Raw genomic sequence first — 288,358 nt, 5'->3', positions numbered from 1 at the left:
TGCCCTCAATGATGTTTAAATTCAAGACACCCCAGAGAAAGACTAGGCCCATGCACCACTGAGTACCCCTGGGCATAATGGTTGAAAGCAAGGCAAAGTGGGTGCAGGCCTGAGCACACTGCCTGGCTTCAAAATGGCCCATTGACCCCCACCACATGGCCAGGCCCTGCCTGTACCAGGCCTCAAGATGGCCCCCACCCACATGGCCAGGCCCCAACACCACCCCAAAAAGTCGAAAAACAATCAAAAATCACCACAATCCCATGCCATCCATGCCCTCAATGATGTTTAAATTCAAGATACCCCAGAGAAAGACTAGGCCCATACACCACTGAGTACCCCTGTGCATAATGGTTGAAAGCAATGCAAAGTGGGTGCAGGCCTGAGCACACTGCCTGGTTTCAAAATGGCCCCTTGACCTCCACCACATGGCCAGGCCCTGCCTGTACCAGGCCTCAAAATGGCTCCCACCCACATGGCCAGGCCCCAACACCACCCCAAAAAGTCGAAAAACACTCAAAAATCACCACAATCCCATGCCAGCCATGCCCTCAATGATGTTTAAATTCAAGACACCCCAGAGAAAGACTAGGCCCATGCACCACTGAGTACCCCTGGGCATAATGGTTGAAAGCAAGGCAAACTGGGTGCAGGCCTCAGCATGCTGCCTGGCTTAAAAATGGCCCCTTGACCCCCACCGCATGGCCAGGCCCTGCCTGTCCCAGGCCTCAAAATGGCCCCCACCCACATGGCCAGTCCCCAACACCACCCCAAAAAGTCGAAAAACACTCAAAAATCACCACAATCCTATGCCATCCATGCCCTCAATTATGTTTAAATTCAAGACACCCCAGAGAAAGACTAGGCCCATGCACCACTGAGTACCCCTTGGGCATACTGGTTGAAAGCAAGGCAAAGTGGGTGCAGACCTGAGCACACTGCCTGGCTTCAAAATGGACCCTTGACCCCCACCACATGGCCAGGCCCTGCCTGTACCAGGCCTCAAAATGGCCCCCACCCACATGGCCAGGCCCCAACACCACCCCAAAAAGTCAAAAAACACTCAAAAATCACCACAATCCCATGCCATCCATGCCCTCAATGATGTTTAAATTCAAGACACCCCACAGAAAGACTAGGCCCATGCACCACTCACTACACCTGTGCCTACTGGCTAGTGAGGCTTTACAGGCACCCCAAAATTTTAAAAAAAATCAACATATAACAGTGAGCTAAAATTCCATGACGTAAATGAGAATTAAGTTAAAAAACAAATCACAGAAACAGTTGTATCATGCACCCATGACTAACCCTGGGCCTACTGGATACTGTGGCTACCCACCACAATATATATTTTGTTAAAGTTGTGAAAAAAGTTTTAGAACTGTAGTTGCCTCAACTGCAATGCCCCAAACAAACAACACCAACTTACTTGTAAAATCTCAAGTCCAAAAGTGATCCAAACTCCAAAGTCCAAAAAGTCCTCAAATACAAATCCAGCAGCAGTCACAGAAAGTAATCCTTCCAGCTCAACAGCCAAATGAAAAGTAACCAGTACATGCACAAAGCACTGGGAGGAGCCTGCTGGACAGGAACAGGAAGTTGGAGACTCTGAGGCACTTCCTTCCTCCCACCCCTCCCCAAAAAATGGACTCCTGCACCAAAAAGTGCCGTCAAATGTCAATCTGAGGAGTTATTCTGATCAAAATCATCATTTTCACAAGGTTCATGCTTCCTGCGGTGGATTTCTTGTGCAGAATTGCAATTTTTGCAATTTCGGGAACGCGAGCTGTTCGAATCTCCCGCCGGAAGTCAGCTGTGCACCGTCGCGGGCTTTTATGACGTACTCGCGTTGTCAAACTCTCATCGTGCAAGATGGCAAGCTGCGAGAACGTAATTGCGTTCGAAAAACTCTCGCGCGATCACGCAGCAAGATCGAAAATGGCGCCGCACACGCAAAACCTGAAGAAAAACAACTCGGCGGACTCAGAATCACGGTAAGACAACGCCGCGCGCGCGATATTGTATTTTTCAAGCGCGACCAAGCAAAAAAATTCGTAGCTTGCGAATTTGCGGATTATTGGGTAAATTCGCGCGATTCGCGAAATCGTCAAAAATCCGCAAATTCGCCCGCGAAACGGATTTTACGCCCAAGCTTAGCTATTTAGAGAAAAAACTTAAAAGATACCAGCCGGTCAGAATCTTGAGGTCCAGCTCTAAACTTCTCCTCACACCTCTGCGAGTTCGCACTGAGCGAAACAGAGGCCGTTCCTTTTCTCATCTTGCCCCTTACCTCTAGAATAAGCTACCGCTCTATCTTTTGTCCATCTCAGATAACCAGTGCTTTCACAGAGAATTAAAGACATGTCTGTTCTAAATTAAATCAGGTATGACCCCAAGTAGTGGAATCTTCCGCAAGCGCCATGAGACCTAACGATGATTTGTACGCTATATAAGATTCTTTGACTTGACTTGACTTGACTAAAGCTGAAAATCTAACCAAAAGAATTGACACCCAAACTCTATTCCAGGTCATTCATGAGTTTGTTCTAGTACACATAAACTAAGCTTGAAATCAACTCCACTTCCCACGAAAGTCACATTTAGAACATAGCAAGGTAGCAGATCTTATCATTAATTCATCATCTCCCTAAATCTGTTACTGATGACCCCGGAGATCTCGCAGGGCAGAGGGCTTTGGATAAATAGAAGGGGCTCTGAGGAATTCCTGTGATATCAGAAGAGAAAGTTGCCGTTCTGTCAATTCCTAAAATTATTCTACTGACATTATTTTCTTTCTAAAATCGTTTTCAATTTCATGAGTAATTAGTGGATGTTTAGACATTAACCAGCATTATATGTCTGGAATGTCATTCTGCTGGTCCCATGTGATAATTTATTTATTCATTTATTTAAAGAAATGTTAGTGTTAGAAATGGAGGTCAAGTTGGCTGTGGCTTGCATCCTGTCCAAGTAGGGACACTACCTTCTCATGAGGATAAGGGAGTTACACACCGAATATAGCCCCTGCTCACCCCCTTGGTAGCTTGGCACGAACAGTCAGGCCTATCTCAGAGGCAATGTGTAAAGTATTTGTACATAACACACACAGTAGCACAGTGAAAACACTAAAAATGGAGACCACACCAGATTAGAAAAATAACCAATCTTTATCTAAACAAAACACGACCAAAACAACTAAATTATAACATATAGAACTTAAGATATCATTTTTTAAAACATTTTAAGCAAGTGTTTCCATAAAACTCTATGGATGTGGTGTTTTTACACAAATTACGACAGATGCATCAAAATCAAAATTCACAAGGAAAAACATCTGCAAAGGAGAGAAGCAATAGAAAACCCAGCAATGCGTTGCTTTCTGAGTCCCAGGGGAAGTGATGCTCCAGTTCTGCTGCACGCAGAAGTGTTGTGTTGGTTCTGGACTGTAAGGAGAAGGAAGGTACCAAAATACAAGATGGTTCTGGTCTGCGGGTGATGCTGTTGAAAACTTGGTGCACAGGTGCGATGCGTGGAAATCCTGAAGTAATGGAGGTCAATGAGGCAGGGCCAAACAGGCACTGCATCGATTCATTCCATTGCGGTCCAACGATGTGTCAGTTCTTTCAGCCACACAGAAGGGCCTGGTTTGAGTCAGTGCGGTGGTCTCAGACTTTGGAGACACAGTGCACTGAACTCCGGCTGCTGATGTTTCTTCGGCCTCAGGCAGGTGATACGTTGATTTCTTTGTGCGCAGAGGAGAGGCGGAAGAGAGACGCAGTGATCGGGTAAGTTTATTTTATTTTTTTACAACCCTAGCCACCGCCGACCACACCCCACCCCTGATCCATGCTGGCCACCACTGGTAATCTCTCTCTTTCCATCCATCTATTCATTCTCTCCATATTCTTCTCTCCTTTCTTTCTTCTCCCCCTCTATCTCTGTCTCTCTCTCTCTCTCTCTTGAAACCTCCCCTAGGCTACTCCAATTATCCTTGGAGAGCTGGGGAAAGAGATAGAGGCACCAGAACCATCCCTGTGCTTTCATATCCAGCCTCTAATGACTCCAGCCCCCGTAATGCCAGGTGAAATAAAAGGCATTTTCGGCCCTGGGTGCAGGAACCAAAAGTATAAGTGACCTTGGCGATCAACAGGAAGGGTACCAAGTATGAAAGTTTTAAAAACCTTTATTAAATATGACATTTTATTTTTATGAAACAACCCAATGTTTAATAATCTTTTTCAAAAGAGTGAGTTATAGAAGTAGTTTTTAAAAGAATATTTTTATAGACTATGGTCCGCATCTAATACCCATGCTTTGTTTTGTTTTTTGAAACTATAACTATATCACACGCACATTGAAGACCTTTACTGCTTGTCTAACACTGTTCAATGCTCGTTTTGTAGTAGAGAGAGCTCTACCTAGCAGCATCCAAGGATGCCGAGGAGCTGCAATGGCAGCTCAGGTGGGTTACACTTTGCCACACACAATGTCAGATGAAACTGGTAACGTTTTCCTGACTACCTGAAGGACCAAAGGGCCTATAAGGATGGAACGGGACCGCCTGCCATGCGGCAGTCTCGCATTTCTGACCATGATGCGAACGCCACAGTGGCGTACGCATCTGGCATTTTAATATTGAGGCGGCCGCTGCTTGCTGCTGCACCTGCCGCAATGGTAAAATACCATGTTGTGCATTTCCATGCACAACTTGGCAGGCACCGCGCGATGCCTGCCTCCTTGTGCATGGACATGTAGTGGGGTACCATAGGTACGGCAACAGGCCCCCAAAGCAAGACCCCGCCAGCCATTCCATGGCGAAAGGCCTTACAATCCAAGCATCATAATATGGATGGCAGTGCCTGCTATGCACTGCCACCATATATGAGCCCTAGCTCCACACAGCGGGCAATCGCAACGATTGCTGACCGGTGGAAAAGCAGCAGACAGACTTTCCGTCCACTGCGATACCCACCGTCATCGTGATATGGCGTTGGGTAATTCACATTATGATGGCTAACATTTTGTAAACCAACCTGAAATCATTTCAAGGCCTGTAAAACCTGAACAATACTTTGTGAAATTTAAAACATCATAGTTTATCACTGCCAAAGGGCCACACAATTTTCAAAAGTTTTTTCTTCTTCAAAATGTACGATATATCTTATGCAGGCTTTTGTGACAGTCATTACACATTGGGATACAATCAACTTCTTTCACATTTCTGTATCTCATATTCCCCATGCTATCAAATTTTATTAGTCTAATTTATTAATCAAATCCTGACTATACCAGCTTTTTTGAGTACTTGAAGTGTTACATTGAACAGAGAAGCAATTTAAACTAACCACCCTCCCACCATTTTGTCCATCCTAGGAGAAAAAAACACCTCAACTCCTATTCCAGGCTATTTGTTGATCTGATCTTGAAGCTCACCCAATTATTAGGCCTATTGTCTAGTTACTGTACAGCAATAAATGGAAAAAGGGCAATGGGTTGTGAGAGGATCAGGGAGTTGTGGTTGGTTCAGCACGCTTCATATGATGGACATTTTCCGTGCTGTAAGTTCTTCCTTTGTTGTCATTGGTACGTGGCTGAAGGAGGCTCATTATCAACTTTCTGTGTCTCCTTGTGGATCGGGAATAGGTTGCCCACTCTTCCGCCTTCGGGCATTTAAGAGGTCCCCCTATTCTATGCAGAGCTTAGAAATTTGCTGTGTTACTTATGCATAAGAAAGTAGAGCAGTTAAAATATAGCACACCACAGAAAACCTGCAAATAGAAGCTCATGAAATGCTGTCTTGATGTATTGAACCCTTGCACTTCTCGTTTGAGACCTGGATTAAAGTTTCTGCAGATTCATAATGAATGCCAGTAAGACATAAGTGCCTGTCCAAATGCTACAATATTCTCTCCAAAACTGCCTCATTGCTCTAGTCATTATCGGCTATTCTTTAAAATATGGAGATGCTCAGAGGATCCGAGCCCAGTTTGTTGAAAATCTGAAAAATGTCCAAAAGTCAATTCACTGAGCAACCCAGAATGAATAGGTAATTCCATAAAGATAAAAAGGATTGATTAGAGTACCCAGGGACTGGCAGTCTAAAGTCTCACTGTCAGCTTGAAATAGGTCACTCGGCCCCTATGGATGGTGTTTGGAATACCACACAGATTTCAAGAGAAAACATGTATGCTCTCAACTGATCTCAGAAGAGATACGGGTCCCCGAGTTGAACCAGTTCCCAAAAGTAAGCCTGAGGTCTAAAAATATTCATCTGCCCATTTCAAGATATCAGATGTTGCAGTGTGGACGTTTTAGGAAATTGGAGTAGTACAATATTCAAAATATTTGGAAGTACTCTCCAGTAAGGGGAATCCTATACATTTGTTCTTTACATTATTGTTTATTTGGTCCCTGCGGGGGCACATGTTGTGCACCCTAGAATTGCACCCATGTTCCTGAACGTGGGGCCCGATTCACAGAATGAACTTAAGACTCAATCCTACACTTACTACTATTTTGGTATTCACAGAATGCACTTACTACTTTTGGCATTCACAGAATGAACTTACTACTTTTGGTATTCTCAGAAGTTAGGATTTTGTCTTAAGTTTGTGTTAAGACAAACTTAAGACAAACTTAAGACAGACTTAAGACATAATCCTAACTTAAATCTGTCTTAAGTTTGTCTTAAGACAAACTTAGGACAAAATCCTAACTTCTGTGAATACCAAAAGTAGTAAGTTCATTCTGTGAATGCCAAAAGTAGTAAGTGCATTCTGTGAATACCAAAATAGTAGTAAGTTTAGGATTGAGTCTTAAGTTCATTCTGTGAATCGGGCCCGGTGTGGCATGTATGACATGATGCATGCCACACCATGCAGGAATGTGCTGCTGGCGATGTCACAGCAATGTAGGGAACCAGAGATATGCATTTTTAAAGAATAAACAATTGTTAGCACTTAGTCACCATAATGAGTTGTTTTCTAAAGTTGTTCCAAACTTCTCCACACTTCTCCAAACTTCAGGAATTTCTCCGCGAAGTTCCTCTTGAGGGTCTAAAGAGTCCACAACACAATCCAAGAGTCTGGAAGCTCCAAGATGATCCTGGAATGTTTGGGACCAACTTTCCCGCAGTGTACCTGGCCAAAACCCTTAAAGGTCCTCTAGTTGCACTCATGAAAGGGGACTCTTGTTGGAGTTGATGTAGGTGAGCTCTGTTAACCTATAGCTTGCAATAAGCCCACTCTTTGTTCTTCTTGAGCAAAGTATATTCAAAGGGCTGTAGTTCCAGATAATGCAGCAGGCACAGTCAGTCAGAATGCAGGACCTGCTCGTGTAAATCAAGTTTTCAGCTTGGCAATCCTTATTCTCTTAGTTTCAATCAGCAGAGCTGAAAGACTCTGCACCTCTCACATATTTATTCAGTGTTCCCTAGAGTCAAGCAGAAGAGCACTCCTGTCCAATGAGGTGAAGAGCAACACCGCAGAGCATGACCACTTCCTCCAAAGTGTAGCATAATCTTCTCCCAGAAAGCACTAGTCCTCCAAATTTCAGTATCGCTGAACTCAGCAGAGGAGCAAGAACTAGTTAAACAAACCTCCAGTATGGGTCATTGACATAGCTCTCCTCCCCCTATCATCTGCAAATTCCTGCCTTAAGCCTTCCATCTTGCTAGTTCAGGGGGGCTGGTGGGGAGATTGACCTTGCCTTCCCTACCCATTCTATTTTTACTTTGAAGCTCATGCCCTTGACGGGCTTGATCACTTGTTGGATCGAACAAAATCAGCTTCTCCTTTGGACCCATGTCCTCTGAAAATTCTGAAGGAATGTAGGCAGACGTTACTTCCTCCTCTCCTGGAAGTGATGAACGGTGCCCTGCTCCAAGGTACCTTTCCTTCGGTGTGGAAAAGGGCGATAGTGAAGCCCCTTTTGAAGAAACCTACCTTGGACCCAGAACAGCTTAAGAATTTTAGACCTATCTCCCTGTTACCTGCCCCCGCAAAAATGCTCGAATCACACCTGAATCTACATCTATCCACCTTTCTGGATTCCTCTGGGTTCTTAGATAGTTCCCAGCATGGATTCAGAAAGGCCCATAGTACTGAATCTGCTCTTACTATGGTTGTGAATAACATTCGTTTGAAGGTGGATTCGGGCCAAACTACTGTGCTGGTCTTACTGGACCTAACAGCAGCGTTTGACACCCTGTCTCCGTCTACGTTAACATCATGTCTGAGGGAGGCAGGTGTTGCGGGTTCGGCTTTGAGCCTTCTGCACTCTTTTCTACATTTAAGAGAGCAGAGAGTCATGCTTGGAGATTTCCTCTCCCCTGCCAAATCCTTGCAGTATGGGGTGCCACAGGGGTCGGCATTGAGTCCGACCCTATTTAACATCTATGTGGCCCCCCTTGCCAGGTTAGTAAAATCGCAGGGGATGGAGGTTGTGTCATACGCCGATGACACCCAAATGATGGTGTCCCTGGCTCACTCTGTTACCACCTCCGCCGTCAACTTTAGGACTTGTATGCAGTCAGTCTCGGAGTGGATGATCCAAAACTCCCTAAAGTTGAACGGCAACAAAACAGAGATCCTTGTCTTTGGCAAGGACCAGGACATCTGGTCCAGTGAGTGGTGGCCTCCATCTCTGGGAACTTGTCCATCTCCCTCTCAATCGGCCAGAAATCTCGGCGTCATATTTGACACTTCTCTCTCCATGACGCTTCAGGTCAATAGAACAGTGGCAACCTGCTGGGGGGTTATCAAGATTCTTAAAAGAATCTTGCATTATCTGTCTCCCCAAGCACGCAAGCAGACTGTGGTTGCGTTAGTGGGTTCAAGGCTAGATTACTGCAATGCACTTTATGCAGATTCCAACAAGGGCCTCACTCAGCGCCTTCAGGTCGTTCAGAATGCGGCTGCGCGATTTGTTCTGGCACTACCCAATGCATCCTCGGCTACTATGGCCAGAAAGAGCCTGCATTGGCTTCCTATACAATATAGGATCTCTTTTAAGATTCTGTGCATGGCCTATAGAGAGCTCGCAGCTGGTCCTTTGGACCCCCTGTGCTCCCTATTAACGCGCCATGTGCCCAGTAGAACCCTCAGATCTTCCGAGATGAATCTTCTTGTGGTTCCTCGTGTCAGGAAGGTTCGCTGGGGCAGCAGAGCTTTTTCCACCGTTGCCCCTAGGCTGTGGAACTCTCTCCCATTGGAGATTAAGGTCCAACCGTCTTTGTCCCTTTTTAAAAAAGCGCTCAAAACTTGGTGTTTCATCAAGGCCTACCAGTGAGAGGGTATCTTTGCTCCAGATAGCTTCTTTTTGGTTAGGCGCCTTGACGCCCTTTGGGCTTAGTAGCGCTATATAAATCGCCTTTCATTTCATTTCATTTCATACAACCCCACTCCCCCTGCTCTGGCATTCTTGTGTAGCAGAGCTCTCTGCAACAGATAGCCTCTCTCTGGGAGAGCCACTTATCACTTAATCAAAGCAGCCTGGCTAATCCTGTTCACTCTGACCAATCAGTGAAGACCACAGGAAGGCTGAATTTTGGCTTACAGACAAGAAAGTCTTATAACTTCTCTTCTGTATACTTTAGGATACATTCAACAATAGCATATTGTTGGATTTATCAAAACCATGCCCCTAAGTCTTTGAATGATTTCTAACAATAGTTAGGTGTTTACTAACTATTGCAATGTTATCCTATGTGGCTGGGGATCTACAATGGGGAAAATGAAATGTGCAATTTCTCCAACACTGGGGCATATATAAAACAAGTTTTATAAGGACCCGGCTTATGGCTACATGACCCCCTCCCTCGCACCCCTGAGACACCTAGAGGAAACTTTAGGAGTCCTGAAGATGCAAAACATAGCGTAGATTCTCACTCCACACTTCTCTTAGCACCAAAATTGATTTTTGGAGCCACTTTACTACAATGGGGAATGTGAAATTATCAATTTCGCTATCACTAGGGCATAAACAACATCTTTAATAAGTCCCTCCTTATGATGACATGAACCCCCTCCTGGGACTCCTAGGGGTACCTAAAATGCCACATTACTGTAGTTTATCTTTTTTTAAGTGCCCATTCTGCCAAAGTCGAGTTTGGGCACAATTTACATTTAAAAGCAGTGCTGCAGCACTGGGCTGCTTTTGAAATGACCTCAGGCTTTCAGCAGTGGACACATGCAAGTGCAAAAAGGACACCTATTAAAAAGGTAATTTAATTCCCCATCTATCAGTAAATTATAGGGCAGGTCATGCCAATCATAGGTGTACGCCTAACTCATAGTGTACTGTAATGCATGTGTGCGTTTTCACAAGGGTTTTCAACATATTACTGGCCCTGGGTCTGCCTAGAGCAGAGCCCAAGGCACTCTCAGAAACAGAAAACGTGCATCCAGGGGTCTCAAATGGGGCAAAAAGTGGGGGTGGACACTGTCATCAAATCCTGATTTACAATAGGGGGAAAGGTATGAATCATCCTTTTTATTATTATTGTAGATTTAATAGATTTAGTAATTTTTTTTAATCACACAAATAACATTTTATTTGTATTTGAAAAAACATTACCTTTCCAAACTGCGATTAGGTATCCAGTCTCATTCCCATTTTAAGAGTCAGTCAGGTATGCCCAAAAAACACCAAATAGCACGAGGTTGAGGGAAACGTTGTCAGTGGAGAGATTTGAGACAAACCTATTGAGGAACTAACAATATAATGATGACGTCACACTGGTATAGTTTTCTGTTTATAATTTAGTAGGGGGTTGCAATGTTTCCATATATTTGCAAAGGTCTAAGAAATATTTTGCAAACCTTATGTTGTCTGAAAAGATTTTCCCCTTGGAATGTTCACAAGAAAATCGTGACTTTCACAACATTAGAATGTAATGCTTTCTTATTTACAGATAAGAAAGAACCTATATGCAAAGGATCTGCCTAACAAAATAGTAATATACTTTGCTCAAAACAGTAACAGAATAAAAGCAAATGGCATTTGCACCGCTAAGCAATCTTGTGCATGGCATAATAAGGCAGCCGTTTCGGATGAATAATCACACCACATCACTACTTGAGCTGCAGTGTTTCTGCATCTGCTATTAAAGCGGATGTGTGTAAATGTGCTTCACTTGTGCTCTTGAGTGTAGAAAAACTGCAAAGTGTAAACTTGAGAATCTACAATTCGGCATTATTTGTGGAATTGTGACACAAATACTCCAGAAGTGTGAATCATGCTGCACTAGACATTCTAGACATTTATTTTTATTTTTTTATTTAAACAATTCACAGTAAAACATTACAGACTGACACTGTATAGTACTATCTACACGAGTAATGTCAAGACAACACACAGAAAGGAGGAAGTAACAGGGTTAATGCTTAATGTCGTACATCCAATTGAATACATAATCCATATAATGTATGATTTGCCACAAGAATATACATTGTCCCCATGCAGCACAACACTCACCATTAGTGACAGTGCCCCAGACAAATATTTATGCATGTGAAATCTTAATTATCCCCTTTCGACTCCCCCCCATTAATTCTCGATAAGGTACTGTTTATACAGTCCCCAGAAACTCTTAGGACGACTTTAGAGGGGGTGGGGGGTAAAAATGTGTTATATAGCTCAGACTGTGTGTTACAATGTAACACATCTTGAACAGGCCTGCAAGCCCATTGCATTTCTATTCTACGTTTAGCGAGGAGCAACCCCATCGCCATTCATGTTCTGAAATCCTTCTGTTGCTTCCCTGTAGAGTCCAACAATGCCAGCAGGAGGTCTGGAAGCAGAGAGAGACCTGAAAGATTTGACACCAGAATTCCGCTACCCGAGGGCAGAACCAGGCAACATGCAGGAAGCCTGCTGAGTCCTCCCCACACCGGTCACAGCAAGCTTTATATCCCAGGCCATAAGGAAGCAGTCTCTCCGGCATATAATACACTCTGTTGAGATATTTAAAATGTAGAAGTCTGTGTCTACCGTTTAATGAGACCTTCCGAGTTAGCTCGCAACTATACCTCCATTTAACATCATCTATAGCTACACCCAAGTCGCTTTGAAAATCTAGTCTGGCTTTACTATACCGCGTTCTCCTGAATGCATATCATATATATTAGAAATTAGCTTATTGGGAGATTTGGAGCGCAGCATATAAGAGAGGGAAGGTACCTCAGGAGGTTCCTGGAGGACGTCACCTAGTAAGGCCATCAGCGCGTGCCGCACCCTGAAAAAATTGAACTGTAAGAGTGGGGTTAAATCTTGTCCCTCTACTGTTACTTTGGCCCACACATGGGCCCTACCCTCAGAAAAGAAATCTCCCATGGTAGAGATGTTAAGTAATCGTTAAGTCTGCACCACCTCTTTATTCGCACTCATTGGCAGCTAGTGACACCATTCCACTGGCAACAGGGGGGAATATAACATTGCGCCAGCTTGCCTCTTTAATAATGTGTGCCACAATGTACTGTCGAGTTGACAGAGTCTACTACACCATTTCGTCTGATAGTGTCCGGTCCGACTGCCACTTGTTCAATATGCAGAGGGGGAAGGAAGACTCTGTGGGCCATGCATCCAATATTAAGCATGTGAGCATTGAGCTGCTCTATAATACAAATGTAACAGGCACGTGCATCAAGCTAAATTGCTGTCGCAAAAATTGCATATTGCAAAAAAAGCCAGTTTCTGAGCGCAATTTAGCAATTCTCAATGCATTAACCTAAATCTGCGAAAAGCCAGGGAAATCGCTAAGATACGGAATCGCTAAATTTGCAAACCCCAGATTTGCAAATCCCAATTTACGAGTTCCTTAATTGTGGATCCAAAGATCGAATCGCAATTAAGGAGATGCAAACACATGCATGAAAACTACCAAATAGCGATTTGCACGAAAATCGCTATTTTGCAAGTGCTATTTAGAGAGGAACACAATCAGGTGGTAACCATGATAGAAAAAAAACACAGGTGCAAATCCTTAGGAACCTATTTAAACGGAGCCAGCAGGCATCTGCACCTTTCACAATGGCAGTGCTCTACATGATGGCGAGAAGGATGAGGATCCATGCAGCGGCCCAGCAAAAAAGGAGAATCCAGGAGCGGATTTTCACATTGTTGGGACAAACTGCAGCTGAATTATACGACAGGTACGTGCTTTCCTTTTTATGAATTCTTCTTAGCGGCTTCCTCCTTTTCGACTTGGTCCTCCTTTGATTTCTTTTGGCTTTGTTACAATCTTGATCCTGAGTATCATCGCTCAATAGCTTGACCTCAGCAGTGTTATTGGATTGAGATGTATCAGTGTTAATCACTAAGGTTTTTGGTTTGCTTAGTGTGAAGATTGGGTAATACGCTTTAGGTTGGTGATGTGATGTCGATATTGTTTCCTCCTTGAAGAGGCTTCTAAGGGAGTAAATCTGGTTGTTTTCCTGATTAATCTGAGATTTCAAAAAAGGTTTCCTTCCGGTTTGAGTTGCAACTTCTTTTTTTAGGGGGGGGAGGCGATTCTGCTGAGTCAACTTGATGAGGATCCATGCAGCGTCCCAGCAAATAAGGAGAATCCAGGAGCGGATTTTCACATTGTTGGGACAAACTGCAGCTGAATTATACAACAGGTACAGGCTGAAGGGTGCTATAATCCTTGACCTAATTGCAGAATTGGCAACCCTAATGTGGCACCAGACTCGTAGGACCCATGCTATCCCTACTTATATTCAGGTCCTATGTTGCCTGCACCTACTTGCGTCAGGCATTTACCAGGGTGCAGTAGCTGTAGCTGGAGGGGTGTCACAAAGCTCCTTTTCAAGTTTCTTAAAATCCTTCCTGAACGCCATGATGACAAGGATCCACACCCACATCACCTTGCCCACAACCCCACAGGAATTGAATAAGACCAAACAGGACTTCTACCAGGTAGCACAGTTCCCTCATGCGATAGGTTGCATAGATTGTACCCATGTTGCCATTTGGCCACCAGCAGGAAATGAATATATTTTCAGGAACCGTAAATCCTGTCATTCTATGAATGTACAGGTAGTGTGCAATGCTAAGTATAGTATAACAGACATTATGGCTCAAAACCCTGGAAGCACAAATGACTCCTATATATTTCGACACAGTGGCTTACACACCCGTCTGCTCAAGGGTGATTTGGCGAAGGACAATTGCTTGGTAAACACATATACTGATTCCACAAACACAATGGCCAAATGGCAATTCATAACTGTTGCTAACCCTTGACTTATTACCCTGTAGGTTACAGTGCATATGCCGTGTGGAACTATATATTGACACCATACCTCAACCCATCCACCCCACATGAGCAGAGGTATAATGCAGTGGACATCACCACACGAAATGTCATTGAACGCACCTTTGGGCTGAAGAAAAGTTGCTTTTGCGTCCTCCACAAGACTGGCGGAGCATTGCAGTACCGACCCGAGACCTGCTGCAGGATTGTGGCTGCATGTGCCACGTTGCACAATATTGCAACCAGGAGCGGCATACCCATTGAACTGTCCGACAGTGAGCCTGAGGGGGACAACCAGCAATGGGCACAACTGCGACCAGTGCATGGGGCTATCTCAGTAGAACAGCAAAGGATACGTGCAGAAATTACACAACATTATTTCTGATGTTAGTAATGATGAGACATGACACAGCATGTTTGACCTATACTGTATTTAGTTGCATGAAACCTTGTAGTAGTGTTTAGGCACACATAGCAGGTGCTAAGTAGCACAGTCATTGCACACACAAAAAGAATACAATGCCTAGTTTCAGGACATTTGCCTGCCTGTTGCCTTCCACCACAGCTATTGTAAGTTCTCTCACACAATCACACATGACTGTAATGTTGGTTGCCATTCTGCAGAAGTGTTCCTGCATTGACCCCATATGTTTCACTTGCAGGCACTGCACCTTCAGCATCTGGGCCTCCAGACCACCCCACACATTTGGAGTTTGGGCCTCCCGCTATGTAATGCTGGCCCTTGACCTGCGCCTCCATCTTTGGATAGTGCTGTGCCAGGCCTGTGACTGGTGTGTCGTGTCGGGGTACCCCGAGGCTGGCTTGTCTCTGGAGTTGGTTCACACTCCAGACAAGATTCCATGGGCTGCAGTGGTGAAACTGTGACCCACTGTTTTGTGGTGGCGGGAGCTGTGCTTTGTGGGGCCGCAGGTGTTTGTACATCAACCTCAACACGAGTCTCCTGTATGTCTCCACATTCACTGTCCTCAGAGTCTCCTTCTGCTGCATCGGTGATGTTAAACGGTGCAATCTTAATTTGTTGTAAGGGTAATATTGTGTCACATTAAGCATTCTTGGGTCTCATTAAATCACTTACAGTCACATAGTGTTTATGTGTTTAACTTTCCAATGGTATGTTTGCCTACCCACTTGCCTAACCTGCCTGCAACTCCCATAATGCATTAGGTCGTTGAGGGAAAATGTGGACTGGAGTTAGTATCTGTACACTGGAGTTGAACTGTGGGGATGTTCACATTTTATTTGTCTTTTGATATGGACACTTGCATGCATCTTACCTTGTGGAGTACTGGCCGCTCCGGATGTATCCACCTGGATCACTCCCACCACAGCTTCAGGCTGGAGAGTGTACTCAACCAGCTCCTCCGGGGGTGTATTATCAGGCAGTGCTGATGGTCCCCCTCCAGTCCTCTTTGCCATCTTCAGCCTGTCTGCAATCCTCTCCTAGGCACAGCTACGAATGTCATACCACCTTTTTTTAAGGTCGTCTATTGTGCGGTGGGTGACTCCCACTGCATTCACTTTGTTCTTGATCCTAAGCCATTTTGTGCTCTTCTCAGCCTCATGCACCTTCAGTGACAGTTTGCCAAAGAGCTTGTCATGGCTCGTGACCACCTCCTCTATAAGGTTTTCAAGTTCCCTCTCACTGAACTTGAGCTTCCGTTTCCTGGTCACTGCACTCTCCGCTGATGCTGGAGGATCCATTATTGTGCACTGGACAGGTGCGCTAGCCAGGTAGTTGATTGTTTTACTCTGCTCCTGCACTCAGCCTCCTCCTCTCACTTTCTCTGGGCACTGAATGAAGCATGGGCTGGCTAACCTCCTGGTTGTGATGTCATCAGCATGCTTCTGATGCGACACAGTATTTGTGAATTCGCTAATAGCGATTTCGCAAATAGTGAAATCGCTAATAGCGATATCGCAAATAGCTCAATCGGTATTTGCTTGTCACGATTATATGATCGCTATTTGCGATTGCGATTTTTAGCGCATCTGTAAAAAATTGCTATCGCGGTCATGCATTGCAGATAGTGATTCTTAAATAACGATTCCATAAAATTCGCTATTTAGGAATCTCTATTTCAGCTTTTGATGTATGTGCCCCTAAATCCGGAGCTCCCAGCCCCCCCATAGATTAGGGAAGTGTTAAAATGTCCCATTTAACACATGGCCGCTTGCCCGCCCATGCCAAATTCACCATTAGAGAGTGTAACGTCTGGAAAGTGTGTTTCATAAGAACCATAGGAATATGTAGAAAGAGGAATAAACATGTAGGCAGGACCACTGTTGGACTTGGCCCATTTTGGCAGGTTCAACCCTGAACTTTTTGCCTTGTCTGTACCCTGGTGTTGGTGATTTTAGGCATCTGGGCACTTTAACACTGTGGTACAGTGTAAAGTGTGTGCACTCCCTGTGTACGTGTGGTGAGATTGGCCTGCCCTCCCATAGGAATGCATTGGGGATACGTGGTAGTTCCTGGTATCAGAGGAGCGGCAGGGTAGAGTTTAGTTGGTATGAACTCGTGATGATAAATGCTGCACAATGGTGTGCGCAGATTTATGGTGACCGGTGAAGAAATACCACTTTTAGAAGTTGGCATTTCTGTTTGCTACGTGTCTGTCTGCCTGATGTGAATTGCAGGTCTGGCTTGTGAGTGACAGGGGCTGAGAGGTGTGGGTGGCTCCAGGAGGGGCAAGGTGAGTCAGCGCTAGGCTGAATGGGACACCTGGACTAAGAGTAGTGGGAGAGTGTAGTGTTGGCTTTCAAGTTGTTTCACATATGTCATCATTTGGAATGTTATCACAGATTGGAATGTTATGTTCTGATGCTAGTGTCAGTTAGGAGCTGAGGGCACGCGTGGGTTCGTATCCCATCCTCGTCGCCAACTGTAGTGATGTTAAATGAAGATCAGGTCACGTAGGTTCTTGTAGAAAGATGTATTTATTAATCAAGTTGACATGAGGTGGAAGTTCATATATAAGATAAGATAGTAAGAATAATCCTGAGGTAAATCTCTTAGTAAATCCCCACCAGGAACTGTCACCAGTCAGCTCAATCCTCAGCTCCTAACTGACACTAGCATCAGAACATAACATTCCAATCTGTGATAACATTCCAAATGATGACATATGTGAAACAACTAGAAAGCCAACACTACAGAGGGGTAATCCCCTGACTCTGAATAGGATGGTGCCTGTCCTAGTGAATGCTGGCTCTGCCCCCTGTGGTGTGTCTGATGATGAGCACCCACCTAACAATGGGGAAGAGGAGCCCTGTCAACAAAGTGCTACAATTCTCCCCTGAACCAGTTTCTGCTCGTTTCCCAAGCCCTGTGCTGGTGAAGACAAAGGAAAAGGTGTATAAATGCTGGGGCTGTGACCCCATGTATGTGTGCATTCCTGGACTTGTGTGGGGCTTGCTGCTGCTGGGGCCCAGAAGGAACCGACATGGGGGCTTACCTCCCTGATGGAGGGCCCTGTGTGCTGGCCTCCCTGGGCCCAGCTATGCCCCCTGAACCAAGAGGAACTTTTGCTTGGATCCCTTCTTTTTGAGTGCAGGACTTTTTGTGATTCTGGTGCCCCGTGAGCACCATAACTTTATTGCTGGTGCCCCAGATTGGGGGACTCCAGCTTTGCCCAAGAAGAGGAGCGTGTGTGCTCTGCAGCGCTGAGCTACAATCTGTGTAGAGGTAATCCCCATTGAAGGGATTCCCCATAAGGTCTTTGGAGTGGGTGCCCAACCTGCATTAGGCTTATCATTTAGCGGGAGCCTACCCTGCCTTCTTGGTACTAAACAGCGGGTGCCCACCCCGCTGCATGCCTTCATTCATCGGGGTGCCCACCCCGCGTTTGCCTGTATGAGCCTGCTTATGAGCGAGCCTACCCCTCATTGCCACCAAGAAGGAAAAGAAAGCCGCCGAATCACAGCCGCTGCCCGGGAGCACCAGAGCGGAAGTCAGGCAGGCCCGTGCCTGACTGGGAGCAGGGTCTGCTCAGCAGAAGTGAGGCAAAGAGAGCCATGCCTGCAGCCGGAGTCAGGAAGTGCAGGCGGAAAGGAGGACGGGAGCCTACCCGCCTCCACAAGCTGAGAAACAAAGTCCCAGGTCCCAGGAGGGAGCCCGGGTGAAGTGAGAAGTGGGAGCCAAGGCGGCTGATGCATTTGTGGGGCTACCATGGGTGAGGGAAGCTATGCGTGTGCGAGAAGTGCTGGCACTGATGAGCCGAGTTCCCGAGAGGGTGATGGAGGCCGGCACGACTTGTAGCAGAGATCTCATGAGTAGAGAGAGCCCCGCTTGTGAAGGCACCCGCTCCAGAGTCCGGAGGATTCCGCCCCCATAAGCAGAGCCCAGTTGGGAGGGGCTCCATGTTAGGCACGCCAGTAGTGCCATTTTCCAAGCGGACCCACCAGAGAGCGGGCTGCTCCAATGAAGGGGGTCATGTTGATTCCAGAGAGCCCAGGGGGGCTCCCAGATCGGAGCACATAGTTGGTGCTCGTGCTCCTGCCCCAGCTGCCCTGCCTGACAGGGGGCAGCTGCCATGTTTTGCCCGCATTCCTTTGCTGTAGAGTGCCAGTGGGGACCCCGAGGACACAGATGTGCCAATGCCCACATTTGAGTGCCACAGCTGCACCGTACCAGCGCAGGCAGCTAGAGCGAGTTGGGCATAATTGGTTCAGAAGTCCCTGAGGGGGACAGAAAGGCACAGTGGTGCCCGTGATGTTCCCAGCTGCCCAGCAATTAGTGGGCAGCTGCTATGTTTAGGCCAGGGCGCATGGAGGAGTCCTAGGAGGGGACCCAGGAGGCACATGAGTGCCCGTGCATTGCACACTTTTTGCTCCAGCTGCAAGTGGCAGCTTAGTGCCTGGACATTCTGGACATAGGGCATTTGAGCCCTGCGAGAAGGCCAGTTGGCTTTGGGTCATAGGTAGGATGGTGAACGGGAGCAAGGCCCTCAGGTGATGCATGCACCCTGGTTTATGTCTCTATTGATGGTTGTGTTAATGAGGTTCTTGTATAATGAGTTTATGCTTGGGAGGGTGTCTATGCTAATGAGGTTTGGGCCTAATGTGCTAATGCCTAATGTCATGCTATGATGTTTTGGGGGAGTACCTATTTGCGTAAGGTGTTTATGTTTAGGAGGTTATTGCATAATGTGTTTATGCTGGTGAGGCCTTTTGCGTAATGTGTTTTATGCTGATGAAGGTTTGGGCCTATTGTGGGTTTAAGTCTAATGTGATAATGCGTAGGTCATTATGGTACCAGTAATTACTGGTTGTGGTTTACATTTTACTGACCTGTTCTGATGGTTCTGACCGTGGCCCGGTTGGCCTGGTCCTGTATATAGTCGCCTGTGAATATTGCCTGTGCCAGTTGGCACAGTGTAAATGTGTGATTAGGTTTCTAATGTGTTTATGAGAATACAAAGGCTATGTTTATATAACCTTGTGTAGAGTGCCTTTTGTGGTGTGCCTAGTGTGTTGCTGCTGTGTGTGTGTGTGTTGCACAAATGCTTTACACATTGCCTCTGGGATAAGCCTGACTGCTCGTGCCAAGCTAATAGGGGGTGAGCAGGGGTTATCTTCAGTATGTAACTCCCTTGCCCTGACTAGAGTGGTGATTTCTGCCTGCCTTTGGCGCAAGCATTAGCCAACCAGAAATCCAATTTCTAACAACCACCATCTTCATCATGGAGATTTGACCCATTAAAGACAATGGCAGGTAAATCCATCAGTCAATATCCTCCTCCAGTCTAACAATCGCCCTGCCATAATTCTCGCTGATCTCTAGCTCTGAGTCTGTATGGATCTGTCCCCCTAAATAGCGCACCGGAACAGAAGTCCACTGCAGAGGAAGTCCAGTGCTACTGGTGTTGTGGCTTTAGTCAACGGAAAATGCAATAGATTTAGGCTAATTAATACTGAGACCAGAGACTCCCCCTGAACTTCATCAATTCGTTAATCATCGGAGTTAGGTTATGCTCTGGTTCTCTAAAATATAACAGCATATCGTCAGCATATGCAGACACAATAAGATTGTAGTTCGGGAAGGGGATCTTCCTGTGCCCGTGGTATTCACATAATGAGCACGCCAATGGCGCCGCAACAGTTGCATACAATAGCATGTGTGAAAAGTTGGCCTGGTATATGATGCTCACTAGTTCTAGTGATCACCTTGTACCATGCCAAGCAACCCTTATGATGATTGGTTGTAAGTCAACCTTATAGACCAGCTATCCTAGAGGTAGCGTGGACAAAGCAGTCTTAGGCTAAACTCAGTAAGGCATGTGAAGCAAGCTGTTTTACCATACACAATCCCCTTGAATACCAAATGAAAAGACACCACACAGATATATATTGAAAATATATATATATTTATTTACTACAAATATCCCCTATACTCTTTATGAGCACAGAAGCATAAGCGTTAAAACAAAACACAGCTTAAATATACAAAAGTTGCACAATATGGATGAGCCCTAGGGGCCGCCTAAACCATATACTAAAATAGTGGTATAAGAACCACCAACTGAAAAGTAAGTAGGCCTAGGGCCTTGGGAATCGCTGGAGCTGATCGGGACTAGCAGTGACTAAGTCGGGAAAGGCCCGCGGGATTCGGGTGCAGTGCGGAAAGTGCACGCATATACCAATGTTAAGTCAATGGTGAGTAAAAGTTACAAAGTTAGTTATTAAGGAACCTTCCGAGTGACCTAGAAGAATGAAACTTTAGACACAGACACTAGAGGTGTGTACCAGTGTGGGGACACCGGCGTTGATGAGTTACCTCACCCACAGGAAGCGGGTGCACAGGTGCGAAGTAGTGTCGGGTTTCGTCACGCAGGTCGATGGTGCTTGGAGCTGAAGATGCTGCAGGCGGCTCGATGTGAAGAGTTCCGGTGGATCCAAGGGTGGATCTGAAGTGGTGAAGACCTGAAAGCAGAGGGGACAATGTTCAAAGTCACTAGCCAATGACTACCGTGGAACAAGATTGGAACCAGATTCATCAGTCCTACAAGTACCGACTTGCACCCACCTGGGTGATCCACTGAAGAACTGCAAGTACCAGAGTCCCGAGGGGTGATCCGGAGGAGGGGCTAGCGGTGTGCGCTCCATTTATGACGAAACACATTACGGCTCCCTTGAGCTTTGGGCCGACGGGCTCTTGGAATACGCACCTGCGTGCCGGTTCTGGCATCGAAGTCTTTGACTGTTGTGTGGCGGCCTTCTCTTCCACCCCAAAACAATCTTTCTCTACTGATGAGGGAAGTCATCCCGAAACCTGAGACATGTCTCAGGCGATATCCTAAAACCCGGGACATGTATCGGGTCTAGAGATTCATCAGTCCTACAAGTACCGACTTGCACCCACCTGGGTGATCCACTGAAGAACTGCAAGTACAAGAGTCCCGAGGGGCGATCCAGGGGAGGGGCTAGCGGTGTGCGCTCCATTTATGACGAAACACATTACGGCTCCCTTGAGCTTTGGGCCGACGGGCTCTTGGAAGACGCACCTGCGTGCCAGTTCTGGCATCGAAGCCTTTGACTGTTGTGTGGCGGCCTTCTCTTCCACCCCTAAACAATCTTTCTCTACTGATGAGGGAAGTCATCCCGAAACCCGAGACATGTCTCGGGCGATATCCTAAAACCCGGGACATGTATCGGGTCTAGAGATTCATCAGTCCTACAAGTACCGACTTGCACCCACCTGGGTGATCCACTGAAGAACTGCAAGTACCAGAGTCCCGAGGGGCGATCCGGAGGAGGGGCTAGCGGTGTGCGCTCCATTTATGATGAAACACATTACGGCTCCCTTGAGCTTTGGGCCGACGGGCTCTTGGAAGACGCACCTGCGTGCCGGTTCTGGCATCGAAGCCTTTGACTGTTGTGTGGCGGCCTTCTCTTCCACCCCTAAACAATCTTTCTCTACTGATGAGGGAAGTCATCCCGAAACCCGAGACATGTCTGGGGCGATATCCTAAAACCCGGGACATGTATCGGGTCTAGAGATTCATCAGTCCTACAAGTACCGACTTGCACCCACCTGGGTGATCCACTGAAGAACTGCAAGTACCAGAGTCCCGAGGGGCGATCCGGAGGAGGGGCTAGCGGTGTGCGCTCCATTTATGATGAAACACATTACGGCTCCCTTGAGCTTTGGGCCGACGGGCTCTTGGAAGACGCACCTGCGTGCCGGTTCTGGCATCGAAGCCTTTGACTGTTGTGTGGCGGCCTTCTCTTCCACCCCTAAACAATCTTTCTCTACTGATGAGGGAAGTCATCCCGAAACCCGAGACATGTCTCGGGCGATATCCTAAAACCCGGGACATGTATCGGGTCTAGAGATTCATCAGTCCTACAAGTACCGACTTGCACCCACCTGAGTGATCCACTGAAGAACTGCAAGTACCAGAGTCCCGAGGGGCGATCCGGAGTACTGGCTAGCGGTGTGCGCTCCATTTATGACGAAACACATTACGGCTCCCTTGAGCTTTGGGCCGACGGGCTCTTGGAAGACGCACCTGCGTGCCGGTTCTGGCATCGAAGCCTTTGACTGTTGTGTGGCGGCCTTCTCTTCCACCCCTAAACAATCTTTCTCTACTGATGAGGGAAGTCATCCCGGAACCCGAGACCTGTCTCGGGCGATATCCTAAAACTCCGGACATGTATCGGGTCTAGAGATTCATCAGTCCTACAAGTACCGACTTGCACCCACCTGGGTGATCCACTGAAGAACTGCAAGTACCAGAGTCCCGAGGGGCGATCCGGAGGAGGTGCTAGCGGTGTGCGCTCCATTTATGACGAAACACATTACGGCTCCCTTGAGCTTTGGGCCGGCGGGCTCTTGGAAGACGCACCTGCGTGCCGGTTCTGGCATCGAAGCCTTTGACTGTTGTGTGGCGGCCTTCTCTTCCACCCCTAAACAATCTTTCTCTACTGATGAGGGAAGTCATCCCGAAACCCGAGACATGTCTCGGGCGATATCCTAAAACCCGGGACATGTATCGGGTCTAGAGATTCATCAGTCCTACAAGTACCGACTTGCACCCACCTGGGTGATCCACTGAAGAACTGCAAGTACCAGAGTCCCGAGGGGCGATCCGGAGGAGGTGCTTGCGGTGTGCGCTCCATTTATGATGAAACACATTACGGCTCCCTTAAGCTTTGGGCCGACGGGCTCTTGGAAGACGCACCTGCGTGCCGGTTCTGGCATCGAAGCCTTTGACTGTTGTGTGGCGGCCTTCTCTTCCACCCCTAAACAATCTTTCTCTACTGATGAGGGAAGTCATCCCGAAACCCGAGACATGTCTCGGGCGATATCCTAAAACCCGGGACATGTATCGGGTCTAGAGATTCATCAGTCCTACAAGTACCGACTTGCAACCACCTGGGTGATCCACTGAAGAACTGCAAGTACCAGAGTCCCGAGGGGCCATCCGGAGGAGGGGCTAGCGGTGTGCGCTCCATTTATGACGAAACACATTACGGCTCCCTTGAGCTTTGGGCCGACGGGCTCTTGGAAGACGCACCTGCGTGCCGGTTATGGCATTGAAGCCTTTGACTGTTGTGTGGCGGCCTTCTCTTCCACCCCTAAACAATCTTTCTCTACTGATGAGGGAAGTCATCCCGAAACCCGAGACATGTCTCGGGCGATATCCTAAAACCCGGGACATGTATCGGGTCTAGAGATTCATCAGTCCTACAAGTACCGACTTGCACCCACCTGGGTGATCCACTGAAGAACTGCAAGTACCAGAGTCCCGAGGGGCGATCCGGAGGAGGGGCTAGCGGTGTGCGCTCCATTTATGACGAAACACATTACGGCTCCCTTGAGCTTTGGGCCGACGGGCTCTTGGAAGACGCACCTGTGTGCCGGTTCTAGCATCGAAGCCTTTGATTGTTGTGTGGCGACCTTCTCTTCCACCCCTAAACAATCTTTCTCTACTGATGAGGGAAGTCATCCCGAAACCCGAGACATGTCTCGGGCGATATCCTAAAACCCGGGACATGTATCAGGTCTAGAGATTCATCAGTCCTCAAGTACCGACTTGCACCCACCAGGGTGATCCACTGAAGAACTGCAAGTACCAGAGTCCCGAGGGGCCATCCGGAGGAGGGGCTAGCGGTGTGCGCTCCATTTATGACGAATCACTAGCCAGTGACTACCGTGGAACCAGATTGGAACCAGGCGATGTCGGGTGCAAACGGGCGATGAGGTGTAGCTTCTCTCTGCAGCCACGTGGACACGAAGAGGTCGAGGACGTCCAGGAGTTGATCACGAGCTGTCCCACGCAGGCTTCTCGCTGTTGGTGGTGTCGGCAACTTGATTGGAGAAAACAGGCCTTGGCTAATACAAGCCACGCAGGATGTGGAAAAAGCTTATCGCTCGGATCAGCAAGGTCAGAGCGGGTGCTCCGTTTTACAGGAGCGAGGGCAAGTCTGGAGCAACTAGACCCGCAGTGTTGATTGTCGATTTGGTCGCCAAGATGGCCGCTAGCCGCGTGGCAAGCGACCGGGATGGCGCGTCGAGTGGCAAGATGCAAAAGGACCCCACGCAGATCGTGGAGATGCTGGGGGGCTGATCTTCGGTGCAAATGCTGCTCGGTTGTGGGGCTTCTCAAACCCCGGAGCACAGCGTTGAGGGTGCCTCGGATGCTGCGCAGTCAGCTTCTTGGGAGGCTTTCGAGATGGCCAGTCCCACGTCTCTCTGTGCCTCCACGGGTCCCTTCTTTGCAGGGACTGTGGATCGGGCTGTGAGAAGTCTGGGAGTCTGGGTCTCGTTGGGCTTTGGGCTCGGGCTCCGGCAGGAGGCAGCGGCAAAGCAGACGTCGAGTTGCTGGATGGTGCCAGTGTTCACAGGGTGGCCACTCCTTGGCCACAAGGGAGATGCTCTTCAGTCTTCTGTGCAGCAGAATGTCGAAGTCCGGCGTCTTCTTAGTTTAAAGTTGATTTCAGGATGATCTGAGGTTCTATGGCACTGCTCCCACTCTTATTCCCAATCTGAGGGTTGGATCACCTGCTAGGTTCCTCCTCTGGGTGGAACCAGGAAGGGGGGCGGTTACACCCCCTTTCCTTTGTCCAGCTCCTCGCCAGGCCTGGAAACTCCCAGGACCGGTTTGGACTGGCTTATGCACGAGGACACCTTGTGTGCCCCGGGCATGTCTGATTCTTTTCAGCCCTGTCCTTCCCAATACACAAAATCCTGTCTGGGGTGGTGCTCGCACCTCCCAAGGCTGGAAACCCTTTGTCCAAGCCTCCCTCGCTGGAAGGACTCCCAGCAGCAGGAGGTCAGACTTGTGTCTGTGGTGGCAGCATCCATTTTGTGATGCTGAGGCGCTGGTTAACTTTAACCGGGGTTAAGGCTATGTACATGTCGTGTCCCTCTAGAAGGGTGGAATGCTATCCCCGTCAACAGAACTGTCGAGGGGATAGTATCCAAATCGTATGACACATTACTCGACATGTTTTGATAAAGCCAAACCAAAGTTAGCATATAACCGCGAGGATTATAATGCACTTAAGAGTATATGGTATGGCAATATCCCGGAACAGCTAAGGGAGTTGTTCCCGAGAGCTGCAGACAGGCTCAGCTCATGCTAGAGCACCGTCTCACATGAAACCATGCACTCTGCCCCCAGGATTGCAGGGGCCTTCCATAGGAGTGTCTGATATGTTAACATGTGTCCAGTTAAGGTTAGATATAGGGATACTATATCCAAGCAAGAGGTGATTACACCAACTTACCCCAGCTGAGTGATCAGCCAGTTGTGTCAAATATGGAGGCCAGGCCAGGGGTGGCACAATACATGCTGCAGCCCCTGGTAGGCCTTGGATACATCTAGGCCCTGGGTACCTGGAGTACACTGTTACAGGGGCTTATAAGGTGAACCAGTTCCAATTCGTAATGCACCTAGAGTGCATTGGCATTAATTTAGAAAGAGAACAGCAGGCTGTGGGTCTGATTAGCAGGCCCACAGCCACATTAAGTCATAAACCAGTGAAGCAAAAAGCAAAAAATGTGGGGTGACCATAGGATAGCAGACCCTACTCTCCTACACAACCCCCCCCCCCCCCAAACGCAGGGACATTAGACTAACCTTGACCAGTTGTGTCTTCATGTTCCAAGTGGAAGCACCTGGAGAGACCATCTGCATTGCCATGGTCAGTCCCTGGGCGGTGCTCCACTGTAAAGTCCATCCCCTGTAGGGAAATGGACCACCTGAGTAGTTTGGGGTTTTCACCCTTCATCTGATTAAGCCATAAGAAGGGCTTATGGTCGGTCTGAATCTTGAAGTGAGTGCCAAATAAGTATGGTCTCAACTTCTTCAGGGCCCACACCACAGCAAAGGCCTCCCTCTCAATAGCTGACCAACGTTTCTCTCTGGGGGTCAGCCTTCTGCTAATAAAAGCAATGGGCTGGTCTTGACAATCTACATTAAGTTGTGAAAGCACAGCTCCCACTCCCAGCTCAGAAGCATCTGTTTGACAATGAACTCTCTTGAGTAGTCAGGACTCTTCAGGATAGGTGCAGAGCACATGGCCTTCTTCAGGTCATCAAATGCCTTTTGACAGTTTACTGTCCACTGAACCTTTTTGGGCATCTTCTTTGATGTCAGATCATTAAGAGGAGTCACAATGGACCCATAGTTCTTAACAAACTTCCTGTAGTACCCAGTCAGGCCTAAGAATGCTCTGACCTGAGTCTGGGTAGTTGGAGGGGACCCGTCCTTTATGGTCTGGATCTTACACTCCAGGGGTTGAACTTGGCCTCCTCCTACAAGGTGGCCCAAGTACACAACTTTACTCTGCCCTATCTGGCACTTGGTGGCCTTGATAGTGAGGCCTGCCTTTTGCAGAGCCTCAAGCACTTCCTTCAGGTGGACCAGGTGATCCTCCCAGGTGGAGCTGAAGACAGCAATATCATCAAGATATGCTGCGCAAAAGTCATCCAACCCAGTAAGGACTTGATTCACCAACCTTTGGAAGGTGGCAGGTGCATTTTTCAGACCAAAGGGCATCACCACAAATTGGTAATGTCCTCCTGGGGTTGAAAATGCTGTCTTGGCTTTGGAGTCCTCAGATAATCTGATTTGCCAATAGCCAGCTGTCAAATCAAATGTGCTCAAATATTTGGCAGAAGCCAACTTGTCAATGAGCTCATCTGCCCTTGGAATAGGGTGTGCATCTGTCCTAGTGACAGCATTGAGTCCTCTGTAATCCACACAGAACCTCATCTCTCTCTTGCCATCTTTGGTGTGAGGTTTGGGGACCAGAACCACTGGGTTAGCCCAGGGGCTCTCTGAAGGCTCAATAACACCTAATTCCAGCATCTTTTGCACCTCAGTCTTTATACAGTCCCTGACATGGTCAGGTTGGCTGTAAATTGTGTTCTTTACAGGAAGACTGTCACCAGTGTCCACCACATGGGTACACCAGTTAGTCTGACTGGGTGTCAATGAGAACATATGTCTGTATGACTGCAAAACTTGTCTACAGTCATGTTCCTGATGATCAGTGAGGCTGCCATCTAAGGCCACACCATCAACTGATCCATCCTCAGGGTTCTGAGTTAACAGGTCTGGGAGAGGGTCACTCTCTTCCTCCTGCCCCTCATCTGTAGCCATGAGCAAGCCCATGTCTGCCCTGTCAACATATGCCTTCAGTCTGTTGACATGGAGCACCCCGTGGGGGCTCCTGGGAGTTCCTAGGTCCACCAAGTAGGTAACCTCTCCCTTTTTCTCAACAATTGTATGGGGTCCAGACCATTTGTCTTGGAGTGCTGCTGGGGCCACGGGCTCCAACACCCATACCTTCTGTCCAGGCTGATACTCAGTCTGTTGCAATCTACCTACACTGGTGTTTACCTACTAAACCTATCTAGTAGTTGTAATCAGGGTGTGCTACTCCCTATCCTCTACAACAACTAAGTTCAGTAGAACTTAAGTATACTAGTCTTGTTTTAATATGTACCTAGCAGGTACCTGTATGATCTTTCAAATGATACTCTCAAAGATTGTAATGGTAAAACAACAGCAATCTCAAATCCCACCGCTGCCACCAATGTGAGAAGTTTGCCTGGTATATGATGCTCACTAGTTCTAGTGATCACCTTGTACCATGCCAAGCAACCCTTATGATGATTGGTTGTAAGTCAACCTAATAGACCAGCTATCCTAGAGGTAGCGTGGACAAAGCAGTCTTAGGCTAAACTCAGTAAGGCATGTGAAGCAAGCTGTTTTACCATGCACAATCCCCTTGAATACCAAATGAAAGGACACCACACAGATATATATTGAAAATATATATATATTTATTTACTACAAATATCCCCTGAACTCTTTATGAGCACAGAAGCATAAGCGTTAAAACAAAACACAGTTTAAATATACAAAAGTTGCACAATATGGATGAGCCCTAGGGGCCACCTAAACCATATACTAATATAGTGGTATAAGAACCACCAACTGAAAAGGAAGTAGGCCTAGGGCCTTGGGAATCGCTGGAGCTAATCGGGACTAGCAGTGACTAAGTCGGGAAAGGCCCGCGGGACTCGGGTGCAGTGCGGAAAGTGCACGCATATACCAATGTTAAGTCAATGGTGCTTAAAAGTTACAAAGTTAGTTATTAAGGAACCTTCCGAGTGACCTAGAAGAATGAAACTTTAGACACAGACACTAGAGGTGCGTACCAGTGTGGGAACACTGGCGTTGATGAGTTACCTCACCCACAGGAAGCGGGTGCACAGGTGCGAAGAAGTGTCGGGTTTCGTCACGCAGGTCGATGGTGCTTGGAGCTGAGGATGCTGCAGGCGGCTCGATGTGAAGAGTTCCGGTTGATCCAAGCGTGGATCTGAAGTGGGGAAGACCTGAAAGCAGAGGGGACAATGTTCAAAGTCACTACCCAGTGACTACCGTGGAACCAGATTGGAACCAGGCGATGTTGGGTGCAAGCAGGCGATGAGGTGTAGCTTCTCTCTGAAGCCACGTGGACACGAAGAGGTCGAGGACGTCCAGGAGTCAATCACGAGCTGTCCCACGCAGGCTTCTCGCTGTTGGCGGTGTCGGCAACTTGATTGGAGCAAACAGACCTTGGCTAATGCAAGCCACGCTGGATGTGGAAAAAGCTTATCGCTCGGACCAGCAAGGTCAGAGCGGGTGCTCCGTTGTACAGGAGCGAGGGCAAGTCTGGAGCAACCAGACCCGCAGTGTTGATTGTCGATTTGGTTGCCAAGATGGCCGCTAGCCGCGTGGCAAGCAACCGGGATGGCGCGTCGAGTGGCAAGATGCAAAAGGACCCCACGCAGATTGTGGAGATGCTGGGGGGCTGATCTTTGGTACAAATGCTGCGCGGTTGTGGGGCTTCTCAAACCCCGGAGCACAGCGTCGAGGGTGCCTCGGATGCTGCGCAGTCAGCTTCTTGGGAGACTTTCGAGATGGCCTGTCCCACGTCTCTCGGTGCCTCCACGGGTCCCTTCTTTGCAGGGACTGTGGATCGGGCTGTGAGAAGTCTGGGACTCTGTGTCTCGTTGGGCTCTGGGCTCGGGCTCCGGCAGGAGGCGGCGGCAAAGCAGACGTCGAGTTGCTGGATGGTGCCAGTGTTCACAGGGTGGCCACTCCTTGGCCACAAGGGAGATGCTCTTCAGTCTTCTGTGCAGCAGAATGTCGAAGTCCGGCGTCTTCTTAGTTTAAAGTTGACTTCAGGATGATCTGAGGTTCTATGGCACTGCTCCCACTCTTATTCCCAATCTGAGGGGTGGATCACCTGCTAGGTTCCTCCTCTGGGTGGAACCAGGAAGGGGGGCGGTTACACCCCCTTTCCTTTGTCCAGCTCCTCGCCAGGCCTGGGTCTGGAAAGTCCTAGGACCGGTTTGGACTGGCTTATGCACGAGGACACCTTGTGTGCCTGGGCATGTCTGATTCTATTCAGCCCTGTCCTACCCAATACACAAAATCCTGTCTGGGGTGGTGCTCGCACCTCCCAAGGCAGGAAACCCTTTGTCCAAGCCTCCCTCGCTGGAAGGACTCCCAGCAGCAGGAGGTCAGACTTGTGTCTGTGGTGGCAGCATCCATTTTGTGATGCTGAGGCTCTGGTTAACTTTAACCGGGATTAAGGCTATGTACATGTCGTGTCCCTCTAGAAGGGTGGAATGCTATCCCCGTCGACAGAACTGTCGAGGGGATAGTATTCCAAATCGTATGACACCTTACTCAACATGTTTTGATAAAGCCAAACCAAAGTTAGCATATAACTGCGAGGATTATAATGCACTTAAGAGTATATGGTATGGCAATATCCCGGAACAGCTAAGGGAGTTGTTCCCGACAGCTGCAGACAGGCTCAGCTCATGCTAGAGCACCGTCTCACATGAAACCACGCACTCTGCCCCCAGGATTGCAGGGGCCTTCCATAGGAGTGGCTGATAGGTTAACATGTGTCCAGTTAAGGTTAGATATAGGGATACTGAGGTGCCGGGTTTTTAGAGACCCGGTGGTGCCAGGGGACCACACCCGAAGACCTCTAGGTTCTCCCTGTTCTGGACTACAGAAACACAGAGTCTTCTAGTTGAAGTCAGTGATCGAGTTTTATTGGCTGCAACCAAGTAACATGTGTCCTAGAAGTACGACAGCACGGGCCGTAAGTTCTCAGGAGACTGTTCGTTTTTACAGAACCAGCCTTCTCCTTATATACATAAATAACAGCTGCAGGCAAGAATTCTTAAGTTTACGATATGGCAATACAAATATTTCCACAATAATACAAAGAGCGAAGTCATGCTGGTCAGCACATATTTCAGATGTCCAGTTGGTGATGGATTACTCTGCCAGATCCAGAACTCCCATCAGATATCGATGAAATGCCAATAAGGTCGAGCACCCTCCCATCATAAACGGGTCATAAACAAGAATCATGGACAGGTGTGTGTGTATGGGAAAACAGGGTCTGTATGCAGTGAAGGTTTTATGACATGTTGTGCCTTGATGATATCTGGCTTGGCCACTGGGCGAGGAGCTGCCCAAACAGGCTTGGCTGGAGGCAGTGGAGTCAGCTCGGCCAGGTCATGGGGAAGTCAGCTACGAGGACGTGTCCTTTCAGATCAAACTCGGCCTTAATCAATTGACTATATGAGGGCAAGCTATAAGATGGATGCCGTTCACAAAATGGCGTCTGAGGGTTCGAGACGGAAACCGCGATTTAAGGGTGTCAGCATCACTCGATCATGACGCAAATGCATAGGGATGATGTCCTAATCATTACCGGTCCGTCGATACCAAATTCGTCATGGTACGACGACATTTGTGATACGAGTGTGCGGACCCCGAGGCTGGTGAAACGGAAGGGTCCAGAATTGCAGTACCACAGGCCCTCCTTTTGCCCTCATATTAGGCAATAACTCTAATCTGAATCCAGATCTGTATTGATGAATTCATGGAGATGCTGCTGGAGCATCATTCTGTTGCTCAATTCGTCCCTTGATACAGGCTTCCTTACACATGGAGTAGCACAGAGGCCACATAATGCGGGAGCGCACTGTACAAACAGGCAGAACATAAACAGAACGGTTAGGATCATCCCAATGAAGATCAGAGTTTTCCATCCCCAGGCAGAGATCAGTTCCCACAGCCACCCCAGCAGGGACCAATCCCCTTTCTCCACGTGAAGGGAATCAGAGATTTTGTGTAATTTGGAGATGGCCTGGTATACTGTCGGAGCGTTATCGGGGATGAAAATGCAGCAACTAGATTGGATCACTCTACATACACCACCACGGTCTGCAAGTATGACATCCAGGGCAACCCGGTTTTGAAGGGTCATAAGTCGATCCGACTGAAGCTCAGCTGTCAGGTTGCTAAGGGCACCGGCCGTTTCAGTCACGGCGGACTCAACTATTCTCGTCAATTGCCGAATGTTCCTGCTGTTCACCATAGGCTCCCAAAACGGCAGAAAACCCTTTGCGAAGTCTCCAAATTCTTGACCCGCAGTGTCGTCTTGATCTACGACACCCCTAACTGTCCTTGTCCGATGGTAATCTGCCCCGGCCGTGTAGGTGGGTGGCAGCAGAAACGAGAGGAAGCATGTGCCCGAGAAGTCAGCGGGCAACCATGTGTATGCCTTGTCGTGGCAGATGAAGTATGTACCCTTAGCCGCCAAGAATGGAGGGGAAGTTCGGGAGGCAAACACGTACGTTTCCGTGCATATGCTCTCCCCCAACTGTGCTTTGGGATCCCTGCCAATACCTTGCAGACATAAGTGACCTCGGTGGGGCACTATCCAAACTGAGGAGGATTTCTTTAATTTCTGGCTCTCACTTAAGGAGATCCCATACTTGGTGATGTTCCACCTACTGTATGGGGTAAACTCGTCCTTGGGAGTTGCTCTGATCGTGTCAATATCCCTACTCATATTCTTGATTCCTGCTATTAGTGCCTTGTTGTTTGAGTTCTCCCCCCGAACGTAGGGTTCAAGGGAGAACAGGAACATGGTCTGGAAAGCCCATAAAGAACCGTAATAACTGAAGGGCAGGACGAAGTAAGGGATACCCTTATCGGTTGTGTGTGGCATAAGTCCGCATATCCAACAGTTCGTGGTGTTCATAACAGATTGGTGCTGGTGTAGGAGTAGGACAAATGAATTATTTACAAATTCTAGTCTTCTGGCAGACTCGTGTTCAGGTAGTGGATGGAAGGAGTGTGTGGGAACAGTAGGAGGAGGTGTGAGGTGGGTGTTGTGTATGAACGGAACTCGAAAGATGGACAGAGCATAGCCCGTTAAGAACATAATTACACTACACAACATTAAGATGCTCAATACTAGAGATCGTCTCCTTGCCAATACAGTGCATATTTTCTTTTTCAAGTTCATGTGTCTAGCAGGTCTCTCTACCCTCGGAAACTCCATCCTCTGGTTGCTGCCCACGGTGGTAGGTTGCTTCTGCCAGGGAGTGCGCTCCGTCCAGTCAGGGGTAATTCCCTCCGACTGACCAGAACCGTAGACCTAAACGTCTCCAGCTGCAGTCCCCAGACTTCAACCGCGGCCCTAGCAGCAGAACCGGATGGCGGTTCGAAAATCAAAAATGAGCTAGTTCCCTGGGCGAGAGAGCTGTGAAATCAAAAATAGTTCATGGGGAAAAAGGGAAGATCGCACTAGTTCGAGTGTGTCAGTCCCTTGGTCTTGACCTCAGATTATATTGTTCTTTTCCAGGCACGGTGTGATCTTCGAACAGTGTTTCAGGGTCTGTAGTGTCCAACTGCATTGACGGTGGCACGGATCCTTGCAAAATACAATTGCTCTCTTTGTCGGTAGCAGTTCCTTTTAGTCGTGCATCACTGAAGGGGACAAAGCGAGGTACGAACTCTGTCTCGGAGTCAGCGACTCCTTGCTGGACCCACCGGTCATATGGAAGGGGTAGCGGGACCCTTTTGCAATGGGCGCCGTGCACCCAATGTTTCTTGCCGTGAACACGTACTGCAGAGCGGGTTGACAGCAAAACCTGGAAAGGTCCGGTCCAGCGAGGCTCCTCGTTCTTTGCTCGTCTGAAGTTGCGAATCAGGATCCAAGAGCCAGGTTCGATAGCATGGCCTGGATCGTCAGATGCCGCTGGAGAGGAGCTGTGGACCTGTTGATGTAAAGCATGCAGTTTAGTTGTCAAGTCGTGCAAATAGTCAAACAGTGCAGGGTACTCTATCTCACTGAGCTTTCTAGGCCTCGGTACTCCCCATATATTTGCTGGGCGCCCGAACACGATCTCGTGTGGGCTAAGTCCCAGTCGAGAATGGACAATCATCCTGGTAGACAGGAGTGCTAAAGGCAGAGCGTCTGGCCATTTGAGACCAGTGCTGGCTTGGATCTTGGCCAATTTCAATTTAAGCGTGTCATTATAGCACTCTACCAATCCTGCCGATTGGGGGTGGTTTGCAGCGTGGAACTTCTGGCGGATGCCTAGACACTCACACACTCTCTTCATCACTCGTCCCACGAATTCACTTCGAACGGATACGTTGGAGGTGCAAAGTGACCAGCTGGGGTTGGGGTTCCTCTACCGGGATTGCGCTTTAAACATACCATGCAGTTTCTGACCAGATTCTCTGCACATTTCGGGATACCACTATTCTGCCAGACTGGGGCCAACAGCTTACATATTCCTTTCACACTGACGTGCGCCATTCCATGGGCCATTGTCACCACTGCGAGAACATAAGCGTTAGGTAACATCCATCGCTGATGTTCTGACAGATGTTCTGACAGTTCGACCCAACAACCATTCGCATCTAATCTACCCTTGCTTTCTCTCCATTCATTCACCTCTTTCTCAGTCGCATCAGCTTGTATAGATTTCACGCTTTCGATGGTGTCCTCACACATACCTACATCAGGGGTCCATCTAGCAGGGCCTACAACATACATCCGACTCATTGTGTTCCTTGCAGTCTCTTTCGCGACCTCATCGGCAAATGCATTCCCTCGACCCACATCATCTTGAATCTTTCTGTGTGCACTGCATTTCACAATCGCAACTTGTAGGGGCAAGGTCAGTGACTCGAGGAGGTCATGCACTAGCTGGGCGTGTTGGATCTTTGCGCCATGCGATGTCAGGAACACACGTTCACGCCACAATCTTCCAAAACTGTGGGCTACGCCGAAGGCGTACTGGCTATCAGTGTACACATTCACTCGTTTTCCTTTCGCCAGCAGGCACGCTCTTGTGAGTGCGACTAACTCTGCTGCCTGGGCGGAATTGTGGGGGATGCGAGCTGTCTCTACGATCGTGTGTAATGTTGTCACGGCATATGCTGCAGTCGTATCACCATTTGGCAACTTGAAACATGAACCATCAACCCATAATGAATCATTACATTCAGGGAGGGGAGTGTCTTGCAAGTCTACTCTCCCTTTTGTTTCTTCCTCTGTCCTAAAACAGCAATCATGTTTTTCAACCTCATCTGTCACTGCTGGAATGGGTAATAACGTAGCAGGGTTGAGTGTATCACACCTCTTTATGTGAATGTGACTCGCTAACAGTGTCAATTCATAGCTGGATAGCCGAGCGCTAGTTAGATGTTGTGTTTTCGTCCTGTTTAGTAGGATATCTACTGCATGTGGGACCATAACGGTCAGAGTATTATTCATGACTAACCCAGCAGACTGTCGGATACAGACAGCCGCTGCAGCAGTGGCCCTCAAGCAACTTGGTAATGCCTTAGCTACAGGATCTAGAGTCGCGGAGAAATATGCACATGGGCGTTGTCTGTCCCCAAAGTGCTGCGTCAAGACTGATAATGCGCAACCTTCCTTCTCGTGGACGTATAATGTAAACGGCTTGCTGTAGTCAGGGTTGCCCAACACAGGAGCCAAACATAATGCCTCACGCAACTCATGGAAACTCGTCTGGCAATCTTCAGACCAAGGCAAAGGATTGGGTGTGTCTTTACGCATTAGTGCCAGCAAAGGTTTGGCCACTAGTGAGAAGTTCGGTATCCATTGTCTGCAGTACGATGTAATGCCCAAGAAGGCACGCACTTCTCTTTGTGTCCTTGGGACACTCAGTTCTGCAATTGCCTGTATTCTTTCTGGGGTCAGTCTCCTTCCCTCCTTCGATAAGATGTGACCTAAGTAGGTTACTTCTTGTCGACAAAATTGTAATTTGGAAAGCGAGACTTTGTGTTTCATGTTGCATAAATGACGCAACAACGACAATGTGGCTTGCTTGCAGATCTCTTCAGTATCTGCAGCGATCAGTAAATCGTCTACACACTGAATCAGAGTCGCGCCACCAGGTAGAACAATGGTATCGAGTTGTGTTTTCAGAGCCTGACTGAATATTGATGGACTCTCACAGTAGCCTTGAGGAGCGCGTTTAAAACGGAAGCTTCGTCCTCCTAAATTGAAGCCGAAGACATCTCTACTCTCCTCGGCAATCGGGATGCTGAAGAAAGCGTTCTTCAGGTCAATCACCGAAAACCAGGTGGCTGAAGCTGGAACCATTGTCAATAAGGCAGTAATGTCGGGGACGACTGGAAACTGTGGTACAACGATCTTATTCACTTCCCTGAGATCAATCACAAATCGGTACACAGGGGGCTGTGAAGGATCGGTACGCTTTAAGACAGGCAAAACCGGACTGTTACAAATGTTGCCTGTTGTCTCTTCGATGACATCTTTCTCAATTAGATCGTAAATGATCGCTAACAAAGCCTTTTCACATTCGCTTGAAATTCTATATTGGGGGGTGCGTGGTAACCTAACATTAGCTTTCAACGTTATGACATATGGCGCGATCTCCAAACGCCCCACGTCATTGGAGCCGTTCGCCCAAAGTTCGTCCGGAAGAGATGACAATTCTGTTGGAATATTCTCCTTTGCCAAATACATTGGAGAAGTAACTTTTCTTCCTAGGGTAAGCTGCACTCCCGAAGGGGAGCAGTACAAAGTTGCATATAATCTCTTTAACAAATCCAAACCTAGCAAGTTTTCGCCACAACCTGTGGTAAGAATGAGGGGTGCTTCTAATTCGCATGGGCCAACAGAAAGGGGCATGGGATTAGAGATCGGGTTTCTAACAGGGGCGCCAGAAAAACCTACTGAAACATTCATTTCGCCAGACAAAGGTGCGCCAGGAAGTTTTGAGTGCATGATCGAACTTTTTGTAGCACCAGTATCCAGCAGAAATGGTTCTGACACTCCTGATGTGGTTACCTCGACATAAGGTCCATTCTGGTCTACTGGAACTGAAACAACTCCCTCTCTTTGTCCATGGCTGTCCTAGCAACTATTACCCTCATTCTCGTTTTCTGCGTAATAGTCATCTGCATAGTACTGAGCTGACCTGGAAGACGCGTTGTTCTGTTGGTCAAAGCTATTCATGGAATTTTGAGGAGGAAAAGAAGTGGTGTTCTGGGGGAAATTTCCACGGCCCCTACCTCTAGGAACCTGTTGAACACCTCTACCTCTTGCGCTGGAAACACCGCTTAATCGTCGCGCAAGAGCTGGGCAAGTACTTTTGAAATGACCCTCTTCTTTGCAATATGCACATTGATTCGGGCCATACGGAGAACGCTGATGGGAAAACTCGTTTCCTTGCGCGTTTCTTGAATACTGCTGTGGCTGTTGATAATTGGGCTGACTAGGAGTGCGAGGTGGATAGGCTTGCTGGAGGAGAACTTTAGTCTTTAACTCTTTAGTCTTCTTCTCTGTCTTATCTAGCTCGTCTTTGCGCCTATTTTCGTAGTACTGGGCTGTGGCTCAAATCTGCGCTGACGTCGAAACAGCCCAAGCACTCTCTGAATCTTTCAGTTTATTGCATAGTTCGGGAAGCAGGTTATGTACAAATTTATCTACAAACAATCTTTGGCCACCCTCGGTAGCCATATCCTGACCACTATGATCGGTGAAAGTCTCTTCAAATCTCGTGAAAAAGTCAGATACATTCTCATCTCTCTTCTGCTTGCATGCAGATAGCTTATCCCAATTTACGCGTAATTCAGGCATTAACGTTTTCATGTACGCGATAATCCTACCAGGAAGTTCTGCTATTAAAGGCTCGGGTTTAGAACCACCGACTTGTCTAGCGTCAGTAGCAGTAATATTAGCCCATGAATCACCTAGTTCTTGATCATGATCTGCATGACGAATTTTACTCCATAAAGGATGCGGAACGACATTCCCAAACAACATGTCTACATCCGCTAAATTCATTATACACGAGCTGGCAGTCTGTGATAATTCCTTGTAATACCCTGCAGGATTTTTACGCGGATCGGGTAGTGTCTGTTTGAGTGCTAAAACTTCAGATCTTTTCCAGGGGACATGTACCCACACACGCTGGAAATGCGGCAGAATTGGTGGATTTACATTTGCATCACCTTCCCTCCATACTGGGGGAACCTCTCTCATGGGGTACTGTCGCGCCTTTTTCCTATTTGACACATCATCTTCATACAATGATCTAGAGACATTTCCCTTACTCCTATAGGATAACAATAAATCTAGTGCTTTTTCAACATCGGCACCTACAATCATGCCTTCGTAAAATTTGAAACGCATACGGAATAATTCCTTCATTTTGCGTTTGGGATCATTCGTCTCTAGATCTTCACAAAGGTATACACACATCTCCTCAAACACGTATCTTTGAGTGGGTGCATCCCATTGTCGGAAAACTTCCATAACAGACTGAGTATCGTATCTACCAGTGTCAGTAACCCATTTGCGTGCTAACTCATTCAGCACTTCACTTTCCTCATAATCAGGCAGTTGACTGCGCAACTGTCTCCGTCCTGTTTTAGGGGTCGTTTTCGGCGACCCAAAGAAAGGTGAGAATAGACCAGTGACAGTATTTGCCACTCTCTGTCTGACGGAAGGAGAAGCTTGCGGCGAGGCAGATGCGCCAGAAAAGACAGGCTGATGTAAGGAAGAAGTCGAGGCGGTAGCAGAGGAAGTCGAGGCAGTGGCAGAAGTAGTATCAGGATAGAAAGTCGGAGCAGTAGGCAAAGCCGTAGGAACAGTAGATGTAGTAAGTAGCAAAGGCGGCGGCCCTTGAGAAGGCTGCGCCGGAGAAGTAGGAACCAGCTGAAGAGGAGCTGGTGCTTGCGCGAGAGCTGTATTTCGCGCACTGGGGCGCGGTATAACAAAGCGCTTTGGGGGTGCAGTAGCATCTAGCGCATATGGGGGTGGCGAGCTTAATAAATGGGACATTAACGGATCTTTCTCTGATGTTCCCTTTGAGCCTTGTCCCTCATGTGGTAACATCGGGTAGCATTTATCTACTGCTAATTTCTTGCTTCTGAGCATCTGTTCACTTTCCTGCTCTTCCTCATTATCTCTGTATGCAATGGCAGCCTGCACCATTGACATACCTTTTTTGTTTTTCTTTGCTAGTTTCATTTCTTTCTGTTTGGCTTCCTTGCGCCATAAGCGAAAGAAGTCAAACATCGCCGGCCGGGCTTTCTTTTTGAACAATTTGACCTCGAGGTTGTCTAATATTTCTGAGTCAAAACTACCATGTTGGGGCCATTTTAAAACACCATCCTTGCGGGTGTATTTTATCCAAACTTCATTATACGTGATAGGACCTACTCCGTGCTTTATATATAACTCATATGTTGGAGTTCCAATCGGAGGAACCGGACACGAATCCTCTAATCGGGAGTCCTTACTACAACCAAGGCAAAACAAGTTTCCAAGTCTGCTAAGACCAGGCATCTTCGCTCACTAGTCTAGCTTCAAACTTCAAGGGATTATCCAATTATGATGTGGTCGTGAATACACGAACCCCTCGGTTTTGGTGCTTGCAAGTACCAATATACAAACCGTATCTCTGGGATACCAAGACTAAGAACCAAACTAAGAACCAAACTAAGGACTGGGAGACGCTCCACTTATACTTAACTGAGTATTGAAGATCGGTGACGTCACTAGAAGACTCTTCTATCGTTTCGCTCTACCAAGGATCACTGGGTCCAAAACAGGGCGATAGTCAGGGCAGCAGTCCTTCGTAGCCGTCGGGACGCGGGGAACCTCGCAGCAAAGACCTTCGGAACCACGTCGACATGCAGGGGTCGCTGAAGTGGCTGGCCTTCCTCCGGAATTTTCAGACGAAGCTCCTCACGAACATCTGGCTTGGACCGTCACCGCTTGATATCGCCCCACGTTGGGCGCCAACTGAGGTGCCGGGTTTTTAGAGACCCGGTGGTGCCAGGGGACCACACCCGAAGACCTCTAGGTTCTCCCTGTTCTGGACTACAGAAACACAGAGTCTTCTAGTTGAAGTCAGTGATCGAGTTTTATTGGCTGCAACCAAGTAACATGTGTCCTAGAAGTACGACAGCACGGGCCGTAAGTTCTCAGGAGACTGTTCGTTTTTATAGAACCAGCCTTCTCCTTATATACATAAATAACAGCTGCAGGCAAGAATTCTTAAGTTTACGATATGGCAATACAAATATTTCCACAATAATACAAAGAGCGAAGTCATGCTGGTCAGCACATATTTCAGATGTCCAGTTGGTGATGGATTACTCTGCCAGATCCAGAACTCCCATCAGATATCGATGAAATGCCAATAAGGTCGAGCACCCTCCCATCATAAACGGGTCATAAACAAGAATCATGGACAGGTGTGTGTGTATGGGAAAACAGGGTCTGTATGCAGTGAAGGTTTTATGACATGTTGTGCCTTGATGATATCTGGCTTGGCCACTGGGCGAGGAGCTGCCCAAACAGGCTTGGCTGGAGGCAGCGGAGTCAGCTCGGCCTGGTCATGGGGAAGTCAGCTACGAGGACGTGTCCTTTAAGATCAAACTCGGCCTTAATCAATTGACTATATGAGGGCAAGCTATAAGATGGATGCCGTTCACAAAATGGCGTCTGAGGGTTCGAGACGGAAACCACGATTTAAGGGTGTCAGCATCACTCGATCATGACGCAAATGCATAGGGATGATGTCCTAATCATTACCGGTCCGTCGATACCAAATTCGTCATGGTACGACGACATTTGTGATACGAGTGTGCGGACCCCAAGGCTGGTGAAACGGAAGGGTCCAGAATTGCAGTACCACAATACTATATCTAAGCAAGAGGTGATTACACCAACTTACCCCAGCTGAGTGATCAGCCAGTTGTGTCAAATATGGAGGCCAGGCCAGGGGTGGCACAATACATGCTGCAGCCCCTGGTAGGCCTTGGATACACCTATGCCCTGGGTACCTGGAGTACACTGTTACAGGGGCCTATAAGGGGAACCAGTTCCAATTCGTAATGCAACTAGAGTGCATTGGCATTAATTTAGAGAGAGAACAGCAGGCTGTGGGTCTGATTAGCAGGCCCACAGCCACATTAAGTCATAAACCAGTGAAGCAAAAAGCAAAAAATTTGGGGTGACCATAGGATAGCAGACCCTACTCTCCTACAGCGGGGACAAAGGGTGGGCCTGTCGCGTGCCCCTCGATATCTTAATAGGTGACGTGACAGCGTCACTGGCTCGCATCCTGGCTACTGGTCTATTATAGAGTATTGACACCAGCTTAAGAAAAATCTCCCCCACTCCCATTTGTCGTAATACCTGCTACATGAAGGCCCATTCCACTGAATCAAACGCCTTCTCAGCATCCAAGAAGACCGCATCCACCTTAATCTCAGGTCTACCATGCTGGATAGCGCCAAACACAGTTCTCAAGTTATATGACAGATTGTGTCCCGTAACAAACCTTGCCTGCTCCAGTCCCACCAAAATCGGGATCAATGGGGGAAGCCCTTTCGCTAGAACATTGGCAAATATTTCGGTGTTTACATTCAGGAGTGATAGGGGCCTATAGGACGAGCATTTGTTAGGTGGCTTCCCCGGCTTCAATAAAATGACTATTAAGGCTTCCCTCATTGACGAGGACATCTCAACTGTCTTCCCCATCTCCACAAATACAGTGCACAAATGTAGAATCAACAAATCTTTGTAAGTTTTGTAAAAGCAGACTGTGAGCCCAGCTTGCCCTTGGGCGCTCCCATCCCGCATTGCAGTAAATGCAGTCAGTATTTCGGAAGGGTCTAACGGTCTCATAAGAAATTCCCTATGCCTGTTGGTAAGCCATGGGCAGTGTATATGTTCCAGGCATTTCTGAATGGCCATTTCATCTGTCACCTCTTTGGAACTGTACAGGTCTGAATAGTACGTGCTGAACCTGTTGGCTATCCGTGCTGGGCTCTCAGCAACTCACTGTCTGAGTCTTGTAGTTCAGTAACTAGGCCAGATTCTCTTTGGCAGTGGGCTATTGCCGCAAGCACTGATCCCGGCCTCTCTCCCTCCCCATAGGTTTTGGCTATTGCATATTTACCCATATGTTTTAACTCACTGTCCGCAACCTTGTGGTACTCTTTAAGAGTTTTCTTTAATGCCTACGAGGTTCGGATGTCATCCCTAGCAAGAGCTTCTTGTTCCAGTCTACCTAGTTGATTTTCGAGCAATGACAATCTGATTCTGATAGAGCGAAGGACCCCTGAGTGCTTGGATATGGCCACCCCCCTGATATACACTTTGAATGTTTCCCACACTGTGGAGAAATGTTCGACCGAGCCAATATTGGCGTTGAATAATTCCTCAATGGACTTGTCAAGTTCAGTCTTGAATACCGTGTCTAAGAGAGAATACGGAGGGAACTTCCATGTAAATGGATCCAGCCCTATGGGAGGAGCCTCCACATCAAGCATTATCGGGGAGTGGTCTGAGATTGAACTCGGCAAAAAGGGTGCAGTCCTGCACCCGGGGCAGAAGGGACCCTGAATTCAACCGGTAGTCAATTCTAGTATGTATATCATGTGGGGCTGAGTAATGCGTAAACCCCCCTGCACTGGGAGACCTGGCCTGCCATGCGTCCACTAAATTTAACTGCATGGCGATATCATATATGGTCCTAGCCGCTGCTGAGGGGCGCTGGACCAGACCCCCAGAGCGATCCAGCTGCAGATCCAACACAGCATTGAGATCAGCACCCCATAGTGATTTGACATTTTATCCTTCTCATCATTAGTATCGATCTGAAGATGTGAGTCTTGCATTTTATATGTGAGTAGCCTGTGAATTCATTACATAAAATATTCCCGCCTGTCCCCAACTGGGCATAGACGATATACAAATCCACCTCCCATAACTGACTAGTACTTCCAATACTACTAGAACAGACAAACAATAAGACTTGAATTTTGCCATATAGCGATTAACACTTAGGGGTATATGTTACCAGCAAACTCTCTTACTGAACCTGAGCATCCTGATACCCATCTATAATATATAAACATCCGTAGGGAAGTGTCACATCTATGAAACCCGGGGAGTCTATATAGTCTAGTGCTTCCTTGCTGAAAAAGTTCAACCTGTAATGGAGTTAAACCAGCACATATTGAGATAGGTATTTGTTACAAGCTATTAATCATAATGCTCAACGTCTCCGCTGACCCCCACTGAACCGATCTTACCAGACCCAAAGTCACGATAAGACATTGAATACATTGAATCCTCATTGAACGTGCAACTTATTGAGCTTGCCTGATACCATAGGGATGAGTTTGCATACAGTTCAGCCTAACCATTTTAGTCCAGGTCTCCTTGAGTTCTGTTGACTCTTTCCGCTGAGTCTGGCAGTTGTTTTTGTGTGCCCAGCTTGCCCAGCTCCTTGAGAGCCTTCTGTAGCGACTTGGGGCCCATGAAGATTCTAGCCCTGCCATTCATTATAACTTCTAATTTGGCTGGGTAGAACATGGCGTATTCCAGATTTTGCTCTCTTCGCTTCTGGTATGTGGGTGCTTCCTGCACCTTTATAGTGAAATCTTGGAACAGCGAGAGCACTGAGCCCTCATACTAGAGGACTCCCAGCTCCCAAGCCTTTTTCAGAGCAGTGTCCCTGTCCCTATAGTTTAGCAATTTTGCTACCACAGGTCTAGGGGGGATCCGGGAGCAGGCTTAGGGCCCAATGAGCGGTGTACACGCTCTACGATAAACATTGCAGTGAAGGTATCTCACCCAATCAATATCACTAGAAGCTGGTGAATGATTGCCTCCATGTTACCTGTAGGTGCAGATTCGGGCAGGCCCTCAATGCATCTGTTACTACGCCTGGACCCAGCTTCTAGATCCTCAGCTTTATACTGGAGTACTGTTAGGAGCCTCCCCATTTGCTTCTGGGCACTGTCTGTTTCTGTTTGGGCTTCCTCGACCTCAGCAATGTGACTTTCTTTCATGTCCAGGCATTCTGCGTAGTTGTTGAGCCGTTTGGATATGCTGTCCATTCTGTAGGATAGTGAATCAATCTTGCCGTCAATTGTGGTGAGGCTCTTCTGCATGGCTGACATTATTTGCCGTATATCTCTGCCTGAATCCTCAGTGTCCTCCACCTGTCGCAATGCTGCTACATCAGTACTCTAATCCCTGTGCCTTGACATGCGATGCTCGAACTGCAGCCTGGGTTGAGTTTTGTCCACTTTGCCCATTGTGGCGTGGGCCCCCACCGTCGTGCTCTCAACGATATGATATAGGTAGTTTGCAGATTCCACTTGCAGCAGCAGCTACACGTTTCCGATTGTGACTTTCCCACTGGGTAGGACCGTGCACACTGTCTCACAGAGTGCTCACTTAAATCAGCACAGTGTTGATTTTGTCACAAGATATTACTTCTACACGCAGCGATGAGGGCGAATGTCCTTCCAGTCCAACCCTAAGTATGGCACGTGAAAATTAGCAAACATACAATGGCTGCGCTAGTCCTTCAGAGTATTGCTGGCTTTGTCGTCCCTTGTAATGCAAGGGAAGGACGCTGTAGGCCGCGCACGATTTTGATCACGGGGCCTTTACTAACTATAATTCCAAGCAGTAATTATAGAATTTGTAGCCCAATTGCCGCTATGAGCCAGTCCCTCTAGCGCCTCCTCACGCTGGCGTAGCCGATGTCTGAGCAGCTCACTTCGGTTAAGGTTGACTCATTAGGCTGCTACCTCAGCGAGGCGCATGGCCTCTATGCCAATCTTCCAATGTGGGGACCTCGCCGCACTCTGTCTTGCAGCAGCGTCCCCTGATAGCCCGCCAGCTCGCAGGGGTTCAGGAGCTCAAGTCGGGGCGATCTACTCCATCACTGCAGGGATCACGGCCGTCTCGCCGACTCCAAAAGTCTGGGTGCTCCGATAGGCCTTCCCGCCCCACATCAAGCACCAGGCTGGGAGCAGCGTCAACTAAAATCGGAGCGCTGATAGTTCCGCTGGGGTCACCAAGCACATCTATTGCAAGGGCTTTTCTTGCGCTTTGTATGGCAATATAGTAGAGCGACATTCCCCTCCAAATGTCGCGGATTCACATCGGATAGATCAGGTGGCTGTCGGAGCTCTCACAAGGAGCCGCCATCTTCAGGCAAGCTCCGCCCCCTAGACATTCTAACCTTCTGTGTTTTCTAAAACCTTGCATAAATGGAAAGTGCAGAAAAAAATAACATTGCTGGGTTAAAGCCAGAAGAAAACTGCGAGGCGCTGCCGCGTTAAAAAAAAAGCGACAGGTGAGATAATGAAATGTGAAATTTAAACATAGTAGCGCACATAGGTACTATTAGAAAACCAAAAGGATGCGAAAATAATATCAGGGAAGACGTTGTAGGTCACTGTAAGAAAAAAATGCGATATGTAAAGAATTCCTCTTTGTAAATGTGTGTGAATTTTTTAAGTATAGTATTTATGTAGCTCTACAACCTGCTGCCGAAGGTTGAAATTAATGTTTAAGGCCCGGATCCCAAGTTATTGCCTTATAAGGACCGTAGTAGCCACAGCAAGAACGCCGATACCAACAAGTATTAGAACTGAGGAACTTCATTGGAACTCTCAAAACCCCAATCAGGTGCTCTCAAAGGCAGGAACAGACTTTAAAAGACTAAACTCTATAGGTCTAAGCCGCAGGCCTATAACAAGGGGATTACATTTACCTTCTTGGGTAGAGTGTTCTAAATTAAAAAGAGAGAAACCGACAAGCAGTACATTTGTTTGAGCAGAAGGTCTGTACCAGCTATTATTGGCCCAGGGCCACTCCATTGTCTTCGGTGGAGCTCCTAACATTCTAATTATTTTTATTATTCTAAAAAGAAGTTAACTTTAGTGCAGTAAAATGAAGTCGACTTGTAAAATAAACCGCCTGCAGGTACGACAACTCTGTGTGCTTAAGAGTCTTATGACCCGGGCAAAAACAATATGTGCGTTTTGCTGCGGTAAAGTCCCTTCAGACTCCATGAAACACCAGGCGAGATGCCACAGCCTGCGTGGGCGGGAGCAAAAGCAAACACCATCCCTCAAAAGCAGTGTGTTCTTCGCTGCAGAAGCACAAGACAGTAAAGAAGAGAGCTTGTGGGTCTGTTTTCTCCCGTGCACTTTTCTGACCTTTGCTGTTTATCTAGCAGGCGGCGTGCCCAAGATGTATCACAGTTTGAATAACATTCCTCGGGTGCTGACTGTCTACCCATTAACAACAATATAATATGCTGCAAAGAGGCTCGTATAACTTTTTATTTGAAGCATTTTATAATTTCACATATCTACTTGCAAAGAGCAAGGATAGGCCTTGATGAATGAACTTCAGAAAGGCCACTGGTTCTTAATTACACTATTAAAAAAAATGAAATACAGAAGCGTACTAGATTAATGGATACAATTGCAGGGCCTTTGGAACATGAAGTGACAGGAAAGTTAGATTTGCTACAGAACTGTCAACAGTTTCATGTCATAGAGGCGATGATAATTCAGTTCTGTTTCCTCAGCCAACAGTATTTATAGTGAACTCTCCTTGCACAGGGGTGGGAGATAGGGAACCACCTTCCCAGGCCACTTTTTGCCTTACTCACTTTCTCTGCCCTTTTTTATTAGGTCTAGCGTTAGCTAAGACCTTTTGATTTTACTAAAAAATGAATAATATACATATATATATATATATATATATATATATATATATATATATGAAAGCTCCAAAGAGTGTCCTTCCGAATCCAGCTCAAAAGACACACAGCACTCGCGGGGTCACAGAAGCGTCGAACGCCAAACTTTATTTAAACAAACGCGTTTCGGGAGAGACTCCCTTCGTCAGTGTCATAGAGAATGCATTTCGCGGCGTCATTTTTAAAGTGCAAGAGTTGTCGGGAATAACATCAACAACGGACTTCGCCTCGTATTTTCAAACGGGCGCCATCTCAGAGAATGTTATTCTCGTACAGTTTACATACTGCAAAACGTTTCAAAGGGATCTTGTAACAACATATTACAAACAATTCCCAACAACTTCATTCTCGCCGTGGATCGGCAATTGCAGCACAATCGTGCTGCCTATAGTCCCATTTTTGTAAATGTATTTTCCCAATCCCATAGTGTGACATGATATATTGAGGTGATAAAGTTTTCACAACACAAACCTATTTTTAAGGAATTGTGTACATATTTCTTCACATTAATGTGTGGAATTAAACCAGTTTCTTTGAGCCCATAATTCATGTGACTTCAAATCCTTGTCCGAATCTTGCCGTGGATCGGCAATGGCAACCCAATGGTTGCCCATTTACAAAACCACCTCAATCGTATTTACTATGTAGTTCAATTCATCTCGCACCTTAACATAGCACAACATGTTTCAAGATTAATAATAACCTAATCATCACCATTCATTTGTGTGATCACACAACAAGTTTTACAAAAAGAGAGAAAACAGAAAAGAATAAACATTGTCCGCAATTTCTGACCAGTTATATATGCTTAAAATTTCATAAATTGCATATTTTCAGAGTTAGATTATGTGTTACTTCTCATTTTATCCCAAGTGCACAGACAGTTCTTCTCCAATATTAAAACCTCCCGGAGCCTTTGTTTCTAGGTCAACAATATAACGTGACTCCAATCTCCAATCTTTAAAGACTTCTCTTACCCTGTTGCTCGCCATTTTGCTATAAAACATCAGAGCAACAGAGATCTCTTACAATATTTCTGTTTGGATCATGTCCCAGAACATACTAGGGGGGGCAACCGACTCCTTAAACTTAGGAGATTGGAGTCACGCTATATTGTTGACCTAGAAACAAAGGATCCGGGAGGTTTTAATATTGGAGAAGAACTGTCTGTGCACTTGGGATAAAATGAGAAGTAACACATAATCTAACTCTGAAAATATGCAATATTATGAAATTTTAAGCATATATAACTGGTCAGAAATTGCGGACAATGTTTATTCTTTTCTGTTTTCTCTCTTTTTGTAAAACTTGTTGTGTGATCACACAAATGAATGGTGATGATTAGGTTATTATTAATCTTGAAACATGTTGTGTTATGTTAAGGTGCGAGATGAATTGAACTACATTGTAAATACGATTGAGGTGGTTTTGTAAATGGGCAACCATTGGGTTGCCATTGCCGATCCACGGCAAGATTCGGACAAGGATTTGAAGTCACATGAATTATGGGCTCAAAGAAACTGGTTTAATTCCACACATTAATGTGAAGAAATATGTACACAATTCCTTAAAAATAGGTTTGTGTTATGAAAACTTTATCACCTCAATATATCATGTCACACTATGGGATTGGGAAAATACATTTACAAAAATGGGACTATAGGCAGCACGACTGTGCTGCAATTGCCGATCCACGGCGAGAATGAAGTTGTTGGGAATTGTTTGTAATATGTTGTTACAAGATCCCTTTGAAATGTTTTCCAGTATGTAAACTGTACGAGAATAACATTCTCTAAGATGGCGCCCGTTTGAAAATACGAGGCGAAGTCCGTTGTTGATGTTATTCCCGACAACTCTTGCACTTTAAAAATGACGCCGCGAAATGCATTCTCTATGACACTGACGAAGGGAGTCTCTCCCGAAACGTGTTTGTTTAAATAAAGTTTGGCGTTCGACGCTTCTGTGACCCCGCGAGTGCTGTGTGTTTTTTGAGCTGGATTCGGAAGGACACTCTTTGGAGCTTTCATATTGGCGCGGTACACCGCCGCGCAACAGCACCCGCCTTTGGAGTGACTTGCTATCGGTGGAACTTTGGAGCGGAATATATATATATATGTGTGTATATATATATATATATATATATATATATATATATATATATATATATATATATATATATATATATATATATATATATATATGTCAAACAAACTCGAATCGCCGTCCCCCAACATCCACCATACACCGGGACACCGCTGGAGGAAGGAACGAGAGCCGATCCAAAATTCGCAGGTGAAAGTAATTTTTATTCAATTTTGTAGCGACCTGCCAGCATAACGTTTCGGCCTATCCAGAGGCCTTGATCACATGACGTTAATGAACGAGCAGTTCATTTTTAAAGTGCACAGTGCCAAGAGAGCAGTTACATGATTGGTTAACCAAGCAGGGCAGCAGTTAACATAGACGACACAGGTTTGGTCATTTAGTTGAGTAAGAAACTCATTCTTGTAGTCATGAACATTCATGACCACAATGTTACCGCGTTTATCGGCTTCTCTGATTAGAATATCTGGATCATTGCTTAAGGTTTTCAAAGCTATCTGTTCCCCCTGCGTGAGATTGTCTTTGAATCTAAAAGAATGTCTAGTACGGTTGTTATCCATCCTGTTAATGTCTGCAAGAACCTGTTTATAGAAATTGTCTATGGCATTACCCCCAGGGAGAGTAGGTATCCACTTCAACTTTGATTTTAACCCACTAACTGAGCTAAAATCCGATTCTATATTTAGTTCTTCAAGTAACACATCTATGTCATAGGGTGTCTGTTTATTGTCTGTGATAGAGAGCAACACGTGAGTGGCATGTACATCATTAATTGTTAAAACATCAGACCCAAATTCAGTTGGAATGTTTCTGATATCTTTATTCAATGATTTAGTACAAGCAAAATGTTTTTTAATTTTGAGATGTCTCACAAATTTAAAGAGATCCACTTTTAATCTACAAATATATCCTGATGAATAGGGATTGAAACCAGTGCCCACATGCATCAATGTAAATTGCATTCGCAAACGGTGCGAATCGCAATTTTCGGCCGTTTGGGAATGCAATTTACAAAATTGGGATGCATCATGTTTTTCGCAATTTTAGAAATCGCAATTACGTTGCGATTTCTAAAATTGCGATTGCATTTAAGAAATCGCAATTTGAGATTTCTTAAATGCAATGCATGAACATTTTAAATTTGCGAATTCGCAAATAGGGAGAGGTAAATTACCATGAAGTTGACCTTCATGGTAATTTGCGAAAACTTTCAAAAATGCACAAAAGTGCATTTTTGAAAGTTTCATTTTACACACACACATGCCCTTGGGGCATGTGTGTGTGAAAAATGCACTTAAAGTTATATTTCAGGAGTGCAGGGGGGTCCTTTGGACCCCCCCCTGCACCCTTGAAATTGCATTTTCAAATTGCGATTCGCAAATTGCAAATCGCAAATTGAAAATGGCTTCCCATTCATTCCTATGGGCCTCTAGGCCCGTAGGAATCAATGGGAAGGGATTCCTTAATTGCGATTCGCAAATTGTGAATCGCAATTAAGGAAATTTAAGAAATCACAAAACAAATTGCGATTTCTTGTGCATAGCCGTTTGCGATTTCTTAATTGCGATTCCTTAATTTTCACAATTAAGAAATCGCAAACGACAACAATGATGCATGTGGCCGTAAGACCCTTACTGAGTAGGGAAATCATATCGGGTGTAAGGGACTTGGAACTAAGGTTGAAAACCTGGACTTCTCTCTCATTGATCTCTACTTGTTCTTCCCTGTACCTGATCTCAGTTTGCTTTTGTAATCTCCGGCGTCCCGCCCTGCAGCCTCTGAGAGTTTTGGTTCTATTGTTACAGGGGTAGTGGGGGTTCTGTAGCCCCTTCTTATTCTTTGTAACTCCAATAAAAAAGAAGATTTATTCGGAACATTGCTATCCGAATTGTCTGTCTCACTTCCACTCACACTGATAGCACTCAGTGATGTCATGCTAGAAGAAATGGAGCTCTCAGCAGTGCCAGTTTTGTCTATTTGTTTGCCTTGAGCTGTTCTGGGTATAAAGGAATCATATTTTCTAGCATAGGTGAACACCCTGCCCTCTCTGTAATCTCCCTCATCTCGTTTAAGCTGTCTCGCTTTTCTAGTTTTGATCTAATTCTGATGTTTAATCATAATATCTTCCAAAATAGCATAATTTTTCGTTGTGGCTACAGGTAGGTTCAGATCTTTGATCTTCTGTTCTAATGTAGCAATTTCAGTTTGGTATTTGGTAACCTTACGCTCTGCGCTCTCAACGAGAATGCATATAAGGGTATTATAATTACTAAGCCTGGGCGTAGTACTTCGCTACGCCCACGCAGTAGATGTAGTGTTGCCTACTTCGTCATTTGCGAAGTAGGCGTAGCAGGCAACACTACGTCCACTCCGTGGGCGTAGCGAAGTTGCCCGCCACCGGCCTCCCTCCCGCCCTCCCTAAATACTTAAATAATGCTTTTAAAAGGAATAAACACCACTTACCTTGTCGGCTGCGTCTCCGGGGCTCCAAATCCGGGGATACTAATGCGAATGCCATGTTGGATACTAATGCGCATGCGCAGGGAGGGCGGGTAGTATTTAGTGAGGGCGGGAGGGAGGCGGGTGGAGCGTAGTGGGACTACGCGAAGTGCGCGGGTGGACGTAGTGTCTTCCCATTTCTCTAGTAAATCTATATCCAAATCGTCGTAAGTAGGGAAAATTTGCACTCTGAGCCCTCTAGGAATTCGTTTCAATTTCAAATATTGTTTTAGGGTGGTGCCATCCCACCATTTGAAATGTTCTTGTATTTTTAATCTTTCCAATTTAACAAATTTATTTTTAAGCCTTCAGTACGGGGTGGGTTGCCACTGGTAGAGGCAGTGTGAGATGATTTGCCTCTAGCCAAGTTCTCAAAGAGTACTTCAGCAGCCTTATTCCTGTCCATAGTTTCTATACACGTTCCTAAATATTATCGCAATAAAGCGTTGCAGCTGCCTACCCTGTACCTCTAGATAAGTGTTTAGAAGAAGGGTTTTTTTTTGTTGTAGGAACCAGGGATTTGATTAGGTGCTCAGCTTATTGACGCAATAGAGTACAATACAACCCAGTAAATGAAATTTGCAGAACACATGTATCATTAAAATTTATTGTATCCATTCCCAGTCCTGAAGAAGTCGCGGAGCAATTCTCGATTGTGCGACGAAACACGTGTTGGCTGGCTTGTTCCACCGTGCTTTCACGTTTGAAAAGGATTAAAAGATCCAACTTGATCCACTCAATACCTTTTCCTTTCATCTCGAAGATACTTGTTGTTTTGTTATTACATATTGTGATTACACGATCTTTACTCTTTTTTATGTGTGCCTAGGCTGCTGGTTTCATGTTTACTGTGTGTGGGTTTTTCCCACACCCTAATAAGGGGTTTTAGGGCATATTCCCCTGCCTAGTTTGCACCATATCAATCACAGCATTTATATAGAGCGCACTACTCACCCAGAGGGTCTCAAGGCGCTAGGGGAGGGGGGTCCGTTACTGCTCAAACAGCCAGGTCTTGAGTTGCTTCCTGAAGGCGAGGTGGTCCTGGGTCAGGCGGAGGTGGGTTGGTAGGGAGTTCCATGTCTTGGCGGCGAGGTAGGAGAAGGACCGTCCGGGGCTCCCTCTGGTAACCGCGCCGCCATGTTGGATACTAATGCGAATGCCATGTTGGATACTAATGCGCATGCGCAGGGAGGGCGGGTAGTATTTAGTGAGGGCGGGAGGGAGGCGGGTGGAGCGTAGTGGGACTACGCGAAGTGCGCGGGTGGACGTAGTGTCTTCCCATATTCCCATATTCCCATATTCATTTACTGGGTTGTATTGTACTCTATTGCGTCAATAAGCTGAGCGCCTAATCAAATCCCTGGTTCCTACAAAAAAAAAATCTTCTTCTAAACACCAGATGGGGTTCCTACTTGCCAGAAACTTGAAATGGAGGGGCGTCCAACTGGAACCAATGATGGGAATAGGGCTGTCAGTACAGAGAAGGTGAGAGCGAGGACCTTGTGGGAAGGCGTATCGGGAAACTTACCTGAGTCATGGTAATCGCAGGGGCAGCCGGAATCAATCACTGGGGGGCTGGAGCAGCCGGGTTCAGTCTGCTGTTCTGGCGTGAGTCCAGAGGAAACTGAATTACCTAATGCTGGGATTAGTGGAGGTTAAGGGAAGCGTCGGGGCGTGCCTGCTATGAAGTAATTCTTCAGGAGAGATAATAGAAAGGGGAAAGCGGCCCGAAGCGGGTCATGTCCAGGAAAGGAAATATGTGTTTGGAAAGAATATCCAATGAATGACAATTATGTTTGTTAACCCGAGTGAAGACAATGAAGCCAGATTAGTTCGAATTACAATTTAAAACCATGCTTCACAACAGTGGTTAATTTTTGGAGCAAAAAAACAGCAAATGAAAATGTGGGCATATATACAACAATTTTTGAGAAACCGGTATGGGTACATATAAAATTTGAATATTGCATGAGAAGCAACAAAATATCATGAATGAGACAAAAGGGGTTTGCATTGGAAATACAAGGAGTAAGAGTTAATTACTCGATAACAAATCACACAAATGACAGTATTTGTACATAGGCTAAAAGAGATGCAATAGGAAAAAGTATACAGTATATATCTATATATATGTACCACATGTTTAATACAGTGTGAAGAGGATGGCTGAACGGAGCTCACAGAAGTATTGGAAGGTGCTGGCGCACGGGGTGACTGGAGTGTCTATAAAAGAGAACGGATCAGGGCGAGGACACAAGGCAGAGCTCTAACAGGTTATGGTGTTGTTCCACTCATCCAAAGTATTGAGGCCATGTTCTACAGTATGGCAATGTGATATCCACCTGCATTCACACCTGTTCAGTAGCTAGTGTGGGTTACCACCCCTTGGTGGTAAGGTGGGTTTGTCTATGACTTGCCAGGTGAAGGCCGTTTCCTTGTGGTTTTGTTCTTGAAGGTGGAGTACCAGAGGGGCATTCAGTACTCTGCACCTGATACGGCTTCTCTGTTGAATTATTCTGTCTTTAATCATATGTTTGTTTTGCCCGATGTAGAAGAGGTTACAGGGGCATCAAATGGTGTCTATGACATTGCTGGTTCTGCAATTTGTAAATTGCCTGAATGGGTACGTAAGGTCATTGAATTTGAATTCCTTGGTGTTAAGTTGCGAGGAGCAGGCAACACACCTCTGGCATTTGTAGTGGCCTTTGATGGGAGTAAGACCCCAGGCGAAAGCAATTGAGGAATCACTGTTGGGTTTGTTTGGATTTGCATGGTCCATCTGGTCTGCCAGGTTACGACCCCTATGATAAGAAAACAGTGGGGCATCCTGGAATATTTTGAGAGACCTTACGATATCCCAGTTCCTTCTGATGACTTTGCAGACAAAAAAAGGTAGAAACACATGGAATATATGTATGCTTATGTTTTTCTCTTAGTGTGAGTAGGCTTTCCCAATGGTTATACCAGGCCTGCTTGCATTCCCTGTTAACCCGTTTCTTAGGGTAACCACGCAGAATGAGTTTATCCATCAGAATGGCGGCTTCACAGAAGTAGTCTTTATGTCACTTGCAGTTCCTGCGAAGGAATTGCCCGAAAGGTAGGCCATCTCATAGACCAAATGGATGAAAACTGGTGTAAATAAGGAGAGTGTTATGCTCCCTGTGTTTTTTGAAGAGGCTGGTTCCTACTTTTTCATCCTAGACCTGAAGAGTGAAATCCAGGAAGGGTAGGTTATTTTCTTAAGGATCTGCCGTAAATTTGAGATGGGGTTGGCATGAGTTGAGCCAATCATTGAAGAGTTGGAGAGTTTCTTTGTGAATGAATGAATGAATGAAAGGGAATTTGTATAGCGCGGCTGCTGCCCAAGGGCGTCCAAGCGCTGAATAGAGGGCGTAGTACTCTGAGGGAAGTAGGGGTAATTAGTTTCTGAAGAGGAAAGTTTTTAGCTCTTTGAGGAAGGACGAGAGGATCTGGTTGGCTCTTAGTGAGGGGGGTAGGGAGTTCCAGAGTTTGGCGGCATTGAGCGTGAAGGACCTGCCTCCTGCCCTGGACCTTTTGAATCGGGGAACTGCGGCAAGGCATGCATTCGTTGATCGTAGCTGTTTGCCGGGGCAGTAGGGGGTAAGAAGAGAGTGGTTGATCTCGGGGCCGGCTCTATGTTTCCTTTTCAAATTAGCAAAATATCGTCGATATAGCGACGCCCGATTGTGATGTGTTCATCAAAAGGGTTGAAAGATGTAAGAATCTTGGGGACATATTATCAAGGAACGGCATTGAAATTATTGCCACTTTAGCGGCAGAAAACTGCAGCTAAAACGGCGATAATGGGCTTGATGATATGCCGTAGGGAATTCCAATAGAAGCCCATGTTAACACCAGAACATGGCCTTCAATTGGAATTCTCTATGGCACATTATCAAGCCCATTATCTCCGCTTTAGCTAAAGCGGCGATAATTGTAATGCCGTTCCTTGATGATATGCCCCTAGATTTTTTAGAGGTTGTTTACATAGAGTATCATGAAGTTTGGGGCAAAGCATGCACCCATGGAGACTCCCTTGATTTGTAAACAAAATGTCTCCTTGTAGAGAAAGTAATTGTTGCTGAGAACAATTTCCAGAAGGTCTATGACAAAGTTTGTTGAGATACGTAAAGGGTGTGGTCTGGTGTCAAGCAGGTACCAATGGTGAATGGAGTGACTTCTATGAGGTTGATTAAGTCCATACTGTCTCTGACGTAAGTATCGGTGAGAGGGACAAATTCCTTGATTATGGCATCAATGTATTTTCCAATAGGTTCAAGCATCGATCCACAACCTGAGACAATCGGTCTGCCAGGGGGGTTGGTTGTGTTTTTGTGTATCTGTGGTAGAACATAGATCACAGGTGTTCATGGATAGAGATTATTGAGGAAAAGTAATTCTTTATCTGTGATGATGTCACCTGCTCTGGCGTGGTTAGTGACTTGTTGGATCTTGATTCTTATGTCAGAAAGTGGGTCAGAGGGTAGAGCACGATAGTAAGTGGCATTCTGTAGTTGCCCCATTATCTCGGTATCATATGTATTACAATCCATGATGACTATATCGCTGCCCTTGGCAGCCGGTTTGATGATTATATTCTGATTGGAAGAGAGAGTTGTCAGTGCCTGTTTCTCAGTGAATGGTGAGGTTGTAAGGTAAGCACTCATGGTCTGCCTGAATGGATTTAATTTTGTGGAGAATCAGTCTTTCAAATGTTAGAATTTCCAGGGGCATAAGAGCCGCGGCAGGATGATATGTAGAGGGCGGTCAGAAGTGTGAGTAATTACAATTCTCTTGATATGGCTTGTCTGCAAATAATTTTTTTTATTTGATCCTTCTGAAAAATTGCAGGAGGTTCTCTTGTAGCACAAAGACGCTACTTCTTTCAGTGGGAAGAAAGGCGAGTCCCTTGCTCAAGAGGGGGATATCCTGATATTGGAGGACATGTTTAGAAAGGTTGAAGATAGGTAGCATTTGTTCAGTGATGGGTACTAGGTGATTCATTGTGGTGGTCCCCATTGATATAATTTGCGGTAGGTCTGTCGCTCTCTGGGGTATTGGTATTGATAGTTGTTCCTGGAGCAACTTCTGCCATGACCGCGGTTTGTTTCTAAAAAAATGGCTGGAAGGAGCGGCTGTGGTCTCTGTAGTCTCCCTGAGCTAGGGCCCTCACCAGGGCTTGAGTACTCAGCAGTATTAAACATGTGGTACATATACATAGATATATCCTGTATACTTCTCCCTAATGCATTTCTTTTGGCCCATGTACAATTACTGTCATTGTGTGATTTGTTATCAAGTAATTAACTTTTATTCCTTGCACTTCCTATGCAAACTCCTTGGCTCTCATTCATGATATAGTGTTGTTTCTCGTACAATATTAAAATTTGATATGTACCCATACAGGTTTCTCAAAAATTGTTGTATATGCCCACATTTTCATTTGCTGTTTTTTTTTGCTCCAGAAACTAACCACTGTTGTGAAGCATGGGTTTAAATTGTAATCCAAACTAATCTGGCTTCATTTTCTTCACTCGGGGTAACACAAACGTAACTGTAATTCATTTGATCTTCTTCCCAAACACATGTATCCTTTCCCGGACATGACCCACTTCAGGTCTATTTCCCCCTTCTATTATCTCTCCTGACGTACCAACGTCATAGAAGGCACTCCCGCTGCTTCCCATAACCACTACTAATCCCAGCTTAGGTAATTCAGTTTCCTCCAGACACATGCCAGAACAGCGTACTGAACCCGGCTGCTCCAGCCCCCCAGTGATTGATTACGGCTGCCCCTGCGATCACCATGACTCATGTAAGTTTCCGATACGCCTTCCCACGCGGTCCACTCTCTCACCTTCTCCTTACTGACAGCTATCCCCATCATTTCTTTCAGTTGGACGCCACTCCATTTCAAGTTTCTGGCAAGTAAGAACCCTATCCGGACACTGCCTGAATTCGCCCCGCACTTAAATTTGATTACGAGATGTGCATACAAGTAAGTGTCATCGAAAACATTTTTTCCCCCTGACTCTTCATCATGCCTTACTCCTTCCCCAATGTGATCCTTGACTATTCCTCTCCCTTATTTGATCCTTGGAGCAGCGCTTCACCACCTACCCTGCCAACATGCTGCCCGTCCGGATATCCTCTGTGACTTATGATAAGTTCTTTTCCAGTAAGTGGCCCTCCTGCTGGTCTCTCGTGCTCTCTTCTCACAATTGACTATCTACACCCGGCTTACTAGGCTGTAACCCTTTCTTTTCACAATTGTTACCCCTTCTGACTTCTTGAGCCTAGACACAATATTTATTTCATAAATACATATTAAATGCACTTGACTGTCTTAATTTACTTGATTGGGCATTTATTAGCCCAACATTACCACTATCTTTTTACTTTTGGCTCGTTACCTTGCCTCCATGACATTTATCCTATCTTCTTCCAGATCTTTATGCATCCCACCCTAAAGGTCCATCACTGAATGTTACCATTATCTTTTCTTACAGCATGGTACCCTAAATCTGTAACCTGGCCCTGATGATGGACTGACATTGTATATAGGCCGAAACGCTGTTGCTCTCCACAATGTAATTCACGGCACCTTCTCTGTCATTGCCCAGAAGAATAAGCTTGTCCTTACATTTTCAAACTGTATGGGCATCATAGATGACTTCATTGTATATGTAACCTTTGTTTGCGCCTCTTTTCCTGCTTATATATTCCTTCATGTGTCACTAGCCCCGTTCACCTCTCACGAGCACTTGTGCACAACATCACAGGTTACATGATATTTAATGTAAAACAGTGCAATTTTGATGGTTTCTTTAATTATTTATGTTTTGATCGTATGATATAATTAAATATATGTGGAAAGTGTTTCCTTAAACCTTTTCACTTTACAGTCTTTTATTTCCCTGTGCCCCCTCGCCCTTTCAGAATATATATAGGCATAGCAATTTTTTGTTTGAGAGATATGCTTCCAGTACTAATCCTATACTAGACTGTGCATACTCACTTCTGCTCATTGATGTGCACCTGTTAATTGTGCAAGGCGGCATTTATTAGTGCACAAGCACAGCTGATGACAGCAGCAGGTCATTTCTAATAAATATGTCTCTGCGATACTACCCCTTTTGCAATACAGCACAGCAATTTCGGTTGCTGCACTGCATTGCGCCACAGATAATATATTGCAAGGAGTGTGGCCTGGCTGGCCAAAATGTAGACGCTCTATTCTAGAGCTCTGTTTATACTTATCTAATAAAAATACAAATATCGAGACCCCAAATATTGTTGTTAAAAATATGGATTTTCATAATATTGATAACAAAAATATCATAACTTTATTTACGATTGATATTTAGGAACATGGGGGCATACCCATCTCAAAGACCTCTCACTCATTTATTGGTTATGATGTACTAAACCATTATCTCATGCAGTTTGCTGTCATAGATGGAAGTACAGTGTAAATGACACTCAGACAGACAAATGGCAAAGCAGAGCTGACCGATAGGGCTCTCTATGTAACAGTTGGAAAACAGCCCTCTCTGAACGGTTACCCCAAACTTTTGCCTCTTCTTCCTCTTTTTCTGACCTTATCTTTGTTGGCTTTAGGACTCTGGACATTTTACCACTGCTGACCAGTGCTAAAGTGCATGTGCTCTATCCTCTAAACATGGTATAATTGGTTTACAGTTGTTTGGCATATTTTACTTACTTGTAATGCCTTTGTAAAGTGGTATACCATATACCCAACGCTTGTAAATTAAATGCTACTAGTTGGTCTGCAGCACCGATTCTGCCACCCACAGAAGTAGTCTTTCAAACCTGTCTCAGACCTGCCGCTGCAGGGCTTCTGTGTGCAGTTTACTGCCACTTCCACTAGGCATTTAAAACTACTTGCCAAGCTTGAAGCTCTCCCTTTATTACATATAAGTCATGCATAAGGTAGGCCATACGGAGTCTTAAGGGCAGGGTGCTTTCTAAATGAAAGCACCCTGTGATGTCAAAACAGCCTATTTTGTTTGTCACTCATGTGAGCCCTACTCCTCTCGGAGCATTGGGGACATCCTAATGCACTTTTAGGATGTAATTCTTGATCAGAGAACAGTAGTTTTTTCATGTTTCATATGTTTGGGATGGTAATGACAAATACTCCTCACTGGTAAAGTTGGACTTGCCATTACTGTTTTAGAATTGCCACTATTAGAAAGTGGACATTTCTCTGTGCTTATAACGCTGTGTGCTTTACAGCCTGTCTCCAATACACGTCTGGGGTTGTAGACAACTACACTTTGTGCATTCCCTTTAGAGAGCCACATCACAGGAATGATAGGTGTGTCTTAGTACCCATCTACATACAGCTTCATTCTGAACCCTCTCAAGATAGTACATGACCTTCTGAACGTCCTACTGGGAGGATTCCTCACTCACAGCTAGTCCCCTCTCCCTGCTTTAACTCCTCAAAACTGTAACACAACATGTCATTCATGTCAAAAGTAGGTTCAATTTTGGCAAGGCACAAAAACAGCAGAGCAACAACAAGATTCCCAGGCGTAAGAAATGAAGCAGGAACAAACACTACAAATGACCAATTAGATAACAGGAAAAAAACATGTAATGGTCTAAGTGCAGAGTTGCACTACCACAATGAGTCACTGCGGTATCATACAAATGCAAGTCCTATCCTCACCACTGATCACCAATGTAAGAAATTGAGCTTCTGGTTGGCTAGGTTATGCACCTAAGCCTGGCAGAACCCGCAACTCTAGTAGGTGAAAGTAAGTTACACACCAAATGATAACTTGTGCTCACCCTCTGATATCTTGGCACACAGCAGTCTGGTATATCATCAAAGGCAATGTGTAAAGTGTTTGCGCACTACACTCACACCAGTAACACAATACATACACCACAAACGAGACTCCACACAGTATTATATAAAAATATGTTTCTTATATTGTAAATTTATTTCATCAACCATAAATGACTTAAATCATAAATACTGTGCATATTATGGCAACTCTGAAGTAGTACTCAGTATCCTGACAATGCGCGTAGGTAAATGAAATACATGATGACATCAAAGCATTAAATAGGAACAAAGTACATCAATCACCAGGTATCACTTTGAGTACAAAAATCACCACATATCAAAATCAATGTATCAGTAACAAAAAGACCAAACAGGCATCAGGACCACTGCCCTCCTACGGACAGGGTTAAGGTACTTGTAGAGCTCTTGGTCAAAAAGGGAAATGTAGACTCAGTTGTAGGGCACAGAATCCCTTGTGCATCAACTTGGGGTGATATTGTAATTATACCAAGTACCTATAGGCAGCAAAGCCACTTTCTGGTGGCGAACGGGGTCTCCATTAAGAATTCACCCGGTAATAATGAGCCACAGAGTAGCACCCCATGGTAAGACCCAAACACAGTAGGGGTATACACACTGTTACTCCCCAGAAGGCAAGGCTTTCAATTGCAGCTGCCCGCAAGTATGTAAAGCAGCTGCAGAAGTCACAGCGTTTGCAAGCCAGATGCAGGTAAGGGCGGGAACAGTACTTGGTGTCCTGCATCTGCAGGGAGGCCCCACAGCAGCAGGCTGACCCTTCCAGCTACCAGACAGCCCCAGGACGGAGTTTGTGACACCTGCAGAACACCAGCGAACCTTGGGAACAGGGTCCGCTTCTGTCTGCACCAGCCTCGTGGGACTGTGCGCGCACAACGCCTCTCTCACGGGGGACCAACCAGGGATCCTTGTGCCCCAATGCAAAAAAAATAACTGATGTGCAGAATTCTGAACAATGTCGAACATTCACCCCAGTACAGAAATCTGGGCCTAAATCCATTGTTTCTTTGCTCCCCATAACATCCCAGTTTAAACCCAGCCATATGGAAATCAGTCTTGACCCTGCTCCCCATGGGAACAGTCCAACCCAAACTGCCAGGTCCGGTCCTCCCAGGAACAGAAACAAGCATCCTAGTAAAAGTTTCGGAGTATCACCCCATATCAGCCAGGCTAGCTGAACTCCAGGGGCATGGGGTCGCGTAGTGAGAAAAAGAACAATGGATTTAACCCAGATCTCTGGAGTAAGACACAAGATTGACCCTGCATCCTAGAAGAACAAGTACTTTGTTCATGGATATACTAAGACATCATATTTAAACAACAGAACAGTGTATAAATAAATGCTTTCCAAATGAAAATAACAAATGGTCGTGTTTTTTGATTGTAGCCAATATGATTATTATATTGAAAAACACTTCATTCCTTAAAGAGCACCACACAATTGCTTGCCAACGTGTTTCATCCCTCATGGGACTTTTCAGGGGTTAATGGAAGTCTGTATTAGCTGATGATAATATTGAAAGTTCAAGCTGTATTTAAAAGCAGCCAAGGAAACACAGTATATCTTTAATAGAAATCTGTATCAGCTGATAATATTATAGAAAGTTCAAGCCGAATTTAAGAGCAGCAAAGGAGACACAGTATATTGATAATTGCATTCATGTTGTCGATATTTTATCTGTATGTGCCATAGGATTCAACAAGATGAATGTAATTCGGTATAAACCGGTAATTCAAGGTAGTTCTTTGGGAAAAATGAAAATCCCTCCATGCATATATCGTCATCCGGTTCCCTCTTCACAACTTTGAGGAACCGGACGACAATATATGCAGGGAGGGATTTACATTTTTTCAAAAGAACTACATTGAAATACCGGTTTATACCGAATTACCGGCTTAAATAGTTTGAGTCCTTTTACACTGATCTATATAGGGCTGACTATTTGGACCCAGAAGCTGCCGAGGACTACGTGCGGGAGGTCCTGGTGGCGTCCCGCCCCACACTGGAGGCGACAAACTTGGATGCAGATGGTCACTTGGAGGAGGTCCTTGGTGCCATTCGTGGCCTCACGTCTGGGTAGACGCCTAGGGAAGACAGATTTTCAACTGATTTTTTAAAGACTTTTGCCCATGATTTGGCCCCAATGCTGGTTCATTTATTTAACTACTTTAGCGACACCAGTAGCTTGCCCCCAACTATGGCCATGGCCGAGGTTGTGGTGATCCCTAAGCCAGGCAAAGATCCTCTATACTGCGCATCATCGTGCCCTTTCTCTTTATTGAATGTTGACCTTAAGATTTTAACGAGCTTCCTGGTCGCCTGGCTGGGCACGTATATGGAAGGACTGATCGACCCCGTTTGACAGGGTGCACTGGCCGTACTTGCAACAGGTTTTCTGCAGATTGGGAGTTTTTTGAAGAAAGGGCACACAAAAACCTAGCTATCTCTAGGATCATAATGGACGAGAGGGAGCTAAAACCTTTGCTCTATGCGGATGATGTGGTATTGTTTTTAACCCACCTGGTGACTTCACTTTCCCCCTTAATGGAGGAACTTGAATGCTTCAGACGAGATGCAGGCTTCAAACTGAATATCCACAAAACACAGGCTCTTAGCCGAACACTCCCTAAGGCAGAGCAACAGGCTTTAGCAGTACAGTCTACGTTTTAGTGGGCAACCAATAGCGTCCCGTACCTAGGGTTGCAGATGTACCCTACTCTAGACAAGATAGCCCAAGTGAACTATTCTATTCTCTTGTCGGAAGTCAGGGGAGAACTCTTGAACTGTATGAGACACACTATGTCCTGGCTGAGAAATATGGCAGCCATTAAAATTACCATCCTCCCGCGCATCCTATACGTGATGCAAACACTGCCGCTACGACCACCACCAACAATGCTAGCACAACTACAACCCCTTATAGGTAATTTTGTCTGGAGAGGGAAGAATTGGAGAATGGCCTGCCACTTGACATATTTGAAGCAGGAGGATGGAGGGCTGGGTGTCCCGCATTTGGAGCTCTACTTCCAGGCGGCAAAACTTAGATGTATGCTTGAGTGGTACAAGCTGGAATCGGAGAAGCAGTGGTGCTTCATTGACCGCTCGATAGCAGGCATGCACATTTGGAAGGTCCCATGGCTCCCTTGGAGGCACCGACCCAGTAGGGATTATGTGTCCCCAGTCCTGAGAACTACCCTGGGGGTGTGGAATAGGGTACAGGAGTTGTGTGGCCTCTCAACCCCTATGTGTCCCCTGGCCCCCTTTATAGGAAACCCGGATTTACCCCTGCAAGCGTTGGTAATGGTTAACTCAATTGGTAAGAGGCCAATTGCAAGCACCTCGGGGACCTCTTTGATGAAAAGGGAGTGATGGAATTTGTGAGCTTCACCACAGGCTTCAGGATCCCTCAGAAAGCATACTGGTAATATCTTGCCCTTCGCCACTGGGTGACCCAGCCATAGGTGTGCCCCCACGCAGGTCACCCCCTGACCAAGTTTGAGAGGTGGTACATTACAAGGACATCTGAGAAGTGCTTACTGTCAGACATTTATTCTTTCCTAAATACCCGTAAGCAGCATAGTAAGTCTGCGGTGGGAAGCGGAATTGGAGTATGAATTTTTCCCCAAGGAATCGCAAAACATTATACATAGAGCCAGGGCCTCCTCCCGCAGTATTGCTGGTAAAGAAATGTTTTTAAAAAAGTGCACATTATTGGTATTATATGCTGGCGAGGCTAGCTAGATGGAAACCGGGAGGGAATGGGCAATATTAGCGTCAATGTGGTCAATCGGGTACTCTTACACATATTCTCTGGTCATGTCCAAAGATACAGGGCTATTGAAAGCAATCCTCTAAGGGATAGACAGCATATACCACACCGACTTACCCGAACTCCCCTCCTTCATATTGCTCCCCATTGCCTTGATGTACCCTCTTAGATCTTGTTGAGGCAGAGCAATCACCCTAGCACTGGGAGCAGCCAAACAGGCGCTGTTATCCAGGTGGGGAAGGGAGAAGATACCTTCTAGACTGGATTGGTTATATAAATTATGGGAAACACTGAGGATGAAAAAGATTACAGACAGACTCACACGTTCTCTCCCTAAGTTTGATAAAACATGGGATGCCACCATAGAATTTTCATCTACCGAATTTACAGAACTTACAATACCCAAGATATCTCTGAGTACTCCAGCTTACTAAGACTCCTCCCTCCAAGGACAAAGGAAGGTAGCATATCACGGACGCCCACACAGTGTCCGCTTGACTACAGCACACACCCCAAAGAAGGTTGGCCTACCTCTCCCCCCCTTTTTTCCCTATCTCTTGTTTCCTCTATCTTTTTATTTCGTTGAATGTTATTGATCCCCACTGGCCGGTGGATGTAGGTGGTGGCTATTGTTATACTTGTCTCTTCAAAAATAATAAAATATTTAAACCATAAAAACATACTCTTGTCTCCTCCTTCTTCTCTATGCTGCTGCTTGAATCCTCATTCTCCTCCCGGCCATCGTGAAACATTCAGTTGCCCTCTTGGCCTGTTTAAATAGCTTGCACCTGGTTCCCACCTGTATGCTTTTTATGCATTCAGTTAGGCCATTTTGCAAAATAGTTTCATACATGTGGCTCTGTGTCTTCTGACTCCAGTGACCACCCTTCCTGCTGCATTTAGGGTGGTTCTCAGGGGGGCAAAGTGGGACTTTGCTGTGAGAGTAGCGTTCCCATAGTCTAGTCTGGACAGAACCACGGATTGCGCTGCTGTTCTGAGATCATTCACAGGGAGGAAGGGCTTGATTTTATTAAAGAATTTTAGATGTAGAAGAAACTGTGTGCTGTAATATTTATGTATGAGCTCATGTTCAGGCTTGGGTCCAGTGTGATCCCCAGCAATTTGGTGGAACCAGCCAAAGATAGATTGCAGTTTAAAAAATTGATAAACTTTAGCCGCTCTTGGATCTGGGATGGGTCTGTCCATTGTTGGAGAGAAGACAGATTTCTGTGTTTTCTTGTTGAGTTTTAGGTGGTTGTGTGATAGACAGTTTTGGATATTTAAGAGCATATCATTGAGTCGGCGTATGTCATTTACAGTTATTATTTCCTGGATAAAGCTGGACGTTGTCCGCATAGAGGTGTTGAGGGATGTTTGCTTGATTGAGAATGAGGATGAGGGGCTTCATGTAGATATTGAAGAGTGTAGGTAAGAGGACTGAGCCTTGCGAACACCTCTGATTATAGCAGAGGTATCTGATATCGAGCTGTTTATTTTTTATTTGTTGAGAGCAGTTATGAAGAAATTATGTGAACCATTGCAGAACCAAGCTGTCAGTTCCAGTCTGTTGTTTGAGGGTGCTTAGAAGAAGCTTTTGGTTAACCCTGTTGAAGGTCACTGATAGGTCAAGGAGGATGAACAGACAGCATCGTCCAACATCCAGAGATTTGTGTATGTCATCAACTATCATATCCTTGAGTCAACACTCAGACTTGGTAGCACGTTTGGATAAGTTATCTCTCTAAGTGAACCTACTTATCCCCGAATTCCATGAACTGATAGCCCTCTCACCCGACCATCTGCCCTTGCTTAGGTCTTTTAGTTCCCTAGGAAAACCGCATACAGTCCCCACCTCTGCACTCTTCGGCCTTGACCAGCCCTCCTCGTTACCTATCTCTAAAACACTACCACTCCCCAACGCCCCTCCCGCCCTATGAGATCGATGGTTGAACTTGCGGACAGTGAGATCGAGGATTAACTCCTATCCTATTTGATCACTCTAGGTATTGCAAGGTCCCTATGGCCCAAATTCAACCCATTCTAGCTAACCCAAATAGGGAACCCCCTAGCAACCATAGAAGCATAAATAGTGTCAATCTCACGAAAGTGAACATCACAAAGCCCCAGACTTCACACTCACCTGCTCAGCTGAAATGTGCACCACTCAACTGTAGATCAGCAAAATAACATGCTGCAGATATATTCGACCTCATCCAAAACAATGAACTAGATATCCTAATCCTCACGTAAACCTGGCTTAACACTTCCTCCACCCCCATACTTGACCTCCTAGTACCGCCTAGTCACAACATAATCTGTCTAGACAGAACCAGGAAACAGAGCGGGGGACTAGCTTGTATATACCGGAACTCACTATGGGTCTCTCACATGGAGACTTTCACCTCATCTGTAGTTGAATATCTTTGCCTCAACATCTTCAGCGACCAACTCGCAATATGCAAACTACATACTTTATAATACCATCCTGGAGACAACCTACACTCCATCGATCAACTAATGGAAATTATCTCCTCCAATTATGACCACTCACTATCACAAATCTACCTCAGTGACTTCAACTTGCATTGGTCTAAACTGAATGACCAAGCGGTGTTCTGTCTTAAAGCTTTCCTAGTAGAGATGGACCTTATCCAATTTTGTGACTGGCCAACTCACAACAAAGGAGAAATTCTGGACCTCATTATCTCAAATGGTAATACCATCACATTGTTAGACATTACTCATTGTGGTTGGTCCAACCACTACAGCATTTTCTTCCTTATCAATAGGGAGGTGATACAGAAAAAGAGCCAGCCCAAGAAAATTAAACAGTGGAAAAGAGACCTCAGGAATATTAACACTGACTGTCTAGATACAGATTGTAATAATGCCCGTTCTCCCCAAGACGTTTTGACAGATGTTCATGATCTCACAGACTTCTACATCTCTACTATCGCAGATATCCTGGACTCAATTGAACCCTTACAACAAAAAAATGCCACCTCCAAATTCTCCAAACCATGGTTCAACGACAACCTAAACTCTGAACTACACAACCTAAGGGTAGCTTAATGACTATGCAGATCAAAAACATCTGCGTACCATTTAAAAGCACTTAGATAGGTTAGGAGCTCCTACAATAAAAAAATCAAGATGACTAAAGCTGACTACTTCAAATCCTAACTACTCAGACAAGCCTCTAATCGCCCAAAAAAACTCTTTGAAATTGTCTAATAGCAATCAGTGATAGCTTCAGATCACATCGACTCAGCAGACAAGTCTCCTTCGTGCACTGATGTGCCTATCTTCTTTATGGAGAAAACTAACTTCATTAGCCGTGACCTTGAAGTTAAGAGAGCCCTTCTCAATTCACTTCAGAGTACGGTTCAGCCTGTCCTCTTGGCGAGTCAAAAGCCTTTCAGTAGTAGCACTAAGAACAGGGCCACATGAAACTGCTTCTCGCCTCTCAGTGAAGATGACATCTACAAAACTGTGCATATCATTAACCCCTCTAATCACTTTAGCCACCCACTGCCTCCAGTTGTCTTCAAAGAAATCAAGGAGGCCCTCATCCCCCTCTGGGCTAAAATTGTCAACATCTCTTTATCTCAAGGCAAGATCCCCGAATGTCTAAAAGCAGCTCATGTCATACCCGTTCTAAAAAAAACTGATGCGCAGAGATCTGATCTCAACAACTTCCGCATCATCTCCAACATCCCTACCCTGGTTAAGCTATAGAAAAATGTGTCCAATCGCAACTTTGCTCGCAAATCGAGACGTTCAGTCTCCTAGATCAATACCAATCTGAAAATCGACTCTTGTGAAGATTTCCTCTCACTCAACTCCTCCTTGACGACTATCCAAAACTGGGTACCTGAAAACATCTCCCCGGTTATCATTGACTCAGCAAAATCTCTTGGAATCACCCTTGACTCACACATGAACATCAAGAAAAATATTAGTATGATGTGCAATGGTGCGAATCACCAAATAAGGATTCTTAGAAGCCTAAAACCATTCCTCCCCCCAGAATACTTCAAGCAGGTGGTACAAGCACTTGTCCTACCGAGGCTAGACTATGGAAGTGCAACGTTCTCTGGCCTCCCTAAATATATCTTGGCCCCGCTTAGGGCATCACTGAATGCCGTGGCTAGCCTGATCACTGGCGCAAAAGGAAATGATCACATTTCCCCTGCCTTAAGATCTTTAAAGTGATTACCCTACGAAGCAAGAATACACTTGAAGATTGCCTGTTTCACGCACAAAGTCCTCCACTTAAAAACACCTGGATACCTGGCTCAAAAAACTGGAAATATCGGGTGGTGTTAGACCTTACAGAAGTGCAAACTCATTGCTACTCAAACCGCAGACTTTTCGCAAAATGAAAACAAGACTCAGAGCCTTCTTGGGCGCAACACCTAAAATCTGGAACTCTCTCCCGCCGGAAATTTGCAGAATTCCCTACACGGCGGCATTCAAACATAAAGTAAAAACAATTCTAATTAACAAGACCCTGCCTTGATTGAGTATGGCTAGTCTGTTGTTGAAATGTCCCTTTCGGTTGTTTTCCTAACAATGTATTGTCTGTTACTCTTGGACTTACCTATTAAGTAATATTTTGCCGTTTACTATTAAGGTATGTTCTACTAGCATTTATGTACAATGTTCTTAGCTCATCATGTTAGCCCTCTTACCTCAATGTTCCCTTACTTTGTCCGATAAGTTGATAGCTAGCACACAACCTAGTAAGTTCCTTATTGTGGATTAGTGAAGGGTTTAAGGAAATATTTACAGTTCAGTATGGGTGCTCCTGGGGTGACGTTTCCGTCCTGTGTGACGTCTTGGTAAATGAGCTAAATTGTGCCTCCAATAAATTTTGGTTGCAACCCCCGATTGGGCACACCACTTAGGGGTCGATTCCGATTTGGGAAACGTATCTGTACGACGACTCGTATTCGTAGCCGTTTCGGTACGAATCGTACAAATCCACCCGAATCGCGTAGTATGATCCTTAGGTAAAAAATACGCCTGAATCCGTGCGAACCGTATGAAAATTAAGGGTAAATCCATATGACATAGACCCTCACAGAGAACGGTACGATTCGTAAACCTGCCGTACGACCCGCCAAGTAAGATCCGGACCGGGGAATGAGTACGCGATTCGTACGGAACACGTCGCGTATAGGCAATTCGTACAGAGAGCCACCAATTCACATACACACCATACCCCTAAACTCAAGGGGTGTACGCATGGGGTGTATGCACCATACACCTACGTCCTTGGAGGTACGAACCGTACCCCTAGGCGCCGTACACCAACATTCATGGGGTGTACGCATGGGGACATACCCCTGAAATCCAGGAGTGTACGCACCGTACACCAACGCACCGTACCCCTGCAATCATGGGGTGTACGCCCCATACCCGGGGGTCCGTTCTAAACGCATTACGAGGTGAAATCTGCTTTTCCGGACGTTTTCATCACCCGTAAAAAAAGAGTCGTACAGAGTGTAGTCAATACGAATCGTACTTGCTGGGTCATACAAAACAGCTTCGATTCGTACGGACATCGCGTACTGCGTGTTAAGCATCGTGATTTTTTCTTCAAAGAATTTAGCAAATTTGTCATAGCGTTCTATGGAGATCTGGGGGATTTTTTGGAGTTCTGTTGTTTAATGATGGTAAAAAGAAGAAACACACAACCCTTTCTGTGTGATGGCTGTTGCGAATGTATGCACAAAGTGTAACTGTCAACCAGGCCCAGACGTGGATTGGAGTCAGGCTGCAAAGCACACAGAGTTAAAAGCACAGAGAAATGCCCAATTTTAAAAGAAAACACAAGAAGATGATGGACAAAGCTGGGTTGAATCCATCATCATTCTTTAGCTCACTTTGCCACCAGTGCTGACCCAGGTATATGCAAACAAGTATGACCCTGTGCCTCATGGGAACAGTCCAGCCCGAACTGCCAAGCCAGGTCTACTCTGGACCGGAAACACGCATCCTGGGACCTTTTTTGGGGGTAACACCCCTCATCAGCCAGGCTAGCTTCAATTCAGTGGCAAAGTGAGCAAGGGACCCACACCTGGGCTTACCCTGCCAACTTAGGACGAATAAAGCAAACACAAGGAGATGATGGACGGAGCGCTGAAAACTTTTCAGACACTCACCCCGTCACAGATCTGGGTTGAATCCATGATCATTCTTTACCTCACTTTGGCACGCCAGTTCCAAAATATATTCAAAGAAACCATAAGTTGCACCACCTACACCGGCATTCCCAACAGATACATGGAACACCTCATGTTTAAGTTATGCATCACAGTCATTGTCTCCCTGGGAGAAACCCTTGTATACAGACCAACAGGGCCCTGCACCAATTGTGCCAGCGACATCACTGACTTTATCGCACTCCTCATAATCAAATCCTGCACCTTTGTTCTCCTTAGAAACCTTAACTTTCAGCTATATGACAAAATATAGGTTGCCACTCAGGCCTACGATTTAGAGCATAATCTCTTCCACAAAGCAACCATCAGACTTCACCTTATCCATAAGGCCTTTTCTATGTCTGGGGCACTGCACATGAGGCCAATCAACTAGCCCTTCGAGTCACTCTGGGAGTCTAGGGTTCCAGCAGATAAGCAGGTCTCAGGCAGCAGGGTAATCCTCTCGACCACAGGGCAGGCTTCAGGCAGCAGGGCACTCCCCTTGGTGCATCAGGGCAGCCATATTTTTCTATCTGATACCCGCTATGAAGTGGAAGAAATGTCTGGTGTTTTCCCCCACAGATGTGTCTGGATTTTCTTGCCTTCCTGTCCTGGTCACAGTCTCTCTAGGGGCCTGATAGGCCAGTGCTAAGTTCTTTGTGTGTGAGCTGAGACATGGTCTTTTAAAGTACCAGTGGGGCTTAGCACAAATCTGCCCCTAGCCTGCTTGGATGGCCAACTGTGCCAATACTCAGTTCCTCTATTGTGGCTGTCTGATGAAGAAATGCATGTAGGCAAGCTGCAAACCACACCTAGGCATATGACCCAGGAAACACACTGCATGCACCAAATGGTTAGGGAAAACAAAGTGGCATTTTCAGAACTGTTACTTCAAATCTGACTTAACCATTAAAGAAGATTAAAAATTTACATTATTTAGACACCAAATATGGTATTTCTATATGCTCCCAGACAAAAGTTAGAATGTGTTAAATGGAATAAGGGAACCTATTGTAATCCTGTGGGAGAGGTAGGCCTCACAGTAGTGAAAAAACTCATTCTACCAGGACATATGAAACCTAAAAGTGTGTGTCCAGCTTTTTAATTAAAATGCACCATACTCTACGGGCTGTTTAGGTACTACCTTTCGGATCACTTATATGTAATAAAAAGGGAGTTTTTGCCCAGCAAGGGGTTTATTATGTCAAGCAGGATTGTAGTTTAACGGTGCCTACAGGCTCCAATGGCAGACCTGGGACATTTCATAAATGCCGACTTAAGTAGATAGCACACTCTGTGCTGCAAGGCCATTACAAGCAGTTAATTTACAAACCATATGTATATGGTGCACCACTTTACAACAAACTTACAAGTAAATCAAACATGTCAATCAGAAGTGCTCACTCTCTGTAAATTTACCATGTTATAGGGAGTGAGCACAAGCACTTTAACACTAGATAGCAGTGGTAAAGTGCACAGAGTCCTAAGGGCAACAAATATGAATGCAGCAATACAGGAGATGAGAAGGTAAAAGGTTTGGGGGAAGACCACCTTGATACTGACAGTTCTAACAGAGACCATATTACTCACAGGTATCCCACCTAGTGCCACAGCAACATGGCATAATGGGGGAGTGCTCTCCCTAGCCACACCCCATCACTAATCACAGGAAAGGAAAACATCATTTTCTTTAAAAAACCCTCACACACTCTAGTAGTGTCATGCTTCATCATAGGGTTCACCCTGACCCTTAAAGGTCAGTGTGGCCTCAACCGACTTCCAGGGAGCTCTTCTAAGATAAGTGCTACGGGGTGTAACTACAGATACAAAATTCCTCAACCACTCTATGGTGTCCCTTTATTTGCAGAGTGGTTGGGGATAGTAAAACTAAATAATGAAGGGTGTTTAGGATTCAATGGTCCTATGACCCTTCATTAGCCAACATGTTTCAGCCCTACTCTTGCAGGCCTACCCAGGTCCAGGGCTTTCATAAGAGTGATATGGCAATATGTATCACCTCCCCAGTTGTGCAGCTATTTGTGCTTTTCAATTCATATAAAGTCTGCTATCAAGAGCATGCATAGGCAGTAAATATACCTGCCGATTTTGATCAGAGCAGTAACAACAATAGTACAGTTTTTTAGGGTACTATTTGTCTTTTCAGGTCATGAAGCCATGTTCCTTTTTTAAGGCACAGCATGTGCCTCCAACCATACCATTTGCCATTCTGTGACTATTCCAATTTTGGCATGCACTATCCCCAGGCACGTAGTTCACTCTGTGAAATGAGTGTGTCATGTTCACACCAAGCAATTCATTAAGAGAGCACTCACAGGCGGTATCATATTTTACAATTATTTTGCCCAAATAAGTTTAGTGCCATAACCCTCAATTCCCATTACATACCGGATATGTTTAAAAATCGCAACAACAGGTTGCAACCACGGAAGCATCATCATCTGAATACCATGTCGCTTCAACTCACCCAATTTGTAAGAGTTTCTTATACGTTGGGGGTAGGGGATTAAGGGTTGGAACAGATAGAGAAGTAAGTATGCCATTGTTCAATGTTCCAACACAGCATTTGGTTAAGTGCAACCTGTAAGGAAAAATAATTCACTTACAATATATATGCAGTAGGTTCATTTACCTTACAGGTTGCACTTAACCAAACACTGTGTTGGAACAATGAATAATGGCATACTTACTACTCTATCTGCTCCTACCCTTAACCACCAGAGGGTTTGACTACAGGGTCTATTGTCTTAAACTTCGCCCTGCTGGATAGGAAACTCGCACAAGCAACTTGGTGTTCAGATGAGAATGCTTGGGTGGTGCCAGTTGTTGTGTTTTTTAAATATTTCTGGTACATAATAATAATGGAGGGTTATGGTACTAAACTTACTTGGGCACAAAGAATCGTAAAATATGATAACGCATAATTTGCTGTTTTGCATACTCTCGCCTTCTGACTTCAGGAGGACGAGCTAATACATGCACCAGGAGGGCACACGTTGTGAAGCATATGAGTGTTCTCTTAATGAGTTGAATGGTGTGAACATGACACATTCATTTCACATATTGAACTAAGGGGCTGATTATGATGGCGGACGGACCTGAGTCCGTCCGCCACCATAGAGTAGGAGGGACCATCCGCCGGGGCTGCGAAGGTCCCTCCGTGCAGATTAGGATGTGACCGCCAAGGTGGCGGTCACATCCTCAATCTTTAACATTGTGGCTTGAAGCTGCACCCGCCACAATGTTAAAAAAGCATGCACAGCATTTGCGTGCACAAAGCAGCAGGCACCGCGCGGTGCCCGCCGCTTTGTCCACGGAAATGCAGGGGGGTTCCATAGGTACCCCCCATGTGCACCCCCCATCACCAAGGGGGCCCGCAACGGGCCCCTGAAGGCAATCTCCGTATGCTTTTCCACGGCGGAAAAGCCGCCGTGGAAAAGCATATGTTTTTCGCTATCCTAATATGGCTGGCGGTGTCTGACAGACACCGCCAGCCATGTTAGAGCTTTTCCGCCGTGGTCGGAAGGCGACCTCAGTGGAAAAAGCGGGCGGACGGATTTTGAGACCCACCGCCATCCTAATTTGGCGGTGGGTCTTCTGTGCCTCCGCAGCGGTTTTCCCGCATCCTCCGGTCCGGCGGTGGCTTCCGCCGGCCCGGAGGATGCGGGTAAACCGTTATCCTAATGAGCCCCTAAGTGTGGGGGATAGTGCATGCCCCAATTGGAATAGTCAGAATGGCAAATGATATGGTTGGTGGCGCATACTGTGCCTTAAAAAAGGGACATGGTTTCACGACCTAAAAAGAGATCTAAAACACGAAAAACCTTGGGGCATATTAGCAAGGGCTTCATCGCCGCTTTACCAGCACTTTTTTCCGCTAAAACCACCTATTTTTTCATCGCTCTATTAGCAAGCTGTTGCTAACAGCAGTTAGCGAAAGCTTTCAGGTGATAGCGACCGGTTTGGGGCCCACTTTGCATGTCAGCAATATTTATCGCTAATGATATGCAAAGTGGGCGTACCCAAACTGTTAGTGACTGAAAGCTGTCACTAACACTGCTATCGCCTATTAACAATGCAGGCTGTGCGGTAAAAAAAGTCGCGCTAAGCGCTATTATCGCCAGAATATAACGCCTGCTCAAGCCCTTACTTACCTGTGTAGTCAATGGGGGGTGGATTGTCATGTTTGGTCCCCATTGCCGTTAATATTGCTGGATTTCAAGCGATATTCACGCATTTAGCCGCTATCGCTGGATATTTTATTGCATTAGAGATAAACGTTGCTAATAACGTGTTATGTCTGCAATAATATCTGGCGATAGGCGGCGATAAAAAAAACGCTTTAAGCACGTTTTGCGGAAAATACCGCATGTCTTTGCTAATATGCCCCATTGACTTTTGTTGTTACAGGTCAAATCAAAATGGGCAAGTATATTTACTTCCTATGCATGCTCTTGATTGCATGCTTTATAGGAATTGAACAGTGCTAATGCTGCAAAACTTGCGAGTGGATACTTTTTGCCATATCACCCTGATGAAAGCCCCGGAGCTGTTTCGGACTGGAAGGGTAAGGCTGAAACATGTTTGTTAATGAAGCTTTACTGTCCCCAACCACTCCTCGAATAAAGGGATACCTTACCGTGGTTGAGGGATTTTTAATCAGTAGCTAAGCCCCGAGTATTTTTCTTATGAGACTTTCCTGGAACACGGTTGAACCCACCCTGACTTTTAGAGGTCAAAGTGAACCCAATGATAAAGCTTGACATGTGTGTGAGAGTTATTTAAAGAAAAGGATTTTTTTCCTTTCTCAGCACAGTGATGCAGAGTCTAGTGAGGGTGAGCACTCCCCAATCAGGCCACGTTGATGTGACACTAGGTGGTATACCTGCGAGTATTGTGTAATTAGTTTGGGAGGACATTCCCCCCCTTTCCTTCTTGAAAGGTGAAAGGTCAAAGGACCTCTCCACTCTTCCCAACTGGCCAGTGGTTTCCAACCACTCCCAGTTCCTAGTTTACAACGCTAACAGAGATCATCCCATTTCAGATATATAGAAATATGGTACTAGAAGTGTGCAAATAAATGTAGTAGTATGCACCATAAAACTTGTGACAAAAACAAAGTGTTGAACCAGGCCCTTCCTGCAGTGTCATCCCCAAACTTGTTGCCTTCAGACCATCAATTTTTCTTAAGTTCGTCTTTGTTGGACTTAGGACTCTGCACACTTTGCACTCCTATCTAGTGCTAAAATGCTTCCGCTCTCCTCTAAACATGTTATTTAATTCATGGCACTATTGAGCGAAAGGATACCTCTGAAGAGGTGTCCTGGCGCCAGCAGAATGTTTGCGAGGGTGCGAGAGGAACTGAAGATTACACTGACACAAGAGAGGAACCAAACAAACACAACAAAGGGTTTTGAGTTTCAGTCACAAGACAGATTCCGAGGGGCTGTAGCGCAGAATGAGTGGCAGTGTGTTCCACAACTTGGAGGCCAGATACGTGAAGAAGTGCCCACGTATTCTGGCTTTATGTTTGCAGGGAACATACAGTAACTTGAGGTTGTTGGACTTCAGAGTTCTGGACTGGAAATAGGGCTTAAGTCTTCTCCTAAGATAGAGAGGGCCTTTATGAGTGAAGGGTCTGAGGACCAAAGTAAGTACCTTAAACTGAATTGTCTTCATTACATGAAGCCAGTGAAGATGTTGCAAGTGAGAAGAAACTGGTGAACGTGCTAGGATCTTCAAGATGAGCAATGAAGCAGAATTCTGGATACTATGAAGATGTTGGAAAAGGAAAGTCGGTAGGCCTAAGTATAAGCTATTAGCTTAGTCCAGTTTTACACAATTGGCATATTTGATTCACTTGTAAGTCCCTGGTAAAGTGGAAATACATGTGCCCAGGGCCTGTACATTGAATCATACTAGTGGGCCTGCAGCAATGATTGTGCTACCCCCTTTAAACGTGTCTCAGGCCTGCCATTGCAGAGCCTTTGTATGCAGCTTAAACGGCCATTTCAACCTGGCAAAATAAACCTTTTGTAAGGCCCACACCTTTCTTTTTAGTACATATAAATCACCCCTAGGGTAGGCTGGTCAGCTGAGCATGCAGGGTGCAATGCATTAAATATTAGGACATGTACTTTTAAAACTTAAATTTGTTTTTTACTACTGCAAGGGCTATCTCTCCCATAGGATAAAATTGGAGTTGCCTTATTACATTCCGTGTGTGTAATTTCTAAATATGAAGATATTGCCAGTCCATGTTTGGTTCTCCTGCAATAACAATTTAAAAACCTTACTTATGCTGAATTCAAATTATTGTTTTAACTATTTGGTGCCTGTAGCCTGTCACTGGATGTAGCTGACAGTTAGACTTTCAGAATTCCTCCCAGACAGTCACACAGTAGGGAGATGGATGTTCCTGAATGGGGCATCTGCGGCAGGGTGGGTGGGTGGAGCTGAGCAGAGCCCCACTTCCCACTGAATAGCCTGTGCTCTGCCTTCACACAAAGGGCCTAACAACACCACATTGTCAATACAGCAAACTTGGAGCCAGGGCAGGAGAGGCAGTGAGGTCCATGCACATCAAAGTCACTGTCTAGAAGCTTCTCTCAACTTCCAGGCCTGGGGCACGAGGGTATAAAAAGAGGACCTCAGACACCAACTCTTCAGTACTCTTCTGGACCTGTGGATACTCTGCAATGAGTAAAGGACTGCTGTGCTGCTACAAGGACTGCCAATCTGCTGTACTGCTGCTCTAAAGAACCTGCTGCCCTTCTGTACTAATGTGCTTCCTGCTACCCTCTTGTTTGTGGAAGTAGAACTGGACCTGCAACTTCATCAAAGGGTAGTCTGCTGGCCTCCTTATCTGCACCTCAGGGACACAAAAGGCTTCCCAACCAGCTCAAGGACTCTGCTGCAGTGGGTTCCTGTCCCCCAAGTGGTGCCTCTCAGATCCTGGCCTCTTGGTATGGCTCATAGGATTGTAAATCAAGCTTCTGGCCTCATTGTGATCATGAACTGGCACTTACACCACACTGCTTAAACTGAAAATGAGCTTAGGCCATCACCAGCCTGTCTCTTCGCACAAAAGCATTGACAGCCCACGGGGGACTGCCAACAAGAAGCACCAGCCTGCCCGCCAGTATTGCCAGGCCTGTTCTTCGTGCTTGTTTATGAACACCTTAAGACCAGACTTTTCCTGGTATTAAGTTTGGCTCTACCTCCTATTTACGCTGCCCTTGTGAATAGGAGGTAGCGTCAAACTCAATGGGTGTTGCGGTGGAACGCCCACAACAATACCCACTACACGCCCCTTTCACGCTAAAAACAGAGTAAAGGGGACCCTATTCACAAGGCAAGTTAAGCCGCGGTTAGCCACTCAACGTGGCTTAAAGCTGCCTTGTGAATAGGGCTAAGCCTCCATCGCCACAGCAACGTCACTGAAAGTGATGTTATGGTGGCGATGGGGGCTTTGAGAATAGGCCCCTCAGAATGAAATAAAAGATGAAGGGAACACAAAAGCCAGCTTTCCCTTCAACTGCTTAAATGATCTGTTTAGGAAGCAAATGTTTGATCTTACTGTCTGACAGCTGGTGCGGATTGCTGTAGTATTAGCAAATGTGGTGTGTGTTTGTTTGTTTTAAACGTGGAGCATTTATGCTTGCAATGTACTGTGTGCTGTATTGAAAGAGTGTTAGGAATGCCGCTAGGAGCCTGTAAGGGCACCGTGCTGCTCAGACTGTGATCTGTATTCTTGTTAATATACTTTGGCACAGAGGCATAGCAAGGCTACATGGGCGCAAATGAAGGCATGGCAAATTGGCCACCATCCTTTAGTTTGGTAGAAAAATAACTATCATTGAGGTGTGGTGGGTCCTTTACACATCTGGAGCACAGTGCCGCTGCACCTGTTGCGCTGCAGACCCCGATTGCATCGGTGCTCATTACATCATTGACAATGCAAGCGCTGACAGTCCGCAATGCAACATCACAACTCAAGTGTAATAATTTATTACAAGCGCGTAAAGATGTCGATTTTGTATTATGAGTGACAGCGGTAGCCCTAGTCTGGAAATGAGAGACAGTATTTGTAATATGTGGATTGTAAACGGCCTTATATGTGTGATATGATGACAGTTCACTCGTGTTTCATTATTACTGCGATTATAACATTTCCTGCTAAAAAAGCTGGGCCGTATATCACGGCAGCTCTCCATGTCGCTGTGACTTTACTCTTGCAAGCTGCACTGCAATGTGCTTTGGCAGGCACACTTGCTTTTCATGCCATTTTTCAATCCTGGGTACTGGAGAGATCACACAAATTGTTAAATTATTGGCACCTCGTTTATTATGTATTTTTAATATTTTTAGATGCTTGTGTGTGAGACAAGCCAGGGGGAATGGAACTTGGCAGTAAGGAAAGCATCTGTTAAACACCCAACAGTGACATTGTGCACACTGGTCCAAGGAACACAAGACTCCCTCACGAGAGAAAGAGAGAGGAACCTGCTCTTCCATCCTACCCCTTCCCCTCTTTATTGAAGCCTTAGCAAATCTTGATATGTGCTAATTTTGACTCAGAGGTGGTATAGGCGTGTGGGGCGAGTTTCTAAGTTCAGGATATTTTACATTAGTTATCCTGCCCAGCAGCCCACCAGGGAGGTCTTCTGGAGGGCGGAGCGAAACAGCTAAAGACACAAAGAAACACTTTCATCTCCATCTTTATATTTTGTCAGACAACTGAGTTCCAAAATATCATCTAAAAGTGTAAAAGGTGATTAGCATGGTTTAAGTTTACTTGTCTAATAGGAGAAGTGCAGTGCATGGCTGTAATTGAGAGCTATATCCCAATCTCACAAAAACACTGGCTTCAAAGCATTTTTACTATAAACTCAGGGCATATTTACCATTATTTGGTGTAGCACAACGCCGCAAGACATGTTGTTGCACTGGGTCAAATGAAGACGGCAGGAATGCACAATATCTATCAAGAGATGCCACATTCCTGCGCTCTCCTTCCACTGGCGCACTTGTGGCTACTCCAACGCAGGCACTCTTGCCCATGGTCAAGGACCAAGGACACCTTCCTGCACAAAAACAATCTTAGAGGCATTTCCCTCTTCCTAAGTGTGCTGCAGAAAGAGGAAACAACAATGAGAAATAAAGACATTTCTCCTCGCTGCATTTCTGTTTTGATTACCAATTTTGGTAAATCTTGGAATGGTCCAAATATAAGTGTGGAAGCTTGTGTGACACAAGGACAAAGCAATTCTTTTTTAAATCTGGCTCTATCAGTATGTTCATTTTGAAAAATGCTGAAGTTTAAATATATTTTCAAGGACTGCTTCATATTGGTGTAAAATGTTTTTTATTTAAAACTAGCTTATCCGTCGCGCGTTGCTGCGATCTCAGAAGAAATGTAAATGTGTGTGTCTTGTAAAGCGCACTGCTACCCGGAGGCGTCCTGGCGCTATAGACCGCTGGGGAACCCGTCCTGGCTTTCCCTGTGAGATGTTCCCTCCTGGGTATCTCCAAGGTGAAACCAGGCATCCCCGGCATTTGTGGGAGGCTGTTGTGGAGATGAGGCAAGCTAATGCCTAGAGTTTCCGAGTGTGATCCCTGGTTAGAGTAGGCACCGAAGTGAGGATTATCGAGTCCGCTGTCCCTGGTTCACCCTGCCGCGTCGGGAATTAAACCCTGGTCCCAGGCCGTCCTCTGCTTCCGGGTCTGCCGCCTCTAACCATTGAGCCACACCACTCCACAAGAAAGGAAATTTAAGGAAACTTGTTATGATAACATTTAATTTACAGTGTTTCATTTTTCTTGAAACTTATTCATTTTAATATGGAAAACATTTTAAAGTGTTGTTTTAATTCTGTTTTGTGGATACACAGTATTTTTTGTTTTTCCGTATGGTGCGTACACGAATATATCAGAAGGTTTTCCGACGCGTGAGCTGGCCACATACAGTTGTCCATGTAAGAAGCACGGATTCTCCAAATCTAGTCCACACACTTGCAGCGATTGTCCTTGTGCTTTGTTGATGGTCATTGCAAAAGCGAGTCACACCGGAAACTGTAAACGTTCAGTATTGGAAAGATTATGAGGGCCTTGGGGGGCAGATATTTAACATTTTTTTTATTTTTTTTGTGCCAGAAACCTTCGCGGGAGTTTACTGAACAACTTTTGACAATTTTTTTTTTTTTGCCGGAAACCTTCGTGGGAGTGTACTCAACAACTTCCCAAAGTTTCATTGGGCAATCGGATGAATGGTGTAGTAATGCATAAAGGACAAACAGACATACTTTCGTTTTTATATATATAGATAACGTATAAACTAATTTCCAAAATTGTATGTAGAAAAGATGTTTTGGGGACACAATGAATAAAATTACTTAAATGTTGTCAAATTTTTTGTGTGATCGTCCTTCCTATGATGAAGTGATGCCGTTGCCTATGCAAATATGTCCTAAATCTAATTTTAGGACTTTCCCATGCTTTCATAGTTTAAGGGATGGGTGTCAGGTGCTGATTGCTAGACACTGCTTGAAGTTAATACATGAATGGTTTATCCATGGTTCTGAAGTTTGAGTTCTGTTGCATTTCCTGGATCTTTTGACATCTGAGTCAGTGCATATTGTTATGTATGATTGCATCTGGCAAGTGGAGCTGCTAGTGTGGCCTTGGTTTATACCATTCCATAAATTGATGAGCAAGTTTCTGATAGAACTGGTGAGGTGTTTTTGGTGACAGGGGAACACTTACATGCAAAGTAGCATAGCTCACACATACCAGAAGAGCCCCTCAGTAATCTCAATTATCTGTAAGGAAAAGCAGTTCCATAGATAGGAACCAAAACAGTGCTACTAAAATATTTAAAAATGAAATTCTAATTATTTTATTTTATGTATGTTCAACATTAAGTTATATCTATTTATATTTTGACTATTTTAAAGAGTTTGATGTCATTTAACAATAATTCTGATGGAGTTTTAATTTAAGTCTCTAACTTAATTTGTGTCTATTGGAGGTTTTTAAAAAAACAGAGGTTGGCCATGTGTGGTCCAGGATCTACTCCAGGATTGAGCTGGTGTAATTTACTTCTGTTTGCTTCCCGTCTTTGGTTGTAGTAACTTTAGAAGTAGAGTTTGTGAATAACAATGGGCTTATTTCATTGTGAATGAGTGCATTTTCCTCCATATACCCCTTCCTAACTTTCCCTAAACCCCTTCTCTTTCCTCCCTAATCCCCTTCCTTTTAGTCATAAGTAGTCCTTATTTTCAACCGCTACCCTCTGTCCCTCCCACATATACTACTAAACTATACCCTTATGTGAGCAAGACTCCACAATTGGAGCAGAGATTTCTACACAGAAAAAAGTTAAGAAGTAGAGGTGGCATCTCTGGCATTTAAGTTTGTGTATAGCATTTTGTAGTACATTTGCAGTGCTCTTGTAGTACGATTAACCATAAAACAAAATGTATTTTGGGAATAAGTCCCTATGTTTATAAGAGAAGCTTATGTTAATGTATTTCAATATATACCAATAGATCCCTTGATGTGTCTATATATTACTGTTATTACAAGTGTACAATGCATTAAAACAAAGATGTTCAAGAATATTTTCCAGGGCGAGCGCTCAGCCGCTGAAAAAGATGGCTGCCTAGCCCGGGAGCGCCTCACATCAGCAGACGACCGGAGCTATTTGGAGCCTGTTTGTTTACCAATTTTACCCTGAAAATGGGTGTTTTGAATATTAGAAGGCAGGGTGAGCCTATATTTCTACTTCAATGGCATTTTGGTGACCTCTTTTCAGGTCCTTTCTATTTTTGCTCTCTACGGCGGCCATTTTAGTGCATCTGGCTTCCAACTGAGGAGATTATTTGCTCCTACCTTTCTTCTGATGTATTGAAGCAGGAGTCTTTGCCACTTCACTCCGCTACTTTTAAGGATCTTTTATGATGCTGTGCACTCTTTTGGCTTCCCTGCTGTGCTCTACATAACCTACATGAGGCTCACCAGTTTGAGGTAAAAGTAATTCTTCCATTCTTAATTTTTCTTTGACAGTGTAACTTTTCTGACATTGGTGGCTGAGATCTGTTGTTTCTGACCATTTTTCATTTCTATTTTTGGGTTGAACCTTTCTACACGCTTTATGGGCAGATTGAAGAAACTTAAGGCGTCTTCTCTTTACGCTACCTCTTCTTCACAGAAATTAATGTTGTTCTTAAAATCAGCCAACTGTCCTTTGAGGAGTACTCCATCAACACCCAACATGTCATCCTCATCCTCTTTATCAGCAAAAACTGCTCCAACAGAATCCTCTTCTACCCACAAGAGAGTTAAGCAGGACCCGGCCTCTCCTGAGGAATCCTCTTCTCCTATTTCTTTTGACCTGGTCCTTTTGTGCAGGAAACTAATATGCGCCTTCAGTATTTTTTATTTTTTTTATTTTATAAAATATGCGATACATAACGAAAGGTGAAATAATACAGTACAACTTCCCTCCACACCCCACACCCTCCAAACTAGGATAGTAAACATTTACCACAGTGGGAGAGCAAATTACCTTTAAACAGGGATCACCATTTTAAACCCGCATTTACATCTGGAAAATAGAGTTTTTTCGGACATGATTCTAGTTGTTTAAAAAGAAAAACACACAGTATTTGAAATTCCTGTGCAAAAAAAAAAATTGTGGGACCACAAAGCATATTAGTGCCATGAATCTATTAGTGATAAAGTGGGCAGTGCATCTGTGCAAAAAAATAAAAGCATACAACAACGTGCATGATTGGTACATATCAGTTGTCTGCAAAGATTGAACTGTTAACAGTTTATAGTGCAAATATACAGTAAGTCGGTCAGAAGAAAAAGAGACGCTAGGAGTTCATCTGATTAAGCCACCTTGATAGAGGTTCCCAGATACCTAACCCCTTCTTTTTGGCCCGAAAACCTTTTTTGGCATAGATAGCCTTCTCAAGTTTACAGGTCGTTACAAGTCGGGCCAGCCACTGGGAAAATAAAGGGGGATTTGAATCTATCTAAGCCGATGTTATACAAAGTCTGAGAATAGTCATAGCAACAAAAATTAGCGCCCCACCGCTCTTCCTATTGATCGTATCTTGTATACCCAGCAAGATGGTCGTAGGGGTTTGCTGAATATCGTGTAATAGGACAACCCTTAGAAAGTTCTGAATCTTATCAAGCAGTGGTCCAAGTTCCATAGAGGTGGCAAACATATGGACAGAGTCTGCACTAAATTCAGCACATCTAGGGCAGTACATGCCTTTACCTTTCCCCTATTTCACAATTCTACTGGGTGTGATGTGTAGAAAAAAGCTGGTTTTGTAAAACTGTGCCTGCAATTTAGCAGAAAGCAAGTCACTCTGGGAGGATCGCAGGGCTAAATGAAAGACATCATTTGGAAATATCCAATTTGTGTTGCCATTTGCTTTCAATTTTAGCCATGTCAGCAGGTATTTGGTGTAGGAGAGTATGACCTGCTTACTATGGTTACTCTCACTTTTTGCTGTGTTTCACTTGTTTATCAACTTTAGTCTGGCTGTGGCCCTGCTAATCAGGACCACAGCCTAGCTGTTCTCTCTCTAAATTGATTACCTGTACATTAGGTACACTCCAGATTGGTTACTGGGTCACCCTTGTGAGTCTATCTGTAATGGGCCGGGTGGTGATCTCAAAGATGGTCCTACTTCTCCGGATATTGTACTACTTCGTAAACTTACCAGTGCTACTTCCACAACAAATCTTTACCACACTAAACACATTATTAATCAATCTCATATGGGGGTCGGGAAGACGGCGAATAAGCCTCAAGAAATTACAACTGAACACTAGACAGGGAGGACTAGGCGTACCAGACCTACGAAGCTACTATTATGCAAGCCAACTCCAATGGCTAACACGCTGGGTGGCGGGTAGAAACCTACATGAGATTGCTTTTACAGCAGACAAACTGGCACGCGGAAACCTACACTCCCTTCTACTGCCTGCTGCCAAGATCCCCAGAGACTGCCACCCCCTATTACACGTAGCTCTGAGATGTTGGCGAAAAGCACTGACGTACTCAACAGGGACCATTCCCTACGCAGATAACACCCCCCTCCTAGGACAACCAACGCCACAAGGGAACCTGACACAACGCAGATTACAACCCTGGACGGCTGCCGGGCTGGACAGAGTAGGGGACCTGAAGAATCTGCGACACAGAACATGGACTTCTAGACATCTCCGAGGCTGACACGAGTCCCCAGTTTAGCTGAGACCTGTAGCACGAGAGACATGGGACCAGAACTCCTGGACATCCAGCACATTTGCTAGTGCATCAACAGCTTTCCTGAAGTTGTGCATTGGGCTACTTGTAGTCCAAGCCCTGAGCACCTTTTGCATTGAACATTTTGTGCCTACACTCCACGATTGTTCCGTGGGTCCACTTTCAGCATTTCAGCTTGAGGCTCCTTTGCGATCTCTAGTCCGTTGACTGGTGGGTCCCCACGAAAGACAATCCTTTCTTTCTTGGGCTTTCCTGGTTGCTCCAGACGCGTCCTGACTCCCCTCCAAAGGGTGAGTCCCTCAGACCTTGCTGGTCTGCTCCAAAGCCAATCTTGTCATCTTGCGTAGGTTGCTGTTACCAAGGCTTGTTGGGTCCAATCCGGATACCGATGCTGCAGCACACGACATCCTTTGTGGGAAAGCTCGAATCCAGCTCCTGGTCATCGTCGACACCTCCTGGTCCTTGTGGCTGAAGAGTCAAGCTTCACCTGCATCACTTGGAAGCACCTGTCGTCAGCTGGCATCTTCTCCTTGCCATCCTGGTCACTGGTTAGTGACCCAGACTCTGTACCCTCAGCTTTCAGGTTCTTTAGATCTCTGATCCAACCTTGGATCCATCCGGACACTTTTCATCTGGTCGCCTGCAGCAATTCTTTGCAGCTCTGCATTGGAAATGACGACGAAACCCGACACGAAAAGACACCTATGCACCCGGCTTCCCTGGGTGAGATAACATGAGTACTTTGGTGCTCCCGTGGGTCTTGACTCTCGAAGTGTCCAGTACTGAAGGGGTTTTACTGTAGTCCTTAAACTCTGAACTTGTAACTTTAATTTCCTCCATAGAAGTCAATGGTGATTCGTGGCTGTGTTTAGACACTGCACGCGCCCCCCGTGGGTCTCCTGCGTCCCTACCTTGGGTGGTTCCTGGTTGCCCCAGCGGTTCTACAGGACCCTGGCCTTGTCTCTACGCATAGAGTGGTACTTATACCACTTTCTTAATATATGGTTTGTGGGGCCCCTAGGGCAAAACAGATACTGTGCTATTTACTGTGTGCTATTTAAGTTCTTGTATTGTAATTTTGCCTCTAGCCTCATAAAGATAGTAGAGGGGTGTGCTTTAGAATAAATACATATATGTTATATATATACCTGGTGTGGTTCTACTTTCATTTGATTATTAACGTGATTATAGACTGGTAAAACAAGCTGCTTCACATTCCTTCAAGACTTAGCCCGAAGGCTTCTCTCCACAGCTACCACTAGGATAGCTTTCTATAAAGGTTGTCTTAAACCTACCATCAATAAGGGTCGTTTGGACTGGTGCAAGGTGCCCACTAGAATAGTGGACATCATATGCCAGGGCAACTTCTCACATTTGGGTATAATAGGTTCAATTAGCTTATTGATGAGATCATTTTGCACAAACCCCGTGGGCCCGCCAGCTTTGCCTGTTAAGAAGTCTATCATGGTATGATATCTAAAAGGCTCCCAGTTTTAGTATGCCCGCGTTGTACTAGGTTTGGAGATATGATCTCCCAAAGACGGCAGGCAAGTTGGCATTATTATTGATAGGGGTGTAATGGGTCAATCTACGAAACCTAGAAGCTTGCGCACATTGGTGCCCAACAGGGTCTTAAATCTGACCCGCTTGTAGTACCCAAATCCAACCTGTCACCACAGGCAGCCCCAAGCCTTGACTCCAAGAAGTAGTTCAAAGGGAGACGGGGGTCCTGTCGTTGGAATCGATGGTTATTCATGCAGCAATATAGTACAATTCTGTAGGGCAGCGGCCCAATAGTATCACCGTAAATTTGGGAGCGCCCAACCCCCTCTTTCACGAGGAAGGGATAAAAATTTAAAAGATCTCCTTGGCTGAGAGTATGCCTAGACAAATTGAGAAAAAAGCTGTTCAAGTCTCAGAAGCATTACCTTAGTAAATTCAAGGGGGATAACTTTAAAATAATAAAGAAGTTTGCGGAAGAAAATCATCTTAAGAACATTATACTGACCTACTATGGTCAGATGTAAGTTATTATTCTGATTGAGTGCTCTCTTAGTTTTTAGCGCCAACTGGATCACATTTTTGCTAACAATTAGGTCAGTATCGGCCACGATGTTTACACCTAAATATTTTGCCTTGTAGACAACTCTACTATCTGTCCATTTGATTTCCCTATTTAGAATAATCTGCGTCTTGCCTTTGTTTAGTGCGTACCCAGAAATCTTACCAAATCCTTGAGCCTCTTGTTCTATAGCTAAAATAGCTTTCTCAGGATCCCGAGTCCCCAAAGAAAGTTCATCAGCATTGGCCATCATTTTAGTTCCTAGGCCAAAACTACTTACAGCCATGATTTCTTGATTGTTTCCAAGTTTTTTGATGAACGGGTCTTTATATATGGCAAAGAACAGTGAGGAAAAGGGACATCCCTGCCGCCTCCCTTGTGAGGTTTCAATCTGCTCCATTAATTGTCCATTTATTGAGATCTTGTCTGCTGGGTGAAAATATAAGAATTGGACAGCTTGAATGGCCTTAGGCCCAAAGTATATCTTCCTCATGACGCACCAGAGAAATTGCCAGGAAACCGGATCAATTGCTTTTTCAGCATCAAGTAAAATTAGCGCAATTGGGTCCCCTGTAATCTGTGCAGCATTGAACAAGGTGAAGGTCCGACGGATGTGATCCGTGGTGCCTTTTGTAGGGATGGACCCATGCTGCCACTTGGAGACAAGATGTTCAATTTTGGTGGATAGTCTGGACGCGAAGATTAGAGTAAACTTTAGAATCACAGTTGATGAGCGTGGTGAGTTATCTTTCTTTGGAAAGATTATAAACTTGGCTGATGACCATGAAGCGGGTGGTGTGGCACCATTAAAAATAGAAACTACTAAAGTTGTAAGAAGTTATAAAGTTTTATCAAATTCCATCGGGATACAGTCGGACCCTGCCCCTTTACTGTGTGGTAGATTTGCTTACGCTGTCGCAATTTCTTCTAATGAAGGAGGATCTTCACGTTGATCATGGTCTCCTACGCTAAGTTGTGTTAGCGAGATTGCGTCTAGATAATTAGTGATCTCGGCCCCTCTAGAATCCAATAGACTGGTGTCCTCTTCACTATTCAAGCCCTTATAAAACTCTCAAAAAGTCCCTCAATTTTCTATTGGGTCGCAGGTAATCTCCCCTGTGGAAACCTGGATCAAGTGTATTTCGTTGGTGGTAACCTGCTGCCTAGTTCTAATGGCCGGCTGATGGCCAATAGGCTCGCTACACTTGTATGTTTTTTCGCGAGCGGAGGCCCATTTTGCAGCAACCTTCTTTGCTAGTATCGACCCGATCTCAGCCCTAATGGCTACAAATTCAAATTGTGCAGTTTTGATTTTAGCCCCCCTCTGGACTGCCCCAGTTAGTTTCTATTCTGCCTTTGCAATTTTGTCCTTGACCTTCAAAATCTGTGCCTTTTCTTTTTTATTTTTCCTTAAGGAATACCGTACGGTCTCCCCACAGATACACGCTTTCAGCATGTCTCAGACAACCATGGCTGGGGCAGACCCAATGTTTATCTCAAGGAACTCCTGAATTCAGCTTTTCGTATAAGTCTGGTATCCGATATCAAATAAAAGCGCTCTCTCAAAGCTCCAGGACGTGATTTCCTTGCCGGAGCCCAAACCTTTTATATTTAGGACGAGTAGGTTATGGTCTGACAAAAATTGCGGGGCAATGTCAATGGCACACTCATTGATTAGAGATGATGAAGCCAGGAAAAAAATCTAGCCTCGCTAAGGAAAGGTGCGGAGCTGAGTAGTATGTTTGGCTTTAAATTAGTCCACTCATCAATAAGCCCATGAGTGTGCATTACATTTATTAGAGCTTGGTATACTTTTGGCTTTCGGCCTGTGTAATTCCACTGGTTGTTCGCTCTCCAGTTGCTAGGTAAGTTAACTACTGGGAGAGGCCAATGGGCTAGTTCTCCGGAGATTCAGTTGATTACCCCAGGGTCATCAGAAATGCTCCCATATATGGAGCATAAAGTAAAAGAAAATCCAGTCGAAAACCGGCATTCTGCTATGACCCATTTCCCAAGAGGGTCAGACTTCACACAGGTGGATTTAAGTGAATGATTCAATTGGACCATAATCCCCACGCCTCTCACCCGCGCACCTTGGGATGTCCCCCAAATTATTCTATACCCCAAAGAATTTAAAAGGTGTATCTGCGATCCCTCAATATGTGTTTCCTGGAGGCAAACAACATCCGCCCCCAGCGAGCGCAACCCTTCTGGCACGTTCTGTTTCTTTTGAGCATCATTCAAGCCGCAGATATTTGCCGAAATAATTCTAAAGTTAGTTATATTATTTATATTCAAACATAACTAAGTACCATAAAATAAACATCATAAGGGTTACATAAAAATTATACCCAAAATTGATCTGAAGTTCATTATCCTGAATACAGTGATATGCAAAAATGTCTCTTTTGTTTGTCTTTATTAAATATTTTCACGCTTTGTGTTTTTTCCCCTAAATTCAGCCTCAAAGTTAGCTAAACATAGCATGCTAGTAAACACCCAGTGTTCCCCACCACTAATCTACTTACGAAGTGCCACCCCGCCCACCTCTCCCCCAAATTTAGAACAATCATGATAAACCTGAGTGATGGTTGTCTAATGTAGGTCCCCGCCGCCCATCCATGCCCTTTTATCAACCAGAAATGTTAGGGTATTGAAGGCAAGTAAAAGAGGGAGCCCGAAAAACTAATCACTAACAAGATACAGATGAAAAAAGAGAATGGGGTAGCAGAAATTAAGTGATAGTCTTTGTCAGATAAAAACTAATTAGCAGTGCCCCTCTCTTGACTTAATTTCCCCAAGGAATTCTTCCGCTTTTCCGCCAAAACAGTACGAGTAGACCCTTTCAAAATGACTTTTAGTCTGGCCGGATTCATTAAAAACACCTGAGCACCCTGCTGCTGTAAAGGGGCGAATAACTAGCAAAGGCGCCACCTTCGCTCCACCGTAGCGTGGCCAGAATCAGGCTTTGCAAAGAAAGACACCCCACCAGAACCTTTCTGTGAGTTTGGACGGGCCTGATCGTAGATCAGCTGTCTAAGCAAAAAGTTCCCAAAGAACACCTGAAAGGCCCTGGGTTTCCCCGCTATAGCTGCTACCATCATTCCAATTTATTTCTGTTTCTTTATCCAACACGTTCCCTACTGTTGCACTGACTGGAGTGGGAATAGTAAATTATTCCCCTCCGCTATCCAACATTTTCCCTAATGTTGCACTTTCTGTAGTGGGAATAACAATTTTATCCCTTACGCTATCCAACATTTCCCAACTTTTATAGTTAATGTAGTGTAAAATATATATATTTTTTAAAAATCTAAATAATCTAAATTTTAATATTTAGATTTATTATATATATTTTATTTTTATATTACAGGTATATATATATATATATATATATATATATATATATATATATATATGTATATATATATATATATATATATATATATATATATATATATATATATATATTTGAGCTGCGAGTGCCTGTTGATAAGCGCAGGTGCGCATTTGCTCAACTATATTTTCACGGCTGCCCCTGGCCGTGCAGCAGAGCACCATCACCGGCTGCAGTTCATCACTGACATACAGCGTGGAGAAGCCGATTCTTTGCACGATACAAGGTTCCTGGCGCAACGTTTCTAAAGACAACAATTGCCCTGGATCTCGACAGCTCTCCCACTACTTAAGGGAATACAGACTATGGCAAAATGCTTCAAGAAATCAGGCGACCTACTCAAGGGAATCACTGATACTCTCGCTATGGACTACAACAACCATCTATCCTGGTGGTGATTAGACGATCTAGCCACGCCCACTTAGGGCGTTCCTGCACCAATGAAATAAAGTTGGTGACAAACAAGTTGAGAGCCTTGCCTGTTTTTTGAATGAAGCCCCATGAAGAAGAGGCGGCCAGCCTCGAAACGCGTCGGGCGCATGTGAAATGAAGAGGAGAAATGTGAGCTCCAGGACATGAGAGGCATGCAGGCTGGATGGCCAGAAGCGCTGCGAGTGCCTGTTGATAAGCGCAGGTGCGCATTTGCTCAACTATATTTTCACGGCTGCCCCTGGCCGTGCAGCAGAGCACCATCACCGGCTGCAGTTCATCACTGACATACAGCGCGGAGAAGCCGATTCTTTGCACGATGCAAGGTTCCTGGCGCAACGTTTCTAAAGACAACAATTGCCCTGGATCTCGACAGCTCTCCCCCTACTTAAGGGAATACAGACTATGGCAAAATGCTTCAAGAAATCAGGCGACCTACTCAAGGGAATCACTGATACTCTCACTATGGACTACAACAACCATCTATCCTGGTGGTGATTAGACGATCTAGCCACGCACACTTAGGGCGTTCCTGCACCAATGAAATAAAGTTGGTGACAAACAAGTTGAGAGCCTTGCCTGTTTTTTGAATGAAGCCCCATGAAGAAGAGGCGGCCAGCCTCGAAACGCGTCGGGCGCATGAGAAATGAAGAGGAGAAATGTGAGCTCCAGGACATGAGAGGCATGCAGGCTGGATGGCCAGAAGCGCTGCGAGTGCCTGATGATAAGCGCAGGTGCGCATTTGCTCAACTATATTTTCACGGCTGCCCCTGGCCGTGCAGCAGAGCACCATAACCGGCTGCAGTTCATCACTGACATACAGCGCGGAGAAGCCGATTCTTTGCATGATGCAAGGTTCCTGGCGCAACGTTTCTAAAGACAACAATTGCCCTGGATCTCGACAGCTCTCCCCCTACTTAAGGGAATACAGACTATGGCAAAATGCTTCAAGAAATCAGGCGACCTACTCAAGGGAATCACTGATACTCTCGCTATGGACTACAACAACCATCTATCCTGGTGGTGATTAGACGATCTAGCCACGCCCACTTAGGGCGTTCCTGCACCAATGAAATAAAGTTGGTGACAAACAAGTTGAGAGCCTTGCCTGTTTTTTGAATGAAGCGCCATGAAGAAGAGGCGGCCAGCCTCGAAACGCGCCGGGCGCATGAGAAATGAAGAGGAGAAATGTGAGCTCCAGGACATGAGAGGCATGCAGGCTGGATGGCCAGAAGCGCTGCGAGTGCCTGTTGATAAGCGCAGGTGCGCATTTGCTCAACTATATTTTCACGGCTGCCCCTGGCCGTGCAGCAGAGCACCATCACCGGCTGCAGTTCATCACTGACATACAGCGCGGAGAAGCCGATTCTTTGCACGATGCAAGGTTCCTGGCGCAACGTTTCTAAAGACAACAATTGCCCTGGATCTCGACAGCTCTCCCCCTACTTAAGGGAATACAGACTATGGCAAAATGCTTCAAGAAATCAGGCGACCTACTCAAGGGAATCACTGATACTCTCGCTATGGACTACAACAACCATCTGTCCTGGTGGTGATTAGACGATCTAGCCACGCCCACTTAGGGCGTTCCTGCACCAATGAAATAAAGTTGGTGACAAACAAGTTGAGAGCCTTGCCTGTTTTTTGAATGAAGCCCCATGAAGAAGAGGCGGCCAGCCTCGAAACGCGTCGGGCGCATGAGAAATGAAGAGGAGAAATGTGAGCTCCAGGACATGAGAGGCATGCAGGCTGGATGGCCAGAAGCGCTGCGAGTGCCTGTTGATAAGCGCAGGTGCGCATTTGCTCAACTATATTTTCACGGCTGTCCCTGGCCGTGCAGCAGAGCACCATCACCGGCTGCAGTTCATCACTGACATACAGCGCGGAGAAGCCGATTCTTTGCACGATGCAAGGTTCCTGGTGCAACGTTTCTAAAGACAACAATTGCCCTGGATCTCGACAGCTCTCCCCCTACTTAAGGGAATACAGACTATGGCAAAATGCTTCAAGAAATCCGGCGACCTACTCAAGGGAATCACTGATACTATCGCTATGGACTACAACAACCATCTATCCTGGTGGTGATTAGATGATCTAGCCACGCCCACTTAGGGCGTTCCTGCACCAATGAAATAAAGTTGGTGACAAACAAGTTGAGAGCCTTGCCTGTTTTTTGAATGAAGCCCCATGAAGAAGAGGCAGCCAGCCCCGAAACGCGTCGGGCGCATGAGAAATGAAGAGGAGAAATGTGAGCTCCAGAACATGAGAGGCATGCAGGCTGGATGGCCAGAAGCGCTGCGAGTGCCTGTTGATAAGCGCAGGTGCGCATTTGCTCAACTATATTTTCACGGCTGCCCCTGGCCGTGCAGCAGAGCACCATCACCGGCTGCAGTTCATCACTGACATACAGCGCGGAGAAGCCGATTCTTTGCACGATGCAAGGTTCCTGGCGCAACGTTTCTAAAGACAACAATTGCCCTGGATCTCGACAGCTCTCCCCCTACTTAAGGGAATACAGACTATGGCAAAATGCTTCAAGAAATCAGGCGACCTACTCAAGGGAATCACTGATACTCTCGCTATGGACTACAACAACCATCTATCCTGGTGGTGATTAGACGATCTAGCCACGCCCACTTAGGGCGTTCCTGCACCAATGAAATAAAGTTGGTGACAAACAAGTTGAGAGCCTTGCCTGTTTTTTGAATGAAGCCCCATGAAGAAGAGGCGGCCAGCCTCGAAACGCGTCGGGCGCATGAGAAATGAAGAGGAGAAATGTGAGCTCCAGGACATACGAGGCATGCAGGCTGGATGGCCAGAAGCGCTGCGAGTGCCTGTTGATAAGCGCAGGTGCGCATTTGCTCAACTATATTTTCACGGCTGCCCCTGGCCGTGCAGCAGAGCACCATCACCGGCTGCAGTTCATCACTGACATACAGCGCGGAGAAGCCGATTCTTTGCACGATGCAAGGTTCCTGGCGCAACGTTTCTAAAGACAACAATTGCCCTGGATCTCGACAGCTCTCCCCCTACTTAAGGGAATACAGACTATGGCAGAATGCTTCAAGAAATCAGGCGACCTACTCAAGGGAATCACTGATACTCTCGCTATGGACTACAACAACCATCTATCCTGGTGGTGATTAGACGATCTAGCCACGCCCACTTAGGGCGTTCCTGCACCAATGAAATAAAGTTGGTGACAAACAAGTTGAGAGCCTTGCCTGTTTTTTGAATGAAGCCCCATGAAGATGAGGCGGCCAGCCTCAAAACGCGTCGGGCACATGAGAAATGAAGAGGAGAAATGTGAGCTCCAGGACATGAGAGGCTTGCAGGCTGGATGGCCAGAAGCGCTGCGAGTGCCTGTTGATAAGCGCAGGTGCGCATTTGCTCAACTATATTTTCACGGCTGCCCCTGGCCGTGCAGCAGAGCACCATCACCGGCTGCAGTTCATCACTGACATACAGCGCGGAGAAGCCGATTCTTTGCACGATGCAAGGTTCCTGGCGCAACGTTTCTAAAGACAACAATTGCCCTGGATCTCGACAGCTCTCCCCCTACTTAAGGGAATACAGACTATGGCAAAATGCTTCAAGAAATCAGGCGACCTACTCAAGGGAATCACTGATACTCTCGCTATGGACTACAACAACCATCTATCCTGGTGGTGATTAGACGATCTAGCCACGCCCACTTAGGGCGTTCCTGCACCAATGAAATAAAGTTGGTGACAAACAAGTTGAGAGCCTTGCCTGTTTTTTGAATGAAGCCCCATGAAGAAGAGGCGGCCAGCCTCAAAACGCGTCGGGCGCATGAGAAATGAAGAGGAGAAATGTGAGCTCCAGGACATGAGAGGCATGCAGGCTGGATGGCCAGAAGCGCTGCGAGTGCCTGTTGATAAGCGCAGGTGCGCATTTGCTCAACTATATTTTCACGGCTGCCCCTGGCCGTGCAGCAGAGCACCATCACCGGCTGCAGTTCATCACTGACATACAGCGCGGAGAAGCCGATTCTTTGCACGATGCAAGGTTCCTGGCGCAACTTTTCTAAAGACAACAATTGCCCTGGATCTCGACAGCTCTCCCCCTACTTAAGGGAATACAGACTATGGCAAAATGCTTCAAGAAATCAGGCGACCTACTCAAGGGAATCACTGATACTCTCGCTATGGACTACAACAACCATCTATCCTGGTGGTGATTAGACGATCTAGCCACGCCCACTTAGGGCGTTCCTGCACCAATGAAATAAAGTTGGTGACAAACAAGTTGAGAGCCTTGCCTGTTTTTTGAATGAAGCCCCATGAAGAAGAGGCGGCCAGCCTCGAAACGCGTCGGGCGCATGAGAAATGAAGAGGAGAAATGTGAGCTCCAGGACATGAGAGGCATGCAGGTTGGATGGCCAGAAGCGCTGCGAGTGCCTGTTGATAAGCGCAGGTGCGCATTTGCTCAACTATATTTTCACGGCTGCCCCTGGCCGTGCAGCAGAGCACCATCACCGGCTGCAGTTCATCACTGACATACAGCGCGGAGAAGCCGATTCTTTGCACGATGCAAGGTTCCTGGCGCAACGTTTCTAAAGACAACAATTGCCCTGGATCTCGACAGCTCTCCCCCTACTCAAGGGAATACAGACTATGGCAAAATGCTTCAAGAAATCAGGCGACCTACTCAAGGGAATCACTGATACTCTCGCTATGGACTACAACAACCATCTATCCTGGTGGTGATTAGACGATCTAGCCACGCCCACTTAGGGCGTTCCTGCACCAATGAAATAAAGTTGGTGACAAACAAGTTGAGAGCCTTGCCTGTTTTTTGAATGAAGCCCCATGAAGAAGAGGCGGCCAGCCTCGAAACGCGTCGGGCGCATGAGAAATGAAGAGGAGAAATGTGAGCTCCAGGACATGAGAGGCATGCAGGCTGGATGGCCAGAAGCGCTGCGAGTGCCTGTTGATAAGCGCAGGTGCGCATTTGCTCAAATATATATATATATATATATATATATATATATATATATATATATATACATATAAATCACCAACATGCTCTTGCGCATTTTTGGAAGGGCTCACCGCGGCATTCCTGGACCATCCGGTCTCTTTCTGGCTCCCAACAATTCACAACACCCCTCCACAATTGTATGCAGGTCCAACGCGTTTCGGGGCCAAGACGCCCCTTCCTCATGGACTGACACAGAGGCAAAGCAGGCTCACCTTATTTCATCCAAATCTCTTTATTTGAAGATGATCCGCCCTAAGTTGGCGTGGCTTGTTCAATTATATTGCCGAGGCTGCTGGTTATAGTAGTCCAGCATGGTGAGTAACAACAATATCCTTCAGTAGGTTGCCTGCCCCTGTGCGCATATGGTCAATGCTTATATAATCCTTTAGTAGGAGGGAGGGAGGGTTCTGAGGTTGTAACATCAAAGGAATGTTGTGCTGTCAGGCTCAAATTGGTCTCCTCGCCGCAGTCTTTCCAGATACAGTGTCTGTTTCTGTCTGCAAAAGCGGAGCTCCTTCGTATGACCCAAGCCAGCCGTGAAACTATACAAATCACCAATATGCTCTTGCGCATTTTTGGAAGGGCTCACCACGGCATTACTGGACCATCCGGTCTCTTTCTGGCTCCCAACAACTTTGCAATACCCCTCCACAAGTGTATGCAGGTCCGACGCTTTTCGGGCCAAAGACGCCTCTTCCTCATGGACTGACATAGAGGCAAAGCAGGCTCACCTTATTTAATCCAAATCTCTTTATTTGAAGATGATCCGCCCTAAGTGGGCGTGGCTTGTTCAATTATATCGCCGAGGCTGCTGGTTATAGTAGTCCAGCACGGTGAGTAACAACAATATCCTTCAGTAGGTTGCCTGCCCCTGTGCGCATATGGTCAATGTTTATATAATCCTTTAGTAGGAGGGAGGGAGGGTTCTAAGGTTGTAACATCAAAGGAATGTCGTGCTGTCAGGCTCAAATTGGCCTCCTCGCCGCAGTCTTTCCAGATACAGTGTCTGTTTCTGTCTGCAAAGCGGAGCTCCTTACCATGACCCAAGCCGGCCGTGAAACTATACAAATCACCAACATGCTCTTGCGCATTTTTGGAAGGGCTCACCACGGCATTCCTGGACCATCCGGTCTCTTTCTGGCTCCCAACAACTTCACAACAACCCTCCACAATTGTATGCAGGTCCGACATGTTTCAGGGCCAAAGACGCCCCTTCCTCATGGACTGACACAGAGGCAAAGCAGGCTCACCTTATTTCATCCAAATCTCTTTATTTGAAGATGATCTGCCCTAAGTGGGCGTGGCTTGTTCTATTATATCGTCGAGGCTGCTGGTTACGGTAGTCCAGCACGGTGAGTAACAACAATATCCTTCAGTAGGTTGCCTGCCCCTGTGCGCATATGGTCAATGTTTACATAATCCTTTAGTAGGAGGGAGGGAGGGTTCTGAGGTTGTAACATCAAAGGAATGTCGTGCTGTCAGGCTCGAATTGGTCTCCTCGCCGCAGTCTTTCCAGATACAGTGTCTGTTTCTGTCTGCAAAAGCGGAGCTCCTTCCCACGACCCAAGCCGGCCGGTAAACTATACAAATCACCAACATGCTCTTGCGCATTTTTGGTTGGGCTATATATATATGGATGTATTACTTTTCTTATGTTTCTAACATTTGATAGTTAAATAAAATAATTATTTATTAATATTATTAAGTTAATATATATAAACAAATACACATTCATGTTTAAGTTTTTTTACATTACATTTATCATTTATCAGTTTTTAACGTTTTTTAATAATTTTAACCATGTTTTTTATTAATTGTACTAGCAGCCCGTCCCGACGTTTTCCGGGTATGAATTGCTGCTGGCCAGTAGTATATGTTTTGTAGGATTTTGTTTTGATAGCACTTAAGAGTGCACGTTCAGTAGTGTGTGAACCCGAGTTTCCCTACTTTATTTTTCCTTGCAATATTATGTAGCGCGAACTCGACAACATGGCATGAGCACAATTTACATTACAAAAGCGATTTGCCTGGAATCACAGGATGTTGAGCTAATGCCGAGATTCGAACGTAGCTCCCCAGCTCTAAAGTTCACAATTCTAGAACTTGTGGCGGGAGGTGTGTCTAAAAGTGTATGCTGGTGCTGGCCATCAATGAGAGAGACCTGTGCATTTTTCAAATAGGTGGTGAAAAAATATTAGTATGTTGCTGGAGATGTGGGCCGCCGTGCCACCAATGTACTTACCCGGGGAGGGTAAACACCCATTATTCTGCAACTTTCTTTCCGCATACCATCACTTCGCATACTTTCATTACGAAAGTATCATGACTCCGCAATGCCATTTTAACGCATGGCATTACATTTTATATGCTTTTAACATGCATACATTTACAACGAAATTCGTTGTAAATGCATGAATGGTAAAAGCGTATTTTTTTATGTTTGGATAAGGTAAGTATGGGTATAGGGGTATATGTTTTGGGGTAGTGAGGTATATGTTTTGGGGTGTTTGGGTATTTTAAGGGTTCAGATATAGTTTTGGGTTATGGGGTACAGGGATAGTTTTATGGTTTAGGGATAGGTATGGGTTTTGGGGTACAGGGGTATTTTTAGGGTTCAGGGCTAGGTTTGGGTTTTGGTGTATAGGGGTATTTTTAGGGTTCAGGGTTAGGTTTGGGTTTTGGGGTACAGGGGTATTTTAGGGTTTGGGTTTTGGGGTACAGGGTTATTTTTAGGGTTCAGGGCTAGGTTTGGGTTTTGGGGTACAGGGGTATTTTTAGGGTTCAGGGGTAGGTTTGGGTTTTGGGGTACAGGGGTATTTTAAGGGTTCAGGGCTAGGTTTGGGTTTTGCGGTACAGGGGTATTTTAGGGTTCAGGGGTAGGTTTAGGTTTTGGGGTACAGTGGTATTTTTAGGGTTCAGGGCTAGGTTTGGGTTTTGGGGTACAGGGGTATTTTTAGGGTTCAGGGGTAGGTTTGGATTTTGAAGTACAGGGGTATTTATAGGGTTCAGGGCTAGGTTTAGGTTTTGGGGTACAGGGGTATTTTTAGGGTTTAGGGATAGGTTTGGGTTTTGGGGTACAGGGTATATTTATAGGATTAAGATGGGTTAGTGTTTAAGGGTGTTGGGGTATTTTAAGGAGTAAGGGTGGGTTATGATTATGGGGTGCAGGGGTATTTAAAGGGAGCAGGGTGGGATTAGCACACGATATGAGACATGGCATGAAGGGCGGAACGTACCACACTCCCCCAGCGTTTGTCACGCCTCCAGCACACGCCCACAGCACAACGCAGACACGCCCACAAGGGACTACTTTGCTGGCACGGTTCTTTTACCTTTTAAATGTATATGGTGGGCGTCTGCATAGCCTATGTCCTTCTGCTGCAACTGCCCTTTCCAACGCTGTATTGGGTGTTGTGATTAGTGCTGTGGTTCCTGAGATTACCCGCCTCAAAGGTTTGGGCTCTCTCTTTATTATATTAGTATGGATATGGATTTATTATTTATTTTTATATTATTTTTAAGACATTTAAGAAAAACAATATTTTAAACAACGATGTTTTGGTTTCCATATTTTTGTACTTACCATTGTAGAGATAGGCTGTCGATATTCTGTCCATCGATATTTTAGACTCAATATTTCTGTAGCTCGATATTATTAATGTTGATATTTTTTCAGTGATCCATTTTAGATTCTGTAAAAAACAAAATTGATCTTTTTGTTTTTAAGAACTCCGAAATTCTGGCAGAATTTGTTAAGTATCACCAACACCCCTGAATCTTCATCTTTGGCATTTCAGATAGAGACTTATTTACAGAACGCTAAGAATTCCCTGGATACCCACACAAATCTCTCATCCCTGGAGGCTGACATCTCTTTACCTGAGATACTTCAGGCTCTTCAATCCCTTAAGAAGAACAAATCCCCTGATCCAGATGGATTCACAGTTGAATTCTTTCTTCACATATCTAATCTTCTCCCCCCTAAGTTGTTACTTCTTTTTCAATTTTTCTTTGGATCCGGTTCTACTGGGAGTTCCTTCCTAAAGGTTACTATCTGTCTCATTCACAAGGATGGGAAAGACCCCACCCTCTGTAAAAACTAAAGGCCTATTTCACTAGTCAATGCGGATTATAACATTTTTGCCAAATGACTTGCTCTGCACACAATCCCTTCCTTCCTTTAATGATTGGTAAGGAACAGTCAGGGTTCATTAGAGAAAGAATTACATCGGATAATTGTAGATTCTCTTTTAATGTATGAAATAAGGCTTCTTCTCTTTCTCACCCTTCCAGCTATCTGTATTGATGCTGAGAATGTGTTTGATCAAATTGACTGGGCCTTTATACTAAAATCCCTAGCATGGCATGGATTGGGTCCCCTTTTTATCTCGTATGTCTCGTTACTTTATCAATCCCCCATGGGATTCGATTTAGTCAACAGGAAAATCTCAAGTTATTTTTGTGGTGTTTGTCAAGGTTGCCCACTATCCTCTTTATTATTTATACTAGCCTTGGATCACTTTCTATCCCATGCCATAAATAATGCAGAAATCTGTGGATTTCAATATGGAGCTGATCATCTAAAACTTTCCGCTTATGCTGATGACATACTTCTATTTATTTCCCCTCCTGAGCAATCCATTCGTGCTCTTCTCCAGGAAACTTCTACCTTTTCCTTGGTTTCGGGATAGAGGATTAATTGTGACAAAACCGAAATCATGCCTTTAAATAAGTTGACTTTCAGTCATTCTTTTTTGATGGCACAGTGTTTCATTGGAATGCCTCAAAAAATAAATATCTGGTCATCTGGTTTGCCTTTTCCATTAATAGTTCAGTTTCAGCTAATATCAATGTATGACTAGACAAAGTTGATAAGCTTCTTTCTTCCTGGAATCTCTTTTTTCTCTCCTGGTGGGGTCATTTGGACTGTATCAAAATGATGGTATCGCCCATAATTTTATATGCACTTTCAATGATTCCAGTTAATATACCTGCTACTTTCTTTAAGAAATTGGATTCTAAACTTTCTAATTTCCTTTGGAATAACAAAAAAGCCAGAATCTCTCTAGCTTCTCGGTACCATAAAGCTTTCTGTATCTGACAAGCCTCTATATGGCTTTCTTTGCCACGTCCCTCTTATACCCCTTTATGGTTGGATACTGAATGCTCTCTTATGTCTCCTTTTGATTTGATTTGATTGTGGGATTTGTATAGCGCATGAATGCCCGGAGGCGTCTAGGCGCTGGGCGGAGGTGTCTGCCGGATCGTAGGATAAAGTGAAATTAGTTAGAGAATAGCCGGGTTTTTAGCGATTTTCTAAAAGAGAGTAATGTTGGGCTATTTTTGATCTCTATCTTAAGCGAATTCCAAAGTTTCACTGTGCCCAGTACAAAGCTCCTTCCTCCCCAGTGAGCTTTCTTGTATGTAGGAGGCTGGAGGAGTTTATATTGGGCTGATCGTAAGTTTCTGGTTGGCTGGTACCAGATGAGATTTTGTTTCAGGAACGCGGGTCCAACTCCGTGCACAACTTTGTACGCTATAGAGAGGGATATGAAATCTGTCCTTTTATTTACGGGGAGCCAGTGGAGCTTTCTTAGGCCTTGTGATATAGACTGGAATTTGGGTATATCCAGCAGCAGTCTGGCGGCTGCATTCTGTGCCCGCTGGAGTTTGAGCATGTATTGTTTTTGGAGTCCTACGTATAAGGCGTTTCCATAGTCGAGCCTAGCCATGGCTAGAGCTGTTACAATAGTTTTTACCACTTCACGAGAGATGAAGGTGCACACTTTACTGATTGATTTTTGTGTAAGAAAGACTAAAGAGGAAACCTTGCTGACTTGATGTTGAAAGGTAAGTCTGTCATCAAACATGAAGCCCAGGTTCCTCACCTTACAGACTTGGGCCGGAAGTGTTCCCATCCCGGAAAGCCACCAGTTCTTTGCCCAAAAAGAGGTATCAGATCCTAACAGAAGAACCTCAGTTTTGCTGCTGTTAAGCTTTAAGCAATTTGCAGTCATCCATTGATCTACGTGAGACATACATTGGCTAAAACCTTCAGCGGTTTCCTCCGATTTGTTAGAGATGTACCTGGACTCTCCCATTTTGGAACAAGATTTGGGATAAACTCTACAAACCCTCAAGATCTTCCTCTACTTCTAAATCTCTGTTTTTCCTTTATCAAAGACTATACTTTACCCAGTCTCTGCTAGCATGATTTTCCAAGGATTCCTCTCCTAAATCTTTGCCCTGTGAACACCAATCTGGCGACCTTACATTTGGTCTCAATTATCCTGTATATTCCATTTATATTGTCCATTATCTCCTCTGATACTCTTTCTAGGTAGTCTCTCTGAAAATGTATACTCACCACGCAGTAACTTTAGCTTGTTAGATCTCATGTTAACTCTTGCCTTTTAACAGATTTCTATTAATTGGAAATGTGCCTCTAATATAGCCTGGTGGAAAATGTTTGTCTTTATCATAGATTAGATACTGACTTCTCCTCTAAGTATTTTCCATCTGCTAACAGAGTTTTATATTTTTACCGTTGGCCTCTTTTTTGGATGAGGTTGCCCATAAATCTCCTTGCTGTACTTCATCTGAAAATTTTAAACTGCCATGATGTTTCTATTACTCTGCCATGAACACTAGTTTGATACTCCTTGTTCAGGTTTTTGTAGTGCATAATTCTATTATCTGCTTTTACAGGTACCGTTCTAACTGCTGTTAACTTGATCTTCCTGTTTTTATATTCCCCTCCTTCCCTCTCCTCACTTTCCTCATCGTGGTTCAAAAATTGTTAAACGGCTTCAAATTTTTATGATTTTTTGTTATTCTTGATTTACTATTTATCCAAGTTTTTGTAAATGCTTTTACTTATCTCCTCCTATAAAGCTGGTTTACATTTAAAAAAATATTTTCCAAACAATTAAAAAACAAATATATTTTTTAAAACACATCAACTTTATAGCAATAACAGACTAAAAAAGATAAAATATAGGTAAAATAAAAATTGTAAATACATTTAAAAAAACTGAGTATGTATACTAGAACAAAGTCAATTATATTCCCGAACACTGAGAGAATATCAGACTTTTGAGTTGAAGTGTTTAAACACACATTCAAATAATGGACTTTCCAATGCAGTTGAAGCCACTTGCTTTTAGTAATTATTGGCTATTATCAAGTTCAGTGTTGACATGTGAGATAAATGTATGAAGGTAGTGCCTAGATGTGCAAAAGTGGTCATGCAAGCATCAGACGGGTTGTCCAATGATTCTGTGTAACTGTGAAAATTGGGCCCACATGTACTGAAGTATACACAGATGATCATGTAATGCAAAGAAATTTAGCATTTGTCACATGTGGTTTTAAAATGGCAAATACATTATTGCAGTTGTTTGCAATACATTGTATAAGAACCAAGGCAAACATGAGTAAACTTGGGCCCTTGCTTGCCGCCCCAAAACCTAAATTTATCAAACAAATGGATTCCAGGAGCAGCATTACTTACCTGTCGCACACACACAAGTAATTCTGCTCCTGGAATCCACATGACATCTGTTCTGTACGTCTCTCAGTATTTTCGTCTCATCCTGTAGTCTGTTCTGACGGTTATTGCTGTTAGAGTTACCCATCAGCCAGTATAAGGATGGATTCACTCCTCAATAAATCTTGGTTTCAAAGCATCATCTTCTTTTATTTATTACGACATTTATTGATGACTGAAATCCACCACAGAGTACCATACCACATCTCACCCAACTGCTGTTACTGTGTAACACTATGGGAGTGATTATGAGTTTGGCGGTGTGGGAGCAGGATGGTGGCATGCCAAAATCCACCACTGACTGCCCACCGGTCCTGCAGAGGCTGGCCCGTGGTGCTGCCATTCAAAGGCTTAGTTATAGAAAAAGGAAAAATTTCTGTGAAAAATACAATCTTTACAACTCTATTTTTTGAGTGATGTTTTTAATTCACATCCTCAATTGCAGATCAGTTACATATACATTCAATAATGATAAACTTATTCATAATGCCCAAAGAAGGAGGGGCATGGGAAAGGAGGACAGGTGGGGGGTTAGAGTAGTGAGGGTGGTGTGGATATAGAAAAGTTTCAAAAAGAATTCACAAGTGGTCATTTATACATTTAGAAAATGATACCACAGGGGCATATTCACATTGCCATTCGTGTATTTCTGGACAAATTCTTATTCCTATCCCAGTACATTAAAACACAGCCAAAAAATGATCTGTTGTCGGTGGGTAGGAAAAACAGGTGGTATGTCGACGTTTCGACCCCAGTATTGTAGGCTGGTTCATGCCCTACTGCGAAGTCTTCATCTGGACAAGTGGGGGCGAGATTCTGGGAAAGTGAGGGCGGGCACCTGTGATTAAAAACAAGGTAATCAAATGGGGATAAACACTTCCGATTGCTTAGATAGGCTACTACAGTCTCAAAACATTACCTATATAGCCACAATGGATTGTGTGGCACCGTCTAGGACGAGTAGTGGGCCGAAAGGCTCCGGATGTCGAAGAGAGCGTCAACCTAGAAGAATTAGGCTATTGTCAGAGAAGTGGACACTAATCAAATAAGTCCCACATAAAATACGAACCTGATTATTCAAAGACGTGCTTTAGTTAACAAGCATCGAAAAAATGTTCGCAGTGCTTTACATGATGAGTATAACCAGGCTTACACTGTGTTAACTACCCAGTCACAAGTTGACAGAGACAGAGTACATCAGACAGTAATTTCGGAAGGCATTTCGGAGTCCTAATGTTAGGAGTCCTAACTTTACTTCTCCTAAACTGAGAAAAATCCTAACTTTAGGACTTTTGGTATTCACAAAAGGCATTTAGGAATCCTAAAGTTAGGAGCTGGTGTATGCTGCATGTAAGAGTGGTCCACCAAGCACACGCCATCTTGGTCAGAGCTCCAGTTGATTTTAGAGAGGAGGTTTCTCTCCCTACTTAAGGAGATGGAAACGCAAGTGAGGGGACAGTAAGATTACCGCTTTGCAAGTATTGTAACTGCCACATAGATTGAAATTAGCACTCTCTGAAAGCGAACTGTTTTTAAAACTGTATTGTTTTTCAAATTTTGGAAATAATTTTAATTGGTCTTAATTCTTCCCAAAACTTGCACTTGCACTTAATCTGACCAAGGTGAGCTGGTGTACGCTGCATGTAAGAGTGGGTCACCGAGCACACGCCATCTTGGTTAGCGCTCTAGTTGATTTTAGTGAGGAGGTTTCCCTCCCTACTGAAGGAGATGCAAATGCGAGTGAGCAGCAGGTGCGCCACCAGGCGCCAAAGGCAAGCCCTTCTGCATCCGTCCACACATCGGCCGCACACAGCGCCAGTCATGCTGCCGGTTTGGGACACCGTCCAACCGGGAATGTCAGTTACCATTATTCAAAGGAAAAACTTCTGTTAATAGGTGAGCGTGGGGATCCGGATTCTAAATTTATATAACTGGGAGAAGTGAGTGCAACCCCTGCAAAAAATGTAGCAGACAACCTCCAATGTGGCCTAGCTAATGTTAGATCCCTGATGAAACATCACCAGGAGGTACATCTCATGTTAGAATTTCATATTTTGGGTGCATTATTCCTAACTGAAAGATGGATACAACCTGACTCAGAGGTTGAGTTGGGGCTTGCACGCCTTTCTGGGCTAAAAAAGCTTTTCACAAACCATGGCTCACTGGAAGAGGAGTGGGGTTGGGGGGGTTAAGGACAAATGGAATTTCGCTCCTAAGGGTGTCGATGAAGTGGAGGGCATTGAAGTCTTAGGGTTCTCCCTTAAGTATGTTAAAGGACAATTGCTTACAGGCATAGTCTGCTATAGACCCCCTGGATCAATGAGCCCTCAGCATCAAGCACTAGTTGACACGTTCTAAAATATGTCACTCACGCATCCCAGAATGATCATTCTGGGAGATTTTAATCTTTTGGGAAAATGGGAATCTAGGACCATCCTTGAAAGATTTACTTCAAGCCTGTAAGAACTTAAACCTGCAACAGTTGGTGCTGCATCCAACACACCAGGAAGGCCATGAATTAGACTTATTTTCTTAAGATAATAAGGCTGTAGAGGTGGAAGATATACTGCCTCTATGCTGGACTGATCATTTCCTTATCCAATTTTTAGTATTGATTCCCAGAACAAATAATAATAAACTGTTCCTACGAAAAACAATCGACGAGGAAGGGAATGGAACGAACTGTTGAAAATAAAACACTCCCCGGTATTCACAGAGAATAATTCCTTTGATACCAGTAAATCGGTAGAGGAAAACTATCTTAGATTTTGTGATCAGATAAACCATACTCTTGATCAGCTGGCCACAGTGAAAGATCTAAAAATAGGGCTAAACCATCAGCCCCCTGGTATAATGAGGAGCTAAAAATACTAAAGAAAGGGTGAAACAAGCAGAACGCTATCGGGGGCTCTGTGAGCTGCGCCTGGCCAGCGGGGCGATGTCCCCGCAGCACCTCACCCACTCCAGAGACGCCGACTGGTGAGGGACTCCTGGACCCCGCCGGAGGAAGGCCCGCTCCGAGAGCCGCAGCGGGGGTCTGGGACATTCGGAGCTGCCTCAGTAAACCTACGACGGGCGCGTTGTGGAGCCGCCACCTGGGGCGCTTTTGAGGCCGGATCCCGTCGAGCTTGGGGCCCAGGTCGCGGCCTGATACCTGCAGTAGCTGTGCTCGCCGCGCGGCCTGATAGGGCGGGCAGACCCGTTCCCCACCCACGGGACCTCAACGGTGCCCCTACAGAGCAGTGCAGTGGCCCCCCTACCCAGCAACACAACGACGGGGGGAGCGTTGGAGGCGGCCCACCTCGCCCGGACACGCATGACCCTGTACCCCACAGACTGGACTCAGCACCAGAGGTGAGGCGTGGCAGGAGGGGGCAACAACAGGAGTGGTAGGTCCGTGCCGCCGCCAAGAGTCAGGCCCGGGGAGGCACGCATCGGGGGATTGCAGGAGTGATAGGGGCCCTCGCCTACCTGGTGGCGGAGCAGCCCACCGGTAGGAACCAACACGTCCCTTTCCATAACGAGGGACCTGAGACCTCATTCCCGGACAGAGAGGGTGAAGCAGCGGCGGTCCGCCCCCGCAGAGGCTCCCCGTGCATACCTCATACTGCCTACAGCCGGCACCCAGGGATATAGAGAGCTTGGAGGGGGGAAGCTCCGGCGGCCACACACCTTTGGCTCCTCCGCTCCCCTCACTACCATTAACAGACGCCCTGAGAGGACTCACCCCGGGGGGCATCAGCAGTGGTTGATGACGGTGGTGGCTACGGCCTCTCCACGCACAGCGCAAAGGCCCGGAGGTCACCAGAGATCCGCTTGAGGCACAAAGTAGCATTAAAAGGACGGCGCGATCTGCGCCCTCACGGACAGTGCCCAATGGCGGGCCAACGCAGGAAAGGAGAACGTACTCTCCCGGAAATGCTGAGCAAGGGACAAATTAAAGGAGATAGGGGACAGACGTCCCCGGGCGCTTCCAAGCAGACCACTGACTCAACCAAGGGCGACGTACCCATAACCAAATCCTTCCTTGAAAGCCTCTTTAATTCTCTCCAGGATGACTTCCACACCTTAAAACATGATGTAGCTGGAGAAGTCCGTGAGATCACTCCAGAAGCGCAAGACCTTCAAAGTTGCCACAGATTTCTTGAGGAGCAAAGAAGTTACCTACTCATGGGGACTCTCATTCCTCCTCATCTTTAAATGGGACGGCGCACTGCAACAGCTATGGTCCCTTCAGGAGACATGCGCCTTGTTGGGCATCGACCAGAAGGAAGACAACATGCCATCTAAAGCTTCCCGAAAGCTCCCCAAAGATGGTTGACAGCAAGTCCCTCAGTGACGGTCATCGCCACCGAACTTGAAGCCGGACGCACAGACCATTAAAAAGGAGATGGTTAATGCCATCCATGATGTAGTCAGAGACACGGCATCCGCAGAATGAACATCTCGAAGGGGGGAGAACACTTTAGCTTTGTCATTGCACGATTCCGGAGGGTTGTTGGGGGGCAGCGGGCAGCGACTTGGCTGCACGTTCCTGTAAGTACTTCACCACAGCCCTGTACCGCGGCAGAACAGGACTTGGACAATGCCGTTTTGCTGGGACTTTGAGTTGGGGCCAGAAGGTGGGGAGGTAGGGAGGGGTAGTGCAACTTGGGGTAGGGGGCGAGGTGGTGGCAGGGGAGGTGGGCAAGGGCGGGGGGAGTTGCAGTTGGGGGTTTGGGGAGGGGAGGAGGAGGGGGGTCCAGGAAGGGGGGAAGGGGCAGGGAGGGTGGGTTGTCCAGTGCTCTTTTTTTGTCTCTTTACTCAAGATCTTGCTTCCACGCACGCCGACAGGCGCCACTTGGGGAATTCCTTTTCTCCTACTTGCCAGAGGTCACCTGACCAACAACACAACCATGATCTCATGAACCACGCATCATGACGCCCACCACCCTTAAGATACTGACCCTTAATGTGCGGGGTCTTTATAACCGAGTCAAGAGACAGGCCTTCCTGTCCTACCTGGAAAACATGCAAGCGGACATCTGTCTGCTCCAGGAGACACACCTATTAGCCCGAGATTGCCATAGACTCCGCTCACGCAAATTTCCAGGACAATACTTCTCTTCTAGCCATACTAAAACTGCAGGGGTGGCGATTCTGGTGGCGTGCCATTTCAAAGGGGAAGTCCTTCATAAGAGTGCGGAATTACGAGGCAGACTACTGGCATACCGCGTCGCTCTAGGGGGCTTCACGTTCAGGATTGGCTCCTTGTACTGCCCTAACGAAGGTCTAGATCTGTTCCTTCACTCAGCTCTCACCGACATCACAGCCACACCAGATAGGCATATCATACTGGAAGGTGATATGAATATGGTTTTCGACGCGGTCCTAGACCGGTCAGGCCAACGCACTCACCAGGCAGGGACACTCTCCCCCGCTTGCATGGAGAGGCTGACAGAGCTCGACCTTCACGATCAGTGGCGCCGAGGCCATCCACATGAGAAGGAGTACTCTTACTATTCCAACGCACACAAAACATATGCACAATTAGATTATTTTTTAGCCACAGGTCCGGTGTGCACCCTTGCTACATCCACTGACATGGGGGTCATTTCACTATCGGATCACGCTCCGGTCATCACGACACTGGCCCTGCCACCTACATCACACCCTCCTAGAGTGTGGCGACTCCCCGACACCCTACTACACAGGAAGGACGTGGTAGAACATATACAGACCGCTATTCAGGATTACCTGACCCACAATGCTAACTCAGACACCACTCTTGCGACTCAATGGGCCGCTCTGAAGGCAGTGCTTTGTGGGGAGTTTATCGCTCTTTCCTCCGCCAAAAACTGGGCTAGACAAGATAAACGGGAAGAGCTTACTCAAAGGGTGCATGAATTGGAACAAATGCACCAACGGACCGGGGCCCCGCGAATCTGGAAACAACTCAAGGTGGCGCAGCAACTTCTAGCGGCCCTGGATATGGACTGCGCTGAATACGCTGCGCTGCGACTCAAACACACCTATTATATGGGTGGGGACAGATGTGGCCGCTTGATGGCCAACCGGTTAAGGGTAGCGTGGCAACAACGGAATGTCAAGGAGATATCCCGGCCAGATGGGTCCAAAGCATCGGAAGACGCGCAGATTGCGGAGACTTTCCACAATTTCTATGCTGAGCTGTAATCCGGCGACCCCCCGAATGTGCTAGCCGTGGCATGCTACTTAGACACGGTCGCGCTCCCTTCTCCTACCCCGGTACAGACAGAGTATCTGGAGAGGGAGATCCGAATTGAAGAGGTGGTTGCCGCTATCGCCCGACTCAAGATGGGGAAAGCGCCAGGTCCACACGGTATTTCTGCCATTTTTTATAAAAACCTTCTGCACCAGGCTGGTCCCACTCCTCACCCGCCTTTTTAACACTTTTGCCGAACCTGGGGCCATCCCACCTGATCTCCTCCGTGCATCCCTTTGGTCATTCCGAAGCCGGGAAAGGACAGAACTAAATGCGGGGCCTACAGGCCTATCTCGCTCCTTAATGTTGACATTAAACTTTATACCGGCATCTTGTCGGCACGTCTAGCCCCATATCTCCCGGGCCTTATCGACCCAGATCAGGCAGGCTTTATTCCCGAACGGCAGACAGTAGACAACACCAAACTGGTGGTCCACCTGATCGAAAAAGCCTCCCGCTTACCGGGGGAACGAATGATGTTGGCAGTCGACGCTGAGAAAGCGTTCGACCGCGTACACTGGCCCTATCTAGAACTGGTTTTGGCCAAAGTCGGGATCGGGGAAAAGTTCCGTACCCTTATCTTTAATTGTTACAGGTCCCCTACCGCAGTAGTGCGGGTTAATGGCTACAGCTCGACCAGTTTTGCGATTGAGAGAGGGACGAGGCAGGGGTGCCCGCTGTCGCCCCTCCTCTTCGCCCTCTACATGGAACCACTCGCTCAAAGGATATGACAAAATCAGGATGCCACCGGCATACAGTTCGGCGGTGACACGCATACCATCAGTCTCTACGCTGATGACATATTGATCTCCCTAGACCATACACGCTCTGCTCTGCCGGCCTGCATTGCCGATCTCGACGCCTTTGCGTCGGTGGCGGGGTTTAAAATGAACACGGATAAGTCCACTGCGTTAGACTTGTCTCTCTCTGCTTCCACCAGGGCTTTCCTGCGGAGTCTCCTCCCCATTCAGTGGGCGACTGATACCGTCCCCTATTTAGGGATTCCGCTCGCCCGACGGTCGCCAGCATGACAACAGCGAACTACGCTACCCTCTGCAAACGGATCAGAGAGGAGCTGAACCGCTGGAAACATCTTCCTCTCTCCTGGCTGGGAAGAATAGTCGCGGTCAAAATGACCATCCTACCGCAGGTCCTCTACCTCTTCCGGGCCCTGCCGCTACGACCCCCACTGGGTGGATTCGGCAAACTCAAGCGGACCTGGCCCAGTTTATCTGGCAAGGCCGGAAACCAAGACTGAAGAGGGCGATTGCCATGCTGGCCCCGGAGGCCGGGGGTTAGGCATCCCTGACTTGCATAAATATTGCCAGGCGGCGCAATTTCGTTATTTGGTAGAGTGGAGCCGGTGGGAATCTGGGAAGCACTGGCTTTTCCAAGACCAGGCGGTGGCGGGACGTCCACTACAGGAGATCCCATTCCTCCCGAAGATACACAGGCCTGCAAACCTCTATGCTTCCCATGTTACTCGGGTCCCGTTGGAGGTCTGGGATGCTACCAGCGGCACTCAGGAACTGACCACGTTTCCCTCCCCGTTGATGCCGCTGGTGGACAACCCAGACTTTACCCCAGGAATGGAGAAAGGGGCTTTTGCGCATTGGTGCCCAGCGGGCTACCGGTTCCTGTATCATGTATACGGCCCAGACGGGGTGCTCCCATTTCCTCTCTTCAAGCAGGAGTACGGCTTCCCCGAGTCTGAACGCATGCGATACCTCCAGGTGAGGCACTGGGCGCTACAGCCGCTGGTCCGGGAGAGGTTTCACACCATATGAGCGGTGGCTACTTACGCGCACTTCCGACGCTAAACTTATCTCCGGCATTTACAAGATGGTCCAAACACCGCCCACACACATTCACAACCCGGACCGGGAGCGTTGGGAGAGGGATCTGGGCAGGGCTCTCAGCCACAAGGAGTGGGAGAGGATCTCCTACAGGGCACGCCATTCTGCATATCACATGGGGTTCAATGAAACCTTCACGAAAATCTCCACATATTGGTATTACACCCCGGAGCGGTTGCATGAGATGGATCACACCAAGGATAAGCTCTGTTGGAGAGACTGCGGCCAAACTGGCAACCTGGTACACTTGTTATGGAAATGCTCTCACCTCTAATCATATTGGACGCACATACTCGATGAAGTAGACACCCATTTCACAACTGACATACCACGCCTCCCCGCATACGTCCTGTTGAGACTCCCCAATGCGTTGACGTATCCACTGCGTTCTCGTAGGAGGCGCCAAATAGCCATTGCATTAGGGTCGGCGCTGCTAAATATTCTCACACACTGGCGCACAGCCACAATTCCTTCCACCACAGGTTGGCTCCACAGGATGTGGCATGTACTGGGCAAGGAAAAATTGTCCCTCACCCTGGCAGGGGACAGAGACCAATTTGAAGAACTTTGGCAGCCATTCCGATCCCTGCTGCTTACCGAATTCACAGAAATCACATGACCCCGTTACCTTAGATTGTTGCGTCTTACTGAGCCAGCGGCCACAGACTCCTGAGACTCTCGATATAGGCAGGATCTCATCGGCTTGGGAACATAGTCAGCCAGGAGAGGACATGAGCACTGGACGGGGGGCGGGGGAGGGGCTCAAGGGGGGGGAGGGGATGCGGCCTGAGGGTGGGGGGAGTTTCTTTTGGGTAGTTACTAAAAATGATGTTGCTTATTGCTGCCTTTTTCCAGACAGGTCGGACTTTGCTAATAACGCCAGGGCCCTGTTGTGCCCTTTGATCTCCTTATTGGGGCCAATGGGCATTGACCTGTATAATAATGGTGAACCGCGTATCTTGTTGCACTGTCTTTCAATAAAAAGATTTAAACCTAAAATAGTGAATGAACTCTCCTAACCTGGCTGTATGAAAAACAAGATCACTGCAACCCAAGACCTATGTGATGGCCTAACAGTTTACCACGAGGAGAAGATCACTAAAATTATTGGTAGTCTGGGAATAAACGATGGTGGAATCAGATTATCTGAACCGATGACGCCGGTGAGGCAGGAGAAGGGAGCAGACAAGGACAAGCCGGCAATTCTGGTCACTTCCAGGTTCCAACAGAGGAAGATTTTAATAAACTCGCTCTGAGTGTTTCATCCGGGTCACCAATGGACTCTCTCCCACACAGGGTGTGGAGAGAATTTAAGGAAGAGCTATTTCCTCAGCTCCGTCAAATCTGTTGCCAATAATTGAGCAATGTAGTAGTGCTAGTTTGTTGGAAACAGGCAATGGTGACACCTCTGTTGAAGAAAACTACGCCCATCCAATTATAGACCCATTTCCCTGTTTCCCTACCCGGTAAAAATTCTGAACCGGTTGGTCAGCAAAACTCTCTCCCAACTTCAAGAAGATAACCATAAGCTAGATGACATACAATTTGGGTTTCTGTCCAGCCAATGGAACGGAAACTGCCTTAGTAACAGTCCTAACTGAACCCAGAATGTGAGCAGACACAGGCCAATCAGTTATACTAGTGCTCCTAGACATGTCAGCTGCAATCGAAACAATTAATCATAACATCCTTCTGAATAGACTTATGGATGTTGGAATAGAGGGAATGGCATTGAATTGGTTTCAATCGTACCTGTCGGGTAGACAACAGGCTCTACCTCCCTTTTCTATACAAATATATTCTCATCCAGCATGGTGTCCCTCAGGGATCTGCGATCAGTCCGATTCTATTCAATATATACTTGAGCCCACTAATCCCTATTATCAAATGCTATGGAATTGAATTGGTGATCTATGCAGGTGATACACAACTTATTTTCTCACTTGATGAGAATCAATCAGTATCACTTGACAGATTCCACCAGTGGATGTGAAGAACTGCAAGCTGGCTTAGGGACCACTCCCTATAGTGCAATGGAGATAAGACAGAAATCTTGTACTGTACAGCACATAAAGTCCCTCATCCATTCTCTGCAAACTTCTGGCCAACCCCAACAGAAAAACCACTGATTCCCTCTAAGATAGTGCGTAACCTGGGTGTGATGTTACTTGATAACATAAAGCCAGATACCCAAGTGAATAAAACAGTTGGAACCTGTTTTTCTCTTATCAGAGCGTTACAGAAAATTCTTCCTATGTTACCGACTTCAGCCAGAGCACTGGTGCTGAGAAGTGTAATTCTGAGTTAGCTAGACTACTGTAACACTCTGTTACTTGGTGCCCCAAACTCTTTGATAAAGAAGCTTCAAAGAATCCAAACAATAGCTGCCAAGTTAGCTTTAAATAGACAGCATAGGTCATCTGCTTCTTTGGCCCTTAAAGACCTTCACTGGCTGACGGTTATGCAAAGAATACAGTTTAAATCGCTCTGCACTGTCTTCAAGGCACTACATGGTATGGGCCCTAGACAACTGCAGAGTAAAATTACCTGGTATACCCCAACCAGAAGCATTCGGTCATCAACAGCCAAGTTGGTGAGCATACCTAGATTCAGAAAAAACAGGATTGGAGGCAGAGCATTTAGCTCTGTAGCTCTGTAGCTGTGGAATGAACTCCCAGTCAATCTCAGACAAACAGATGATCTTCTTCACTTCTGTAAAAAGCTAAAAACTTGGCTCTTACCTAGTGTATAATGGAGCCTAGCCATCGCTCTGAATAATTCTGTCTGGTTTGGTTAGCTTATGTGTTTATTGGAATTTAAGGTAATCTCAGTGCCAGGATGCCTGTTGGGTGATTACATTACATACAATAATAATATCACCTAGCCATCGACTCCCATAAATTTAACTTTAAAAACAATATATGTAATGTACCATATTAGATATTAGTAAAAGCAACCAAAAAATCATAAAAACAATATTGGCAACAAAAAGATAGAAAACAAAAAGAATGTTTTTTGTACAACAGTTATCAAACAGAAAACCATATTAAATAATTAAGGAATATTAATAGAACAGCACCAAACAATCAAAGCTCTTGCCAACTCTGCCTGAGGAGACAGTAGAACATTGCTCTACAAAACAGATGTAACTATATTCCAAACTGAAGTAAGTGCATACTTATTTATTAAACTATGAAAGTATATAACTAATCTGAAAACGCCTACCAATCACGGACATTTCTTGTTAAATTATATTTGAAAATCATAAATCTTCTTATTTTATTCCCCTTACAGAAATGTCAGCTGAAAATCTTTCTGAAAATTGATATATACAATAAAATACAATATATATAAACTACTGTTGGAAAATTAAACTTTTATCACCCAATAACTGAAACAACTGGCAAGTGGATGATGCATTTTCAACTAAGCACCAAAAAACTAAATAAATATAACATGTCACAAAAATGAAACCTAGCCAATACATCTATTTTAGGTAAATGTATATCATTTATAGATGCCCCAGTGTCAGCGGAACAAAGTGCACAACCTCACAAAAGGCGGAATCACTGTGGACATTTAAGTGATACACCTACTGTTGGGCCTGTCATCCTTAGGCCCCAAACCTTATGCCTGCTTACCTGCTCTTTTTACTGAATCTTTGCTTTGGCCATATTGCTCTGAGCACTTTGCAATTCCTGACTAGTGCTAAAGTGCATGTGTTTCTTCTGTAAACATGGTAACATTGGTATACACCTAATTGTCTTATTTAGTTTACTTGTAAGTCCCTTGTAAAGTGGTATACCATATAACCAGGGCGTGTAAATAAAATGCTACTAGTGGGCCTGCAGCACTGATTGTGCCTCCCACACAAGTAGCCTTTCAAACCTGTCTCAGGCCTGCCACTGCATAGCCTATGTGTGCAGTTCCACTGCCTCTTCAACTTTGAATCTAAAGCCCTATGCCAAGACTTACACGCTCCTTTTATTACATATAAGTCACCCCTAAGGTAGGCCTTAGATACCCCAAATGGCAGGATGCTGTGTAAGTAAAAGGACATGTACTTTGTAGTTTTGCATGTCCTGGTACTGACAAACAGCAACATTTGTGTTTTTACTACTGTGAGGCCTACTCTTCTCATAGGTTAACAATGGGAATTCTTGAATACACTTTTAAGTTCTACTTCCTAATTAGTAAGGAGTCGTTTTGTCAAGTTTTATTTCTTTGTAATGGTAATGACAAATCTTCTTTACTGTTAAAGTTGATTTGACATTACTAATGTAGAAATACCACTTTTAGAAAGTGGACATTTCTCTGCTCTTACACCTCTGCGTGCCTTCAGCCTGTCTGCAATACACATCGGGGGTGGGTGAAAGCTACACTTTGTGCATTCCTTCTAGACAGCCACAAAAACAGGAAGGTAAGGTGTGTCTGAGTACTCATCTTCATTCTGATGGCTCTTCCTGGGCAGGAAGCGAGGACGGCTGAGACACCTGAATAGGCAACACCCTGTCCTCACACAGAGGGCTGATTTCCCCTATTGATAGTCTAGAGCCAAAGATGAGAAGAGAGGGCTTCTGTGCACTTCAAACACCCTTCTTTGGAGTCACCTCCACTTCAAGTGCACAACTGGGCATAAGTACTAGGGCTCTGACCCGACCAAATCAGATACTTCTAGAGCCACAACTGGACTCTGTCAAAAAAACTGTTGTGTTGCATCAAGGACTGATAGTCTGCTGGACTGCTGACCTGGAAGGATTGCTTTCTGCTGTGCTGCCATGCCGTCTGCTTCTCTCTGATCCTTTTGTTGGAGAGCTTGACTCTGCCTTGCACCCCAAAGTGTTCTCGAGGGGCTTGTTGTCTTGCCTCCTATTGTTGAGACTCAGGGAAATCAAAGTCTGAACCCCTGCTTTTGTGCCTGGTTAACTGGAATTGGACCCAGATACATGATTCAGAGGCACCAACGCATCTGTTGACTGAGTGAGGAGAAATCGACGCATCATCCCTGTGCCAGGAGCAGAATCCAGCACATCGCATCCAGACCGCCTCAGCTCCTGCAGAAACCGATGCATGAAACCTTGCATCGCCACCACAGAAATCTACAGAGATCAACACATCCTTTGACTGCGGGGAGGAACTGGCTGCATCACACATAAAACAAATGCATTTCCGCCTCAGTGCCTCACAAATGGAACCGACGCACCCCAACCACTGCGGGATTGACATCGAGACATCACAAAGAATCACTCGCATGTGCCCCACATCTCACTGCTGCAACCAGGATTTTTGAATTTTTGGGGGAGTTTTCTATAGCGCAAACTAGACACGAAGATATCGGGTATCAGAGAGCTTTACATGAGAACCAGTTTACTTTCAGATGGACACATTCATTTTTGTTAGGCAAAGTTAAGGTGTTTTGATCACCAGACAAGCGTGGGTCCTGTTGCGGGCGTGAACTCCATTGCAGTCGGCACAAACCGTTGACTTTGCCTCGGTCCAGCGTGACCAGATGACTCCCATTGGCACATATTGCTTCTAAGCGCTAGAATTTTTTTTATTCTTTAAAAAATCATGTCTTGAATTCTACTTATTTGATTTGTGTCCTTTTGGTATTGTTTTAGAATATATGACGTTATTCCGCAAACTTTATTCCCGCATACCATGACTCTGCATTTATTACAACGCATGAGCCATTACTCCTCAGTACCATCACTCCGCATTCTTTTACCCCGCATATAACTTTACCACGCATGCCTGAAGGTGAAGTTATAAACTAAGTTAATGTACTTACCATATATATATATAGAGTTGCGGACATGTGACAACAGGTCAGTGGACTTCCACCAATGGGGGAGACTAACGTGGGGGTGGAGTTATACCTTGCACACAGCTGTATCCAACGGTTTTATTCAGTCCATCCCAGGCAACACATACCAGTAATACAGCATTCTGGGAGCTGTTGTCGCCCTGCAGCAGAGTTGCGGACATGTGACAACAGGTCAGTGGACTTCCACCAATGGGAGAGACTAAGGGCAGTGAAAGGTGGGGGTGGAGTTATACCTTGCACACAGCTGTATCCGACGAAGGCCAACATGGCCGAAATGCATCATACGCAAGCTGTTTAATAAAGATCTCCCCAAAGCTTCTCCCGAGTGGCCTCCACCTCTTCATTTCTGGAGTGGCATACTGGTGAGATTTCGCGCCTGCCTGAGGCGCTTTGGAGGCTCCGTTTCGCAATGTGGCCGGAGTAACGCTGGAACCCCGCTGCTGTTACAGCACCTTCTTTTCGTCAAGGGATTGACTAGACTCCGGCACGCCTGGAAATACCAACCACGCCATGGGCTGCTGCGCAATACAGGCTGTTAGTAACAGCGAGTCAGGATCACGACTATCTTGACTCACGACCCGGCAGGCAAAGCACAAAAAGGATGGAACGTTTAAGGGAGACCCGAGGGAGATGTGCGATCTACATCTACAAGGACTCATTATTTAGTAACACCCGGCACCTTTCAATTACTCACCTTTACCCACAGAGGTTTTATTCAGTCCATCCCAGGCAACACATACCAGTAATACAGCATTCTGGGAGCTGTAGTCGCCCTGCAGCAGAGTTGCGGACATGTGACCACAGGCCAGTGGACTTCCACCAATGGGAGAGACTAAGGGCAGTGAAAGGTGGGGATGGAGTTATACCTTGCACACAGCTTTATCCGACGAAGGCCAACATGGCCGAAATGCATCATACGCAAGCTGTTTAATAAAGATCTCCCCAACGCTTCTCCCGAGTGGCCTCCACCTCTTCATTTCTGGAGTGGCATGCTGGTGAGATTTCGCGCCTGCCAGAGGCGCTTTGGAGGCTCCATTCCGCAATGTGGCTGGAGTAACGCTGAAACCCCACTGCTGTTGCAGCATCATCTTTTTGTCAAGGGATTGACTAGACTCCGGCACGCCTGGAAATGCCAACCATGCCATGGGCTGCTGCGCAATACAGGCTGTAATTAACAGCGAGTCAGGATCACAACTATCCAGACTCACGACCCGGCTGGCAACGCACAAAAAGGCTGGAACGTTTAAGGGAGACCCGAGGGAGATGTGCGATCTACATCTACAAGGACTCATTATTTTGTAACATCCGGCACCTTTCAATTACTCACCTTTACCCACAGAGGTTTTATTCAGTCCATCCCAGGCAACACATACCAGTAATACAGCATTCTGGGAGCTGTAGTCGCCCTGCAGCAGAGTTGCGGACATGTGACAACAGGTCAGTGGACTTCCACCAATGGGAGAGACTAAGGGCAGTGAAAGGTGGGGGTGGAGTTATACCTTGCACACAGCTGTATCCGACGAAGTACAACATGGTTGAAATGCATCATATGCAAGCTGTTTAATAAAGATCTCCCCAAAGCTTCTCCCGAGTGGCCTCCACCTCTTCATTTCTGGAGTGGCATGCTGGTGAGATTTTGCGCCTGCCAGAGGCGCTTTGGAGGCTCCGTTCCGCAATGTGGCCGGAGTAACGCTGGAACGCCGCTGCTGTTGCAGCACCTTCTTTTCATCAAGGGATTGACTAGACTCTGGCACGCCTGAAAATGCCAACCACGCCATGGGCTGCTGCGAAATACAGGCTGTTATTAACAGCGAGTCAGGATCACGACTATCCTGATTCACGACCCGGCTGGCAACTACCAAAAAGGCTGGAACGTTTAAGGGGACCCGAGGGAGATGTGCGATCTACATCTACAAGGACTCATTATTTACTAACACCCGGCACCTTTCAATTACTCACCTTTACCCACAGAGGTATTATTCACTCCATCCCAGGCAACACATACCAGTAATACAGCATTCCGGGAGCTGTAGTTGCCCTGCAGCAGAGTTGCGGACATGTGACAACAGGTCAGTGGACTTCCACCAATGGGAGAGACTAAGGGCAGTGAAAGGTGGGGGTGGAGTTATACCTTGCACACAGCTGTATCCGACAAAGGCCAACATGGCCGAAATGCATCATACGCAAGCTGTTTAATAAAGATCTCCCCAACGCTTCTCCCAAGTGGCCTCCACCTCTTCATTTCCGGAGTGGCATGCTGGTGAGATTTCGCGCCTGCCAGAGGCGCTTTGGAGGCTCCATTTCGCAATGTAGCCGGAGTAACGCTGGAACCCCGCTGCTGTTGCAGCACCTTCTTTTCGTCAAGGGATTGACTAGACTCCGGCACGCCTGGAAATACCAACCACGCCATGGGCTGCTGCGCAATACAGGCTGTTATTAACAGCGAGTCAGGATCACGACTATCCTGACTCACGAACCGGCAGGTAGCGCACAAAAAGGATGGAACGTTTAAGGGAGACCCGAGGGAGATGTGCGATCTACATCTACAAGGACTCATTATTTAGTAACACCCGGCACCTTTCAATTACTCACCTTTACCCACAGAGGTTTTATTCAGTCCTTCCCAGGCAACACATACCAGTAATACAGCATTCTGGGAGCTGTAGTCGCCCTGCAGCAGAGTTGCGGACATGTGACCACAAGTCAGTGGACTTCCACCAATGGGAGAGACTAAGGGCAGTGAAAGGTGGGGGTGGAGTTATACCTTGCACACAGCTGTATCCGACGAAGGCCAACATCGCCGAAATGCATCAAATGCAAGCTGTTTAATAAAGATCTCCCCAACGCTTCTCCCGAGTGGCCTCCACCTCTTCATTTCCAGAATGCGCCATGCTGGTGATATATATATACACCCGCCATGAAGAGTGCAAGGAGCATTTTGGTGGAAACAGGAGCCTCGCAGCAATACTGCACATGCTCAGCACCGCCACTGCACCAGCCGGAGTTTGGAGCCGTAAAGGGAATCATTCAGATTCACTGGATGCCGGATATACACCGCTCCTGTCTTCAACAACCTGGATGGTCAGTGGCAGGCGAGGGGGTGCTCAGATGAGGTTAACTAACAGCAGCACAGGACCTGAAGGAGGAACGCATCACGCAATTAATTCAAAACAGCATGCAAGTTCCACAAGACACTGCGGTAACAGCACTGCCCATTGGGGGGCGTGTCATCTCATTAAAAGTGGACTTACAGCTGCGGCCAACAGCCAAGTTCGTCTATCCCTGAGGAAGAAGGCATGGACCTTTGAAACGCGTCGGAAAGCAGAAATAAGCACAAAGACGAACTCTCAGCCTTTTGAATTCTCTTGAGGCTTTTCACGGACCTGAAAGCTATCAAGCACGCTGCTGCAAATAAACGCCTTTGAAATAACCCCCGCGAGTGTGGTGTGTTCTAGCAACACGGGAGCTGTAATATATATATATATCTCAAACTTGGCCTTTCTTATGCACCCCCTTGCGACTTTGACAGTGCCAACACGAGATGCAATGTGTATAAAGCAGTCAGGAAACTTAAGCTACGCAAGTTTTATGCCTTAAAAAACAAGGATGGAGCAATGTCAGATACGGAACCAACAGCCGAGATTGAGCAACCCGAAGCATCACAAGGGACCCGGATCCTTAGGGAACTTTGGGAGACTGAAGGAATGGGATACGATGCAATCCCCAACACGAGTGAAACTAACAAGGGGATAGATGGGAGTGGTAACAGAATATCAACGGCCACACAATTCAGAGCTCCTTCAACATTTTATCCTATCCTGTTAAGAGACAATATAGATATATTCCAGGAAAATGTTGTATCTGATTTAAAGAAGTTGCAAATCCAGACGGGAGGCACTAAGCGTAGATATTCAGCTCAGCTACAGCAATATAAGACATTGACTGACAAACTGAACAAAGAGAAAAATGTAGTAATCAGAAGCAGTGATAAAGGGGGAAATGTTGTCCTCATGACAAAAACAAACTATGACAAAGAGGCTTACAGTCAATTAAATGACCACTCATGCTACGAGAAGATTAACAACCGTGAGCTCTTGACCATCAAAGAAGAATATCACCGTAAACTATGTAAGTGGCGGTCAGCCAAACTCATCACTGACACTGAATTTAACTATTTGAAGGTTGAATACCCTGTCACCCCTATCCTGTATTTCATACCTAAAATACATAAGGACCCCAACCATCCACCTGGAAGGCCAATAATATCAGCACGGGGGAGCCTTCTTGAACATACCTCAATCTATATTGATTATTTTTTGCAAGGCTATGTCCAGCAATTGGGGTCATATATACGTGATACAGGGGATTTTCTAGTTAAAATCAAGGAAGTACAGATTCAGGAGGGGGATTGGCTGATAGCACTGGATGTAACAGCATTATACACCAGTATCTCACATAGTGATGGCCTTGATGCAATACGTTATTATCTATCCAGAAGGGAACCAGGCAATGAAAAACACACTAAAATGCTGTTGGACATGTTAAATTTTTGTCTTACCAATAATGTGTTTCTGTTTAATCAGCAGTTGTACCGCCAAAAACAGGGGGTAGCAATGGGGGCCAGCTTCTCTCCAAGCTACGCATGTTTGCACATGGGAGCTTGGGAGGAGCTGGTCCTCGGCTTTGGGTACCAACACATCATTAGGAACAATCTTGTGGCATGGTTCCTCTTCATAGATGACTTGTTCGTCATATGGAGAGGAAGTCATGAAGAGGCCCTTAAATTCATTGCGGACATTAATGACAATCCCCTCAATCTCAGATTCACTGCGACACTGAGTCAGGAAAAAGTTACCTTTCTAGATGCTGAGCTCTACACCAAGGGGGGTCGTTTGGAATCTAGGGTCTATAGAAAAAGGACAGCTGGCAACAGCATTTTACATGCTGCTAGCGCCCACCCAGTACATCTTATCTCCAGTATCCCTTATGGGGAAATGTTGCGAATAAGACGCATATGCAGCAATCCCATGGATCTGGAGCAGGCACAAAATGAGAGCAGGGACAGATTCCTTGAAAGAGGATACTCCAAAAAATTGATCGATATAGCTGTACAGAAATCCTTGAATGTGAGTAGAGAGGAGCTCCTTATCAGGAAAGCAGACAGGGAGCCTACCAGGCAAGATACATCCAAACCTGGTAAAGTTGAGCCTGAGTGCTTCAGACTAATAACAGTATTCACTAAGCAACACCATCAAATTAGAAAAATAGTGAATAAACACTGGCCCATTGTACTGAGGGACAATGTGATAGGCAACAGTTTACCAAAGTCTATCTCTTTAACTTTCAGCAGAGCCCCCTCGTTGAGGGATCACATTGTTAAGACTAACCCAGATCCCTTTACTAAAACAGAGTGGTGGCAAAGAAATAAAGGCTTTTACAACTGCAAAGTCTGTAAAGCATGCACTCATGGTGAAAACACCAAAACATACAAGGATGGATTTACAGGGAAAGAACATTTGATAACCCAAGTACTAACATGCAAGACAGAATACGCAATATATGTTTTGCGCTGTCCTTGCGGTTTACAGTATGTGGGCAGCACTAGGGATGCTGTCCATAAACGCATTTTACAACATTTGCGAGCTATAACTAATATGGACAGCACATATCCAGTAGCACGCCATTTCAAGGACCATCACCAAAGTAACAACAGTGGTCTTAGATACTGGGTTATCGATTCGGTCATCAATACCAAAAGGGGTGGAGATAGGGAAACCAGACTTAGGAAGCTGGAAACGAAATACATTCTCCTGCTCAATACTAAGGTGCCCCATGGGCTGAATGTGACAGAGGACCTCCACACTTGCTTGCTCTAGAAGACTTAATTTATCAGGATTGTACGCTCTCCCCCCCGAGGATAATGTCCATGGCAATCACCCGGCTGGGAGAAGGCTGGGACAGATCCCGAGGGGGCTGCGAGCACACACCAATTATCATGAACTTAATTGGAAATGTTATGCTGCTTTGAGAACATTTTATGTTATAGTTATTACTTATCACTGTGCACTGTTTTTAACCTGGTTAAGAATCAACAAGATGAAGTACACTGTAGGGATTTCTTAACATAGGGTTTTTCATTATTTTATTTTTATTTTTTGGTTTTGGGCCTTTTTAGACCCAAATTATAATTTTCACTCGTTCCATAACTAATAGCATTGAGACACGGCAACTATGGCACCCACTTAGTAGTCTATATTACTGATTCATGTGATTTATTTGAACTATGATACAACTTGTAATCCGTCCTTGATTAGAAACTGCAATGCATATTGTTGAATGTTATTAGGAATTGACAAACTATCTCTCCTCCTTCTTTGGAATCATTATATTTGTAAAAATGCACTGTCTACAAGTGACACTGTTTAGGCCCGAGGAATATTGTAATATGCGTATTTGCACAAATATTGCTAAATTTGCACATTTTGTCGGAATAAGGCACTTTAAAGCACATTTTGCACTTTACAAAGTTAGCACATAGCACTTTATATGGATTTATCCAATAATCTGAGGTTCCTAAATTTAAAATTAAAACTCGAATCTAAATTTACAAACACCTAGAGATATATGAAAGGAGGTGCATATACTTGTAAATAAGGTTTCTTTTAGACGGATTTTTCTAATAGATATATGTATTTTACAATGATTCTCAAAAAGAACAACATCTATAATTCAAGTCACAGTGAACATTGAATCTGTACAGTATATTGAATATATGGATTTTTATAAATGTATTTTACATCTATTTAGAAAATCGAAGCACAAATAGAATTGGGTGCATTGCATAGTATGTCTTTTATGTCTATTTGTAAGTTTGCACAGGTGATTTATGTTGATCACTTGCTTTCACTTTAAAAGGTGTACCTTGCATTGCAATCGCTGTCATGTGATCAAGGCTCCGCTGAGCCGAAACGTCTGTGACTCTTTCTGCTGAATAAAGATCTGTGAAGTACCTCGAGGTCCGTGTCCGGAGTCTGCTTGCTGGCTGTGCGAGCTGCGCGAGCTTGTAGTCAAACGGAGTTCAGGATATATATATATATATATATATATATATATATATATATATATATATATATATATATATATATATATATATATATATATATATACATATCCTTAATAATGCATTTGTATATAAATATATATTTTTAATATATTTTTTTAAGAAATATTTTTTTAATTATATATATATATATATATATATATATATATATATATATATATATATATATATATATGTATATATATATATATATATATATATATATATATATATGTATATACCGGAAAGTCGACACTCTGTGGCAATGGAAGGACGCGGATGACACTCAACTGATCCTCTCTCTCACCAAGGACCCCAGCACCGCCAAAACTAACTTACACGAAGGAATGAAAGAAGTCGCCGAATGGATGAAACAAAGCCGTCTGAAACTGAACTCAGACAAAACAGAAGTCCTCATATTAGGTACATCCCCCTCTGCATGGGACGACTCTTGGTGGCCGGAAGCCCTTGGAAAAGCACCCATCCCGACAGATCACGCACGGAACCTTGGCGTCATCCTGGATTCTTCACTCTCAATGAACAGACAAGTCAACGCCGTATCCTCTTCCTGCTTTAACATTCTTCGCATGCTCAGAAAAACATTTCGCTGGATCCCCACCGAAACAAGGAAAACAGTCACCCACGCTCTAGTCACGAGCCGACTGGACTACGGAAACACCCTCTACGCAGGTACCACCGCTAAACTCCAGAAGAAACTACAACGAATCCAAAACGCCTCAGCCAGGCTCATACTAGACATCCCACGAAACGAACACATCTCTGGTCACCTTAAAGACCTCCACTGGCTACCCGTCAATAAGAGAATCACTTTCCGACTGCTCACCCACGCACACAAATCACTCTACGACATTGGACCAGATAGCCTCAACTCCCGACTGTCCTTCTACACCCCCTCCCGCCAACTTCGCTCTTCCAGCCAAGCCCTCGCCACTGTACCTCGCATCAACAAGACCACCATGGGAGGCAGATCCTTTTCATACCTGGCTGCCAAAACATGGAACTCACTCCCCGCTTACCTTCGCCTCACCCAGAATCACCTAGCGTTTAGAAAGCAGCTTAAAACGTGGATATTTGACAATTGATCCTCCTCCCCTCCCAAGCGCCTTGAAACCCTCTGGGTATGTAGTGCGCTATTCAAATCTTGTGACTTGACTTGACTTGACATGACACGCTATGGAGTGTGATTTACAAATTTAAAGTGGCAGTGCAAGTCGCATTTGGAGACGTCATCATAGACATAGACATGGTAACTACAATTGTCAAGCAGCTCGTCTTTTGCAACCAAACATCAGTACATAAAATGATTATATTAATTCAACAACCATTGTACACATGTGAGTGGTAATCTTGATACCAGAATGAATCCATAAAATAAATGCTAAAATAGCAGATTAAAACCATGATAAATACTGGTTCATGTGCAAATACCATTCTTTCTATGGTTGATGCTAAAAAATAAATGTAAAATACAATTGCTGTAAATGTATAGATTTTACAATTAATAAACACAGAAGTCAGTTAAGTTACTGCTAAAAATAGCAATTTAAAACTGTAGTAGACACTGACCCATGGGCAAGCAACCATACTTGAATGGATGTTGCTTGAACTAACTGTAAAATACAATTGCTATCGATGTATAGTCTGAATATTCCTCAATAATTAAGATCAGAGGCAAGGACGCATATTGATTACCCAACTTTTGATACCCAAGGCAACGTGCAAAGCTGTGCAAAACAATAATACAATAGAAAATCATGTGCAAACCGTGATTATGTTAAAAAGTGTAAACAAGTCACTATTTAAAAATCAATAAATAGTAAAATGTTAAAAAGTGTAACTCCGTAATAAATAAAATTGATTATAATTCATAAAACCAATTTATCAAAAAGTAGAAAAACCAGAACAATCATTTAGTATTTACTAAAAAAGAAGACAGATATAAATATAATACTTGCAATTCATTTGAGACTGATCCACTAGCAATAGATGGTTTTAACAATGATTTAAAGACAGGTATGAAGATCCTCGCATGAATTCAATCCATTAGGGTGTTTACTGTCTAGATTAAGAATATAATGGGTTTCTAGTTTGCGAAGTATCCCTTCCCTGTCGCCACCTCTTCTGAGGGGCATGACTGCATCTACCACATAATACTGTAGTAGCTGCAGGTCTCTTTTGTGGCAGTCATTGAAATGTCTTGCGACGGGATAAGCCTCATGTGTTGAAGCACTCTCTTGTGGACTGGAAGTTTAGTGCTTCCTATGTACTTAAGTCCACAAGGGCACTCCAAGACATAAATTGCAAATTCAGTTTTGCAAGTTAAATATTTTGAGATAGCAATCTGTCTATCGGAGAACGGGGAATTGTATGATTTTTTGTTAACCCCGTGTTTACAGGCTTTGCACGTCATGCATTTGTAAAAGCCTGTCCGTCTGCTCAGCCAGTCGGTCTTAGCCAAGACCTCTGGGCTGCTGCTGACCAGGCTATTCTGCATTGATCCTGATTTTCTATAGGTTATAGTTGGTGATTTCAAGGATCCCATGTTTAACACTGGGTCATTCTGAATTAACGTCCAATGTTTACCCATGATTTTTCTGATCGCCTGGTGTTGTTTACTGTAGGTGACTATTAGGCGAATGGTTTTATCTTGAGTCACTGGTAGATTGCTTTGTCTCATGGCCTTAGTGATTAGCGCTTCATTTCTAGGTAAGGCCTGTGTACGCTTAATAGCCGTCATGATAGTTTTGTCATTATAGCCCCTCGCTAGAAAGCCCAATCGACACGCCGCCTGAGCCTCCTCCATATCTTGTACTCTACTGCAAATGCGTTTAATACGTAGCATCTCCCCGTAGGGGATGCTGTGGATCAAATGGCGAGGATGGTTACTAGACGCATGCAATAGGGTATTTCCTGCCATTGCCTTACGATGTAATCTAGTCTGTATTGTTAGTTGATCAACAAAAACTTCAACATCTAGAAAATTGACTGAGAACTTGCCTATATTGGAGGTAAATTTTAGATTTAAGGAGTTGACATTCAGATTATCAATAAATGCAATGGCCAAACTCTCCTCCCCTCTCCAAATCAAAAACAAATTGTCAATGTATCTATAAATGCAAACAACGTTGTTGTGCATAATTTCAGCAAACTGTGCTCCGAGAACCTGCTTCTCCCACAGTCCCATATGCAAACAAGCATAACTGGGGGAGAAGCAGGAACCCATCGCCACTCCTCTGGTCTGCTGAAAGCACATTTGCTGAAACATAAAGAAATTGTTATACAGACACATTTCAATCATGTTGTTGTGGGCATGGCAATGTAATGGCCGATTGTCCAAAAAGTATTTTACAGCTTTGAGGCCATCAACATGGTTAATACTTGTGTATAGAGAGGTCACGTCTAGCGTGATAAGTAAATAATCCTCCTGCCATGTAATGTCATTTAGTTTCCTAAGGAAATCTCCAGTGTCTTGAATAAAAGTGGGAAGGCTGTTCACGTGTTCCTGAAGGAAAAAGTCAATGTACTTGGAAGTGTTCTCCAGCAGGCTGCCACAGGCTGAAATGATAGGCCTGCCTGGAGGGTTCAATGGATGTTTATGTATTTTGGGTATAAAGTAAATACAAGGAATTGTTGGGTGATCGTTCTTTAAAAATTTGAGCTCATCAGAGCTCAGCAAGCCCAAACCTTTCCAAGCCACTAATTTCATATAGAAATTGTTCCAAAATACCTTAATTGTCGCTACATCCACTCTTTTATAACAATTTTTATCGTTAAGGTGTCGCCATGCTTCCTCCATGTATTTTTCCCTCGGCCAGATGATCACATTGCCGCCTTTATCCGCCTGGCGAATAATCACAGATTTATTTCTTTGTAATTTATTGATAAGATCATGGTATTGTTGGTCACATTTGGAATATTTGAATTTAGTTCATGCCACCGTGTGTTGTAGCTTTTTGATGTCTGTAGTGGCTAAATCATGATAGTAGTCAATATTATCCTTGACCATTATCGGACAGAAAGTGGATTTTGCTTTAAAATCCGGCAAACCCGCTCCAATTGAGACCTGGTTCACATCATATGCTGACAGTTGAGTGCTCCCACCTTGTAGGCTTAATAGGTCCATTCTAAGATTCATGTCACCTGTGATGGAGCGGTAATTTCTTCTGGTAGTTTCTCAATGCAAAACCTTCATGCTACCTCTAATTTACCGCTCAAAAGGTGTTGGGCCCTTCACACCATGTATTACCTTCAGGAGACTTTAAATAATCATGAACAGTCATAAATGCAATTATTATTTAAGCCAATAAAGAGAGTTGTTGAGTATTTAAAGGGTTTTATTTTCTAGTCAAAAGTTAATTTTTCTCTGACCCTTTATTCATTAATAAAATATCAATCAGGTTACAGAATTTTAAAAACAGGACAAATAGCATTAATACAGAACATTTTACAGTCTGCATATAAGCATTACATATAGGAATGTGGCGCAAAATGTCATTCAAACTCTTAAAGAATTTCTAAGGAAGAATAGTCTTGCAAGGCTAATCAAAAATCAAATAGTTGGCAAAAATCTCCCATTAAGAGAAATAAATGCATAAGTCAAAAATCTTTTCAGACCTAATTAATTAGTCAAAGGATAACTTAAAGTTTAGCATCTAATTCTATTTTAATCAGCTGCACTCTCTGTCTGTCTGTGTCTAAAGAGCAAGCAGGGAGTGAGATAGCCCCTCCTTCACCAGACCTCAAAGGAATGCGCCTGCAGTGCCAAGATGTGACGTGGAAGCAAGAAACCTCCCCCTGAATCTCCTCGGACGCCACTCCTCCCTTCAGCAATCTCCCGGGACGTTCTCGTACCTAACCCATAGGCTGTCTGGCCTAATCTGTTCCTTCTCTCAAGAGCTCACACACCCCCCTAATGAGCCTAGAAGCCAGCTGAGCTGAAAAAGCCAGCCCCTCCTCCGGAGAGGTAGTATTTATGCACAAAATTTTGGCAGACTACACAAAATGTTTCAACTTTCAGGAAAACCTGTACTGATTGGTCAGTCATGATGGCATGAGTTCTCATCACCCTGACGCATTCAAAAACCCTGACCTTATTAGTTTTAACAAAAGACGCATACATGAATAATACATTTATAAACATTTGCAACATTTACTAGGGAAAATGTGTCTTTAGTGTCCTTCCTTCCTGTCAAAGCGCAGCAGGACGGATACTTTATCAAACTGGTACATTGGCACAATCACAAGAATGTATAGTTCAAGCTGTCCTTGACCCCTTCCGCAGTTTGAGTCAAGCTGCCACAGTCTGCGCATGCTCTCTTCTCTTTCAAAGCAAGCCATAGTGCTGGTTTCACAGGCAGCCATTTAATGGTAGGCCCCAAAATAAAACAAACAAAAAGATAATATTAATGTCATGTGAATCAGCCCATTATGTTTCCCAACTTCATACTAATACACACACATTATAAAAAGAGGTGTTATTAACTGAAAATATTTATCAAAATATGCAACAAGTCAAAGTCTCATAAGACAGAAATAGTTAATTTAGATTGCATGGGATGAGCTGGGAAGAGAGAAACATATTCTATTAATCTTCAAAGCTAAAAAGGCCACTTTTCTCTACATTGCAAAAACACATATTAATTCAATTGAAATGCAGTCTGTCTGAAGCACAAAAATAAAACAATGCCTGACTGCAGATGAAATCTGCTCCATCACCTGCTGTTAGACCCTCCGGGCTGACACCTGCAGCCGCAGTTGCACCTGATATCGTTTCTTTTGTGGGTTTTGATGCAAACAATTTCTTACGTTTAATCTTGTGCACAAACCGAAACACATCAACCCTAGTTTGTGCATATCTAAAATTGCAGGCAGGACTATATGACAGACCTAAAGATAAAATCTGTAACTCCGCCTTACTTAATTCAATGTCAGACAAATTTACTACAGACATCTTATCGGCTGCATTCATTGTGTTGCTACTTGCTTGCGCTTCCAATAGTTGTTGGTTTTGTTGTTGTTCTTTCTTGCCCCTACTTTTGCGTTTCCTGCGTTGGTGGCGTTTGAAATTTTGGAATTTTCGGGCTTTGTTATCCTGGGCCTTAGAGTATCGAGGCGATCCTGCCTCATACAGTCTATTTCTTGGGCCAGGGTAAGCCGACGAAACCCCAACTCGTCGCTAGGTCCTGCTTGTTTATTTTCAGACCCGCTTTCTCCCACCGAGCTGTAATCCGAGAGTGATGTTGCAGATTCCGCTCTACTGGTTAAGTTTCCCTGTTGCTGTGAGGGCACTTGGACTTGCGGGGGCTTTTTAGAGATGTTCTTTTTCATAGACTGGAAGCGTCTAGCAAAGGTGAACACCTGTCCTCTCTCATAGTCTTGCTTGTCCCTTTGAAACTTAAACGCTTTTCTTTTACGTAAAGTTTCCTCCTCTTTGCTAATACGCGCTAACATTTCATCTCGTATTTTGATATTGGCAGTACTCTGTTCAAAGCTACTAAGTTCCAATTCAAGTGCCACAATCTGCTCCTCATATTTGACACGATCAATCTCGGCATATTTAACGAGTAAGGCCATAAGGTTCATGGATGATTGCAAATTGCAGTGAGGCCACTCGTTCAACAGTTCAGGGTTGGGAGACTCATATGTGGGGACCAGCATGATGCGCAAGCCGCGCGGTACTCTTCCTACTTCCAAATATCGTGACAGGGATCGATGTTCCCACCACTTGGCCTGCTCTCCTTTTTTTTAGTTTTTCTAGTTTTTTAATTTTATCGCGAAAGGTCGCGTTAGCCACATCAATTGTAGCTCCAGATTGGTTTGCAGTTACAACCACTGAGGGTTCATCACTAAACATATCACTTGCGGCTTCTTCTCGACTCCGCAGCGCGCCGGCCATGGTGCAGTTTAGGGGTGTTTAAAATGGTGCACAGAGCAACTACAAACGGACAGCTGTCCTCGTTGTCTTACCCGCACACTCCTTCACCGAGCTGTTTAAGCACACCGATAATGCCTGGCTGGTCCGCTCCCCACGGGTCGTCCGACTCCGGTGCAAGCTCCCACTCCAAGGTCGATGCAATGCAGTCTGCTCGGGGGCTGGAACAAGGTAAAAATCCAGTGTAAGAAACTCTATTGTGCTTCCGAGGTCAAGACCTGGAAGCTTGGCTTTGTCGGATTTCACGCAACTCGACCCACACCACGGAAGCGAGGATGGCCCCAATCCTCTGCCCCTATTCGGAACGTAACACGCCCATTATATCACAGCGTGGCAGCGGACCGAACAAAGGGAGAAGGTAGGAAAAAACAAAAAGAAAGAGAAACGCCAAGACTCTTTCTATGTTTCAGCTAAGCAGACCCTGTTCTTGTGGGTATATATAAGTCTTCTAACCTGCAGCAGAACAAGAGAAGAAACAAAGAAAAAACAGAATGTCAACACAGTTCTCAGTGTCCTCTCACCTGAATTCTCCACAGTACACACTTATCACTGCCCAACACAACCCAATTCCCCTCCTTACTTGTGTAACACAGAAGAATCCTCAGGAAAGAGACTTGTGGTGGTAAGTCCAAAAGGTAAAAGTAGACAAGCTCCCTTTTATCCTAGCGTTTCGTTTACAGGGGGGAAAAAAGTCTTAAATCTGACAGAAAAAACCCCTTGGAAAGCTATTAACAGCAAAACCGCTGTATTTGCATAGCGTTTAACCTAACTTGTGGCCACAAACTAAAGCGCGTTCCTCGCAAAACGCCAGAAGCACACTGCTTCGTGAAATCGTCCAAAGTTTCACATAACGATGTGAAACGGGTTACACAAAACCCGGAAATCGGCACCGCCGTGTGTAACAAAATCCACACACGGTTTAATCACAAAGACGTACACTGTCCAAAAAAGAAATATCCCAATCCTTCCTGGTGCACAACGCGGTCTGAAGCACAACGTCCAACTCCGACCGAGAACTGCAGACTGGAAGGCGTCCGACGCGTCCCGACTCCAGGAAGCAGAACGAAGCCTCGTTCTGCTCAGCAAAGATTCCCAGCGTTTACTTAAATCTGAATGCGGTGGAACACAACCAAAGGGAGAAACGCTAACTCCCCAAAACACAACCTGGAATTGAAAACCAACCAGGCTAGAAACCAAGCCCCGAGTACTGGCGCTGGCTCCTAGATAAGGAAGGAGGAAAAAAAGGGGCGGAGGCTACCAGTAAGGAGGAAACAGAGAGAGGACACCGAGGATACAATGCACAAAGAAGCACAGGAAAAGGAAAGTCAGCTAACGTCAGCTAATTCCCAACAGTACCTCCCCTCAAAGGCCTCCCAACTGGACGGGGTTTAGTCGGATGACGTAGGTGAAACAATCTAATCAAACGAGGAGCATGCACCCCTGTAGCTGGTTCCCACGTGCGTTCCTCAGGAGGATACCCTTTCCAATCAATCAAGTACATCAACCTCCCCCGTCTCCTCCTCGAATCAAGGATAGCATTAACCTCGAATTCTTCCACTCCATCAACCAACAATGAAGGAGGAGGGGGCAAGGTCTGATCAGTGTCTTTATATGGCTTCAATAAAGAGGTATGAAACACCGGATGAATGCGATATTCATCAGGCAACTCCAACCTCATGGCCACAGGATTTATCACTCGTACTATAGGAAAAGGACCCACGAAACGTGGTTGCAGTTTCCTAGAGCCTTCCATTCTCAAGTTCTTTGTTGACAACCAGACACGATCACCTACAACATAAGAGGGGGCTGGTACCCTGTGTCTATCAGCCTGCTTTTTCATGTCTTCTTTGGCCTTTACCAAATGCTCCTGAGCTATACCCCAAATCTTTCCCAATGCTACTCCCAATGACTCGACAGCTGGCACATGACCCGAGGGTTGAATAGGGATGGCCTTTGGATGAAATCCCATGGAACAGTAAAAGGGGGACATACCAACAGCGGAATGAATGCTGTTATTATATGCGAATTCCGCAAGAGGGAGGGCTAACACCCAATTACAAGTCAAGGAAGTCAATAAACACCGTAGATACTGTTCCATCGTTTGGTTGATCCTCTCAGTCTGGCCGTCGGACTGAGGATGATATGCAGAAGACAGGCAGATTTTCATTTGTAACGCCTCACATAACTCAGTCCAGAAATGGGACACAAACTGAGCCCCCCTATTGGTTACAATGGCAGATGGTAAACCGTGTAGTCTCACTATGGATGACACAAAGATTAAGGCCATTTCTTTAGCAGTTGGCAGTTTAGATAAGGGGATAAAGTGGGCCATTTTTGTGAAGGAATCAACCACAACAAGGATCACCGTGCAGCCTGACTCTAACTGTAAATCCGTAACAAAGTCCATACTAATCGTGTGCCATGGAGCAGGAGGTACAGGTAAAGGTTGCAACAGGCCAGATGGACTGGAATGAGATGGCTTACTCACAGCACATACTGGACAGGACGCCACAAACTGTTGAACATCATGTGACAATGACTCCCACCAAAACCAACGTAAACAAAATTCTCTAGTTTTATTCATTCCAGGATGACCCACTAAGGCTGATGAATGACACCACTTCAACACTGTTTCCCTCAAAGCAGGAGGAATGAACAATTGAGTTTCATGATACAACAGTCCGTCTCTCACAGAAAAGAAAGGCTGGGATTCCCAAGATGTCAGATCTATGCCTCTCAACTTGTCCTTCACTGATGTAAAAAAACCATCCATAGAGATACTACCTACAATCTTCTCTGGTGAGATGAAAGACCCCATATCCTTGTCGGTCCCCCACTCGTTCTGTTTTACATGTATTCGGGACAAGGCATCTGATTTCAGTTGCTGTGCAGCAGGCCTATATGTAATTATAAAATCATATTCATTGAAGAATGAAACCCACCTCATCTGTCTAGGGGTCAAGGCACGAGCGGACCTAAAGAATTCAAGATTCTTATGATCCGTAAAGATGGTAATGGAATGGCGAGCTCCCCACAAATGATGTCTCCATTCTTCAAAGGACAGCTTAATTGCCAACAATTCCCGTTCTGCTACCGTATAGTTTCTTTCAGCTGGTAATAGTGTCTTTGAAAAGAAAGCTATAGGATGCATAAACCCAGTTTCTACATCTCTCTGAGACAAGACTCCCCCCACTGCACCCAAAGAAGCATCCGCTTCCACAAAAAAAGGTAAAGCAGGGTCAGGATGAACAAGAACAGGGGCCGAAGTGAACCGTTCTATCAATTGATCCAACGACATTTGCGCCAAATAGGACCACACAAAAGGAACTCCCTTTCGTAACAAAACAGTCATGGGGGCCACGATCTCCGAGAAATGGGAGATAAACCGCCGATAGAAATTAGCGAATCCAAGCAACACCTGCACCTCCTTTACACATTTAGGCGAGGGCCAAGAAGTTATAGCCTCGATCTTACGTGGATCCATTCTAATGCCCTCAGCAGAAACAAGGAAACCCAGAAACTCCACTCTGTCAGTATGGAAACTGCATTTCTCCAGTCTCACAAACAACTGATGATCTTTCAAGGTCTGTAGGACTTGGCGAACGTGTGTTTCATGTTCAGCCACAGTGTTGGAGAATATTAAAATATCGTCTATATAGACGATCACGCTCGAATCCAAATATTCCCTTAATACTTCGTTGATGAAGAACTGAAAAGCAGCCGGAGCATTACACAATCCGAAGGGCATAACGCAATACTCATACAGACCGAACTTAGTCCGGAAGGCCGTTTTCCATTCATCGCCTTCACGGACTCGTATGAGATGGTATGCCCCTCGGAGATCCAATTTAGTAAAAACCGTTGCATGCCTCAGTTGATCGAGCAACACAGGTATTAAGGGAAGAGGATACTTGTTCTTAATAGTACCCTTATTGAGCGCCCTGTAGTCTACACAGGCGCGGAGGCCACCTTCTCGTTTGGGAATGAAAAAGATAGCAGAGGAAGCAGGAGAGGAAGAGGGACGAATAAACCCCTTAGCCAACATCTCATCTATATACTCTTTCAAATGCTGTTCTTCAGGTCCGGATAAGGCATAGATGCGACAACAGGGCAGTGTAGCCCCGGGTGCCAAATCAATTCTACAATCGAAAGAACGATGTGGAGGCAGATCCCTCGCTCTTCCTTTGTCGAACACCTCGGCAAACTCTACATATGATTCAGGTATCTTCTGCACCTCACTCCTTAACCCATCTCCTACTGCACAAGTCAAAGGAGTAACCCAATCCGTGGCAACCTTATAACAACTTTGCAGACAATAGACGGAATCTAGAGTCACAGTTCGTCTAATCCAATCAATCCGGGGATTGTGTGATTGCAACCATGGCACCCCCAACACAATACCAAAAGAGGGAGCATCAATCAAATCAAACCCAAGGTATTCTGAGTGTCCATTATCACATATCATACACAAGGGTTCTGTTTGTTTAGTGATAGTACCAGAAGACAACTCGGTTCCATCTATGGCTCTCACAGGTTCAGGTTGATCTTTCATGATCCATGGCACCTTTAATTGTTCTGCCAACTTGATGTCCATAAAATTACCCGTGGCACCAGAATCTAATAATGCAGACACGTGAGCCCTATGGCTGTTAGATATAACCAAACACACGGTGATCATGAAATGTTTAGGGACTCTCTTGACTATACCAGAGATCTGATATGATGGATTATGTTTATCATCCACGATCAAATCCTCGGGTGGCTGCACGCATGCTACCACTTTCTTAGAAGGAATTGAAGATGGTTTTACAGAACATTCTCTGGCATAATGACCTCCTTGCCCACAATAGAGACACAAATTCTGGGTACGTCTCCTACTCTTTTCTTCGGCAGACAGGGGACCCCTCACTCCACCTATCTCCATAGGTTCAGGAGTTGTTCGACCTTCTCCTGTACTCTTTGCTTCACTTCTAGCAGGGACCACTCGGGATACCTGAAAGCGATTTTTCTCACCCCTCCTTTCCAGTAATCTGTGATTCAACTTCACTACTAGATCAATGAATTCTACACAGTCCTCAGGTGGATTCACCACCTGTGAAACAACATCTTTCAAGTCTTCGGACAACCCTTGATAGAACAAGGAAGTTCTCTTATCAGCGGGCCAATGGGTTTCGGAAACTAAACGATTAAACGTAGACACATAGGTCAGTAAATCCTGTTTCCCTTGTCTCAATTTTAAGAACTCGGCATCACTGGCTTGCATAAAGGCATGTTTTGCGAAAAGACAACGCATCTGTTCTTTAAATGCCCCATAGTTATACAAAACAGGGTCATCATTGTCCACCAAAGGTACCGCCCAAGAAGCAGCTGTTCCAGCCAAATAGGAGATAACAAACGCCACTTTGGAGGAGTCGTTAGGAAACGAAGTGGGACGACACATAAAGTGGAGATGACACTGATTCATAAACACACTGTATTTACTGGAATCTCCTGTGAACCTTTCTGGGACTGCCAACGGTACAGGGGTCGGGGTAGTAACATTCACCGTTAAAGGGGGATTACTTGCACTTGTACTCCTGCCAAAATGGAAAGTAGCAGGCTGGACCAAAGGCGGTTTGCCCATCCCCCAGACGGGATCCTTAGCCCTTCCTGCACTCATTTCCTGTCTTAGCCCTTGATTCTCTTGTTGTAACTCCTGAACTTTTGTCTGAAGAGCATTAATTGCCCCCATCAGGTCCTGCATCGTAGGGGCCCTGTCCTCCAAAACATTCCCATCCTCATCCATTCTCGCTCGGGTGGTGTAAATTTCGTGGGCTTGGTTTTCTGTCGGATTTCACCCAACTCGACCCACACCACGGAAGCGAGGATGGCCCCAATCCTCTGCCCCTATTCGGAACGTAACACGCCCATTATATCACAGCGTGGCAGCGGACCGAACAAAGGGAGAAGGTAGGAAAAAACAAAAAGAAAGAGAAACGCCAAGACTCTTTCTATGTTTCAGCTAAGCAGACCCTGTTCTTGTGGGTATATATAAGTCTTCTAACCTGCAGCAGAGCAAGAGAAGAAACAAAGAAAAAACAGAATGTCAACACAGTTCTCAGTGTCCTCTCACCTGAATTCTCCACAGTACACACTTATCACTGCCCAACACAACCCAATTCCCCTCCTTACTTGTGTAACACAGAAGAATCCTCAGGAAAGAGACTTGTGGTGGTAATTCCAAAAGGTAAAAGTAGACAAGCTCCCTTTTATCCTAGCGTTTCGTTTACAGGGGGGAAAAAAGTCATAAATCTGACAGAAAAAAACCCTTGGAAAGCTATTAACAGCAAAACCGCTGTATTTGCATAGCGTTTAACCTAACTTGTGGCCACAAACTAAAGCGCGTTCCTCGCAAAACGCCAGAAGCACACTGCTTCGTGAAATCGTCCAAAGTTTCACATAACGATGTGAAACGGGTTACACAAAACCCGGAAATCGGCACCGCCGTGTGTAACAAAATCCACACACGGTTTAATCACAAAGACGTACACTGTCCAAAAAAGAAATATCCCAATCCTTCCTGGTGCACAACGCGGTCTGAAGCACAACGTCCAACTCCGACCGAGAACTGCAGACTGGAAGGCGTCCGACGCGTCCCGACTCCAGGAAGCAGAACGAAGCCTCGTTCTGCTCAGCAAAGATTCCCAGCGTTTACTTAAATCTGAATGCGGTGGAACACAACCAAAGGGAGAAACGCTAACTCCCCAAAACACAACCTGGAATTGAAAACCAACCAGGCTAGAAACCAAGCCCCGAGTACTGGCGCTGGCTCCTAGATAAGGAAGGAGGAAAAAAAGGGGCAGAGGCTACCAGTAAGGAGGAAACAGAGAGAGGACACTGAGGATACAATGCACAAAGAAGCACAGGAAAAGGAAAGTCAGCTAACATCAGCTAATTCCCAACAGGCTTGTTGTTTGTTCCGCCCAGAAACAAAGGAGGGGTTCCGCTTGAACCGAGAGAGCCACTCGGTAATGTAGAAACAGGAAAGTCGACACTCTGAGGCAATGGTAGGGTGACAGCGGACCCAGCAGTTGAAGGTGCAAATTTCTTTATTTGTGCATATAACCCCGCACCTCAGCCATGACGCGTTTCGGGCCTACCTTGGCCCTTGATCACATGACACGCTATGGAGTGTGATTTACAAATTTAAAGTGGCAGTGCAAGTCGCATTTGGAGACGTCATCATAGACATAGACAAGGTAACTACAAATGTCAAGCAGCTCGTCTTTTTCAACGAAACACCAGTACATACAATGATTATATTAATGCAACAACCATTGTACACATGTGAGTGGTAATCTTGATACCAGAATGAATCCATATAATAAACGCTAAAATAGCAGATTAAAACCATGATAAATACTGGTTCATGTGCAAATACCATTCTTTCTATGGTTGATGCTAAAAAATAAATGTAAAATACAATTGCTGTAAATGTATAGATGTTAAAATTAATAAACACAGAAGTCAGTTAAGTTACTGCTAAAAATAGCAATTTAAAACTGTAGTAGACACTGACCCATGGGCAAGCAACCATACTTGAATGGATGTTGCTTGAACTAACTATATATATAATATATTGTTTTAAATCACTCTTTTCACCCTAAAAACTAATTCCACCCTGATCCCTTTAAATACCCCAGCACCCCAAAATCCTAACCCACCCTTACTCCTTAACACCTTCCATGCTATGGCTTTCCCGTCCTGTGCTGGAAAAGCTTGAAAGGCATTATTTCATGACGAGCTCACCTTGTCATAAGCACAGCTCCAGTGTGCTTCATGACGAGCTGAGCTCGTCATGAGCATGGAAGGGGTTAAAATACCCCACCACCTTTCAACACTAACCTTTCCTGACCCTTGAAATACCCCTGTACCCCAAAACCAAAACCTAGCCCTGAATCCTAAAAATACCCCTGTACCCCAAAACCCAAACCTATCCCTGAACCCAAAAAATACCCCTGTACCCCAAAACCCAAACCTATCCCTGAACCCTAAAAATACCCATGTACCCCAAAACCCAAACCTATCCCTGAACCCTAAAACCCAAACCTATCCCTGAACTCTAAAAATAGCCCTCTACCCCAAATCCCAAACCTATCCCTGAACCCTAAAAATACCCCTGTACCCCAAAACCCAAACCTATCCCTGAACCCTAAAAATACCCCTGTTCCCCAAAACCCAAACCTAGCCCTGAACCCTTAAAAAAACCCTGTACCCCAAAAACCAAACCTATCCCTGAACCCTAAAAACACCCCTGTACCCCAAATACCAAACCTATCCCTGAACCCTTAAAATACCCCTGTACCCCAAAACCCAAACCTTGCCCTGAACCCTATAAATACCCCTGTACCCCATACCCTAAACCTATCCCTGAACCCTAAAAATACCCCTTTACCCCAAAACCCAAGCCTATCCCTGAACCCTAACAATACCCCTGTACCCCAGAACCCAAACCTACCCCTGAACCCTTAAAAAACCCTCTACCCTAAAACCCAAACCTATCCCTGAACCCTTACAAAAACCTGTACCCCAAATCCCAAACCTATCCCTGAACCCTAAAAATACCCCTGTACCCCAAAAACCAAATCTAGCCCTGAACCCTTAAAAAACCCCTGTACCCCAAAACCCAAACCTATCCCTGAACCCTAAAAATACCCCTGTACCCCAAAACTCAAACCTAACCCTAAACCCTAAAACCCAAACCTATCCCTGAACTCTAAAAATAGCCCTCTACCCCAAATCGCAAACCTATCCCTGAACCCTAAAAATACCCCTGTACCCCAAAACCCAAACCTATCCCTGAACCCTAAAAATACCCCTGTTCCCCAAAACCCAAACCTAGCCCTGAACCCTTAAAAAAACCCTGTACCCCAAAAACCAAACCTATCCCTGAACCCTAAAAACACCCCTGTACCCCAAATACCAAACCTATCCCTGAACCCTTAAAATACCCCTGTACCCCAAAACCCAAACCTTGCCCTGAACCCTATAAATACCCCTGTACCCCATACCCTAAACCTATCCCTGAACCCTAAAAATACCCCTTTACCCTAAAACCCAAGCCTATCCCTGAACCCTAACAATACCCCTGTACCCCAGAACCCAAACCTACCCCTGAACCCTTAAAAAACCCTCTACCCTAAAACCCAAACCTATCCCTGAACCCTTACAAAAACCTGTACCCCAAATCCCAAACCTATCCCTGAACCCTAAAAATACCCCTGTACCCCAAAAACCAAATCTAGCCCTGAACCCTTAAAAAACCCCTGTACCCCAAAACCCAAACCTATCCCTGAACCCTAAAAATACCCCTGTACCCCAAAACTCAAACCTAACCCTAAACCCTTAAAAAAAACCTGTACCCCAAAACCCAAACCTATCCCTGAACTCTAAAAATACCTCTGTACCCCACAACCCAAACCTATCCCTGAACCCTAAAAATACCCCTGTACACCAAAAACCCAAACCTATCCCTGAACCCTAAAAATACCCCGGTACCCCAAAACCCTTAAAATACTCCTGAACCCCTAAAACATATACCACAACACCCCCAAACACACCCTTAAAATGCTCCTGAACCCCTAAAACACATACTCCAACACCCCCAAACTAAAACCATATACTTACCTTACACTTAAATATTAAAAACATATGCTTTTACCATTCATGCTTTTACAACAAATTTCGTTGTAAAAGCATGTGTTGTAAAAGCATATAAGATGTAATGGCATGCGTTGTAATATTTTGCGGAGTAATGGTACTTTCGTTGTAATGGTATGCGGAGTGAAGGTATGCGGAATAAAAGTTGCGTTTTGAAGGTGTTTTACCATTGATTTAATTATCACATTATTGTCTATTTTTCTAAACCAGTGTAGAGTCATTCTGTGGTGTTTTAATTGTGTTACTATGTGTGTGTGTGTGTTTGTGTTGCACAAATACTTTACACATTGCCTCTCTAGATAAGTCTGACTGTTCTGTCCCAATCTACCAGAGGGGGAGCACAGATTATCTTTTAGTGTGTATGTAGCTTACCCTGCCTAGAGTGGTGATCCCTACTTAGACAGGGTGCATACCTCTGCCAACTAGATACCCATTTCTAACACCTCCAATAAAGAAAGCACTATAAATGAGCATACACATTGGAGCGCATGAAGTACTCCTCCCATGATTGCTATGGGTGAGATATTACAAATAATAAAGGCATAAACTAACCCAGAGATCACAACTATCCGCATTCAATTGATGAAGTAGAAATAATTGGCACAGTAAATGACCTAAAAGATAAGGCATCAATCTATAATGCTTTTAGAAGTGCAACACTACAAGGCTTATACAAGAACCCTTACTTCAATTAGCTGGTCAAATGTTACCAGTAAAAACCTCAAATAAAATATCAACACAAAAAATGCAGAAAAATAGGCCATGTAAACAATTAAAACCTAGACATCATTGTATATTTCTAACACAAAGTAAAGAAGAGCTCATACTCTATGATAAATGATATTGATCTTTGAATCAGCAGTGATGAAAGCAATAGTAAAGGCGCACAGACACGCAAATATAAAGATGCTACTTTCATTTCAATCAAGAAATTTGGCGACACTTAAAAAAATCCATTCTAGCTTTTTGTATGTTGCACCACATTGCCATGCGACAGAGCTTATACGTAGATCTAATGTTCAGAATAATTTTATTACATTTTTTCAGAAAAAATGACATAAATAGACAACACATAAAATGTTAACATGGGCAATAATACCTAAACAATTGATACATGCAAATTATTAGCACAATATAATATTTCATTCAATTTCAGGAAATTACAATCAATAAAAGGAAAAAAGAAGAGTAGTAGAAGGGGAAGGGAAAAGGGCAGGATAAGGAAGGATACATACTATGTCATCTTATATATAAATTAGAGTTACTAATAACAATAAATACAGAAATTGTAATGTTAAACAGAGTAAAAAGTGGAAAATACTTTCATAGCAACAAATATGAATCTATAGGTGACCAAAAGGATTGATAAGAATGTGAGTTATGATTAATTCCATGTAGGGATAATTGAGCACCTCTTCTTGTAAAAATGATCCAGGACCATCAAGCATGAACAGATAGAGATGGAGCATCTTTCCAACAAAAAGTGATTGATTTTAAAGCAGCCACAATTAAGAAATTAAACAATTTTGCTTTTGAGTCATTAAGATGGTGTACAAGAGGAACCGATTTACAAATTAACAGTTTATATGAAAGAACATCTTGAATAGGTAATATTTTTAGCATAATATCCCAAATTTCAGACCAAAATTTTGAAATGAAATGGCTATCAAATAGCATATGTTGTAGGGACCCAGGGTGCAATTTGCAATGCCAACAAGTATCAGATGGAAGTAATTTAGCACGGAAAAGAGGTAATGGGGTCCATAAAGAATTGAATAGGATATACGCATTCGTCTGGTAGAGAGACACCGGTAGCCAACCAGAAATGCTATTAAGGCAAATAACTTTCCAAGTGTCATTAGATAGAAAAAGGGAAAGTTCAGTATTCCAAAAGATTGAAATTACATTAAGATTGGTACCTATTGAAGTAGTTAATTTTTCATACAAAATAGAGACTGCATTGGAAGATGCAGATACAGCTTGTGTATAAATTACCAAATCTGTTGCAACAGTAGATGGGATACCATGCGGAAATTAATCCAAAATTGAATTACATAAAGACTGATATTTATTAAAATCAGCATTAGGTAACTGAAACCTTGATTGTAAAATGTCAAAGGGAATAAAGGCATTATCACAAAATAAATCTTTAAGATAAAATATACCAGCCTTATTCCGAGAATTCCAAAAATTCACATTTCTATTCAATTTAATAACAGAACTATGCCAGAGTGATAAATCTGTAGTAGTATTCATAGGAGAAGCTAAATTTGAGTCTAAATCATTAAATATTAATTTAGAAGATTTGATAATAACTGAATGGTGTATAACTGTAGACTTATGAGACATAGTAAGCAAGGTGGGTAGTGGGAAAGGATTAACAAGCGATTTCTTTATATTAAACCAAAGAGGAGGTTTAAGAATAGAGGAAGAATTAATCCATAGAGAACTTTGTTTCAATATAAATGCTTAATGATATAAAAGAAAGTCAGGTAATCCAAAACCTGCAAGACATTTTGGCATTTTTTGTTTTTTATAACAAATATGAGGTGATTTATTATTCCAGAGAAATTTGGATAACTTTTTATCAACATCTTTATAAAATGTTAGTGGAAACTGAGTAGGGATCATAGCAAGGGAGTAAAGGGAGTAAAAGATTTTAGGAGCAATATTCATTTTAATGGATTCCATCCTCTCCCACCAAGTGAGATGAAGGGAAGACCATTTAGATGTTTTATTCTTAATATAATCAAGAATAAAATTACTGTTTAATTTTAATGTTATTGGGATGGAGGATGAAAACAAAATACTAAGATACTTCAATTTATTTTTTTTGCCAAATAATATCTGCCACAGGTAACATATCAGGGGTACAAAAAACATTTAAGGGGAAAAATTCTGTTTTATTAACATTAAGTTTGTAACCTGAGACTGTGGAATACTTGGTAATAATGTCTAATAAGAACAGGATAGGGGAAATTGGATCACTGATAAATAACAACACATGATCAGCATAGGCTAAGGTTTTGATAGTAACATCCTTTATCGTAATACCTTTAATATAATCACAATTTCTTATATGATTAAGAAAAGGTTCAATTCCCAGCACAAATAAAAGTGGGGAAAGGGGACAACCTTGCCGTGTTCCTCTAAAAAGGGAAAATTGAGTAGATATTTGGCCATTGATAAATAACCGAGCAGTGGGAGCAAAATACAAGGCAGAAATCATACGTATAAACGAGGGACCAAAATTAAATGACAATAAAGTTTGGAATAAAAATTGCCAATGGATTTTATCAAAGGCATTTTCTGCAGGACTCTGTTCAATTACATGCAATAAGGTTCTCGTGTTGTTAGCAGAATATCTATTCTTCATAAATCCAGATTGATCTGGGTGGATAATAGAGTGAAGTACAGGGGCTAATCTCGCGGCAAGAATTTTAGCATATAATTTACAGTCCTGATTAATTAAAGATATAGGGCGATAATTTGAAACAAGGGTTGGATCTTTATCAGGCTTGGGAAGTACAATAATTAAAGCATCAGCAAAATAACCTGACACATCCCCAGAAGAGCCAAAAAAAGTAAAAATTTGAAATAGGTATGGCAAAAGATGAGATTGAAATTCCTTATAAAATTCCGCTGGAATACCATCAGGGCCTGGAGATTTATTTTTTTGAAGAGATTTTATGGCTGTTAAAATTTCATCAGTAGTAATGGGTAAATCTAATCCGAGTCTATCCGATTGTGAAATTTTGGGTAAATTACAAGTATTTAAAAAAGCATCAATTAATGAATTATCGTGAAAATCTGCCTTGTCATATAGATTTGAGTAAAAATCCAGAAATTCTTTAACAATATCATTATGGGATAGTGCAATCTTGCCTTGAGGATTATGAATGGAGGTAATCTGTGTTTTATCTCTTTTGATACGCAGATAATTTGCGAGGAGTTTCCCAGACCTATTGGCATTAACACGAAATCTAGCATTAGATTTAGAGATTTGGACCCCAGCTCTTTAACTGAGGATAGAGTTAAATTGATAACGAAGCTTTTGTAGTTTAACTCGGTATTGAGGATTATTGGAGGTAATAAATAACCGTTCAAATTTTGCTATTTGGTTCTCTAGGTGTTTGATATTAGCATTGAAGGACTTGCTCTCATAAGCCATAATAGAAATTGTAGCACCTCTAATTTATTCTTTAAAGACACCCCATCTATTGACTATAGATGTAGAGTCCTCCGGATTAAACAATAAATAATCTTGAATGGCTTTTAATAGTTTCAGCTTATTATGCTCATTAAGAACAATACCAGTATTCATACGCCATCTGGTTTGTTTAGTAAAAGTGGAAGATATATTTAAAACAAAAGAAATTAAGGCATGATCAGATATATCAATATTACCAATGATAGGGTTAGATGCAGAGTGGATAAGCGGCGTAGAAAGTAAAAAATAATCAATTCTGGAATGTGAATTATGGGGATTGGAAAAAAGGTAAAACAATTATCAGTAGGGAAGTGCAGTCGCCAAATGTCAGCTAACTTGGTGGTATGAATAAAGGATTTAAAAGCATGAAAAACCTAAGGAGGACGAAATTTAATACTAGACAACCTATCTAATAATGGGTCAGCAAAAACATTACAATCACTCACAACAATCAACTGAACTTTACCCATCTTTAAGACTTCAATAGTAATATTAGACCAAAAAGTAGGATCATCAGCAGTAGGACCATAAATATTAAGCAGAAATAAAGTTGAATAATGAATTTTAATTTTAACTATTATATATCTACCCTCTGAATCGGAAGCTTTACTTAAAACTTGACAGTGTCATTTTTTCGCAAAGAAAATAGCAACACCATTTTTCTTACCATTAGCAGGAGATGACACAATAGTAACAACCCATTTCTTTTTCATATAATGTAATATTTTATCATCAATATGAGTCTCTTGAACAAAACAAATGTCTGCTTTACAACTTCCTAAATAATCCAAAATTTTGGTACGTTTAACTGGGTGTCTCAAACCTTTCACATTTAGAAAAACAACTTTAATATTATGAACATTGATTTGTAAAAAGGACAGGGAGAAAAGAAAACAATGAGAAAAAAACAAATAAGATACATAAATAAGAACAGTGAAACGCACACACGTTCTACAAGCATGGCCAGAACCGCTGGAGCCCAAAAATGTATGAATTACTCATAAATCTGTCAGCAAATTTCAAACTGGAAAGAGTCAGGTAGTAGGGTCATGAGTATCCATTGAATGTTGAACCTGTTGATCAAGAAAGAGTCGCAATTCTTCCGGTCGTTGAAAGGATTTGGAGAAGTTATCTTTCCATATGTGCATTGTAGATGGATCACCAAGACTTCTTAACTGCGGACGAAAGGCAGCAAAATCCTTACATATTGCAACAGTTTCTTTGGAAAAGTCTTCGTGAATAAACATTTTATTACCGTTTACCATCAGTGAGGGAATATATCTTGCAGCTTTTCTTATCAAAACGAGATGATGATGACGAAGGACTTTAAATATCATTAGCCTAGGTTTAGAATGGCAAGGGTTGCGATGAGAAGGGATTCTATGGGCTTTATCCACTTCAAATTTTTCTGGAAACTTGATATTTAAAAGACCAGGAAGCAAATTTTCCAAATATAAATGACAATTAGAACCCTCAACTTCTTCAGGCAAATTAAAAATGCGAAGGTTGTACTGTCTATTGCGATTTTCCATATCCAAAAGCTGAGAGTGCATAGGGAGTATTTTCGCCACTAATGGTGTAAAAGCATCCACTTTAGTTTTATTATCTTGTATTTGGATGAAATTATCAGAAATTTACAAGCCATGTCTTTACGCACACTTTTAATTTCTGACGCAATATTTTCAGTATTAACACGCAGTGCTTGAATTTCTTCCAAAATTAATGAAAGAGAAGGTTAAGAGGATTCCACTGCCTTTGATTTAACTGGAGGAGGCGAAACTTGTTGTCTCCGTTTATTGTTGATTGGATTTTTATTTTCCATTTTGAGGAGAAAAAACCCACAAATAGGCTTAATTAAAAAACAAATACACAATAATAATGCTATGAAGTGAAAAGAGCAATGAAAAATTCTTCAAAAGCACTAGTGCAGCAGCTATACAGGACTGTGGGCATGGCTAGGCCAAAGCCAGGCCCTTTCCTAAGAAGCACTCCTCCTCCTGTACATACAAAGCAGGCAGTACCTGATTGAGAGGCTGGGAGCAGGAACCAGGGGGCAAGAAACAGTACTTCCGGCGAGCAGAAAAACCTCAAAACTGCACAAAAGGTAGGAATCAGCTTTACTTCTAAAGCGACCTCATTTGCGCTTTAAAGCTGACAGGAAAATCGTTGTTTTTAATAAAAATGGGCCGTCGATGCACCGGAGCTCAGACAGCGCGTCTCCCCCGCTTATACGTAGATCTGACCCACGAGAAATGGTCTCATCCTGGTTCCCACAGCTGGCCATAGACAAGAGGTCACAACCGGCAGGAGCATGACCAGCTAGTGGACTTTCTCTTCACCTGGGATGATAGTTTGGTGGCTGCATCACAGCGGCTTAAGTGTGTTGAGTCAATGAATGGTAGACTATTAGAACATCCACAAATATGTCTTATGCCCAAGTGGCCTATAGCACGCCTTCTAAAATATGTAGCTGTGAGCATGACATCAATAAATATAATGTTTGTATTTTAAATTTTTTCTATAATATATTAAATGCCTTGTATTATATGACATCACACAACAATCTTATCATGGTAAAACATTCATAGGCTTATGAAGAATGTTTGTGTCACCATGGTCATATGGCCTTCTGAGCCCCACAAACGATAAAAAAGAAAAGAAACAAGCATTCAACAAATAAATTCACGAATGTTGAAATATTTAATTTAATTCAAAAGAATATAATTTTTTTTAAATGTTAATTTTAAGGGGAAGGTTGGTGATTTTCAATGTAATTGAGACCACTCATCATTAATACTATATTCTGTTTGATGCACTTGCTTTGCTCCCACACATTAATCTGAGGTTACTAGGTTAATATTTAATCTCCAATTTCAAATTCCTACACATTTACAGAACATTTTAACATTTTCAATTCATCATTTCACTTCTTTATTTATTTATCCTTTATTAACCTCTTAATATTATTTAATTTTTAATGCAGTCGCAGACCACCTGATTAGGCGTTACAGACCCAGAGGCTCCTAATTCACAGGCTAACAACCACTGTCTGAGATGGTAACGATATTCAAGATGGAATAGACCTGTGAAAAGATATTGAAAGTGGGGCTGCTGTATATAACTAACCCTGGGCGTAGTTTGCGAAGTAGCGCTACGCATAGCTACGCGAAGTGCACTTCGCACTACGCGAGCTACGCGTAGCTTTGCAAACTGCGTAGTGCACTGTGCAAGCTGCTGTTCGCACTGATTGCAGAGTGCCAGATGCTTGTCCGCACTGTGCTTTCAGTGCAAACTGCATCTTGCACAGTGCAAGCGGTCGTTTTCTGCCGCTCAAGTAGATTTCTACTTGAGCGGCAGCTTTCTTAACGCAGACTGGTAGTTTCTCATCGCGAGAGGTCGTGAGCATATGTGACCACTCGCAATGAGAAACCTGACCTCCCCGCGTTGAGAAGCTCTCCGAGAGGTTTATTTTCCATGCTCGCGATCGGCAACTTGATGTTGCTGATCGCGAACGAGGAAAACGTCTCGCCAGGATGTAATTTTGCTTGCTTGCAGTCGCCAACTTGACGTTGAGGACCGCGAGCAAGGAAAAAATGACCTCTGCACTATGCTACGCGTGTTGGCACTGTGCTACGTGCAATTCGCGTAGTGCGAAGTAGCGCAAACTTCGCAAACTACGTGAGCATAGCGTAGTGCTTTACCTAGGCTTATATATGACAAGACGATAAAGATAATACATCCGGGTTAGGTTCATGTAAGAACAGCGAAAGTGGGGTTTGTATATGTGAAGACGCTATAGATAATAAATCTGGAACATATCTGTGTAACACTGAGAGTGGAGATGTTGTATATGTCTATGTAACGGGGCCTCCTGTTTCAGGCACATGGCCTGACTGTGCCACTTTGGATCAATCACACACACACACAGCTATTGCGTGAGCCAGAAGACCAAGTGCATTCTCAGCCCTTTTATTATATAGCCGTCTGCCACGCCTGGCTAGAGGATGGATTAGGAACAGTTCCGGGGCATGTTGTCACCATGGGGGCTGTGCCTGGTGGTTGTTGGATCCCTCCTCAACTTGTCACTGGATTTTGTTGTTGTGCTTGGCATGTAAAGTCTCTGAGTCTCTGGCTTGGGGGTGGATTGAGCTGAGGTTGTACTTCTGGTGATGAGAGTGGTTGTTATTGTCTTCAGACTTCTAGCTGCCCTGGCGGGTGATGACAACATTGTCTTTTGAGTCAGTTGATACAGAGGTAGGGCTGTTTGCCATTCCCCCCCAGAGCCTGACTGCCAATATGAGCTCTCGCACTCATTCTCTTGTTCCTCTGCTTCCGAGACACGTTGTGTTGGGGAGTCGACTCTTTGGAACCATGACACACATGACTGTTTCTTGACTTTTTTGGGCAGTGATCATGGTACTGTCTGAGCGGATGACTGTCCAGGTTCTGCACTCAAATGGGATTTGTACCTTCCACCCCGGTCTCCTGTCCTTTATCAATACTTTGTCTCCCAGGGACATTACTCGGTCTCTCACCTGCCACCCCTCGCTGGCACATATGTTGGCTTTAGTGCACCTGTCCTCAGTATATGCTGGATCATATGGAGGTGGAGTCCATCCTGGGGAGTCTGGGATGACGTTATGCGGGCATCCGTTGAGCATTATGCACCATGCGTGGTGCAGTGAGGTGTCCCTCAGTACTCTCTTAGAAACCTGTGTATGCTCAGTTCTGGATATGCACCTTCAGCAACAGTGATTCTGAGGGTTTTGTTCAGGGTGAGCATGAAACGCTCAACTTTGCTGTTTGCTTGTGAACATTGAGGGGTAATTCTGCGGTGTTTGATCCCTAGGTTGTCAAGAAGTTTTTTTAACTTCAATCCCCTGAAAGGTGGGCTATAGTCAGTCTATATTCCATGTGGGAGGCCAAACAGCGCAAAAGTTCTTTCCAGCATCAAGGCTGTGTTTGCAAAGGCTGGTGATGCTACCACCTCAAAAATGGGAAACTTGGAGTAGCTGTCAATCATTACAGTGATAATGTGTCCATCTGGGAAGCACCCAAAGTCTAAGCTCACCTGGTGGTGGTGCTCCGTTCCTCAGTGATGATGGGCACTGGTGATTCTTGGAGACTTGTGAGCTGAAACTAGGGACAGCGTTTCACAGCTTCATCAAAGGTTGCCTCTAACCAGGGAAACCAGGCATTCTCTCTCATTCTGGACTTCATTCGAACTGTCCCTTGGTGTCCTCCATAAGCTAAGGCCATTTCCTTGTCTTGCAGGATTTAGGGTTTGCCGATATAGGCCCCTCGCACACTAATCCTTCTGGGTGGCTCTCAGCCTCCACATTTTGATCAAGAGTTCCTTTTCGGGGCCAAGTCATTTATTGCCTCTCTTAAGATATTCTGCAATGACCCTCAATAACCTTCACTACGACTAAGTCTGCCTTCGTAGCATCAATCAATCAATTAGGGAATTGTAAGCATGCTTGACCGTGAGGGTCTCATGGTGCTGAAGGGGGGATGTACAGATCCATTCAGCCAAAGAGCCTGGTCTTGAGAGTCTTCCTGAAGGTGTTCAGGGAGGGGCGCATCTGATGTCTGCCGGTAGCTCATTTCAGGTCTTGGCTGCAATGTGAGAGAACGATCTTCTGCCTGCTCTGGCTCTGTGGATGTGCTTGAATTCAGCCAGTCTCGCTAATCCCCTGTGGGTTGAGAGCTTACGGGCATGCACCTTGTGTCACCATGCTGAAGTACTCCTCTGTGGCTTCCGAGCTGACGTGGTTGCCTCTAGCAGGAGCTGGTGGCTGTCAGGAGAGGAATTCCATTTGGTAGTGTTGCCATTGAATGGCCCAGCGCTCAATCCCTAGAGGAGGTTGTGGGGCTGTGCCGCGGAAAAGAGGGACAAGCAGTTGATGGTCCATGACCATACAGAATGGCCTACCACTGAGATATAGATGGAAGTGGTCCCACTCCATCTGATGGACAATCCTTCTCTCTCTATTTGGGAGTATCAGGTCTCTGCTGGCTCCACTTCTTGTGCTCCGAAAATCTCTTCAGTGCTGATCAGAGGTGTCAATGGTGCTCCTCGGTGGTTGAAGAGTGGATTATGATGCCATCACCCACAATCATGACCCGTGGAAGGGCTGACAGTGTCTCTCTGATGGCATCTTGGAGGACTTCCGCTGCAGATGAGATCCCGAAATTGAGCCTCTTATGTCTGCAAAACCCCAGATGTGTTGAGAAGGTGGTGATGTAGTGACTCTCCTGCACTAGCAGCAGCTGGTGGTATCCTGCGTTGAGATCCAGCTTAGAGAACCACCTTGAACCATTCAGGTCAGGAAAGATGTCATCCATTGTCAGAGTGATATGTCGCTTGCACTTTATGGCTTGGTTGGGTAGTCGAATATCAATGCAGAGCCCAATTTTCGCCTGGCTGCTTTGGTTTTTCAGCAATGACTGTCGGGGATGGTTGGACCAGATACTTTTCCTATTACCCATAGGTTTCCAGTTTGTTTAGCCTTTGCTCCACTAGTGGTTTTAGATGGAAAGGCACACACCTGCCGTAAAGAGCTACTGGCTCCACAGTTTTGTTTATGTATAGCTTTAGTGGCGGGACCATCAAGCACCCAATCCCTTGGAGCAATTCGGGTATCTGACTTTTGGGTTCTTCTGCTTGGAATGCTTTCACATTCCTTGCGAAAGATACTAATCCAAGGTCTTCCTTAGTGTATCTGCTGATGAAAGTGTTGGCCTCTTTCTCAACAACTTGGACACTACAGTTGATGTGACTTCTCAGTCTTCTGATCTGATTTGTTCTGTAATTTTTCTTTTTAGCTAGAGCTGCGATGGGCTTCCATCCAAGAATATTTTAGTATTCATACTGACTAACGGTGGCCTTGGTTGCAGGTGCTGATATTGTTGGATTCTCATTACATTCACCGAAGTGCCTATGTCATCCTGCGATGTCAACCAGGCAGGTCGGTTGGGGCCGTTGATGTCGTTAAAGTTCATTGTAGAGGATATAAGAAATACTTCTTCCTCGTCATAAAGTAGGAGTTCTCCAACTGGTGTGGTGGTACCTTGGCAACCCCTAAGGATGCAGGGTCATCCGTGGACAGTTGTTGGACTGATTTGAGCTGGGTCTTGTCCCCTTGTGTGTCTCATCTTTTAAGGTCACTTGAACAGGCAGAGGCAAAATGGTTTAGTTTACCACATTTAGAGCATGTGCAACCTTGGGGATAGGCATTCATTCAGTGGATGCTTTCTACAGGTGCGGTGTCCATAGCATGACCCCGACTTATGTGGCACTGACGTCTTCATTTTCCTTGCCTTGCTGCCAGTGTACATAGCATCAGCAGCTTCCACTTTCACTGTGAGCGTGCATTCTGACTGTTGCTTGATTGCAATATCAATTTCAGTAGTTCTTACCACAGACAGGTCTTGTGACTCCCTTGGTTGAGGTGTTACATTAGCATCATCTGGTTGCAACATGGTATAATCTCCTGGGCTGTCCCTTCACTCTCTTTCACTTTCTTCTGTGTTATCATTTTTATCATCCCTTTATCACATGTTGTGTCACGTTTTGGAACTGGTTCTTTCTCTTTTTTTCTTTTTTCAGGTATTGGTGTTTCACAACGTCAGATTGCTGCTTATTACTCTGATAGATGCCCTGGGGATGGAGTGCAGAAGTGGCCGGGCATAACAATGCAGAGGGAGGGGTTTGGCCCTCTCACCTGGGCATCCACTGCACGCATAAGTGCAAAAGGAGGAGGGTCAACCGAGCACTCCGTAGGGCTGAGCCGGGCCAGGCCGCTGCAAAGCGATTGGCCGAGACTCGTGCTATGTTGGTGTCACATGATGTGGGCCAAGTAGCGAGGAGGCTGGAAGCGGAGTCTTACACGGCCAGCTGCAGGGCAGAAGCAGCACTGAGTGTTGAAGATGGTCGGGTGTGCAGTTCTCACCTCTACAATCAGTCAGGTACTTGGTCGGTAACCTGTCACAGTGGGTGCTCGATAATGTCGTCTCTGCTATGCATGTTCTGCACATCGCTGACATAAGTTGACTAGACTGGAGTCAATGTAGGCCTTGCAAACTCCATTGCTGAACTGTTCGATGGCAGTTAGTAAGTGTCAGCAGTGTAGTGCCCATGGAGTCATTGTAGTGACAGCCATGTGGCTTTTGCTGCAGGTGGAGTTGGACATACGATCCTCGTCATCAGTGCAATGGGACCTCCCTCTTTGAGCACAAAGTGCACCAAGCTGGATCAATCACACGCACACAGAGCTATAGTATGAGCCAGAAGACCATATGCGGTCTCTGCCCATTTGCATTGGGACAGTTCCAGGGCATGTCGTCACTGTGGTGGTGGTGCCTGGTGGTTGTTACAGTCTAGACAATAAAGATAATACATCTGGAATACATAAACCAGCGCAAAGTAATTGAAAGTGAGGTTGTTGTATATGGCAAGACGATAAAGATAATAAAGCTGGAATAGCTATGTGTAAAGATACTGAAAACAGGGCTGTTATTTGAGCCTATTACAAGGATGGACAATTTGTTACAATGAGTATGGTTTTTAAATGTGTGTGAGTATGTGCATGAATGTGAGGCATATACAAGTTGTTAACCTGGTTCATTGCCTGGGGTTCTATGTTTGTGTGGGGGCATTGTTTGGTGGGATCATTTTTATTCTGATTGTTTTAATATGTTTACTTTAAAATCCTAACTTTGTATACGATATCTTGAGCAATAAGCAAAATTCATTCGAAAATATACAAAGGTTATTATTTATCATTGTCTTGTTCTGTATGTTTGGAAGAATCACTTTATTTACCTATGTAGGAGTAAAGAAAAATATAAAAGTAATTTAAATCAGGAAGTGATGTTCCTTAATATGAGTACACAGAGAAAAGGGCAAAGCCAAGGTATGTCTGTTTTTATGTGCCTACAGGGTTAATGTATATCTGTGAATCCCAAAATGCCATTCAGGGCCATAAATGGAGCATCAATCAAACAATCGATCGGGGTTTTTTAAAGAGCAAATACTCACCCGAAAGAGTCTCAAGGCCCTGAGGGGGGTTGCGCAGCTCCTGGTAGTTCAGGTGATTCGTTGAAGAGCCAGATCTTGAGGTCCTTCAGGAATCAAAAAAATGTGGTGTATGTCGGAGGTGGAGAGGGAGGGTGTTCCATGCCTTGGCCGCGAGCATATGTCTGAACCCTCTATATTTTCATGCTTTGTTGATTCTCACACAAATGGCCAACACTTTTCACGATACTTGAAAGCCACGTAAAATCGTTTGTTTCCAAATATACTAAATTTCACATATTCTTTTTGCCTCTTCATCAAAATTCCACACTGACTGAGATTGTACCTTTAAAAGTCTCCACCACTAGAAACTTTAAGAAAGTGCATTCTTTTTGCATGGTTGCCCCCAAGATTTGCCAAACTGCTGAAGGACTTTGACTGAGTGTGCCCTGGGTTCCTAAAAACTGCATTGACAAAACCCAATTGGCACTCTTTGGCCACATGTCATTCCCTTGTAAATGGTACCATGGATACCAAGGGCACTGTGGCCAGGGGAGGCCTCTAAGGGCTGCAGCACTTATTGTGCCACCCTTAGATGCCGTGTACCTTTACACACACAAACACTGCCATTGCAGACTGAGTGTTTTGGTGCAGTACAAAGTGAAGAGTCGACATGGCACACATCCCTGTGTACCATGCCAACAAACCACTGCCCTGGCATAGGTCAGCCACCCCTCTAGCAAGGAGCACTATGCCAGTGGTGAGAATACAGGTGCACAAGCCCTGTATCCTACAGTTTCTAAACCAATCCTTAGACATTGTAAGTGCAGTATATGGTGCTGGGAGTTTGCCATAAGAACTACACAGCACCATAATAGCTTTACTGAAAACTGGGAAGTTTGGTTTCAAACTTCTCAGCAAATTAAACCCACACTGATGCCAGTGTAGGATTTAATAAAAAAATGCACTCAGAGGACATCTTAAAGATGCCCCTGGAAAATGACCTAACTCTAGTGTCCTGGCTGAGTGTCTGCTTGCCAGCTGCCACTACCAGACATGTTTCTGGACCCCTGGGTCAAGAGCCTGCTGCTCTCGATAGTCTGGAACAATGCACATTATGGGACAAGGTGCCAATCCTCCTCCCCCAGGATGGGCAGGGTCTTTGAAGGGGAAGCTTCAAAGGCTTGCTGCCTTTGTAAGCTATCCCCAGCCATTTGCTGCTTCCAGAATCTGCAGAAAATCCAACTGAAGAAAGAAGGTGTGCCCACTTTTGCCAACCCCACCCCTCAGGTGGGGGAGGCGAGGTGAAGCACAATTCTCATTCCCCGCCATCTTACAGAGGGGGAGCCAGCCAACCAGAGAGAGGCATATGCCCCCTCCCACTGGAGGGTGATATAATAGGAGGTGTACCCACCCCAAGGAAGGGACCCATTGGTCCCGACCTTTACTTACCTTTAACAACCCTAAATCTAGTATTTAGGGCCAACCCTGACCCTTGCCTCCTCAGACAAGAACCGACCAGAAGAATAGAAGAGGAAGGACCGAAGAAGCAGTGTTGAAACTAAGAAGAGGAGGACGCCCACTAACTTGGCCCCAGCCCTACCAGCCTGTCCCCACCTCAAATATGCTCCAGCGAAATCCTGGTGTGTCCTGCAGCCTGCAGCACTCAAGAACCCAAAGGACCTGCCCTGGCTTCCAAACCCAAGACTTTGTCTCCTGTGAGCACCGGATTTGCTCACCAACTTATTATGGCTCTGGCCAAATCCACAAGTCTGCGCCACTCTGCACCCAACGGCAAAGACCCGAGTTAGAGTGGCCCAACACCATGAGGAGGTCTCCCCGGTGATCCCGACCTGAGATCTGGTGATCTCTGACCTGCCTCGACTCTCCAACTGATGCCTGCAGTCTCTTTCTGGAGGACCCCGACAGGAGCTGGTAAGAAAACCCGACACCTAAAGACACCACTGCACCCAACGTCCCTTAGACTTGGGTGGCCCAACCGACGGTGTCCCAGCATCCCCGGGCATCCCAACTTACATCTTCAACCAGTGGTCCCCTCCAGAAGATCTTCGTCCTCGAGCCTGCAGTCTTTGTTGCAACCAGAGAATACCTATTGAAAACAACAAGGCACCCAACGCAAAACAGCACCCTGCACCCAGCCGGCCGCTGCAGGTGTACTTTGGGTGCTAACTCAGACCCCCCTTGCCCTGTTCCTAGCACAAGGAGCTTTGCTCCCACAACTTGTGGCTTGCTCGTGGGTAGCCACCAACCGGAGGCCCCCCCATCCCACATTGGATAACATTGGGCATCAGCACTCTGCACCCGGCCATCCTAGTGCCACTGAGGGTGCTTTGAGAGTGCATGTTTGACCCTGGGGGAACCCTGGTTCTAAGCCCAAAAGACCAACTCCCAAACCTAAGTACTTACTATGAAACCAATAACCACATTTCTTCCCATCGGACTGCTTACTTGTGAAAATGTTTCCAAGTGTGGAGTTGGTTTTGTATGAGAACTTGAAAAACTGCAAATATCCCAGTGTGATATCTAAACATATCACACTGAGTAGAAAAAGTAATCCATATATTGATCTGTAAAGTAATCAAAAGTATTCTAACAGTAATTTCAACCGTATCCAAAGTATTTACAAACCTGGAATGTAGTAATTTTCATTAAGATTGCTTGTATTGTTCAACCTGCCTTGAAAAGTATCATTTACACTACCTGTGCCAGGCTTGCTTGGTTCTAGAAAATAAAAATATCTAAACAATATTTTTATACAAACAAATTGGTCTGATTTCAGTCTTTTGTTGCCTAAGTGTGTACAACAAATGCTTAACACTACCCTCTGATAAAGCCTTACTGCTCATCCACACTACCACAAATAGAGAGTGAGGTGCTATCTAATTTTACCTCTGCCTACCTTTGGGGTTCCACCGGAATCTGTGCACACTATACCTCATTTTGGCATAGTACATACAGGGCCAGCTTCCTACAGAAATATTTTGCATTTTCTTCAAAGGTCAATGGCTTCTCAGAATCATTAGTGACACAAGCTCCTTTAACTGATAGTCTGTCATGCAACTATTGAAAATAAACACTCTGGAGCTAATTTATGGGAAGCTTGCACAACTGGAGCATCACTTTTTTTGACTCTCCGGTAGCGCAAGCCGCGTAATCATATCTATGTGGCCATCAATCAATCAATCGAGTATTTGTAAGGCACGCTACTCACCCGCTAGGGTCTCAAGGCGCTGGGAGGGGGCTGCTACTGCTCGAAAAGCCAGGTCTTGAGTTGCTTCCTGAAGGAGAGATGGTACTGGGTGAGTCGTAGGTGGGTGGGGAGGGTGTTCCAGGTCTTGGCAGCCAGGTAGGTGAAACACCCTCTGCGTGGCTTTGCATGGCCTCATAGATATGGAGTAAGATAAAGCAGCACAAATCACTGAGTTGCCTCGCTCTGTGTCAGGGAGGCTTTCCATGGGCGTTGCGGTGGTTTTCCCATGGAACCATCAATCAATCAGTAATTTGTAAAGCGCACTACATACCCACGAGGCTCTCAAGGCGCTGGGGGGCGCTACTGATCGAACAGCCAGGTTTTGAGCACCCTCCTGAAGGTCTGCAGGTCTAGGGTCTGTCATAGACTGAGTGGGAGGGTGTTCCATGTCTTGGCGGCGAGGTGGGAGAAGGATCTCCCACCGGTGGTTATTCTTCGGATGCGCTGGAAGATGTCGGCGGAGCGTAGCTGGCGGTTGGGGATGGAGAAGGAGAGCTGTCTGTTGTGTGCGTGGATGAGGAGCTTGAAGGATATCCTCTTGCTGATGGGGAGCCAGTGCAGGCCCTTCAGGTGGGGGGGGGGTGATGTGGCTGTGGTGTGGTATGTCTCGGAGTAGTTGTGCTAAGGCGTTTTGGATGCGTTGTATTTGTTTGATGAGCTTGGGTGAGGCTCCCGCGTAGAGAGCATTTCCATAGTCGAGTCTGCTGCTGACGAGGGCCTGGGTGACTGTCTTTCTTGTATCTGTCGGGATCCATCTGTAGATCTTGCGGAGCATGCGGAGGGTGTTGAAGCAGGAGGAGAAGACGGCGTTGACCTGCATGGTCATTGAGAGCGTTGAGTCGAGGATGATTCCCAGGTTGCGTGCGGGGTCGGTGGGTGTTGGGGATGCTCCTAGTGCCGTTGGCCACCAGGAGTCGTCCCAGGCTGAAGGGTTGGAGCCGAGGATGAGGACCTCCATTTTGTATGAGTTCAGCTTCAGACGGCTGGTCTTCATCCATTCGGTGACGGCCTTCATTCCTTCATGGAGGTTGGCTTTGGTGGTGATGGGGTCTTTGGTGAGGGAGAGGATCAGTTGAGTGTCGTCAGCGTAGGAGATTATCTTGAGATCGTGCTTTTCGGCGACGTGTGCGAGCGAGCCTATGTAAATGTTGAACAGTGTCGAGCTGAGGGAGGATCTCTGGGGTACGCCGCAGATGATCTCGGAACGCCCAAGGTATTTTGATGCTGCCCCAGAGAAAACACCTCTCGTGAATGTTTTTGTGCAGAAAGATGCTCCTTCCTGTACTTAAACAATCCTTCAAGCAACGTAGACAACCTTGCACTATGGTACAAGGGTGCCTGCATGGCGCTATGCAGCAAATTTTGCACCAGCGCAGGAGGACTCCGTCAGAAGCGGTCGCTCCCCTCGCTCCCTGGCTCCAGCAGCTGGTATCGTAGCGCTCTCACTGCATTGATTGTCTTGTGCTAATATTACCGCATTGCCTAATTTAGCGTTACGCTATTTTTTGTACAGCCCACATCATGCCAATCAAAGTGTGCTGCATACTGTAGCGCTTGTGCTTATCTGTGCCTGATTGTGCCTGCGCCTCTGCCCACCCCAATCTCGTCCTGTTTCGTTTCGTTTTGCTGCCATCTTGTTTGTTGTGCCTTCCAGCCCGCCCCTCCACCCAGCTCCCACCTCCCAGCTGACCCTCCCTCCCACAGGATACGTAAAGACGATCCCATACCCCACAGCGTCGTGACCGTCCTGACTCCGTCAGAAGCGGTCGCTCCCCTCGCTCCCTGGCTCCAGCAGCTGGTATCGTAGTGCTCTCACTGCATTGATTGTCTTGTGCTAATATTACCGCATTGCCTAATTTAGCGTTACGCTATTTTTTGTACAGCCCACATCGTGCCAATCAAAGTGTGCTGCATACTGTAGCGCTTGTGCTTATCTTTGCCTAATTGTGCCTGCGCATCTGCCCACCCCAATCTCATCCTGTTTCGTTTTGTTTTGTTGCCATCTTGTTTGTTGTGCCTTCCAGCCCGCCCCTCTACCCAGCTCCGGCCTCCCAGCTGACCCTCCCTCCCACAGGATACGTAAAGACGATCCCAGACCCCACAGCGTCGTGACCGTCCTGACTCCGTCAGAAGCGGTCGCTCCCCTCGCTCCCTCGCTCCAGCAGCTGGTATCGTAGCGCTCTCACTGCATTGATTGTCTTGTGCTAATATTACCGCATTGCCTAATTTAGCGTTACGCTATTTTTTGTACAGCCCACATCGTGCCAATCAAAGTGTGCGGCATACTGTAGCGCTTGTGCTTATCTGTGCCTGATTGTGCCTGCACCTCTGCCCACCCCAATCTCGTCCTGTTTTGTTTCGTTTTGCTGCCATCTTGTTTGTTGTGCCTTCCAGCCCGCCCCTCCACCCAGCTCCCGCCTCCCAGCTGACCCTCCCTTGCCCCCGCCCCCTCCACTATCCACTTATGTCAGATGCATTTGCGCGCAGCGTTCACGCGCAGCGGTCGCGCCCCATGCGCGCCGAAGGTGCGCCAAAGGTAAGCCCGTCTGCGCCCATCCGCGCCTGGTCCGCGCCCAGCGCCAGACCCCCTGGTCCTCGCAAAACCCACTCCTCCTGCATTACGTATGCAGCCGCTGCCCTCATTGCCCTTAACCCCGGCCGCAAACCACAATGCTGCGAGGCTGCCCCAGGACACACCCATGGACCCTTCGCCTGCCACTCCTGCAAATTCGCCTATGTCTGGACCCACACCAAATCCACGAACTCCAAACACAGCTCCCACTCTAACCACCTGAAGTGCATCCTGCTGAACACCCGCTCGGTCCACAGACACGCCACTGAACTCTGGGACCTACTCGACACCACATCGCCGGACGTCGCCTTCCTTACGAAAACCTGGATGAACGCATCATCAGCCCCCGACATCGCCATAGCCATCCCGGACGCTTACAAGATCATCCGAAAAGACCGCACCAACCAAACAGGAGGAGGCATAGCCATAGTCCATAAGAACACCATCCGAATCACGACCAACTCCGACGATAACCTCGCGACCGCCGAACACCTTCACTTCCAGATCCACACCGACCCCAGGACCACACTTAGAAGCACCCTCATCTACAGACCACCAGGAACCCGCACACATTTCAACGAAGACATCACTGACTTCATCAGCCCACATGCCCTCACTTCCGAGAACTACATTCTACTGGGAGACCTCAACTTCCACCTGGAAAAGAAAAACGACAGCAACACCACCACCCTTCTGGACAACCTGGCCAATATTGGACTCAAACAACTTGTTGACACCCCCACCCACCTTGCCGGACACACGCTTGACCCTATCTTCACCTCCAGCAAACACATCTCCTTCTATCACACCACAGCTCTTCATTGGACGGACCACAGCTGCGTTCACTTCAGCTACAAAAAGACCACGACCCACAACCCCCCACAACCTATTCCTCGAAGAAACTGGAACAAAATCACCACTGACCAACTCTTCACATCGCTTAACCAAAACCCTCCTGCCATATCATCGGACCCAAACCATGCTGCCACCAAACTCACACAATGGATCACCCACAGCGCTGACGAATTAGCACCCTTGAAAAACCACCAGACCAAACAAGGTAACAAAAAGGCCCCCTGGTTCAACAATGACCTTAAGAAATCCAAGAAGTTATGTCGTACTTTCAAGAAAACATGGAGAAAAAACCCAACCACTGACAACCTGACCACCTTCAAGGACGCCACCTGCAAACACCACCAACTGATCCGATCCACCAAGAAATCAGCATTCAAGGATCGACTCGACAACAACACCCACATCAGTAAGGAATTATTCAACATCGTCAAAGAATTTACCAACCCCACCGCCGGCACCACTCCCTCTCAAGACCTCTGCGACTCCTTATCCTCTTTCTTCCACAATAAAATCGTCGACATACATAACAGCTTTGAAAACTAATCAGAAGAACAGTCCACTCCACCCACCTCCGAACCAAATCAGCACTCTCACGAACTTTGCGCCTGGAACCCAATCACTACTGAAGACACCATCCGCCTGATGAACTCCATCCATTCAGGATCACCAACCGACCCATGTCCCCACCACATTTTCAACAAAGCAGACTCCATCATTGCACCCCATCTCCGCGATGTCATCAACTGTTCCTTCAACTCTGCTACCTTCCCGGAAAGCTGGAAACATGCCGAACTCAGCGCACTTCTGAAGAAACCCAGAGCAGACCCCTCAGAACTTAAAAACTACCGCCCCATCTCACTCCTCCCATTCCCTGCCAAAGTCATTGAGAAAGCCGTCAATAGTCAGCTCGCCGCCTTCCTTGAATCCAACAATTCCCTCGACCCCTCACAGTCCGGCTTCCGAGCCAAACACTGCCCTGAAACCTACCGAAGCTACAGACGACATCAGAACACTACTGGACAACGGAGAGACAGTCGCCCTCATCCTACTCGACCTCTCCGCCGCCTTTCTACACAGTCTGTCATAGCACCCTCATACAACGCCTCAACAACGTCGGAATACAAGGAAAAGCTTTGGACTGGATCATCTTGTTCCTCGCCGGGAGAACGCAGAGAGTCCGCCTCCCCCCATTCAAATCAGAGGCCACTGTAATGTAATGTGTAATGTATTGGCATTTATATAGCGCACTACTTACCCGTAGGGTCCCAAGGCGCTTCGACCGCTGCGAAACCCTTCCTGGCTTCCCTGATAGATGGTCCCTTAATGGGTATCTCCAGGGTGAGACCAGGCATCCCCGGCGGTCTGGTGGGGCCGTTAGTGAAGATGAGGCAAGCTAATGCCCAGAGTTGCCGAGTGTGATCGCTGATCAGAGTGGGCACCGAGGCGAGAGAATTATCGAGTCCGCTGACCCTGGTCCAGAAACCTGCCGCGCCGGGAATCGAACCCTGGTCCCGGGCCGTCCTCTGCTCTCGGGTCTGCCGCCTCTAACCAGTGAGCCACACTACTTCACTGAAGTCATCTGCGGCGTACCACAAGGATCATCACTCAGTCCCACCCTCTTCAACGTTTACATGAGTCCCCTCGCTTCCATCGCACGACAACACAACCTCAACATCATCTCCTACGCAGACGACACCCAGCTGATCCTCTCCCTTACCAAAGACCCAAACACCGCCAAAACCAATCTACATGAAGGAATGAAAGAAGTAGCCGAATGGATGAAGAACAGCCGTTTAAAACTGAACTCAGACAAAACAGAAGTCCTCATCTTAGGATCATCCCCCTCATCCTGGGACGACTCATGGTGGCCACCGGCCCTGGGTACAGCACTCATACCTACAGACCACGCATGTAACCTGGGATTCATCCTGGACTCCTCCCTCTTGATGGCCAGACAAGTCAACGCTGTCTCATCTTTATGCTTCAACATCCTACGCATGCTCAATAAAATCTTCCGTTGGATCCCCACCGAAACAAGAAAGACAGTCACCCATGCACCAATTCCTAGCCGACTGGATTATGGAAATACCCTTTACGCCGGAACCACTGCCAAACTACAGAAAAAACTCCAACGCATCCAAAACGCCTCAGCCAGACTCATACTGGACATACCCCGTCAAGCTCACATTTCCGGTCACCTGAAAGACCTCCACTGGCTCCCAATCAACAAGAGAATAACGTTCCGTCTACTCGCCCACGCACACAAGGCCCTCTACGACCGAGGACCCGAATGCCTCAACACAAGACTGTCCTTCTACACACCCACCCGCCAACTACGATCATCCAATCAAGCACTCGCCGCAATTCCGCGCATCCACAGATCCACCATGGGAAGAAGATCCTTCTCCTACTTAGCGGCGAAGACCTGGAACTCTCTTCCCAATCACCTCCGCCTTACACAGAACCACCTCTCCTTCAGAAAGCAGCTAAAAACCTGGCTTTTCGATAAGTAATTCACCCTCCCTCCCTCAAGCGCCTTGAGACCCTCTGGGTGAGTAGTGCGCTATATAAATTCCTGACCTTGAACTTGAGGAAAGGACAGGAATGCACTGCATTTCTTTAATACAGTGCATTCCTGCTCTTTCACATTCACAAAATAATAGGAAAACTGAACATCTCTTTACACACTACACCTGCATATAGCCACTTTGCAAACCCATAGAAAAGGCTGCAGAGGTGATTCTGTATCTGGACCTTAGGCCCGAAACAAAAATTGGTTTGTACTTACATAAACAAGACAAACCTCAATGGGTTTAGCTGGAAACAAAGTGGTGATGCCTAATAAACATCAATATCACACCGTCACAATCAACACACTTAAAACTACATGCAACACTTGACAATGGATATAAACCAAGTGCTCTCAATGCAGAAGGAACTTGAGTATAATCATGGGACTACTGGCATAAAAATGATAACACTGGAGTCTGAATGGAGATAAACTAGCATAAGAAAGTTAAGAATCGAAGCAAACAAATTGTAATAACGAATCAAGGAAAAAGTGGAGACCGAACAAAGCAGGACAGGCACCAAGACATTAGGGAATGTACTAAGTAAAGTAGAGCAGCCCCGGAAACTAAAACAAGTGCTTGCAATGCAATTGGTCTCTCCTTTAGGACCTTATACGTATTTAGCTATGCAGCACATTAGCCTGGATGCTGAAACATCTACTGTTCTTTTACAAGGAGGCAAAGTAAGCACCAAACTGTGTGACACACCAGGTATGGGAACACTTGGAGAGGAAAATTGCCTTTCAGCTGGAATGGGTATAGTCCAAAGCTCTGTTTTTAATATAAAATAAGGGCCTTCGGCGGTCATATCACTGAAAATACAAGATTTGATAAAAATATTATTGTCTACGGGTGCTCGTTGAAGACAATTTCTATGGACTGGAATCTAGAGAATGCTAAAGTGATTCTGGTATTTTACTGAACTCTGCTGGTAATTTTCTATCAGGAAAGTTAAATAGAGGCATGTGCCTAGCTGTGGATTTTGAGCCCTAGCTCAGCCGGCACCTAGAGAAATCTAGCAAAACTGTATATTTTTTAAAACTAGACACCCAGGGAAATCCAGGATGGGGTGACTTGTGTGGCTCTCATCAGGTTATGCTACCCATAATCCCTGGCAGACCTCAAACTTTGTAAAAAAAATAAAAAAAATGTATGTCAAGACCTGAGGCTAATCTTATTGCAATGTTCTTTTAATAAGCATACCACAGCCACTTTAAAGAACTTAGAATGTTGTAACAACAAAAAATTCCAACCTAATGAAAGGCCACAACATCATGACTCTTCCTACTTTTTTTGGCTGCCGCGGTTGAGATAAGTGTTCCTTAATCTCTACCATCTCTATTGCTTTTTTATCATTATCTCATACCTTATTCTATTTTTTTGTAACTATTTATCACCATTCTCACTTTATTACAATTTTATTAATAGTGTAATGTTATTTAAGATGTTGTTTCTTACATTTTTCTTGCCCTTTTTACATCTTCCCCTTCTTTCCTTCGTTGACTCTTTGGTTGTTTACTTTTAATTTCATGCCTTGCAATTACTTTCCTTTTGGGTATGTAATTGAGCCAAATATCTCTGTCCTTTTTTACATTTCCACTTGTTTCCTTTTAAAATTAAGCTTATCGTAATCCATTCCACTCCTCGCTCAAGGACGAGGGTTGTACCATGATAACCTCCCTATTTACCATATGTCACACAGCCGCGGTGCTAGGAGCTCCAATAATACTCGGAGCGCGGCCACACGATCGCACGCTTCATGCCCCATCAGGCATAACTGGATTTCTACGCTTGACTTGCGTTTTAGGTTTTTCTTCCTACCTTAACACCTTCAGCAGGATTCCCTTTCACTGCTGCGTGTTGCAGTAGACTTCTTCTCTTTCCGCTCATGCACAAGTCATTGGGGGCTTTAAAAAAAAGGGAGAAATGGTTATAAGACAGCATCGGGTTCCGAGACTACGTGACTAGGTAGTCTCAGCGGACATTTTGCCAAATTGAGATGTATCTCATTGGTTTTAATGCTCAATATGTCGATCCAGCATTTTAAAAATTCTGACAGTTACTGAGGCTTTGACAGTTTAGCCCTCACTACGATATTAGCTATCTCTGCTCTCCTGCTCAATCTCTTATTGTCCTGCTCTAGAACTGCTCTTGCTAATTAATTGATACTGCTCTAGACCTGCTCATGATAATTAATTGATCTACCTTAGCCTCCTTCCTGGCATCTTATTTTACCCTTACCATGGATCAGCAAGATTTCCCTAATCAAGCAATCCCTTCCACTTCCCAAACGTTCTTTGAGGACAAATTAAAAGAAATGCTAGAATATTGTTCTGGAGATCTTGAAAAGAAAATGGAAAAGAAGTTAGTAAATATATATTTTTATAAAAATAGAGCTTCCGATGAAGAGAGGTTTTGGTCAGCCAACGAAGACCCCCTATCTAAGATTGGAGGTAAGGCTGCTAGGTAGCGTAAAAACATACAAACAACCAGTCCTGGTCTTAAAAGGGGTACATTTTCAAATTCCAAGAATATTGGTAGTGTTGAGGACACATAAGGGGACCATGGAAAGGGTCCATCTAAGGAATCAGAATTAGAATCAACTAACGCCTGCAAACATAAACTTGTGCTATGTGACAACGCCTCGGGGAGCACTAAAATTGAATTCAGTTGTTCCTCTGATTTTGACTCAGAGGGATCTGAGACTTTACCCCCAAAGGACAGCAATATGGCTGGTTTGTAGGATCATGATTCTGGGGAACTAACTGATACCTTCCAGGAAATTATGTTTTATCCGTCCTTATTGAAACACCCCTTATCTCCCGAATGGTCTCCAGCTGCACATATAGCATAATATATGCAGTTCTGGTTAAGAAAGCAAATGCAGAAGGATGTGAGACTACGCCTAAGGTTACACAAACTCCTGATTTTGGTCCCAAAAAAGGTGCTTTCATCGCTAAAGGTGGTAGAGACCCTAGGAAAGGCCTGGACAAGGAGTTACGCATGTGCCTAGACAGGCTCCTAGGCCTATCTGGCCCCTTGACTAAAATTTTTGACATGGCAGAAGAGGCTTTTGTTGGCAATTCAATCCTTAATCTAGAAGAACTAAGACAGCGGATTCAAAGAGCAGTATGCCTCCTAGGCAATGCTAATACCGACTTAAATGGTGAAAGGAGGAAGAGCATCCTTCTCAAAATTGATCCAAATTTGTTGGAGCTTGCAAACAATGAAGGAGAGCAGAACGCTAATGGTCAACTCTTTGGAGGAGACTTCATCAAAGAAATGTCCAAATATATAGGAGCCTTTAGCTCCATTGAAAAAGCACAGAGAGACATCAAAAAGGTCTTCGATAGACTTGTTTTTGGCAGGCCGGGCAATCAAGAGGTCGATACTCCGGCCAAGGCCAACCCATTTCTAGGACCACATTTCAAAGAGGATTTAGACCCAACCTCTACTAGCCCCATTACTCATCATCAGGCCTTTACCCTCAGAGGCAAGGGTTTAGAGGAAGAGGATCACGAGGTGACCATTGCTCCAGAGGCTCAGGTAAGTCAAGACCCTTCTGTTACTCCTAAAAAGATAGGTGGGGGGCTAGCTCAATTTTCAGAACATTTGGTAATCAATAACTGGAGACCCTTGGGTGTTAGAGACTGTTATGCGATACGAAATAGATTTTGTGGGGGAACCTATTCAAGATCATGTCCCAGAGATCAAACGGTTCGATGAAGAATTATCAAAATTAGTAGACAAAGAGGTTCAAGATTTTCTGGAGAAAGGTGCTATCAGAGAATCTCTAGAAAAGACAAAAGGGTTTATAAGCAATGTTTTTCTGGTCCACAAAAAAGAGAATGGTATGAGACCAGTTATAAATATAAGGAGCCTCAACGATTGGGTGGAGTACCATCACTTCAAAATAGAAGTCTTACATCTAATAAGAGATATTCTTCAGTCGGGAGATTGGCTTACAAGACTAGATCTAAAAGATGCCTATTTAACAATACCTATTTGCAAATATCACCAGAAATATCTCCGTTTCAGATGGGGTGGAAAAATGTGGGAGTTTGTGTGCCTACCCTTCGGTCCCTCTTCGGCCCCTTGGTGCTTCACCAAGGTCCTCAGGCCACTGACAGCTTATTTGAGGGAATGAGCAGTACGTCTATTTATCTATCTAGACGACATACTCATAATGGGTCAGGTCAAATCGAGAGTGTTAGATCACACTACTTTGACAATAAACCTTTTGGAGGATCTAGGTTTTGTGGTACACAGACAGAAGTCTTGTCTAATCCCAAACAACCAGATTACTCAATTCCTAGGTTTCATGATAGACACTCTCCAAGGTCAACTGAAACTTCCTTGGTAAAAATGAAAACATATAAAAAAGGAATAAAGGAATGTCTCTTCGTATGCTAGCAAGGGTAATAGGCTTGCTTTGCTCTACTATCCAAGCCATTTTTCCTGGTCCTTTGAAATATCGGGCGCTCCAGCGCCTGAAGAGCAAACACCTAAGAGATGGCTTGAGTTATTCAGAGGAAATAACACTCATGCAAGAAGCGAGGGAAGAAATTGATTGGTGGTTAAAAAATATGGAGGCATGGAATGGGAGAGCAATTTTTGAGTCACTCCCGGACCTGGTGATAGAATCAGATGCAAGTTTGTCAGGATGGGGTGAGAACTGTGGTTCAGTTTCTACTGGTTTTCTTTGGAAGGAGGAAGAAAGGAGTTTACATATAAACTGTTCGGAGCTCCTAGCAGGCTCTTTTGCTATAAAAACTTTTGCAAGGGACTCTGCCAGATGTTCAATTCTGCTAAGGATGGACAATGTGTCAGCGGTGAGATATGTCAACAAGGTATGAGGTTTGAAGTCGAAGGACTTGGCAGATTTGGCCAAAGTATTTCAGGAATTTTGTTTGAAATAGAATATTGTAGTTCAAGCGGAACACATTTCTGGGTTGAACAATTTGGAGGATGATTGGTTTTCTCGGAACCACAGGGACTCAAGCAATTGGTGTCTGAACAGGAAAGTCTTCCTAGATCTGATGGACATTTTGGGTATTTGCCAGGTATATCTCTTTGTAGACAGACTCAATTCCCAACTAGAGTTTTTCTTCAGTTGGCATCCGGATCCGGAAATCACAGACGTGGAGGCTTTCAGATAAGATTTGAGGAATCTGAAAGGATACGCTTTTCCTCACTTTTCGATGAATACTTGAGTAGCTGCAATGGTAGCTCTCTGGCTCTTGTGACTACCCGTTGGAAGTCTCAAGTGTGGTACCCTATGTTGTTAAAAATGCTAGTGGATTATCCAGTCTTACCACCGGTATTCCCAGAAATTCTTCTGTGTCCTTTCGGGAGAACTGCAGGATCTAGTTCTAGGATGATGGCTTGGAAAATTTCAGGAATTTATGGGAAGTGCCAGGACTTTCTGAAGAGGCATCAAATCTCATTAAAGAATCTTGGGCACCAAGACCACGTAAAATCTATTGATTGGCTTGGCAGAAATGGGTTTGTTGGTGGGTTACAGGGAATTTTGATCCCATTTCGGCTGATGTAGTTGAGATAGCTAACTATCTATCAGAATTGTTTGGTAGATGTCTGAACTATCAATGTTCATCACTCTGCTACTGCCGCTGGTCATGTTTTGGTTAATGGTTATTCTGTAGGCCAAAATTTACTTATTAGGAGATTGTTAAGAAGTATTAGGATCTCAAAACCACCAATTTCAAGTTACACCTCCTTATGGGATGTTTCTAAAGTCTTAAAACGGATTGATTGTCTGGGTCCAAACAATTCGTTAGCCCTTAAATTAGTCTCCTTCAGAAGAATCTCCAATGTTAAAGCTTTAGAAATAGCTAACAGTTTTTTCTCCTGAGGTCATGTGTTTTTATTTAAGCAACAGAACCAAAACTAATTCCCACACACTTTTCTATCCCTATTTTGATCATTATGTCAATTTATGTGTTGTCACATGTGTTAAAGAGTATGAAGAGAAAACGTCTCTATTAGGATCTAACGTCAAACAATTATTGATTTCTTTTAAGAAACCTCACAAAGGTGTATCGCAAGATGAGTTAAAGAAGTGATGAAAATGTCTGATGTTGATGTTAGCATGATTGGCGCACATTCTATTTGTGGTGCTTCCTCTTACCAAGCTTTCTTGCAAGGAGGCTCTTTGAATGATATTCTTAAATGTGCTGTTTGGTCAAATTATATGATTTTTCGCAAATTTTATTTTAGACCTGTTGAGAATGCTGCTTCATTTATATTAAATATGCTTTAAACTTGCAATAAGATTAGCCTCCGGTCTTGACATAAAATGTAGATTTTTACCAACCTTGATTGTCAGAAAATCTGGATTTTATTAAAGACATGCAGGCTAATATTATTCCCTCCCTAATCCCAGCACTTTACTCACTTGTCTTCTCTTTATCTTTTCGGTCGCGCTCAACAATAAAAAGCAAGGATTAATAATTTGGATTTTCTCACATTGAACTCTAATGTTGACAAGTTTTCTTTCTCCTCTGAAGTGGATTCAATGTATTGGGACAGTTTTTGTTCTTGTTTTAATAGTTTTTTATATAGTATATATATATATATATATATATATATATATATATATATATATATATATATATATATATACTGTCCCTATTGTTTTGGGGCTTGGGGCATTGGTATGCCCATTTTGGACAGCCCCCACCCCTATGTATTTAAAAGAATATAATCCCAGGTCCCTAGTGCTTTCTGCCCCAGCTTGGGAGACAGATCAGGGGCTGTTGCTGGGGGGAGGGGCAGAAAGACTGAATATGCCCAAAGTAATATGGGGGAGAAAAGGCCTTTGCCAGGGGGCTGCTCTCCCCTCCCCGGTGTCTAGTGGGGGATCCCTGCATAGGGAACACCCTCCTGCAGTGATCCCCAACCAGGTATCCTCTAGGGAAGGATATCATTAGAAGGGGGAGATTCTCCCCTTTTCAGCAATACTTCTCCTGTGTGTTTCAGTGCTTGAGGGGCTGAAATAGCCCCATGAGCCCCGAAGCAGTGAAACTGAAATTAACCATTCAGCTCATTTCAGTTTCACTTTAAATGTAATGACATCAGCGCGCCATGCGCACAATCGTCATTACATTGAAAAAAAATGTGTTTGGATGTTGGGGAAGCTCTTCCCAACCTCTCAAGGTTAAAAAAATTAAAAGTAAATCCCTCTGCTCCTTGCAGCAGAGGGATTTTGCAGTGGTGTGCAGAGGACGTAATGGTTACATCCTCAGCACACCAGCTCCGCAGCTGAGGGCGTATCTATTACGTCCTTGGCACAGATCCAGTTAAAAATCAGTGTGCTGTGGCAAAAAATGATGGCTGAATGCTAAATGAATCAAACATTCACCCCCAATCAATATATCTGGGTTGAATCCATTGTTCTTTTGCTCACTACCCTACCCCAGTTTGGACCAACCAATTGTAAATCAGCCTTGACCCTGCTGCTCATGGGAAAAGTCCAGCCTGAGCGGCCAAGGTATTTACAAACCTGTCACAGACATGGTGGTCTGTGACCCCAGCAGACCATCATCCCTATGAGTGCTAGCCATTTCCAATGTGGTCGCAAATTGCAACCCGCCTCATGAAAATTAATGAGGCAGGTCCCTGGCAACCCATTGGGAATCACAAACAGTGTAAAACACACTGTTGTACATAGCTGTTTGTGATTCCCTAATAGCGAAACACAAAAACTCTCTATTAGGAACTCACAAACAAAAGTCTATGTACCTCTGACCCTAAGTGCTGAAGAGTATCAGAACTAGTAAAATTGAGGGCATGGCTGACAGTTTCTTGTATTTATTTGGCAGTGCCTTTTTGGTTATGCAGTTTTATTATACTGAAGTCAAACATAGCATGGGTAAAAACTGTGCAAATGTTCAGGATGATATTTGGAGATGGGCTCCAGACTGCAGCTGGTCTGTGTGGAGGGCCTCTCAGAGGCAAAGCGATGGAATCTCACCACAAGCATACTGAAGAGAATGCGGGGACTAGCAATGAAAAAATGTGTGGCATGAAACATAGATCATGCTATCAACCAAGCTGGCATTAAAGCTGAGAATGTCATACCCTTCTGCAACTAGTTAAAAGGGAAGGAATCCCCTTTCTATAGGGAGTAGGGAAACTTGACCTGTGCCCTTGTCCAAACTTAAGACAACATTATAATTCCTTTACATCTCAGAATGTACAGTTTACTATGTAGAAAACAAGTAAGAGTAAAAAGCAAAACGGAGCAAAACATGACTAGAAATTAAGGGCCATATTATCAAGCAAGGGCGATACATTATCGCCGCTTTTATCGGCAGGAAACTGCCGGTAAAGCGGCGATATTGGGCTTGATAATATGCCCTTGTGAATTCCCATAGCAGCCCATGTTAACACCAGAGCCTCGGCTGCTATGGGAGTTGCTGCTATGGCAGTTTCCTGCCGATAAAAGCGGCGATAATGTATCGCCCTTACTTGATAATATGGCCCTTAATTTGCTATTTGTTTCGCATTCGGTGAATGTGGTACAGCAGACCTCGATCCCTGCATTTGTGTTCATAGAATGGCAATTTTTTAAACCATATCCTGTGCCTCAGAGTGCTGCTTTCACAAAACACTGGACATCTGTGACCTGCACTGAGGGAAGCATGCTCCCCTCCCCCCCCCAAGGTACTTGTGCATATGCACCCTCTATGTCAAATTCACCCGGTGAAAGCTCTGACACAGAGCAAATTCCACTTGATAAAAAGATGCCTCCCACTTTAGGGACTGAGAAACTGATCAAAGGTTTGCATTCTTATTTGTTGCCAGAAGTCGTGGACACATTACATGGCAAATTACAAAGAATGGCGGACAGCCCCTTGGCACCCGCTTTACTTTTCAGTTTGTTATTCTCCACAGAAATGACTTGGCGACTGTGAAACCCATTTCAGATTATGATTCGCAATGTGATTCTAGTACATTGGTCCCGATTCACAGAATGAATTTAAGACTCAATCCTCAACTTACTACTATTTTGGTATTCACAGAATGCACTTACTACTTTTGGCATTCACAGAATGAATTTACTACTTTTGGTATTCACAGAAGTTAGGATTTTGTCTTAAGTTTGTCTTAAGACAAACCTAAGACAGACTTAAGACAGACTTAAGTTAGAATTTTGTCTTAAGTCTGTCTTAAGTTTGTCTTAAGTTTGTCTTAAAACAAAATCCTAACTTCTATGAATACCAAGAATAGTAAGTTTATTCTGTGAATGCCGAAAGTAGTAAGTGCATTCTGTGAATACCAAAATAGAACTAAGTTTAGGATTGAGTCTTAAATTAATTCTGTGAATCGGGCCCATTGTGACTTGCTTTTTGCAATCATAGTGCAAACCTTGTGAGTGTCAGAATCACAGGCTTTGCAACCCACTCAAATGTTTGATAGATCAGGCTCCCAATTCTTAATTTAATCAATCAGTATTTGTACTGCACAGCACTGTCACTCTAGGTGTATCTGGGCGCCCAGGGTGGCTCGTCTCCATTCAAAAGCCAGGTCTTGAGTTTCTTTCTGAAATACGCCAGGGAGGTGGAGGAGCAGGCCGTTCCTGGTCTTAGTGGTGATGTAGGAGAAGTTGCCGCCCCCGCTCTGGCTGCCGCGGATGTGGGGGGGTTGTGCGCGGTTAAGTGAGGAGGTGCGCATGTCTCAGAGTGCATGGCTTCAGCCCTCAGAGATAGGTGCAGAGCACAAACACAGGTAAAATCCACTCTTACATCTGAGCACCAAGGGCCCTGGTTTATATAACTATGAAGTTGAAGGTAACAGCGGACTCCAAACAAGGCCGCCAAGCTTATAACTGTCACTCCTGGATATGTTTCTATAAATAACAAATCCCTGCAAAAGACGAATACTGTTCTGTTAACAGTGAAGATTCAGGTGCAACGTATACCTGCGCGCTTGTAATGCATCAATACACTTCCGACGTCATCAGAAACTGGTATCACAAACAACAGGAGGAAGATACAAGACGTGCAAAGGTGTCGCCATAGCAACACATGTGGAGAGCAGCTATAGTTGATTTGCTCTTTGTGGTGTTTGCTGTGTCTGTGGAGCCCTCTCATCCAGCGTGGAAGCACTAACTGTTTGTCAAAAGTTCATGCCAGAGACAGGACTTCTCGACGCTGAGGTTGAGCTTAGAGGATAAATTCAGGATATGTCAGGCTGAGGAGCTGGCCCGCTGCCAGCTGAATAAAGATGCTGCATTTTAAGGCTTTGTTGCACTTTCAGGGCCCACTCATGATCCCCTTCTATGACTGTGCACAGGAGCAGAAGTGGCCATGCACTCGTTAAGAACAACATAGTGCCTTTTTTGCAGCAAATACACTTTCTAGGAAATGTTTTATTATATCATGCACTATAGCACAGCAACTACATTTGAGGCAGTGTGTGTCAATCAAACACTCACACCCAGTCAAAAGATCTGGGTTTAATCCATCACCGTTCTTTAGCCCACTCTGCCACCCCAGTTCAGACATGGCTATATGCAAATCAGACTGACCCTGTGCCTCATGGGAACAGTCCAGCCCGAACTGCCAAGCCATGTCTTCCCTGGACCGGAAACAAGCTTTCGAGGACCGGTTTCTGGCATTCCAGCCGTCTTCAGCCCGGCTTGCTTGAATCCAGTTGCAAAGTGAGCAAGAAACCGGTCCTCGGAAGCTTGTTTCCGGTCCAGGGAGGACATGGCTTAGCAGTTCGGGCTGGACTGTTCCCATGAGGCACAGGGTCAGACTGATTTGCATATAGCCATGTCTGAACTGGGGTGGCAGAGTGGGCTAAAGAACGTGATGGATTAAACCCAGATCTTTTGACTGGGTGTGAGTGTTTGATTGATTCAGATGCTCCGTCCATCACCACCCACTTTTGTACCGCTTTTGGCTGCCATAAGTGTGGCAGGGTATGCTCAGACGTGAGTCCCTTGCTCACTTTGCCACTGGATTCAAGCAAGCCGGGCTGAAGACGGCTGGAATGCCAGAAACCGGTCCTTGGAAGCTTGTTTCCGGTCCAGGAAAGACATGGCTTGGCAGTTCGGGCTGGACTGTTCCCATGAGGCACAGGGTCAGACTGATTTGCATATAGCCATGTCTGAACTGGGGTGGCAGAGTGGGCTAAAGAACGGTGATGGATTAAACCCAGATCTTTTGACTGGGTGTGAGTGTTTGATTGATTCAGATGATCCGTCCATCACCACCCCCTTTTTTACTGAAACACTGAGCAGCAACTTCCTTTTTGTGTCCCACCTGCAGGTAAGCACTGTTGTGAAGGTGATAGTGTGTACAGCCACAGACAAGGATCCTGATTAAGATTCACCCTTTGTTCTTTTCAGCTAAAATTCCATGGTGTCCTTTTGAACAGCATGTTTAGGGACACATTAAGTAAAGTTTGCCTTGGTGCCAAAAATCTTTTTCGTATCATTTTAGCTACTTTCCTCATTTGGATTGCATCAAAGAAGCTTTGTCCCAGTCTGTATAAAGAAAAATTAAAAAACAAAAAGATTGGAGACGTATTTCAGTACTATATCACACATATACAGTTTGTTAATATTGCTTCATGGAGCATACAATTTCATCTACAAATAGCATTTGTTAAAAGAAAATAATAAAAGTGATTTTGCAATGGTTAATTCGCTTTTGTCATGAGTAGTGAAGCCATTATTTTGCTTCAAACATAGCTTTGCCTTTCACATTTATAATGAGGGAGGGCCGCATTTATGAAAAGAGACACATCTCTGCGTGTAAACAGTGATGCGTCACTTTTCACTGCGACCTCTCTGTGACACCAATGATGCGTCATATTTACTGAATGAGGCATCATGTTGCAAGAAGATACAGATACGTCAGTATTTCTGACATATCTGTAGGCTAAAAAATGACGCATTGTTGGAGTGCGTCACAAACGTGACGCAATTTGAGCAATGGGTCATTACACATGGGCAAGTCCCATGTTGATAGTGCCTGTGTCAGATATTGACGCATTAGCATCCAAGAAATGGCACAGTGAAATCTTATAGATTTCACTGAGTCACTTCTACAACCCTTTCTAGCATCAATACGCCCCCCTTGCATACATTGGGCCTCATTTATCAAAAGTGACAAATTGCTGCGTGAAAACAGCAATGTGTCACTTTGACAAGCCCCTTGCGACACTTTTACACCGGCGTTGCCTCACTTTTGTGACGCAGCATCGGAGCAAACAATGCACCAATATGCAACATATTTACAACGTGAGGCATCTAGTGAGATGCGCCACGTTGTAAAACCCTGCGCTACATTATACCTGCGTCAGCCAGGTATAATGTATGCAGGGTGGTCTTTCCATCGCAAGGAAGCCCCGTAAAAGTGACGCAAGGACATCTATAAGATTTCACTGAGTCACTTTTATGTCTCTGCTGCGTCACATCCTCACGCCTGCTTGAAGCAGGCTTAAGGAGTGATGCAGCATATTAGGTATAGGGCACCCCTGACCAGTGCTGAAGTTGCGTCGACTACAGCACTGCGTCACCCTTACGCCAACAGATGCGTCACGCATCTGTCTATCCTTGGGCCACGGTGCGCCGCATTGTAAATGCGGTGCATCTATGGTGGCGCAAGGTTTTTCTTTAGTCATGCAAAATAATTGGTGCATCCCCTCTAATATGCATGGATGCGCCAGTTTTTTTACATCTGCCCCGTCATATTTATAATATGACGCATCATGTCGCAAGGAGTTACAGATACGTCAGTATTTGTGACGTATCTGTAGGCACATTGCTGGAGTGTGTCACAAAAGTGACGCAACTTCAACAAAGAGCCATTTAACTTGGGCTAGTCCCATTTCAATGTGCCTGAGTCAGTCTTACGCCTGCTGTGAGGCAGGCGTCAGATATTGACGTATTTGCGTCCTACAAGTTGCGCAGTGAAATCTCATAGATTTCACTGCGTCACTTCTACGAGGCTTACTTGTGTCGAAACACCCACCCATACATTATACCTGCCGCAGGTATAACGTGGTGCAGGGGTTTACAAAGTGAAGCATCTACCTAGATGCGTCACTTTGTAAATATGGCGCATCAAGGCACATTTTTTACGCCACTGATGCGTCACAAAAAGTGACGCACCAGCAGTGCAAAAGTGCCGCAAGGGCTCATAAAAATGTCCCAGAGGATTTACTTGTAGCTTTTCTCGTTAAGTACCATAGTAGTAGAGCTCATAAGTTACGTCCTTTTATGTACAAGCCAAAGTTTATGGAATCTAGCCATGTGAGAGTATATCAGTGGCCCAAATCGACAAAAGTCAAATATATTATCTTAAAAATGATGTAAGCCTAATGCTGTTTAAGTTTGGGGTTGGCATTTTTTCAGAAAAAGCTTATGTGGCTATTTATGAACACATAAATGCAAAGGTATTTATGAACACAACCTGATGATTTTTAGTCCTTCTACACCACAGGTACTTAATTGTGCAATGTGTCTCATGTTTTTTCTCAATTAAAATAAAAAATCCCATGATTCACATAAAAAAGAGAACAAATTACAAAATGCACGAAAGCACTGCTGTTATTAAAGACACATATCTTCTGAAGATATCATATAATATATGGCTGTTTCATTTCTGGGCAATTACCATGCTTTATAGCCACATATCCCCAGCTCCTCAGCAGCAGCTGTGTACTGTCAGGGGGGCTGCTGTCCAGATAATGCCCTCCATATTTGACATAGTTTCATTAGCTTTCGTAAATATCTCTGAAAAGGAAATTAGATTCTGTGCTCTTTCCCTTTAGTAGTTTCTTCTGTGCTTTCCAAATATTATATCTTCACTTACCATTTGCAAGATAAGCAAAAGTTAATTAGAACATTGCAATGTTGAGAGCTCCAATGAAGACAATGGAGCAGCTCCGCGCTTATAGTGGCTTGTTGAAGCCAGGATGCTCCAAAATTTCAACGCATGTTTCTCTTTTGATAATTTAGAACATTCTGCCCTTAATGGGTGAAATATTCTAATAGACTTATAACCCACTGCTGAGGGCCTTACTGGTTGTTAAAGGCCTTCTCCCTTTTTATAGGCCTTGTCTGTGATGGAGCAAGGGTTTGCATATAGGCAACTTGCTGGATGAATCTTCTCCTTTAATCATAATAAAGTAATAATCATTTTTCGGCATACTAATTTATACGAATTTCGTACACAATGTAGAAGTGGGGGAAGCTTGCCTATGTGCTTACCAATAAGTAATGGAATGGGACTAAAATGGCTACAAAAAAATGCTTGAAACAAACAGAGCATGCGCCAACTACATGATGTCATAATGCTTGGAGGGAAAGCTTTACTTCTGCGCACTAATGTACAAAATGGCCAAATTAGAAATCACATGCGGAGCATCTGCTTTGCTTAAAACTAAACTGCGTTTTACACTAAGTGCTAATGCATAAAGAATTATTTTGATTAAATGGGATTAGAGTAGAGATAAGTGGAATACAGTGAAAGCATTACATTTGAGTCTAACATCTTGTCTTTCTGACTTCTCTGTTAGTTCGTTATTGGGCCTAAATCGAGAGACGAGGCTCAAAACCACGTGGTTGACTTGGGCAGATTCTGTAGACAAAAAGCCTGGAGTCCTGATCCCAAGCCTTAGAACTTGGTCAATGACGATGTTTTCTCAGAGGGAGACATGACGAAACATCCTGAGGACTCAATGAACAAATGTGTAAATGTAATACAATGTTGTTAAATAATTTGAGAAATGGGTGGGAATAAAGGTTGGGATACACAAATTAAATGGGCGGGAACATAAGATAATGCTCTTCAGAAAAGTATTACATTTGGTATGGTGTGACAATCATTTCCCTTGGCTAGTCCAATCAGAATACAAGTTTGAAACATTTAGGGGTGGAACATGCTACCAGAAGGTATAATTGGGATAGTTAGCGAATTGAAATAGGCTGATCGCTGCCAGAACACTGAGAGATAGACATGCTGTCCGATTGCTGATCGATTACCTGAAGCAGACTTCGAATTTTAAATAAGAGTGTGGAAGAGGACCGAGGAGGCAAGGGACAAGGAACAAGGTGCGGAAGAGTTGTCGAGGAGGGAACTAGTATCTGAGAGGAGTTTAACGCTGGTTTTGAATCCAGAAGGGTGATCTGTCCTGTCTTAAACCTGTCCTGTTACAGATAAAGGGTTAACTCAATGGTACTGGGACCTGGGTAGTTCAATGTTACATATAAAGGGGGTCCCAGTCGCTTGACAATCAATTATAATGGAACGGTTTGCTGAATTTTGCAAAAGAATGAAAAAAATCTTTAAGAGGAATGTTGTTTATTCACACCCTCTTCATAAGTTGATTATGCATACATTTAGTCATATTTTTATCACCATTTTTTAATGCCCAAAAAGAGGCGTGGGTGAAAGGAGAGGAAAGGGGGGAAACAGGTACGTGATTGGTGAGGTTCAGCATAGTGAGAGAAAGCTTAACGTAGGTCATTTATTTATCCAACAGAAAATGAACACAAGTCAGTAGTGTAGCTATAGTGCATATGCAATTTTTTAGGTTGAAGCCACACTCCCTCAGGTTTGTGACTGACATTTAAAGCAACCTGTATCTACCTTGAGAGGGACAGGCAGGGTTCTTTTTGTGCAAGAGGGGATCCCTTTCCGCAAAAAAATTATCTTGTAAAGCAATTTTCTTTTTCTATGCCTGATTAAAAATGCAGTACGCATAGAAAGGAGAAGCAACATGGAGAGATAAAGACACTTCTTCTTGTTACAGCTCAGTGGGGAAGGTGTAGAATTTTGACACCATCCCAGGTTGACTAGATTATTTTGATTCAAGAAGGACTTCAAGCAGCAACTTGATTCATTGAAGCTTCTTGAAAGAATTTCAATGCTTTTGCATTTGACTGGAGACGGACATCTAGTAACACCTTGAGGAAATGCAACTTCATTAAAGAACTTTGAGGAATGTGTACCTGACCTGAGAGGGACATCTAGTAACACCTTGAGGATTTGCAGGTCTGTGAAAGATTTTTGAAGATTTTGCATCTGACTCGAGAGAGAAAGATACGGACCTCTAACAATAACTTAATGAATTGCAGAGTATATATGTATATCTATAAAGTTTCAATTGGGTGAAAATCTCATCTAAAACATACCATGTTAAACAAACAAACCACGGAAATTCACGAGTCATATCTATCTCAAATAACTATAACCTGCGGCCCCACCATACACAGTAATGATGCCATTTGAAATGTTAGAGTGATGTTATCAGTGATATCATAGAACATATAATGAGTGATGTAATACGTGAGGTCATACGCATTGCATGACGAGGGTGCATAGTTACTTTATGGCAATATATATCTTATATATATCTATATATATCTCTATATATATATATTCGCTGAAAAAAACATAGGTTTCAGGGGCGCTATAGTTGGACATTTCACTCATACAAAACCATTGAAATTCCCCCGTTATAGTTAGTTCAACTAACTATAACTCGCACGCCCGCAATGCACTGCTGATGACGTCACATATTACATCACTCATGACATGGTCAGTGACGTCACTCATGACATCACTGATGACATCTCAAATGACATCACTGATGACATCATCCATTGAATGTTTGTTTTTCTGAAAATTAAATCTGTTTTATAGATGTATATCTCAAGGTCGATGAAAGAATAAATGGGTATAAAGGGGCCAAATGGATGATTTTGTTGTTGAAAAATTGATTGTATAACTGACTGATTAAGTGTTTCTTAGTGAATACATGGGTTAGTGAGTAATGTTTAAACATGTAAATATCTGTATCAGTCTCTCACTTTGTGTATAAGTGGCTGAATGGGTTGGTGAGTAGCTACATGAGTGTCTATATAGGTTATTAGTTGTTTTTTTGAGTATCAGTAGGAGTGTCTCACTGTCTGTATGGTTCAGTGGGGGTATTACGTAGTGCATAGATGCATACATTAGTGACTCACTGTTTGTATGTGTTGAAGACAGCCTGTGTGCAGGACTGTATGGGTGGATGAAATTATGTATGGGTGTGTTAATGAGTGAATGACTGTTTCAATAGTGTCTTTATGAGTAACTACATATTTTTTAAACTAGTATATGTGAGTACTGGTGATTGGAATAGTTCATGTATATATTAGTATGTGGTGGTGTGTGTATCACTGTATCTGCAATGTAATGCATGTTTGATACTTTGTTTGCATGTGTGACTATGCGTGTGAGTAACTCTATGGATGAGTTTCACTGTCTAACAGGATGTATAGGTGTATAAGTACATATGATGAGTGAGTACATGTATGAGTGACTGTATAGGACTGTTGGTGAATGAGTGGATATGTGTGTAGATCTTGGAATTAACTGAATAGGTGTGTTGTAAGTGATATTGGTATGTCCATTGTTTTGAAAAAGTTAGTTTCTATTTTTGAGTTTGTGTATCAAATGTTATATAAGGGTGAGAGGAGGTCTGCCACTCTATCACAAGGATGATGTCTTCACTGATGTCATCAGTGATGTCATTTGAGATGTCATCAGTGATGTAATAAGTGATGTCACTGACCATGTCATGAGTGATGTAATATGTGACGTCATCAGCAGTGCATTGCGAGTGTGCGAGTTATAGTTAGCTAAACTAAATATAACAGGGGAATTTCAATGGTTTGTACAAGCGAAATGTCCAACTAACTATAATGCCCCTGAAACCTATGTTTTTTCAGTGAATTTCTAAGGTTTTTTAAATGCTAACCTATAACGTGCCTGAAACCTATGTTTTTTTCAGGGAATTTCAAAGGTTTTTTTAATGCTAGTTTCTAACTATATCTAAGGAGGTAGGACATGTGAAGAAAGAAGAAAAAACACACAGAAAGAAAAGAAAAGAAATGCAGAAAGAAGCAACAGAAGTCCTCAAAGACGAAGAAAAGTGCAGGAAGAAGGAAGACATGCAGAAAGAACAAAGAGAGGAGCAGAAAGAGGCCTTGTTGCAAAATCATCCTGTACCCTCAACATTTTCAGATGGCTACTGGTGGAAACTGACTCTGTCTAACCAGTCCTAGAGCCAGTGCTATGCTAAAAAACAATTGGAATACAGGTAAAACACCTACATACATTAGGGAAAATTATGCGTTGGGGTACCCCTGTTATTAGCATGACGTCTTCTGTAACCCCTAGTATATAATAGGGCAGGGGTATTAAAACTATCTCTTAACACACGCCACAAGGCGCGTTTGCACACTGGTGAAGGGGGGGGCTGAGCTGACGTGTGCAAACATGCCCTGTGGCCGTTTTAATTTGGTGGATAAAGTCCCCTTGAATCCTGAGTGTCCCTTGGGTAGAACTAGCCCACCAGGTATCTCCAATTAGCACCACAGAGAGGTGTAAAAATGGGCACACCCTGGACCACCTCTCTGCAAAGCAGCGCAGTGGCGCTTACTGGAAGCACCTGGTAGTCTAGTTAGCCCCCAGGGGCCCTCAGAATTGAAGGGGAATTATTTACCCAACTTAAAACGAGTCACAGGGCGTGTTTGCACACATCACATCAGGCCCCGTCCCCACCCTTCACCACTGTGTAAACATGTCCTGTGGCAGTTTTAAGTTGGGAGATTAAGTTCATTTCAATCCTGAGGGTCCTTTGGGTCCAAGTAGCCCACTAGGTACCTCCAGTAAGTGACACAGAGCTGCGTTGCAGAGAGGTGTAAAAAGTGGCACGGCCTGGACCACCTCTCTGCAACACAGTGCAGTGGCGCTTACTGGAAGCACCTGGTAGTCTAGTTAGCCCCCAGGGGCCCTCAGGAATGAAGGGGAATTATTTCACCAACTTAAAACGCGCCATAGGGCGTGTTTGCAGACGTCACCTCAGGCCCCGTCCCCTCTGTTCCCGACTGTGTAAACACGTCCTGTGGCCGTTTTAAGTTGGGATATTAAGTCTCCTTGAATCCTGAGGGTCCCTAGGGGCAAATTAGCCCACTAAGTACCTCCAGTAAGCGCCATTGCAGAGAGGTGTAAAAAGGGGCACAGCCTACACCACCTCTCTGCAACGCAGCGCAGTGGCCCTTACTGGAAGCACCTGGTGGGCTAGTTGGCCCCCAGGGTCCCTCAGGATTGAAGGGGAATTATTTCCCTAACTTAAAACGTGCCACAGGTTGTGTTTGCACTCGTCAACTCAGGTTGCGTCGCCCTCTCTTCACCACTGTGTAAATGCGCCCTGTGGCAGTTCTAAGTTGAGAGATTAAGTTTCCTTAAATCCTAGGGGTCCCTAGGCTCAAACCAGCCCACTAGGTACCTCCAGTAAGCGCCACAGAGCTGCGTTGCAGAGAGGTGTCAAAGGCACCACAAAGCCCCGGGGAGGTGGTGGTCCCAGGGTTGGGGGGGTCCATCACGGACTCCCTAATTTAATATTTAGAGACCCGGGGCGGTGGCAGTCCCCGGGGTGTGGGGGAGATCGAACCCCCACACACAGGTTTTTTTTTTTCTAAAAGTAGCAGAAGCCCCGTGGGGTGGCGGTCCCCGGGGCTGCGGGTGGCCATGATCCCCCCGCAAATATATTCTTAAAGCCCCCAGGGGTGGCGGTCCCTGGGGCTTGGGGGTTCTTTGAGCCCCCCTCCCATTTTTTTTTAAGCCACGGGGGTGGCGATCCCCGGGGCTTGGGGGGCTGGAAGCCCCCCACAAATATATTAGATAATCCCTGGGGTGGCGGTCCCGGAGGCTGGGGGGCCCCTTTGGGCCCCCAAACCCAACACTAATATTGCCCCCAGGATTTGACCCACCGGGGGCCTGAATTATTTTTTTCTCTGCAGGATCCGCACACCCTGCGCGGATTTTGTTGATTATGCGTGTTTTGCGCAGTTTGCAAGATGGCTGCCAACACTTCCTGGTTTCGAGTCGTGATCCGGAGGGTGCGCGCAGGGTGCGTGGCTCCACCGCGGCCATAGATATCACTAGTTTTAGTCCTTAAATTCTCAAAAACTACTAAACGGATTCACACCATTTTTGAAAAAAAGTCGCTTTCTGAGCCAAGCAGTACCATTTTACCAAATTTGGTGTAATTCCGTGTAGCAGTTTTTGCTATAACAGTATCTAAAGTTTCCTATGGGAAAATGACTTTTTCACCACTATTTGTTTAATTTCTCAGGAACTACTGAACGGATTTACACCATTTAAAAAGAAGGGCGCTTTCTGAGCCAAGGGCTACCTTTTTGCAAACTTTGGTGTCATTCCGTTCAGCAGTTCGGGCTGTAGCCGTGTCTAAAATTTCCTACGGGAAATACTATGGGGAAAAAGAATTTTGGGACCCTCTTTTTTCTCAGCGCCCGCTTGATGAATCACCCACAAACTTCTAGGATAGGAGCGGACCGGAGCGCCCCATGAGTTTTGAAAATTTTGTGAAGATTAGTCTACCAGCCCCAAAGTTATTGCAAGTAGAATGTTGCTGATTTCCCATGGAAAATAGGTCCTAACTATAACTACCTACTGGTGACGGCCAGTAGGTAATATATATATATATATATATATATATATATATATATATATATATATATATATATATATATATATATATATACACCCATATATATATATATATATTCACTGAAAAACATAGGTTTCACACCAGTTATAGTTAGGTGGAAATTTTACTCGTATAAAACCATTGAAATTCCCACGTTATAGTTAGTTGGACTCACTATAACTTGCGCGTGCAATGCACTGCTGATGACGTCACATATTACATCACTCATGACATGGTCAGTGACATCACTCATGACATCACTGATGACATCTCAAATGACATCACTGATGACAACATCCTTGTGACAAAGTGGCAGACCTCCTATCAGCATAAGATAACCTTTGACACACACATTCAAAAATAGAAACAAACATTTTCTTAAAAAAGGAGAAACCAATACCAATTACAACAACTTATTAGGTAATTCCAACATCTACATACACATCCACTCATTCACCAACAGTTCTATATAGTCACTCATGCATGTACTTACTCATCATATGTACTCATACACCTATACATCCTGTTACACACTAATACTCATCCATATAGTTACTCACACACAAATTCACACATGCAAATAAACTATCAAAAAACCATTTACTTGATTATACTGCTATATACACACCACTACACATACTTCTACAGAAACTGAACCATATTTACTCTCTTAAACAATCAATTATAAAAACACATACTCACTAACCCACCCATACACACAATCATCCACCCATACAGTCTTGCACACATGCTGTCTTCAAAATACATACAAATTGTGAGTCACTCATTCATGCATCTGTGCTCTAAGTAATATCCCCCACCGAACCATACAGACACTGATACTGATACTCAAAAAAACAACTAATAACCCATATACACACTCATGTAGCTACTCACCAACCCATGCAGCCACTTATACACAAAGTGAGACACAGATACAGATATTTAAATATTTAAACATTACTCGCTAATATATGTATTCACTAAGATACATTTAATAAGTCAGTTAACCAATCAATTTTATACAAAAAAACATCCATTTAGACATTTATTTACCCATTTATTCTTCCATCAACCTTTAGATATACATATATAAAAAATATTTATTTTTCTGAAAGATGCACATTCACTGGATGATGTCATCAGTGATGTCATTTGAGATGTCATCAGTGATGTCATGAGTGATGTCACTGACCATGTCATGAGTGATGTAATATGTGACGTCATCAGCAGTGCATTGCACGCGCAAGTTATAGTGAGTCCAACTAACTATAACGTGGGAATTTCAATGGTTTTATGCGAGTAAAATTTCCACCTAACGATAACTGGTGTGAAACCTATGGTTTTTTCAGTGAATTTAATAGGTTTTTTAATGCTAATCCCTAACTATAACTGGTGTGAAACCTATGGTTTTTTCAGTGAATATATATATATATATATATATATATATATATATATATATATATATATATATATATATATATACACATATATATATATATATATATATATATATATATATATATATATATATATATATATATATATATACATATATATATATATATATACATATATATATATATTCACTGAAAAAACCAGAGGTTTCACACCAGTTATAGTTAGGAATTAGCATTTAAAAAACCTAAGAAATTCACTGAAAAAACCATAGGTTTCACACCAGTTATAGTTAGCTGCAAATTGTACTGACATAAAACCATTGAAATTCCCACGTTATAGTTAGTTGGACTCACTATAACTTGCGCGCCTGCAATGCACTGCTGATGACGTCACATATTACATCACTCATGACATGGTCAGTGACATCACTCATGACATCACTGATGACACCATCCAGTGAATGTGTGTCTTTCTGAAAAATAAATGTTTTATATATGTATATGTAAAGGTTGATGGAAGAATAAATGTTTAAATTATTGTCTTAACGTTTTTTTAAAAAAAATTGATTGGTTAACTGGCTTATTAAGTGTATCTTAGTGAATACATATATTGGCGAGTAATATTTAAATATTTAAATATATGTATCAGTGTTTCACTTTGTGTATAAGTGGCTGCATGGGTTGGTGAGTAGCTACATGTGTATGTATATGGGTTTCTATATGTTTTTTAGTATCAGTATGAGTGTGTGTATAGTTTGGTGGGGATGTTACTTAGCACATAGATGTATCAATGACTGACCCACTGTTTGTATATTTTTTGAAAACTGCATATGTGCAGGACTGTATGGGTGGATGAGTGTGTATATGTGTGTGTTAGTGATTGAATGCCTATCTCACTAGTGTGTTTATGAGTAACAAGATACATTTTAATCTAGTATATGTGAGCATTGATTTATATAAGTCAGTATATGTGAGAGTAAGAGATTGTAAGAGTTCCTGTTTAAATAAGTATGTGTTTCTATAAGTGATTGTTTAGGAGAGTACATATGTGTAAGTTTCCTTAGAAGTAAGGTGGTAGTGTGTGTAAATCTATATATGCAAATAAATGGATGTTTATTAGTTTATTTGCATGTGTGAGTATATGTGTGAGTAACTTTTTGATGACTGTCGGTGTGTAACAGGATGAATAGGTGTATCACTACATATGATGAGTGAGTATATGTATGAGTGACTATATAAAACTGTTGGTGAATGTGTGAATGTGTACATAGATGGTGGAAATACTGAATTGGTTGTTGTAACTGGTATGGGTATATCCACTTTTTTGAAAATGTTAGTTTCTATTTTTGAATATGTGTTTCAAGGGTTACATTACACTGAGAGGAGGTCTGTCACTGTGTCACAAGGATGGTGTCATCAGTGATGTCATGAGTGATGTCACTGACCATGTCATGAGTGATGTAATATGTGACGTCATCAGCAGTGCATTGCAGGCGCGCAAGTTATAGTGAGTCCAACTAACTATAACGTGGGAATTTCAACGGTTTTATGTCAGTACAATTTGCAGCTAACTATAACTGGTGTGAAACCTATGGTTTTTTCAGTGAATTTCTTAGGTTTTTTAAATGCTAATTCCTAACTATAACTGGTGTGAAACCTCTGGTTTTTTCAGTGAATTTCATAGGTTTTTTTAATGCTAATTTTTAACTTTTTTTAGGGCTTCATACCTATGTACTTTTTAGTAAATTTCTTTGCTTATTTTTTCAAAAATGTCTATAGTTGAGAAAGGTATGTTTTTCTAAAAATGAACACTATAATGTATATTAAGATAATATTTTTGTTTTAAAATAGTATTTTACTTATTTTTTTATATTCGACTCTGGAGCGCTCCCGGTGCGCGTACCGGTGAACGCCCCGGTGCACGTACCGGTGCGCGTCCCGTCAGCGCACCAACAAAAAAAAAGAAAAAAAAATAATGAAGGAGTGACTATGAGGAATGGGGACAGAGACAGTGGTGTTAAGAGAAAGAGAGCTAGAGGGAGGAACACAGAGGGACTGTGTAATAGATAGTAAGAGAAAAAGTGTAAGAGGAAGTAACTGAGAAAAAGAAAATGAATAAGGGAGCAAAAGAAGAGAAGAAAGAGGAAGAAGACTAAAGCAGAGGTTCTGGGAGAATGTGAATGGATGATGAAAGTAAAAGGAAGGAGAGTTAAGTATGGGGAATGACAGATAGTGACGGAACCAGAGAAAAGGAACAACGGTGACGGAGGGAAAGAAAATAGCAGTGAGTGTAAGTAAAGAGGAATGAAAGAGGGTGCATATAAGTGAATAAGGGTAAGACATGGGGAGTGACAGAGAGAAAGAAGAGAGAGAGTAAAGGAAGGAGTGTCACAAAGGGACTAAGTGAACCAGTAAAAAAGGTAAGTGAAGGAGTGTAGATAAGCATAGGTACTGAAAGAAGTTGAATGTGGTAGGAAGTAAACATGGAAGATAAGAAAAAGTGAGGGAAGCAAAGTAAGGAAACAGGGGTGAGGTAGGGTGAGAGAAAAATAGTGAAAATAAAACAAAAGGTGATAACAAAAAACATTTTGTAAACACACTTACCATATAATCAATGAAAACTTGTATCTGTGAAAGATAAAAGAAAAAACACGTTATAATTACTTAAAAATATATAATAAAATAGAAGAAACAGTTCATGAGGTTTAAAAATCTACAAAAGTTTACTAAGAAATGAAGCAATAGTGAAGGATACAAAAACAGAAAGAAAGTAATGTAGAAAGATAAAAAAGAAGGAAAAAGAAATAGAAAGAGAACAAATTCCTAAAGGTAAGTAAGATACTAAAAGAATGTAAGATATCAAAACAAAATCAGTAAAGATAAGAAAGTAAAAGAAAAATGAGTGAAAAGGAGAGGAGTCTGATTGAGAAACTATTAATAAAAAAGAGGAATAGAAGATGACTGAGAGTGAGTGAAGTGAAGTCACAGAGTGAAGGGATGAAAGGAATGAGGTTATTATAGAACGATGGATGAAACAGGAGTGAGAGAGTAAGTACACAGAAAAACAAAAGGAAGAACTAAGTGAACTACAGTACAATGAGTGCGAAAGAAAAAAAAATGGAGAAAAAGAAAGAGAGGGTTAGGAAACTAAACCAGTGGTACTGAGAGAATATGAAAAAGATAAAAAGTGGTGGAAGGAACAGAGGAAATGCAGACAGTTCCAATTAGATAGAGAAGTTGTGAATGAAGTGCAGTAAAGAAACAGCGATGAAAAAAGAGTGTAAATTAGTAAAGAGAGGTAAATAAGGGTGAAAAAGGAAAATGAGTGTGAGACAATGTGAACACAATATAAATTACACAATGCAAACTACACAATAACTTCTACAATATGTTACATTATTTATTTTTGCTGTTCTCAGAATATATTGAATTTCACTTAAATTAGTGAGTTCAAAGTCTTCATCATATACCAGCGGGAAAAAAAAAACACAATCTAAAAGATTGTGTTTAAAAAAACCCATTCAAACATACATCTCATATATGTTCACTAATCTTTGATTCACTTACTTTTCCGTGAGGCCAAATAGAAGATAGTGAAGGTCCTTTTGGTGGAAAAAAAGTCTGCTGTGCTCTATAACTTCCATTTCATCGATTTCCTATGAAAAAAGATCTAAGAACATCATACCTTACACTTTCCTCACGGCCAATTTGTGTCAGATATATCAGTATTTTTTACTTTGAGATCCACTTAAAGTATCTTCATGAGATAAATAATTTAAAATATTAGATTAACTAACTAACTAACTAACTTTTATTATCTATTCCCAACTTCAAAGGCCAATTCCCTTTACTAAAACTTTGGTTTTAAAAACACTAGATAAGAATTTGTAGAGTCATAAGGCAAACGTTGTTTATAAGTTAAATGGGAATCATTGCAGTAACTCCATCCATTTTCAGATTTTAAGTAGCATGTATAATGTCCTGAGGTTGTCGAAGATTCGTCATGATAAATAATAGCTTCAGTTGTAAAGGTTCTTCCTGAAATTGATAACTGAGAAGCCACAAAATTTTTGATAGAAGTTGTCAATTTAGTTCCATCAGGTCTACATCGTTGGAAAACTAAAATGATATACTGCCCATAACTTTGTATAAATAATGTGGACAGCATTGTACAGTTACATTGGGTACACACTATATTATGATCTGCTGCTTTAACTAGATTTTTAAAAGACACTGATTTACAGTCAGGTAAAGTCAAATATATACATTTTTCAGTGTCTATTCTAGTAGTACTTGATAAACTACAATTGTGGCAGTCATGCTGCCATTGATAAGAAAGGCTGAAAAGATTATCTACATCTACACCTTCATCTTCCAAAACACCAAACATATACATTAAAAATTCCTGACAATCCTGCTGAATGTTCTGTGAAAATTTATCATGACCAGAACACATATCTAAAATATTTCGAATTTCTGTTACACTTTCTATTTCTGCTGTACCACTGCTACATTTCTCAAACACAGAATTCAATAAACCACACAATCTTTGATCCCGATTTTCAACAATCTGTTCTTGTAAACTTTTAAGAAAAAAAACAACATTAACCACTACATTAGCATAGCAGTTGACACCAGAACTATTTTCAAACTGAAATCCAACAACATTTTCTTCACAATTCTTTTTCTTCCTGTTTTCAATTACAGTTTTCTCTACTTTTTGTCTTTTTGCAACTACCTCACTGCAATTATCCTCATTTCTTCTTTTTCGGCCTACCACACGTTTTTCAAACAGAGGATATTGAGGCAAATGTGGCGCATACTCTCTTCTTAACCTATTGTATTCTTTAACACAATCTAGATCTGCAGAAATCTTTATCTCATCACACGCAATCAAGTACAATCCTGATCGGGATAATGCCACATATGCCATACCCTCTTTAAACACAGATCTTCCAATGTTCACCAAAGCATTATCTACACTTAAACCTTGAGATTTATGAATTGTTACTGCATATGCCAAACAAACAGGAAACTGTTTTCGGCGAACATATAAGTCTTTTACAAGTAAAAATCTAGCAGAACCACGACTTATTTGTTGTACTTGTTCAATGCCATCAAATTTTATTTTTAAAAATTCAATTCCATCTCTATTTCTGTAATTCACAAAATCAACAACATAACCCATTGCTCCATTTACCAGACCTCTTTCAACATTTAAATTCCTTCTCAAAATGATACGACAATTTAAACACACATTCAGAGTCTTTTCAAAACCAGCTGTTTTAGAAATACTTTTCTCTAATGAATCCAATTTAGTTTTCAAATTTTCTGACAAAACAATTGTTGCACCCATATGCTCTATTTTATCTATTGCTTCCAGTTTCACAATCTCTTCATTTTCTAACTCTAACATTTTGTTGTTGAAGATGGAACATTCTTGCAGAGTTGGCATCAAACATATCCCAGATTTCTTCTCAGTCATTTTTAAAAAAATATTCTCTGGAAGAATGTTTTCATTTGGATACGAATTTGAAATTAATCGACCATGCAAAGCTTTTTTCCCAAGCTCGGTCACTTTTCCAATTCTTACATCTTGTAGAATATTTTTATAATCTTCATCCTTTGCCTGTCGCATATTTTGAAGCAGTTCAGCATATTTAAAATTTAACCATATATTAACGTTTCCAATGCTTCCAAGGGACTTCCTGGTATCTTCATGTTTGAGCATTTTAAACACTGGTTGTCCTTTTACTGGAGTCAACTGCAATAGATCTCCAAAAACAATAATGTGTTTTCCTCCAAATACATCATACTCTGTTCTAAGAATTTCTTGCATTCTCAAATGCACAAAAGCAAGCATTAGATTTGAGACCATGCTTACTTCATCAATGATAAGAAGTTTCATTTTCTTCAAGACTCTTGAAACTTCAGAACACGCATCTCCAGATAACTTGTTGTAATGCAATTTATTATCATGCTCAACTGGCAGCATCAGTAAACGATGTAGAGTAATCCCTTTAATGTTATGTGCTGCCAGACCAGTTGGAGCAGTTACAACACAAGACAGTGGTGAATCAGTCCTTTTCTGCAGATAACTTGCAATGGCTTTAATTAGAAAACTTTTTCCTGTCCCCGCTTCTCCACTTACGTATAGTCGGACAGGGTCAAATGATGTACATGAGCACTCTTTTTTCTCATGTCTGAATCCATGTTCAATCTGCTCTGTGACTTCATCATATATCTTTTTCTGCTCAACATTTAGTTGCTTTACCAAATCTTCTAAGTTAACTCCATCCTCTTGAGCTTGTTCCATAGCTCTTTCCACCTCATCCATGGCAGTGGCAGCTTCATTTTGGATAATAGGTCCTCCTAGTGGATCCTGACACAATGAAGTAGAACTCTGACTATCTTGAGAACTGTCTCTAGCTATCACTTCAGCAATTGTGGTTTCTTGCTCCATTTCTTCATTCAACATTTGCAGATAATTTAGAAAAATAGGACATTCTATGGTATCCTTAGTTGCATTAAAAGAGTCTTCATAACAGAGAAAATCTCCAAGTAGTTCCTCTTCTGTACGCCATGGCTTAAAGAGTTGCAAAAGAGCTAAATAGTAAAATTCTCTTTTGTCTGGAACTTCACAACTCAATTTTCGATGATTAATCAAATGGCCTTTTTTCTGCTTCACTAGACATCCTTCATAGCCAATGAGTGCATATTTTCCATTATTGATATCTTCTGTGATGTTCCTCTTATAACTGTAGTTTTGCAGAACTTCATACAAACAAGTGTTCTCAAGGTGAGTACTTCTATTTGGATAGTATGTATCCAACATGTTTGTCTTCAAAATATCTGTACTGTTTGGTTCATTCTCCGCCAAATATTCAATTTCTTGTACAGATTTCAAAACTCGGTTTCGTGTTGCAGCAAGACCTAGACTCACCCAAATGATTGTTCTTGATTTGGCATAGAGACTTGCTGATGATAACCGATCAGAACATTCATATGCTCCAATTTCTCGATGCGACAACATCTTCAGACTGAAACTGTATAATTTCTTGCTTAGACTCTTTTCATGTGAAATGTCCTCCCACATTTCCTTCAGTTCTGTCTTTTCTTTTTTGGTGATGTAAGATGTCACATATCGAGCCACAGCAATAGAGTTGTCAGCAACGAACTGAATATCCATGTTAGCATTCCACATGGACAAAATCACTGGGTTGTAATCGTTGATGTACTTAGATTCTTCATTTCTTTTCAAATTGTATGTATTTTTGGGAGATTTCCTCGTCACAGTATGTCGTAGAGATGACATCAAATTATTTACTCTTCCCTTAGAAATCACTGGTCGAGGAAATGCAAAACGACATTTCGTGTAGTACTTTTCCTTGTTTTTAAATTTTCGACGACAGTACTTTCCACAACGATGAGATTGAAAACGTAAAACTTGTTGCCTTAAACTGTTTTCTACAGTAGATTTTGGAACAGCACATGTTGAATACTCTTCAATGAAACTCATCACTGTTTCATCTGAATCTGATCCAAATTTGGGTGCATCTTTAATCCACAACAACATATGTATATGAGGAGCACCTCTCGCTTGATATTCCTTCCTCCAAAAGAAATCCAAAACCTCTCCAAGGGGAGGATTTTTTTTGTTGGTAATAAAAGACATCATAGCTTCAAATCTATGATTAAAATATCTGCAAACATTCACTGGATCCAAAGAACACAGTTCAGGTGTTTTCAATTCTATATTTGATGTTTTCATTTGCCTCTCGTAGAAATTCAAGTAAGTCGTCCCATGCATACTCAGCACAGCTAAGAGTGAGGAACCATGTAGGAGTTCCTAAGTTTCTTAGCATACATTTCAATTCTCCATGACGACGGAACCAATACTCATTGGTTCCACGTTGACATGCCATGAGATTGATTAGCTGAGATTCCAAAATACTATCTTGCAGATTAACTTTCTCCATAAAGTCCCTTGCACAAACATTTTGCAAATGAGCTCCACTTTTTAGTATATGATTAACTGCATAAGAAAGCCCAGACAAATCACTTTCAAACAGTAGATGAAACAAATATGGAATGCATTGACGAAACCTTGGATCTTCAGCATATAATCTTAGAGTCCGGTATTCAGCTGCAGGAATTTGAACTGGTCGATCATCATATCGTCCACCACGACCTGTTGGAAATAATTGTGGAAAACAACGAGCTTCCAAACTTTCTTCCCATACACTAATGGGACTTCCTTTTGCTGCTTTCATTTGAAACAAGTCAATTGCATTTCCCATTACTTCTTTGGAATGCAAAGGATGAACAGTATAATGTTCATATATTTCTTCACTTCTAGACACATCAACTTTTTCAATTTGACCAACTGAACAATCACTGTCTTCTTCTGTAGCTGTTTCCTCTGCTCCAACACTTACATCTTTGTAGTACTCATTGTTTTTGACCAAATACAACGTTGCCTTTTTGACTTTTTTAACATCCACTAAATCTTGCCAGATTTTCTTACTCTTTGTCGGAACCCCATTAACTAGAATAACTAGAGGATCTTCTTCTACTCTTTCTACACCAATTGTATCAATATTTTTCTTTACATCTAGAGGCAAATAAACAACTCTTCCCTTTAATCCTCTCTGTAAATCTGATGGAGGCAATTTCCCTGTCTTAGGCTCCATGCGTACAATAGCCTGAAAAGGATGGACACATTGAATCAAAATAGATTCATAAGTATTTAGATCCATCAATTCAGAAGGAATATCTATCAACTGAAGATTATTATGAACTGCTCTAGCAGGCATTCTATTTTCATTAAATTTTTTTAAACAATAATTACAAATACGCTGATCAAAACTCAAATCAGAAGAATTCTCCACCAACAAATAACTTACAAAATCCTTCCATTCACTATTATTTTCCAATTCACTTTTTGCATATAAATCAACTAACCTAGTCTGAATCTTATAATGAGTCCGTCGACAGCACACACAAGTTAAATTAGGCCTTTCACTTAATTTCACCTTAAACTTGGTAATTTCCTCGTCAAACTTTTCTATACTTGAAATCTGTCCATTATCTTCCACATTACCATCCATTACTATATCTATTTCTACACTGTCCTCTTTGTTCCCAAAATAACAAAACTCAATTTCTTCACAAATAGTCTTCACATCCACTTTAGATCCATGCAATAGAGCACTGTTTAACTGTTTAAGCTTAAGTGCTGGACTTTTTGCATAATACAACTTTCTCACTAATTTCCTCACCTTATTATGATGCACTGCTAACATCCTAAAATGATGAAAAACACTCTGACATACTTTTCTAGAAAGACAAGCCAGTGAATGCCCATGCAAACCTGTGCTTTCTCTCACTCTGCAAGGATCTAACTCTTGCAAGATCTTCATTTTTTGTTTGAGACTATTCTTACTATATGTACGTAAGAAATTTCGAAGCAAATCGATTGAATCCTGTCGCACACTACAAATACTACTGCACTTCCATGTGTACACTGGACCCTTAGTACGTCTCCCTAAAACTTCATCAGCTAACACCTCTTCTGCATCTCTAGATACAAGTTTCTCTTTTTCCATCACACAACCATCTTTCACCTCATATGCTCGACCACTGGTGTCAACTGCATGCACCAAATCATTTTCCTGAAAGTAACTTTCCTCATTGAAAAATGGCTCAGAACTTGAACTATGCATCCATTCTCCAGAAAATACTTCACAAAAATTATTCCGATTAATAATTCTTTTCCATCTACTGTTCGATTTGAAAACATCAATTGCCTTATTAAGTATCCTAATTCTATTGATTACTAAAATAAATAATTTTTTCTTAACTTCAAAAGCCTGATCAACAATCTTTTCTACACTTTTCTTTTTCTTGTAAAAAGCAGCTCTCAGTTTACTTTTCTTATCATTTTTTAGCAAATTTAAAACTACCATATTGCGAAACATTCGCCTACGAATGTCCCTAAATTCATTTACCCTTCTATTGCTATCCATTCTCTTCTCTCCTGCTCCAATCGAGACATTTTTTGTGGGCCTCTCCTTCCTTTTTAGATTTGCTGTCTTTTTCTGAATATTCACATTAGCAATATCATTTCTTTTTCTACGACATATGTTCCCAAGAAAAGACTTAATTGGCTTACCAGAAGCTTTTCTGGTGTTTTTTGAAGTAGTTGTTGTAGAGGATTCCTTAAATTCTGTTGTTGATATTCTCCTTTTATGTATGGTATTTTTGATAATTCTTTGCCTTGAAAGCATTTTTGCTGGCTTTTCAGAAGTTGATTTGAATCTGTTGTTCTGAAAAAAAAAACACATGAAAGACCACTATTAGCAAACAACAAAGTAATGTGAAAAAGCAAACAATATAAACAATAAATTGCAACATATTTAAGTTTAGACAACAACAACTCAGGGCCTTATTTATGAAGGCCTCGCACCACCAGTGTAACCCATATTAAAAGTGACATACCAGCGACACAAGACAATCATAAATAAGACCCAAATAAAAATACCATTCATTGGCACCAAAAATCGTTTTTGAATAACATTTAAAAAACACAGGGCAAAATCTATCTATAAGCAGTCAATATCACTTTTGAAACCTCACTCTTTCCTAAAATACAAATCCTTTACCTTGCAAATATTAATATCAAGCATTATCAAATAGCAGAGCACAAACCAAGAGCAAATAAACTCAGGACCTTATTTATAAAAGCCTTGCGCCACCAGTGCGTCACTTTCTTTCCATGTTTAAAGTGATGCACCGGCTGCACAAGGCAATCATAAATTAGACCCAAATATAAATACCATTCATTTGCACACAAAATTGTTTTTTGAATAACATTTTAGAAACACTGCTCTGAACCTATGTACAAGCACAGAATATCACTTTTGAAACGTCACTGTTCCCCAAATACAAATCCTCTACCTTGAAAATGTTGATATCAAGCATTATCAAATAGCAGAGCACAAACCAAAAGCAAACAAACTCAGGGCCTTATTTATGAATGCCTTGCGCCACCAGTGCGTCACTTATTACCCATATTTAAAGTGACGCACCGGCGCCACAAGGCAATCATAAAAAAGAGCCAAATGAAAATACCAATGAATTGCACCCAAAATCGTTTTTTGAATAACATTTAAGAAACACTGCGCAGAACCTATGTACAACCACTCAATATGAGTTTTGAAACATCACTGTGTCCCAAAATACTAATCCACTATCTTGCAAATGTTCATAATAAGTATTATCAAAAAGCAAATAACAAATCAACAGCCAACAAACTCAGGTCTTTATTTATGAAGGCCTTGCGCCACAAGTGCGTCACTTATTTCCCATGTATAAAGTGATGCAGCAGTTACACAAGGCAATCATAAAAAAGGGCCAAATGAAAATACCAATCAATTGCACCCAAAATCGTTTTTTGAATAACATTTAAAAAACACTGCCCAGAACCTATGTATAAGCACTCAATATCACTTTTAAAACGTCACTGTTTCCCAAAATACAAATCCTCTACCTTGCAAATGTTGATATCAAGCATTATCAAAATGCGGAACACAAACCAAAAGCAAACAAAGTCAGGGCCTTATTTATGAAGGCCTTGCGCCACAAGAGCGTCACTTATTTCCCATATATAAAGTGATGCACCAGTTGCACAAGACAATCATAAATTAGACCCAAATATAAATACCATTCATTTGCACCCAAAATCGTTTTTTGAATAACATTTTAGAAACACTGCTCGGAACCTATGTACAAGCACAGAATATCACTTTTGAAACGTCACTGTTTCCCCAAATACAAATCCTCTACCTTGCAAATGTTGATATCAAGCATTATCAAATAGCAGAGCACAAACCAAAAGCAAACAAACTCAGGGCCTTATTTATGAATGCCTTGCGCCACCAGTGCGTCACTTATTACCCATATTTAAAGTGACGCACCGGCACCACAAGGCAATCATAAAAAAGAGCCAAATGAAAATACCAATGAATTGCACCCAAAATCGTTTTTTGAATAACATTTAAGAAACACTGCGCAGAACCTATGTACAACCACTCAATATGAGTTTTGAAACATCACTGTGTCCCAAAATACTAATCCACTATCTTGCAAATGTTCATAATAAGTATTATCAAAAAGCAAATAACAAATCAACAGCCAACAAACTCAGGTCTTTATTTATGAAGGCCTTGCGCCACAAGTGCGTCACTTATTTCCCATGTATAAAGTGTTGCACCAGTTGCACAAGGCAATCATAAAAAAGGGCCAAATGAAAATACCAATCAATTGCACCCAAAATCGTTTTTTGAATACCATTTAAAAAACACTGCCCAGAACCTATGTATAAGCACTCAATATCACTTTTAAAACGTCACTGTTTCCCAAAATACAAATCCTCTACCTTGCAAATGTTGATATCAAGCATTATCAAAATGCGGAACACAAACCAAAAGCAAACAAAGTCAGGGCCTTATTTATGAAGGCCTTGCGCCACAAGAGCGTCACTTATTTCCCATATATAAAGTGATGCACCAGTTGCACAAGACAATCATAAATTAGACCCAAATATAAATACCATTCATTTGCACCCAAAATCGTTTTTTGAATAACATTTTAGAAACACTGCTCTGAACCTATGTACAAGCACAGAATATCACTTTTGAAACGTCACTGTTTCCCCAAATACAAATCCTCTATCTTTCAAACGTTGATATCAAGCATTATCAAAAATCCAAAAACAAATCAACAGCAAACAAAGTCAGGGCCTTATTTATGAAGGCCTTGCGCCACCAGTGCGTCACTTATTACCCATGTTTAAAGTGATGCATCAGCTGCACAAGGCAATCATAAAAAAGGGCCAAATGAAAATACCAATCAATTGCACCCCAAAATCGTTTTTTGAATAACATTTAAGAAACACTGCGCAGAACCTATGTACAACCACTCAATATCAGCAAACAAAGTCAGGGCCTTATTTATGAAGGTCTTGCGCCACAAGAGTGTCACTTATTTCCCATGTATAAAGTGATGCACCAGTTGCATAAGGCAGTCATAAATAAGGGCCAAATGAAAATACCATTCATTTGCACCCAAAATCGATTTTTGAATAACATTTAAAAAACACTGCGCAGAACCTATGTACAAGCACAGAATATCACTTTTGAAACGTCACTGTTCCCCCAAATACAAATCCTCTATCTTTCAAATGTTGATATCAAGCATTATCAAAAATCCAAAAATAAATCAACAGCAAACAAACTCAGGGCCTTATTTATGAATGCCTTGCGCCACCAGTGCGTCACTTATTACCCATATTTAAAGTGACGCACTGGCGCCACAAGGCAATCATAAAAAAGAGCCAAATGAAAATACCAATGAATTGCACCCAAAATCGTTTTTTGAATAACATTTAAGAAACACTGCGCAGAACCTATGTACAACCACTCAATATGAGTTTTGAAACATCACTGTGTCCCAAAATACAAATCCACTATCTTGCAAATGATCATAATAAGTATTATCAAAAATCCAAAAACAAATCAACAGCCAACAAACTCAGGGCCTTATTTATGAAGGCCTTGCGCCACAAGTGCGTCACTTATTTCCCATGTATAAAGTGATGCACCAGTTGCACAAGGTAATCATAAAAAAGGGCCAAATGAAAATACAATTCATTTGCACCCAAAAATCGTTTTTTGAATAACATTTAAGAAACACTGCGCAGAACCTATGTACAACCACTCAATATCAGCAAACAAAGTCAGGGCCTTATTTATGAAGGTCTTGCGCCACAAGAGTGTCACTTATTTCCCATGTATAAAGTGATGCACCAGTTGCATAAGGCAATCATAAATAAGGGCCAAATGAAAATACCATTCATTTGCACCCAAAATCGATTTTTGAATAACATTTAAAAAACACTGCGCAGAACCTATGTACAAGCACAGAATATCACTTTTGAAACGTCACTGTTTCCCCAAATACAAATCCTCTATCTTTCAAATGTTGATATCAAGCATTATCAAAAATCCAAAAACAAATCAACATCAAACAAACTCAGGGCCTCATTTATGAATGCCTTGCGCCACCAGTGCGTCACTTATTACCCATATTTAAAGTGACGCTCTGGCGCCACAAGGCAATCATAAAAAAGAGCCAAATGAAAATACCAATGAATTGCACCCAAAATCGTTTTTTGAATAACATTTAAGAAACACTGCGCAGAACCTATGTACAACCACTCAATATGAGTTTTGAAACATCACTGTGTCCCAAAATACAAATCCACTATCTTGCAAATGATCATAATAAGTATTATCAAAAAGCAAATAACAAATCAACAGCCAACAAACTCAGGGCCTTATTTATGAAGGCCTTGCGCCACAAGTGCGTCACTTATTTCCCATGTATAAAGTGATGCACCAGTTGCACAAGGTAATCATAAAAAAGGGCCAAATGAAAATACAATTCATTTGCACCCAAAAATCGTTTTTTGAATAACATTTAAGAAACACTGCGCAGAACCTATGTACAACCACTCAATATCAGCAAACAAAGTCAGGGCCTTATTTATGAAGGTCTTGCGCCACAAGAGTGTCACTTATTTCCCATGTATAAAGTGATGCACCAGTTGCATAAGGCAATCATAAATAAGGGCCAAATGAAAATACCATTCATTTGCACCCAAAATCGATTTTTGAATAACATTTAAAAAACACTGCGCAGAACCTATGTACAAGCACAGAATATCACTTTTGAAACGTCACTGTTTCCCCAAATACAAATCCTCTATCTTTCAAATGTTGATATCAACCATTATCAAAAATCCAAAAACAAATCAACAGCAAACAAACTCAGGGCCTCATTTATGAATGCCTTGCGCCACCAGTGCGTCACTTATTACCCATATTTAAAGTGACGCACTGGCGCCACAAGGCAATCATAAAAAAGAGCCAAATGAAAATACCAATGAATTGCACCCAAAATCGTTTTTTGAATAACATTTAAGAAACACTGCGCAGAACCTATGTACAACCACTCAATATGAGTTTTGAAACATCACTGTGTCCCAAAATACAAATCCACTATCTTGCAAATGATCATAATAAGTATTATCAAAAAGCAAATAACAAATCAACAGCCAACAAACTCAGGGCCCTATTTATGAAGGCCTTGCGCCACAAGTGCGTCACTTATTTCCCATGTATAAAGTGATGCACCAGTTGCACAAGGTAATCATAAAAAAGGGCCAAATGAAAATACAATTCATTTGCACCCAAAAATCGTTTTTTGAATAACATTTAAGAAACACTGCGCAGAACCTATGTACAACCACTCAATATCAGCAAACAAAGTCAGGGCCTTATTTATGAAGGTCTTGCGCCACAAGAGTGTCACTTATTTCCCATGTATAAAGTGATGCACCAGTTGCATAAGGCAATCATAAATAAGGGCCAAATGAAAATACCATTCATTTGCACCCAAAATCGATTTTTGAATAACATTTAAAAAACACTGCGCAGAACCTATGTACAAGCACAGAATATCACTTTTGAAACGTCACTGTTTCCCCAAATACAAATCCTCTATCTTTCAAATGTTGATATCAAGCATTATCAAAAATCCAAAAACAAATCAACAGCAAACAAACTCAGGGCCTTATTTATGAATGCCTTGCGCCACCAGTGCGTCACTTATTACCCATATTTAAAGTGATGCACTGGCGCCACAAGGCAATCATAAAAAAGAGCCAAATGAAAATACAAATGAATTGCACCCAAAATCGTTTTTTGAATAACATTTAAGAAACACTGCGCAGAACCTATGTACAACCACTCAATATGAGTTTTGAAACATCACTGTGTCCCAAAATACAAATCCACTATCTTGCAAATGATCATAATAAGTATTATCAAAAAGCAAATAACAAATCAACAGCCAACAAACTCAGGGCCTTATTTATGAAGGCCTTGCGCCACAAGTGCGTCACTTATTTCCCATGTATAAAGTGATGCACCAGTTGCACAAAGTAATCATAAAAAAGGGCCAAATGAAAATACAATTCATTTGCACCCAAAATCGTTTTTTGAATAACATTTAAAAAACACTGCCCAGAACCTATGTATAAGCTCTCAATATCACTTTTAAAATACAAATCCACTATCTTGCAAATGTTCATAATAAAGATTATCAAAAAGCAAATAACAAATCTACAGCCAACAAATTCTGAGCCTTAATTATGAAGGCCTTGCACCACAAGAGCGTCACTTATTTCCCATGTATAAAGTGAAGCACCAGTTGTACAAGGCAATCATAAATAAGGGCCAAATGAAAATACCATTCATTTGCACCCAAAATCGATTTTTGTATAACATTTTAGAAACACAACACAGGACTTATATACTAACATACAATTTCACTTCTGAAACATAACTATCTGCTTCCAAATATTCTCCATAGAGCAAATAAGTCTCTATCTAAATTAAATAAATCATTACTTACCTTTACAAATGCTTTTGGAGATTGAGAACAGTGTCAGACACACACACCAATTTTTCTTTAGCAGAGCAAAAGGTGTACTCTCAATACACTGAAACCAAGACTGGCATAGAAAATCTCTAACTTTGTACACATATGCCTTAATTCAACCAATCAAAAGTCTTCCCTCACTATTTTCAAACCAACACCCTTCCCCCTCTCTCACCTTTCTATCTGTTACCATAGCAACTCCCTCCTAACTGAACTCTAAGGTTCAAAAGTTTATCTTACAACGTTGCAAATTTACTCAGCAAGGATGTTTGACCTCTCAATACACCAGCTTATCCAGGGTATTTTTACTTTTAGTGACTTTTTTTTAACCATTCAAATTGCTTCTTTCACACAACACAACCATGCACCCTAACTTTCAGTTTTCAACTATCTGAATCCACCAATCATTACTTGTGATTCAAGAGCAGGGAAACTCTACAATTATTTTTTTGTAAACTCCTACTGTTCCAACTGCCATTTCATTCCCACACTTCATCTGACTGCACCAGAACCTTCTCTCACCATGTATTCTGTATGGATTATTGGACATAGCTACATCCACTGGGCTCAAAGGTATGCAGCTAGCAGAAATTTTCACAACCTTGATTTATCAAATCTGGATATCAAGTGGATTGGCCAGAGAGGACTGAGATGTCATCAATTGATACCATTGGTGAAAACCTTTTTGCATCTGCCAAGCCCTGACCTCTTAATAGTGCACTGTGGTGGAAATGATTTGGGCACTATGACTGGGGTTGGTCTGGAAATGCTCTTAAAGGACACCTTTGATCAATTGATGACACTTTTTCCACAAACTGCCTTGGTATATTCCAATATATGCCAAAGACAGAAATGGAACAGGTCCAACCAATTTTGTCCACAATTTGAGAAAGCACGGAAACATGTGAATAAATCTGTTTCTGCTTACATGAGAGACTGTGGAATGGGTTCAATATACAATAACAACTTGCGTTACAACATGCAAGACATCTACAGAGGAGATGGTGTGCACTTCTCAGATGAGGGAAATAGAATATTCCTCCTGAATTTAAGACTGTGCATTGGAACCTACTTGTAGGTACCTAACTCAACCACAGAACCCAAAAGCTCTTTTCAGAGCTACCCTACCTCTAATTATTCAAAACGTTTATCTTTTTCTAACTTTTTTCACTATTTTTCACCAAAGTACGCTTCCCGGTACGCTTACCGGTGCGCGTACCGGGCGCTCCCCCCGCGGAAAATTAAAGATTTTTTTTTATTTTTTTACCTTTATGAGCCTCCTAAGCCCCCCTCAGAAAACCTAGAGGGTTAAGAAGCCTCTACTGTGCCCCCTTCTAGCCATACCGAACATTGTTTGCCCTCCATCTTGTGTCTCGATTGTACCGATACACAAAATGGAGGACTCCCGTTATGCTACCGGTGCGCGTACTGGAGCGCGCACCGGTAAGCGCACCATAAAAAAAGGTGGGAAAGTAATTTACAGAAAAACCACTGGAGACACTTTCATCAAATATAGAATAGGCCCTACTACATAGCAGTCCCTACCATTTGCCCAAATTTGGTGAAATTCCATTGAGACATTTAGGCTACAGGCCTGTCTAAATATCCTGAGGTAAATTACATGACAAAAACACATATGAAATGTTAGAATTTACAACCAATTAAAAAGTTTCTTTCATTGACTACGATTATTTCCTGACATTTGATTGGTTAAGTACATGAATATATATAAAAGAAGAGAGGGAAACACAGCCATTTTGACTACTGCTTCCAGAAGTACATTTGAAAACAAATAACACTGACAACTTCAACTGCTTTCTCCAAGGTAAGTTGTTATTTTGGAAAGTGAAGTATGTTGTGCACTTTAAGTTAATTTGAGAAAAAATATTCTGTTAGTTATATACTATCCCTCTGTAATAGTTATAGATTGAGATAGACTTCTCTGTAATAGTTATGGATTGAGTTAGGCTTCTCTGGTATACAGTACCCTAACTCTACTAATATAGTTAATTTGTATGCAATTTTCAGAAAGAAAATGGAAGGAGAAAATCAAGCAAATGTTACTTCTATCGAAGTAAAGGTGGAAAAACCAGAAGAGCAAAAAGATGAAGTTGATTTCATGAATGACTCTTTGGATCAACAGTTTATAGAATGTTTGGAACAAATGGAATCATGTACTTATAATTATGAGGAAATACCGGACAATATTATGTTACAAGTTTTATTAAATTATGAAAAAGAATCAGAGGAATAAATTTATATTTAATAATTTTAAATTGTTTGAGACAATATTCATTTTTATATGTAATTCATGAAGTATTACCAAAATAATTATATTATAAAATGAGACTTATAGAATACTGTGCAACTTATTTTCTGTTACATAGTAAGTTTACTCATAGTTACTACCTTTCTCCCACTATATTATCTCCTATGTATATTTCACACCTCTTTTTCATCATAAGGGAGCAGGATAGACTACACATGATCCCCTAGAAATTCTCAGAGAGTGCTTAAAAGATCTGTTTCTGCTTTCCAGACAGACTATGTTATGGATTCCATATACCACAAAAACTTCAGTAACAACATGCAAGATATCTACAGAGGAGATGGTGTACATTAAATTTAAGTCTCTGCATTGGTACCTACATGTAGGTACTTCAATAAAATTAAAAAAAACAACAACAAAAAACAATTAATAAACATAAAATTTTTTTAAAGTGATTTTTTTTCCCATAGTACGCTCCCCGGTGCGCTCCCCGGTGCGCGTACCGGGCGCTTCCCCCGCGAAAATCGAAAAAAAAAAAATAATTTTGAGACCCCACGGGGCCCTTTAATGGCCCCCACATCAAACCTAGGGGGACAGGGGGTGTCTACTCTGCCCCCTTATGGTCTTTTACCCCTTTGTTTTGGCCACCTCTCATGTCTCGATCCTACCAAGACACAAGATGGTGGCCGCTCCGGACTGTTTAGAATGTTTACAGACAACCGACAGCCAATCAGCTCTCCGTGCGCAAGTCGCGTGGCGCGCCCGGAGCGCTCCCCGGTGCACGTACCGGGGCGCGGCTATAGATATATATATTATTTTGAACCTAAATTACTCAAAATCCACTGGAGCACATATCTTGAGACATAGCAAAGGCACATCGGGCTACCAGTCCCTACAATTTTGCCAAGTTTGGTGTAAATCCATTCAGCCGTTCGGGCTAAAAGTGAAATTGACCGCCCTATGGAAATTAACATGGGGAAACCGCGTTTTGGGACCCCCCTTTTATCTCGGCCCCCGCTTGACGAATCCCCCCCAAACTTTCAGGGAAGGACCGGGGCGCCGCGAGGCCATTTTTAGGAAATTTTCAGGCAGATTCGTCAACCGGTGCCAAAGTTATTCCAAATAGAATTTTGAGATTTAACATTGAAAAAAATCCTAACTATAACTACCTACTGGCGACCGCCAGTAGGTAATATATATATATATATATATGTAAGCTGCGATACATCGGCAGCACAATAAAACCGGTGAAACTCAGAGTTCTCGAACATATGCGGGCTATTACCAATAACGATAGATCCTATCCGGTAGCCCGCCATTTTGCACAAGAACATCAGAGCAAATGGGAGAAACTGAGTTTTTACTGTATAGACCAGGCCCCCAAATTGGAACGAGGAGGAGACAGAGACAAGTCTCTTAGGATTTTAGAATCCAAGTACATCATTGGCCTCAAAACCACCACTCCTTGGGGACTGAACAACAACGAAGAACTTTGGGTACACTTGTAAACAGCTGTTAAATTTAGGGATATATAGTGGACTGAAAAACTGAACAAAAGAAACTTTGCCACTTTCCCTATTACTAGCCTTTCATTTCTATTCTCATGTGTCTCTTGCACATGGTCAAGTATGCCCATTCAGGGCTAAATAATGAACTCAAAATAATGAACTAGAATTAAGCGAATGTAAATGCTTTATTTCTGTTTATGATCAATTTCACTGTGAATATGTATATAATTTATAAAATGAATAACAACGTTCAATGGTTTTTAAATGAGCACTAAGCACTTTTACACTACCACCACATATAAGTCATGGCATATGTGATAAATGCACGTTACAATATGGCGCCCACCACATTTGGAGAAAAATTGTCCTTTCTCTATTGTTATTGTAAATGTAATTGACCAATGACCTTAAAATGGTGGTTTTGATTTCATCACAAACGTTGCACTGACGAAGCCTGCAAAGGTGAAACGCGTCTGCGAGGGGTGAAGGGGGGTTCTGGTTATTAAATTTTGCAAAACGGATACCAGTGTGCCGGCCCTTTTTTTTTCTGACACCGCATGGAGCCAGGAAATGTGCAGCTATATATATATATATATATATATATATATATATATATATAACATTTCTATGGCAAAATGAAACCCCTCATTTTGTTCCTTTTCAAATTAAATGTATTAAGTGTTACCACTTTATTCCAATCAAGATGACTTCAGGTGTGCCATACTTTTGTCATAAGTAAGAATGTTAGCGTTCTAGTTGTTCTTTAGAACACTCTGGGGCATTCTGTCATTGGGCTATTGTTGGGCTACATCTGGCTGATATTTGGGCTACATTTGGGCTCTTTTGTCTCTGGTGGCCATCTTGGGAGACTGCATATCAGAATTTTTTTAATGAAATATAAGAGGATTTGAGAAGTCACTCAAAATGTGCCTGTTGGAACTTGGGGTAGCCTGGCCTAGGGCAAGACTAACATTTCAGAGGCACAGTGTTAAGGTTGCAAACCACCCAACAGTAAAACCACGCAATAGCACTCAAAAAGAAAACGCTACACCAAAGATGTGGAAAAATAAGTACTGCTTTATAAAAATAATATTCTCTTTGTTGTCAAAATATACAGCTTAGGACATTTCAGGATATTGTAGTATCCGCAATTAAACTTCTTAAACTTCTAAGCAAATTATCAGTTAGATTCCAAATTACATTTCATTCAGTTGTCTTTAAATCAGAAATTCCACTTCCAGAGATGTTAACCTGTTTCAATAATACAGTACACTTGTCAATAGAGTAATAATAACACTTCCAATTTGTTATCTAAACTCAATGTCCAGCATTAATTAGGCATTTCATCAGACTCCAGAATCAGCTTTAAAAGATTACTAAACAGTGCACAATACTGGTCTCCCACAGCACCAACCTCCCTCACTTCTAATTCCTGGCAGTTGAATTATCTGCTAAGACTACCATTAAAACGATCTAAATCAGGTTCAACAGTTTTCATCTGTAGGTTCCCTCCACCTTCACTGTTATTCTATAACTGTTACTATTGAGGTATTAAGGTAGCTTCACCCTCGGAAAGGGGTTCTTTATCCCCCTACTCGTGCAGTCTTACTCCCCTCCCCTCGAGTACCTCTCCTTACTTGCAGGCAGGTTCTTGTGGTGTCAGTGAACAAGGGAAAAATCCACTTATCAGGGGACAGGGGGCTCAGCGTTGAACAGGTGCCCCTCTCTCCCCTCTCCCGCTAGCGCTGGCTTCTCTGGTTGCGCTTCAGCGGGGAGAAGAGATCCCAAAGGACAGTAAGCCGCTGGATTCCTCTGTGCCCTCTCCCACTCGCGCCAGCCTCACAGTGGGCGCTCGAGCCGGGGAATGGGATTCCCGCTTGTCTCTGCCTTCGAAAGGAACTCCCAGCGCTCCTCCTCAGTTACTTCGCGCTGGGGCTGAGGGTCGCGCTAATCACCTGGGCATGCGCGAGGCACTCGCAGGATACTCCGCCTCACAGCTCGCCTCCGCTTCCGCCTTCTCCCGCGCAGGCTCCACAGCCAAGACGCTGCCTCCTCCGGGCCTGCTCGATCTTAGGCCCCTCCTGTCCAAGGGAGTGGAAACGCCAGGGGCATGCGCGGAAGCGCTCCCTCACTCAAAAACCTTGGGGATGTTTACAATGACGCGGCCGGTGCCCCCGGGGTCCTACAGACGGCGAGAACAGCGCCGCTCCAGTAAAACCGGCACCCTTCACTTCCCAGGCGCCTCCTCAGTCGCAATCCGGCGCCGATCTCTCCTGGCTCTTGCTTCCTCAGTGCCTACTGTTCCTTACAAACACCGGGCTCAACACTGGGCTGGAACTATCTTCTCCACAACGTTGGTGAGTGAAGCACTGCCAGGGGGGCAATCAGGGAAGTCCTTCAGCCAGAGCGTCCTGACAGGGGTCAATAGGGCTCAGGTGTAGAGGGGGGATTCCACCTCAGATAGAACAATCTCCTCAGTAGAAGAGGGTAGTTGGGAGGGATTGGTCAGGGGTAAAAGGGGGAACGTCTCCCTGTAGTGGCTGTCTGTCACAGGGACAAACTAACTGCACCCAGTGCGTCCTCCTCCTTTCACCACTGCCTCACTCCTCCACTCTCTGGTCAGCACAAAATGGCTTCCTAACCTCTGCCCTTATATAGACAACCCCCACAGAGTCCAGTAGGGTCCAGAAGGTTCTGGAAGGCCTAAGGTTATCCTATGGGGCAGTCTAAGGTGTGGCAGTTGGAAACAGTTAGGGCCCTCCATTTTGTGAATACAGGAGTTTCCTGACAGAACAGGCCTCTGGGCCTGAGGTGAATAATTATGAGGGGGAAAAGAACACCTATCCCCCTGGCCAACACCTATAAAAAGTCAGTGGACAAAAATTATTAAGGGTATGAGGGGCAAAAAAAAGGGACAAAATAAATAATAATGAGGAGGGACTACGTCAAAAAGCCAGACAGGTCTAACATGCGTTCCCCCCAGCTGAAAGTGGGGAGAACTACCCAACCCCTTGGGAGTCCTCATCACTAAGGCGGAAATACCTGGAGAGACCGTCTGCATTGGCGTGGTCCACTCCAGGCCGATGTTCCACCCGGAAGTCCATTCCCTGTAGGGAGATGGACCACCTCAACAACTTGGGATTTTCCCCCTTCATTTGCATCAGCCAACGAAGGGGTCGGTGGTCAGTCTGAACCAGGAAGTGCGAGCCAAAAAGGTATGGCCGCAGCTTCTTCAGAGCCCACACCACCGCAAAAGCTTCCCTCTCAATGGCACTCCACTTCTGTTCCCGGGGAAGCAGTCTCCTGGATAAGAAGACTACAGGCTGATCCAGGCCCTCTTCATTTAGTTGCGATAACACTGCCCCAATGCCATGTTCTGATGCATCTGTTTGGACAATGAACTCCTTGGAGAAGTCTGGGGCCTTCAGGACCGGTGCCGCACACATCGCCTGTTTCAATTTCTCGAAAGCTTGCTGACAAGCTCCCGTCCAAACTACCCGTCAAGGTTGCTTCTTGGAGGTGAGCTCTGTGAGGGGCGCTACAATAGTGCCATACCCCTTCACAAAGCGACGGTAGTAGCCTGTGAGGCCCAGGAAAGCTCGGACCTCAGTCTGTGTCTTGGGGGGTTCCCAGGCCATGATTGCCTCAATCTTTGCCTGCAGGGGCTGCACAGTCCCCCTACCCACCAAGTGTCCAAGGTACACAACCGACCCCTGCCCAATCTGGCATTTGCTGGCTTTGATTGTCAATCCAGCTTGTTTCAGGGCCTGGAGAACTGCTTGCAAATGCTGCAAATGGTCCTCCCAACTGCTACTGAAGACAGCAATGTCATCCAAGTAGGCAGCAGAGAAACTCTCCAATCCAGAGAGGACCTGGTACACCAGCCGCTGAAATGTGGCAGGGGCGTTCTTGAGCCTAAAGGGCATCACACAGAACTGGTAGTGTCCCTCAGGCGTGGAGAAGGCTGACCTTTCCCTTGCTCCATCTGTCAAGGAGATCTGCCAGTACCCTGAAGTGAGGTCAAAGGTACTCAGATATTGGGCAGCTCCTAGCCGGTCAATCAATTCATCCGCCCTAGGGATCGGATGAGCATCAGTCTTTGTCACTGAATTTAGTCCTCGGTAATCCACACAGAACCTCAGTTCAGGTGTGGTGCCTGGTGGTGCGGCTTTTGGCACGAGCACCACCGGACTGGACCAAGGGCTGTTGGAAGGTTCAATAACTCCCAGCTCTAGCATCTTGGCAACCTCTCCATGGATGCTAGCCGTCACCTTGTCAGACAGCCGGTAGGTCTTTGACTTCACTGGTGGGCTGTCTCCTGTGTCCACGTCATGGGTCCACAGATGAGTCCTTCCCGGGACAAGGGAGAACAACGAAGAGTACTGCTCCAGGATCTGGCGGCAGTCCTCCCGTTGCTCAGGAGTTAGAGTAGGAGAGAGAATCACTCCCTCCACTGACCCATCCTTCTCTTGAGACGAAAAGAGATCTGGGAGAGGTTTGCTTTCCGCTTCCTCTTCCCCGTCAGTCACCATCATCAACATGACTTCGGGCCTCTCATGGTGGGGCTTGAGACGGTTGGCATGCAGCACCCGTAGGGGCTGTCGAGGGGTCTTAAGGTCCACCAGGTATGTGGCCTTACCCTTCTTCTCCAACACCTCAAAGGGGCCTGTCCAGCGATCCTGGAGGGCGCTAAGCTCTCCAGGCTCCATCACCCACACTTTCTGGCCAGGCTCCAATTCCACCTGGTGAGCATTGTGGTCATACCACTCCTTCATGACTGCCTGGCTGGCCTCCAAGTTGTCAGAAGCTTGCTTCCACAACTTCGCCATTTGGCTCCTGAAGGCCAGCATGTAGCTCACCACATCCTGGGGGGGTTTCCTGGGAGACTTCTCCCAACCATCCTTCACCAGGCTGAGAGGACCGCGTACAGGGTGCCCATACAGAAGCTCAAAGGGGCTGAAGCCCACTCCCTTCTGTGGCACTTCCCTGTAGGAAAAGAGCAAACAGGGTAGGAGGACGTCCCATTTCCTCCACAGGCTTTCGGGCAGACTTCTGATCATGCCCTTCAAGGTCTTATTAAACCTCTCAACCAGTCCATTCGACTGGGGGTGATAAGGAGTGGTGAACCGGTAGGTCACTCCACACTCCTTCCACATTGCCCGCATGTAAGCTGACATGAAGTTGGTCCCCCTGTCAGACACAACTTCCTTGGGAAATCCCACTCGGGTAAAGATTCCCATTAGGGCTCTTGCCACTACAGGTGCAGTGACTGTCCTCAGAGGAATGGCCTCTGGGTACCGTGTGGCATGATCCACCAGCACCAGGATAAACCTGTGACCAGCTGTGGTTGGTGGATCTAAAGGCCCTACAATGTCGATGCCCACCCTCTCAAAGGGTGTGCTAACGACTGGAAGTGGTTCCAGGGGAGCCTTTAGCTTCACCCCTGTTTTCCCACTGGCCTGGCAGGTTACACATGTCCGACAGTAAGTGTTGGACGCCACTTTCATCTGAGGCCAGTAAAAGTGGAGGACAAGCCGTGCAAAGGTCTTGTCCTGGCCTAAGTGTCCTGCCAGGGGTATGGCATGAGCCAATTCCAAAAGAAAGGCTCGGTACTGTTGCGGGACTACCAAGGCCCTTGATGAACCAGGCAAGGGTACCTTGGGTTCACTGTAGAGGAGTCCATCCTCCCAGTAAATATGGTAGTGTCCCGTAACATCTCCTGCTGCTTGGGCTTCAGCCTGTCGCCTCAGTCCCTCAAGGGTGGGGCACTCCCTCTGCCCCTTACAGAATTCCTCTCTGGTAGGACCTCCCTCCACATGCCACTCAGCAGGGATGGGTAAATCCTCCAGAGAGTCTACTTCCCCCTCCACGGACTCCTGGTCCACCACCGCAGGTGGCCGATCTGTCACATGGGGTGTGGATGCCGGAGCAGGCTCTCCCTGTCTCCGGGTCTGTCCCTTCTTAGCAGCGGGTTGGGCCATTGTTCCAGGCTCCAACCCAGGCGAACTCCCTCTCCGGGCAGTCGCAGACCGTGTGCTTACACAGGCCCAGTCAGGTGTACCCAGCATCGCAGAATGCGTCCGGTATTCCACCTCTCTCCAAGTGTTGTGTTCCATGTCATTCCCCAACAGACAATCGACTGGCACGGCAGGGCTTACGGCAACTCGAAGTGAACCTGCAACCCCCTCCCACTCAAAGGGAACCTCAGCCACTGGATAGTGGCCCATTCTGCCGTCAGCCATCGCGGCGGGGTGGAGTACATTAGGAACAACTTGCTCTGGAGACACCAGTTGACTTCTCACCATAGTCATACTGGCTCCTGTATCTCTCAGAGCCTCCCCTCTATGGCCATTGATGGTGACCCATTGCCCATACTTTGCAGTATTTGGGGGCACCTGGATCTTTGGAACCATCTCCCGCTCTCCCAGGGACACTAAGGTGACACCCGCCCACTCACCCCCCTTATCTAAGGGCAACTCCTCCCCGAGCGCTACACTAGCTACTCCCGGTGACTTTCCTCCGGTGGGAGGGGGTGGTCTCTTTGGGCATCTGACATCTCCCTTAAAATGTCCAACACCACCACATTCAAAACAGTGGAGAACCCTTGGCTGCTGGCTTTGGCCAGGATTAGGGTTTCTGGGAGGGTTCGCCTTAGGGGTGAATCCTGCTCCCTTCCCTTGGAAGTTATTTTGGGGACCTTTGGAGAACTCCTTCTTTTGATCTCCCCCCTCCTTCTTCTGAGGGGCGCCCTGTCCGGCTTTTTGAGAATCCCCTCCAGTCCCCTTTGAGGGCACCCGGGTACTTGCCCAGATGTCCGCCTCCTCTGCAAGCTTCTGGGGATTGGTCAGCTTGCTGTCCACCAGGTGTTGGCGCAGCTCGGGAAAACATTTCTCGAGGAGGTGTTCTCTCAAAAATAGATCGTACAGCCCCTCATAATCTTTCACCTCACTGCCCTTGACCCAACCCTCTAAGGCCTTTCTGGCGTAGTCAAGGAAGTCCACCCAGTTCTGGGTGCTTAATTTGTGGCTCCCCCTGAACTTTTGACAGTACCTTTCTGGGGTAAGCCCGAACTTCCTTAACAACGCCAGCTTCATGGTGGGGTAGTTAGTTTGTTCCTCTGGTTCCAGGGCCAGCAAGGTGTCCCGACCAGCAGGAGGCATGTACCTGTACAAACCACCCCCCCAGTGCTTCTCCTGCACCCCATGAACCCTCAGAGAAACCTCATAAGCAGCCAGCCACTTAGCTATATCGTCCCCCTGACTGAAGCTCGCTATCAGGTCTTTTGGTAGATAGGGTTTGGTCTCCCTGGCTGTCTCCTTTGGTTCGCTGCCACCATTCCTTTCAGGAGAGGACCCCCTCCGCAGGCTTTGGAGCTCCAGTTCCTTCAATCTAAACTCATGGAGCATCCTCCTCTCCTCCTTCTCCTGCTCCAACTTGGCCAACTCCCACCTCAACTGTCTTTTCTCCCTCCTATCTGTGAGCTCGGCTTCCGTTAAGCTTCCCCCAGAGGCGCTACTGCCCCTTCTGGAGTAGGACACTGGTCCTGGGAGTAAGTTTTCCCCCTCAGAGCGGAATAAACCTTCTACCCCCCCCCACCGTGTCCTGGTCTGCCTCTTCATCCTCCTCCTTCTTTTCTTGGTGTGCCTCCACCCAAGCCCTGAGATAGGTCTGGAGCTCCCCCTTCCTGGCACCATGCTTGAAAAATACCCCCATTTGCTGGCAGAACACTTTCAGCTGTGACACGGAATAGACCTCTAGGTTTTCCAAGGCGAACTCCATTTTGAGTCAGGCAAACCTAGATAACACACCAGAAATTGTAGAGTTGCAAGGGCAACCTAAAGCCACCTCCACCCACCAACAGGATCAAATTTGGAAAAATCAAAAAGACAAATTGGGAGGGCCGCAAGGAGAAAACTCCTGGTGTAGGTTTAGTGTATTACGTTGAATTACTATTAAGTAGCTGCAACCAAGTCAGGATCCCACCGCTAGGCACCAATCTGTTGGAACTTGGGGTAGCCTGGCCTAGGGCAAGACTAACATTTCAGAGGCACAGTGTTAAGGTTGCAAACCACCCAACAGTAAAACCACGCAATAGCACTCAAAAAGAAAACGCTACACCAAAGATGTGGAAAAATAAGTACTGCTTTATAAAAATAATATTCTCTTTGTTGTCAAAATATACAGCTTAGGACATTTCAGGATATTGTAGTATCCGCCATTAAACTTCTTAAACTTCTAAGCAAATTATCAGTTAGATTCCAAATTACATTTCATTCAGTTGTCTTTAAGTCAGAAATTCCACTTCCAGAGATGTTAACCTGTTTCAATAATACAGTACACTTGTCAATAGAGTAATAATAACACTTCCAATTTGTTATCTAAACTCAATGTCCAGCATTAATTAGGCATTTCATCAGACTCCAGAATCAGCTTTAAAAGATTACTAAACAGTGCACAATACTGGTCTCCCACAGGACCAACCTCCCTCACTTCTAATTCCTGGCAGTTGAATTATCTGCTAAGACTACCATTAAAACGATCTAAATCAGGTTCAACAGTTTTCATCTGTAGGTTCCCTCCACCTTCACTGTTATTCTATAACTGTTACTATTGAGGTATTAAGGTAGCTTCACCCTCGGAAAAGGGGTTCTTTATCCCCCTACTCGTGCAGTCTTACTCCCCTCCCCTCGAGTACCTCTCCTTACTTGCAGGCAGGTTCTTGTGGTGTCAGTGAACAAGGGAAAAATCCACTTATCAGGGGACAGGGGGCTCAGCGTTGAACAGGCTCACGTGGTGCCCCTCTCTCCCCTCTCCCGCTAGCGCTGGCTTCTCTGGTTGCGCTTCAGCGGGGAGAAGAGATCCCAAAGGACAGTAAGCCGCTGGATTCCTCTGTGCCCTCTCCCACTCGCGCCAGCCTCACAGTGGGCGCTCGAGCCGGGGAAAGGGATTCCCGCTTGTCTCTGCCGTCGAAAGGAACTCCCAGCGCTCCTCCTCAGTTACTTCGCGCTGGGGCTGAGGGTCGCGCTAATCACCTGGGCATGCGCGAGGCACTCGCAGGATACTCCGCCTCACAGCTCGCCTCCGCTTCCGCCTTCTCCCGCGCAGGCTCCACAGCCAAGACGCTGCCTCCTCCGGGCCTGCTCGATCTAAGGCCCCTCCTGTCCAAGGGAGTGGAAACGCCAGGGGCATGCGCGGAAGCGCTCCCTCACTCAAAAACCTTGGGGATGTTTACAATGACGCGGCCGGTGCCCCCGGGGTCCTACAGACGGCGAGAACAGCGCCGCTCCAGTAAAACCGGCACCCTTCACTTCCCAGGCGCCTCCTCAGTCGCAATCCGGCGCCGATCTCTCCTGGCTCTTGCTTCCTCAGTGCCTACTGTTCCTTACAAACACCGGGCTCAACACTGGGCTGGAACTATCTTCTCCACAACGTTGGTGAGTGAAGCACTGCCAGGGGGCAATCAGGGAAGTCCTTCAGCCAGAGCGTCCTGACAGGGGTCAATAGGGCTCAGGTGTAGAGGAGGGCTTCCACCTCAGATAGAACAATCTCCTCAGTAGAAGAGGGTAGTTGGGAGGGATTGGTCAGGGGTAAAAGGGGGAACATCTCCCTGTAGTGGCTGTCTGTCACAGGGACAAACTAACTGCTCCCAGTGCGTCCTCCTCCTTTCACCACTGCCTCACTCCTCCACTCTCTGGTCAGCACAAAATGGCTTCCTAACCTCTGCCCTTATATAGACAACCCCCACAGAGTCCAGTAGGGTCCAGAAGGTTCTGGAAGGCCTAAGGTTATCCTATGGGGCAGTCTAAGGTGTGGCAGTTGGAAACAGTTAGGGCCCTCCATTTTGTGAATACAGGAGTTTCCTGACAGAACAGGCCTCTGGGCCTGAGGTGAATAATTATGAGGGGGAAAAGAACACCTATCCCCCTGGCCAACACCTATAAAAAGTCAGTGGACAAAAATTATTAAGGGTATGAGGGGCAAAAAAAAGGGACAAAATAAATAATAATGAGGAGGGACTACGTCAAAAAGCCAGACAGGTCTAACAGTGCCCTAATTTTTCTTTCTTTGGCACTAATCATAATTTCTATGGCAAAATGAACCCCCTCATTTTGTTCCTTTGCAAATTAAATGTTTTAAGTGTTAACACTTTATTCCAATCAAGATGACTTCAGGTGTGCCATACTTTTGTCATAAGTAAGACTGTTAGCGCACTAGTTGTTCTTTATAACACTCTGGGACATTCTGTCATTGGGCTATAGTTGGGCTACATCTGGCTGATATTTGGGCTACATTTGTTTTTTTTTGTCTCTGGTGGCCATCTTTGGGCTACATTGGGCTACATTTGGGCTCTAACATATATTAGCAATAGGTAATTGGATGTCAACAAATTGTTTGAAGCTGAACTCCGATAAAACGGAGGTGATGATGTTTGGTAATCTCTCCCCTGCCTGGTCTTCCTCTTGGTGGCCTGATGCCCTGGGACCCCCCCCCCCCCCCAGTGACCAAGGCAAGAAATCTCTGAGTTTTACTGGATACCAAACTCACTTTCATGCACCACGTTAATGCGGTAGTATCTTCCTCATTCTACACCATGAGAATGATTAAAAAACTTCTACCCTATCTCTCCATGAATATGGGAAAAACCCTGGTCAGCGCACTAGTCATGTCTCGCATAGACTATTGCAATGCCCTTTTAGTCAAGGCTCAGGAAGGAGTCCTAAAAAATCTGCAATTGGTACAGAATGCTGCGGCCAGACTGATCACAGCAACCCCCAAGTATACTTCCATATCTGGCACAATTGAACAGCTTCACTGGCTACCAGTAAAGAAAAGAACTAAATTCAAGGCTCTATGCATTGCGTATAAAGCAATCCACGCTCAAGGCCCAGCCTTTCTAAAAGATTCACTCTGCCCTTATAAACCTGCTAGATCCCTTCGATCTTCCACTGCTGGTCTTATGTAGGTTCCCAGGACTAAGAAGGTCTCCTGGGGAGACAGATCCTTTATAGTGACCACCACCAAACTATGGAATAGTCTTCCACACCATATCAAAACTTGTACTTCCCTTCTCTCTTTCCGCAAGCAGATAAAGACCTGGCTGTTCAAGCAATAACTACTCATGGACTAGTTCAGTGGACACTCAGCGCCGAGACACCCTCGGGTATTTGTGCGCTTAACAAATTTCCCAAAATAAATAAAATAAATAAAATAAATAAATATATAGCCCAATATATATTTTTTCAAAGTTAATTTTCGTAAAAACCACTGGAGCACATATCTTGAGACATAGCAAAGGCACATCGGGCTACCAGTCCCTACAATTTTGCCAAGTTTGGTGCAAATCCATTCAGCCGTTCGGGCTAAAAGTGAGTTCGACCGCCCTATGGAAATTAACATGGGGAAAACACGTTTTGGGACCCCCCTTTTATCTCAGCCCCCGCTTGACGAATCCCCCCCAAACTTTCAGGGAAGGACCGGAGCTGCTCGAGGCAAATTTGAGGAAATTTTCAGGCAGATTCTTCAACCGACGCCAAAGTTATTCAGAATAGAATTTTGAGATTTTGCATTGAAAAAAATCCTAACTATAACTACCTACTGGCGACCGCCAGTAGGTAATATATATATATATATATATATATATATATATATTACCTACTGGCGGTCGCCAGTAGGTAGTTATAGTTAGGATTTTTTTCAATGTTAAATCTCAAAATTCTATTTGGAATAACTTTGGCGCCGGTTGACGAATCTGCCTGAAAATTTCCTCAAAATGGCCTCGCGGAGCTCCGGTCCTTCCCTAAAAGTTTGGGGGGGATGCGTCAAGCGGGGGCCGAGATAAAAGGGGGGTCCCAAAACGCGTTTTCCCCATGTTAATTTCCATAGGGCGGTCGATTTCACTTTTAGCCCGAACGGCTGAATGGATTTCCACCTAATTTGGCAAAATTGTAGGGACTGGTAGCCCGATGTGCCTTTGCTATGTCTCAGGATATGTGCTCCAGTGGATTTTGAGTAATTTAGGTTCAAAAAAATATATATATCTAGAGCTGCGCCCCGGTACGCGCACCGGGGAGCGCTCAAAGCGCGCCACGCGACTTGCGTACGGAAAGCTGATTGGCTCTCGGGTGTCTGTAAACATTCGAAACAGTCCGCAGCGGCTGCCATCTTGTACCTCGGTAGGATTGAGGTGGTAAAAATCAAAGGGGGAAATGAGCAAAAGGGGGCAGGGTACACCCCCCCTGACCCCCTAGGTTTGATGTGGGGGTCATAAAAGGGCCGTACGGGGCAAAAAAAAAAAAAATTTTTTGATTTGCGCGGGGGGAGCGCCCGGTACGCGCACCGGGGAGCGGACAGGGGAGCGTACGATTGAGAAAAAGAATGACAGTTCTTAAAAAAAAAAATAGCATTTTTTTATAAATTGGAGGTAGTTCTGAAAAGAACTTTTTTTTTGTTTTTGTTGTTTTATATTTTTTTATACTTTTTGAAACGATTTTATATTTTTTTTGGATTTTTTACAGGGGAAAAACAAAAACAGGGATTCAAAAAATGCTCAACAGGAGCAAAAAAATGAGAAAATTTAGGGACGGGGAGAGCATCGGTGTTCCTGTCTCTTTATTGCAATGAGTTCAACGCTCTGCTCCCCATAACAGAGTAGTTCGTCACAGTCCACGCATAAAAATTTTATACCTGCAAAAACCGGCTGGACGTTAGGGACCATTCTTGCACGTGTTGAAGCTGAAGGTGTTGCTCCACCAGTGGAGGTGCTGCTGCCATCTCTTCGTGCCTTCTCTGCCAGCTCCCTGACACTCTCCCTGGAATCATTTTTTGGGTGTCTTCTTTTGACATGCCTAATTAAATTGGCATTTCCAAAGCTGTATTTTTTTAGAGGATTGCCTCTGGATAAAATACTTCCACATATTTTACAAGTTACTTTACTTGCATTAACTTTTTTTTGTCCTTCAGGGATGTCATAAAATTTCCAGATGAAGTGGTTCTTTGTTTTCTGGTGAGGAGGGTCCTCTTGCACAAATCCATCTGAATCACTGCTGGATGACTCCCTTGCAGCCATTGCTGTAGATCAGGAAAGTAATGAGTTGAAAATTCACAAAACACCTCTTGCTCTCTCCAAGTGCAAATCAATAGTGAGAGAAATGGGTGGGTTTCTCTAAATTTAGAAAAAAATAATTATTGAACCAATGAAAAGTGTTATTTACAGGTCACATGACCATGGGCTTCATCATTATGAAACCAAAACTGTTATGAACCAATGAAAAGTGTTATTTTCTGGTCACATGACCCGACGCGCTTACGCGACGCGCCCCGGGGCGCGGCCAGGGGCGTGGCCAGGGGCGCGCCGCGTAAGCGTGTCAGACGCCTACGTTGCGCGATCGTATTCGCTCGAGTGCTTCCGGGTGCGCTTACGCCGTGCGTATCACACGGACGCGGCTACGCGATACGTCACGATCATGTTTTCGTTCGCGATATTGGCGCTCTCGGGACGCTCCCCGGAGCGCGCCCCGGGGCGCTTTATAGAAGTACGCTTTTCGGGGCGCTCCCCGGGGCGCGCACCGGGAGCGCTCCAGAGAAAAAAAAAAAAAATGGGAAAATTGTAGGGACAGGTAGCCCTATTCTGAAGTGCTTTTTACGAAAATTAACTTTGGAAAAATATGTATTGTGCTACATTGGGCTTTATATATGTTAGAGCCAAAATATAGCTCAAATATAGCCCAACTGTAGCCCAATGACAGAATGTATCAGAGTGTTCTAAACAACTAGAGCGCTAACAGTCTTACTTATAAAGTGAGACTTATAGTTAGGAATTAGCATTAAAAAAACCTATGAAATTCACTGAAAAAACCATAGGTTTCAGACCAGTTATAGTTAGGAATTAGTTTGTAACTTTCAATCATGCTTATGGACACAAACACTTCCGTGTAAATGGACATGAAAAGAGGACTGAAAACATCCACCATATTGTAGTGGTCTTGATGTAGTCACATACATAGTATACAAATACATTGCAAGTATTCCTGATGCAGTATAATGATGTAGTACATAGTTAACACAGACAGTTAATGGCTGAGCAACAATAATAGTAACTGCCCTATATAAGATATCATTTCATAAAATCGCCTTGGATGATACACGGGAACAACCTTAGCACATGCGCATAAGTCTAACATTGTGCAACCTAGTCGCAGTGTATTCTGGTGATGGTAGTTCATAGTTGTGCCCACAAGGAACAGACGTAAAATGTCTAAGAGTATATAAGGGATTAGAGGGCAGACTGGAGCGTTTTGAAACTCATGCCATTCATGGTGGTGCATTAACTCCAGATAAAAATTAAATAAATATTGCGCTGGTTAGTGCGCCCTTGCTCATAAAGCAGAGGGATTTCATGAGTATCACGGGTAATGGATACTAATGTAGCGCTGGTTAGTGCACCTATCTTTAGCAGTATATGTAAAACTAGAAGGTCTACGCTAGTTGGTGCGATTAAGACTGCAAACAACGTGTAAAGAAAGCAGGTTAACAGGTCAAAACAGATCCAGGGGTCCATAACAGGAAAGCATGTTACAAAATACCCTTAGTGATTCGAATGAACCGATCAAGAATAAAATATGTGTAGTGTTACATTCTAAACCTCAACCCTCGTGTTGAGCAAAAATACAGAGAAGTATATAAATATAATTGACATACATGGATGATCAGGAAGATGACTCTCGGAGAAAGGTTTAGGGCACATCTTGTCACAAGCCTGCGGCAAGGGCCCTCCCTTTCATCTTGTGAGAACAAGAGAGAGGAGAAAAGAGTAAGGTGTATTATGCAATCATGCGATATAGAAATCATCCACAAGAGACAACAGCAATGCTTATTCATGCAAGTGTCTAACCATCTCCTCATTGATGTTATTGCCCTTAGGGAATCTGGTACATAAATTGATGATGTGTTTGGACTCACGTTGCCTCAACTTAAGTATCCTGTTTCCACCTCTCGGTCTAAAGTCACCTTTTCTACAATGAAATAGGACAATTTGGAAGCATCAGAGAAATGGCTGAATTCAAAGTGGCGAGCCACAGGGTATTGTTTATCATTTTTGCTAATGGCTCGAAGATGCGCCAATATTCTTTTTTTGGCCATGTGTTTCGTACTGCCCATGTACCAAAGGTTACACGGGCAGACGAGAACATAGACGACAAAGGTCATTGTGCATGTGAGGAATTGGTTGATCTTTACCATTTTATTGGAGCTAGGACACCAGTATTCTTTTTTCATGTGGCTGTTATTACAGGCCTTGCAGTGGCCACATGGGTAAAACCCACATAGGTCAATGCCCCTCTTCTCTCTGGTATTGCTTATATCATTATGTACAAGCAGGTCCCTCAGAGTTTTTCCTCGTCTGTAGGTAATGCTGGGTCTCTCAGGTAGACTAGCTCCTATGATGGGGTCTCCCTTCACAATATTCCAATTTTTCACAATGATTTTATGAATACTGTCAGCATTCCTATTGTAATTTATGATAATTTGTGTCTCGGTCTCTTTCTCTACAGTTGTTTCTAGAAGAGCAGGGCTTTTTAACAGGGATTCTCGAGTAATAAGCTTGACTTTGTCAATAGCTCTTTATATTACCCAGTTAGGGTACCCCCTTGCTTTAAAGCGTTTGGACATCATTAGTTCTTCATGCATGTAGTCAGAATCTAAACTACAATTTCTTTTGGCTCTGAGTAGCTCGCCATATGGAATGCTCCATTTAAGATTATCGGGTTGGCTGCTCAGGCCATGTAAAAACTGTTCCCTGCCGTGCTTTTTCGGTACAGCGAGGTTTGTATACAGTTGTCCCGAATTTGTACTTTAGTGTCTAGGTAATCTACCTCCTTGTCGCTGATATTAAATGTGAGGGAGATGTTTCTGGCATTGTTATTAAGTTTACTGACAAAGTCTAATGCTTCTTCTTTGGTGCCCTTCCAGACGACAAAAATGTCGTCTATATAGCGCAGCCAAACTATGGCCGTGCTAAGTTCTTCTGTCATGTTGATGTCACTGTGTAAATTGTTTTCCCATGCCCCCATAAACAGATTAGCAAAACTTGGGGCAAAACATGTACCCATCGCAGTTCCGTGCAATTGAATAAATATTTCATCATTAAATAGGGAAAAATTGTTGGTTAGGCAGTACAACATCATATCTAGGATCATAGCAGTGTGATCTAAGAAACAGATATTCCTCTTTTTAAGAAACCTAGCACAAGCTTCTATACCTTGTTGGTGTTCAATAGAAGTATAGAGGGAATTAACATACATGGTGATTAATAGATAGTTAGTATCCCACTTGACATTCATCAGTTTTTCGAGAAAGTCCTTGGTGTCCCTTACATATGAAGGCAACAAGACTACAAAGTCTCTTAGAAAATGATCGACATAACGGGAAACATTCTCCAGTACAATTCCCCTGGATGAGATTATGGGTCTTCCAGGTGGATTTGTGCGGCATTTGTGGGTTTTGGGTAATAGGTAAAGGATGGGTAGTATGGGGTTATCCTTCTTCAGGAAGCGATACTCCTCCCATTCCAAAAATTCCCTTTCCTTCCATTCACAAAATGTATCCCAAATTCCATTGATACTCTGATTGTATTCCATGCGGGAGGACAATTTGTATGTTTTCAAACACCCTAATTGTCTCTTGGCTTCACTGATGTATTGTTCTTTAGTGAGAATCACAATGTTGCCGCCCTTGTCGGCTGGTCTGATGAGTATACTTTAATCAGTGGCTAGATCATACATTGCTTTCTTCTGGGCCAATGTTAGGTTGTGTTTGAATTTTCTCATTTTGCCAGACCAATTAGTGTTCCTTAACTCAAACAGTTCGTTCCCAACAACATCCTGGAAGGTATCAATGTTATCATGATTTAATTTGGGAATGAAAGTGGATTTTCTATGGAATTAGGGGGAATATTACCAAAGATTAGCGATATTTATCGCTAACGATGCTTAGCAACTAATTTTTTAACACTAAGCATCGCCGGAAAATAACGCAGAGATATTTTGCTATTAGCAAGGTTTATCTCAGAAGAGATAAAAATCCTCGCGCTAATTGCCAAATGAGAGATTATCGCTGGAAAACCAACGATAATCTCTCGAAGTTTGGCGTTAGCTTGATGATAGGGGCTCACAAACTTATCCATGATATCCACCTTCCATAGGATATCATGACTAAGTCAGGAAAATACCATGTGTAAAAAAAGCAGTGCTAACCACGGTTAGCGCTGCTTTTTTTATCACTAACAGGGTTAGCGAAATTCTTGATAATAGGAGAAATGTGACTTAACAACATTTCTCCCATTATTTTTCTCTGGAATGCCCCATTTGCATCTCATTAGAGATGCAAGGGGAAGCGTAGAGAAAAAGGGTGCTAACATGCGAATTTGCGAGTTAGCACCCTGTTGCTGATAAGGAGATAATTTTATCTCCGCTTTCTTGGCTTTTAAAGCCAAAAAAGCGGAGATAAATCCCTTGATAATATGCCCCTCAGTGCCCTCCACTAGGTCTTGTCTGATTTCCATAGCATCCAGAATCCTTCTGGTGTTGGATTCACAAAATATATATATACATTTATATCTCCTACTGGCAGTCGCAAGTAGGCAGCTATTGTTAGAATCTAGTTTCCATAGGAAACATGTTTTTTGATTTGCCAACAACTTTGGCACTGTTTGACAAATCTTCGCAACATTTTCCAAACTAATGGGGTGGTCACATCAGCTTCTGTCCTTGAAATTTCAGAGTGATCCGTCAAGCAGGGCCCGAGAAAGAGGGGCGGAGGGGCAAAACGCTTTTTCACTGTTGGGAAAGTTTAGACACGGCTAGAGCCCCAACTGCCGAACGGAATTACGCCAAATTTGGCAAAAACTTAGCTCTTTGTTCAGAAAGCACTCTTTTTGTTAAATGGTGTAAGATTTCTCGGAGAAGCAACTGTGGCCACTGTGGATCCATGAACCCTTCCAATCTCGTGCCTGAGATCTTATTGGCTGCCAAAACTTCAAACCAGGAAGTTATGTTATGTTATGTTAAAATGTGTTTATATATAGCGCTCGGCTACTCTAAAAGAGTGTCCCGGCGCTTTCCACATAAAGCTACAGTGTATAACAACATAACAAGAAAAATAAAGAAGCCCAAGAGAAAACAAAGAAGAAAATCCACCTAAACAGAAAGATTAAAAAGCCAAGTCTTCAAATTCCTTCTGAATTGAAGCAGATTGGGAGTGCTGCGAAGTTCCAGTGGAAGCGAGTTCCACAGCTGGGAGGCCTTGAGGCTGAAAGAGCGCCCCCCAATCCGGGCCTTCCTCACGCGTGGAACCACAGCCGTGAAAAGAGATTCCGAACGCAATGAGCAGGCAGGGCGATAGAAAGCCAATCTCTTCTGTAGATATCCTGCGCCTGAGCCAAACAGAGCTTTATGCACCAGCGTCAAAGATTTGAACATAATCCGCTTACGGATCGGGAGCCAATGCAGCGTCCGCAGAAGACCAGATGCTCGTGCGCGTCTATGCAGACCAAAGATTGCGCGCGCTGCCGAGTTCTGTGTCACCTGCAGACGCTGGACCAAGTAATCTGGAAGACCCAGGAAAAGAGCATTGGCATAGTCTAGCCTGGATCCGATAAGCGCCTGCACCGTAATCCGTCTATGCTCCGCAGAAAGAAGTGGAAGAAACTTGCGGAGCATTTTCAGAACGCCGAAACAGGTGCCAGCCAGGCCAAGAACATCTGATCTGAAAGAAAGCTTGTTGTCAAGCTTAACGCCAAGATTTTTGGCCACCAAGGAAGATTGTGCCGGAGGACACATGGCGGCCGGCCACCACTGCCGCCACTCGGGATCGGTGACACAGCCGAAGAATAACACCTCCGACTTACTGGAGTTGGCCTTTAGACTGTTCCGCTGGAACCAGCCAAAGACCATATCCAGACAGTCCCGAATTCTCTCCCCATCAAATGGCTGATCTTTAGCACATGTGAAAAGGAGTTGCGTGTCGTCGGCATAGGATACGATCTGGGCTCCGTAAGCCTCCACCGCTGCCGCCAAGGGGGACATAAAGATGTTGAACAATGTCGGGCTCAACACAGATCCCTGTGGAACCCCAACTCCCAATGGCGGCATCTCGGCGGAGCTCTGGGAAACCCAGACCGTCTGGCGGCGGCCCTCCAGAAAAGATGAAAACCATCTGAACACCGTCCCCCTTAGGCCGAAGTCATCTTGTGACTGAGTTTAACCCATCCCCTGGGAACCTCTACTTCCCCAGGGCTAATATATTGTAATGCAGGGGCCACTGGCCCCCCACAGCCTTAGAGACCGCCCCCTCCCCAGGGCACACATTAAGTAAAGGGGGGGTCCATTGCAGACCACCGGCCCAGGGACCACCACCTCCATAGGGCTACAGAGCAGATGGGAGGGGGGCAGAGGGGAGCCCTCCATGGTCCTGGGGAACGCCACCACCCAGGGTTGGCTCCAGCAATGTCCAAGGGTGCCCACTGCCAGGACATTGCAATTTGCTATGGTTTGGTGGGAGTACTGCTCCTGCCTAGCCATAGCAAACACTGCTTCATTTTATGAATCCCTTCCATGAAGCTTTTGGGCAGAGGGAGCTGCATGTTTGCAGCTCCCTCTTTCCAAAAGCAATGCCGGCTCCTGTAGGAGTCTGGGAGCCAGCAGGTACCACAGGGGCCATGAGGCTCCCCCACGGTCCCCAATGACCTAGCCATGCCCCGGCGGATGTGGTCTCCAAGCAATATCGGCCCTGGTAGGGGGAAAGCGCAGGCCCCCCAACCAATTTTTATTAAAAAAAAAGGATTCAGCCTGGTCTCGGGGGGTGGGGTCCCCCTGGCCAAAACTGGTCCAGGTAAGAGGGGCATACAGCCCCCTTCCTTTATTTAAAAAAAAAGGAAAAGGCCTTGCCCCGGACGATGGGATCTCCTGGGCCAAAATAGGGCTGGGGAGGGGGCTGCGGGGGCCCTCCCTTTTCTAAAAACAAAAAATAAAGATATAAATACCTTGTCCTGGGAGATGGGGTCTGATCAGCCCCCTCCCAATAAAAAAATGGGCCAGGCCCTGGGGGATGGGGTCCCAGGGCCTAAAAGGGTCAAGGGACGGGGGCCACACAGCCACCCTTTGTAAAAAAAAAAAAAACTTAAATGAAGCTGGCAACTCATTGGAGGCTTGCCCCCTTTGTCCACTACTGCAAACCTACCTCCTGACGCCCTTTTGGTTGCGTGATGAAGTCCCCTTCGCTGGGGAGGTCCTAGGGATCAACTAGCCCACCGGTTACCTCCACTGCTGGTGGGGAGATGAGGTCCCCCCTGCCTCCTAAGGGCCTCAGGACTAAAGTGGGCTTCATCCCCCAAGCAGCAGTACGCCAGGAGTCAGAGTGGTGGAGAAAGGGGTCATGGCCTCTGACCACCTCTTAGCAATTCAGCTGTGTGGGGCTTACTGGAGGTAACAGGTGGGCTAGTTGGCCCCCAGGGCCCCTCAAGAGGCAAGGGGAATTCATGCCTCAAATAGTAGTGCACCACAAGGTGCGATTGCAGAGTGGTGGAGAAAAGGGCCTTGGCCTGCAACAACCTCTCAGCAATCCTACTGTGTGAGGCTTACTGGATGCAGCTGATGGGCTAATTGGCCCCTTAGGACCCTTAGCAGTAGTAGGGACTTCATCCCCCAACCAAGAACACATCAGGAGGCGTATTTGCAGAGTGGTGGAGAGAGGGGCGTGGCCCCCCATAAGAACACTGCAATCCTGCTGTATGGTACTTACTGGAGGTAATGGGAGGGGTAGTTGGGTTCCCAGGATGTCCTTTGGGGCGTACTGCCCCTCTTGTTACCTCCGGTAGGTCCCACACTGCAGCATTTGTGATAACTTATCAGAGGCCACGCATCCTTTCTCGACCACTCTACAGATGTGCTTCCCAGTGCACTACTAGTCAGGGGATAAAGTGCCTTTGGTTTCTGAGGAAGTTTGGGGGCCAGGGAGCCCTCCAGGGTACCTCCTGAAAGTCCTACGCAGCAGAAATCCTGAGAGCTGGTTGGAGGCCAAGCCCTCTTTCCCCACTACTCTGCAAACATGACTGCTAGTTAAAAAACCTCAGAAATTCACTAAAGAAAACAAAGGTTACAGGGACGTTATAGCTAGCAAATAGAATGAAAAAATCCTTAGAAATTCAAAAAGAAAACGAAACGTTACAGGGACGCTATAGTTAGCAAATAGAATTTTAAAAACCTAAGAAAATCACTAAAAAACAAAGGTTACAGGGACTTTATAGTTAGGCTGACATTTTACATGAACAAAACCAGAGAAATTCAGCCATTATAGTTAGCTGAGTTAACTATAACCTGTGTCCCCGCAATGCTTTGCTTATAAGCTCACATATTACATTACTCTTGACATGATCAGTGATATCACTGATGACATCTCAAATGACATCACTAATGACATCAGTGATAACATCATCCACACCATCTCTGACCTACCCACTCACACCCCTATAGAAACTTTTATTTACCCACTGCCACTCCCACGCAACTATTCATAAACACATTGACAGAGCCATACCAGTACTTACACAGCCACTCAATAATTCATAGATCTACACACATATCCACTTGCTCACCTATACTGCCACTCATATTCCCACTCAGTCACCAATACAGCCATTGGCATATCCACTCAAATACTTATATAGAAACTCATGCACTGAGTGAGTCACCCATAGAAATACTCACACACCTACACATTCACCCATGCAGTCAATCATACAGGTGTGTAGTAACCCAAACAGTTACATTCACATACACTTACTTGCTCATACAAATAGTAGTACATACTCATTTATCTTTACAGTCACTGACAGAAGCATGTACTTATCCATATAGGCATCCTCACATTCACTTACTCATACAAACAGTTACTCATATACCCAGTCACTCAACTATACTGCCTTTCACATAACCAGTTACTCGCCCATACACACACAAGCACTCAATCATCAACACAGCCTTACAGGCACTCATGCACCCATACAGCTTCTCACACACACACACTCACTGCCCCATACAGGCACTGACTCACCCACACACTCATCCATACAGGCATTAATACACCTCCTCGCCCACACATACAGACACCCAGACAACCATAGAGATAGTCAACCAATCAATCACCCATAAAGCAATTCATGTACCCACTAACACACTCATCCACCCACTTAAACATCAACTGACAGACAGATACATTCAAACAAACAGTCTATACATTCAACTCATCCATACATTCACTGAGACACAATATCACTCGCTTATACAGTCAGTCATGCACCCACTCAGTCATCCAAGCAGTCACTCATATACCCACTGATTCACCAAAACACCTAGGCATATATAGTTAATGGAAAACAGTCAGAACACTCCAGTCTTAACCACGAGTGTTCCAACTCAGCAAGCTTAACCATGCTTGCCTTAACCACGCAAATGCCTTAACCACACATGTGAGTGGTTAAGGCAATGTGTGATGTAGCTGTGAGCTGCATTGGATGGAAGAAGTGAGAGATCCACGGTGAGGTAAGTGGGGCTGGGAGGGTTGTTTGGGGGTAGTTTGGTGGGATGGGGAGGTCGGGGTTGTTTTGTGGGCTGGGGTGAGTCGGGTTGTTTTGTGGGCTGGTGGATTGGTTGGGCTTGTTTTGTGGGTTGCGGTGGGTCTAGGGTAGCTTTGTGGGTTGGGGGTGAGTTGGGGTTGCTTTGTGGGTTGGGTCAGGGTTGTTGTGTGGGCTGGGGGTTGATCGGTGTTGTTTCGTGGGCTGGTGGATTGGTAGGGGTAGTTTTGTGGGTTGCAGTGGAACCAGGGTAGCTTTCTGGGTTGGTGGTGAGTCAGGGTTGCTTTGTGGGTTGGGGGGTGGGTCGGGGTACTCTTGTATGCTGGGGTCGTTCAGGGTAGTCTTGTACGCTGGGGGGTTGGGTTCATTTTCTGGGCTTGGTCGGGGTAGTTTTCTGGGCTGGGGTAGATTGAGTTTAGTTGTCTGTGCTAGGGGTGAGTCGGGGTAGATTTCTGGGCTGGGGGTTCAGGTCTAGTCTTCAGGGTTGCGTCTTCCAGGGTTGCGGGAGCCAGAGTAGTTTTTAGGGCTGGGGGAGTGTTGGGGTAGTTTTTTTAATTAGGGGTTAGGGTATTAGGCCTCAGGGCAGGGGGAGGGTAATGGGTGGTCAGGTAGTTTTTAGGGCTTAGGGGAAGGCGGGCAGTTTTTGTGCTGGGTCAGGGCTGGGCTGGATCAGGTTAAATGACAGGGTTTTTGGCATCAGGGCAGGGAGAGAGCACAGTATGGGAGTTGGTAGGGGTTAGGTATATTTGTACCTCAGAGCAGGAGGGGGCCAGGGGGAGTTTGTACCTTAGGGCGGTGTGGAGGGGTGGTGACCTTAGCCATCTTTACCCCTTTACCATTCATCCTTTACCACAAAAAATCATGGTAAAGGCATGCGTGGTAACGGAATGCGTGGTTAAGACGTGGTCGTTATTAAGACTGCATTGTTTAAGCATGCAGGGATATGGAATTCATGGTTCCATCAAACAACCATAGTTAACACTCATAAACATTTTAAAAACACTCACAGTCACTGGATGATGTTATCAGGGATGTCATTTGAGGTGTCATCAGTGATGTCACTGACCATATCATGAATGATGTAATATGTGAGGTCATAAGCAGTGCATTGAGGGGGCGCAAGTTATAGTGGTTCAACTGGCATATACAAAATTTTTACATTTAATTTCCCTACTAAATTGTACTACATGTACCCAGGACCTGTAAATTGAATGCTACTAGTAGCAGCTCTCCTTGTGCCACCCACTGAAGAAGCCTTTTCAAAACATGTCTCTAGTCTGCCACTGCAGCCTTCAGTGAAGTTTTGTACTGTCATTTTGAGGTGTGACCTAAGCGCGAAAGTTGACGGATGCAACACTCTAAACTCCATGATTCATCCCACACTCATCTGTAAATATCAGTAAGTAGACTGTAGGAATCACAGGCCCAAACAAGGATCAGAGGTGTGTCACAATATATACTACTGATGGCAGCGAGCCTACTGCTTAGCTACGGACACAGCCTGTGCTGGGCGCACAGTGTGACCAGAGTGAGAGCGCGAGAGAGGAAGGCTCAGTGACCAAAGATCACCTCACCACACTGATCTCAATGAGTGCCTGTCCTTAACCCGGCCAGAGCGAAACCAACACCAGGTGACCACGTGGTGAGTGCAGCGAGGCCAAACTGGGAAGAGGAGAAGACGAGGCTGTTGGTGACACTGGTGGGATGCCTGGAGGTCCTTGATCCACAGACCTCCAGGTGTTGCAGTGGAGCAATCACTTCACCTTGAAAGTAGAGAGGGTGCGTATGAGGCTAGATCCGAAAGAGGACCCTCTGAGCTGGTTGCTGACTCCAGAGGGGAATTTGGGAGGAGGACAGCCAAGTCCGGCCTTGCAGAGAAGTACCTGCTTAGATTGGTTGACCGAAGCTCCCAAACCTCTAATTGGAGACGTTGTGGGAGCAGGTCGTCGGGCTGGCAAGTGCCTGGGACTGTGGGGCCACAGTTGGGCCCTTCTGTGGTTGGGCCTTGCCCGGGGGTTGTTCCTTGCATGGGAGATGGTTGCACGGTAGGAAGGGCTTGGACTGGGGAGACTACCTCCGGGGACAGTGGCCAGAAACCCAGCTGTGGACTTGGATGGCCACTACAGCTAATCCTGCTGACACAAGAGACCCAGCACATGAAAAGCATAGTAAATACGGTACTGAGTTGATAGACATGTTAACAAACAAGCTTTTCATGACCCAGTAGAGAAAAACAAATGTTTCACTACTGTGAGTCCTACACCTCCTGTTCGATAACATTGGGATTCCTCATTACATTTAAAATGCTGTCATTTCCAATTGGGAGCTGGTGCAATGCCATGTTGTGGTGTGTTTGGAATTGTAATGAAATACCCTATTTAATAGTAAGGTCCGGATTTTGATTACAATTTCTAAAATGAATATTTTAGAAAGTTGCAAAAACACACAATGCCCACACCACGATTACTCAATCAATGCTTTAAAAGGGTAAGAAACCAATTTATTGTAACCTCCCTTAGACAACATTATTTTGTGTCCATTATTTTATACTTTTTGTATTTTTCAAAAATCGTAACAGAACAAAGGACAATAAATTCAAATATTTACAAGACTAAATACACTTTTGCCCACATTCATCAATATCGGCATTTGCGAAAAATAGCGAATCGCAAATAAGAATTCGCAAATGCCTATGCATCATTTTTCTCGCAAATTTTATGTGAATCGGTAAAAATCACAATTTTTACCGATTCGCATGAAATTTGCGATTTTTCAATTGCGAATTCGCAATTCCTATTCATTCCAATGGGCTAAAAGGCCCATAGGAATCAATGGGAATTGCGAATTCGCAATTGAAAAATCGCAATTCATGAATGCATTTCAAGGGTGGAGAGGGGGGTCATTCACTGCACTCATGAAATGTACTTTTCAGTACAAGTTACATACACACATGTCCTAAGGACATGTGTGTATGTAATTGCACAGTTTAAAAAAAGCATTTTTAAGCAAATTTAAACCATTACGCAAATTACCACGAGGTTCAACCTCGTGGTAATTTGCACTTCCAGTTTGAAATATTGCAAATGTTTTATAAATGATGCATTACTTTTAAGGAATCGCAAATTTGCGATTCCATAACAGTAATCGCATTTTTGGAATTCGCTAAAAATAGCGATTTTCCAAAAATGCATGATGCATACTAAAAAGGTATTTAGGAATCGCAAACGGCCGATTTTACCGAATCGCACCGTTTGCGATTCCTAAATAGCTTGATGCATGTGCCCATTTGTACATACTTCAAAGACAAACATTATTTACACAATCGAAAACATTTTTGCATCAAACATTAATTCACAGACAACAGATATTACATTCAAAACATGAGAAAAATTTTTTGGGAGGGGGAATATAAACAACTTAATGACTTATAAACATTTGAATACTCTTTCTTTCTTTATTAAGAGAAAGCAGACCCCAGTAGCGGCGTGCAGTGGCAGAAGAGCAGGACGGTGATTTTGGCCCTCCACTCCACATCTTTAAGACTACGATACCCCAGTTAGAATTACAACTTGATGGTGACGTCGTACGAGCGAACCCGGAGTGCTTCGGCATTTTACAAATATCAAGACATCCCTGTTTGGCCACCACAATAATTAGCGAGTTGGACCATTAGAAGAGTTATCGCCTCGACCTCCTCTAAACAAAATTGATACTAAGAATCCACAGTCCTGATGAAAGACCAGTGACGCTACGCCTGGTCTTGAAACGCGTCGGCAGTTTTGTTTGGGTGGAATAAATTGCCATCTTTAAATACACTAGGACCGGCTGGTCCAGTATTCAAATGAGTAATCGTGGTGTGGGCATTGTGTGTTTTTGCGATTTAAAATATGGTCTAGCCCCCACTGCGCGTTCACGGACCTACCCCTTTTGTTCTCACTATTTTAGAAAGTTGCCATTTATTATGCCCTTAACCCTTTTTTGGCTGTTGCCTGGCCTGGGTCACATGACTGGGTTTAACTGACAGTTAGACTTTCCTCCCAGATATTCACAAAATAGAGGGATTAAGTGCGCCTCAATGGCCATCTTCTGGCAGGATGGAGGGGTGGAGCCAAGCACAGCCCCACTTACAAGTTCCTGTGCTCTGCTTACAACAAAGGACCCACATTGTCACTGCAGCCAGCTTGGAGCCAGAGTTGGGGAGGCAGGAAATTCCATGCACTTGAAAGCCACTGTCTGGAAATTTCTCCCACCTCCCAGCACCAGGGGACCATGGTATAAAAAGGGGAGCCCAGACATCATCTCTTCAGTACACTTCTGGTCCTGTGGATACTCTGCCAGGAAGAAGGACTGCTGTGCTGCTAAAGGACTGCCACACGACTGGACTACTTACCTGCTTCTGCCTGGCTGAATTGCAGCCTTTCTGCCCTGCTGCCTCCTTACCTGGATGAGCAGAACTGGACTTGCAACTTCATCTTCACCAGCGTGAAACCAAGGCTAGTCTGCTGCCTCCTGATCTGAGCCGAAAGTGCATAAAAGCCTCCAGTTGGTACAATCGACACAAGCAAATGGACCCAGCTGAAGCAAGTGCCTTTTTCCCCAAGTTCAATTCAATTCAATTCAATTCAATTAATTTATATAGCGCGCTACATACCCAGAGGGTCTCAAGGCGCTTGGAGAAGGGTGGGGAATTACTTGTCGAATATCCAGGTTTTAAGTTGCTTTCTGAATGCTAGGTGGTTCTGAGTGAGGCGAAGGTGAGTGGGAAGTGAGTTCCAGGTTTTGGCTGCCAGGTAGGAGAAGGATCTTCCTCCCATGGTGGTTTTGTTGATGCGAGGTACAGCAGCAAGGGTTTGGTGGGAGGAGCGTAGCTGGCGGGAGGGGGTGTAGAAGGAAAGTCGTGTGTTGAGGCATTCGGGTCCAAGTTCGTAAAGTGCTTTGTGTGCGTGGGTTAGGAGGCGGAATGTTATCCTCTTATTGACGGGGAGCCAGTGGAGGTTTTTCAGGTGACCAGAAATGTGGTCTTTACGCGGAATGTCTAGTATGAGTCTGGCTGATGCGTTCTGGATGCGTTGGAGTTTTTTCTGAAGTTTTGCGGTGGTACCGGCGTATAGGGTGTTTCCGTAGTCCAAGCGGCTTGTAACCAGTGCGTGGGTGACCGTTTTTCTAGTTTCGGTGGGGATCCAGCGAAATGTTTTTTTGAGCATGCGAAGGATGTTGAAGCAAGATGATGAAACGGCGTTGACCTGTCTGGTCATCGAGAGTGAGGAGTCCAGAATGACGCCCAGGTTCCGTGCGTGGTCCCTCGGGATGGGTGCTTTTCCAAGGGACTCTGGCCACCACGAGTCGTCCCAGGCGGAGGGGGAGGTAACTAGGATAAGGACTTCAGTTTTGTCGGAATTCAGTTTCAGACGGCTGTGCTTCATCCACTCGGCTACTTCTTTCATTCCTTTATGTAAGTTTGTTTTGGCGGTGTTAGGGTCTTTGGTGAGTGAGAGGATCAGTTGAGTGTCATCAGCGTAGGAGATGATGTTGAGGTTGTGTTGGTGTGCGATGGCCGCGAGGGGGCTCATGTATACGTTAAAGAGGGTGGGGCTGAGTGACGATCCTTGTGGCACGCCGCAGATGACTTCAGTGGCCTCTGACTTGAATGGTGGGAGGCGGACTCTCTGGGTTCTTCCGGCGAGGAACGAGGTGATCCATTCCAGTGCTTTTCCTTGGATTCCTATGTTTCTGAGGCGTTGTAACAGGGTGCTGTGACAGACTGTGTCGAAGGCTGCGGAGAGGTCGAGGAGGATGAGGGCGACTGTGTCTCCATTGTCCAGTAGAGTTCGAATGTCGTCTGTTGCTGCGATGAGTGCGGTCTCAGTACTGTGTTTGGCTCGGAAGCCAGATTGTGAGGAGTCTAGGGATTTGTTGGTTTCGAGGAAGGCGGCGAGCTGGTTGTTGACAGCTTTCTCGATGACTTTGGCCGGGAATGGAAGGAGCGAGATGGGGCGGTAGTTTTTGAGTTCGGTGGGGTCAGCTGTGGGTTTTTTCAGAAGGGCGCTGAGTTCGGCGTGTTTCCAGCTTTCCGGGCAGGTGGCGGAGTTAAAGGAGCAGTTGATGACATCTCGGAGGTGGGTTGCGATGACGGAGTTAGCTTTGTTGAAGATGTGGTGAGGGCATGGGTCTGTGGGGGATCCTGAGTGGACGGAGTTCATCAGGCGGATGGTGTCCTCGGTGGAGATTGGGTTCCAGTCATTAAGGATGTTCAAGGGGGGTGAGGGTACGGCAGAAGGTAGGGTGGGTTGGTCTCCGGGTTGGTTGTCAAAGCTGTTGTGGATGTCTGCTATTTTGTTGTGGAAGAACGAAGCTAGGGAGTCGCAAAGGGCTTGAGAGGGAGTGATGTCGTTGGAGTTGGCAGTGGGGTTGGTAAACTCTTTGACGATGTTGAATAATTCCTTGCTGTTGTGGGCGATGTTATCAAGTCGGTCTTTGAAAGCGGCTTTCTTGGCGGTCCGGATCAGTTGGTGGTGTATGCGGATGGTGTTTTTGAAGGCGTCCCTGGTGCTGGTGTTTGGGTCTTTTTTCCATGCCTTCTCAAGGGAGCGACAGAGTTTCTTGGATTTCTTAAGATCATCGTTGAACCAGGGGGCGTTTTTGCTGCCTAGTTTGATTTGATGTTTTTTCAGGGGTGCTAGGCTGTTGGCGCTGTTGGTTAGCCATTGAGTGAAGTTAATGGCTGCTTGGTTGGGGTTCGAAGAGTGGGCAGGGGGGTTTTGAAGAAGCGATGAGGAGATCTGGTCAATGGTGATTTTGTTCCAGTTTCTTCGCAGAGTAGGTTGGGGATGGTTGTGGGTTGTGGTCTTTTTGTAGATAAAGTGAACGCAGCTGTGGTCCGTCCAGTGGAGAGCTGTGGTGTGACTGAAGGAGATATGTTTGCTGGAGGTGAAGATGGGGTCGAGAGTGTGACCTGCGAGGTGAGTGGGGGTATTAACAAGTTGTTTGAGTCCGAGGTTGGCGAGATTGTCCAGTAAGGTGGTGGTGTTGCTGTCGTTGTTTTTTTCCAGGTGAAAATTGAGGTCTCCCAATAGAATGTAATCCTCGGAGGGGAGGGCATGTGGGGTGATAAAGTCAGTGATGTTTTCACTGAATTGAGCACGGGGTCCTGGTGGCCTGTAGAGGAGGGTGCCTCTGAGTGTGGTCGTGGGGTCGGTGTGTATCTGGAAGTGAAGGTGCTCAGCGCTAGCGAGGTTGACGTCTGAGCTGGTTGAGATGCGGATGGAGTTCTTATGGACGATAGCGATGCCTCCTCCTGTTTGCTTGGTGCGGTCTTTTCGGATGATCTTGTAGCCTTCCGGGATGGCAATGGTGATGTCTGGGGCAGAGGAGGCGTTCATCCATGTTTCTGTTAGGAAGGCGACGTCCGGAGAGATGGTGTCTAGTAGATTCCAGAGGTCGATGGCGTGTTTGTGGACCGAGCGGGTGTTGAGCAGGATGCATTTAAGGTGGTTGGTGTTAGGTCTCTGTTTGGTGTTAGTGGATGAGGAGTTGGTCTTGGTGCCGTCAAACTTGCAGGAGTTGCATGTGAAGGGTCCATGGGTGTGTCCGGGGGCGGCTTGGGCGCAGTTGGGGAGTCGGCCGGGGTTAAGGGCTAGGAGGGTGGAGGCGGCGTATGTAATGCGGGTGGGGTGGGTGGGACGGGGGCCAGGGGGACTGGCGCTGGGCGCGGGCTTGGCGCGGACGGGCGTAGACGGGCTTACCTTTGGCGCACCTTCGGCGCAACTGGGGCGCGACCGCTGCGCTTGACCGCTGCGCGAAAATGCATCTGTCATATATGGATGGAGTGGGGGAGGGGCGAGGGAGGGTCAGCAGGGAGGCGGGGCGGGCTGTGGGGGCCGGTCTCTGGGGCACCAACAACACAACAACAAGCGTAAGATGGCGGCAGCTATGTAAAAAAAAACGCTACTTGCGTTATGCTGAGGCTCAGGTAACTGACTACGCTTGCAGCTGAAGCGTCCTGTTTAAATTAGTGTTCAAAGAGAAAGCGCCGACAGTACAATGCCCCCAAGCGTTCCTATTACTATTAATAGGTCAATGAGCGCCGAGTCAGCACTCCCCAGAAGTTATTTAAAAAGTCCCAATTAAGTGTGGCAGCACTCGCGCTGCAGCGCTATGCAGGCAAATCAAGTAATAATGCAGGCAGATGATTAAGCAATGCAGTTCCAAACAACGATACCACACAGAAGCAGGCAGCAGGGCAAAGGGAGCGACCGCTTCTGAACTCGTCAGGCCGGTCACAGCGCGAACGGGTTCAAAGCAGGCAATATAGTTCGTGGGAGGGAGGGTCAGCAGGGAGGCGGGGCGGGCCGTGGGGGCCGGTCTCTGGGGCACCAACAACACAACAACAAGTGTAAGATGGCGGCAGCTATGTAAAAAAAAAAACGCTACTTGCGTTATGCTGAGGCTCAGGTAACTGACTACGCTTGCAGCTGAAGCGTCCTGTTTAAATTAGTGTTCAAAGAGAAAGCGCCGACAGTACAATGCCCCCAAGCGTTCCTATTACTATTAATAGGTCAATGAGCGCCGAGTCAGCACTCCCCAGAAGTTATTTAAAAAGTCCCAATTAAGTGTGGCAGCACTCGCGCTGCAGCGCTATGCAGGCAAATCAAGTAATAATGCAGGCAGATAATTAAGCAATGCAGTTCCAAATAACGATACCACACAGGAGCAGGCAGCAGGGCAAAGGGAGCGACCGCTTCTGAACTCATCAGGCCGGTCACAGCGCGAACGGGTTCATAGCAGGCAATATAGTTCGTGGGAGGGAGGGTCAGCAGGGAGGCGGGGCGGGCTGTGGGGGCCGGTCTCTGGGGCACCAACAACACAACAACAAGCGTAAGATGGCGGCAGCTATGTAAAAAACGCTACTTGCGTTATGCTGAGGCTCAGGTAACTGACTACGCTTGCAGCTGAAGCGTCCTGTCAGGTACTAGACCCTTGATGAGGGCGAACTGATGATTTCAACCAAGTTTTATCAGGTAATTCATGTCCAACAAGTGTCAGATCCTGTTGGAGAACAGACAAAAGAAAAAGTCCTGATGAGATTCCTGGTCTCGAAACACATCAGCAAGTTTGGAGGAATAAATTGTTTATTACAGTAGAAAATAGCAGTAGCTAGTCTAGAGAGTATTGACTAATCTCATTCATTTGACTGTATTCCTTGTCTTTTGATTTTGTCTTTCATTCCCTGATATCAAATATATATGTACATAATACGTGTTGTTTTTGTGTAAGAATTGTTTTTGGTATTGATTTTCTTTAGTGTATACATTGATTTTTGGATTCATGTTTGTAAAGTATCATGTACAATAATGTAAATATATGAATGTACAGTTGTTCCTTTTTTGCAATCTAATGTTTAAAAAAAAGTCTTGGAAGAAAAAGAAAAAATTAATGGTATAAAATAAAAATACCAGGTCGAAATGTAATAAATATTTTTTTGACCTATATAAACTGTGTTGTGTAAAAAGAAGGGTGGTGTAGGCACGTTTTGTGTTGTGTACTTTAAAAAGGGTCCAACCTACTTCATGCCCTGATGGACCTAACTCCTTAGGATTATAAAGAATATGTTTGAAGGCACTTACATTTACTAGTGCATTTTAAACACTCCAAAAATGTACCTCAATTAGAATGCCCACATTCACATTCACTGCACCTAAGTTAAACCACAAATTCATAGGCAGTATGTCCCTGTGTTTAGGCACTTCCCAATTGATCAAAAAGCAGGAAAACATTTATTTAGTAAATGGGCCCATTCAAAAACTGAGCTCTAGATCAACGGAACAATGAAAGCTCTTTATTAAATAAATTCAAAAATAAAGTGGGACCGAGTCAATGCCACGAAGGATGATAATGTAAAAGCTATGCAGAGAAATACAAGATAAGAAATTAGTCTAAGTACCAAGTGGCCAGCAAACTAAGGAGAATAACTGACAGCATCTCAAGTCGAACAGGAAATATTTCTGGTATGTCCTGAAAATCAAGGGTTTTAATATATTATTTTTGCACATGAAAATACTAGATCTGCATACTCATTGTGGTAAGAGCAATTGTAGCATTTTATCAGCAAGTCAGAGCACATGATAAATAAACAACATATTGTTTTAACTTCTAAGCACTATCCCATGACTTGAATAATTGTTCAGCACCCTCTTTTCTAATTAGTCCTGAAATGCTATTAAAAACCTAGATACATGAACAATGTTGTGTTATGTAAATGAATAGGACACTGTTAACCAATTGAAGAACCTTGGTAATGTTGCGAGTGGCCTCTAAGGATGCGAGCGCTGTGGAGAGGCCAGGACATGCAGCCTGCTATCCCCTTCCCCTGACTGGCTAAACACAGTGGCTGCACAATGCTACACCTGAGGTAGGGAATACAGGCCACCTGTTTTTGTTTACACGCTCCTTGTGGGCGGGACTCTGGTACATTGACCTGGGGCCAACATCATATATTCCCACCATGCTGATGCGCCTGCAGATTGACTGGCATGTTCTGTGTCTGCTGGAGGCCTCTGTCATTGATACCTAGAGGTGCATGGCAACTTACACTTCTAGAGCACCTGGGCATTCTCTGGTGAACAGTCTATGTGACATCACTGCTGTGGCCTTTCTGACCACACTCGTATCTCTCGGCCCGCTCCTGATTGCCCCAGGGCTGTATCAGGCCTTAGAATACACAGGTGTACTTGCCTGAGCTGTCTGCCACTGGCCTGACTGAGGTGCTAGCTCATTGTGGCTGCAACCCCTAGACTGCATGCTGCAAGGGTTGGCTTGGGCACATGACCCACCAAGTGACCCTTTGTAGACTACATCAATGCACCCTACCTGCGCTTGCATGCCCACCTGGCCTTGTGGGCTCTCCCACCGGTGCTTCCCCCCACAAACATGGTGCACAGAGACCCCAAACAGTTTAAATTTATAATTTATTTATAATTTGAAAAGTCCGTCACCATGGACTCACCTGAGAAAGCAGCAGATATGGAGGTGGGTGGGATGGACATCATAGCGCCATACAATTGTCAGGCATTGATGCCATCATGTCAGAGTTCTGGGCTAATTTCTTGATTGTATGGGGGAGTGCCCGGACTGGAACACCACTGGATTGAACGGCACAGACAAGCGCAAATTAGGCCTGGAGGATGGGGCCGCCCCTATGGCCAAGAGACTGGAGAAATTGGAGCTGCGCCTAAATACTGTGGCCATCCAGAATGAGAATTTGGAGGCATGCGGACTTTGCAGCAATCTCCACATAGTGGGTTGGCAGAAGTCCCAGACACTGAATGCTTATCTCTGTTCGTAGAACGCCACCTATACGAACCCTTGGACCACTAGAACTTCAAACTCACCTTTATTGTTAAAAGGGCCCATCCTCAGCCAATGTCCGTCTCCTGGTACACCACCACAGCCAATAATAATAAGACTTCTGAACTTCCAGGACCGTATTACACCCTGCCACTGGAATGTAAACAAGGCCTGCTTCAATACCAGGGATTGTGATCTTCCTTTTCCCAGTTTTCACACCAGCGGTTCAGGAGGACACCGTAAATTCACCAATGCGAGATCGGCTTTGCAGAAAATGGGATTGCGTATGACATGCTCTACCCCACCCTTCTTCGAGTGGATGTCAGTGGTAAAAACCTACTCTTCAACACTCCGACAGAGGCCATGAACTTCTGTAAACAACATTCCAAGGAATGTTCTCCTCCAAAGTGCAACACACCTGGGGTCTCATTTATGAGCAGTTGTGTCAGTTTTACGCCGCCGGTGCGTCACTTTTTGTGACGCACCAGTTGCATAAAAAATGCCCCTTGTTGCACCATATTTACAAAGTGACGCATCTAGGTAGATGCTTCATTTTGTAAACCCCTGCACCACATTATACCTGCGCCAGGTATAATGTATGCAAGGGGGGCGTATTGACGCAAGAAAGGGTCGTAGAAGTGACTCAGTGAAATGTCACTTCTAGGACGCCGTTGCGTCAAAATCTTGCGCCTGCCTCACAGCAGGCGTAAGACTGACGCAGGCCCTTTCACATGGGGCTTGCCTCATGTGAAAGGATGCATTGCTGGAGTTGCGTCACTTTTGTGACACACTCCAGCAATGCGTCACTTTTGCGCTTACAGATACGTCAGAAATACTGACGTATCTGTAACTCCTTGCGCAATGATGCATCATAATGTAAATATGATGCATCATTGGTGTCGCAAGGAGGGTGCAATGAAAAGTGACGCATCGCTGTTTTCACGCAGCGATACGTCACTTTTCATAAATGAAGCCCCTGATCTCAACGCCACGGCAAGTGTCGATCTTTTTTCCCTGATAAAGAACCAGCTGCACTCATTCCTTCCCTTTTTGTTACCCAGAGTTGACATGCCTATGAAGTGTTTGGGAGGCCCCACTTCTACTCAGGCTGTCACACCCCAGATTGCACCCCATCCGTGATGGTGTTTACTCTATCTCCTCCTGTCACGATCCCCCTGAGCACCAAGAACCCCCAAGGACTCCATAGTCCTTTTTCATAGGTACTACTTTCAACAAAAAACCAAACCCTATCCTGTGCAGCCAGCAGTACGACGGCATGTACTGTCTTGAGGGTAATGCTATGTTCATTGAAACTGTACATTGGTATGGTCATCCTATCAAAGTAATACGCATGTTTACGTTGATTTTCCTCTTTTAGGTTTCATTTTCTATAAGCAATGTTTAAAACAATGCAAATATGGCCAGAACATTAAAGTTTACAATTATTGCAACATTATGCCCAAAACCGATTGCAAATCGGCTAGAGCGTCTGTCTTATGCACCCATTCCTTTCTATGCCACATGTACGCCGCGGAGATCTCGCGAGATCTCGATGATGTACAGCAGACATGTAGGGCTTTGACTCCATATTTAAAGCCAAGCACGGCTTTCAGAAAGTGATTTGCCTTGAGGATTTGTCACGCACAGCTGCATTATCAGCACGCTCAACTGGACGGCTTTCCTGATCTTCTTTGCCTCCAACCTTGGCATGTTGAGGAAGCAGCCTTCTTAGCCTTGATCTCTGCAGTTTGTGGATCCCTGCTCGCCGCCGAGAACAGTGAGTATATCAAGCAAGTTACGTGGCAGTGATGGAGCAAGGATTCGCACGTAAAGCGACTTGCTCTCATTCATGAACCTCGTTAACTTGTAATAGTATTAACCAATTCTGTTCGTCATTAATATTACCCTTTTAAAGTACACGCGGGTGTCCCAGAGACGCTTGCCTATGTGTCTATTAATCCTAACTCCGCTTGCATATTACAGAATGGCCGCTTCGCAGAAATTCCGTCTGCGCATGCGTCGGTCATACCCGTGTGATGAGACGCACTCGCAGTTTTGGAGGGAGAATTCGCTCATGCGCATTGTAGCTAAAAATGGCCGCTTGCCTATAACCACGCGTTCTGCTTGCTCATGCTGCTTCTGCATATCTGTCATTTCTGCATTTAACCCTAATGCTATAGATATTATAAAGTAAGGGATAAAGTGTAGTTGGTCACGGTATACAGTGTATTCATTTTTTTCTGTGTTTCTAATTTGTTTTCGCTTACTTTTCATGTACCGCGTATCTGGGGGCCTGGGAGTTGGGAGGCTGCGCCATCTTAGAAGTCTATGTGGACCCGATCACGTGATATGAGGACCGGGCCTTGCATCTGTGGAACTCAGCCAGCTGGCTACCGAAGCTAAGATGCTCCTGGGAACCTACTCCATGACCCAGAGAGGAGAAGCTGAATTTCACCTGAAATGCAACAATTGTTTCTTTCTACTGTATGCTCTATTGTCTTCTTCTACACGTATGCCTGGGAACAGGAATGTAAGGGGTGGGTACTGTCATTTGAATATTAATTATGGGAACACAGAAATTTAGGTGGTGACTATGACCTAACCACCTCTCTTGACCAATCGGAAGAGGGGACCTTGTCACTTGCAACATTTGTGGGTGGTCTGGGGACCCGTAAAGGGTATATCTAGCCTAGTTTAGTTAAGAGAAATTGTCCGACTTGTCCGAGTAGCTGACCTGTCACTGACCCTACGAACTCTATAGGTGATTGATACAGAGGGCTGCGGAGCACTCTGTCCGAGATTTTCCACAAACTCCAAGGGGTGGAAATAGTCTTAAGTGCTGGCGAAGCACCTTGCTGGGAGATTCGAAAACCCAATCGGGGTTATTGGCGGATTCCGTGCAGAGAGGGAGTAACGCAGGCGTTGCATCCAAAGCTGCAGGTGTTGGTCGTGCCCTTTGATGAGCCCAGTTCTGATCCAAATCCTGAGGGGTATCCTGTCCTGACTGTCCATGAGCTGTACCTGCTCGCCTACTGGCATTCTGAATCCTTGAGGGTCCTTGTCCCCGCCTTTCCCCTGCTGACCCGTGGCCAGGGTTGGTCCTCATTCTTGGCCTAGGTAATTATAACCGTGGGTGTCCGTCTAACTATACTCTTCCTTTCCCTTCCTCTTAAATAAAGCACTCTTGCCTGTGATATTTTTCCTTATCATCTCCTGAAAGTGAATTTACATGCAATTGTTTATTAGTTATGTTCCACTTTTTCCCCTACCTATAGGATATTATTGAAACTGATTGCTTATTCAGCGTGTTCCAATTTCCTTTTCCCTCTAGTACTGTTTTGCCTTAAAGATTAGTAAGGATAGCATAAGGTTAGGAATTAGTTTAAGAATATTAGTGCACATATGAGGTCCTTCTCACGTCCTCTGCCTTAGTTTAAACTCGTACTGAATAGTATGTTCCCTAGTACTCATTCCCTGTAATGTTCCCTAGTACTCTATGGTACTTACCCTAATACATAGTTACTTTGTGGCTTTAATTTTGATAATTGATGTACTGATTTGTATCTACCTTATACTCATGGCATACTCATTCTAAAAACTTTCTCTATATAAAACTTTGAAAACCCTTCAGGTGTCTGTGGTCATTATAATTCATAAAGTGTTATTAAATATATTAAATACATTAAGGATCTTATCGCCTGTCCACTGCTAGCTCCTGATCCATCAGGAGAAATGTGCCTGTGGTAAGTCAGGTACATTAATAGTAGTGGTGAGAAAACCACCCCCCGAATTACTCATAGTAGCGTGTAAACTCACCCGATTCATGCAGAAACAGGCATCGTATGCACGCCAGGGCCCAGTGCGTGGAAATTGGTAAATCCGTGAGTCGGGTGAACTGCGCGCTCTATCAGTAATTTTCTGGTAGCAGAGTTATGGTTAGGACTAGTTAAGAGAGGTAGATAAGATAAGTTTTGTTGAACCGTGAAAAATAAAATGTGCTGCTAGAGTATAGTGCTGCTAAGTGAATTTCTATGTTTTCATTTAATGGTATAAGGCCTTGATGAATTACTATTATATGATTGTATGTAAGTAACATAATTGTATGTAAATGTTGATTGTTGTCCGAATCCCCGGGGAAGTAAAAAGCCAGTGGTGAGTAGAATCCACGTGGCTGGTAAAGTCACTGGTTTGAGGAAAATTAGTGCATGGTTAGGTAGGACCGGAAGCGCTAATTAGGGTCTTTTTCTGAATCATTGAATAATTGATAGCTACGAGTCCTTTACGTAACCTTCCATTGTGATATCACCTAGTAAGGGTCACATACGGGAGAATAGTGGGTCGTCAGAGCTTGAATGGTAAGCAAAGGAGTCCACTGGTGAAAGCCTGACTTAGTATATATCCCGGAAAGAAGTGGATAAGTCAGAGGGAGTAGCAGGTTCTCTAATGCTCGTATGAGTAGATAGGCAGAGAAGTCTATCTGAAGTGCATGAAAAGTAGACAGAAGTGGTTTACTAGTAGTGAGAGGAGAACTTTCTTTCTTTCTAGAACACTCAAACACAGTGGCAGACGTTACACGTTGTTAGCAAAGTTTTGCACTTGCACTTTAAGAAAAATTCAAAGTTTCCGTTACCTTGTGAAGGAGGGAGTCGGTCGCAAGGCTGCACTGACGTCACTCCGTGCCGCGCTGGTATTGGTCAAGACAGCGGGTGTGTAGCGAAGCTGAAATTTTAAGGGAGGGGTGAGTGCCGGAGCGTGAGACCGCGTCTCGCGAAAGGCCGCGCACCCATTGGTCGAAATTTTTTTTGCAACGTTAGTGCTGATTGGTTGCTGTGAATTAGAAGTCGCACTAGCATTGGAAGCACTTAAGTAAACAAGATTTTCCGAACCGAGCTTATAAACTGTTTCGAGAGGTGTATGTGGTACCCTGAATTTCTGCCTGATCCGAGGAATCTAGGTTGTCATAAGGAGTTGATGAGCAGAGGTAGACCTCACAATATGTACGGAGTTAAGAGAAAAATGTCATTTGCAAATAAAATAAAGAATTATTTCAAGAAAGATAAGCCCATTCGAATGAGGGAGGGTCTGATCATTCCCCCTCCTAATACTCCCGCATCATTCATGATGTTTGATAAACGGTACCATACCTGTGTATGGTTGGAAAATTGGGTAAAATACACTGAAGATGATGGAATCTTAGCATTTCCCCTCGATGGTACCTTTAATGGTAGAATTCTGTTTAATTTGAGGACCCGAATGAATGAACTACACCCCAGACCTAGGTTGACGCAATATGAAGCTTTAGAAGAATGGGAAATTGAGGCACTAGAACGAGACAGACCCCGAATGGATAAGGGAGTAGCCAAATGGTATCCAAAATTACAGAAGGAAACCAAAGAGACAAAGATGAAACAATGGAGACAGAATATGATGGTGGAGGGACTGTTCCCCATGTTTGGGGTAGCCGAACACGGGGAGGGGAAAAGTCTGGAGAAAACTCGACATCTAATGGCCATGGGGGATTCTGAGGATGAATACTTGGAGGATTTATTAATGAAAAATCCACCTCCTTATGTTGAAGCGTCTGGAACCTTAAGTTCAAAAAATCCCTTTTACCGATATCCAAGAATTAGAAGGGCCAGCGAGACAGATGTAACTTGTGCTGGTAGCAAACCCAGTAATAGTGATGAGTTTTGCAGACCTCCTACAACAGTCCCAAATTACCGACCTTTTGGTGAAGACAGACCAGGTTTAGCAGTCCCTACTGCCCCGAGTATATACCTTCCTTTAGTGCCCCAAATAATGCATGACAACTCGTCAGAAAGGGTCTTACATGAGAAAGAGAGGGATGCCTTGATCAAACAGCGAAACGACCTAATTCAGACAATAGCTCAGATACATCCCAGTCCTGACGCCCTGACAATCCCAGTAACTATTGGTCCTGCTATACCTCTTTATGGGGATAGGCCGGCTAGTCCAAGAACTCCTGTTATTACTCCAATTGTAGCCCCACCGAGAAAAGAGCCGCTCATAGTTGATGATCAGGCAAGTGAATGTGAATCTGTAATTTCCCTCATGGACTAGCCAATAAGGGAACCTGGAACCAGTGTACCACGGTTAGGAAATCAGGCGAAGGCAAAAGAGGTCCTAATTGACACAACATCAGGAATCCGGAGTGCCACCGTAGTAACCCCAGAGGAACTAGATCGATGGACCCGAGAACTAGAAAAGGAAACTCCCCAACCCAAACCGTTAGATATCTACAGGCTAAGAATAGAAATAGAAGAACTCATGGCTGGAAATGTGGGACTAGATAGATTGAATTCCCTTAATGAGGAGGAGTTGCTGTTTATCAGCAAGAGCCTTACACGGAACACCAGAGTGCTCCATGAAAAATTAATGGACACTGCTGCTGACATGGGAATTGATGTAAGTCGATCCAAAATTTTGCAGAAACCCTATAGAGCCGAATTCTCCGATAAAGATTTGGAAAACATGAATGTGTCAGGAAAGAAAATACAGATAAGGGAATTACTGAACATACTGCAGAAATGGGGAGATCTAGATAAATGGAAGACCAGGTGGGCAAAGAAAAAGGAGGATAGTAAGGTCAAACCAAAGGCTTCTGAATACGTGCTAAAAGAAGTAGGTCAAGCAGAAAAACTGTATCCCATGAGAGAAGTCCCAGGTGGGAAATATGTACATGTCCCGTGGTCCCGACAAGACATTGTGTCATTCACCAATGACTTCCCAAAATTAAGGGAGAAACCAGTGGAGTGGTATAGGCAGGTGGAGCGATTTGTAAAAGTCCAAAGGTGTCTCCTGAAGGACCTGGATGGGTTCTTTGACATTGTAGTTCCTGTAGATTTATGGACTGATTGCAAGATAGCAATTGATTGGCCCAGTGACGAATTTGCAAGGGACTCCCGAACTGGAGCTCCTTCCCCAGATGTAATGAGAAAATATGACCAAGTCATACAATACCTAAAGGGAAAGGTACCCGCAAAGGAAACAGATTGGACCAAAATAGATAGAACTACCCAGGATCATAATGAAACGGTGCATTCCTATTATGAAAGACTATTGCAGGTATTCAAAACCTACAGTGGCATCGATAATATTGAAATGAAGGATATGACTCATTTCATTTATCGATTCGTGTTGGGTTTGAAACCGGAAATTTCACAGTGGATTAGAGACAATAAAATCTGTTGGCAGGGACAGCCCATAGATGATGTCCTCAAGTACGCTAAGTACTGCGAGGATGAAATGGAGAACAAAAAGAAGGCCCTGAAGGAAAAAGTGATGTGGGCTCAAGTAAAATTGGCGGAGCAACAAGAGAAACATTTAAGTAAAATGACTAGTAATGCTCCAAACACTAACTCTGGGGGGGGAGGGAGACCCCGAGTAAAAATGAGTAATGAAGAGGCCAAAAAGAAGTTTCCCTGTCACGGGTGCGGTCAGATCGGGCACTGGAGAGACGAGTGTCCACATTTGCAGGCTGGTAATGCCCCCATAAATGGTTTAAATCCACAGGTGCAGAGATAGGGGCCACGAAAGAATCAGCAACAGGTAAATCCGCCTCCATTGCCTCGAGCTCCTAGACCTAATTATAAGAACCAGGCTCAACAGAATGAAAGGGTTGAGGTATGGGAAGGAGGGAACGAGAGAAATACAGCAACTCCACAATTCCTGTTAAACGATACATTACTCTGTGATGAACAATACTGACGGGGCCTGAGGGGGGAGGAAGGGGAGTGCGTGCTTGGCACCTCCCTACCGGTAGACTAGACAGGGCCATACATTGAAGGAAAGGTTGAAGGAAATGACGTCACCTTTCTGTTGGACACTGGTGCTACCCGTTCTACTGTAAGAACAGTGGACGTTCCAAACCTGCCCCTCTCGGGAGAAGCCATCCAAGTAGTGGGTGTTTCAAATCAGATAATTAGTACCCCAGTAACTGAACCAATGGAGATTTCCATAGGAAATTTCAAAGAAATGCACAGATTTGTGGTCTGTGACTCTAGTCCAGTAAACCTATTAGGACGAGATTTGTTGTGCAAAATGAATTGTACCATCTTTTGCACACCAAAAGGCGTCGAAATTCAGACCCCAGATGAAGATGGCCTGTACAAATTGATGTTACTAAGGCCTGACACGGAAGTTAAGCTCCTGTCCATAAAAGACTTACCTGAGGAGCTTCAGCTAAAAGTGACACCCGAAGTGTGGGATTTCACTGGAAAGGATGTAGGATTAATGGCAAATGTAGACCCAGTTAAAATAGCCATAAAAACAAATGCTGTATACCCAAGAACCAGACAGTATAAAATGAGTGCAGAAGTGAAAGCTGGAGTTGCAATTGAAGTAAACCGGTTGCTTGAAGCAAACATCATACAGGAAGTAATGAGCAGTCCATGTAATTTGCCCATAATTGGAATTAAAAAGCCTAGCGGAAAGTACAGGGTAGTGCAGGACCTGCGAAAGGTAAACCAGATTGTTGTGCCTTGCTGTCCTATTGTACCAAACCCTGCAGTGATACTGTACCAGATTCCCTGGAATGCGGAATGGTTCACTGTCATTGACCTATGTCATGCATTCTTTTCCATCCCATTGCATCCAGAAAGTAAATTTCTTTTTAGTTTTGAATTCGACAGTCATGTCTATGTCTGGAATCGTGTCCCCCAGGGGTACACCGAAAGTCCATCGATTTTCAACCAGATCTTAAAAAGATGCCTTGAATCTTTAGTCTTGCCAAAGGAATCTGTTTTGGTACAGTACATAGACGACCTTTTGGTGGCGTCTAAAAGTCAAACCGACTGTGTCACTGATACCATAGCCTTATTGAATCATCTAGGCAAGGGAGGACATAAAGTATCACCAGACAAATTGCAGTTCTGTAAGAACTCAGTGAAATATCTGGGGCACCAGATAGAGAAAGGAATCCGGAAAGTCACCACAGAAAGGATTAGAATAATTCGGGACATGGAACTACCCAGAACCCAGAAAGAAGTGAGAATGTTCCTAGGAGTTGTAGGGTACTGAAGGCAATGGATTGTGGGATTTGCAGTGCTAGCCAAACCCTTGATAAAAATGACCAAGAAAGGAGTGGAAGATCCAGTTAGTTGGGAGTGACGAAAGTATGACCGCTTGGATAAAATTGAGAAATTGTCTGTGCTCAGCTCCTGCATTAGGAATGCCAGATTATTCCAAGAATTTTGAATTGTTCTGTGACACAAGAGACAATTGTGCGCTCTCAGTCCTAACACAGGAACATGGGCTGACAAGGCGTCCCGTGGCCTATTTTTCGGCCACATTAGATCCAGTGGCTGCTGGATTACCCAGATGCCTGAAAGCAGTAGCTGCTACTTGCACTAGTCTAGAACAAAGTGAAAACATTTTTATGGGACATCCTGTCACTGTATATGTTCCACATTCAGTTATGATCTTGCTGACCCGAACCAAGACCCAATATCTCACACCTAGTAGGCTGACTAAGTATGAAAGAATTCTTATAGGTGCAGAGAATGTGATCATTTCCCGATGTAATATTCTTAACCCTGCTACCCTGTTACCCATTCCCCAAGATGTAGAAGTGGAAGGTGAACCTGAATTTAGTACCAAACCTCGTCCTGACATAAGAGAGACAGCATTATCCGAAGAAGACCTTGTGATGTTCGTGGATGGCTCATGTTTAAGACATGAGGATGGAGGTCTGAGTGCTGCTTATGCAGTAGTCACTCTAGAAACCACCCTGGAAGCCTCCTACTTAAGTGAAGTAAAATCTGCCCAAGTAGCAGAGCTTGCAAACAGGGGAAAAACAAAAGAGTAACCGTATATACTGACAGTCAGTACTGTTACGGGGTTGTTCATGACTTCAGCCAGCTATGGTTACAAAGAGAATTCATGACTTCCTCAGGTACCCCTATGAGAAATGGAAAGGTGGTACAGAACTTACTGGAAGCTATCCAATTACCCAAAGAATTGGCTGTGGTCAAGTGTGCTGCTCACAAATCTGGCCATGACGATGTGACAGCTGGAAATCGATACGCTGACCAAATTGCCCAGTACTGTGCCCGGTACAAAATGTCCCTCAAAATTAAATTATGGGGAGGTGGAAGCAGCTGCCAACTTATGGTGTTTGAGAATGTATCTACTTGGAGGGAATTGAAAGAGTTGCAGCAGGCAGCAGAAGAGGAGGAAAAGGGAAGATGGGAGATGGATGACTGTAAACCCAGGGACAGGGATGGTGTTATGGTTAACAAGGATGGTGTGCCTGTGTTGCCAGACAGCCTGGTTGCCCCAATGGCCCGAATGATACATGGAGACACACATATTGGGAGGGATGCCATGTGTCGTATGTTTCATGATGTATTCTATAACTCAAAATTCAGGAACATAGCGGATATGCTTTGCCAGAGGTGCTTGGTGTGCCAGCAGTTCAATGCAGGGAAGAGGACTGTAGTAGAGCAAAGTACAATTGGAAAGGCAGAAGGTCCTTTTGTCAGACTTCAGGCTGACTTTATTCAATTGCCTATGTGCAAAGGATATAGGTATGTCCTAGTTATAGTCTGCCTGTTCTCAAGGTGGGTGGAGGCCTACCCAGCAAAGAAAAATGATGCTATTACTGTAGCCAAACTATTACTTAGAGAGCTAATACCTAGGTATGGATTTCCAGAGACAATTGAAACAGACAGAGGTGGGCATTTTGCCAACGAGGTCTTGAAGGAACTCTATGAAGCATTTAAAATCGAGCCAAAGCTGCACTGTGCATATCATCCAGAGGCTTCTGGAATAGTTGAACAAGTGAATGGCACTATAAAATCCAGACTGGCGAAAATGTGTAACTCTACCAAATTGAACTGGTAGAGTTGTGCTGATGAGTTTGAGAAGCATTCCGAACCGAAAAACAGGCCTGAGCCCCTATGAAGTACTAATGGGAAGAGTGATGCGGCAGGCATGGGTACCTGGACACAAACTGCTAAGTATTTCTGATGATTTGGTGCTAGAATACTGCAGGCAGCTGGGTGACCAAGTGCGTTCTATCTCTCACCAGATTGGGGAGACTGCTGTCGAATGGCCTAAAACTCCAGCACATAAACTGAAGCCAGGTGATTGGGTGGTGTTAAAGAAACACACCCGGAAGAGTTGCCTTGCACCGAAGTGGGGAAAGCCGAGACAAGTGATCCTTGTCACCACAACTGCTGTAAAGTGTGCCGGCGTGCCAAAGTGGATCCATGCCAGCCATACGAAGCGGGTAACCGGAGAAGACGCGACTGAAGCCGAAGGTAGTACAGCTGAGGAGACTCCAGAAGAGGGTCCGGATCTCGCTGACATCGAACTACCGAGCACAAGTCAAGACGTCGAATGGTTCCCTGCCAACGATCAGGTTCTTGATCCAATAAGAACAAGAAAATATTCCTACCTAGACAGAGAGTGGGATAGTGAGGATGAGACAGGAATAGAAGGAGAACATCAGGTTACCGAAAATCACCACAGACCTGATCAGGAAATAGGCCAAGTAGGGACAGACCAAGTCATCGACACACCTCCAAAGACTCCAGAAACGGAAAAGGGACAGATAGTAATTAAGGCTGAAGTTCATGCGGAAGAAAATCAAGAGATCGAAGTGCATGAACAGGAACAGATAGAATTAGACGAACGTGTTCAGAAGGAAGAGACTACAACTGTTGAAAGTCAAAGTGAACTCGAAAGTAGCCCTGAACAAGGCCAGCTTAGAAACCAGGCAGAAGAAACTGAAGAAAGACCTGGAACTAGTCAGACAGGAAGGGTACAAGACGTTGTCGAAGACACAGTGCCACAACTAAACGAAAATAAAAGGGCTCGTGAGGAGAGCCAAACCACGGTGACAGCTAAAAGGCTCAAGAAGAAGAATGAACCCCGATACATAAAAAGACTGAGACTAAGGATAAAGACAGTCGAAGAAAAACTAGAAGACCGGAAAAGGGCTGCCAGTGAAAGAAAAGAAGCCCGAGTCCAGTCCAACAGACGAAGCACCCGAGTGAAAAGACAAAACAAACTGTATCGGAGTCCTGAATGGACTTACTTGGTGTTGCAAGAAATTGATGAACCAGAAACCAGTGGCAAGAGTGACGAAGAGTCAATTGCTGATCGGAGTTCTGAAGAAGACCCAACCTGAGAGTGAAATTGTGTGAGCCTCCTGTGTAAAGAAACAAAGAGGGGTTGGAAAGCCACCTGTAAGCCACCATGTCTGATTCAAGTGTAGATGGAAGATCCAGATTTAGCTGTTGTAAAACCTGCTGTAAAATATGCTTATGTAGTATAGCCATAGTGATAGTGATATGGATAGGACTAACAGTCTTTATACCTTTTATGATAAGTAAAGACCCCAACCTGTACCCCACTAAAGCAGTGACGCCAGACACAGAAGATGTACAGACTGAAGAAACACCACAAAGTGTAGAAAGACGTGACAATGTAGTTAGCCTGAGACAAACACGACCTGACTTAGAAGCATCAGATGAGGGAGGACTACATTATCACAGAATCAAAAACAGGACACATTTAAATGTCTTCGCAAATCTTTTAGTGCACTATGTAGAAGCTATGGAAATAGAAGATTGTTATGTATGCATGAAGCTACCTACTTCTGTAGCTGAAGGTGTGACCTATCACCATTTACCCCTGACCTATGGAATTTCCTGTAGTATATTAGCAAGCTTATTCTATAGAAGCACTTTACAGTACTACTACTCAAACACTGACGTAATCTTTTCTGAACTTCCTATTCGAGGAAACCTGAAAATTGTACATGTTAGAAGCGAAGTGACTCGTTACATGGTAGAATATTTCCTGACTATAGGTGACATAGATTTGAATGAAGCCCGTAGAGATAACTTGACCTGTTCATTACAGGAACAAGAGAAAATGTTCTTAAAAATGGCAGAAAGAAGAAGAGAGAAATTTCAGAAAAAGGCAAATGATGAAAAGGATAGAACCCCTAAATGGGCTGAAAACATGGAAAGCACCTCACAGGGTGAAGCAAATCCTGCACTGTTGCTGGACTTTGAGCGGAAAGGAAAACTCTGTCTTCATAGAGAAAAGACTAGTTATTATAACAATGTATTCATCGGTTCCAGCGAATGCGAACATAATTACAAGGTAATTGGAGGTTGGGGTTTCAAAAATGGGTCAGAACCTGTGTTTCCTGGAATTTATTATATATGTGGAAACAAGGCTTATTTCAAATTACCGGATCACTGGTATGGAAGCTGCTATTTTGGCATTGTTTTCCCGAAAATATACCATGTGAACAGCGCTGCTGGAAGCAATGAAGATACTAATGGTTTAGTGCGTAGTAGACGAGAAAGTGTAGGCGAAATTATAGGTGATATATTTAGTGCACTGATACCTGGAATGGGTGTGGTTCTGAACACTCATCGTATTTGTAAATTGTCTACAGTAGTGGATCGGTTATCAACTGACTCTGCTGCTGGATTCCTGCTGGTCAATACTGAAATGGTTGCGATCAGATCAATGGTTTTACAGAATCGCCTTGCTCTTGATACCTTATTGGCAAAAGAGGGCGGAGTCTGCAGGATGTTGAAAGCGCAACATTGTTGCACCTACATTCCTAACAAAAGTGTCGAAATTAAGAAATATGTAAGAAACATAACTAATTTGGGAAAAGAACTCAAACCATTGGAGGTTGATAGTGCCTGGAAGAGACTGACTGATGGTCTCTCCTCTGTAGGTAGTTGGTTCTCTAACTTAGGTAGAAGTCTTTTATGGAAAATACTGATGCCAATAGCTGGAATAAGTGTGGTTGTACTGATTATAATAATCTGCTGCAAATGTCAAAAATGCAGGAAAAGGTATACGGTGAACAAGAGAGGAGTGAAGCGAAATGTTGATGAGCTAGAATTGGAAGAATTGAGAAACCAAATTTATAAGAAAGCTAAGAGCTTTCACCCTAAAAGAGATGCGGAAAGAAAGCTCAACAACAAGTTTGTGGAAATTGAAATGAATGACATGCAAGAATGAAGTTGGCATCTGTTTCCATTTATAGTGATGATAGTAAATATCATCAAAGAGGGGATTGATGGAGCAAGGATTCGCACGTAAAGCGACTTGCTCTCATTCATGAACCTCGTTAACTTGTAATAGTATTAACCAATTCTGTTCGTTATCAATCTTACCCTTTTAAAGTACACGCTGGTGTCCCAGAGATGCTTGCCTATGTGTCTATTAATCCTAACTCCGCTTGCATATTACAGAATGGCCGCTTCGCGGAAATTCCGTCTGCGCATGCGTCGGTCATACCCGTGTGATGAGACGCACTCGCAGTTTTGGAGGGAGAATTCGCTCATGCGCATTGTAGCTAAAAATGGCCGCTTGCCTATAACCACGCGTTCTGCTTGCTCATGCTGCTTCTGCATATCTGTCATTTCTGCATTTAACCCTAATGCTATAGATATTATAAAGTAAGGGATAAAGTGTAGTTGGTCACGGTATACAGTGTATTCATTTTTTTCTGTGTTTCTAATTTGTTTTCGCTTACTTTTCATGTACCGCGTATCTGGGGGCCTGGGAGTTGGGAGGCTGCGCCATCTTAGAAGTCTATGTGGACCCGATCACGTGATATGAGGACCGGGCCTTGCATCTGTGGAACTCAGCCAGCTGGCTACCGAAGCTAAGATGCTCCTGGGAACCTACTCCATGACCCAGAGAGGAGAAGCTGAATTTCACCTGAAATGCAACAATTGTTTCTTTCTACTGCATGCTCTATTGTCCTCTTCTACACGTATGCCTGGGAACAGGAATGTAAGGGGTGGGTACTGTCATTTGAATATTAATTATGGGAACACAGAAATTTAGGTGGTGACTATGACCTAACCACCTCTCTTGACCAATCGGAAGAGGGGACCTTGTCACTTGCAACATTTGTGGGTGGTCTGGGGACCCGTAAAGGGTATATCTAGCCTAGTTTAGTTAAGAGAAATTGCCCGACTTGTCCGAGTAGCTGACCTGTCACTGACCCTACGAACTCTATAGGTGATTGATACAGAGGGCTGCGGAGCACTCTGTCCAAGATTTTCCACAAACTCCAAGGGGTGGAAATAGTCTTAAGTGCTGGCGAAGCACCTTGCTGGGAGATTCGAAAACCCAATCGGGGTTATTGGCGGATTCCGTGCAGAGAGGGAGTAACGCAGGCGTTGCATCCGAAGCTGCAGGTGTTGGTCGTGCCCTTTGATGAGCCCAGTTCTGATCCAAATCCTGAGGGGTATCCTGTCCTGACTGTCCATGAGCTGTACCTGCTCGCCTACTGGCATTCTGAATCCTTGAGGGTCCTTGTCCCCGCCTTTCCCCTGCTGACCCGTGGCCAGGGTTGGTCCTCATTCTTGACCTAGGTAATTATAACCGTGGGTGTCCGTCTAACTATACTCTTCCTTTCCCTTCCTCTTAAATAAAGCACTCTTGCCTGTGATATTTTTCCTTATCACCTCCTGAAAGTGAATTTACATGCAATTGTTTATTAGTTATGTTCCACTTTTTCCCCTACCTATAGGATATTATTGAAACTGATTGCTTATTCAGCGTGTTCCAATTTCCTTTTCCCTCTAGTACTGTTTTGCCTTAAAGATTAGTAAGGATAGCATAAGTACTCATTCCCTGTAATGTTCCCTAGTACTCTATGGTGCTTACCCTAATACATAGTTACTCTGTGGCTTTAATTTTGATAATTGATGTACTGATTTGTATCTGCCTTATACTCATGGCATACTCATTCTAAAAACTTTCTCTATATAAAACTTTGAAAACCCTTCAGGTGTCTGTGGTCATTATAATTCATAAAGTGTTATTAAATGTATTAAATACATTAAGGATCTTATCGCCTGTCCACTGCTAGCTCCTGATCCATCAGGAGAAATGTGCCTGTGGTAAGTCAGGTACATTAATAGTAGTGGTGAGAAAACCACCCCCCGAATTACTCATAGTAGCGTGTAAACTCACCCGATTCATGCAGAAACAGTCATCGTATGCACGCCAGGGCCCAGTGCGTGGAAATTGGTAAATCCGTGAGTCGGGTGAACTGCGCGCTCTATCAGCAGCACACTCTAAGGAGGTAGCCAACACAAGAAAACTTCCATTCCTCCATGCATCTTTAACATTGAAACAATTCTTTGTCGTTAGATTTCCTTGCCTAAAAATTGGGTGACCATGTGATATTAACAGGGTTACGACCCCTCAACAAGCAGAAAGAGACTACTAATTGACTAATATTTACCTGGTGTGAATACTTACCTGTACTGCCAGAAGTGATTGGGTACTTCTAACAGAGATTGGCTGCATGTGTGGGCAAAACATGTGCTTGTGAGTACTCGCCTAACACCACTGCTGGGGAGGGATAACTAACAGGGAGAACTAGAGTATAATTTGTAGATTTACCTTACAAACCAATCAATCACTGGGTGCTACACCACCGCACATCCTACATAAAGGAGAAGAATTACAGGCCACCATACCACATCACACTGAATACTGACAAAGAGGATGTCCAGAAATAAGCAGTGGATCCCAGGTAGGAGCGAGCGGGTGATTATTGACCTCAGGATAGTGCAACAGGGTGGGGACAGAAGACCAGCAAACCAGAAAACTCATAGCATTTCCTCTTCTATTCAAGGTTGACAATTGCGTGAGGGACAAAAACGGCACCCAAAAACAGGCCCCCTTCCTTAGCCCCCACCGAGACTGCCCTGTGGCATTTTGCAAATCACTAGCAGTAAAGTAGGGTATGCAGAAGTTGGCCCATAAAGTACCTGTGAAAAGCAGTGTTGGCTTCCAGGTAAGCATGCATTGGTGCAACCCTGACAACTCCACTTTGTTCTGTCATCCTTCATGCAGGGTCCTGTCCATCGTAGCATTACTACCTCCTGAGGTGCACACCACCCTGGTGACTCCACAGGGTTTTGTTTGTTTTTGTTTACTTATTCTGGGATTCGCTGGACTTTGTTTTTGGCCAATGTGGTTGTGGAGGATTGTTGGTGGGATGTTTGGTTATGTAAGTTTGCATCCTTCAGTACTAGAAGGCACTGCATGCACTGATGTTGTCATAATCAGAGTGTGCTTTTGGATGGTGGGGGACACATGATTATGGGAGACATCTGATTCCAATCTTGGAACATTAGAGGCTTTAACAACCCTTGCAAAGCTAAATAAGTACTGCAATACCTGACAAGGCATGGCACACAGCCTTCCTGCAAGAGACACACCTCCTTTCTGGTAATTCACCTACCTTTTGGGTCAGCGCAGATACTTCTCTAGCTGCAATTCATACTCACGTGGAGTCTGTACATTGATACATAAGAATCTCCCCTTCCATCCCTCTTCCAGTGTCCTTGATGAGGACAACAGGTATGTCCTTGTGGCTGGAACTTTGTCGCGGTTGTGGGTGCTATTGGTCAACTTGTACACCCCAAATAATGATACACCAGACTTCTTTGAAACAGTCCTTTCCCTGATAGAGCACATGGATGCTGGCCACATCATTTTGGGTGGTGAATTCCACATGCTCCTAGACCCCCCAATTGGAAACCACTGCTGCAATGCCAGTGGGCAAACCACATAGTTGCACATCCTTTGCGATCTCTGTGACACATAGATAGTTTGCGACCCCTTGCGCCTGTACCATGCCTCTACCCCAACGTACATGTTCTACTCCGCACCACATGATACATGGACACGCATTGACTATAGACTTATGTCTACCACCCTCCCCCCATGGCTAGGTTTGGTCACACATTTTTTTATACATTTATTTATTTGGAAAGGTTTTATATGACCCATTAGGGTATCAGAGCGCTGTACATGAAACCAAGCAATATAACCAGAAAAAGATAAAGAATATCCCAGGTCATGGAAGGTAAAAGCAGTATAAATGCATTGGTGGACATTACAAACAGTACAGTAAACAGGAAGTACAGTATGTTTGGGTGGCTTCAGGTCTATTATTGGAAGTAGCTATTCAGGCGCAACCCTTTGACTTCTTTTGAATGTTGCAATCGAGGGTTTAGTTCTGATTTCAGGTGGAAGAGAGTTCCATATTCTTGGAGCAAGACCAAAGAAGGATCGGTTGTAAATTCTCTTTTTGTTGAATTTTTGAGGCTTCAGCAGTAGATTATTCAAAGTTCTTGGGGCTCGGTTCAAACCAGATAGTTCAAGTTTTCTTGCCAGGTAGACTGGAGTGTTATAGTGCAGCGCCTTGTGTGTCAGGCAGGCTATCTTGAAAGAAATCCTTGCTTCAAAAGGAGTCATTTGAGATGAATTAGGTCCTGCGTGATGTGATCACATTTTCTAGAACCTGTGATGAGTCTGGCAGCAGAGTTCAGGGTAGCCCTTAAAGGGGCCAGACTAGCTTTGCGAAGCCCAGCCAAGGTCACAATTCCATAATTTAAGCGGGAGGTAACAAGGGACTGGACTGCTAGCTGCATGTTGTCAGAAGGCGGAACAGTTTGATTTTCCTTAAAGTATTGAGTTGGTGATTGGCTCCTCAAGGTTTCACAATGAGGGGTCTTTCATGCTCAGGTGTTTGTCCAGCATTATGCCTAAAGATCTATCTAAATCCACAACATGTGGAGCGCAGTTGTTTGAGCCAGTCTTGAATGGGGGTAGGATGATTGTAGGGGGGCAATCAGTAGGAATTCTGTCTTGAGGGTATTTAGCATTAGGTGATTGTGAGTTAGCCAATGTTGAGTTTTGACAAGAGCAGAGAGGTTTGGTATCATCTGGTGAGGAAATGTGTAGGTATATTTGAGTGTCGTCTGCATACATGTGATAATATATGTTCGAACGATTCAGAATTTCAGTAAGTTGTTCCATATACAGGTAAAAGAGCGTGGGTAATAGTGCAGATCCTTGAGGCACCCCATTTGAGACCGGGGTGTTATTAGAAAAGGAATGGTTGACTTCGATTCCATGTGATCGATTGTGTAGGAATGAGGCAAACCAATTTAAAATGGGGCCTGATATCCCCATACTTTTTTCGAGAAGATCATGCTCTCTGACCACTCTCCGGTTCAGATGGTGCTATGTATTGCAATGATGAACTACTTTGACCTTAATACCAGCTCTGTTGCCTCACAGGCCACCCTCTGGTAGGCCATCAAGGCCTATATCTGCTGCATCTGTATTTCCAAGCACTCTGGAGTGCTGTGTAACATAGGAAGGAGCCTGTCCCTTTTGGAGAATGAGCTGGCAGAACTGGAGCACATGGATGCTAAGTGGCATTACGGGCCAATTTTACACAGACAAGCTACTCTTCTGGCAGAATATCGGGACCTGGCAGACCGTGAGGCAAACTTTCTGGGAAAATATACCAGGGCCCACCACTATGTGGAGGGGTAGAGGCCGGGCTGCATGCTGGTGTGATTGTTCTGCCCCAAAAAGGGCACTTCTTATATCCTGGAGATGGAACTGGATGACTGGAAGCTGGGTTGCTGGAAGTAGAGACGTTCTCTCCACACTGCTTACATACTACACCAGACGTTTTATCCTCACGGCTGACTGGGGACAATATCATCCTTGCCAGCTATGTAGCGGAAGTGGCAATAGGCTGGTTAATGGGTGCCCAGCAGCAGTTCCTTAGGGCCATATGTATCATAGTTCCATTTGCGATTCCTAAATAGCGATTTTTAAGGAATCGCTATTTAGGAAACGCAAAATGGTATGTATGAAGAAAATCGCTATTTTTTAGCAATTCCTTAAGCTTCCTTAATTGCGAATTTGCATTTTGCGAATTCGCAATTAAGGAATAATTTCCAATGCATTCCTATGGGCCAGGAGGCCCATAGGAATGATTTCCAAATAATTCTCAAATTGCGAATTCACAATTTGATAATCGCAATTTGAGAATTATTGCAAGGGTGCAGGGGTGTCTCAAGGACGCCCTGCTGCACTCCTGTAAATTACAGGTGTGTGCATATGGCGCACATACATGCCCAATGGGCTCACAAATGCACAATTGTGCATATTTACAAGAAATCGCAAATTACCACCAACTACAAGTTAGTGGTAATTTGCGATTTCTAAACCTCAAATCGCAATTCTTAAAAGCTTCATACATAGCATTTAAGGAATCGCAAAATTGCGATTCCTTAAATGCTATGGCAAAATAAGGAATCGCAAGTATTTGCGATTCCTTAAGATGCGAATGTCTCATACATTTCAAATCATGCAAAATAGCCTTTTGCGATTCGCAAAGGCCGAAATTCGGCGAATTTCGGCCTTTGCGATTCCCAAAAGGTTTGATACATATGGCCCTAAGTGAGCCGATTTCCACCAAGGAAATAGTACAGGCCATAGATTTGGTGGACAGGTATAAGTCTCCTGGTCTTGACAAACTTACTGGATTATTTTACAAGACTGCTGAACATCTTCTGGCTCTTCACTTACTACCATGTATGCAGAACACCTAAAAGCAGGGGTGCTTCCCTGACGCTGTGAGAGGTAGTAATTACCTTGCTACTGAAGCCTGGCAAGGACTCACATGTCTGCCGCTACTTCCGGCCTTTCTCACTGATCAATTTTGACAATAAGATCCTGGCTAAGGTCCATTGCACTCGCCACTCTCTCCTGATGGACCAGATTATATCCCCCTATTTAGTCCGGGTTTGTCCCTCACCACTAAACAATCTTGAACCTGCGCTCTGCCTTCTCGGTGCTTCATAGAATCATATGGTCCAGCTGCGGTGGGCCTGTTGGTTGCTGAAAAGGCCTTTACTAATTGGAGTTGCCTTTCCTTCATGCTTCCCTTCTCAAACTGGGTACGCCACAAAGTTTTATCTCACTGAGAATGCTTTTATATTCCCAATCGGTAGCCAGAATCCGAGCCAACGGCCCACTCACAGCACTGTTTGCCAGTATTAGAGGAATCCGGCAAGGCTGCCCCCTCTCCCCATTGCCTTTCATAATTAGAGTGGACCCTTGGTGCAGCATCTTCAGGAGAAACATCTGCATCTTGGTTTACAGTCCAAGCCCAGCCCCCTACTAGTCTCCTTATATGCAGATGATATTTTGTCAATTTACATCATCCCACTGTTAACCTGCCTTCCTTCTTTCTTAAGATTGTTCGATGCAAGGGCCTTTCTGGCCTGCATATCAATGGGACAAAGTCTGGACTGTTCCCCCAAATAGAGGCCACTGCGCCTGTGCAAGGGGAGTTCCTCCTGGTCTGGGAAGAGGTTTGATCAAATATCTAGGTATGTTCTGGCACTGTGACAAGGAGCATCTGATACGACTGAATTACATCCGGACCATGTATTAACTGTCTTTCCAAGTGGACCGTTGGCTCCAATTTCCCCTATCAAAGGCGGGTTGTATTGCAATTATAAATAGGGTAGTTGTTCTGAGGTATTTATATCTTTTATAAACCTACTCATCCTCCTCACTAACAAATTTTTTTCTTTTTCTGCATCAGTGAGAGGATTGCTTTTGACACTCATCTGGGCTGATCAGCTGCTTTGGATTGCTTGGGATATCCTGTATTCCTGTATGACTGTGGGGGATTTGGGGTTCTGCACTTTCATTTGTACTATTTAGCTGAGTAGTGCCAATTTGCTCACTATTGATAACATGCGGATACTCACATCCCCTACTCTAAACCTGAAATTGAGCAGACTGCCCCTATGCCCCTGAGCTCCATCTTCCAAGCAGGGCTCTCCTTGTAACCCACAGACATTCAAACTCTTTCCACCACCAGCTGGGCTTGGAGGAAGCTTCTTCATTTATTGAAGGGGGAGCTTCTGTACTCCTCTGCACTACCCCTGGCAGATAACCAGTGGTTCCCCATAATGCAGGGGAAGCTGGTTCAATGCTCACTGATGCAACACGTACTGCATACTTTGGGTGACCTTTATCCAGAAGGTCATGTTATTTCCCATGGCAACAGAGCTCGCTTTGCTTATGCCCATCCCTTATATGGATCACTTTGTCCTGCACTGCCTCCAGAAAACCCTGCATGCCCTGAACCCGTAATATCCTTTGGTTTCAGATGAGTTCACTACTTTCACACTTGTGATCACTGACAATTATGGGGGTAGATTGGTCTTCAAGATGTACCACACCTGGACAGCGTTCCGACCATCGCACAATAGAATGTTAATGGAGGTCTGGGAAGTCAACCTGGAATGCCCTCTGACAGATATGATTAATTTCACCCAACCACCACCACAAGCTCATACATTATAAACTCCTATGCAGGGCCCACATTTCACCACACACCCTAGCACACATAAACCCCTCAAGATCCACCAAATGTCCTAAGTGCCATGTTGCTGGGGCGGACTTTGTACATTTGACATGAACCTGCAGTCACATTAAGCCTTGTTGGTGCAACATATTTACCCACCTCGCCCACATGGTGGACATTGATCTGGCGCCTGATCCGCTATTAGTATAACTAGGCTATGTTCAGGAGATCCCAAGGACTGTTAGTCGATTCACCGCTATTGCCTTATTATTTGCTAAGCGAGAGATTGCTCTTCATTGGGTGATCAGGCATTTTCCCACCACCGGGGCCTAGTTCAGCAGCATAATGTACTGTGACACTAACAGTGAAATGTATGCCTCACTTAAACACCCTTCCTCAAGGCCGAAGGACATCGATAAACCCCTGCTGGACTATCTCCAGAAGTTGGAATCCACAGACTTGGATTCCTGAACATGGACACTGTCACAACCCACCTCGTACTGGCCTTGAAGCTCCCAGACTGTGGGCAGGGACCTTGGCCGCTTCCCATCCCCTCCAGCACATGGTCAGATTGCCTGATGCCTGCCCCTCCCTTCTATGCATCATGCTCTGCCATTGTGTTCCAATAACACATGTCTATGTATGTGTCCTCCATGATATATGGTTGTACTGTACATGTTATAATGTGCCCCACCCTGGGGTTTTTGCTTGATTTGTTTCAGTAATGATAACATTATAAATTAAGTTAAAAAAAGAGCAGAATAACAAGAACACTGGAAATAAATTAGTACATCTTAGATTGACTGTGTACTACAGAAATGGTGAGGAGAGATCTGGGTGTGGAGGGGGAAGCTTGAGTGACTGGGGTGACTTCCATCTTGGAACTGAGGCCTAGCTTGCATATTTCAGAAAAGCACACTTTGTCACATCAGATAAAATTTGCTTCAAAAGCAACAGTTCTATACCAATGTATATTTGTGTGATCGGGTATGATAATGCATTCGGTACAATGAAGCACAAAAATATAAATCTATAAAAATAAATTCTACTGTTAGTACTTTATACATCAAAACTGTCAGCCTGATGTTTTACAAAACAATAATAAAAGCATATAGGAACTTTAAGTCACCCATCTGCATCCACTAAATTGCTCATCTTTTAGTTAAATAATACGCACTCATCACTCACTACCATAAGTGCATTCACTTAAAAAAATACACTTTAAAAGACTTGATTACACATCTTTTCACACCCACCTAAACATATACAGACAAGATGAGTTATATCAAGGCACTCAAATTTACCACTGAATGCTAGTTCCTACATATGGCAGGGTGTCATCACTTACAGTGGGAAAGAAAGAAGTTTATTGATATTTGTAATTTTGACTTGTTAATACAAACCAACTTCAGCAAATTAGTTTATCCAAGAAAAAAAAGGACAAATCATTTAAATATCAAAATTGTGTATGCAAATATACATGTTAAAGCTACACACCCTAAGCTTGGTGAAGGTCATTTGAAGCAGTTGCGTCTGACCTCAGAGGGGCCTCTAGTAATGATTTATGGAACTGCAGCTCCATGAAAGAATTTCAGTGCTTTTGCATCTGATTTGAGAGGGACATCTAGTAAGGCCTCAATCTCAGCTTTGTGAAAGAGATTTTGAAGGCTTTGCACCTGACTAGAGAGGGACCTCTAGCATCTCTTTAAGGAACTGAAGCACTGGGAAAGAGTTTTGAAGATTTTGCATCTGTCTCAAGAGGAACATCTAGAAAAGACTTGACCGAATGCAGGTTTGAATGACAACAGTACATGGATGGACGGGAAAGCCATTATCACATCCAATCTTACAGTTAACTCATGAAGCCACCATGAGAAAGGCTATAAGCTGAAGCACGTATGTACTTGCAGCTGGTTTTCCGTTAAATACGTCTTTACAGCACCTCTGAGAGTGTGCGGTAGTTCTTTGTTTATCAGCTGTTAACTAAATATGAGTGTGAGTGTGTGTGCATATAAATATATATACAGAGACAACAACGGTCCCAAGCAAAGAGAAAGAATAGGAGGAAATAAATATAGACCCAGTCAGTTCTATATTGGTGATGACATGTCCAGCCGGACAGCGGTCTTCAAAGTTTATACTCTATATCTCTGAATTTTTCACCATCTTCACTGCGCCGGTTAAACGTGGCACTGTTTCATTGTTTCATTGATTCACTTTTCCTTTGAACTAAATGCTGCCCAGTGTAAATAATTCACACACTCACGAATTACTGTTCAGACCTTTCACAAACTCTACACTATAGCTGTTTGCCTCCCGTCAAGTATCATTAGAATCTATGTATCGTGTCACTCGCTCACGCGCATGTGAATTCTTCACTATAAATATCACTCGCGCTCATATGAACCTTTCACCTTAATATAAGGCTGTCACTTAGCACACCACGTCGGAAATCACGTATATGACCACAACACAAATGTCACAAAACGATTGGGTAATAACATGTAATTTTGTAAAAAACTAAATGTACTTTTGTTCCCCTCCCCTTTCCTTCCATAGGCAAAAGAGGCTTATATTGAAAGGCAATTATTGTTTTGTCCTGATGATGGACCCCATTATTTAGTAGTGGGTCCGAAACGCCGTCGACCTAAGTACCATATACTTGTGTAATGAATTTCTATGCAATGCTATGTAATGGTACCTACTGAATTTTTCTGTATGATTGGATCTTTACAGAAACTGCTGCTCTTGCCTTGTAAGCCCTGTCTTGTTGTGTCTGTGTCTATGTATTGTTGTGGTTGGGTACAGGCTTGTGCCCCACACCAGTGAAATGTTGAAGGCTATTACGTTGTGCTGAAACTTCCAATTAAGTATAAACTTTGAAGACCGCTGTCCGGCTGGACATGTCATCACCAATATAGAACTGACTGGGTCTATATTTATTTCCTCCTATTCTTTCTCTTTGCTTGGGACCGTTGTTGTCTCTGTATATATATTTATATGCACACACACTCACACTCATATTTAGTTAACAGCTGATAAACAAAGAACTACCGCACACTCTCAGAGGTGCTGTAAAGACGTATTTAACGGAAAACCAGCTGCAAGTACATACGTGCTTCAGCTTATAGCCTTTCTCATGGTGGCTTCATGAGTTAACTGTAAGATTGGATGTGATAATGGCTTTCCCGTCCATCCATGTACTGTTGTCATTCAAACCTGCATTCGGTCAAGTCTTTTCTAGATGTTCCTCTTGAGACAGATGCAAAATCTTCAAAACTCTTTCCCAGTGCTTCAGTTCCTTAAAGAGATGCTAGAGGTCCCTCTCTAGTCAGGTGCAAAGCCTTCAAAATCTCTTTCACAAAGCTGAGATTGAGGCCTTACTAGATGTCCCTCTCAAATCAGATGCAAAAGCACTGAAATTCTTTCATGGAGCTGCAGTTCCATAAATCATTACTAGAGGCCCCTCTGAGGTCAGACGCAACTGCTTCAAATGACCTTCACCAAGCTTAGGGTGTGTAGCTTTAACATGTATATTTGCATACACAATTTTGATATTTAAATGATTTGTCCTTTTTTTTCTTGGATAAACTAATTTGCTGAAGTTGGTTTGTATTAACAAGTCAAAATTACAAATATCAATAAACTTCTTTCTTTCCCACTGTAAGTGATGACACCCTGCCATATGTAGGAACTAGCATTCAGTGGTAAATTTGAGTGCCTTGATATAACTCATCTTGTCTGTATATGTTTAGGTGGGTGTGAAAAGATGTGTAATCAAGTCTTTTAAAGTGTATTTTTTTAAGTGAATGCACTTATGGTAGTGAGTGATGAGTGCGTATTATTTAACTAAAAGATGAGCAATTTAGTGGATTCTCTTTGCTTGGGACCGTTGTTGTCTCTGTATAATAAGCTCCCCAAGGTCCCTCGCTGACACTTTTTGGGGTCCCTTGTTGTTTATAAAAGATACTGTGCGCAATCGCTGGATTGCAAGGGTTCTTGTTCCCTTCCACTTCACCTAAGTGGGTCCTCCCCTCCCTTCCCTTCCACCGTTGGTGATCTACACCACTGCCCTGTCACACACACGACACACCAGTGTTCACTCCCCTCTCACCACACTGTTATGTCTGACGACGCCCCCTATACTCAGTTGAGTACATAAAAAAGATCTGTGAAGGCCCCTCCTTATTCACTGACCAAGATGAACCATCTGCAGCCACAAGCTCAAACTTGAGTGATGACTTAGAAAAGCAAAAGAAAAAATTTGTCCGTTTGGAATTAATGACTATTATGCTTACGGACTACTTAAGATCTAACACTATTCCACTAGGCCTCCAGGTTCGAAACATACCAGGGGTCTTTACCGATAATCCCAAATATATTCTTGGCTTTAGCAATATAGGAACCACCTGTTCTAGGCATTGGCTTGTCCTAGGAATCGAAACAGCCACTGAGGAACTTAAAAAACTAGGTGAGATTATTAAAGACCTACAGAAACAAATATCGGATAATAACACTACCACTGAGGCAAAAAAACTTCTTGAAAAAATCGAAAAGACTGTACAGGAATTCCACAGGATAGAACAAAATAAAAAGGCCAACAAGGTTAAGAAAGACATTAAATCATTCACTTCTGAACGTGCATACCCTTACCTTCAGAAGGACTTTTACACTAACCGTAATTTTAATCAAAACCAATACACTCCGAGACCTTGGGGCCGCTTTAACAGAAGGAATACGGTTGTTGGATTCACTGATTCATCAGCAGACTCTTCAGATAATTCAGACGTCGGGGAGGGCCCAAGTAGCGGACCCCCTCGTCACCAGAACCATTTTTTAGCCAGAGGCCAACAAGAACCCCCCAGGAAGGGCCGGGTGAAGCAACAAACACGATGGCAGAACCCCCCCGGGGAGCGACAAACCCGGAACAGGTTTTACCAATGGTAACAGAGGTTCCGAACACAGAACTTACCATTCCTCTATTTAACCTCTCTAGTCACACGCTCTCCTCTCAGGAAATATCTATCCTGAGTAAAGGTCTCTCATTTGTTCCTACAACCTACCCCGACTTCCTTGACCTACAGTCTGAGCTTATGACCTTTTTCCGTAAAATCAGATTACGAGCATTCTTTGAACTCAATCCCACTGAACCAAAACCTGTGATCACACCTTTCAGGCCACCTTCCAAATGTTCTCCCTCTGCAGGGATGATACCTAAGGAGGTTTTAACCTTTGAGAAAGTAGTCCTTAAGGAAACCTCTGATCTAGCAAAATCGCATATTTTCATACCATACAACATCTCCCTAGAAGAGAAATCTGCCATCTCCACACTCAAAAATAATACCAATCTGATTATCAAGCCAGCAGATAAGGGCGGAGGGATTGTGTTACAAAATATTGATAACTACAAGGACGAACTATTCCGTCAAGTATCCAATACTGACCACTATTGTAGACTCCCTACCAATCCCACCAGTGAAATCCAAGCTTTAATCAGAGTGATTACCACGGATGCCCTGGAAAATGGTTATTTGACCAAACATGAATTTGCTTTTCTAAACACTCTCACTCCAAGAACCCCAGTTATTTACACCCTCCCGAAAGTGCACAAAAGGCTTGACCAGCCCCCTGGCCGCCCGATTGTGTCCGGGTGTGGTTCAGTGTTGGAACCACTGGGTCATTACGTAAACTTTTTCTTGAAAGACTTTGTCCCAACTACCAGGTGTTACATCAAAGATAGTACACACATGATAAATCTAGTTGAAAACTACCCCTTTAATCCTGACGCCGAGACCTTATGAACCCTCGACGTCGAATCGTTATACACGAACATACCACAAAGAGAGTCACTTTTCGTGATGGAGACAATCCATGACAAGAGAGTACGTCCTCATAGGGTACCCACAATTTTCATAATACAACTGCTCGAAATCTGTCTCACACAAAACTTCTTTACATATGACAATCAATATTACCAACAGGTCTGTGGCACCTCTATGGGCGCAATTTTTGCTCCCACTCTAGCCATTCTCTACATGGACTGGCTTGAATGCAACACCATCCTCATTGACAGTAATCCATTTAACCAAGGGATCCTCACATGGAGACGTTACATAGATGACATCTTCCTGATCTGGGGTGGTGACATCGACACATTCCCTGCCTTCTTGCATTGGTTAAATAATAATTGCAGTGGCTTAACATTCACTCTTACCCATAGCAAAACGAACATCCCCTTCTTGGACCTAAACATTCAACACAAGGATGGTCTGCTCTATACCTCTCTATATCGTAAACCTACAGAGAGAAACACTCTACTGAGTTACAGCAGCTGCCACCCTAGGGCTTTGAAAGACAGCTTGCCATATTCACAGTTCCTTCGCCTGAGAAGGAATAACTTTCTCAAAGAGGATTATTTTTCTGAAGCCAGTATTCTAGCTGCCAAACTAAAACACAGGGGCTACCCTCGCCGCCTTATCAAGAACTCTATGAAACGGGCATGGTACTGTCCGCGTGATGCCCTCTTGGAACAAAAACCCAAGTCTACCGCAGACAAACTGGTCTGTGTGACGAATTTCTCCACTGTCTCAAACAAGATCAAGAAAACCATAAAAAAGAATTGGCATATTTTAAATTCTGGCCAATTAAATTGGGAACGTCCACTCTTTGCTTTCAAAAAAAGCAAAAACATTAAAGACCATCTAGTGAGAGCAGCTCTCCCATCTACTACCCCTCTAAAAAGAACGATTGACGACCACTGGTCTGCAACACCTCTTAGGGCCCATTCTAAGTGTGGTACATGTGTGGTATGCGATTTCACCATTGAGGGCAAAGAATTTGTATTCAAGGATATTAAAAATGTATTGAAAACATTCACCAACTGGAACAGCTGCAATGTTATATATGCTATCTTATGCCCATGCAATCTCATTTACGTGGGACAGACCAAACAAAAAATCAAGCTCCGAATCTCTCAGCACAGAAGCAGAATACGATGCAGGACTCCTAATGCTCCTCTGGTCGAACATTTCGCAACCAAGGAACACACGGAAAATGATATCCGATGGACAGTGATAAATCAAGTGACAATACCACCTCGAGGTGGTGACCTTAATCTCATGCTCAACAGGGAAGAGCTAAAATGGATAATAAGGACTGACAGTCTCAATTCTGGACTTAACCAGCAAGAGGACTGGACCACGTTAATCTGAACTTTGCTCTTTACCCTTAAGAACACTTCACTGAGAAACTCAACTGGATAAATATCTGTCCTTCAGAATTAATATATATGCCCGTTTTTGTGTATGCTTTAAACTGTTTTAAATTGTCACAAAGTTTTAATTGTCACGTGGCTGCACTGTTTGCACTATATGTCTGTCCTCTATCTCTATTTCCTCTCCTTAGCCTACCCAATATGGCTACTGCATCTTAGCCCCTCATTCATCTTTATGAATGGCAATTCGTATAAACCAACGTGTCGGTCACATGACACCGACAGGCAGGAACTTGAATTACTCCTACCCAATATGGCTATCACTTTAGCCCGTCATTTATTTTTATGCCCGTAGCCAGCTCCAATGGCCATTCCCGTTATTAAGGTGTCGGTCACATGACACCGACAGCCAGGAACTCGAATACAGCCGACTGACCCGGTAAGACCCCACTTGCCCAATGCCCGCACCGCCTTGATTTCCATACCTGGCTCGTTCGCTGTAACGGGTTTATTTATTTAATTTTTCACAGGCCCCGCCTGGCTCCATGAACCCCAGCGCGACTCGGCGCTTACCGGCATTATCCGGAGTGCGGTGAGCATACTTCTTGATTTCGGGATTAGTTGTCCCCTTGGTTAAATCCTCTGACTTCTGAAAATTGCTTCCTTGATTAAATATAGGTACCGTTTGGACTTGAAGCACTACTCGTGCTCCCGCCCCATGGTCCTGAGGCCATAAGGAAATTAATTTTTCACCCGGTAAGCAAGTCAGTCGTGCTCTCCCCCCTGAACCAGTCTTTATTAAATTATTAAACTTATGCGGGACCACCCCCATCTGGGTCCCGGTCATACTACCCCCTGAACCAGTCTTTATTAAATTATCAAACTAATGCGTGACCACCCCCTTCTGGGTCCCGGTCTTAGTAGCCAATTGACAATTCCAGCCTAGGCTGGCCCTTGGTGCTCTCCATACGTTGTTACTAAATTATATACACTTCTCCTGTCTAGCTACCATTGACTAAGTCCCTGGCCTTCTTCTCCAGAACTTGGCCCGACTGGCCCTGAATTGTTTCATGCTCCACTGTCAGCCTCTCACCTACACGTTCTGTGGTGAGCCCGCGCAATTTCTTCTATTTTCTTCCAATGATATCTCTGAATTTTTCACCATCTTCACTGCGCCGGTTAAACGTGGCACTGTTTCATTGTTTCATTGATTCACTTTTCCTTTGAACTAAATGCTGCCCAGTGTAAATAATTCACACACTCACGAATTACTGTTCAGACCTTTCACAAACTCTACACTATAGCTGTTTGCCTCCCGTCAAGTATCATTAGAATCTATGTATCGTGTCACTCGCTCACGCGCATGTGAATTCTTCACTATAAATATCACTCGCGCTCATATGAACCTTTCACCTTAATATAAGGCTGTCACTTAGCACACCACGTCGGAAATCACGTATATGACCACAACACAAATGTCACAAAACGATTGGGTAATAACATGCAATTTTGTAAAAAACTAAATGTACTTTTGTTCCCCTCCCCTTTCCTTCCATAGGCAAAAGAGGCTTATATTGAAAGGCAATTATTGTTTTGTCCTGATGATGGACCCCATTATTTAGTAGTGGGTCCGAAACGCCGTCGACCTAAGTACCATATACTTGTGTAATGAATTTCTATGCAATGCTATGTAATGGTACCTACTGAATTTTTCTGTATGATTGGATCTCTACAGAAACTGCTGCTCTTGCCTTGTAAACCCTGTCTTGTTGTGTCTGTGTCTATGTATTGTTGTGGTTGGGTACAGGCTTGTGCCCCACACCAGTGAAATGTTGAAGGCTATTACGTTGTGCTGAAACTTCCAATTAAGTATAAACTTTGAAGACCGCTGTCCGGCTGGACATGTCATCACCAATATAGAACTGACTGGGTCTATATTTATTTCCTACTATTCTTTCTCTTTGCTTGGGACCGTTATTGTCTCTGTATAATAAGCTCCCCAAGGTCCCTCGCTGACACTTTTTGGGGTCCCTTGTTGTTTATAAAATATAAATATATATATTCACAAGGTCTTCGCGCACAACTGGAGTGTGGTCTAATCGCCGGTGGTGCTCTTAAAATGCTGCTTCTGTCGCTTTTTATCAACAGAACCGCACTCCAAGTAATGCTTCATATTGTTTAATCCATATTTCAGCAAGCGGGCCAGATCACCATTATGGTGTTAGACTCATTTTTTCATGATGCCTGCACACAGTCAACGCTCCTTTTTAACATTTATTGCACAAACACTGAAAAAAGGATCAAGTGTAATTTCTCTATCTGGCAACCATATTGGAACATGAAATATACATACATATACCATACTTCCACACTGTGGTCTATACTGAATTTTGCATGTTGTTTAAATAATACAAAAGCTGTTCACACAAGGATACATACAGTCAAAAAGCGAAACAAATAATATATGTTAGAAGTAGTATAACTCAGTAGTAGTGCACCAAGTATAATAATTTAACTTTTGTAGTAGGTATAGTTAACACCCATAAACTCATAAATACACTTACACTCATTTGATGATGTCATCAGTGATGTCATTTGCAATGTCATTAGTGATGTCAATCATCATGTCATGAGTGATGTCATGCGTGAGGTCATAAGCAGTGCATTGCAGGGTGTAAGTTATAGTTAGCTCAGTTAGCTATAACTGCTGAATTTCACTGATTTTGTACGAGTGGATTCTGAGCCTAGCTATAATGTCCCTGATACTATTTTTCAGTGAATTTCTGAGATTTTTCAAATTGTATTTTCTAACTATAAGTTCGCTATAACCTTTGTTTTTAAAAAAAATGAATTTCTATGTTTTTTTACCGAGTAGTCATGTTTTCAGAGTGGCAGAGAAAGGGGGCAGGCCAGGAGGGCTACTGGACCCCCAAGCACCCTCAGGATCCAGGGAGACTTCATCCCAGAACCAGCAGTGCGCCAGTAAGCACGTTTGAAGAGTGGTGGAGAAAGTAGTTGTGACCTCTAAAAATCTCTCAGCAATTCTGCTGTGTGGTACTTACTGGAGGTAAAAGGACAGCTTATTGGACCCCAAACACCCTGTGGACTTCATCCCCCAACCAGTTGTCCACCAGGAGGTTCGTTTGCAGAGTGGTTGAGAAAGGGGTTGAGAAAGGGGGGTGGCCTCTAGTGGTTTTCTGAGCTGGCATTTTAGAAAATATTTTGCAATTTATTCTGCAATTTGGGGTCACGTGGCCCACTTCCCTGGGCCAATTTCGGCCCAGGGACCCCATCCCCTGGGGCCAGGCCTTTTTTTACCTTTATTGAATGGGGGTGGACCACCCCTCCGGGACTGATTTTAGGCCCGGCTACCCCATCCCCCAGAACTTGTCCATTTTGAACTTTTTGATTCCGAGGAGGGGGGCGCGCTGCCCCGCTGACCCAATACCCTGGGGCCTGGCTTTTTTTAAATTTATTTTTCTCATTTCTTTTAGGGGAGGGAGACTGCACACCTCCCACCCCCTTCCTGGTCCTTGCTTTTACACATAGAGAGCTGCTAAACTTGCAGCTTCTTCTGTGTAAACCCAATTTTGCTCCCCTTCCACCAAAGGAGAGCATTTTTAAATGCTCTTGATTGCTGGAAGCAGAGCATTTGGTGCGGCTTGGCAGAAGTGGTAAACCTCCTGGGGTGGACCCCCCGAGACATTGCAGGGGCTGGTCTTGGGCAAGGATGGTGGTCCCTCGGACCATATTTGATTCCAGGAGGGCAGCCCCCTCTTTTTTTTGTTTTGGCCCTACCCCGTGCAGGTGGTGGTCCCTGGGGCCATGAACGGCCCAGGAGGGGGCTGCGTGCCCCCCTTTCAATTATTTTAAACCAAGATGGACATAGGAAGTGGTGGGTACCGAGGACAATTTTGATAAACTTTCAAACATACGCTGTGAAGGAACTGGTGTTGGGAAGACAATTGAAGGTTGGAATATTAAAATATGAAGACTTTAGCTATCAAAGAAGGTCAGATCTAGAAAGAAGAACAGCACAAAGGAAGTGGGAGTTGGGATCTCGTATGAGTGAACTTCGGAGGAAGGGAGCCCAGGTGCAGATGAAATTTCCAGCACTGCTAAAAATAATGTGGTGCAATAAGATGTACAATTTTTATAATCCGGAAAAAGTCGATACTTTCCTAGCGCAGATGGAGGGATGAGTACTTTGGAACATAGTGTTGGAGATGTAGGCATAGGTTGTAGATTTTGTATATATATAGGTCTGTTTCTTCTCTATTTTTTGGCACTTTAGAATTCTTTCTTGTTGGGACTGGGGGGGATCACGAAGGGCAGAATGAAGCGACCAGGAATTAGAAAGGGGGGTTCCCGACGGAGAGGGGTGGCACATGGTGTGGGGAGCATAGGGAAAAATTAGAAAAAAATTTGTCCTTAGGATGCTAAATACGAAAAGGAAAATGAGTAAACATAATATAGGTCATATGCTAAAGGAGATGGAAGGCTGTGAGGGAAAAAAAGAGCAAAATATGGATAATTTAAGAAAATATGTTTTTTGACATAGAATGTTAACAGGTTAAGAGGTTTTTTAAAGGAAAGTGCCGCACAATTTATCTTTTTACAAGAGACGCATTTAGAGAGGCAGGAGTGTAGACAGTGTTTCTGTAAGACACGTTGGGATCAGGAGGTGGTGTGTTCGGAACAAAGGGGGAGCTTTAGAGGTGTGGCCATTATTATGAGGAGTAATCTAGGAATAAGGGTTGTGAAGTATGAGACTGATACTACGGAGAGATGGTTAGTGGCCACCATATTGATACAGGATAGGCCAGTGGTTTCCAAACTTTTTCGACCTGTGGCTCCTTCCACCTAATTAACAGTTGGCAGTGGCTCCCCCTTTAGCTCACACTCACAGGTTATTTTTCATCCCTACTTTCTTCCTTTGCTATGGCTTTTCCATATGTCTCTTTCTTCTCCCTTTTGCGTTTTTCTCTCTGTCTCTTGCCCCGTATAAAAGTTTGTTGAGGAAAAACAGGCACCAATCCCCAAAAACATGTGTGTCTGTGGGTCCCACCTTCAACCACCAGCCAAAATTAACCCCTGCAATACCGCAAATTCAATAATATGTTCTAGGTTGTGAGGCAATTTTCCCAGTAGTATGCAGGGGCTACGAGACAAAAATCCTACAACAATCTAATTTGGCAACCAAGTCAAAGATCAGGCGCACAGCTCTAAGTAAGGGAATGTATTACAAGATAGGAAAATTCTGAAGCGTGAACTCGAAGAGAGAAAGGTACTGGTTACCAAACAGTTACCAAAACACCCCAGAACTCCGGGGTCAATTGACATTCAAAACAGTATCTCTCTGAGCTCCACAATTGTAATCACTAGATCGTGAATCCACCAATCTGGTATAATGTTCAAATATGCTCAAGTGCAGGAGTAATATCTTTCTTGCCACAGTAATGTCCTTTAATAAGAAAATTCCACCAATCCGGTATTCCAATCTCTTTTAATGGTATTATTTCTTCAATCCAATTCACAATTGTTCTTAATTGTCTTTCAGCCAACACGTGTTTCGTCTGATGCTAATCCCCGCATCAACAGACTTCATCAGGGCTGAAACCCAAACATATTTACAATATTAAATGTATCAGCCAGTCAAATTATTACATTACCCATTACCAAATTCACCAGAAAAAAAGTGTGTAATGTTTATCAAGTCAAATCAGGAGGCTACCAAAATTGCCCATAAGAGTAAGAAAAAGAAAGGATCAAAAAGTCACCCAGTGACAATTAAATATATACCATGCTTGGTACTCAAAGGGGAATACTGAATTAAGGTAGTCCCAAACGCACCATTACCGCACTCAATAGATAGTAGAGTGTTACCTCAGTCACAATTAAGTCTTGTCAAAAACAGTAGTTCAAAGTATTTCAATATTGCGTAGAGATCAGTTAGAAGAACCTGGAACAAAGGTATACTATCCCGGTAAGTCTCATAATATGTGATAGATTCTAATTGTAAACACATAATGCCTAATGCCCGGTAAAACAAGCAGTACATCACTGCTGTAATTAGGATGCAATGCTAAATTCAAGAGCTACTAATATTTGGTATTATTATTTGTAATTGAACATCTAAAGTGCCTAATATCATATTACACAACATTACACACTTTTTTCTGGTGAATTTGGTAATGGGTAATGTCATAATTTGACTGGCTGATACATTTAATATTGTAAATATGTTTGGGTTTCAGCCCTGATGAAGTCTGTTGATGCGGGGATTAGCATCAGACGAAACACGTGTTGGCTGAAAGACAATTAAGAACAATTGTGAATTGGATTGAAGAAATAATACCATTAAAAGAGATTGGAATACCGGATTGGTGGAATTTTCTTATTAAAGGACATTACTGTGGCAAGAAAGATATTACTCCTGCACTTGAGCATATTTGAACATTATACCAGATTGGTGGATTCACGATCTAGTGATTACAATTGTGGAGCTCAGAGAGATACTGTTTTGAGAGACAAAAATCCTGGCATATGCCGATGATCTGGCCATAATAACGTCCAATCCAGAGACTGTAATAATAGCTCTTACGGATATGGCTAGGGACTTCGTAAAATACTCTGGCTACCGTCTCAACGAAAATAAGACAAAAATACTCTGTACTAACAATATGGCAAGACAGGATGGTAGATGGGTTGATTCAGCAATATACCTAGGGATTAGGATAAGCCCGGTAGTCAATCTAATAATTGAAAATAATTTTGGTCCACTGGTTGCCGCTATTATGCAGGAGCTAAAAAGAATAGACACTATCCATTTGTCTCTAATGGGCGCGTAAATGTACTGAAGATGTCCATGCTACCAAAAATTATCTATCTCTTCCGCTCAATTCCGCTTCTAGTGGGTGAGGGGTGGATAAAAAGTATAGCAGCAGTATTTTCAAATTTCCTCTGGTCGTATGGTAAAATTAGAAGGTCCCTATGTCATCTATCACTCCCACAAGAGACGGGTGGAGTGGCAGCCCCCAATATTAGAATATACCAATAGGCATGCCTTATGAGCCAGATGGCAATATTATTTGATACTGGCCCTAACCACACTCAGTCCTTAGATCCTCCTTCTATTTTCGAACTACTAATGGGACGTGATGCTCAAGGACTGCTGTTACGCCGAATAGAAAGAGGGTATTATAACAGAACTAAATACAAATTTATGGATGGAATCTAGAAAATTTATAAAGCTATTCAAAAGGCATTAATAATTCCTAAAATAAACTACTATACACCATTGTGGGACTCTAAAGTTTTCATCAATTCGGCAATGATAGGATGGGGGCTATTTGGGAACAACAAGGAATAAGAATAATGGGGGACATCTTTGATAAGGATACAGGGAATTTAATCGCTTTTACTGATATCCAAGCTAAATTTGGTATTCCCTCTACTCACGCGTTTAAGTATCTTCAGATTCAGCAAACACTGTATGGTATCAGACCACGCATACGACCAGGCGGGAAAATCACAATAATCGAGTATATGTTGAAAGATGTAGCGCGGATTAAGATAATTTATAAAGCCCTACTAGACTCAATCACTAATGTATTGTACCAGGTAAACTGAAAATGAAAATAAAATTTAAAAAAAAAGGAAAAACAGGCACCAATCCCCAAAAACATGTGTGTCTGTGGGCCCCACCTTCAACCACCGGCCAAAATTAAACCCCTTCAATACCGCAAATTCAATAATCTGTTGCAAAATAGACAAGGCGGCAGTGATTCTATCATTCACTTCGAAGTTTATTTATCATAATGTCAACACATTAAGGATGAACGGCTGAGTCGACTCTCTAGTTCCCCAAACCATCCCAAATCTTCCTGAGATTAATGCAGTTACAATTCGGCTCCTTCCAGCATCTGGAAAAGTCCATGTGAAGGAAGGAAGCGCCTTCTGTTTGTGTAAATCCTGCTTTAACGCCCTCAGTGCCTGCTCTCCGCCGCCTCCTCCCCCACAAGCCTCTCTGTGCCGGGCAGCAGTTAATGTTCAAGCCCGCTCCCCCAACATCAAAGGCATGCTGCGTTTCCACACGGCGGACTTCAAATATCTTTTTAATGACTTGAATATGTCCCGGGATAGTGCACTCCTCTCGGGGCACAACGGTGTCACGACTACCCTTGTGCAATGTGCCCCCCCCCCGCAAGCACATATATTGACACTCAGGCGGACACACACTCACACACATCCACACTCTCACACTGATGCTTAACTCAACAACACGTAGACACATATGCAGAAACATGCAGACGGACAAGCTAACACGCACAGGCACACTCACTCAGACACACACTGACACGCATGCACGCAAATGCGCTGACAGACACACACACACAGGAACACACATGAAGAAACCCGCACAGACACTCGTGGACAAACACAGACATAAAACATAGTACGAGACACATTGCAAATTTTTAAAAATTGCTACAACATTCTCACATGATTACAAGCTGCCTCGGCACAAGCTCTTTCCCATATCGTGCGCAGCGCCGCGCAACTGGCTAGTTCTAGAGGTGCACCAGGTAGCCGCAGCGCACAGTTTGGAAACCAACTGGATAGGCCTTTGGTTTGTGCAGTCTATTACGGGCCGAACAAGGATAACCCAGGATCCTTAATAAAGCTTGAAGCCTGTTTATTGGAAACAGTAGCACCCATATTTTAGGAGGAGATTTCAATCTAGTTCTTAATAAAGAATTAGATAGAACGTCACGTGTGAACTATGTTGTCCCCCCAAAAGCATTTGCTAGGCTAAAGAGCATGATAAAATAATTTAATCTGGTGGATATTTGGCAAAGTAAGAATGATGGAATAAGGGACTTCATCTATTATAGCAAAAAGTATAGACATCATTCCCTATAGATTATTTTCTTGTAGACCAGGCCTTATATGCGGATATAGATGTAGTATCGCACACTACAGCAATCTTATCTGATCATTCCACAGTAGTTATGTCTGTGAAGCTCCACCAAAAGGAGGGGCAAAGGAGGTGGACGTTAGACAGGACTGTATTATTGGAAGAGGAAGTGAAAAGAGATTTACGGGTAAAACAGCAGAATATTTTCAGATAAATATAGGTGCAGCAAACGAGCAACTGGTTTGGGACGCCTTTAAGGCATATTTAAGGGGGATATTGAAGTCTATAACGGGGGAGAGGGAGGTTAGCAAAACAGGAAGAGGAGAGCAGAATTAGGGAGATTAAGATGAAGGAGAGGGATTTGCAGAATGCCTCTCTAGATGACGCAAGTAATTTGTCTATTTTGGCTAAAGACTTAGAGGATTTGCAGGCTAAATTCCAGGGTCAACTAGATAAGCAATTAGTTGAGAGATGGAAGGCGAGTAAGCTCCAACCCTTTGCTTAGGGAGAGAAATGCAGCTCTTTGTTGTCCTGGAAGGTGAAAGCAGAAAGGGCCAGAAACACAATAAGAAGCCTAAATAGTAGAGAGTCAGGGGAAGTGTTATGTGCGAACGTAGAAATATGCATGGAGGCCAGAGGGTTCATGAGTGAGCTTTATAATGTGACTATATCGCCAGACCAAGAGAGTATAGATGAGTGATTGAAACAGGCAAGGGTTCCACAGTTGACAGAAGAACAGAAGAGAGCCTTGAGAGGGGAGATTACGGAAGAGGAGGTCAGGGTGCAGTACAAAAAAATGGCAAGGAGAAAAGCAGCTGGACCAGATGGACTTCCAGTGGAGGTATACCTATTTATCTTGGATAAAGTATTTTATTTTATTTTTTTAATATTTTTTATTGCTTTTCAACACACACAATCCGCTTTTACATGCCCCTTTGTCAATGGAAGGCATTATTTAATACAAATTACATGAATATTCAATATCTATAAATGAGATGACATCCGCATCTTTAGCCAGTACCATCGTGCAGTACATCACATCCACTTTTCCTATCAATGCCTGCTTCAATATATGCTCTCGGCGTCATCCCATGGCTCAGTAGCCCTTCAGTTTAGTGCCTCCCGCATGCTCCTGCTCTCCCCTCCCCCCTCCCCTTACCTCCCTTCATCGGTGTGCTCCAAACATCCTAAACAAGGATAAACAAATGTCGGTCCGTGCTAGGGAATGTAGGTCTCTGATTCCATTCCAGTCATACTCCCAGCTCCGCTGGTCCCTCTCCTCCTCCCATTGTCTATTCAAACCTATCTACTTGCTCCGTGGACTGGTATTTTCCCTAGAGCCCTCCAGGGAGTCTGCGTCTGATTCTGCCTCTGGGTGCGTCAGCAATGCCATCCAACTCTTCCCTCGCCTGTGCAATTTCCAGCACTTTGTCATTGTTCGCTCTCCTGGCCTGTTGGAATCTGACCAGGCTCTCACTGGTTCCCTATCTCGCAAACTCCACCTTCCATCGCTCCACGCTAGGTCCCTGCTTGGTTTTCCACTGCCATGTCAGTTCACGCTTAGCCAGCAACAACCCTAGGTCAATGAACTTAGTCGTGACCTTAGTGCGCTTTGTGTGCGGAAACCAGTGCAGTATGTCGGGCTCCACCTTTCTGTCCGTTACCCCGCCCAGGATCCCCATCACCTTCCTCCAGTAGGTTACAAGCTGCGGGCAGCTCCACATCATATGCTTGGAACCCGCCACCGGCGCGTTTCATCTAGGGCAGGAAGCCGTTTCTACATGGAAGTATTTAGTTATCTGCTCAGGGGTCAGGTCCTATGCACAATATAGAAATTAATAAGTTGGAACCTGGCATTCCGCGTACCTTTCCATGCTCTTTCCAATATTTTAGTCCATGCGATCTCAGGAATATCCTTTCCCTAGTCCGGCTCCCATTTTCCACGGAGCTGTGTCAATGGATGGAGACCTTCCTCCACCATTCGCTTACAGATGCACGTCACTGCTTTCACTGTCCCCGCTGCCATTACAACATATTAGCACGTCAAGGATGGCTGCGGCTCCAGTAGCCCCGTCCCCCAATACTTCTGTATCGCAGCTAGCAGGGCTTTATGTAACTAGTCTCCTCTAGGAAGACCATATCTATCTTGCAGGGCCTCGAAAGGCAATAAAGTCCCATCCTCATATAGGTCCCCAACCACCTGTAGACCCAAATCTTCCCATCCCACCAACGCAGACCAATCCCCCCCATGCGTAAAGGCCGTACACATGCCCAGGGGAATCTCCGGCACATACAGGAGAGCAGCCCCACTCTTACCCTTATATCTATTTTCATCTTGCTCTCAGTGTTTTCTCCTCGCTTGTCAATGATTCGAGTTGCAATCGTTGCCCAAGTACCACAAATGATAGAATGTGCCTCGGCAGTCACCTATCCTGGCCCATCCCCATCCGGTCCCCTAAACTCTCTAGCGACTGCCTGCGTGAGCCACTGCAGCTGAGCCGCTAAGTAGTACACTTCAAAGTCAGGGACCGCCCATCCTCCTGCGCCTCTAGGCCTCATCATCGTGGTCAAGGCCACCCGCCGCCTGCCGCTCCCCCATAGAAAAGCCAACACCATGGACCGCATTGTTCTGAAAACCGATCCCGGGATCCCAATCGGCATCGTCCTGAAGTAATACAAAAGTCTAGGCAACGCCACCATCTTCAGTAGGGCCACTCTACCTGCTACCGAAAGTGGTACAGTGCTCCAGAACGCCATACTCCCTTTTATCTCACGTACTGCTATATTCACATTGCCCTCCAATAAATCTGCATGTTCGTGGTAAATGTGAATCCCCAAAAATGTTAGGCAACAAGGCTCCCATTTCAGCCTTTCCAGCCCTTCAGGAGGCTCTATTGCCTTGTGCGCCGGAAAGAGGCAAGTCTTTTCCCAATTCACACATAGCCCTGATACTTCCCCAAATTTCCGTAGCAGCCCCGTCGCTCCTGTATCTACTTCATCGGGCGCAGCCAGGATCATCAGTAGGTCATCTGCATAGAGCGATATATAGTGCACTTCTCCACGGACCTCTATCCCAGCATAATGCTTCCCTAATCTGGCCTATAACGCCAGCGGCTCAATCGGCAGCACAAACAGGAGCGGAGGTAACTAACAGCCCTGGCGTGTCCCTCGTCCCACTGAGCAGGATGCTGACACCGTTCCCCCCGTCCGCACCCGGGCCATCGCTGAGTCGTACAATATGCTAGTCCACTTCACAAACTTTTTGCCCAGTCCCATCCTGCGCATTACCTGGGAAAGATATGGCCTTTCCAGGCTATCGAATGCCTTCTCTATGTCCACCGAAAGAATCACGGCCTTCTGTGTTGATTCCTGGCAGTCTTCCAGGATTCACAAGAAGCGCCTCACGTTAATAGCAGTGTTGCATTTAGGCATAAAACCCGACTGATCCAGGTGCACTAACTGCATCATATACAGGAGTAGGCGTGTCGCTAGAATCCTGCTCAGGATTTTGTAGTCAGTCGTTAACATTGAGAGTGGGCAGTAGGCCTCCACATCCGCTGCTTCTCTACCCGGCTTCAGGAGGGGAAAGATAACCGCCTCCCTGGTAGTCTCAGGTAGTCTCCCCGCTAAATATGCCTCCCTATAGATTATTTACAATTGTGGGGCCAGAAAGTCCACGTACTTGGAAAAAAATTCATAGGGAAGGCCATTTACCCCAGGTGTCTTGTTGCGAGCCATGTGCTTGATCACGCCTCTGATCTTACCCACCGTAATCTCACCGCCCTGTAAATCTCCCTGCTCCTTGCTCAAACTCGACATTGCTATTCCTTCAAGGTAGTCCTCTATGCCCTCTACATCTACTGTCAGATGAGTGCTATATAGCACAGCATAATACTCTAGGAACAGTCTATTAAGTTTATTAATCCCTGCCTGCGTGTGTATCATCTCCCCTGTGAGTGTCTTCAAGCCTAGGATCGGTTCACTCCTTGGTGTCGAGTTGGCCAACCACGCCAACAGAGCACCTGATTTGTACTCCTCCGCATGCATACGCGCTCTAAACGTTTTATAATCGAAGGAGCGCAATCTCTCCATCTGCACCGCAACTGCCTCCTTGGTTTTCAGCACCTCGGCGACTGCCCCTGGTGTTCCTAGTCGGCCCCGTTCAGCTCCCCTCAACCGGTCCTCCGCTGCCTCCAGGTCCGCCAGTAACGTTTTCCTTACCCCTGTCACCTTACTAATACAAATGCCCCTGACTACGACTTTGAACGCATCCCATTCTATTGCTGCTGGCATCGCCGTCCCCTCGTCCATTTCAAAGTATTGCACAACGCCCACCCCCAGCTTCTCACTAAAGACCGGATCTTCTAACGCCTCCGGCCTGAGCCGCCAGGCCGGTATAAGTGCTCTCTCTTGGCTCCACCATATTCGCACAGGCAATGGGTTATGGTCAGAGATTGTTCTCGCTAAATACTTGCTTCCAACTACCTTGGCTTGAACCTCCGGGGTGCATAGTATGGTGTGTAACAGCACATGTAGGTCATGGATGCCAGAGTAAAAGAATAGTCCCTCTCTTCCAGGTGCTGAGCCCGCCATGTGTCGATCAGCCCCCAATTAGTTTGCCATGCTCTCCTCACCTTGGAGTTCCTATGTACTGGGGCACCAGAGATCGGCGGGCGGGACCTGTCCCTGTCCATGTCCGCTATAGAGTTAAAGTCTCCTCCCAGGATTGTCGCCCCGGTCAAATATGGCGCCATGCTCCCCGACAGATTCTCAAAAAAGGATGGCTGGTCAACATTCGGGGCATACACGCGGCACAAGGTCACCTCTACACCATTTAGCATTCCCATTACCGCTACAAACCTTTCTTCTGGATCAATCAAGGGACCCCCGCCCTAACCCACACCAGCCGGCACCCCCACCATTTCCAAGCGTTTACATCATTGAGGTATGTGTTAAATTTAACAATCTATTAGTGCAGCACATAGGGACTTTAAAGGACTGTGTGTAACTGAGGTTTTTACACTATCCCATTTACAGGGAGTGACCCGACCCCCCGAAAAGAAGGTACCTTTATGTTTTCAGAGTGTTCGTGTTTCAGTGAGGAGTAGATGTCAGCTAGCTCACCATTGATACCATTTTTTAATTAATTCACAGTGACAACGACCCCCCAGTCCATGTCCTGAGGAGAACCCGTTAATCGTCACTGGGTTCGAAACGCGTCGGCGTCCAGCACCACCAAGATACCAAATAACTAGGGCGTAATAGGAATACAATTCACACATTTCTACACTGCTGTTTAGTTTTTGTGTTTTTCCTATTTACAGCACCGTGTGACAAATTCACTGTGTATTCTGTGGTGGGTGAAACAAGTAGGCCAGTTCTCCATCTTGTTAGTCCACTTGTTCAATTTTCATTCAGGATTGGTGCCTCAATGACTGATTTAGTTGAGGCATTGTACAGTTGTCCATATTTAATGTTTATCACAATTGTTTATGTGTTGCATATTTGATTTGATTTGTTGTCCTTGGTTTATTCAATGTATTTGTGAACCTTTGTAAATGTTGTGGTGTATCTTTTGATGCTCAAAAAAAACTTTGCTTATAATCTTTTATAAAATACAAAAAGTGACTCAACACAAATGGTTGTCCAGCCTAGCAATTGTTTATACTAGGTGTGCACTATTTCAAAAAACGTTAGCTGCCCGGCTTTTGTTTTGTTTATTGTATAAGAGTGGTCCAGGCCGGTCAGGGACAGGACCCAAGCCTTCCCCAGTTTTCCTAACCCACACCAGGGCACCCCTAGCATATGCCGAGTAAGTTGTACAAAATACCTGCCCTCTCCATCTCTTCCTTAGTGCTGCCCCTTCAGGCGATTGATATGTGTTTCCTGAAGGAGCGCCACCTGTATCCCCTGCCTCACTAGGTAAGCATGCACCTTATGGCGCTTCTGCATTGTGTGAAGCTCCCGCACATTCCAGGTGAAACATTTCAAATCATGCAATGTCCCCATGAGTCAGATAGACCTTCCTCCGCAACAGACCCTTATCAAAGAGCACACCAATGTCCCTAACGCCCCCAACCCTATCCCAACTCCTTCCCAGTTCCCTCCCCCCAGAACAGGTGCTACAACATTAGAACCCACCCAAACTATCACTCAAAACTCTCTCCCAATCCCTCAGGGAGCTGTTCCCACCCAAACTTATGGGAGGTGAGCCCTCAGCTTCAGAGAACCGGACGCCCAGTAGACCTGCAGCCCGCGTTCGGCCCCAGTTATAACATGTTGACCCCCTCCGGGACCTCACACCTTTGAGCTCTCTTCAGCACATTTACCACCACCCCCAAACAAAACTCCGGTCCTCATTAGCCCAATTAAGCCAGCCCATTCATTTTTGGCCTCCCTCTCCCCTCCAGCAGAAGCTCTTCCCATGTCCAGCCAAAGTCTACATCACCCATCTACGGTCTCATCCGCCATCCCAGCAGTCACTTGTGGCAATTTCAGGCTCCCAGCTTGCGACTGTGCATCATCATCCTCCTCCAGGGACCCCCCTTCCGATTCCGTTCGCACTGGAGAAGTGCTCCCCGCCACCTGTGAGATGGTCGTAACAGCCTGCAATGCAGCCGCCCTTTCCTTCTCTGTTTGTGTCTCTGTCGGCCCCTGGGATGTCAGTTGACATCTCCGGTTGTGCCTTGGTCTGCAAGGATGGGGTCCCTCCTTTTCTGCTCCCATGACGCTCCCTGGCTCTCCAATATCTGCCTTGTACATCTCCAGCCAGTCCCAGGCACCCTCCCGGCTGTCATGGAAGAACACCTTTCCGTCCACCATGATTTTTAAACGTGCCAGGTACATCAGCAAGTATTGAAGACCCTCATATCGCAGCGCTCTCTTAACTGCCACAAAACACACCCTGCGGCGCTGAACCTTAAGCGTGTAGTCCGGGAACAGTGTCACCTTACTATTCCCTACTGTGTAGGGGCCAGCCATCCTTGCCCAGTTCAACAGGAGATCCCTGTCTTTATAATGGAGCAATTTGGCCACCACCGGCCTCGGCGGTCTCCCAGGGGCCAAGGGCTTAGCCAGCACTCTGTGAGCTCTCTCCAACATGAAGAAAGATGTCAAACCCTCCGATGCGACAGTTCCTCTTAGCCACTCCTCTAGATAGTCCACCATGTTATTTCCTTCCACCCCCTCGGGCAGCCCCACCACCCGGATGTTGTTCCTTCGGTTCATTCCTTCAGCATCCTCTGCCCACCTTTCCAGCGTCCGCAGCCGGTTCTGAAAGTCCGTAATCTGCAACTCCATCGACTTCTGTGAGGGCCTCAGGGTCTCCACGGCCGCCTCCGTTTGTTTTACCCTATCTGCCAGTTTAGCGTGGTCCGCCCGAAGCAGCCCCAGCCCCTGCGTCACATGTGCTATATCCAGTTGTAGGGCCTCCCTGGTATCCGTTATAGCTTTTAGTATTTGATCGGCTTGCTGCTTCAGCATCCCCTCCAGTTGCATCCACAGTCCCTTAAGAGCCTCTCAAGAGGTTTCCTTCTCTTCCTGCTCTGCTTCCCTCTTGCCTTACCCATGTTCAGATCACGGCCTACCGGGGGGGTCCTCTTTCTGTATCCAACACAGGCGTGGCCAGCTGCTCCCACTCCGACGTCCAGCGCCTTCCTCCAGGCACACCCCCCCAGCAGAACCACCCTTCGCTCTCTGCCGGTCTGCGTCACCGCCCTCGTATCTGCTCCAAGTCCAGTTCAGTTGTCAGCTGGACACCAGGGGCCCTCCTCCAGACGTGCAACTCATTCAGGGGTACCCATCGATAACCTCCGCGTCCCCCTCATTATAGGGTGCCACAAGTCTCTGACTCCACTCAGCCTATTTCCTCCTTAGGTCTCTCGGTGGCTCTAGTCTCGTCCTCTCCTGCATACCGGTCCGCAGCACCCCTTTACGGCCCTTGGCCGATTTACCTGACGAATCCACTACCTCCTCTCCCCCTGCTCCGTGGCACAGGCTATCAAGGCCCCAATGTAGGAAGGCCACAGGTACACTCCATCAAAAGCAGCCAGCTCTGCCTGGCTATCCAGTCAATGCCTTCCCCGAGATTTCCACCACAGCTGAACTGCCCTTCGGGGCCCCTCTGCCTTGCGGGCAGGCCTCAGCTCATGCAGTCCATTAATCTCCCCATGCTCAGCATGAGGTTTGCACCTCTCTTAGGTCCCAGCGCTAGAGCCGTGCTCAATTCCTGCTCTCCGCGACCACGGCGCTGTGCTGAGCGCTCTCAACACTGGGACTCCAGCTCCCCAGGAATATCGCCAGGTTTCCTCTACCAACACCAGACTGGCTGTCCCCCACACTTTGTCTCATGGCCACTTGGGCTCCCCACAAGCAGGGGACCACCACCGTGCCAGCCTCCTTCCATCACCGCCACAGGCCCCCGGTCACAGCTCCAGGCAGTTCCCGATATATTCACTGTTATCCTCCCCTCCAGGGGGCTTCCCACAATACCATCAGACTCCCAGGGGGACCTGTGAAGGCACCAGCGCTGATCCCCGCTCTCCAATGAGCACTGGTAGCTCTCGGTCAAGCCCACCTCTTCTCCCGGGCTATCGCGGTGCCTCCAATGTTATCCCGAACATGAAGGAGGAGTGGAGGGGGTCACTCGCCGTCTTGTTTTCTTTGCTCCTTGACCACTCAGCAGCACTCTCCACCTCTGCAGGCTCCCGGCCAGCTGCTTGGGCGCCGCAGCGGTACCGGAAACTCCCAGTCGTGACGTCCTCTTCAGACCCCTGGCTATCGTCGAATCCGCTCAAGACGCTGCAATTGCCATTTCAATTGCTTCCAGGATCATCAGGGTCCCAGGCCCTCCGTGCCTCACAGAGTCACGCACCTTCAGCTAGCTATGATCACCGGCGCTGGGCCGGTTCCACGACACCTGCGATCCCGCAAAGACTTATGATCCGCTCCGCCCCCCACAGCCAGTCGGAGGTCGGAGCCCTTATGCCACCATCTTATGATCGTCCCGCGGCTCAGGCAGCTTTCCGCTGGTCCCCCTGCAGCGTCGTTCCATACGTGCCGAATTTGGAGTGCCAAAGCCACCAGGCACCTTCACCACAACTCCAGAGTTTTGTGGGGGCTAAATTCACAGCTCCTCTGCAGGATCATGGTCGGGGTTGGCGCGGAGTTCCTAGCTCACGTGTCCCATTTGCCTCTTGGCCACGCCCCCATCTTGGATAAAGTATTGCCTGCTTTAAAATCCATATGTAACAGATTGTATGCGGTAGGAGAAAACATCCCTAGCTCTTGATCAGAAGCCACGATCACGTCAGTTTTAAAACCTAATAACGAGTCACAGAAGGTAGATTCGTATAGACCTATATCCCTTTTAAATGCCAATAACAAGATGCTCGGGAATAATGCTGTACATTGATAGGGGGTCCCAATACACGTTCAATTAAACGCAGCAACTAACACCAATAGCAGTGAGATGAAAATTATGCAGAATATCAACACAAAATAAATCAGGCAATCATGCTGGTACACTGTTGTTTACACAAATTGGTGCCCCAATGGGAATAATGGCATCACGAGTAGCTAAGGTGATAAACGGTCTGGTGCACTCTGATCGAAGAGGTATTATCCCTGGGAGGCAATTAAATGAGTTAACTTTCCAGATGATGGGATTGTGGATATGGCGGAGGTACGAAATATTCCCTTAACTGTAGTGGCAGTAGATGCTGCTAAAGCATTTGATAAAGTGAGCTGGAAGTATCTTTGGGGGGCCCTAACTAGTTTTAACTTTCCAAAAAACATGGTGAATGTGGTGCAAAACTTATATCTGAACCCTAGGGCTATGGTATTGGTTAATGGAGAGCAATGGAATTGGTTCAGTATAACAAGAGGCACAAGACAAGGATGGCCCCTGTCTCTGCTCCTATTTAATTTATATACAGAGCCCTTTGCTAATTTGATCAGGGCAGATGCTACGATTCTTCCTTTTCAATCTAGTTGGTTTGAGGTAAAGCTGGGTTTGTACACAGATGATTTGATTCCCTATACAGTCAACCCACAAGCAGAAATACCCAGTTTGATGAGAAAGGCGGTAGTTTTTGCCTCAATCTCTGGTTGTAAGGTTAATGCAGAAAAAACTGAGATTATGCAATGGAACCAGAGAATAAACATTCAGGGAGCAAAAACTCGAATGCGCTATCTGGGGTGATAATTACGCAGAAGTTGGAGGATATTCTGAGAGTGAACTGGAAGAAAGTCAGTCAGGAGATATCATGTTTATTGTAAAAATGGGTGAATCTACTGTTAAATATATACGGTAGGGTAAACCTCATAAAGATGGTTATCCTCCCAAAGTCACTTTCCTTTTTAATTCTATTCCATTGACTTTTAGGGAGGAAGATGTAGCCAAGCTACAGGGGAAAAAGGTAGTTTTATTCGGGAGTCAAAGGGCCCAGGGATAGCTTGGAAAAGGTTCAGGAGGAAACTGGGGGCAGGAGGGTTGGCACTGCCGGACTTGCTTGGTTATTGTTATGCTTTCCATTTTAAAAAGTTCTGTATGCTAGTTTGATATGCATTTTTGCTTAAATTTTCAAAGGCCACAGCTTAATAATCTGGTAAGTAGAGAATTCATTCCAAATTGATTTCAGCGCTAGAGGTGAATTCACAATGTTCAAAGTTATGGTTCT

Source organism: Lissotriton vulgaris, chromosome 8, assembly GCF_964263255.1.
Source record: "Lissotriton vulgaris chromosome 8, aLisVul1.2, whole genome shotgun sequence".
In the NCBI taxonomy this organism is placed as follows: Eukaryota; Metazoa; Chordata; class Amphibia; order Caudata; family Salamandridae; genus Lissotriton; species Lissotriton vulgaris.
This window is presented reverse-complemented; position numbering follows the sequence as displayed.